At 32.7% G+C, this 288,358-nt stretch overlaps 4 protein-coding genes across 4 annotated transcripts; 3 read left to right on the top strand and 1 right to left on the bottom strand.

Annotated features, from left to right (window-relative positions):
- Positions 1–14,061: 14,061 nt before the first annotated feature.
- LOC114324578 (uncharacterized) lies at positions 14,062–38,228 on the top strand. Its single transcript, XM_028272443.2, has 2 exons — positions 14,062–14,609; positions 37,675–38,228. Exons 1-2 carry the CDS (start codon positions 14,290–14,292, stop codon positions 38,066–38,068), a joined length of 714 nt encoding a protein of 237 aa, XP_028128244.1. The 5' UTR covers positions 14,062–14,289; the 3' UTR covers positions 38,069–38,228.
- Positions 38,229–114,025: 75,797 nt separating this feature from the next.
- Positions 114,026–115,246, top strand: LOC114324595 (uncharacterized). Its single transcript, XM_028272461.2, has 2 exons — positions 114,026–114,495; positions 114,647–115,246. Exons 1-2 carry the CDS (start codon positions 114,090–114,092, stop codon positions 114,985–114,987), a joined length of 747 nt encoding a protein of 248 aa, XP_028128262.2. The 5' UTR covers positions 114,026–114,089; the 3' UTR covers positions 114,988–115,246.
- A 7,094-nt stretch (positions 115,247–122,340) lies between these two features.
- Positions 122,341–273,592, bottom strand: LOC126886591 (uncharacterized). Its single transcript, XM_050653542.1, has 2 exons — positions 272,144–273,592; positions 122,341–122,430 (listed from the first exon to the last, which is right to left on the bottom strand). The coding sequence occupies exon 1, from the start codon at positions 272,984–272,986 to the stop codon at positions 272,174–272,176; it is 813 nt and encodes a 270-aa protein (XP_050509499.1). The 5' UTR covers positions 272,987–273,592; the 3' UTR covers positions 122,341–122,430; positions 272,144–272,173.
- Positions 139,214–140,978, top strand: LOC114324594 (putative lysozyme-like protein). The gene is made up of 2 exons (XM_028272460.2): positions 139,214–139,671; positions 140,336–140,978. The coding sequence occupies exons 1-2, from the start codon at positions 139,266–139,268 to the stop codon at positions 140,740–140,742; spliced, it is 813 nt and encodes a 270-aa protein (XP_028128261.1). The 5' UTR covers positions 139,214–139,265; the 3' UTR covers positions 140,743–140,978.
- Positions 273,593–288,358: the final 14,766 nt, after the last annotated feature.

Here is a 288,358-nt window from a genome sequence, read left to right as displayed (position 1 = left end):
TTTAATGCCAAAACCTGTCGAAACTTCAGAAGAAGACCTGCCTTGGGCACCAGGTGCTTCGTGGGTCGGATCTGATGGCGTATTCACGTTCAGCAGCCCCAAAAACCTGTGAGCAATCAGTTTACATTAATTTAGTACCGAAAGCTCTCGAATCTCCAAAGCATGACGTGCCTTGGAGACCAGGTACTCCGATGTCTGTTCTGATGGGGTATTCGTGTTCACCAACTCCAAAAACCTATGAGTAATCCATTTGCATCAATGTAGTACCGAAGACCCTCGAAATTCCAGGTTCCCCTTTCATTGTCCTTGGAAACCAGGTGCTCCGGGAGTCAGTTCTGATGGCATATTCGTGTTTAGCGACCTCAAAAACCCCCCAGTAATTCATTTGCATCAATTAAGTGCCGAAAGCCATCGAAACTTTAGAAGATGACGTCCCTTGCAGTGATCCTGGCCACCACGTCCTCCGGAGATCAATTATGATGGCACATATTTGTTTTAGCGATCCCAAAAACCCATGAGTAATCTGTTTATATCAATTTAATGCTGAAAATACTCGAAACTCTAGAAGATGACATACGTTGAAGGCCAAGGTCAAAGTAAAGGTCGTCATTGGATAGCCAGGAAAAAATCCTAGACTACTGTTAGTACTTTTATTTAATCCAAACTTCTACATGTTGCCAAATAAACAGTAACTAAGGGAATTGGAATACCCGGTAAGTCGTATAATTTTCCGAGTTTGTGCCTCTGCCTCTATATCCTTAAAATCCTCCATACGATCGAGATGTGCCCATTAGAACTTTTTATCAGGATGCATCAAAGAGTATTTTTCCAAAGCATGAACTTTCTATTTGAACTTTTTATTTGAAATACGAAAGTATCCTCTTGGACCTAATTGCCATAAGGTTTGTGCGGGGTAGGTTGTCATTTTTGTTTTGTACTTTTATTCTTTCCTCTCTTTCATAATCTTTTGTTAGCTATCTTAGGAAGTACCATCAGCTATACTCTTTTTATTATTATCTGTGCTACATTTGTATCTGATTGGATTCCAGCTGTATGGTCTAATAATTAGTGTTTTAGGTATACCAGTTTTAACTTATAGTAGTCTTTAGTAGAAGAATGTGTTGCTTCTAGTTCTGACGGTAAATGATGAATCTCTTAACTAGGTGTTATTTGTTCTCTATTATTCTTTATAACTTGGAATAAAACAAGTGCATCTAGGTAGGTTGACTGTCTTTTAATTGTAGTGTTAGTGAAGAATCCGAATATTATGGATGCAAAGCATGTCAAATTTGGAAGTAAATGGAAGAATAGGAAATAAAGTGGAAATAATATTAACTAAGAAAGGACGAAAACTTACGTACTTAGGTCACTTAGGACATACATATAATGAGATGCCAAAAGTAACTATGTATGGGCCATTCCACGAACATACGCCTGTTTTGGATTACTTCGACAACGAATATTTTACTGTGCAACATAAGAAGTACGAAAGTAAATGGCGCTAATAATTATTCCAATAAACAACAATGTAATTTGCAATTTACTTTCGTTCTTCTTATTTTTCACAGTAAAATATTCGTTGTCGAAGTAATCCAAAACAGGCGTATGTTCGTGGAATAGGGTATATTATTACAGCTAACAATACAAGGCAAAGTTTGACGAAAGTAAAAAGGGGGAAGGCGAAAAATATCTTGGCTTAAGAACTTAAGAGATTGGTTTGAATATAGATGTGCAGATCTATTTACAGTGGTAGTCAACTGGGTCAGAATAGCCATTATGACTTCCAACCTTCAGTAGAATATGAAACTTGAAAAAAACATCAGATTATATAAACACTTAGAAAGACATGCAGGTTCCAGTGTTAAACATTCAACTTCGAGATTATTTTCACATTAAAATTCCCCTAAAAGCTAGTCGTATTCTAAATGTAAAAATAAAAGCATGTTACAATGAACAGTAAAATCGAAAACATGATAAAAGGCACTACTAATTAAAAATTTTATGTGCTTTCTTTCAAACTAATGAGAACAGTTTTTAGTGAAATAATGACTTAAAAAGGAAAGTATGCATTAATTTATTAATTAAAGCATATTAATATAATTAATTCGAAGATTATAAATTTTAAATCAAATTGATGCTATTCAAAATACGTTTGATGAATATGGTTTTCAAGAATGTACTCATTCTGGTGTTGCCAATATCCGTTTCGGATGTTGAATCTTTTACAACAACTATCTATTAGATGAGCTGATGAATATTCACTTGCATTACAGCGGTAAGTCGCAGGTCGTTGGAATTCCATATCAATAGGTATACTGGGTGTCACATTGAAAATAGGACAAAAAAAATGCTTTGGTAAATTGTTGATAGTATCGGAAATAAATGTGTTGGCAAACTTTTAATTACTAGGAATAATTTTTCAACTACCTGATACTACTAACTTACTATAAATACTAGCCAACTTCTTCTTAAAGCTCCATCTCCTATCGGAGGTTGGATATCATAACGGCTGTGGTCACTTTGTTGGCAGTTGCTCTGAACAGTTGTAATGAACTACAGTTAAACCATTCTCTAAGGTTCCTCAGCCAGGAGATACGTCTTCTTCCTATGCTTCTTCTTCCTTGGATCCTTCCTTGCATAATAACTCTCAGCAACTCATATTTTTCTCCACTTGTAATGTGACCCAAATATTCCAGTTTTCTCGTTTTTATACTGTTCATAATTTCTCCTTAATTAAACTCCTTATTTAAACGTCGTAGCACTTCAACATTGGTAATCCTTTGAACCCACTGAATTTTCAATATTCTTCTGTAACACCACATTTCGAACGCTTCTTTTTTTGCTTATCTGTTGTCTCTTCAATGTCCAAGCTTCCATTCCGTATAGTAAAATAGAAAATATGTAGCCTCTTAGAGCCCTCAATCTGAGAGGCAACTGAAGGTCTTTGTTTGTAACCAGTATCTTAATTTTTTAAATGCTTGCTTTGCAGTTTCAATTCGGACTTTAGTTTCTTTGCTTTGGTCATTTTTGACATCAACCCAGGCTCCAAGATATTTGTATGACTTTACTTTTTCTATTTGGGTTGTAACGGTTCCCGTTGCGAAATTAGCTCTTTAAATATTTTTATAATTATTTTCTTTTGGTCGCTTAATTAAATTCTCTAATTTTGTCGTAATTAAATATTTACGTGATGTCACATTTCTATGTACGGAACATGCTCTACGCCTCTGGTGGCGAATATGACCTCGCGTTCTGAGAGTTTGACGTTTACTTTGGCAGAGAAGCACATTTCGCTCGTCACTTGACTCGAGAGCCGGAATAGTGAAGTACCAGTACCCAAAATGGCGGAGAATATCTCCATAAATTAATTAAGCATTTTTGTCTACAGTTCCAGTTTGTCTTTAAAATAATATTATAGTATTCAGCTGTGTCTTGAACCAGGGAAAATGGCAGTCCACTAGGAGTTTATCCCCGGTAATTATTTACTTTTCATATAGTCAGGTTTTTATATGACCGCTTATATCGTTTTTGTGAAATATAGGATTCTCATCGTTGGATTCAACTCAATGTTGATTTTATATTAGACAAGGCGAAAACGGCGGGATCGAAGGGAAAAATATTCCCATGAGATTTTTTTGCATAATCACATTCGTGAGATATCTCAGAATAAGGTTGAAGAAGTCGCCCACGCGAAAAGTGGGCCAATTTTTTTTTAACAATTTTTTTTAATCAAATTGCAAGAATTAATATTTTTGGCCCGAATAATTTTTTCTTTAATTTTTTGGACCATTCTGGACAAAAAAGATCTCTTATAATTTTTCTCTAAAGTTGATCGTTTTCTACTTATAAGCAATTTAAAATTGAAAAAAACGAAAAATGGCGATTTTCAAGGCTTAATAACTTGGTTAAAAGTTATTATAATGAAAGTCAATATATGACTAAATCAAAGTTTAAAGTCCCCCCTACAAGATCCTGAAGAAATTTTTGTCATTATTTTATTACTAAGCTGTTATTTTTAAGTAATAATAATAAGCGCCATGAACGTGTGCAGCATCTGTAAATGCTGAGTGCGAGAGAGAAGCCATTCCAGCAGTCCAATTGTGCATCTTACTCGCACTCACATTTACAACCGCGTCAATACGATCTAACCGCTCATTGTTATTAATTAAAAATAACAGCTTAGTAGTAAATTAATGACTTCAGGATCGTGTAGCGGAGACTTTAAACTTTGATTTAGTCACTTTCTGACTTTCATAATAATAATTTTTAACTGAGTTATTAAGTCTTAAAAATGGCCATTTTCGCGTTTTTCAAATTTTAAATTGCTTATAACTCGAAAAAGATCAACTTTAGAGAGAAATTCTAAGAGACCTTTTTTGTCCATAATGGTCCAAAAAATCTAAAAACAATTAGTGCGGGCCAAAAATATTGATTTTTACAATTTGATTAAAAAAAATTGTTAAAAAAAAAATTGGCCCACTTTTCACGTGGGCGACTTCTTGAACCTTATTCTAGGATGTCTCACAAATGTGATTATGCAAAAATATCTCATGGGAATATTTTTCCCAACGATCCCGCCGTTTCCGCCTTGTCTATATAGATTAATCGATTTTTATTTAAGATTCCGTCCAGGAAAATTCTATATTATTTTCTAATATTTTTTTAACATATCCAAACATATGAATTTCTAAATTAATGTTGGAAATAATCAAATTTGAACATCCAATATCTATAGATAATTTATTCAGAAAAAATTCTAATAGTCTTCATTTTTGGTTATAATTAAGTCAAAAATTTCTCTTGAACTCTTCCAACATCATAAGTTTCCTATAATTATTTTAAAGATGTCATATCTATTCTGTACTTAATTTCACACTCATGTATCTGTTCTTGTCAAGGTGAAGTAGTTCAGTAATAATGAGAGATTTTTTGTGTGGCCTTTTTACATTACCATCTACCTTAAAAACCCTTCTCTAGTTCTCTTTTTCTCCTTTGACTTTTTTTTGGACACTTTTACATATAATCTAAGACTGGGTAATTATTTGTTTTAGCCTTTTGGGAAGTAATATAAAACGAACATGAGAAATCATAGACCCTCACCCACCTGAGAGGAACCTATTCCGGATTCCGGCTACATAGTCAGTCACCTGGGAGCAAGCGAAGCGTTCCAGCTTCATCTTCGGTCTCTACACCTGTGCTTACAGGAAGCATGGTTTGGCACTATCCTAGTGCTCATTTTCTGGGAACCTTTTGGTTTTTCATTTGAGGAATGGGTTTGTTTGGGAACACTCAGTTTGGTGTGCTGTGAGTAACTATTGGTTTTTATATTTAAGACTTTTGGTTTAATGCACTATGTTAATTAATTTTTTTCCAGATTTAGTTTACCTCTCTTTTTTTTATATGACATATTTTTATACTATTGTATTAGGTTGCCAAACTTATTTACGATCTACGGTAATTTCTTGTGCACAGGAATAAGCCTAGAGAAATTAGGTTTTTATACTTTATTATTGGTTTGATATATATTGTGTAATATTAATTGCTTGTTCCCAAATATTTTATTGTTATTCACTTTATTCCATTTGTTCCGTTAATTTAGGTCATCGTTTCGGTATTTATCTTAATTCATTTAAATAACTATTAGTCATTAATTTTGCTTAAATCATCATTGTATTTTATCTTAGTCAGGCTTATGCCTATTTATTTATATTATTTTTATATTTTTCGTGTTTTAATTTAGTTGCACGTAGCAAGCGTACTATAACCATTTGGTAAAGGGTCTCATGTGAGTTGTACCCTATATGTAATTAAGAGGTATTTATATAATTTTGTAATAGGTAACATTATTGTTGTTATCTTAAATAGATATAACTTTTGTATAACTTTGTCATTTTAGAGTCACATTATATTCAATTTGATCTAACTCAGAGATTGTTAAAAATCTGGAAGTTAATTTTAATAAATATTTACTTATTTTGTATATCAGTTATTTTTATTATTCCTTTATGTTCATTATTATTGATTTAATATATTTATTATTTGACAGCAGTGTAAGATACCTGGGAGAGTGATTGAAGATCATTTTCTTGGCGCCCATGATTTGTTAGTTTTATTTATTTTGTTGGTCTTTAGCAATTATTCATCTTCATTCATTTTCAGTACATTATTCTTATTTTATTATTTCACCTTTTAGTCATCATTACTATCTACCTAGAGCTACTGTTCTTCGACAGGCATGCAAACGAGCCGTATGCATCCTTGAGTGTCAAGTTGTTTTCTTGCATCTCTTGCTAGTCAACTCTATTCAGTTTGCCCCTGTCTCTTCATACTTCTATAATCAGTCCCTTCCCACTTCTACAGCCTATCCCTTTTCATCCCCCTTTCTCATCAAATATTTTTTTCCTTACTTCTGTTGGAGTTTATCTTTCTCTTTACTTTCACTCCAACAGAAGTACTTCTTTTTGTTTCAGGGTTTGCTCTAGTATTAACCTTTCATTTCCATGTTGTGTTTTTGAGACAATCATAAATTTAGTTTTTTTCTTGTTTATTTTGAGTCCATATCGAATGATATAATCGTTAATTCTATTTTACAGTTCTTGTAGCGATTCCAGGGTCATCCAGGGTCAGCCAGCGAATGTCTGCCATTATAACGGTGTCATCAGCGAATCTTATGTTATTTACTATTCTTCCGTTTATAGAGATTCCATCACTAGTCAACCAAGAAACAAAAATACCCCAGGGATAGATGGTATACCAGCGGAGACTCTAAATGTAATGGGCGAGATTCGCGTAAATATATAGGATACAGGCAATATGTTATGGATCACAGTTGAATGGCATGATTAGTGGTGCGAATCAGCCTTTATCGTAAAAAGAATATCTATCCGGATGCAGCAATTATAGAAATATTGCCATTATTCCTCTCGCAACCAAAATCCTGATATACTATGTAATCAATGATCGGCTAAAGACTTGTTAACTTTGTGAGATACCAGCAAGATAATAGAAAAAGCGAGGAAAAACAATATACCAATGTTGCCTTGTTTCACAGATTACGAGGCTTTCGATTCATTAAAGTGGAATTCCCTCTGGAGTATAATTTAAAATATTCAATTGATTTCAAAACAAAGAAACGAACTAGACAGGACTATATAATTCCAACATTATTACACAACATAATATTAAATTCTAAATATTTAATAAGGAAAGTTCTGGACGAATGTGATGGAGGAATCACTAAAGGAGGCAGAAAAATCAGTAACCTAAGATACGCAGATGACACAAGTATACTAGCAGATGGGAACAAGTATACTAGCAGTATACTACAAGATGGGAAACGTATTAAGTTGTGAGATAAAAGGAAATGAAACTAGTCGAGTTGTGAAATTTAGCTATATTAACCTATAATTTTTTCCCTTTTTTAATCACTGTTACCATTGGTAACAGTTAAAAATATTGCAAATCAAATAAATATTTTAAAACTATTGTGAAATAATTCCATTTAAATTTTTACCAATAGAAAGAGGGTGTAACAAAAATACAGATCATAAATTTAATCACATATTCCGGGACCAAAAATAGTTCGATTGAACCTAAGTTACTTAAGTACAAATGTGCACATAAAAAAAGTTACAGCCCTTTGAAGTTATATAATGAAAATCGATTTTTTCCAATATATCGAAAACTATTAAAGATTTTTTATTGAAAATGGACATGTGGTATTCTTATGGCAGTAGTATCTTAAGAAAAAATTAAAGTAAAATTTGGACACCTCTTAAAAATTTTATGGGGGTTTTATTCCTTTTAACCCCCCCAAACTTTTGTGTACGTTCCAATTTAATTATTATTGTAGTACCTTTAGTTAAACACAATATTTTAAAAACTTTTTTGTCTCCCAGTACTTTTTCGAAAAGTCAGTTTCTATCGAGATATTTTGAATATTTGTCAAATCCACCACATATTTGTATATGGGATAAGTACGATTATGGAGACTTTGTAATAATATGAAACTTTGTTTTTTTATGATTTACATTTTTAGGTATATTTTGAACCATGTTGAAAAAAGAAGCCACATCTTGACAAAAGGTGCCTTATCGAAAAAATACTAGGAGGCAAAAAAGTTTTGAAAATATTTAATTTAACTAATGCTACCTCAATAATAAAATAATTGGCACGTACACAAAAGTTTGGGGGGGTTTAAGAGAACAAAACCCCATAAAATTTTTAGTGGGTGCAAAAATTTCACTATAATTTTTCTTTAAGATACTCCTGCCAGAAGAATGTCACACGTCTATTTTCAATAAAAAATCTCTAATAGTTTTCGATATATTCGAGAAAATCGATTTTCATTTTGTAACTTCAAAGGGCTGTAACTTTTTTTATGAGCACATTTGTACTAATGTAAGTTCAGTTCATTCGACCTATTTTTGGTCCCAGAATATGTACTTTAATTTATGACCTGTATTCTTGTTACACCCTGTATATTATGTGTTAATAGTACCTAATTCAATAAATAGCCAACTACTCGTTGACACACGAGAATATTGGCGAGTTTGTGTGACCCAGTTGCACTTTATTATATGTTGTTACCAGTTTCGTTTGTGGTTACATGTGGTGATCCCCGCTGTCGCTCGGGAGCGGCTAGTGTCTGAAAATCTTTAAGGAGCGACGGCGTGAGCGCGCTGTGTATATCAGTAGGCCTGTTACCAGTTTTTGATTTGGTTACAGTACTTATTAAACCATGGATGAGTGTCGCTGCGTAATCGATCAACTACTAGAAAAGTAGTAGAAAAAATGAGATTATTGAAAATGGAAGACCTATTTTAAGCAATTTAAAAAAGGAATCAAAAAAGTAGTTCAATATTTTAAATTTAGTTGTAAAAAATAGACTGAATTGTTGGCGATGTCTTCTGGTTTCCACAGAAAAAACGGGTGGACCAAGTTCACGGTTTAAATAGTTTTAGAATTTTAAAAAGAGACATGAAATTTCTCCGCTACCTACATGTAAGATGTATAGCCAACTTGATTCAGTTTGGCAAAACAAGAATCGAAAGTTCTGTTAACCAAGCTTTTAAAGCAAATATTTTTAAACATAATGAGTTTGTTAAAAAACTAGATAGGTATATCTTTAGCACACTTATAATAGATACCGTACGTTTTTTGACCAAAGAAGAATTAGCGTTTCGTGGTCATTTTGAGGGCGACGACTCTGACAATCGAAGCAATTACAGGGAATTGTTAACATTAGTTGCCAAAAAAAAAAACAAAAATTTTGCCGACATCTAGAAACATCAACTGTTTTTTCGAGAGTTTCAAGTGATACACAAAATAATATTATTGAAGCTATATACAGAGAGAGTCTGTAAAGTGGAATAAATTCAATATCTCAAATACTAATTGTTTTTTTGGAAAATGCTCAGACCCGTCGATTAGTATTTCAAATTGTCCTTTTTGACATTCAATAATAATGTATACAGGGTGTCCCAATTTAGAGATATGACGTCATCGTCGATTTTCTTAAATGGCAACACTGTCATTTTGATAGCTAATTTGATAGGGTTTGTAAAGTTATATATAACTGCAAAATATCAAATTTTTATTCTCTACCATTTACAAGATAATAGAAAATAACAAAGTTATATCTGTAATTTGGAATATATTCAATAATTAAAATACTAACTGTTTTTTTGAAAAATGCTCAGACCCGTCGATTAGTATATCAAATTGTCCTTTTTGACATATAATAATAATGTATACAGGGTGTCCCAATTTAGAGATATGACGTCATCGTTGATTTTCTTAAACGGCAACACTGTCATTTTGATAGCTATTTTGATAGGGTGTGTAAAGTTATACACAACTGCAAAATTTCAAATTTGTATTCTCTACCATTTAGATGATAATAAAAAATAACAAAGTTATGAAAAAGAAGTAATCAACTAATAATTGAATTTAATTATTTCAATAAATTAAGCAAAAACTCATAATGTTGCCCTCAATTATTGTCAAATTGTCAATGGGCAACGTTATGAGCATTTGCTTAATTGAAATAAATAAATTCAATTATTATTTGATTACTTCTTGTTCTTCATAACTTTGTTATTTTTTATTATCTTGTAAATGGTAGGGAATAAAATTTTGAAATTTTTCAGATGTGTATAACTTTACACACGCTATCAAAATAGCTATCAAAATGATAGTGTTGCCATTTAAGAAAATCAACGATGACGTCATATCTCTAAATTGGGACACCCTGTATACATTATTATTATATGTCAAAAATGACAATTTGATATACTAATCGACGGGTCTGAGCATTTTTCAAAAAAACAGTTAGTATTTTAATTATTGAATATATTCCAAATTACAGATATAACTTTGTTATTTTCTATTATCTTGTAAATGGTACAGAATAAAAATTTGATATTTTGCAGTTATGTATAACTTTACAAACCCTATCAAATTAGCTATCAAAATGACAGTGTTGTCATTTAAGAAAATCGACGATGACGTCATATCTCTAAATTGGGACATCCTGTATACATTTTTATTGAATGTCAAAAAGGACAATTTGAAATACTAATCGACGGGTCTGAGCATTTTCCAAAAAAACAATTAGTATTTGAGATATTGAATTTATTCCACTTTACAGACTCTCTCTGTATTATACATTTAGCCATATCTTCATTTTTTTAAATAATAGTTTTTGCATCTTGTTTTGGTAACAATTTAGAAAAAGTCACGCTTCGCCACTGGCATGCAATGTAGAAGACATAAATGGATTTGTGACAAAACGGAAACAGGAGTGGAACAAACACATAAGTGGAATGGCAGAGGATAGGATAGTACGAATAGCACGAGATAAGTCACCAAATGGACGAAGAAGTATTTGCAGACCAAGAAAAAGATGATGCGATAATTAAAACAATTTAGGAGGCTAATATTGAAGAAGAAACAGGCTTAAAGCCTACATACAAGAAGGAAGAAGAAGAAGACCACCATATGGTCGATTTGATTGAACGTATTCCCATCAGGGATTATCCATATTCCTTTGTGCATAAAGTATGTGCTGGCAGCTATCATGTTGATTGGGACGGATAAAAGTTTATCGGCCGAGTTGTTGTTCTGCTCGTCATGTAAGCTGTGGTTTCCGATGGTTGGCGCGTAATCCGTATTTACCTATCTTTGCATTAAAATCTCCTATTAATAGCTTTACCTACGTCAGTTCTAGTACAGCATTCCACACTTGGTGCACGAGCATATTTTATTATTGAATATTTAGGATTTACTTCCGATTCTTATTTTGTAGTCTTTAGTAAGTGTATTATAAGGTGTTTTACTCCTTTAATTAATGGGAAGACGGTTCCTAATTCATATTTTGTTAGGTGGCAGCTATAATACATCGATGACTTAATAGTATAATAATAGTCAAGGGCGCATCTGTTTTGAGATGGACGTTGAAAGGTGACTCAAATTTTTTTGAAGAAATTGCTTGAAAATAACTCAAATAATAATATTTGAGTTATCCTCCCACTCAAAATGGTCCGGAACATTGTTTAAATAATCAAAATGTCAGAATATAAAGGAAAAATTCGATTTTTTTATTGGTTTTTTGATTATAACTTTAAAATTATTCATTTCTGAGAAAAGTTGTACTGACATAAAAGTTGCGTAATTAAATTTTCTATATTACAGAATTGATTAAATATTTAAAAAATAGTCAGCCTTGTTGCAAACTAGCAATAATTTTGAAAAAACCCATACAAAAACAAGTATTCGCATTTTACGTTTATCAACCATTCATGCTACACTTAGGCCCTTCATATTTTTCCCAGAAAAACTATAAGATATAGTTAAACTATACTGTAAATTTCATTAAGATCGCTTTAATAGATTTTGCAAAATCAATTTTGCAATCCAGCTTTCGCAAAAAAAATAATTTTTTTAAAATGTTGCAGGACTGAAAATAAAGCAGATAGCAAGTTGAATTTTGTTTTGCTTATAGAAATGTACTGTACCTTTCATTAGCAATTTGCAAAATTAAAATCGATTAATTACCACGGCATCGGGAAATTTTTTAAATAAACATTAATTTTTGGTGCTACGCGCAGGACAGCGGTGTTCGATTCACAAAAGTTTATTTCCACCAAAATGTCTTCCAATCTTTACCTAATATAATATTTTCTTACTCTATATTTTGTTGTATTTTACTATATTAATTCCACAAAAATCAAACTAATTTTATTATTGTTTGTGAAATATTGTTTAAACAATTGTATATCGCACACCTAGTTCAATAGTGCCACAAGTGCAAAACACAATATTCTCGACAAATGAGCAAAACGTTCTGTAGTAAACGCGTTTTGCCCTGTAAATAATTTATTTTGAGAATGACTGGCTTCAAAATTACAATTTAGGTAGCAAATTATACACTTATTGGCTGGATCTTATTACAATTTATTAAAAATAAAACGTTATTATTATTTTGATAGTTATGGCGATATTGCATTGTGAAGAAAGTCATTTATAAAACGATACCTAGGAGATACGGCGGCAATATAATGAAAAAATCAATTGATTGTTGCAGTTGTGGCCGTATTGAATTATATCGGTTGTATTGTGGCAGTGTATATTATCGCCACATCTCTCTTGATTTTTGCAGTTGTGGCCGTATTGAACGTATTGAATTACATCGGTTGTATTGTGGCAGTGTATATTATCGCCACATCTCCCAGTTATCGCCATATTGCATTTTCAAAACCTCCAAAAACCCTACAGTGAAATACCGAAGTAACTTACTTTATACTTGTCCAAAACAATATTTTAGTTCAGGCTGTATTGCATTAGATGGGCCATTATATAGGCAATATTTTACAGCCTTAACCCAAAATTCGAATTTTTTGCAGTTGTGGCACAATTGAACTAGGTGTGCGATATGTTTAAAAATAATAAACTTTTATTCTATAAGTTAAAATATATGAACAAAATAAGTTTTTGCTAAAAAAAAGTGTTATTTCAAAGGATAGAGTATGTGCATTTATTTTGCAACAAACAAATTTATTTATTTATATGGAAATGTAATAAAAATTAAAATGTATCAATCATCATCAAAGGTCACTGGAATGCCCAATCAGAGCAACTATCCGCTGTCCTGCGCAAAGCACCAATAATTAAGGTTTAAAAATTTCTGACGCATTGGTAGTTAATCAATTTTAGTTTTGCAAATTGCAAATAAAAGGTACAGTACACTTCTATAAGCAAGAAGAATTTCAACTTGCTATCTGCTATATTTTTCAGTGCTGTAACATTTTGAAAAAATAAATTTTTTTGCAAAAGCTGGATTGCAAAATTTATTTTGCAAAATCTATTGAACCGATCTTAATGAAATTTGCAGTATTATTTTTCTGTATCATAAAGTTTTTCTGGGTGAAATTTGAAGGTCCTAAGTTGAAAAACGTAATAAATGGTTGAAAAACGTAAAATGCAAATACTTGTTTTTGTATGGTTTTTTCGCAATTATTTCTATTTTGCAACAAGGGTGACTATTATTGAAATTTTTAGCCAACTCTATATTGTATGGAATTTAATTACGCAACTATTATATTAGTACAACTTGTCTCGGAAATGAATACTTTTAAAGTTATAATCAAAAAACGAATAAAAAAATCGCATTTTTTCTTAATTTTTTGACATTTTGCTTATTTAAACAATGTTCCGGACCTTTTTGGGAGGGAGGATAACTCAAATATTATTATTTGAGTTATTTTCAAGCAATTTCTGCAACAAAATTTGAGTCACCTCTCAACGTCCAAATGTACTAATATTTTTACAGATGCGCCCTGGTCTATAATAACACATTGATTCCAGTCATTTAAAATTCTAAATTTAAAACACTTATCTGAGTGTAGAAAATGGTTCATTGAAAGCAGTCATTAAGTAATATCGTAAAAAAATTCCTTCGTCGTAACCTTGTCACTGTTATTTGCATGAATGCATCCGCCTTTCCGCTTCAAGTACACTGACACCACAACTACATAATATCACGAAGAGTGCATCGCGTTATTTTGTCGGATTTACAGAATTAGTTCATTAGCGCGTTCCAGATTACTCATATACATAACCTAAATAATCATTATTCAATTTCTCTTGTGCATCGATTTGTGTATCGCGTGAATTTTTTTCTTAATCACGATAAAATGTAAAGCTTAATACGCTCTAAAAGATTCACGAACACAAAGAAATAAAATGCAATTTTTCTAACAACTGCACCTTAGTTCAGATCCAACAATAATGGCTTTTAAGTCCATACTTCTTTTAACAGCCTCTTTACTAGTGACTAGTGCAGAAAATAGCGGATTTAAAGTGTTAGAAAGGGCATTTGACCAGTGTGCGAGTAAGGACGAAATGTTTAAATGCATCAAAATACAGGCCCTTAAAGTGGCGAATAGGGCTGTTATGTTAAAACATTTAAATTTGTTCGATGGTGTCAATCTAGTGGCCAATAGTAGGCAATCAAGGGATTTACAAACGGCGTTACATTTGAATGACACAAAGTTGGAGCAGCTTGATACGGAAGCGATAGACGGCATGTTGAGTGATACTGCAACTAGGTAATTTTGGTAAAATGGAAATTTGTTTGTTAGTAAATGTCTTCTCTATGCTTCTTCTTTCTCTTTATAAGCAATTTTGCTTGTTCATTTGCGGATTGGTACCTGTATGGAACGTTGTCACTCCATCTTTTGCGCGGTCGTCCTATAATTATTCTTCTATTGATTAGTAATTGATTTTGTACTATTTTGCGGTTATGTGGTTATTCCAGCTTTTTTCTATTTGTGTCCATTTGTTTATACATCGAACTGTGCCATTTTCTTCTGTCTTCATTCCTCTTTCGATCTCTTAACTTATTTCCTGTAGTTCTTCTCATTACTCTCATTTCTCCTGTTTGCAGTAGTCTTTTGTGTTGTGGCTGTGTCAAGTCTTGTTTCTGTTGCATATCATTATTGGTCTCACACTGGATTTATAAATCCTTGACTGCATCTTATGTTTATGTCGGTTTTGCTATATACATAGTATTAGTAAGGCATCCTGATAGCAAAATACCTAAGTAAGCAAAATATATACTGCTAAAACACAAAACCCAATATTGTTAAAAGATTCAATGGGGATCCAAATATAAATTTTGTCCGCAATTATCCTAAACCAAAATGTTTAGTTAATACTATATTATGTTTAACGTATATTTTTATTCACATTAGATGCATAAATAAATTATGCTGATTGCTCTCCGTATGCCTTTTTAGTACGTTATTTAACGGTAAAATATTGCAAAACCTCTAAATTCTAAACAACCGCTAAGATTGACATGAAATTTGGCATACACATACACATAGCTAACCAGTCAAAGAAAAAAGTGATATTGTGCCGATGTGTGCTTTTGCCCTGGGGGTGAGTTTCACCCCTTCTTGAGGGTAAAAAATATACGTCCAAAATAATATACCCGAAAATGGATAAGCTGACTAATAGATAATAAAGTCAATAATTTTCGAATTATCTGCGTGTGACTATAATATGTTCATTTTTCAACAAAATAATCACGATTTTAGCCGGTTTTTCGCAAATAACTCAAAAAGTAATGATTTTGTAAACAAACATTGTTAACAAAAATATAGCCTGTTAAACAGTGAAAAAACGGTGTAAAAATTAGGTCTCTAGACCTAGTAGAAGCAGAGTTAGAGAATGAAAAATAGGTTGTTCATCTAAAAAAGATCTTGAAGGAGTCACTGTCACTAACCACGAGCTTAGGCACATTTTAAACAGCCCATACCTTAACCAATTTTTGTTTTACAAAAAAACAAAAAAATACAAATTATTCATAAAACCAAATCTGACTTTTTTTACTGTTTGGGATTTTTTAAATTTTAAATAATTTTTAAGTTATTTCGGAAAAAAAGCATTTTTTTCAAAATTAAAAATAAAATTTTTATTTTAAATCAAAATTTATTCAAAAATAAGCACTTTGAATTTATAAAACTTACAGATCATATAAACACAACATAAGTAAAGTAACTTGTAAAGCGGTAAAGATTATTTTCAATTTAGTTGCTAATTAGGGGGTGATTTTCCAGATTTATTTTGCCAAAGCAAAAGGGACCAACATAAGTTTGAGCGTAATGTGCTTACATTTTATACTAGCAACTTTTTTATAAAAACAGAAATAAAGCTTTTTTTAAACACTTTAAAAAAGCTCTGAGTAGTCTCCAAAAATGGTTTCATTTTTTGGATATTTCATGTTTAAATATCTTATTTGAAATTTGGCGAATATGAACCTACTTTTCACTAGCTATAACTCTGCTGCTGCCAAGTCTACAGGCCTCGTGCATACACAATGTATTTACTCTTTTACAAGCTATATTTTTACAACGGATATTTTTTTCAATAAAATACTTATTTTAGAGTTATTTGCGAAAAACCGTCTAAAAACGTGGTTATTTTGTTGAAAAATGAATATTATTCACTCGCAAATAATTCGAAAAGTACTGACTTGGTAAAAAAACTCTATAGAAAAAAGTTGCTTAGAATTAGTCAGTTTATCTATTTCGGGACTTATTTTGGATGTATATTTTTTCACCCTCAAGAAGGGGTGAAACTTACCCCCAGGGTAAAAGCACACATCAGCACAATATCACTTTTTCACAAATATCACAAATTTCATGTCAATCCAAGTGGTTCTTTAAAATTTACAACAAAAACCGTGAAAGAATGTACTATTTACAAGTGTAATTGTTGCTTTGCTCTGTAAAAAACTATATATGTTGTCATTATGATCTGTCGTTTTTTCGTTGAACTATACTTGTTTCAAGTAATTTAACCTTATTATTTTTATTTTAATATTAATATTATGTTTAATTATGTTAATCTGTTTCTTCTTTGACACTACATATTCATTTTTTATGGTTTTTATTCTCAATATTTTTCATTTTTATCCAATAGCGTGTTTCGATTGTGTTACAAAATTAGACACTAATAATACACTATAGTTTATTTTTTAACCAGGAGGAGTCAACTAAAAAGACAGATTCACACCCAAAAATATCACTAGAATAATAACCAAATACATCTTCTTTTTTGGTTGATCTAGTCGACCCTCAATGGTAATCCATAAATATTATATTAAATTAATACGTCGCTAAAGAGTTCCAAAAACAACTGCCTTTATATAAAAGCAGACTAACAATCTACAAATTAAAGGAATAACACATAAAACACAAAAATCGCTGATATAACTTAATTAACCTATGAAATGTCACTAGTGTCAAAATTTGATAAATGTCATTAGTGTCAAAATTTTATAACAGTGGAGTAAACTTGCCTGCGGTTGGACCAATTACAAACAAGCAATACAGCGCGGTAAATTTAAATCACTCCTCTTGGTTAAAAAAAACAAACAATAGTAACATTAACAACTATTTGTAGACAGTTTTGGTGATTTCATCCATAATTAAATTGAAGAGCATAGGGTTCAATGAGTCCGCCTGTCTTATTCCGCTGCCTATGTCTATAGGTTCTATAAGTTGTTCATCTATTCTGACCTCCATTTTAATATGTTTTCAATAGTATTTATGATGTTTAGGGGAACTTCGCTATGATGAGAAATGTTAGTCTATTATACTTTATTGATATCTCAGTATATTCCTTTGTGACGAATATTGCATCTATACACGACCTTTCAGTAAGAAAACCATGTTGTTGTAGTTCTAAGTTTTAGGGTAGTATTTAACAAGTTTGAATCGAAAAAGGCGATGGACTACCCCAGCTAATTGAAATACTATTCGAAAAAAAAAAAAAGAATGTGTGTGTACTTTGTACGCACGTAAGAAGTTGTACTTCTATTATATGATTTAAACGAACTTAATATACTTTTTATTTATATTTTGTTTAAATATTAAACTAATTTATACTTACTACTTCTCAAACATTTTTATTAGAACAGTGCCAAAAATTAAAATAATAAAAGAATAAAACACACACAAACACATTAAACAAGCCACAAATGATGTCTGAACATTAATTGTCGAAAATTTTTTTAACTAAATACGTATTTTCTGAAAATACAATTATATAATAAATATATTTACAATCATAAAATGTATTAACAAAAACAAAAAAGAAAGTTTCTATTGGGAATCGAACCAGCGCTGATAAGCGCGGTTGGTATTGGAATTCATTCGCCTTCAACGCTTAGCCACGGACACTATGTGTCATTATTTACGAAGATCGACTAACTAAACGGATTAAACTTGTGATATTTTGATATTTTAAAAATTTTGATCAAATTATTTTAATTTTGAATTGAAATGATTTAGAATTGAAAAAATACAACAAAACATAGAGTAAGAAAACAATATATTAGGTGAATATTGATAGAAATTTTGATGGTAATCAAATTATATAAATAAAAGTATTACATACTATGTATTTTGGCAGATCAAATAGGTAGGTTTATACCCATGATACATTTACAATTATTACGTACCTGTTGCTTTTAAAAACTATTTAAAAGTCACTAGAATATTATAAACTTTTTTGTTTCTGTCCTCACAACAATAAAACTAATATATTATACATTTGTTTACCTTTACCTTTACCTCCAAACCACAGCTGTCCTACAGCTTCCATATCGGATAATTTTTGACATGTCATTTGAACATCCAATCAGAACAAAGTTATAATGCGCATGCGCCGGGCTGATAGGTTTTAACATATAAAAATTCACCCTCTATCGCCGGTAAAGAAGTATAATTTCAATAATATCTCAACCAACCAAGATACCTACCGTTCACCCGAGCCTAGCTTAGTCACTCAGGGTGTGTGTTCGTCTTGTCCTAATCCTAGAAATGAACTAAGTATGAAAATTTAGAATGAAATTAAATAAAACAATACTTTTAACTAATCATATTTATTGTTCATAAAAATATAATAAAAATTTGATTTATTAAGTGCATTAACAAATATATTCAAATTCTTGCCAAAAACTAACAATTTGTAGATTATATTTATGGCTTTGGTATCTGGTTCGATGGTAACTTCTTGATGTTGAATGATACCGCTGTCGACTTGTTGTAGACCTGGGCAGATGTTCGGCCTCAGATCCCTGCAGCTACGGTCTTGGTGGTGATGTACTTAGATGTTGGGTGCTGCTGTCTGTCTAGAGATGCATCTTTGTTCTTTTCAGCCTTAGTTCCATCACCGGTGATAGGCTTGAAGCTCCCAAAGAAAGGACTGTGATCTTTATTCCCAAAAACTATAAGATAAAGACACATATCATTCATCAAGAAGAAAAACCAAAAACGAGCCTTTGGCAACCAATCGTAAAAAGTAGTTATTGGCAAAGGAATAATTAAATGGAATTAAGATCGAATATTACTAGTTCAAATTTGATTTACACGTGCATATATGAAAATTAAAAATAAATATTTAAAACTAAAATATCAGAACATATTATGCTTTGACATTGGAGGCTAGGTTAGATAAAAAAAATATTTAAAAAACTGTTATAAGAAACTAGGTATGTATGTAGGAATAGAATGATTGTAATAATTAGAATTCTTACCCCAAGAGAGAGATGATTTGAATAAAAATCATTTATTTTTAAGCTCTCATGCGTTTTGTGAGTTTACCACCACCATTTTGAGAATTGAGACGAAGTGTCACTATCATGACAGTAGGACGTAGGAGGTGGCAGGCATGTTCCGTATTTAAAGACAGATATCTAGAGTGTAAGAATATACAGGGTACGTTCAGTATGTTCAGTTGAAAATTTAGATGTAAGATGAAAATAGAGATAGCAAATAGAGAATACTAAAAGAGGGCGACAAACAAGTATTTAACGAAAAAGCAAGTTAAAACGAACAGAAGATAATTATTAATGAAATATTAAAGAAAATAAAGTAAAATAATTATTTAAAAATAAAATATCAAATATGTGGCGTTTGTAACGTTACACACTCCTCTCACCCATCAGACAAATTTTGAACACAAGTGAGAAATTTTTCTCAAAGAAAACAAGTACTCTGGAGTTACAAGTTTATATATCTGTACTTTTCTGGCTCTTTTTTACCTCCTTTTTTGAATAGTAGAATTAATTCCTCGTTTTCAATTCTTCCAGTATTTTATTGTGTTTTATAATTTTCTTATTTAGTATTGTTAATTATTCTGTTATTGCTGTTCCGAAGTATTTCAGTAATTTGTTTGGTATTCCGTCTTTACTTGCAGCTTTTTTATTCTTCAACTTTTCGAGTGTTATTAGAACTTCCTACGTATTTATATTAACTTCTTCATTTTTGGTAATTTCTGCTGTTTTCGGTTCTAGCGTCATTTCTTCTTCCTATGCATAGAGTTTTTTTAGATAGTCAGTCGATATGTCGTTTTCTATGTGTTTTGGTTAAATTGATTCCTTTACCGCCGTTCTTTGACTTCTTATAAAGCACCATATTTCCTTTTTGCAGACCATAAAAATCCTGTTTCATTTCTTTCAAAAAACGTTTCCAGTGATAATATTTTTTTTATTCTTCTTACAAAAGTGCATGTGTTTAGTTTCTTGTTATCTTGTAATTATCGTATGCCTCTTCTGTCTTGGTTGACGAATATTTCAGGCCAGACTTTTTATTTTATTTGCATTTGTTCTTCACTTCTGTACAAAACCGTGAAGTTAGTTTATATTTCGTTCACCAAGAACTTCGTTGGCTGAGGCGATGATATTAGTACTCTGGGCTAATTAGCAAAATTCATGGAAAAGTTATTTACCAGCAATTTTATTGCTGGAATCGAATTATAAGATCCTCCATAATAATAATATAGGTATGCAAGGTCCGCAGATAGTGTGCTACTTTTTTTATAAACAAAATGGCGCCGACAAATCGTATTTTTTTCAATTATTGCTCTATAACTCCGAAGATTTTAACTTTACAACAAAAACAGCCAAATAAAAATTCACTGAAATTAAATTCTGCATAGAGATAGGTTTTTCACGATTTGCTCCGACGAAAATTTTCCTCGGGCGAAAATGCGGGTTTTCCTAACGAAAACTCTAATTTTTAAATAAAGTTTTAGGTAAGTAATTATTAATCACTAATTAAATAACTTAGTGACATCAAAGCTTTCTTGGTATAGATTGTAATTCCAGAAGCCGGTGAAAACTAAATGAATATTTTAGCAACAATTCAATTGTTAATTAACAATTTACGATCGCAATAATAACCAAATAATCATGATACATTGATCAAACTTATAAAGATGAGATGCTTATTTAATTTTTTATCGACAAAATATAAATTTTTCTTTTTTTTTGCATAATCTTTAAATTTTGAAGAAAAAATAGTTATAATACGCTGGTCTAATGAGTAAAGTACAAAGAAAAGTTATTTACCAGCAATTTTATTGCTGGAATCGAATTATAAGATCCTATATGTTATTAATATAGGTATGCAAAGTCCGCAGAGAGTGTGCTACTTTTTTATAAACAAAATGGCGCCGACAAATCGTATTTTTTCAATTATTGCTCTATGACTCCGAAGATTTTAACTTTACACCAAAAACACTCAAATAAAAATTCACCCCAATTTAATTCTACATAGATGCATGTTTTTCACGATTTGCTCCGACGAAAATTTTCCTCGGAAAATGTCGGATTTCCCAACAAAATCTCGAATTTTTAAATAAACTTTTTGGGCCAGTAATTACTTATCAATAATTATATATCTTGCTGAAATAAAAGCTTTCTTGGTATATATTATAAATTCAGAAGCCTGTGAAAATGAAACGAATATTTTAGCAACAATTCAATTGTTAATTAACAATTTACAGTCGCAATAACAACCAAAATAATCATGAGACGTTGATCAAACTTAGAAAGGTTATAAAGGTGTGATGCCTATTTAATATTTTGTCGACAAAATATATTTTTTTCATTTTTTTGCATAATCTTTAAATGTTTAAAAAAATTGTTATAAACAAATTAACATTTCTCAGAAATTGTTTATTATATTCTAATTTTAAAAAATACTTAAAATGCGTATTTCATAAGTCTTGAAAATGAATGCTTTAAAAAAAATTTCCAACCATTTTCAAAAAAGTTATGAAACAGCAACGGTAATATACGATTTCTCCGTTGTTTATAATTTGTTTTCATTGTTTCGAAGCTTAAAAGTGAGTCTATGGTACAATCTACTTACTCACAAAGAATGTCAAAAATTAGTGCAGTGGTTATATTTTAATCAAAGATTAAAGACACACCCCAAGGAGACTGTATACGTGGACGTCACCTCAACACACACAAGAAAAAGTAATCAGAAACCAAATAGATTACATAATGGTGACAAAAAGATACCGTAATGCCGTGAAATCTACTAAAACTTACCCTGGAACTGATATCGGTTCGGATATAATCCAGTAGTATCTGTGTTAGAAGCTAGACCAAAGAAAATGAGAAAAACCATCATCCCAACGTTAGACTTAAGTCAGCTTAAAAGTGAACACCGACGACAAACAGTGCGCGAAGAAATCAACACCGACCTCAGTGTAGCAGAAAACCAAATCCGCAGAACAGACAACATAGATGAAAAACTGAAGTATATAAACACTATAATAAGAACTACGGGAAAGAAACACCTAACCAAATCTCCAAAGAAACATAAGGTGTGGATGACACCAGACATACTAGAACTAATGGATGAAAGACGCAAATTGAAGAATAATTCAGAAAAATACAGAGAGGTTGATAAGAACATAAAGCAAATAATAAAGAAGGCCAAAGAATCATGGATTACAAAACAATGTGTAGAAATGGAAGACTATGAAAGAAAGTATGACACATTCAATATACATAAAAAAGTAAAAGAACTTACAGGAACCCAAAGAAGACATCCAATAAGTTTGCTTAAAGACAAAGACGGAAATATTATTGTAGACTTAACAGAAAAAATTAATAGATGGAATGAATACATAAGAGAATTGTTTGAGGACAACAGAAATAACATTGACAAGGTAAATGGTGAAACGGGACCTGAAATCCTAAAATGTGAAGTAGAAATGGCACTTAGAAATTCCAAAACTGGAAAGGCAAATGGACCCGATGAGGTTCCTACTGAATTACTAAAGCTCTTGAATGATGAATCAATAGGTATAATATTGCACTTATTTAACACAGTATACAATACTGGTATTATACCTCAAGAGTGGCTGCTGTCTACATTCGTTACACTGCCAAAGAAATCCAATGCAAAAGAATGTTCAGAACATCGAACAATATCTTTAATGAGCCATCTACTAAAGATATTTCTAAAAATCATCCACAACCGAGTTTATCAAAAGTTGGAGTCAGATATTAGTAATACACAGATGGGGTTCAGAAAAGGACTAGGTACTCGAGAAGCTCTCTTCGGTTTGAATGTTCTTACACAAAGATGCCTAGACGTTAATCAAGAAGTACATGCATGTTTTATCGATTTTGAAAAAGCGTTTGACAGAGTACGCCACGATAGGCTAAGAGACATTCTTGAAAGAAAAGACATAGATAATAAAGATCTGCGAATAATTCTCAACTTATATTGGAATCAGAAAGCTAACATCAAAATAGAAAACGAGATATCAAAAGCAATAGAAATACGTAGAGGAGTAAGACAGGGATGCATTTTGTCACCACTGCTATTTAATGTATATAGTGAAAGCATCTGTCAGGAATCCCTTTTGCAAGCAAATGAAGGAATCGTAATCAATGGAGAGGTTGTAAATAATATTCGATACGCAGACGACACTGTACTAGTTGCAAGAACAGTAGAAGAATTACAACGATTACTTACAAACATAAATATTGCTTGCAACAATTATGGCATAAACATTAATATCAAAAAAACCAAGTATATGGTCTTCAGTAAAATCATGACACAACCAGCACATATTAGTATAAACGGCATTCAAATTGAAAAAGTATCAAGTTATAAATACTTGGGAACTTTAATAAACGAAACTGGAGACCAAAACAATGAAATAAAAAGACGTATCGAAATTGCCAGGGCCACCTTCATAAAGATGAGAAAATTTTTCTGCAACAGAGATATAAGCATCCCCCTACGATTAAGAATGCTAAGTGGCTACGTATTTAACACGCTATTATACGGTGTAGAGGCCTGGACTCTCAAACAGAACAACATAAAAAATATTTAAAGTTTCGAGATGTGGTGCTACCGTCGAATGCTGAAGATAAGTTGGGTTGAAAGAATCACAAATCTTGAAGTAATACGAAGGATAGGAAGAGACCCAGAAATTTTATTAACGATAAAACGAAGAAAACTCGAGTATTTGGGTCACCTGATGAGAGGTCATAAATACGCATTACTTCAAAATATAATGCAAGGAAAAATAGAAGGAAAACGGAATCCAGGCCGTAGAAGAATGTCGTGGATGCGGAATTTGAGAGAGTGGTTTGGCTGCACCACTAATGAACTTTTTAGGTCAGCTGTAAACAAAGTCAGGGTAGCCTTGATAATTTCCAATCTCCGATAGGAGTGGCACAAGAAGAAGAAGAAGAAGATTAAAAATACTTTTTTTTGTAATTTTTAGCGCAAAACTAGGCCTGATACAGAGTCGGAGCTAAAATGTTTACTCGAAGCGACTGACACGCAGCATACATTATTTATTAAAAGTGTACGTCGCGCGGCCGATCGTCGCTCCGAGTGAAAATTTTAGCTACAGTACTGTATTAGTCAACTTTCGCGCTTGTAAATTACAAAAAAATATATTTATAATCTTTAATTAAAATATAACCGTTAAACTGATAATCGATATTTTTTTGTAAATAATTAGCTTGTACTTAAACTCACTTCTACGGTTTGAAAGAATTAAAAAAAAAATTATAAACACCGCAATAATCGTATGTTTACTTTGCTGTTTCATAACTTTTTTGCAAATGGTTGCAAAAAAGTTTTAAAGCATTCGTTTTCAAGATATTTGAAATGCGCATTTTAGATATTTTTTAAAATTATAATATAGTAAAAACTTTCTGAGAAACGTTAATTTGTTTATAACTATTTTTTTAAACATTTAAAGATTATGCAAAAAAATAAAAAAATTATATTTTGTCAACAAAATGTTAAATAGGCATCTCATCTTTATAAGATTTCAAAGTTTAATCAGTGTATCATAATTATTTTGGTTATTATTGCGACCGTAAATTATTAATTAACAATTGAATTGTTGCTAAAATATTCGTTTAATTTTCACCAGCTTCTGGAACTGTAGTCTAAACCAAGAGGAGTTTTAAGTCACCAAATTATTTAATTATTGGTAGATAATTACTTATCTAAAACTTTATTTGAAAATTGAAGATTTTGTTGGGAAAACCGGAAAATTTTCGTCGGAGCAGATCTGGAAAAACACGTCTCTATGCAGAGGTAAATTTTTATTTGGGTGTTTATGTTGTAGAGTTAAAATCTTTGGAGTTATAGAGCAATAATTAAAAAAAACACGATTTTCGGGCGCCATTTTGTTTATAAAAAAGTAGCACACTATCTGAGGACTTTGCATACCTATATTATTAATATATAGGATCTTATAATTCGATTCCAGCAATAAAATTGCTGGTAAATAACTTTTCCCAAAAATGGCCTATTCTCCGATAATCAGCCCAGACTAGTGATGTGAGTTGTAAAATTACATAACTTACGTTACATAAATTACACGTAACTTACGGTAATATTACATGATACCCGTAACTTAATGTAATTTATGTAATTTTTGGAATTTACGTAATTTATGAAATTTAACGTAACTTATGATAAATTTACATAAATTACCGTAATTTATGTAATTACTGGTAAAATTACATATATTATGGCAACTTATGCGCGCGCAATTGTCGTAAGTGCGGTGCGCCGGTGCCGGCGCGCGCGAACCAGTGGGTGCTATTACGCTCGTCGCTCGTTAGTCGTTCCTTAGTCTGAGTCAGGCAGGTTATGTTTACATTTCTGTTATTGTATGTGTAATGTGTATGTATAAGTTAGTTTTCGACTGTTCTTTCTCTATTCATTCACGCAGCGTTGGTTACTTTACATTTATTTATAAGGAAGCACAGAAACTATAAGGTAAGAAATATATTATTTCTACAAACAGCAAAACACGTGCCGGTGATGTCCATAGCAACCTTAGATTGGGAAACACAGGGGCGGGCCTATCGCATATCGACTGTACGTTAAATCTAACGCGCGTCATTTTATATGTGGCTACAGTACTTAATTCTGAATTCGGTTTACCAAGTTTTATTCGATTTTTTAGATTAGTTTACTGTACAATAACTATAAGAATGATAGGAGCAACGGGGTACTTGTGCATGTAGCATGTGTAATTGAATTACACTGACATAACTTACTAAATAAAAAATTTTGATAACGTTGAGGGCAAAATAATGTAGTTGTCCGATCCAGTATTCTGCTTATTCGAATTTCATTAAATTGTTACACAGATTCAATTTTAATCTTTCTTCTATTTAAGGATGCCTAACAATTTTTTATGCCCTCGTGCCCATCAAATACTTTGAAAAATAATGTTTTTTCCCTTCTTAATGTTTAAGTCTACCTGAATATTTTTTTTAGGTCATAAAACATGGTGAAACGTAAGACAGATATCTGGCTTTATTTTGAAGTGTTACCTGCGGGTTCTTCTAATCAAAAGACCATAAATGTGAGGTGTAAATTTTGCAAGAGTGTACATGCAAAAAATGCTACAAGAATGAAATCTCATCTTCAACAATGCACTTATGTGCCGCATATGATAAAACTTAAATTCAATATTTTAACTCCAAAGTCAAAGGGGAATCACTCTAAATTTCCATTTGAAACATCCATGAAAAAGATCACATCGGCAAAATTGGATAACGATAACACTGATGCTGCTTGTACATCATCAACGGTTTCCACAGCATCAACATCTGCTTCTGATAACATTCATGTGGAAACACCTGTTTGCACAAAAATCAACAGAATACAATCATTTTGTGATCGAATGACACACGAACAAAATAACGAATTGAATATTTTGCTTGCTAGAGCTATTTACACCAGTTCAGCACCACATTCAATTACCGAGAATGAAGATTGGAAATTGTTTTTTAAAAAAATTAGACCTTCATACACCTTACCATCGAGATATATGTTATCAAATCGTCTCCTGACCGAAGAGTACGAGCGAGTTGAAGTTCAAGTTAATGATAAAATTAAGCAAGCTGACAATTTATCATTGCAATGCGATGGTTGGTCCAACTTGCGAAATGAAAGTGTAATTAATTTCATTGTTACAACACCCGAACCGTTATTTGTCAAATCAGTACTAACAAAAGCAGAGAAGCATACCGCAGAATATATAACAAAATTAATGGTTGAAGTTCTGGAGGAGTATGGACCTAAAAAATTTTTCGCTATTGTGACTGATAACGCAAAGAATATGAGGAAGGCTGTGAGACAATGTGAAGAGATGTATCCCCATCTTGTATCATACGGCTGTTTAGCGCACACATTACATTTATTGTGCAGCGATATTTTGAAATTATCTTCAATAGAGACACATTTGTCACATATTATACATATCGTTAAAACTATTAACCAGTGTCAAGTACTGAGAGCTCAATTCACAGAAATAAGAAATGAGATGAAGTGTGGAGTGTCTCTTAGCCTACCTGTAAAAACAAGATGGGGTTCACATGTAAAATGTCTTCAAGATCTGACTAAATGCAAGTCCGTCCTACAACGTCTAGCAATATCTCCAGATAAAACAATTCAAGATAGAATACGCAGCGCAAAAGCAAATTTACTTGATGAAGGATTCTGGATAAATTCTAGCGCTCTTGTTGAATTGCTTAAGCCAATTACTGAAGCAATAACACGTCTTGAAGGAGATTCTTCGTCAATTCATTTGGTTTGTGAAACTTTCGCGAAAATCGGTAGTAACATATCTACTCATTTAGAATGCGTGAAACTAACGGATTGCGAAAAAACAGAAGCGATGGATAAATTTATATCAAGGAAGGAATACGCCCTTCAACCGATCCATTTTGCCGCAGACTTACTAAACCCTCGGTCTGTTGGTGCAAATTTATCATCAGCCGAAAGGATTGAAGCGATGAAATACATTACTACTATGTCAACCACGACCACGATAGAGATTGGTGATGAAGGAGTGTCAAAGATTACTGAGGATTTAGGAAACTATTTAGCTAAAACAGACTTTTTTGGCGAAACATTTTTATGGAACATACTCGATAATGTCTCTTTGGTTACATGGTGGAAAGGATTTTGTGGACATTCATGCCTCTCCAAAGTTGCAGTCAGGATATTGACAATGCCGTGCACTTCTGCGGCAACAGAGAGAAGCTTTAGCTCCCAGAGCAGCATTCATACGAAGAGAAGAAATCGCCTAACAACTCAAAGGGCAGCAAATTTAAATTATATACAATATAATTCAAAATTGCTGAAACGTTCACGACAACATCACATACAAAGTCAATATCCTATAGAAGAGACTGTACAGAACAACGTTTCGATAGAAGGTAGAAACTTACAGAAGGAGATAGAAGTAATTGAAAACCATATTTCCGAAGAGGAAGAATTAGACGAGGTAATTTTAAATTTAGGCATTTTTTAGATATGTGATATGTGCATGTGATATATGCAGTTTGCTTCTTTTCCGATTTTCCAATGCATTCCACCGTTTTCGAATAAAAAATTATAAATCTTATGTTTTCAGACAATATCATCATGGCATTCAAATACAACAGGAAATGGAAATTCCGACGATGATTTTAATTTTGCTGACTTTGCAATGACCGATGATGAAATTGATCAAAGAATGGAAACTAGGGAACAGAGACCAGCACGCATTTTGAGACAAAGCAAAGTGAACATTTTAGAAAACGTCTTAATGAAATCGGTAAATTAGTGTAAACACATACATATTTATTGTTTATATTCCAAAATTATCAATTTCAGGGTAAAGGCACAGAACAACCCCAAAAAAAAACGGAAGTCGAGAAGGATACTTCAGATGCCGAAAACAAGGTAGTTAGATCTGTATATATTATATTATAAACCCATTATTTTTACTCTCTATGTTTACACTTTCCTATTTAATTTCAGGATGCAGTTCTGGATTTGCCGGAGATAAAAAAAATTACACAAGGCTCATTGGAAGAGCAAACAATTGAAACTTCGACGTTTTATAACAAGAAGGTCTCCAGTTGTCTGCGAAAAAGGAAGTTGTGATTTATAAAAGCCGCTTAAAACAAAACTAAAGAACCTATGTTTTCATTTCTTTATTATTTGTATGTATTTCTTATCCACTTTTCTTTATTTCATAAGTATGTAGTTACTTTGTGTTTATTATATTCAATATGAATGCAAACAATTGATTTTTTAATACAATGAACATAAATTACATAAGTTACATAAATTACATCTGGTTTGTAATTTTTGGGTAATTTTACACGTGTAACTTACAATTTCTGAAATTACACGTAATTTCACATCGCTAGCCCAGACTATAGACTTAATTTTAGCGAAGCCTTTTTCGACGCCATCACTTTCTGTGAAATACAGGCTGCCAACCACTTTAATTATGAACCAAAATGAAGCCTTATTTTAAAAAACTATAAAAATGCAGAGACCCGTTAATTTTTATAATATATACTTTTTAAACATAAACTTAAATGTACAGTGTGATTCTGTACAGTGTGTTTCACATGCAAATAGCAGTCCCTAAGGTTTACTTTAATAAAACACCCTATATATTTCTCTATTTTTAAAAGCTGCTTAAAAACCTGATCTCAACCAACTATATCATGTATGCTCTATTACGAATATTACAGGTTAAAATTTTGAAATTATACAGTGTAAGAGCCACTAAAAATAACACTTTTATATTATTCCTAGACGTTAATGGAACAGTTAAAAGATAAAAATTTATAATTTAACCGGAGTCTTTGGCTTCAGAGGAATTGGCATCATCGTAGGATACAGAAACATTTTTGACTTCTTGCTGTGCTTACCGCATACATAGGTACTTGCATTTTGAACAAACTATGGTTGTTTTAACCCACTTATTGGCCTTTTTTCTTTTAGATTTTGCTAATTTGACACATGAATATCGTCCCTCTCCATTTTGGGATGGTGGTGAAGGTATTTAGGGGGATTATTTATAGTTCACTATCAAGTTTTTATAAAAGTATGAGGAAATGAATTAAATTATAGAAATGCTAATTATGCCGTGTAATAGGGCAGTAGTACGCCGACAACTACTAATTATTTGAGATTTTCAGGACAAAAGTATTTAGAAAATCGGATGTAATGCAATGTTGTGGATACTTTTTTACCCTCCTTGGTCCTTCTAGGGTTAAATGTGCTATTTTTAATGGTAAATTTTAATGTTCAGGATGATTCACGCAAGTCTAGCATAGTCCATCATCTTTATTTTTAATGGAACACCATGTATATTTTCATGTTTTTAAAAGCTCCTTAACAACCTTATCTTAACAAACTACGAAACATTTTGTTTCGATTTATGTTTCCTAATACATAGTAATTTTTTCTTCAAACAACAAGACTATGATAACCGTTGTAAACAAACGACTACGATATTTCGACTTACACAATTTGAAGGTACATATTTCCGAAATTTGAAGAAAACTAAAAATATCTCGGAAAGTAAAGAGTTTACGTATAGGAAAAAAATCATAAAAATGAAAGAGTATAATACATGTAAACTTTTGAAAAAATAAAATATAGGGTGTAGATTTAAAAATTAGAGAAAACCATAATTGTCTTTCGTATTTATTTAGCGTATGGCTTAAGTAGGTACATTACAGAATATATTTAGGTTTATGCATTATACAATGCATCACAAACAGATATACAGTTTTTTTATATATTCGATTGACCCTTCGGTTGCTATTACAAAGTCTATAGGGTCACCTGTGTATGCTCTGCTTGTGCAGTCCTGAACATAACAATGTGACTGATCGTCTTTCTTGCAGCGCCGCAGTCGCATCACGAGAAGGTGAGAGAAGTTTACCCCATCTGTAGAGGGAGCCGGCGAATCTTCCACAGTTTGTTCTAATTCGATTAAGGGCTGCCCAAATCTTACGGGGATGTTCAAATTCGCAAGGTTTTCCTATGATGTCCGGTAGACTATGGTAATGTGGATCTGTCTTACTTTCCCAATCTTCTCTCCATCGGGTATTTATGTCAAAGTTGGATTGCTGCAGCGCTTGAGCAGATTGTAGAAGGAATAACCTGGATCGGAGACGGTTTCCAATAATATCGGGATTTCGTTGTGGACTAGAAGCTGGCGACTCTCCATTATTTTGTTATATTCTTTAACCAATGCATGTTCGCGGCGTAGGTTGGGTGGTGCTCTATTACTAAGGGTAGGTAGCCACATCGTAGGAGTGGGCTTAATTGTGCCTGTTATCATACACATAACACGGTTTAGTTGGGTGTCGACCAGGTGAGTGTTCCTGCTATTTAGCCACACTGGTGCACAGTATTCTGCCACCGGATATATCAGGCCAAGAGCAGAGGATCTTAAAGTTGATGCTGTGGAACCCCATGTAGTAGCGCAGAGTTTCTGTATTATATTGCTGCGTGTTTTCAATTTTGCTGCTGTTTTCGTCAGGTGTTCTCTGAATGTGAGCGTTGTGTCTAGAGTAAACCCAAGGTATTTCGGGTATTTATTGTGTTTCAACAACTTGTTATTAAAATACACTCGCAATTATCTGTTTGCCAACTTGTTGTTAAGATAAAAAGCCTATACTTCAGTTTTTGTACTACTTGGTTGTAGTCTCCATTTCTTAAGGTATTCGCTGAGGATGGATAAGTCATTCATGAGAGTGATTTCTGTAGTTTCTAAAGATTGCTGGCTTGTTGCAAGGGTCCAGTCGTCAGCATATCCAAACTTTCGAGATTCGGTTTCAGGCACGTCAGCAATATAGAGGCTGAAAATTAAAGCGACAAGGACAGAACCCTATGGAAGGCCATTGTTAAGTTTCATCTGTCTACTCGTCTCCGTTCCCATTATAAACTGGAAGGCTCTGTTTGTCAGCATGTTGTCAATGAGGTTAATTATCTTTCTGCAGGGGATAATACGGGCCAGTTTATATATTAATGCCTGTCTCCAAACAGTATCATATGCTGCTGTTAGATCTATAAATACTGTTGCTGTCATTTGTTTCTTTTGAAAACTAGCTTCTATAAAAGTTGTTAATGACAGCACTTGGTCCGTACAGCTTCGATGAGGGCGGAAGCCAGCTTGTTTAATAGAGATATTTTCTAGTATCCTGTGACTAATTATGTTGAGGAGAAGCTTTTCTAATAGTTTATATACCATGCTGAGTAGAGCTATGGGGAGGTAGTTTTCTGGCTTATCGTTTGATTTGCCTAGTTTCGGAATTGCAATTATCTTTGTTCGCTTAAGTGAGAAAGGAATGTTACCTGACTGAAGTATATCATTAAAGAACATTGCAAGCCATTGTTTCGTATATGCACCACTGTGTATCAAGAACTCAGGATGGATACCATCAAACCCAGGTGCTTTATCTGATTTCATTTCTTTCAGCGCATGTGTGATTTCAGAAATAAATATTCTTGCTGAATATTCGGAGTTAGTTCTGTTCATTTGTTTTAATGCCCTTAAGTCTCTTTTCACGTTGGTAGTATGTGTTCGATCTCGTGGAGCTCTGGATAGAGATACTATATGGGAGGCAACCTTGTTAGGAGACATTTTAGACTCTCCAAATTCCAGCTGGTTAGCTCCTCCAATTTTCCGCAACAGGGACCATGCCTGCCGGCTTGATTTTTTTAAGTCAAGGTTTTCTACAGTTTTCATCCATTTTTGGCGTCTAGCTGTATCGATGTTGTGTAAAAGCTCGTCGGCTATTTCTCGGTCACCACTTTCGATAAACTTTGCGTATAAGTATTCGCATGTTTCAGTCCATCTGGGCACATATTCTCTGCGATACCCCCTAGGGATGGTTTCCTTGGCAGCGCTTATTACTGCACCCATAAACCTCTCGTAATGTTTGCTGGTTGGAAGAACTCAAGGTCCGGTCTAGTTGTGCAGAGAACTTCTCCTAGTTTGCTTTACCACTACATTAAAGATCCATCATGAATGTCTCTAGTACGATCATAATGACTGTTCAACAAAAAGCCAACTCAACCACTGATCATGGGAATCGGAGACCAGGATCCGGCATGGGAGGTTTATCACAAGAAGACCACTGGGCCTCCCGGGTCGTCAACCAGCAAAATCCCTGTGAAGTAATAAATACCACTCTTTAAGAAAATAGAAAAACACCCAAGACAGTATTAAAAATTGGTACACGGAATGTTAGGAGTATGTATGGTCCAGGCAAAATGCATAATATAATACAAGAAATGCAAAGATTAAATGTCGACATTCTAGGCATTAGTGAGGCAAGGTGGCTAAATTCTGGCAGTTTTTCGACAACAAATGGCATAGCATATTACTCCGGAAACAGTCGTACTCAACACAGACATGGCGTAACGGTTTTCGTATCTAAGTCTATGATGCAGTCGGTCATTAATTTTACTCCAGTACCATATCGGCTCTTATTTCTCCAACTACAAACAAACACAAGTAAACTAAATATCATACAAATCTATGCACCTACAGCAGATAAATCCGAGGACGAAATTGAACAATCCTACGAAGAAATCAATCAAGTATTAAAATCGACGAAACCACGAGACATCACCGTAATTCTAGGTGATTTTAACTCAAAAATTGGTAAAGGAATAAGTGGCAAACATGTAGGAGAATACGGACTCCGTAAAAGAAATGAACGAGGTGACAGACTGCTTTAATTGTGTCACGAAAATGACATGATTGTATCTAATACATTCTTCAACTTACCAAAGAGAAGACTTATACGTGGAAATCACTCCAGGACAATGGCCAAAGAATAATTCAAAACCAGATTGATTTTTACTGATAAACGAACGATACAGACACTCCTTAAAATCCGTTAAGGCTTACCTAGGCGCAGATGTCTATTCAGACCATAACCCTCTAATAGCGCAAATGAGTATGAAACTAAAAAGATTGGAGCAGAAAAAAAAGCAAACCAGATAGACGTCAGTCATTTATGTAACCTGGAGGTGGAGGTAAAGGAGGAGCTAAAAAGATGTATTAATAATAATTTGAAAATACTTCATGAAAAAGAAACATCTCAGCCAACGAACAACATACATAGATAAAAAATGGCAAAACGTAAAAATGGCGATAACAAGTCCTGCGAAGAAAATTCTGAATAAAGAAAAACCAAAAATAAAGCAAAGATGGATGACTGATAAAATCCTTCTTCTCATGGACAATCGGAGAATAATGAAAGGAAAAAACGAACAAAGGTATAAACAAATACAGAAAGAAATCAAAAAAGAAATCAGAATAGCAAAGGAAGATTTTTATAAAAGAAAATCTGAAGAAATAGATCAATTGCAGGCAAAACATGATATTTTTAATGTAAATAAAAAAGTGAAAGAACTTGCAGGTACAAAAAAACGTAAGCAGCCAAATATCCTGTATAATGTCAACGGAAACATAATAACACAACTAGAAGAACAGTTGAAGACATGGAAAAACTATGTTGTTGAAAATTTCTTTGCAAATGATAGACAACAATCTGAACTTAGTAACATACAAGGAGACGAAGGTCCAGAAATAACGGAAGAGGAAGTCATGTACGCACTAAAAAGAATAAAAAAGGGTAAAGCCCCAGGTTCATATGAAATACCAACGGAAATCCTTAAACTGACAGACGAAGACTCGATCAACATTTTAGTTGAACTTTTCAATAGCATTTATACATCAGGAAAAATACTACAAGAATGGCTTATATCCACCTCAGTTATTATACCAAAAAAGATGAATGCCAAACAATGTAGTGATTACCGTACAATCAGTTTGATAAGCCATATACTGAAAATATTCCTGAAAATTATACACACTAGAGTACACAGAAAACTGGAAATGGACATCAATTATATCCAGTTTGGATTCCGAAATGGACTCGGAACAAGAGAGGCGTTGTTTGCACTGAACGTTATGTCTCAAAGATGTCTTGACATAAATCAAGATGTATTCATGTGTTTCATAGATTATAACAGGGCCTTTGATAAAGTGCGGCATGATCATCTAATCAGACTCCTGGCAGAAAAGAATTTAGATAAACGAGACATCCGACTAATAGCAAATATGTACTACAATCAGAAAGCAGTAGTAAGAGTAGAGAATAATACCACTGAAGAAATTGAAATAGAGCGAGGTGTGAGACAAGGGTGTATACTGTCACCAACCGTGTTTAATCTCTATTCCGAAGACGTAATGAATAGAACACTCTCTGAGCAATCCATAGGTATTAAAACAAATGGTGTTAGATTAAACAATCTGAGATTTGCCGACGACACCGTTCTGATCGCAGAAACACTTGAAGAGCTACAGACGTTGGTAAATAAGATAGCAGACTGCAGCGAAGAATATGGACTATCTTTGAACATAAAGAAAACTAAATTTATGGTTATATCGAAATCAACACGAAATGTCCAAAATTTATATTTACACAATGAAATTATCGATCGAGTTAGCAAATACAAATATTTAGGCACTTAATGAAGACAACGATAGCTCAGCAGAAATCAAAATAAGAATAGAAAAAGCCAGATCCATATTCACTAAAATGAAGAGAGTGTTCTGTGGAAGAGATTTGAGCCTTGAAATGAAACTTCGCCTGATGAGAGGTTACGTACTTTCTGTGCTGCTCTACGGAATGGAGTCATGGACGCTGAAAAAGATTGATACCAAAAAATTAGAGGCATTTGAACTGTGGATGTATAGCAGAATTTTGAGAATATCATGGACGGAGAGAGTCACAAACGTCGAGGTCTTGAGAAGAATGAATAAAGAAAAGGGAGTTATATTTACGATCAAAAAACGAAAACTGCAATACTTGAGACACATTACAAGAGGCGAAAGATATGAACTGTTTCGAATAATTATGCAGGGGAAGATAGCAGGAATAAGGTTCACAGGAAGAAGACGAAACTCCTGGCTAAAGAATCTACGGGAATGGTATAGCTGTAGCAACAACGAATTGTTTCGGTCAGCAGTTTCGAAAATACGTATAGTCCTGATCATCGTCAACCTTCAGAACCAAGATGGCACTTGAAGAAGAAGAAATTGCAGCTGGTTAGCTCCTCCAATTTTCCGCAACAGGGACCATGCCTGCTGGCTTGATTTTTTGAAGTCAAGGTTTTCGACAGCACTTATTACTGCACCCACAAACCTCTCGTAAAGTTTGCTGGTTGGAAGGACCCAGCTCAAGGTCCGATCTAGTTGTTCAGACAACTTCTCCCAGTTTGCTTTTCCAAGATTCCACCTGGGTCGAAGATATGATCTAATTATTGGAATTGATATTCTGATGATGATAGGAACAGATGGTGTCTTTCGTAGTTCACCCCTTATACGAATACTCTTCCATGATTTCTTAATTTGAATATGGGAACTACTTACTAAACCCGACCCTCCTCTGTCATCCAGCGCTCCGAAAGCGGAATGACCGCTGTAAGGCCGACATCACTTCCGCAGCACTACCTTCATTTATTAAAAGACAGTCAGTAAGGATGCCTTTCCCTTTTCTCTGTTTTCCATTTTTTTCCGTCATCGCTCCCAGAACGGCGTCACTCTCAGCCGTGCATTTTCGCCTTACCACCGTCTGGTTGACACAATCTGACTCGCTAATTCGTCTCTTATAAAAACGTATTCACCCTACCTTCTACTTATAAAATCTTTCTCTCTTATGTCGTAGGTACAGCTGCCTTTCTTTCTGTTCTTGATCACTGCACGTATAGAGTTTTGCATACTATTCCAACACTCACTGTCACAAAATTCACACCTGTCTCTCTTTCCATTCTGTTCCTATCTACTATCCATCTGTTGCTATTGCACTCTAACATCGCATGTGCCACAATGTTAGTGTATCCGCAGTACAGGCATTCATCCCTGTCAGCCTTTCCGAACATAGAGAGGTAAGCCTTTAAACATCCGTGTCCTGTGAGCATCTGGGGATCTGCGTAAGGAAATAATCCGGTCGCCTGTGACCCTAGTCCAGCCAATCTCTTAGGTTCAGTAACAGCATATTTGTCCAGTGTGCCATATCCTTCGTGTTGTTTCATTCTTCTTGCTATCTTTCAATTTACCTTTGCCTTTCTTGTCTTCTCTCGATCATAGTAAGCTCTACGTACATTCGCTTTGTTTATGTCTCTTCTCTCTGTTTTTCAACCTGGAAAGCATGAAAATATGGAAACAGTGTTCCAATAAGCCGACAGCAGATTTTACAATAGGTTTAACTTGCATATACCAAAGGTCATAATTCATAATAGTCATAAAACAAATCGACCATATTATAGAAATTAAAAATATGCAAAGAAAGATCACGGGTAAAGTATTTACGATTTTATCATATTATGCTATCATGTTAAATACTTTTTCCTGTTCTTTATAATCATTTTTAAAAAATCGATATGTTCTTTTTGTTCGTTTTAGTAAATAATTTACTTGTTGTAGGTTTATGGATAGCCATCAATTAGAAATCAAAGTCCCCGAGTTAGTAGAAGAAGGAAGAAAGAGAAAAAACAAAGGAAGTGGAAATAATGCAGCTCTATACTGGGCACTTGCAATTAAAGGAACCTTTTTAGCTATAGCCTATCAAGGTATAGCTGTCATGTCGGGACTTGCTTTGATTATGGGTAAGATGGCGCTGCTGCTATCAGCTATTTTGGGATTAAAGAAACTAGTCAATAGTGGACAGGAACAGACAACATTCGAAATAGTGAAACAGCCTAAATATACTGAATCTCACAGTCATTCTACATCTTATGAAGATGAAGGATACAGTCATCACAGGATGTATGATACAGGAGATAACGCTTCTAGAAGGATTATTAGAACGTACATTTAAAAAAATTATAAATATATATTATGTACTTATTGCCAAATAATATTTATTAAGTTATTATTTTTATTATTAAATTTAAGTAGATATTTCAAGTATAGCTAATTTGTTAAACAGTAGTAAAAATGAAAGAATACCCATGAACGAATATATAAAACACGCTGTATTTTCCTGTCACCGTGTCATACAAAAATTGCCCAGCTAAGGTACATGTAATAATTATTATTACATGTACTTGCGCTGGGCAATTTTTTTTGTGACACGGTGACAGGAAAATACAGGGTGTTTTATATGTTCGTTCATGGGTATTCTCTCATTTTTCCGACTGGATTTAGTTCTGTCGATTATTTATATGAGTAGTTTATTTATTTTGTACAATAGGTTTTTTTTAATTTATAGTTTTAAAAATGTAAGTAAATATAAATTGATGATTTCAAATAAAATCTTACCCTTGTTATAATAATTATAATTCTGAAGAATTACAGACGTCATTTGTTTGCAATCCGTAAAATGGGATATATTTTCTCTTACGAAACCTTGGTGGAACAAGTTTAATTTTTTATTATTAAAGAAGATAAATTTGATAACTTAGACAATAAAAACATTTATTTTTTTTAATAAAAAGGTTCTATTTTTTTTTTAAATTTTTATTACATCTACCGAAAGTAATTTAAGTACATTATCAAACAGTGTTAATTAGCTATATAACCAGTGGCGGCGCCTGGTGTAAAATATTGGGGGTGCACACATAATGTTAACATATAAAAAGACCTTGAGACACCATTTCCGTAGGTAAAATTTTTTGAGTGTCTTCAAATTATAAAAATCAGAGGACCTTATTAAAAATTACAATCAATAATGTATTTTACTGACTTAAAATTATAATTTAGTGTTTAAATGCTACAAGCAAGTTGTAACGAAAGTCAGTCGCCTGTTGTTTTTTAGAAAAATTATTCACAAACAAACTGAGTAAAATTTGGAATTTCTTGAATCATTTTTTTAAATTGAAAACATTGCGAGTGCAGTTCATCGATTCTGGCCCATATCTATTCTAAGGAAAGTTTTGATACGTTTCAATGCAGAGAGACATCGTTCTGTTTCTGCAGTTGTCACTGGCATCGTAACAAGTACATAATTGGAGACTTCAAATTATTTCAGAGAAATCATCTTGTAAATTATTTTCAATGAAAAATTTAGTTAAGTGGACTGCGCCGGATAGTTAAAATCGTATCTTCTATTTTATTCATTATGCTTCCTCTTCTCCAAATATGTGCTTCACAGCTACACAATTTGTAAGTTTTTACACAAATCTCCATTTTAAATAATCATTTATAATCCCGACGTTTGCACTTTGGTACATTCTTAATTAACAAATTAGACCAGTAAGGATCTGTTTTTAGGTGGATGTGAGAGGTGGCATTCAGATTTTTGCGGATAAAGTTAGGTGATAACTTCGTTAATAATAATTGATTTATGCTCCTTCTCCAATATGCCCGGAACATTAATAAAAAAAATAAAATATTTAAAAATTTCGTTTTTTTTCTACTTTTTTTTGATTATAACTTAAAAACTATTCATTTTAAAACAAAGTCGTATAAGAATAAAATAAAGATAATTAAATTTTCTATCAGATGCGATTGGTTAAAAATGTCTTAATTTATCACCCTTACTTCAAAATAGCAATAAATATAAAATAAGGGGGCAAAACAAGCCTGTCCTTATTCAATGATTTTCGATCACTTAGGTTACACTTGGAACTGCCTAATTCGCTTAGAAAATTTTTGTAATGTGCTAAAACCGTACACCAAATTTCATTAAAATTGACTTACTAGAATTTGCATAATAATTTTGCAATCTAAACTTTTTTTAAAATCTTGCACAACAAAAACTAGAACATACAAAGATTTGACAATTTTTTTACATATAAAGAAGTACTCCACCTATCTAATGCACTTTACAGAATTGAAATCGGATTATTTAAGCAGCCTCAGCAATGTTTTAAAGTTATAAACAATTTTTTGGCTTATAAACAAATCAGTGCTGTGGCCAGGAGGGGGTGCTACGGGCTCCTTTATTTAAATGGACATACCCAAGTTTTTTTATGTATTTTGACCCGTAGAACACGAATTTTTTGGGTAACAGTTGATCCGGATGTCGATAAGATTGTTATAAACAAAGAACTTGAGGAATTACATAACATCGATTTTTCGCAAAATAAAACATTTTTTTGTATTTCTTGGGTAATTCTAAGCAAACAATGTTCTTACAAGTTTTTTCGTAGGATGCATAGTTTTCGAGATAAACGCGGTGGAAATTTCAAAAAATCGAGAAATTGCAATTTTTGAACGCGAATAACGTTTGATTAAAAAATAAAAATAGCAATTCTGCTGACAGCATTTGAAAGTTTAAGTTAAATTAAACCGGTTTTAATTATTTGCATTGCTAAAAATTAATTTTTTTATTTTTAAACAAAGCTATTTGTTTATAAGCTAAAAAATTGTTTCCAAAATTTAAAATATTGCTGAGGCCCCTTAAATAATCCAATTTTAATTCTGTAAAGTGTATTAGATAGGTAGAGCACCTCTTTATATGTAAAAAAATTAGCCAACTTCTAAATGGTCTACTTTTTGTTCAGAAAGATTTTAAAAAATTTGAACTTTTTAAAAACATTTAGATTGCAAATTTATTATGCTAAATTTATTAAATCGATTTTAATGAAATTTGGTACACGGTTTAAGGATATTACAAAGAATTTCCTAAGCGAATTAACAAGGCTTTAAGTGTCACCAAAGTGGTTAAAAAATATTGAATAACAACAGACTTATTTTGCCCCCTTATTTTGTATTTATTGCTATATTGCAGAAAAGGTAATACCTTAAGACATTTTTTGCCAGTCGTATGTTATACAAAATTCATTTATCTTTATTTTATTTCTCTACGACTTTGTTCCAAAACGAATCGTTTTAAAGTTATAAGCAAGGAAAGCAGAAAAAAATCGATGTTTTTCGAAATTTTTAAGTATTTTAATTTTTTTATTAATGTTCCGGGCATATTTGAGAAGGATCATAAATCTATTATTATTATTACTGAAGGTGTCACCTAACTTTATCTGCAAAAATCCGAATGCCACCTCTCACATCCAAAAATAGACGTTTTTTCGCAGATCCTTACTGGTCTAAATTTGGTTTCGGCATTTTTAATTTTTCTTCTAAATATAATGAAGAAAATTTAATTCATTTTAAATATTCCACGCTAACATTTACATCCACAAATCCTTCCATTCTTAATATAGTTCCGAAATTCGAACTTCACGAAAGCAAAATTTAAACATACGTGTGCCGTGCACGTTGAAAACACCATAAGATCATGCCATAGGATCACATCCAACTTGTGATCCTATGGCCATCTAAACTTGTGGGCTATAGCGGGTAGCGGGGTGGGTGGTGAGTTGTATTTTGCGGTATAAAAAGTCATTGGTATAGGAACCACCTTGAGAGCGGTGAACGCGGGGTTCTGTCTAAGGCCTCGCATCCGTGAAGTTTCTCCTTTGAAATAGAATAAAAATAATTAAATGTTACCTATTAGATACTTATAAACTCCTTGAATCTGTTATTTCGAATTTCAATTACTGTATAGTTAGATTAAAATGTTATTTATAGAATGATAAATATTACATATATGAATGTTGATGTGAAAATAATTTTGGGGGTTCACGTGCACATGTGCACTTATGGAGAAACCGCCACTGTATATAACTCTAATTCATTTAAATTTTGGTAAGTGTAGTGACATCCCTATGGCCATAGGCGCCCATACCCATGGGCGGGGGGGGGCGTGGCCTCCTCTAGCCTTTCGGGTGCTTTAAACTATATATTGTTATCCATAGTGTACAAAATGTAATGTGCAAAATATTCACGTCTGCCCCCCCCCCTGAAAATTTTTTTATGCCTATGGCATATTAATCTAAATACTAACGAATAATAATTACATCATAATGTGAAGAAGCACTTTCTGTTAAAAAATATCTAATAAACAGTTAAACACATACAAACAAAAACATACAAATTATGTCTGAAATTTTTAGTAGAGATAGATAGAAGGTATAATGTATGAGCGCACTTTCCATATACTCATTTATTCTACAAATTTCAAAAAGAAAATGTCGAACTAGGTATGGGATCAATTATTTTCTACCTTCATTGTAATACATTTCTTATGCATACTCTATACAGTGCGTCCATAAAGTAAAGCATAAATTCATTATTTCATAAACCGGTGACTATAAAAAAAAATCCCGAAACAGGTCGATTTTTATTTTTAAATTAAGATTTTTTGGCATATACATCATACCAGTGACTTCATCCATCTGGGCGTGATGAGGTAATGGATGATTTTTTAAATGGAAATAGGGGTCATGTGATAACTCATTTAAAAGGATATTTAATTTTTTATACACTACTATAAACATTAACATAATTATTTATACAAGTGTTCAAAACATTTTTTCATTAATTAAATTAATTGAGACAAGAAGGAGAATGTATGTAATTTATTTAATTCAAAATACGTTTTATTGATGTCAGAAAATAGGAAAAAATGTTTATTTGACAAATAAATATTGTTATTCGCTTAAATTCAATGTTAAATCTGCCACCTACCAGTCTCTTGGCAGTTTGAACATTTTGTTTAAGCGAAAATCAATGTTTATTTTTCAAATAAATTTTTTTCTGTTTTTTAACAGAACTTAAGAAGTAAAATATATTTAGAATAAAATAAATTACATACATTCTTCTATTTGTCAAAATCAATTTAATTAATGAAAACATTTTTTGAACACTTTTTGAACACCTTAATAACTATGTTAATGTTTATATTAGTGAATAGAGAATTCAATACCCTTTAAAATGAGCTATCACATGCCCCCTATTCTCGTTTAAAATATCATCGATTGCGTCATCACGCCCAGATGGATGACGTCACTATTATGATATTAGGCTATGACAGCCAGAGTGGCCTAACTGATTTTAACATTACTCTACATAACCAAAGAAAATAATCAGAAGCTAACAATGTCTGATTGTTTTTGTAGATTTATGTTGACCAAGAATCATTATATTAGGTCAACATACAATTACTAAAACAATCGAACATTGATAGCTTCTGATCATTTTCTTTGATTATGTAAAGTAATGTTAAAATCAGTTAGGCCACTCTGGCTTTCATGGTCTCAAATATAGGTCAAAAAATCGTAATTTAAAAATAAAAATCGACCTGTTTCGAGATTTTAGACGCGTTATTTTATAGACGCACTGTAGTTATTAGATGATCGACCAAAGTATGTAGCGTTTTCATTTTTCTAATAATAACTACCCTCAAAATTTGGATTTGGATTGGACGTATTTAGCGTTTCCCGTATAATTAATTTCGTGTTTAGAATAAGTTAAATAGTACCCGTACTTTTGCCCTGTAACCAGTGGTGTATTATAAACACAACAGACTCACTTTTTTCTCAAAGTACCTATTAAAACTGTTTATATTAACATTTAGTTCAAATTGTCTAGCTACAGGGTATAAAATATGCAGAGTCCAAGCTTTAATTAATTTTTAGTTTGGTATTCCGATGGCTGTCTATGTTAAGTAATTACTTAAATAGAGTTTTGTCGCTAGGAATATTTTCTATACTTTGCTGTTTCTACATAGAGAAAGATTATAGAACGTATATGAAGATTTGATCATTATATAGGGTGAGGCAGATAACTGGGCTATTAGAAATATCTCGAGAACTAAAGACAACAGAACCATGAAAATTTGAATAAATGGGTTTTGAAGGATGATCTATTAAATGAAAATATTTTCATCTCTTTGCAATTTTCGGTTATACCGGAAGTTGCTTATAACTTCGTTTTTTTTAATGGGACACCCTGTATATTTTTACATTTTTTGATTCTCTTCGATGTCTTCTTTCTTAAAATATGAGGTTTTGTAATATTATACAGGGTATTTTAAAAGATATTTACGTTTTTTTATTAATTTCGTAGCAATATTCACACCCTGTAGAATTGTAATAGTTTGACATTAAAAACTCTTCTTACATTTAAGTTATTTTTAATATAGTCTACTATTGTTAAGAATCATTAGTATAGCTAATTTTGAAATTTTAGTATACAGGGTTGGTCGAAACTCGGAATGAATATTTTCTGAGTTTTCTTAAATGGAACACCCTGTATTTTAGTATTGTAATGAGATGATATTTTATGGTACTTTTTTATTTTATATTTATTCCCTATACCTAACTGCTTTAATTTGTGAGTTATTGGTGATTCAAGTTAAACATTAATCTCAACAAAAAATACGTAAAATTTTATTAGGTTGGCCGTGAAAATATTCAATCACAAATAATTTTCCAGAAATAAATACATATTAATCCAGATTGATCCTTAAAATTACCAATAATGGTTTAGCTATCAAAATACCTACGTAGTTAAGATTGTTGGTGCGATTAACAATTAAGCACAAATTAAAGCAGTTAGGTATAGGGAACGCTTAAGAAATAAAAAAAGTACCATAAAATATAATTGCAATACTAAAATACAGGGTGTTCTATTTAAGCAAACTCAGAAAATACTCATTCCGATTTTCACCAACCCTGTATACTAAAATAAAAAATTTAGCTATACTAATGAATCTTAACAATAGTAGACTATATTAAAAATTATTTGACCGTAAATAGAGTTTTAGATGTCAAACTACTACAATTCTACAGGGTGTGAATGTTGCTACGAAATTAATAAAAAAATGTAATTATTTTTTAAAATACCCTGTATAACATTACAAAACCTCATATTTTAAGAAAGAAGACATCGAAGAGAATCCAAAAATGTAAAAATATACAGGGTGTCCCATTTAAAAAAACGAAGTTGTAAGCAACTTCCGGTATAACCGGAAGTAGCAAATAGATGAAAATATTTTCATTAAATAGATGACTCTTCAAAACCACTTAATTCAAATTTTCATGATTCTGTTGCCTTTAGTTCTCGAGATATTTCTAATAGGCCCTTTATTTGCCTCACCCTGTATATTTAAATTGCCGGGCTGAATACAGAATACAGAAGCTGCTCCATTATTTTGTCTTCACCTTCTCTTGAGGGTGTAAATATTTAATTTATACATTTTATGAGAGAATTTTTACCTGCTCATTTCTATGATTAAGAAATTGCCTTTTTGAGAATATTACTTAATATTACTATTATATTAATGAGTATGAATTATATTATATTTTTTAATTATATTATACGTTGATAATACGTCAACGAACCATTTTTTTTTTTTTGTTTTTGACATTTATAGTTCATTTATTATTTGAGATCATTAGGTCAAACCAAAAAGTTTGTTCGATTGATAAATTGTGGTCCGTACCCCTTTTTTTTATTGGCTTTAGGATTAGACCATGCGGTCAGAAACAAAGTAAGTAGTACATACATAAACATAATATATCTTATTTAAATTATCTAATTAGTAATCTAAGTTAAGGTTATCCAAGTCTGACCGACCGTTTTGTTAGGAATAGATATAATAAACATTTTTTTTTTCAAAGTGAATTTTTGTTAAATTAATCTTAACCCTCGTACGGCGGTGCGGGGTGCATATGCACCCCAGACCCCGTTTTTCTCACCTATCTTTTTTTAATAAATTTTTTTGATCTTTGTCCATTTTTTTATTCGCATTAAATTCAATTCTAAACACATTTTAGGGACAAGGTAGATGTTACTTATGTCAGAGAAAAAAGACCGAAAGTCCCGAATGTGTAAAAACTTTGTATTGCTCGCTCTGTGAAAAATTTCGTGTATTTATCTTGCAACGATACTCTGGGCTAATTAGCAAAATTCATGGAAAAGTTATTTACCAGCAATTTTATTGCTGGAATCGAATTATAAGATCCTATATACTAATAATATAGGTATGCAAAGTCCGCAGATAGTGTGCTACTTTTTTTATAAATAAAATGGCGCCGACAAATCGTATTTTCTTCAATTATAGCTCTATAACTCCGAAGATTATAACTTTACAACCAAAACACCTTAATAAAAATTCACCGCAATTAAATTCTGCATGGAGATATGTTTTTCACGATTTGCTCCGACGAAAATTTTCCTCGGAAAATGCGGGTTTTCCTAACAAAACTATAATTTTCTAATAAAGTTTTAGGTAAGTAATTATTAATCAATAATTAAATAACTTAGTAACATCAAAGCTTTCTTGGTATAGATTGTAATTCCAGAAGCCGGTGAAAATTAAACAAATATTTTAGCAACAATTCAATTGTTAATTAACAAATTACGATCGCAATAATAACCAAAATAATCATGATACATTGATCAAACTTATAAAGAGTATAAAGATGAGATGCTTATTTAATATTTTATCGACAAAATATAAATTTTTCTTTTTTTTGCATAATCTTTAAATTTTGAAAAAAAAACTAGTTATAATACGTTGGTCTAATTAGTAAAGCACAAAGAAAGGTTATTTACCAGCAATTTTATTGCTGGAATCGAATTATAAGATCCTATATATTATTAGTACAGGTATGCAAAGTCCGCATATAGTGTGCTACTTTTTTTATAAACAAAATGGCGCCGACAAATCGTATTTTTTTCAATTATTGCTCTATAACTCCGAAGATTTTAACTTTACACCAAAAGCACTCAAATAAAAATTCACAACAATTTAATTCTGCACAGAGTCATGTTTTTCCCGATTTGCTCCGACGAAAATTTTCCTCGGAAAATGTGTGTTTTCCCCAACAAAATCTCGAATTTTCAAATAAATTTTTTGGGCCAGTAATTATTTATCAATAATTATATAGCTTGGTGAAATAAAAGCTTTCTTGTTATAGATTATAAATTCAGAAGCCGGTGAAAATGAAACGAATATTTTAGCAACAATTCAATTGTTAATTAACAATTTACAGTCGCAATAACAACCAAAATAATCATGAGACATTGATCAAACTTAGAGAGATTATAAAGGTGTGATGCCTATTTAATATTTTGTCGACAAAATATAAATTTTTCATTTTTTTGCATAATCTTTAAATGTTTAAAAAAAATTGTTATAAACAAATTAACATTTCTCAGAAATTGTTTATTATATTCTAATTTTAAAAAATACTTAAAATGCGTATTTCATATGTCTTGAAAATGAATGCTTTAAAAAAATTTTCCAACTATTTGCAAAAAAGTTATGAAACAGCAAAGTTAATATACGATAGCTCCGTTGTTTATAATTTGTTTTAATTGTTTCAAAGCTTAAAAGTTAGTCTATGGTACAACCTAATTACTCACAAAGAATGTCGAAAATTAGTGCAATGGTTATATTTTAATCAAAGATTAAAAATACTTTTTTTTTAATTTTTAGCGCAAACGTAGGCCTGATACAGAGTCGGAGCTAAAATGTTCACTCGAAGCGACTGACACGCAGCATGCATTATTTATTAAAAGTGTACATCACACGGCCGGCCGTCGCTCCGAGTGAAAATTTTAGCTACAGTACTGTTACTCTACTTTCGCGCGTGTAAATTACAAAAAAATATATTTATAATCTTTAATTAAAATATAACTATTAAACTGATAATCGATATGTTTTTATAAATAATTAGCTTGTACTTTAAACTCACTTCTACGCTTTGAAAGAATTAAAAAAAGTTATAAACACAGTAGTAAGCGTATGTTTATTTTGCTGTTTCATAACTTTTTTACAAGTGGTTGCAAAAAAGTTTTAAAGCATTTATTTTAAAGATATTTAAAATGCGAATTTTAGCTATTTTACAAAATTATAATATAATAAAAACTTTCTGAGAAACGTTAATTTGTTTATAACTATTTTTTTAAAAACATTTAAAGATTATGCAAAAAAATAAAAAATTCATATTTTGTCGACAAAATATTAAATAGGCATCTCATCTTTATAAGATTTCAAAGCTTGATCAGTGTATCATAATTATTTTGGTTATTATTGCGACCGTAAATTATTAATTAACAATTGAATTGTTGCTAAAATATTCGTTTAATTTTCATCAGCTTCTGTAACTATAATCTAAACCAAAAAGGCTTTTAAGTCACCAAATTATTTAATTATTGGTAGATAATTACTTATCTAAAACTTTATTTGACAATTAAAGATTTTGTTGGGAAAACCCGCATTTTCCGAAGAACATTTTCGTCGGAGCAGATCGGGAGAAACGAGTCTCTATGCAGAATTTAATCACGGTGAATTTTTATTTTGGTGTTTTGTTGTAAAGTTAAAATCTTCGGAGTTATAGAGAAATAATTGAAAAAAACACGATTTTCGTGCGCCATTTTGTTTATAAAAAAAGTAGCACACTATCTGAGGACTTTGCATACCTATATTATTAATATATAGGATCTTATAATTCGATTCCAACAATAAAATTGCTGGTAAATAACTTTTCCCAAAAATGGCCTATTCTCCGATAATCAGCCCAGACTACGATAATAATTTTTTTTAAGAAGAAATGGCTACTTTGTTTGTAAAATTATGTTTCATACTATAATAAACAAGTCCTAGTTACCTTTCAAATTAATTTCCCCGACGTTCACAAAAAAATGGATATAGAGATAGGGTCCAAATGCACCCCACCCCGCACCTTTGTTTACGTAAGGATCTAAGCACCGCTTTACGAGGGTTAATAAACATTTTGGGATAAGGACAAGGGTCACCCTTTTTTCATCCAAGGGTTTTTCTTAGCATTTTTTATTAATTTTCCGTGTCCCTTATTTATCAATTTTCGTCATTTTTTTACAGTAATGAATAATTACATTTTTTTATGATTTTATTCTATTGAAGATATATTTGTTTGCATTTTTTATAATTAGTCACAATCCTTTATCTGACAAATAGAAAGACAAATTAGAAAAAAAAAGAAATAAATTACTGATGCTTTAAAAAATTGGACACTTGGATATTTTTCGTTCGAATTTAACTTGGCCCAGGGAAGGTTTGTATTGGTTTTACACTGTCTATCAATCGTTTGTTTATAATTATTGTTGTTAAGTTATTTATGGCATTAATGGAATTATCAATAAAACAAAATATTTTGTCTAGTCCATTTCTATATTATATAAATTTAAACAGTAAGCAAATACAGCATAAAAAAAATGATGAAACTTTTCATATACCTACAAGATCAAAAGAAAGTAAAAATCTAAAAATATACGTCTTCAGTCGATGTGGTTAACCTATCAACACACTTTGTAACGAACACTTCACAATAACATTGTCGAAGCGCACTTTCTATCACAGATTCTATTCTGATTCTAATATTCCTGTGCAATATAATGTCGCCTTACATCTGTCACAAAAGTCGTTATATTACTTCTGCGATTATTGTTGCTCTATTCAAATAAATCATTTAAAAAGAAAACTTTTATCATAAATTTATTAAATTGTGCCATGAGAAGTAACTTTTATTGAAATAATGATGAGCTCTAGTTGGAATTTAAATTGTAATGTTTAATTTGGAAGTGATTTTAAAAAAATATTTATTATAAAATTATTTTCTATTATTACATTTATATTTATTTATTGGAGGTGAACATATTTCACAATAAGAACAAACTAGAATGAGAAATATAAAAGTTGATATATAAAAATTTTTAATCAAAAATACCTACAATAATTTACAGATGACTAAATTTTAAAACTAATTATAAATAAAATAAGATCAGGTAAAATCTCTCACTGCCTTCCCTCCTTTCCTTATTAGACCAGGGCGCATCTGTAAAAATATTATTAAATTTGAAGGTTGAGAGGTGACTCAAATTTTTTTGCAGAAATTGCTTAAAAATAACTCAAATAATAATATTTGAGTTATCCTCCCTCTCAAAAAGGTCCGGAACATTGTTTAAATAATCAAAATGTCAAAAAATTAAGGAAAAATTCGATTTTTTTCTTGGTTTTTTTATTATAACTTTAAAAGTATTCATTTCCGGAAAAAGTTGTACCAACATAAAAGTTGCGTAATTAAATTTCCTATAATATAGAATTGGTTAAAAATTTAAAAAATAGTCACCCTTGTTGCAAAATAGCAATAATTGCGAAAAAACCATGCAAAAACAAGTATTGGCATTTTACGTTTTTCAACCATTTATGCTACACTTAGGACCTTCATATTTCACCCATAAAAACTTTATGATACAGTGAAACAATACTGTAAATTTCATTAAGATCTATTCAACAGATTTTGTAAAATAAATTTTGTAATCCAGCTTTCGCAAAAAAATTCATTTTTTCAAAATGTTACAGGACTGAAAATAAAGCAGATAGCAAGTTGAATTGTTTTTTGCTTATAGAAGTGTACTGTAACTTTCATTTGCAATTTGCAAAATTAAAATCGATTAACTACCACGGCGTCAGGATTTCTTTTTAAATAAACATTAATTATTAGTGCTACGCGCAGGACAGCGGATAGTTTGCTCTGATTGGGCATTCCAATGACCTTTGATAATGATTGACACATTTTAATTTTTATTGCATTTCGATATAAATAAATAAATTTGTTTATTGCAAAATAAAAACACATACTCTATCCTTTGAAATAACACTTTTTTTTAGCAAAAACTTTCTTTATTCATATATTTTAACTTAGAGAATAAAAGATTATTATTTTTAAATATACGCAATTGTTTAAACAATATTTCACAAACAATAATAAAATTAGATTGATTTTTGTGGAATTAAAATATTAAAATACAACAAAATATAGAGTAAGAAAATAATATATTAGATAAAGATTGGAAAGAATTTTGGTGGAAATCAACTTGTGTGAATCGAACACAGCTGCCCTGCGCGTAGCACCAAAATTTAATGTTTATTTAAAAAATTTGCTGACGCCGTGGTAATTAATCGATTTTAATTTTGAAAATTGCAAATCAAAGGTACAGTACACTTCTATAAGCAAAAACAAATTCAACTTGCTATCTGCTTTATTTTCAGTCCTGCAACATTTAAAAAAATGAATTTTTTTTGCGAAAGCTGGATTGAAAAATTTATTTTGCAAAATCTGTTAAACCGATCTTAATGAAATTTACAGTGTTGTTTAGCTATCTCATACAGTTTTTCTGGGTAAAACATGAAGGTCCTAAGTTTATCATAAATGGTTGAAAAACGTAAAATGCGAATAGTTGTTTTTGTATGGTTTTTTTTTTCGCAATTATTGCTATTTTGCCACAAGGATAATTATTTTTTTAAATTTTTAACCGATTCTATATTGTAAGAAATTTAATTACGCAACTTTTATGTAAGTACAACTTTTCTCATAAATGAATAGTTTTAAGGTAATAATCAAAAAACCAATAAAAAAAAATCGAATTTTTCCTTTATATTTTGACATTTTGATTATTTAAACAATGTTCCGGACCATTTTGAGTGGGAGGATAATTCAAATATTATTATTTGAGTCATTTTCGAGCAATTTCTGCAAAAAAATTTGAGTCACCTCTCAACGTCCATCTCAAAACAGATGCGCCCTGGACTATATGAATATTTGGCGGTCTTGTGTTTCATAGCTGAAAGTGAAAGATGGTTGATTAACTAAATCAGCGCATTGTCTTTTGTATTATTCCTTCGAAGTCTCATCTACATCGACAGGTATTTTCCAATTTTACATTGCTCTCTATTTCTCACTCTGTATTTAACTTTTTTCCATCTCTCCATCTCAGGTCAATTATTTCATGATGTCTGGTTACAGTACTTCTCCAGCTATTATCCGGTCTTCCTCTTCTTCTTTATGATGCTTCCTGTGTGATTTCTTACTGTTTCCAGGTATTTGTACATGGTTGTTGGATTTATGTTTTGTTGATCTATCTCCACTTCGATTTTTTCTTTTTTTTGTTAATTTCATTATCTGTCTCTTCTTTTTCTTTGCGGTTAGGTTGTATTTTTTTGTTTCTGAGTTCCATTTTTCTAAATTGCGTTTCAGTTTTGCTGCTGTTAAAGCGAAAAATACTATGTCATTTGCAAATACGCATATTTTGCAATCATCCTTTGTATTCTATTCTACCATATATAGTAGGTATTTTTTAAAGGTTTCCTTACATTCTTTCACTATCTCATCTTTTACATTTACAAAGAGTATAGGGTTTAAACTACCTCCCTGTCTCACTTCTTACGTTGTTTTAAATGGTTGTGATTGCATATTTTGTGTTCTTATTGTATCTTGTTTTTTAGAATACATACTTTTAGTTGCATCTATCAGGTTTTTGTTTACTTGTTTCTTTTTCAAACTATTCCTATCCTTTCGATTAAATCAAATGTTTTTTTTCCATGCCCATAAACCTTATTTCTTTATTGCTCTTTAAAGCTTTCTCTATTACCTGTTTCATAGTGAACACATGGTCTCGTGTGTTATCGCCTTTTCCGCTTTGTACGGTATGTTCTATTTCTATTCTGATTTTCCTTTGTATTATTGTTTCATATATCATAGTTTTACTGCTCCACATAATATAGATATGACTTTATAGTTCTGGCAGTCTCTTGTCAGGGCCGTAACTAACATTGGGGCAACCGGGGCAGTGACCCGGGGCCCCCAGCCAAGAGGGGCCCCGCAGTGACCCTCGTTTGGTTGACCGTGCATAGATTTTAACGAGGAAAATAAAAATATGTATTTTAAAAGCCGATCCCAACGAAATAGTTTCAAATGACACAATTTTAAAAAGACCATACAGATGCACCCTAGACCTTAACATAAAGTTCAGGGGGCTAAGCTGGGGCCCCCGAGACTATAACATAAAAATTTAAATTATTACCTAGGAAATTAGTTATTTTGGCGTAATAAAACCTAAAATGCCAATGGAAGAGGAGGCCCGGGCTAAGCTGCGGCCCCGAGACCTCTCGTAAAGATATAAATTGTTACTGAGAAAATTAGTCATTTTGGCGAAATAAAAACTAAAATGCAACCGGATTATGGCCCCCCGTCCCAGCTATATTGTCTTAACCAATTTACCCCAGCACATATTGGTACGTGAAAGAAACCACATTGTAGCCGAACAATGTACTTGCATAAAACAGATAAGATGGTATTTGCAAAATTATTTAACTCTTATGTACTAACACCCCGTCTCTCAGACGGCATCGCTTGTCGAAAGTGGGATATTTCCCTTCCTAGAAAATTTTGAAGGCCGCCCGTTTATGACTTTTCAAGTTGGGTTGTTCTTTAGTAGTATTGAATTCGGCAATTTACTGCAGGTTGTTATTCGAAAGATATTTAGGCTCAAAGTGTGATTTCCGTCTAATAGACGGGGTGATGGTGTTTGTGCCCAGTTCGTCATTACACATAATGTGCCCCAGTTCGCCAAAAAACATCAAATAAGGGAATAAGACCGTGAGGAAACTCTTTTGAAATGGTTTGATGAGGGAGAAGGCGACATAAGCGAAGTAGAATCAATTTGCGATAAAAATATTGCCACTGACTACCACTGCTACACTGTACTAACTATAGTACCTGTCAGTTTTTTTTTGTTTGTTTTTTAATTTTTTAAAAACCTTTTTATTTTCATTTTTTTTACTCTTTGTTTAACTTGATTATAAATTTTTATTAAGATTCTTTGATTTGTTTAATTTGTATCACACTTTTTTCAGGAGTAAGAAGGTACACAAACAAACCTCCCATTCTTGTTATAATGTTTTTTATTTTAATCAATATATGAAGAACTAGATCAATTACTATGTTTTTTAGATAATCAATACTTTCAGTAAGTCATTGAGATATTTTTTTGCATTAAAATATTTAACAAGAATTACCACTAAAATGTTAAACCCGTCTGTCGGCAGTTAGTTTAGTGAGTGTTTACGTCATTGATTTAAGATGTTAAGGGTTAACTTAAAATACTTAAGATACTTAAGGGTTAACTTAAAATAAGGTGGTTTCAAAATTTTTTGTGTTGGTCAACTAAAATAGCAATATGTAGGTATTATTATTGACAGATTTAGCCATACGGCTCACACTCCCTCTACGGGGAAAATTGACTCATCCCAGATACCTACGGTATCAAAAGGATTGAGCTCTGGTGGGACTCTTTCCGTGTTATCGATCCCTAGGTGACTTGGAATGCAGGTGTATCTCCCAGAAATTTTCGTACGCATCTGGCCGTCGCGAGTAGTACAGCTTTCTGCATGGTCTTATAAAGATGTTCATTCAGACCCAGCTTTTTTATGCTTTCGAGGATGGTCTTCGGAATGACTCCAGTAGTAGAAATAATAATCGGTATCGTCTGGGTACTTTGCATTCTCCATTGCCTTCGTATTTGAATTTCTAGATCTCTGTATTTGGCGATCTTTTCGGTAAATTTACTACGTAGATTATTGTTGTTAGGTATCGCCACATCAATTAGTGTTGTTTGTCTTGTTAATTTATTAACTAGTACGAGATCTGGTCTATTATGTGCCACTGTTTGGTCTGTGAGCACAGTGCGGTCCCAGTATAGCTTGTAGTTGCCATCCTCAAGCATACTCTCAGGGACGTATTGATAATACGGGAGATGGTCTGTTTGGAGAAGTCCCAGCTTGATAGCTATCTCTTGATGAAGGATTTTTGCTACTGCATCATGCCGTTCCTTGTATTCAGTTGCAGCAAATGCCTGGCAGCCCCCTGTAAGATGTTGGATGGTTTCTTGGGCTTGACATCCATATCGGCATCTGTCGTTTTGAACCTGAGGGTCTTTGATGATATATTTCAGGTAATTTCTGGTTGATATAACCTGATCCTGAATGGCCAGTAATGAACCCTCCGTTTCAGGGAACATCTTTCCTGATGTCAACCAGTAGTTCGACGCTATATTGTCGACATAGTCTTGGCTGACCTCATTGGGATGTCGCCCGTGCAGAGGTTTACCCATCCAGGCGCGCACTTTTTCGTCCTTAGTAAGGTGGTTTATGCGCATTTCTGGTTCCCTCAGTTTGATCGGTGTTGTGTCATCTACTGCGCAGATAGCGCGATGTAGAGTAGATGTCTCAGCCTGCATCTGAAAATAAGTTCTTAAATTAGCAATTTGTTTATCTAATTGCTCACCTATATCCATAAGTCCTCTTCCTCCTAGATTCCGTGGTAATGTTGTTCTTTCTACTGCACTCTTAGGATGGTGTTTTTGTGCCTTTGTGAGGTGTGTTCGCACTTTTCGCTGAAGAGCTTCTATATCTGTTTTTGTCCACTTAACAATACCAAATGAGTAGCTAAGCGCGGAACATGCGTAGGTGTTTAGTGCCTTAAACAAATTTATACTCTTAAGGTGTGAGCGAAGCAGCTGTTTTACCCTTCGTATAAACTCAGTAGTTATCTCTGTTTTCATTTGTTTATGGTCAATTTTCCGCGCTTGCTTTACTCCAAGATATTTGTACATATCGTTTTCACCCATGGCCTCGATGTTCTGGCCATTTTGCATATCGAATCCTCCGGGCTGTACTTTTCCTCTGACTATATTTAAAATACGGCACTTGTCTAGTCCGAAGTGCATACTAATATCATTAGAAAAAGTTTCTACAGTTTTTAGCATCTCGTCGAGTTGGTTTCGAGTGGAAGCCATTAATTTCAAATCATCCATGTACAATAAATGATTAAGCTTCGCCACCACATTGTTGTTATTTTTGATGCTAAAACCTGCATCTGTGGAGTTCAATAGCTGAGATAGTGGGTTCATAGCTAGACAGAACCACAGAGGACTCAACGAATCTCCTTGAAACAGGCCCCGGCTGATTGCGATATTTTCAGTTTCGATGTTACTTTCACCAGGTATTTGAAGGTGAATTCTAGTTTTCCACTCTGTCATTATATGTTGTAAAAAGGTCACTATATTATCATCGACTTTATATATTCTCAATATATCTACAAGCCATTCATGCGGCACTGAATCAAAGGCCTTCTTGTAATCAATAAAAGCAGTAAAAAGGTTCCTCTTTTTGGAATATGCTTGATTAGAAATGACTGAGTCGATGATAAGTTGTTCTTTGCAGCCCATGGAACCCTTAGCGCATCCTTTCTGTTGAGGCTCTATGATATTGTTCAGCGCACAGTGTTGGTAGATACGCCGGGCTACACAGGATGTGACCAATTTATACAAAGTTGGAAGACAAGTAATTGGGCGGTATTTTGCTGGATCTTGGGTGTTATTTTGATCCTTCGGTATTAAATAAGTGGTTCCCTGAGTTAGGAATGATGGTATATCCTGCGGATTAGAAATAACATAATTAATTAGTGTTGATAAGCATTCATGAGCACTCCAAAACTTCTTGAGCCAAAAGTTTTGAACTCCGTCTGGTCCAGGAGATTTCCAGTTATGAAGCTCTTTGATGATATTTGAGACTTCTTCAGTGGTGAAGGGTTCGTAGAGAGTAGTAGTGTAGTGTTGGCAGTTCTGTGCCGTATCTTCGATCCATCCAGCATTGTTGTTAAGAGCAGCTGGTGTGGAAAGTTGATTTCCCCAAAACTCATGAATTTCTTCTTGGCTTGGATAAGACTTATCGAGATTTTCTACGGTGGAATTGAGTTTTCGATAGAACGCCTTCTCAGCAGTCTCAAAAAGGGCATTGTCGGATTTTCGGTTGTTACTCACTTTGTACCTTCTTAGTCGTCCTGAATAAACTGAGAGTCTTTGTTTTAACGTATCCAGGCACTGTTGGGCTGTGTTGTTTTCTGGATCGTATCTTGAGTGTCTTGCAGTATTCCGTATTATTTCTTTAGCTCTCCTGATGACTCTTGTACTTCTTACACCTCGTATATATTCTGTGACTCGACCAATATCCCTACGCAGCAATTCAATCTTTCCGAGCAGTCTTTTTTCCCAGGGTGCAATTCTGCTACCAGTCCTTCCGTTATTAGAACCCCGTCGTGTTCTGATCTTAATGCCCATTACATTAGCAATTGCTGTTGCTGCACAGTAGATTAGCATGTGCAGATACTCTAATGTGTGGGCTTCTACGACATAATTGGGTAGGACTTCAGTGTTCACAATTTGTAACAGCACACCTAGTCTCTTACAAGAGTTTATTCGTGGTAGCGGTGGTCTGCTAAGTGGGTTTGTTCCATTGAACTCTTGTACAGCACGTGCCATTTCGCTTACTAGTTTATCATGTAGCTCGTTGTTTTCCTGCTCTGTATTGTCAGGTTGAGTTTCTTGTATGGCAAGCTCAGGAATCTGCTCATGCACTTCATTGGGGACTTGATCTTCAATTACAACATCGTTATGAATCTCTTGTTCGACTTCGCTTCTGATGATATTGCGTCTAGTCTCTGGGATAAGGTTGTTTCTTATAATTACCCGGTATTGGTCTGATACTCGTTGCTCCGATACTTGAATATCTGGGTACGTCCTGCAAAATTCGGCATACAGCTGTTGTCGGTAGCCGATTGTTTCTTGACCGAGGTTTGTCACCTTGTAGTAGAAGCGCAAAATGTTCTCATTGATGGGCACAGTCCATTTCATGCGCTGCCTCGGTCGTCCCGCTTGAGTGAGCGCCGGCTGATGATCCAGCGCAGCACCTTCGGCGGGTGGAGCTCTTGTTGTTGTTTGGCTCGCTTGTGGTTGTGGTTGTGGTTGGGCTGTAGCTGATTGTATGACAGGGGCCCGCCTCCTCAACACCCTGCCACCGACGTCCCGCATGCTGTCACGTCCAGCGCCGGCTCCAGACGTGCCCTGGCGATCCCCAGGCAGCGATCCTAAACATAAATTATGATTCTCCATTCTCATGGGTGTGCATTTTATACCTACTGCCAGGTGTCAGTTTTTGTTCCACGGCAAGTATCCCTGCTACTCTCTGGGTATTGGCGCTACGAATACCCAGAAAGCATCCCCCATTCGCAGGGGGCCGCGCCTGATAGAAGAACTGACAAAAAAAAAAAACTCCCACAGGAACTGACAAAAAACTCCCACAGGTATTATTATTATTATTATTATTATTATTATTAAAGAAGGAAAAGGAGCCGAGGTCTAGGACCTATATAGCTCCATTTGACTAAAAAGAACTATGCAAAAAGAAACCTAAACTTAAGACTACATACGACTTATAAATTAATTTAATTTAAGAAACGAAAAATTATTGTTCCCGTGATACAGAACTAAAAGAGTCATATTTATTTTTGAAGCAATTTACAGATACAGCCCCGACGACGTCGTGTGGAAGTGAGTTCCAGGTATAAAATATTCTATTGGATATAGAGTTCTCACGACATTTACTGTGAAACTGTTGTCTGGCTAATTTGTATGGATGACCCCGCAATCTAAGGTCGTTACTCAAAGGGAAAAGATGTGATAGATCTATCCCAAACTTTCCCTGTAACGCTCTATAAGCAATTATGAAATCCCCACGAAGTCGTCGGTCCATAAATGTAGGATAATTTAAGTAGGTTAACCGTTCTTCGTAGGAAGGACGACGACGGCCATAAGGAATTCTTGTTGCCCATCTTTGCACAGATTCAAGTCGATCAGAATCCCTTTGCCAGTCGACATTCCACACGGGTCCGGCAAACTCTAAAATAGGTCTTACATATACACTAAAGAGAGCAACACAATTTTTTGGTGATATCTTAGAGAAAGTCTTAGATAATAAGTAAACTGATGTTCTAGCTTTATTGCATACCGACTGGATATGTTCAGACCAAGATAATGTTTCCGTCACAAGTACACCCAAGTCTTTTTGCTGCGAAACAGTTTTTAGAGAAACATTTGAAAGTACATACCGATTCCTTGTATTGTTTTTACCTAAATGTAGAACTGCACACTTGGATGTGTTTAATTGCAAGCACCAATCGTCTACCCACTTAGCAACCTCTTGAAGGTCGGCCTGTAATTGATTGTAACCAGAAAAGGGATTTGCATATAACTTTGTGTCATCAGCGAAAAGCGACATGTTACTTTTAAGGTGAATTGGCAGATCAGCAACGTACACTAGGAACAAAATCGGCCCCAACACTGAACCCTGCGGAACGCCACTGTATACACTAAACATTGAGGAATAACAGTCACCAACGCGTACGCAAAATTAACGGTTTATTAAAAATCCTTTAATCCACTCAAGTAAGTTTCCTCTAATACCGTTATGTTCAAGCTTAAATAGTAGTCTCTTGTGAGGAACTCGATCAAAAGCCTTAGCAAAGTCTAAATATATAATATCAACAGGTTGATTACTGTCCAAACAAAGAGACCAGTCATTAACACATGTTAACATATTAGTAACTACCGATCTTCCAGGTACAAAACCGTGCTGGGAAATAGGAATTCTATTATTGTTTAAGAGAAAGTTCATAACCGATTCGAGAATAACTGATTCCATCAATTTAGCCGCAATGGATGTTAGACTAATTGGTCTATAATTGTCAGGATCTAACTTGTCACCTTTTTTATAAATTGGAGTAACACTAGAGATTTTCCAGTCATCAGGTAAAGTGTGTGACAAAAATGAGGTTTTCATTATAAAACTTAACGGATAGATAATCGAGTTTGCACACTTCTTAAATAAAATTGCGGCGAAACTGTCTAATCCGGGAGCGGAAAAGGATTTTAAACACAAAATTTTTTGTTTAAGAATCTCTGGATCAAATTCTATGTCACTAATATCGTAGTTACTTCTTACAGAAACAACACGTAAAGTATTCGGAAGAGCCTCCTCGATTGTAAACACTTCTTGAAATTTTTTGGCAAAAATAGTAGCAACTTCCATTTTCACTGAGGTTGGTTCGCCTGTTTCGGTTTTTAAAATAGGTAACGAAACTTTAGATAAAATAGAATTTCTGACATATTTATAAAGAGGTTTTTTGTTCTTATTTGAGGACAGTTGGTTTTCAAAATTTTGTTTAGATTTAAAAATAGTTGATGTTAAGTTATTAGAAAAAGTTCGATGATTGAGGTAGTCAGCATTCGTTTTACTTCGTAAATACTTTTTCCATAATGACTTTTTAAATTTTATCATTTCAAATATTTCTGCACTTATCCATGGCTTATTAGGATTACATCTACGTTGCACATAATGAGAGTTCGTGCGCATGGATTCATTCAGAAAATTTTAAAAAATTTTCCACTGTTTGTTAACATCCCTACCATTCAACATATCTGCCCAATCTGCAGTAGATACATCTAAGTTTACACGATGATAGTTTATTCTTTTATATGTCATTAGCATACTATTTTGTAATATTTCCGACTTGAGGATCTGTATGGAAGTTGAAATAACTGCGTGGTCCGACTTTCCAATTGGAGATGTAACCGAAATATTAGTTAAAAGATTAACATCAGAGGTTAAAGTAAGATCTGGCTGAGAAGGTTGTTGATTCAGACGAAAACGAGTCGGTTCATTGATTATTTGTTCTAATCCAGAATTTTCTAAGAAATTAATAAAAAGCTGAGATTGAGTATCATGAAGGTGATTGATCAGCGGCCAAGAAATGTTGCTTAGATTGAAATCACCAAAAACAATTAAGGTTTTATGTTTGGCTAAGAGCGTTTCCAATTGACTGTATAATTCTTGATCACTTTGAACGGAACTGTAACCAGGTCTATATATACAAGCTATAGCAAAATTTATTTTTAACTTTTTAGAAGAAAAATTAAGCGTCAACCCTTCATAATGGTGATCAGAGAAGTTTTCACAAACAATGTTAAATTGGCAGAAGTCAGATTCCTTTGCATATATGCAACATCCGCCTCCTATTCTCCCTATGCGGTCTGCCCTAAAAATTTTATACCCAGGTATATTTACCATAGAGTCCAAAATATTTTTGTGCAACCAAGATTCGGATACTAAGAACAGTGAAGGTTTTTCGCATTGCATAAAAGTAATGGTATCTAAAAATTTCGCTTGCAGAGAACAAAGATTAGTGTACATAATACGCCATTGATGAAAGCTCGAACTCAGCTTTTTGGTGAAAGATCAATTATACAGGGAATACCTTTCTGATACTTGATTGTGACGTTTTTTTCTCCATTCTCGATGCGTTGATGATAAGACGCAGGTCTTTTAAGTATTGTTCTTGCATTGGAGTTTTATCGTCATCAATCTTTATGTTTTTGTATTGCGTGTTCAGTAGTTTCCTTTTGTTTTTTAAAATAATTTTAGCGACGTGTGCATTCGGAAAAATAACTTTTAATGGACGTGGAAATTTACGACTATTGTCTGGTTTACCTAATCTAAAGACAGATGTTGGTGCATTTGCGGAAAGATCTGTATTAATAGAATTCAAAATAGCATTAACGGCATTAAAATCGTTGTCAGAATCTGGAACATTTCTTATAATGATGTTACTAGACCGATGGATCCGATCCATTGTTTCAGAAATAACTGCCTCTGTATTTACCGACTCTGTCTCAAGAATATGTTGACCAGAGAGTTTTGATTCAAGCATGTCGATTTTATTTTGCAGATACTGAATAACATCTCTCAAAGAACTAAGGTCGGCAAGGCGATCAACGCATGTATTGCAAAATATTTTAATATTCCTAGTTCGGCTACGCGTGATTTTGTCGTCGGATTTCAAACCGGCACACTTAAAGTGTATTCGGCCCTGGCAATGATCACACTGAACGGTTTCTGATAGTAAACCTTTAACAATTTCAGTACTACAATTTAGACATGCGCTCATAAGGTACAAGAAACTTCAGTCATGAAATGCATTAAAATGAGTTTTCATGGGGTTAAATATCAAGCATTTTTCCGGACCCCCCCCCCCCATTTCGCTGGAGGGACCCCAAGGTCACGGTTTGCCCCGGGGTCCCCAACATCGTAGTTACGGCCCTGTCTCTTGTGCTCCCCTTCTTGTGCATTGGTTCAGTTATTGTATTTGACTATTCTCTAGGCAATATTTTTTGTTTCATATTTGATTAAGGATGTATAATAATTTGTTCTTTTCCCTTTCTCCTATATCTTTCAACATGTCTGGACTCACTTCATCGTTTCCAGGAAACTCTTTTCCAGTATTTACCTTTCATATTGCTTCCTTTAGTTCTTCTTCCTTTATAGCTTCTGTTTCTTCCGTGTTTTCCTTTGATTCGCCAATTGCGTTGTTCTTATCTTACTTTACTTTTACCTGCTGTCCTCAATAGTTGTTCGACATGTTCTCTACATATTTCCATTATATTATTATTTTTGTCATCGGTTAATATTGTTCCGTTGTTGGTCACTATTTTGTTTTAGTTTTATTGCGTTCTTGTTTCGTTGGTTTTTCAGTGTTCTATGAAAAATTTTATATTTTCTTTACTGTTTTCTTTCATTTTTTCTCCGAATTTGTCACAGCTTTCGTTTTTTCATTTTTCGTCTTGTAGATATGTATTCTTACCACGATTTTTATTATTTTCTCTGCTTTTATTTCGACTTTTACCTCCTTATTCTACTACAATAATGTCAGTTTCACTTTTCTATTATTTCTTGTGGCACCTGAATATTTGTTTCTTGATACGACTTCTCTTGTGATCTTATGTATCTTTTTTTGTCGGAAATGTGTATTCATGATTATTACGTTCTTGCCTAAACAGACTAGTAATACGGTATTCAAGTATATGGAATTCAAGTAATAGTTTTCGTTATTCTTGAGTTTGTCCTCTTCGTATGGTCCTATCCTATAACATCTTTCAATTTTTCTGCTACTTATCCCACTCTAGCATTAATATATCCTGTAATTACTATTTTAGCTATACAATCATTTATTACTGGGCAGTCATTAAGATTTGTAAAAATCGTTTATTGAAATATTAACCCTGGAAGATCACACCTGTTTTTTTTAAATAAACCGCACATATGGGTATCAGATACCCAATGATCTTTTGTGAAGAAATAAAAAAAGTAAATATTTTATTATTTCCAGAGACTCTCTAATCACTATTGAATACATAAGAATAATTAAATCAATCATATTATTTTCTCTCTCTTAATAATTGTAGTAACACAAAAGGAAATACTATTAAAAATTCCTAAAAATAATTTAAAAATTTTTTCTAAAAAACCAGAAACATAACTCAAAATATTTAAATTTAATTTAACAACAAAATGGTCTTTCTAACAAAAATTTAACACCTTTTGATTACAGAACTCATATTCATTCTTAGTCAGATATTTCAGTTTCACTCATTTTAGTGACTACATTCATTAGCCAGTGTGGCTCTATGCTCCATGCATTATTCTTTATAGCAAGCCGAGCATGCACGCTTTGCTTTTCTATCTTGGCCTTTGCAGAAATAACACCTAGTTTGCTTTACTAAATTTGTGGGATGTTGTGTTGTTAGGTCATTAATTTGAACGCACACTTGATCGCAAACCTCACACATGGGTGATACATACCCTAGCCTGTATTCAATAAATTTTCATGATTGGAAATATTGCTCAAATGAGACCGCAGCTACACACCCGTCCTTGGCAGACTAGAGACTGAATTTACATTACCATTGAAATGCAGCTGAGCAAGCTACATGCAGTTAAGTGTCACGATGGGTATCTCACACCCAAGTGTGAGCTTCCAGAGTTAACTGGCATAGTGACCAATGTGTAGTAGCTGGATAAGTTTATAGATAGAAAATTTGCACACAGATATTTAAATTTTTTTTATCATATTGAACCTGAGTTGCTTAACATTATGATAAAAAATGTTTAAACCGATCATTTTAAGAACCTTCAAGATACAGGAAATTATCAATAGTGTTAAAATCTAATCGCCAAACTACCCTAACGGGTTATCGCTCTCAAAAAGTTTTTAAATTTCACTAATACATTTTGATTTCGTAATCCATTAGAAATTACATCCTGTGTTAATTAGAAACTTATATATCCGTCCAGCCCGTAACTGTTTCACATAATATCCTATTCTTGCGACATTCTTTAAGCGAAAAAAAAAAGATAAATAAAAATTCGCATTCCATAATAAACTCTTCACGGCCACACCACAAGTGCATGAAATTTCAGTGAAAGTTTTGGTCGTCTGTCGAGTGCCGAGTTCAAGGTTTCAAAAAAATACAGATGGTTTCAAAAGTTATGCATCACCCAAAATTTTAGCTAACTGTTACCGAACATACTGTCAAATATCATTTATAAAAAATATTTAAAACTCTCTGGGGCTCAGTGGCAAGAGAGAGATAATTTCTTTCTTAAGAAAATAATCATCTCTAAGATTAACCACAATAATTTTATTAAAAATCTTTTAGGTTAAAATATTTGACGCGTTTCGGCCCAACAATAGCCATCATCAGGAATTACAGGGAACAAAACTGACCAACAGGAAGGAGGAAGAATTAGGCTCAATCAGATAAAATTACGTACACAAACACATTAAAATAAATTAGAAATGTTGTAACCCTAGAGATGAGAAAACTTATACAAAAACTAATATTGCACTGCAAGATACCATACGCATGGAGAAACAGCATAATTATACCAATGTCCAAGAAAGGAGACAAAGAAGACCCCAACAATTATAGAGGTGTAAATCTACTGAACACCCCACTTAAGATGTTAAGCTAACCACAAAAGTCCTAACCAACAAAATTAATAAACTAACAACTTTATCAGGTGAACAACAAGGATTCAGATCCCGAAGATCCTGCGTAGACGCCGTATTTTCACTGAGACAAATCACAGAAAAGACCATTGAGTATATAAACCAGCATTATCTCTCCAGTCATATCTACCAGTTTTATAGACCTGACAAGGGCTTTAGATCGCATCCAAGTCGAAGGCGTCTTACATTTATTGTATAGAAGAAACATACCAATCAATATACAAACTATCGAAAACAGCTACTTTCATAATCGAATACAGGCAAAGATAAATGGAAAAGTAACGCAGTTTATACCAGTACAAAGCGGAGTCAGACAAGGTGACTTGTTAAGCCCACTGCTATTTAATATAATAATGGACGAAATAATAGAAGCAGTACGTAAACGTCATGGTTCCAGAATGGGGAGCAAATAAGTCCAAATATTATGTTAGGCAGACGACCAGTGGCGTACTGAGCATGGTTCCGCGGGTTCCGTGGAACCAGGGCCCGGGCCCCGCAGGGGCCCGCTTTAATGTGCTTTTTGCTTCTTTTGTTTCTAATTTGATGGGACATTTTGAACTGCACAAGTACACACATAGGAAATGTAACTGCTTAATAGGTTTTAATTTTTGTGTAGGTATTGCCCGGTTATATTTATTTGAGAAAAAAGGGATAAGCAGCACTATGATCGGTAAAGAACAGGATAGTGCCGACCTACATGAAACATAATATGGTATATTTTATAAGAAATTGATTCTATAAATTTGAATTGTTATAAACAAAGCTTAATTTTGTAAGTTTAAACTACTTTAATAATAATTCTGCAATGCATTTTCTATAAAATGTTCAAACAATATTTGGTTTGTATACAAAAACTAATTAATAATTGAGCGAACGGTAGGTAGTGAAAGATAAAAAAATATACGTTTAAATAATTTATAAAACCTTGAAGTAAAAATTAAAAATAAAATAAATTTTTTTAAATTAGAAGCCTTGGAGGTGTTACCAAGGAAATGGACCAATAAGTTTTCAATCTAAAAATCTTTTAGTAATATTTTAATATTTTCTAAATATTATTAATAATGCTATTAGGATCGAAAACTTCATCTTTTAAAAATTAAAAGTTTATCTAGTCAACACTTACTTACATTATTATTTTCTCTTAAGACCTGATTTTCAAATATATAGATATTGCAACAATAAGTGAAGTGTTCATAATAAGGCCACGTTTTTCTTAAAAGATTGAAGCAGTAGTTTGGTGTTGAACATAATATGCCGATAATCCCTACACCTGATTATGTAAGAAAATATTCCGGGTAAGCTCAGTATTGAGAGAAAGTTGTATTGGTATTACACTTTGTCACTTTCTTCCTCTGAATCACTGTTCTCCATATTGATAATAATTTTATTTAGAACAGGAATTTTTTTAACATATTCTTTTTCGATATTTTTTACGTGATCTATTGCTTTCTTTCAGTTATCCTCAGAGATATTTTTAAATTCAGAATCTATCAGTTTCACGACATTGTTTTAACATTTTGGACTTACATTATTTTTGTCTCACATTATATTTCAGTTGAGACCATGACAACTCTATTGGATTTAAAACGCAGTAATATGGTGGTAGTGTTAAAGTTGTATGTCCATTTTTACTTGCTGCATCATCAATAATATATTCCTTTACAAATAATTTTGTATTAAGTACCTCTACTAATTGGTCTTTAGTGTACCAATCTTCAAAATATAAATCTTGTGATAATAAAAATCTTGCAATTCATCCTTTCTAGAGTATTTATTCGGAATTTTTTAAGTTGTCTAGAATGATATGATGCATTATCTAAAACAATAACACTGTTGTCTGCTAAATTTGGTAAGAAGTTATTTTTAAACCACGATTCGAAAAGTTCACCCGTAATATCTTGATGATAGTCCAAACATGGTCCAAACAACTGTCTTTAATGTCTTTTGCATTTAATAGTAAGCCATCGGTTACCCAACCATCTTCCCCTCCACAATGTAAAATGCATATTCGTTTGCCCCTGGAAGCTATTACATTAACTTTGCACTTTACATTGTCATTACTCCAACATTTGCCAATTGTTGCGTTATCAGTCTTGTTATCGGTCGTTCAGAATTTCGTGGAAATGTAAAAACTTTTAGCACAGCAGAGCTGTGACAAGAACCCGACAATCTAGTAAGAGGAGTCATTGATAGGTATAAAAAGAGCTTACTTACATCGGCAACTTTTAGCAGCAGCGTAAATAAAAACATTATTGTGATTAAAGATAAAAGCATTATATTGATTAAATAGACCTAACAGTTATAATTATTTAAATATAACATATTATTTATAATTGTACCTAATGAAATTATATTTTACAGTACTTATTTTTGCGTTCTTCTGAATACTATCCTGTAACAAGGCAAAATATTAAAGAGGACCTATTAAAACAGATGCCATTTGATCTAAGCACATGGATATTTTGTTCGGTATACCCTTAAAGGATGGAAAATTTTACACCACCCTCTGGTATACCACTTGTACACCAATTGGTCTATCTCTTTAAATTTCTCATTTATCTGTAACCGCGCTATACCTTTATCTGTAACCGCGCTATACCTACTTATAAATAAAAACGAACAATACCTATTCCTCAAAAAATTTGAAAACAAATTTTATTGAAATACAGGAAAACCTGTTGTAAGGTTCCTTACACGTTTTATCTGCTTTCCAATGCCCAAGTTTCAACATTTGTAAAGACTAACACTTTTGTATACAGTCGAACCCGCTTATTAGAATCGCCTTCGTGCCAAGCAAAAATATTCCTATAACCGGAATATTCTAATAACCGATCAGTGGTGGCTGGTAGAAATAAATGTACCGAATAATACCGTCATAATACATGTATGTACATGTACATACTATGTAGGTATGTAAATGTACATAGTACCTAAGTACATAGTACATGTACATACATACGTTATGTACATAATATGTACATATTATGTATATGGTTTTATTTCTTTTTATGTCAATAATACAGTAGGAACCTAGTGTAACTATTACTTATTTTATTAAAACACCAAATTACATTATCTCTGCATGCATACCTACACAAATGAGTATTAAAATGTCTGTACGCAATATGTAGATATACAATATGTAGATATAGGTATACATATTCTCTTAAACATACATACAACAGACTTACTTTTTTTCTGGAAAAATAATCGGTAATCTAAGACTAGTTTTTTGTTACATAAAATATTAGTCACTTTTGTTGCTCTAAAATATAATAAATAAAAAATTGACATTGGCTTTATTCTCTAGCTAGAAAACATAATACATATTATAAAGCAGTTATTATACCGGGTGTCCACTTATATTTTCCCCCACTTTAACTACATATAACTTCTAAACTGCTCAAGATAGAAATATGCGCTTTTCGCTGAAATGTTTTATTTTAGTAAAAGTTTTGTCTGAATGGATTGAATTTTTTATATCGCTTTCAAATACGAAAATAAAAATGGCGGATTTAAAAAAAAACTTTGTTGACTTTTTTTTAATGGAACACACATTATATTTTTTTGTAAATTGAAAGAAAGGTCATTCAACTATCCAGCGATGTATTTTTTTTTCAAAATAGGTTGTCAAATCCCTGAGTAATTAATTTTTAAAAGGAGAGGTGCAATGTGGATATCACATACCTAAATAACATAACTAAGCAAATTAATGTTGTTCTGAAGCTATTTCCTTGTGGCATTTTTATGATTAATTATTTATATGGGAAATAAGCCACAATTAAAATGAAAAAAATAATTTTATTAACGTTTCGACGCCCAAATCGGGTGCCGTTGTCAAAATACAAAATATTACTAAAATAAACAAAAGTGTTGTTGCTAAGCAAAAAAATTATTCTAATAATTTATTTAATCTCACTCATTTATATTGGTAATTCAGACATATATTATACATTTTAAAGTAGAAGACTTTAAAATGATATTGCCAATATTTATTAGTTGCGTTCCTGGGACGACTTACTGAAAGATAGTTCATTCATGTAATCGAATGAACTATCTTTCAGTAAGTCGTCCCAGGAACGCAACTCATAAATATTGGCAATATCATTTTAAAGTCTTCTACTTTAAAATGTATAATATATGTCTGAATTGCCAATATAAATGAGTGAGATTAAATAAATTATTAGAAGAATTTTTTTGCTTAGCAACAACACTTTTGTTTATTTTAGTAATATTTTGTATTTTGACAACGGCACCCGATTTGGGCGTCGAAACGTTAATAAAATTATTTTTTTCATTTTAATTGTGGCTTTTTTCCCATATAAATAATTAATCATAAGCAAATTAATCTTATGTTAAGTGATTTCCACATTGCATCTCTCATTTTAAAAATTAATTGCTCAGTCATTTGACAACCGATTTTAAAAAATTTATATCGCTGGATAGGTAAATAACCATTTTTTCAAGTCACAAAAAAATATACTGGGTCTTTTAATAAAAACAGTCAACAACGTTTTTTTTTCAAAAATCCGCCATTTTTTATTTAAAAACGATATAAAAAATGGTCATTTACCTAAAAATTGAAAAAAACTATTATATACCTATCCAGCGATAATTTTTTTTAAATCGGTTGTCAAATGACTGAGCAATTAATTTTTAAAATGAGAGATGAAATGTGGAAATCACATAACATAATATCAATTTTTGCTTAGTTATGTTATTTAGATATGTGATATCCATGTTGCACCTCTCATTTTAAAAATTAATTACTCAGTGATTTAACAACCGATTTTAAAAAGCTTTATATCGCTGGATAGGTGGATGACGTTTCTTTCAATTTACAAAAAAATATATACTGGGTGTTCCACTAAAAAAAAAGTCAACAAAGTTTTTTTCAAAAATCCGCCATTTTTGTTTTCGTATCTAAAAGCGATATAAAAATTAAATCCATTCAGACAAAACTTTTACTAAAATAAAACATTTTAGCGAAAATCGCATATTTCTATCTTGAGCCGTTTAGAAGTTATAGACAGTTAAAATGGGGGAAAATATAAGTGGACACCCGGTATTATACAAGCAGTTATGACTTCTAACTGTTTCTAAAAATCTAAACAGACAACGACGTGGGTGGTAGGTGAGCAATAAGAATATTTACACAAATGAAATAGTACCTACTTTATGATCGGCAAATGTTTGGCGGAAGCTAGAATTGGTGCCCATAATAAAGTAAGTAATAAAATATATTATCGACAGGTCCTATAAACCAGAAATCAGTAGGAAATTGTACATAAAAAGTTTTTGGTAAGTTGAATATTATTCGATAAAGCAGTATTCTTTTACTAAAACGTATTCCTATAAGCGGTTAAATTTCGGGACCTCAAAATTCTATTCTTTAAACCGGGATATTCCTATAAGAGGTACTGTAATAAGCGGGTTCGACTGGATTTGCACGATTCATGAATAAGATGTAGGTAAACTACAAAGTTGTAAATATGCATTGCAAGTTTTATACGGCCATAAAAATAATCCCAATACAATAGGCTCGATACTCGTGTTTATTGAACCATGATCATTCAGCCTGTACATACTTTTATAGAGGTAGGTAATTCTTAAAAATTGAAATTAAATTCTAAATATAGACAATAGTGGTAAGGATAACAAGACATTATATTAGACACTTATTTCTTTTTAAGAAAATCTCGTCGTTTGATAAAAGATATCAACCCCACCGTTATCCAGGTTTTTTTATATATTTTTTAAGCGTTTTATCTCCCTAGAGGTTTGTATGTAATTATTTAACATATTTATCTATTTTTCTTAATCTAAACTTTATTCCAATGTTCATTTTTTAAAAGCTGTGTTAGTTTTCCGATATTAAATGAGGTTTATAATCATAAGGTTTTTAATTGTGACTGGAATTTTGGATGTAGAAAATTTTTGAGATTCATTATTTATAAAAACGGCTGGCGTAAAGTGATCAATCATGTGAGTATGAAAAACGATAGGATAATTATCAATTTACTAAAAAAAATCTAAGTTTTTAATCTAATACACATAAAATAACATCCAAAGATGTTACTCTACATCCACCAGATTGAAAACAATGGGAACCTTCTCTGGTAACACCTCCGAAGCTTCTACAATTTGCAAGCCATAACGAAAATGAAAATGGTTATTCATTTTTGATATGAATTTACTGCTTTAATAGTCTATCGTTTTTTTTAAGTTTCTAACATCAAAAGTAAGTAAATTTGGATCAAAATAATGTTGGCATCTTTTTTTTTTGGTTGGTAAAAAAGTCGTGAAAAATGCTTTCTAATTAGCATACGAAATGATATTACCGCTTCCCAAATTACTTTACTTATTGTTTATGTAAGATTCGTTGGTTCAAAGTGCCTATTTTTAAAAAGGCTGTAGTCAAATGGGCTTAAACGAGTCACTAATCACGAGTGCATGAAAAATTTTAACAGACATATTTTATAACCAATTTTTGTCTCCAGGAAAACAAAAAGAACAAAATATTTACAACAGCAAAACCTATATTTTTTTAATCTAGTTAAGATTTTTGTTATCACCAATAATTAATAAAGTTAATTTGGAAAAACAAAACTATTCCACAATTATAATTTTTTTTTAATTTAGAATCAAATTCTTTTCAAAAATGAGCACTTTGAAGCGGTAAAACTTATAGATCATAGCAATACATAAGTCAAATAACTTGTGAAGCGGTAAGGATTAATTTCATTTCGGATGCTAATTGGGAGTGATTTTTAGGATTTCTTTACCAAAAAAAAGTGTCCAACTTTATTTTGATCGTCTCATAGTTAATATTGTTGCTAGAAACTAAAAAATGACAAAAATATATTAAAAAAGTTGTGATGACTTTTTCTCGAAAATTTATTCATTTTTAGTTATTTCACGTTGAAATATTCGATTTGGAATTTGAAGAGTAAGAACCTATATTTTATGACCTGTTGGGTTTAAAGACTTCATACAGGGTGTTTGGTAAAGAATGGGCCATAGCTTAACCTCAGGTTCCTGAGGTTAAAATAGACCGATTTAAGCTAACTTGCCTTAGTACCAAAGTTGATAATAACCGAAATACAGGGTGTCAAAGTGAAACTTTTTTTTATTTATTGTTGAATATTTCCTGACACGGATGAGATAACAACATAAAATTTGGTATGTGGAGGTATTTTGGGTCGAGAAAACTAAATTCCCTTCCAAAAATTATGTATTGCCCAGAGGGTGCCACATACGCCTTTCAGCACTCATTTATTATATATAACAGCCCTACAGGCCTTAGAGGCCCTTGGCTTCGATAGTCTTGACTAATTTCTTCCACTTTTTGCGGTCCTGTACTTGTCCTCTCCAGTCTCTTGTACCCATTTCTTCTAGGTCAGTCCGTACGGCATCAAACCACTTCCTTCGTGGTCTCCCTCTTCTTTTCTTCCCTTGTTCTCCTGCTGATAAAACTCTTAGGACGTTTCTTTCTTGTGGCATTCGTACAACATGGCCCAACCATCTAACTCTCTGTGCCTTGATTTTCTGAGTTATTTTAGGTTTCTTATACATCTTCATTAGCTCCTGGTTTGTTCTTCTGCGCCATTCCCCGTTATCCTCCTTTATACCACCAAAAACTTTTCTCGATATTTTTCTCTCCCAAATCTCTAGCTTCTTTTCTACTTTCTGGTTCATTGTCCAAGTTTCACATGCATACAGCACCGTTGGTCTCACTATTGCTTCATACACTCGGATCTTGGCTGCCCTGGACACGTTTTTTGCCTTCAACAGTGCGTTTAATGAACCTACTGCTTTGCTACCTTTTAACAACCGTTTATCTATCTCTCTCTCTTCGTCTCCTCTATTTGTAACTGTGACTCCAAGGTACTCAAATTGAGTTACCTTCTCAAGTTTATAATCTTTGTCATTTGTCCTTAGAGTAATCCACTTATTTTCTTCAGCATTTTCTCCTCTCATTTCCATATACTTGGTTTTTCCTTGGTTTATAGTCAGGCCATATTTTTTTGCTTCTTCTTCAAATTGCTTGAACATTTTTTGAAGTTATATTCTTGAACGCGTCAGAAACACCAAGTCATCTGCAAAACCTATACACTGTTGTCTTCTGTTAAGAATCGTGCCGCTTGTCTGGATATTGGCTCCTCTAATTATATTTTCTAGTACTAGATTGAATAAGTCTGTTGACAGACTCATTTATTACGTTCAATTTTTTTTACCCCTCACTCTCTATAATTTTGACATTAAAATTTTTATTTTCCTATTAGTTTTACTTAAAAAAGGTATACTTCTTTCATCTCCTTAAACTCAACCGTTTTCGAGATAAACGCATTTTAAATCTGCGATACACCATCATTTTTAGCATATCATTGTAGTTACACCCGAAAAATAACTTAAAACCATAATAATTGTGCCAGTTCTCAAATTTATGTCATTGCATCGCAAATTCCAATTGAAGAAATTTGCGATACATTTTTGGATAATTTTATGGTTTTAAGTTATTTTTCGGGTGTAACTACAATGATATTATGCTAAAAATGATGGTGTATCGCAGATTTAAAATGCGTTTATCTCGAAAACGGTTGAGTCTAGGGAGATGAAAGAAGTATACCTTTCTTAAGTAAAACTAATAGCAGAATACAAATTTGGATGTCAAAATTATACAGAGTGAGGGATAAAAAAAAATTGAACGTAATAAATGAGTGCTGAAAGGCGTATGTGCCGCCCTCTGGGCAATACATAATTTTTGGTAGGGAATTTAGTTTTCTAGACCACAAAAACCTCCACATACCAAATTTTATGTTGTTATTTCATAACTGCAAGGAAATATTCAATAATAAATAAAAAAAAAAGTTTAACTGTGACACCTTGTATCTTGGTTATTATAAATTTTGTACTAAGGTAAGTTATCTTAAATCGGCCCATTCTTTACCAAACACCCTGTATAGGTGTACACCATATTTTTCACTTTTTTATAAGCTGTATTTTTATTAAGAATATTTTTTTCGATAACATACTTTTTGAGAGTATTTGCGGAAAACCGTCTCAAAACGTGTTTTTTTTTTATTGGATATATTCACTCAAAAATAATTCGAAAAGTATTGACTTAGCGAAAAAACTCTATAGAACTTAAAGTTTGCTTAGAATTAGTAAGTTTATCCAATTCCGGAATTATCTCGTTCGTACGTTTTTCACCCGAGAATGGGTAAAACATACTTAGGGTAGAAGCGCACATCGGCATAATAGGTATCTTTTTTTTTGTTTGACATGTTAGCTATGTGTATGCCAAATTTCATCTCAATCCGAGCAGTTCTTTAAAATGTTCAGCAAAAACCGTGAGTAAATGAAACTGTAAATTAGCTTGAGTTTTTATGATATATTTTATGATAATAATATGATGATTTATATTTAATATTTTGGGCGGGGCCTGCATCCCAACTGGAACCAGGGCCCGCTGATCTATCAGTACGCTACTGCAGACGACGTCGCATTAATCGCCGAGACAGAAGACGATCTCCAAAGATTAACACACATCTTCAATGCAACAGCCAAGAAATACAATATGATAATATCAGCGAAAAAAACAAATGTATGACAACATCTAAATACCCACTACGTTGTAAAATCGAAATTGATGGGAAAATAATAAAGCAAGAAGCATGGTTTAGATATCTGGGAATAGATATAACCAGTTACGGAGATGTTGAAGAGGAAGTACGACCACAAAGCTTAAAAGCAAGTAAAGCAGCCGGATCTCTTAATGAGACAATTTGGAAGAACAAACACCTAAGACAAGACACAAAAGCGAGAATCTATAAAGCAGCAATTAGACCTATATTGACATACACGACGGAGACAAGACCTGACACATCTAAAACAAGACGACTACTAGAAACAACTGAGATGAAAATACTCCGACGAATATCAGGGAAAAGTCTGTTGGATAGGGAGAGAAGCGAAAACTTAAAAAGATCATGCAATGTAGAAGACATAAATGGACGGGTGACAAAACGGAAACAGGAGTGGAACGAACACATTAGTAGAATGGCAGAGGATAGGATAGTACGAATGGCACGAGCAAAGTCATCAAATGGACGAAGAAGTATTGGCAGACCAAGAAAAAGATTTTGCGATAACTTAAACAATTTAGGAGGCTAATATTGAAGAAAAGACAGGTTTTAAAGCCTTCAAACAAGAAGGAAGAAGAAGAAGAAATGGTGTAATAATTTACATTTTATGTTTTTGGCAAAGTGGTTGGTAGAGAAAGACAAAAACGTGTTCTTCTGAAAGAACATCTTGAGAATCTTAAGAAGGTTAAAATATATTTGACAATTATTCTAGTATCGTGTATTTTCACCACGGATACCGATGCAAGCCTGGATTCGAGCTCTAATACTGCTAACAAGTCGATATATCATTTCCTGTGGCAGATTATCCGGTTCTTCTCTACCGGCAATTGTGAGTTCATGATAAGGATTCCTTCAGACTTGAACAGCTCTGGAGATCACATCCCATTCATGTTCAATGGAGTTCAAGTCTGGAAGGCCACTCTAAACGGCGAATATCGCCTGTCTCAAGATAGTCATATCTACTCTGTTGTTCATTAATGATTCAGGGTCCACCAGATTGAGCTCTGTTCTATATATAGTTTTCGGCACTATATTGCTGCAGATTACTCGAGTATTTTTGAGATCTTTGAACACGAATACGTCATCAGAACAGATCCCCGGAGCACCTGCTGCCTAGGGTCACTGCTGAGGCACGTCATCCTCTGGAGTTTCGAGGGTTTTTGCCACTAAATTGGTGCAAACAGATACACGGTGGATTTTTGGGGTTACTAAATACGAATATGACATCAGAACCGAGCCTTGAAGCAATTAGTGCCCAGGGTGACTATATGTACGTAATCTTCTGATGTCATATTCGTGTTCAACAATCCAAAAAATACCCCCGAGTAATCTGTTTGCAGTAACCCAGGGCACCAGGTGCTCCGGGGGTCGGTTCTGATGACGTATTCGTGTTCAGCGATCCCAAAAACTTCCGAGTAATCTGTTTGCATAAATCGATTGAAGGAAACCTTCGAAACTCCAGATGACGTGACTTAGCAGTAACCCTGGGCACCAGTCCTTCGGGGTTCGGTTCTGATTTCGTGTTCAGTGAACCCAAAAACACCATTAATAACAAAATCTGGGCAGTAATATACTGATTTTGACATTTTTATGCACGTTTGGATGCATTGTATACTCTTTAAAATGCAATTATGCATTTCCACCTATTTTTCTCTTATTATACTTTTTTCCTGACGTCAGTGACGTCATCCTGAATACAATGCAAAAAGTTGCAAGGCTCTCAGTGGTGTATTTAAAAATCGATTTATTTTTTCCTAAATTCTGGTCTATAATAACTTAAGCGTACGGATTGATAAAACAAAACTGTAAAAATTATGAATACGAGGGTGAAGCATAACTTTTGAAACTATCTGTATCTGCACCATACCCATGTCAAATTTTCTTAACAGTTAGGTTTATGACCTGAGAGTCGGTTACGCCTATGCCTATTATTGCCATTCATCTTTCTTAAAACTAGGTATTACTGATCACTTTTACGCATTGCTTGTCTGTGAATTTTTTCTCTCCGTCATTGGATACACTTGTTAAACAACACTTGAGGCTACTTTTCACATGTTATTTTACACTCAATTTGTTTGGTAGTAGGAGTAAATAGGAACACCGGAAAGTATAGACTTTACATCTGCAAAATAATATCAGAAAATGCGAAAATGTTGAATTGAACACAAAAAATAATGCAAAAATACTTTTCCTACTTTTTAAGACGAATCTGGAATACACAAAAAAACTGCAATACGAGAAAAATAATAAGCATATTCATTTAAATAGTATCAAAAACGACACACAAGGGACAAGATTAAAATAATTATTATAAAATAGCAATACATAAAACGAAAGCTATCTTATCCAGCATTATAAGATAACCAAATAACAAATAATATTGAAAATGATACTCAATTCTACCTCAGACAACTAAAACAATAATAATCAGTGGGAGTACCGAAAAAGTTAATGAGCTGTAAACACGTAGTGTCTCGGCTCTTGATATTTTGTCTATTACCAGTGAAACTACCAGTTTTTAATTATAGTTAAAGTGATCAAACTAACTTTAAACTGTAAGTTTTATACCACATACATTATTTAATCGTATATTTGCGTATTTGAACCAGTTTTGTTAGTTTATATTCCTATCTACTACAGCAGTTATTGTAAATAGATTCAGGTTTATGGATTATAAACAATTTACCAGTTTGTTTTTTTGCGGGAAACGAAAGTAATTAGTTTTGGTAGTACCGTAAATAAATTATCAATATGTCATCAGATGTTACTATACAGAATGTCCCAGCGAATAAATCTTATTCTACCGCAGCTTCACAGCAAAATTTCTTCCCAGGAAAAGAAAACCCAATACTATTTAGTGCTATTAATAATACACCACTGCAAGATTACCTTATTTTTTAGGTAATTTAATAAATCCCAAAAATATCTTATTCTCGTCTCGCCTATCTAATAACCGAATATGCATGTATTTAAGTAGCAAGCAAGCTGTTGAGGATTTTATGACAAACTATGGTTCTATAGAGGTAAATGGGGAAACAGTCAGGGCCAGAAGCCTCATAACGCCTGCAGAAAGAATAGTGCTATCAAATGTTTGTCTAAGTATCCCACACGAAGTAATCGTCCAAGAATTAAAACATCTCGGCCTAAACTTAGTTTCTCCAATCACTTTCTTAAATATCAGTGCCTCTCTTCCAGAATATAGCCATATAAAAAGTTTTAGAAGGCAAGTGTTTATTAGTCCGCATAACACGACGATGCCAGATTCAATTCTCCTAAATTATGATAATACTAATAATAGAATATTCATTTCCCAGGATAGTATGACATGCTACATCTGTAAACAAATCGGTCACATTGCTAGTAACTGTTCAAGCAATAAAAATTCTTCTTCTCAGACTTCAGGACCCTTAGCCCCCCATATTGTTCAATCTTCTGACTCTCCTACCAATGATGGTAATCAAGTAGACCAAACTTCTAATAATGATCAAAATAAAAATACCGAAATATTTCCACATGTATCTACACCAAACACCTCTAACTCTACATCAGTGGAAATTATACAGCCCGTTTCTGGAGCAACCCAAGATTTAAAAATTAACGAAAATACTCCACTGGAATCTTCTGCTTCAGCCGAAAATATAGAGATAATTTCACAGACTTCACTAGCAATCACGAAAGAATCACCCTGTCCCTCCACCAAACGAACCATAGAGGAAACATTATCTCCACCTGTCGAAAATAATGTTGATAATCAAACATTTCTTCTTCCTGCTGAGCCTCATAAAACCAAAACTCAAAAGAATAAAAAATCTAAACGCTCCTTACCTATCCCGGAATCGCTTTAATAATATCTAAGTAAACAATCAACACCGTCCACTTTAAGCTATGACCAATTAATGATGCGTATTGAAAATATTTAAGGCAGCCAATCTCCTATCGAAATTGTTAAAGAATTAACATCTGATTTCTTTGGCCTCATAAATTTGCTTACTGTCTCTTATCAATATATTCCAGACAGAGCCACAAAACATCGTTTTACAAGGCTAAAAACCCTACTGATACGTTTTCTCGGTGAAGAAGCTACTAGTGAGAGTGATCTCTCTTCAACTGAAACATAACATTCAACTCAATTTTACAGTGGAATATTGATGGACTTTTCCATCGCTTACCAATGCTCAATATCATTCAATCAGAACACTGTCCCGAAATTATATGTCTACAGGAAAATAATCTTGTATCTTCTAACCCATATTCGCCAAAACATTTTACATGCCAAAAGAGATCCATAGAACATAAACTTTTACTAGTACCATTTTAGTACCACTTATTTCGACTTTCCCGCATTACAGTATATACACAGCCGAATTATTCGCTCTCTACAGAGCGCTTGAATTTTCTAACGGCAGTAACATAACTAGGGTAGTGATTCGTTCTGATTCGCTAGTGCGATAACATGGGTACAAAAGATATATCCAAATCATCCAATTGAAAAAATGATCAAGTTGGAGCTTCACTTATCTCAAAAATGGTAGAATAGTCAACTTCATTTGGATTCCTTCCCACACGTGGGCATTAGTGGAAATGAAGATGCAGACTCAGGTGCGTGTAGTGCAGTGACTAGTGCGGATTCAGAAACGATATTAAAATGTGCCCATAATGACTTGAAAGTGTTGATAAAACAATCTGTGTTAAATGACTGGCTCGATGAATGCCAAAATTCAAATTCAAAACTCAGGCAAATTAAAGACACAGTAAAAAAAGTCAAAACAGTTTATAAAAGTTGTTATGAGCAAGCAGTTTCAACCGCCTAAGACTAGGTCTTACCAGACTTACTCATTCATATTTGTTCTCAAGATCTGAACCACCTATACCCCAGGCTGTGGGTGAAAAACGTGATATAATTCAGGAATTTTTGAAACCTATCAGATGTTGTAAAGGACGATGCCAGGAATAACTTCTACTAAAATGTGACCAAAAATATTTTGACCTTTTTTTTTAATTGCGATTTTCATTTGTTAAATTTGCAATTTTTAAAGATTTTTAATTTTGCAGCTTAGGATATTGATTTTAGAGAAAAACTTTTTAATAGAAAGTTGTAGTAAATTAAAAAACCTACAATTTGAGCTATGGTAAGTTTAATTTCGTTTATTGGTTATTGCAAAACAGCATGCGAAAGGTCCAAAATGGCCGTTTTTTACAATTGCGTTATTTATTTTACAAATAATTTTTTTTTATTTTTTAAAGCTTTAAAATGAAGGTCTTTCAATTCCAAACTTAAAAAAAATTGCAAGGCCGGATTAACGAATTTGTTGCTTAGATATTATAAATTGTTTCTCCCAAGAGGTCAAATGTCGAAGGCTATAACTTTTTGAATAAAAATCGTAGAGAGTTGTTGTAACATCCAATCTCCTTCTAAAGAGTTATATCTTCATATTCTGATGTAAATAAATGCGTAAAACATTTTTAAACCTCTAATTTTTGGGTTTGAATATAAGGGGGCAAATTTCGTTAAAAACATTTAGAGCTGAAGCGGCCCATTACATCCTATGAGTTTTTAACTTACAGATTATTGTTGCTGAAGGGGAACCGAAGATTTATAAAAAATAAAAAATTTCTACGACCAGCTGAAGCCGAGCTAAATGTTGGGTTTGAAAATAAGGGGGCAAATTTCGTTATAAACATTTGAGCTGAAGCGGCCCTGTACATTCTATGAGTTTCTAACTTACAGATTATTGATGCTAAAGACGAAACGAAGATTTATAAAAAAATAAAAAAAATTTACAACCAACTAAAGCCGAGATAATTGTTTATTTTTTCTTAAATCGTAGTGCCTTTATTTATGACCATTAAGAAATTATATTACAGTCATTGACTAAAGAAAGACTTATATTATCTTAAAATAAAAATTATTATAAATTAAAAATTATTTTTAAAATCGGTGCTTTTGCGAGCGGCCGAATTTTGCAAATCGCCCGGCTCGCTACAAATCCGCCCGCTCGGAAAATTTTTACGTAACTTGTATTAAATTTTGACCGAAAAAAATTAAAAAATATTACCTTTATAATATACAGTGTATTTACCACTGTATTTGTTTTTCTTGATAAACTTTTATATATGAAATCTCATTTCTGAAGAAATAATATTACAAAAATTATACATATAATTATATTTTTAATTTTTACATTGTTATATAAATATAACAATAATAATGGTACTTCTTATTATACAATATAAAACTTTTTCTTCTTGTAGTGACTATCCGTTTTGGATGTTGGCGACCGTCATGGCAATTTGGCAAACCCCATTTGGAAACTGAGAACCAGGAAGGCGAAGGATTACCTTGCTAGAAAATTTACGTACGTCGTTCAACACAACAACTACAAATCTTTTTAGAGCAGCAGTAACGATTTAGTGTGCAAGTACAGATTGCCATGATGGTCGCCAACATCCAAAACGGATAGTCACTACAAGAAGAAAAAGTTTTATATTGTATAATAAGAAGTAACATTATTATCATTATTATATTTATATAACAATGAAAAAATTAAAGATTAAATTAAAGATTAAAGAATTAAAGAAAAACAAATACAGTGGTAAATAGACTGTATATTATAATGGTAATATTATTAAATTGTTTTCGGTCAAAATTTAATACAAGTTACGTAAAAATTTTCCGAGCGCGCGGATTTGAAGCGAGCCGGGCGATTTGCAAAATTCGGACGCTCGCAAAAGCACCGATTTTACAAATAATTTTTAATAATTAAATGTAACTATATTTTATAATTATTTTTAATTTAAGATAATATAAGTCTTTCTTTAGTCAATGACTGTAAAATAATTTCTTAATTGTTGTAAATAAAGGCACTACGATTTAAGAAAAAAGAAACAATTATCTCGGCTTCAGTTGGTTGTACAAAATTTTTATTTTTTCATAAATCTTCGTTTCTTCTTCAGCAACAATAATCTGTAAGTTAGAAACTCATAGGATGTACAGGGCCGCTTCAGTTGTAAATGTTTTTAACGAAAATTGCCCCCTTATTTTCAAGCCCAACATTTAGCTCGGCTGCAGTTGGTCGTAGAAATTTTTTATTTTTTTATAAATCTTCGTTTCGTTTTTAGCAACAATAATCTGTAAGTTAAAACCTCATAGGATGTACAGGGCCGCTTCAGCTCTAAATGTTTATAACTAAATTTGCCCCCTTATTTTCAAACCCAAAAATTAGAAGTTTAAAAATATTTTACGCATTTATTTACAGCAGAATATGAAAATATAACTCTTTAGAAGGAGATTGGATGTTTCACCAACTCTCTACGATTTTTTTTTTCAAAAAGTTATAGCCTTCGACATTTGACCTCTTGGGATAAACAATTTATAATATCTAAGCAACAAATTCGTTAATCCGGCCTTACAATTTTTTTATGTTTGAAATTGAGAGATCTTCATTTTAAAGCTTTAAAAATTAAAAAAAATTATTTGTACAATAAATAACGCAATTGTAAAAAATGGTCATTTTGGACCTTTCGCAGGCTATGTTGCAATAACCAATAAACGAAATTAAACTTACCATAGCTCAAATTGTAGGTTTTTTAATTTACTACAACTTCCTTTTAAAAAGTTTTTCCCTAGAATCAATATCCTACGCTGCAAAATTAAAAATCTTTAAAAATTGCAAATTTAACAAATGAAAATCGCAATTAAAAAAAAGCTCACAATATTTTTGGTCACATTTTAGTAGAAGTTATTCCTGGCATCGTCCTTTACAACATCTGATAGGTTTCAAAAATTCCTGAATTATATCTTGAAATCGACCTATTTTTCACCCACAGCCTGGAGTACTATTTGTGAATCGTGTAACACACAACTAACTGTCAAACATTGAATGCCAAAACATACACAAGAACGAATTGATTTTAATATCGTGTCAAATATGTCAGTTCTGGGTGCCAATAATGAAGAACCAAAAAATTTAATTGACTTTTTAAAAACAATTGGTGTATTCAATAAAATCTAACAAGATTTTGTAGATAATGCATGTAACCTTACCTTTGTACTATACTTATATTGTACCACATTTTTGTTTAACCTATTATGTATTGTTCCGTCGCTAATAACCATTAGGTGGATGCGACTTTTTCTTATTAAAAAAAAATAACAATCAGTAAAGAACCAATCATATGTAAGTTAAAGCCAGTGTAAGACCAATAATGACATATGCCCATATGCGTCAGAAACAAGACCTGATACAGCCAAAATATAAAGACTACTGGAATCGGCAGAAATGTGAATACTGATAGCCCAATAAATGACCGTTTTGGAGTGTAATTTCCAGGGGCAACTCCGAATTGCATGAAAATTTGGATTTAGGTTCTACTTACCCTCCACTTCAAAGTTGAATTTGTGCCGTTGGTTGCTTTTACTTGGGGGGTGACATTTACCCCTTCTGGGGGGTGAAAAACGCGAGTTTAAAATAAGGTCGGAAATGGTTAAATTGACTTATTTTAAGCACCTTTTGTTCTATAAAGTTTTTTACGTAAGTCAATACTTTTCGAGTTATTCGCGATTTAAAATGTTGATTTTTCGACAAAAAAACTACGTTTTCAGACGGTTTTTTTCCAAATAACTCAAAAAGTAAAAATTTGATCGAAAAAATATTTTGAGCAAAAGTGTAGCCTACAAAAAAACGAAAAAAATGGTGTACCAGTAAAGTCTACAAATTGAGTAGAAGCAAAGTTGTAGCTCATAAAAGATACGTTCTTATTCGTCTAATTCCAAATCGAATAACTCAACGCGAAATCACCGAAAAAAGAAGCGTTTTTTGGGAAAACCTTATTAACATTTTTAAAGTGTCGAAAAAAGCTTATTATTTGTTTTTTACAAAAGTTTACAGCATCAAAAATAAACGAGTTACGCTGAAAAAAAAGTTGACCTTTTTTTTTGGTAAAAAAATCGTGAAACCCCCTCTATTTAGCACCCTAAATGAAAGTAATCGTTTGGCTTTACCATCTATTTGAACTGTATGTGTATTGTTTATATGATCTGTAAGTTTGATTGGTTTGAAGTGCTTATTTTTGAAAACATTTGGTTTTATAGTAAAAAATAATTTTCTAAAAATTTTTGAAAAATTTAATTTTTTCAAAAGAACTTAGAAAGTATTACTGATAAGAAAAGTTTTAAAAAGTAAAAAAATGTAGGTTTGGCTATTATAAATATGCTAGTTTTATTTTGTTCTCCCTAAGACAAAAATTGGTTAAGATATGGCTGTTCAAAATTTGCATACGCTCGTGATTAGTGACCCATTCAAGCTTCCTCAATTATAACCCTTTCAAAAATAAACACTTTAAACCGGTGAGACTGACAGATCATATAAAAAGTAGATAGGTAAATAAATTGTTTGTAAAGCGGTAGCTATTAATTTCATTTAGGGAGCTAAACAAGATGAGATTTTCATGATTTTTTACAAAAAAAGGAGGGCCAACTTTATTTTGAGCGTAACTCGCTTATTTTTAATGCTAAAACTTTTGTTAACAATTAAAACAAAGCTTTTTATAAACACTTTAAAAAAGTTTAAATGGTTTTTTCCCGAAAAGCGCTTAATTTTTCGGTGATTTCACCATAAAATATTCGATTTGGAATTAGACAAATAAGAACGTATTTTTCATGAGCTACAACTTTGTTTTTATTTGATTGATAGACTTTACTGATACACCATTTTTTTTTGGGTTTTTTATAAGCTACACTTTTGCTAAGAATGTTTTTTTCGATGAAATATTTACTTTTTGAATTATTTGCGAAAAACCGTCTGAAAATGTAGTTTTTTTGTCGAAAAATCAACATTTTCAATGGCAAATAACTCGAAAAGTATTGACTTACGTAAAAAACTCTATAGAACAAAAGTTGCTTAAAATCATTCAATTTATCCATTTCCGGTCTTATCTTGAATGTATGTTTTTTCACCCCCGAGAAGGGGTGACTGTCACCCCTCAAGTAAAAGCAACCAACGGCACAATTTCAACTTTGAAGTGGAGGGTAAGTAGAACCTAAATCCAAATTTTCATGCAATTCGGAGTTGCCCCTGAAAATTACACGGTATCGCCGAATTTCCCGTTCATTTACTGGGCTATGAGAAGAATAATTACAGGAAATTTCCTGAAAGATCGAAAGAGGGATGGAGACATTAGAAGAAAATGTAACATATAGTGTATAAACTAATGGATAGTAAATAGAAAAAAGATTGGAATAACCACATATATAGACTGGGGGAGATACGTGTGCTCAAATAGAAAAGGATAAATCACCAGTCGGTAGAAGAAATATCGGCCGAAAGCGCAAACGATGGAGTGACAAACTTCCATAGAATTATCAATCCGTCAATGAATGAACAAGCAGAATTCCTATTAAAGAGGAAGAACACGATATTCATACGAGGCAAGATGTAGCTTGTAAAGTAATGCAACAACTTAATAAATAAAAAAGAGACACTGTACACCTACACATAATAGACGAATTATGGACATAACAAGAAACAATTTTCGTGACAAGAAACAAGTTTCGACCGGTGGACGTGCTTGCTGCACTCTCTGATTGAACTATGTAGAATATAATATGGCTGTAGTTTCGTGTTGCAACGAAATTGAAAATGGTTATTCATTTTCGATTTACATGTTTACTCTAATTGGAGTACGAAGGGAGCCATTCTCGTTGGAACTTTACCGCGCTGAGCAGATGGGACGTGAATTTTAAATTGTAAAATTCTCTCATCTTCTATAGTCTCAGCATCCGTTATGGCTTGCAAATTTTAGAAGCCTCGGAGGTGTAACCAGAAAAGGTTCCCATTGTTTTCAATCTAGTGGGATGTAGAGTAATATTTTTAATGTTGTTTTATGTGCTATTAGATTGAAAACTTAGTCTTTTGCTAGCAGTTGCCGATAGGGCATCCCTGCCATTTTGTTCGCGGCAATCCGTAACTGCACGCCGGGTCGGGGTTTGTCCTGGTTGGGTCAGAGAGAGCAACATATGTGTCTCCTGATGAGAGACTAATAAGTTTCGAAACCAGTAGAGGTGCTTGCTGTACTCTCTGATTGAACTAGAATATAATGCGGCTGTAGTTTCGTGTCGCAACGAAATTGAAAATGGTTATTCATTTTTGAAAAAGATAATAGTAAACTAAACTAGTACAGTTAACTCTAATTAGTAAAAAATTGTAGTTACCAACAAAATATTTAACGAATTACTATTTGCTATTACTCACGCAAAATACTCATGAGACGTGAAATGCTTCCAGCATTTGGTATCTTCAATCGATCAGATGTAATTAATTTACCATTTACTCTGAGAAGGATGAGCTTGATTATTCGAAAGTGTTTATATTTAAGATGGTAATTAATTTGATAGAAAACACTAGGTCATCGTGAATTGTGCTCTGTGAATTATGTGTGAGAAATAGAACCATTCATATTTTATAGTGTTCATCAACTGTTATCTGCTTATTGTATTTTATAAATCATCGTTGTTAACAAAACTACTAGACTTCATTAATAATTGTATATTTATAGTTAAATTTAGAAGGAAACTTTGTAACATTAGGTAAGTAATTTTATTTTAATTTCTGAACATTTTTGCCGTTCTTGTCTTTTCTTTTTACGGTTTTGTCCTAGATAGTATAAAATATTCTTCTTTACTGGCTTTACAACCCGGAGAGAATACTTGCGCATCTACTACAGCTCTCCAATTATCGTCTTCAATATCATATTTTCATATTTTTCTAAGACGACCTAAGGATCTTCTACTGTCTTGTCTCTCAAAAAACAGTGCCTTTAACACTCTCCTCTGCGCTTACCACACGAACTTACCAACGTATGACGATGTTTTCTGTACCATACAGAGTCAGCAATTCAGCATTACGGCACCCTCTCCACTCTCTTATCAATTTATTGCTTTTAGGGCCAAATATCATTCTGAGAACCTTCCTTTCAAAATCAGCAACTTATTTATTTACCGATGATGAAAGAGTCCATGTTCTACTTCCATATAATATAACAACTGGGCGAATATAATTTAATGTATATTCTGGATTTATATTGCTTTTTTGCAACTTAGATCTTAATAATGACGACGGGGAGTATAATGCTCTATTCCTCACAGTTATCCTTGCTGCTAGCTCTTTTTCTATGTGGTTGTCATCTGTGTTTAACGCCCCAGATATTTAGATTCTTTTACTACTTCTGTATGAAGGCATCTCAATAAATGGAGTCAAGCTCAGTAACCTGCGATATGCAGATGATACAATAGTGTTTTCCAATACCATAGAAGGGCTGCAAAACTTAATGAATAAAATAACTGAAATCAGTAGAACATATGGACTAGATATAAACACCAGCAAAACCAAGCTAATGATCATCAGCAAGCAAAACATACCTGGAGTGAGAACCATGTGAGAGTATGTGAACCAAATGAGAATTAAACGTGTCTCACAATACAACTATTTGGGAACTATAATCAATGAGTCGTGGGACAAAACTCAAGAGATTAAATGTCGCATCGGAAAGGCAAAGAGCGCATTCTTAACTATGAGTCCTGTGTTCAAGAGCCATGACGTCACTCTAAAAACAAAAATAAGGCTACTTAAATGTTACGTGTACTCAGTGCTTCTATACGGAGTAGAAACGTGGACATTGAAGCCGGAAACTCTATCGAAACTTCAAGCTTTTGAGCTATTGTTGTACAGAAGGATCCTGAAGATACCATGGACAGACAAAGTCACCAATGAAGAGGTACTACGGAGGATGAACACAACCGCAGATTTAGTCAACATCGTGAAGGGCCGTAAGCTGCAGTACTTTGGGCATATAATGAGAAATCAAGGCAGATACGAGCTACTCCAGTGCATTTTAAAAGGTAAAATTGAAGGAAAAAGGGCCCCAGGACGAAGAAGAACATCCTGGCTTGCTAACCTGAGAGCATGGTATAGAAATATCTCAACACAACTATTCCGTATAGCAACTAACAAAGGCATCATAGCCAGAATGATCGCCAACGTTCGGAACGGACAGGTACCCTAAGAAGAAAACTACTTCTACGACCTATAGTAAAACATCCCCCCAATTCCGATTTCATTCTAGGTCGTTAAATTAAAAGTAATATTAGCTTATGGTTATTAATACCTTCCACAATGTAGTTTCTGGACACTGATACTAACTTTCTAAAGAAACCTCAAAATGAATTCCACAGTTTGGTTTCAATGTTTATTATGGAGAATATCGGTAACATGATCAAGCAGCTTCTAAATTAAAATACATTAACAGTTAACCAACAGGCTAAGACTAAGTTTATTGTACTTGCAAAACACCAGGAGCAAAAAATGCAAAAAAAGTCTGACAAGTCGTCTCCTAAAATTGTTCCTAAACATAATCCATAAGAGAATTTACAAGCTGTGTGAAAGTCAAATTTCCCCAAAGTCAAAGGCTGTTGGTAGATACACGAGAGGCTTTGATCTCAATATAAGTCTTATTCCAGAGATCTAGAGGCGTCAATTGCAATGTATACGCATATCGGGCATAGCGGGTTGACTATGAGAAAGCGTTTCATCGACTACAGCACGCCAACATGATGCAAATCCTAAAAGAAGCAGGAATTAACAACCGAGATCAGAAGATAATTAGAAATCTTTACTGGAATCAGACCGCAAATCTCAGAGCAACTCTGGAGTTGTTACACAAAGGCTTTTTTACTGTTAAAGGTGAACACACAAAATCATGCGTGGAGTGAGGCAAGGCTGTATTTTGTCTCCTCTAATCTTCAATCTCTATTCTAAATGTATATTTGTCGAAGCTTTGCACGAAACTGAAAAACGTATTTACGATAGTATTTGCGCAGACAACCTAGAAGACCTACAAGTACTTATGAACAAAATCACGTATTATAGTCAAGAGTAAGGACTAAATATAAACGTAAAGAAAACAAAGCTTATGATAATTGGCAAGAAAAAGATAACAGAAGGTCAACTCAACGTCAACCAAACCCACGTAGAAAGAATGAGGCACTACAACTACCTTGACATCGGCAAAACTAGATCCATCTTCAACTTAATGGAGACCTCCTTCAAGAGCCACAACCTTTCTCTTGGCATACAATTAAGAATACTGCGAAGCTATGTCTTCTCTTGCCTTTCTTATGGTATCGAATCGTGGACCTTGATCTAAGATTATCATCATCAGGGCTTTTCATTCCGGGGGGAATGTTTGCCGCTCTTACTTAGAGCTCTCTGCCGCTCAAAGTTTGTTGTATGGCTTGACTTTCGTTACAATTTTCTTCCACTCATTTCGATATGTGCATAGTTCCCCCAGTGTCTCACTTCCAGAATTTTGATGTCTTTCATAACTGGTCTTCCCATCTCTCTCTGGGTCTTCCCCTTGGCCTTTCAGTTTCTGGTTTCCATCTGGTTATCTTCTTAATGAGTAGGTCGTTTTTCCTTCTCTCTATGTGTCCCAGCCATCGCAACCTCTGTGCAATAATAAATCTCACTGTATCTGTTCCTTTCATTATGCCTCTTAGTTCATGGTTCATTCTTCTTCTGATTTCTCCGTTGTCCATTCTTATCGGTCACATAATCGGTCTGAGGATTTTCCTTTCGAATATTCTCAAGTTTTCTTCATCTTTTTCCGTGAGGTACATTGTCTCAGCTGCGTACTTAACTACTGGTCTGATTGCAACTCTGCATATTTTCAGTTTTGTATTTCTGGATAAGTTCTTGTCCTTCATTAGCCTATGAAATCTCCAGTATGTTTTGTTGCCTGCTAGTATTCGTTCCGATACTTCTTCACTTCTCTTGTTTTGTCCATTCACTATTACTCCCAAATATTTAAATTGTTGGACTCTTTCAAAAGAGTAGTTTTCTATTTTGATTTCTCTTGTCCTGTTATCTTCTCTTCTAAAGCAGAGTAGATATTTTGTTTTTCTTTCTATCCTGATCTAAGATACGTGCAAAAAATTTGTAGTATTTGAAATGTGGCTGTATAGGATAGGTTAAACAACTTCAGAACCTGGCTCAACACAACATCTGTGCAGCTTTTCGCGCAGCTACAGATAAGATAAAGAATGCCATGGTGATTGCCAATATTCGTCACGAATAGTTCCACTATCCACTTGATCTCTTAGTTCTTTAAAATACACTTATCAGTACTATGTTATACACTACACTTATATAGTGAAGATGCAATATTGTTTACATTAAAATATGACTCACTTTGATTTTAACTAGTACCTTGTTGTGGTTTTTTATATTACTGAATAGAGAATTGAATAACCTCTTAAATGAGCTAGCACACTACCCCTATTCTCATTTAAAAAATCATTGATTACGTCATCACGCCCAGATGGATGACGTCACTCGTGTGATGTATATGCCAAAATATCATAATTTAAAAATAAAAATCGACCTGTTTCGGGATTTTTCCTTCAAGTAGCCGGTTTACGAAATAACGGATTTATTCCTTTCATTTGCACCATACTGTATGTATATATTTAAATTGCGCATCACTTTTACAATAACCTTGCAATAAATAATATGTCGTGTTCCTTTTTTTCTACCAAGTCTCTGTGTTTCTTCCTCATAGGGCCGTGCGGTGCTATGATGCGGTGAGGCAGTCGCATCAGGCGGCATCTCAAGGGGGCGGCATAATCAGTAAAATGAAAATACATCAAAATAATCACAGGAATAAGAAAGGGTGTGCAAAATAGAATATTTGAAAATATTCGATGGCGTGTGTCACTCGAGTTTAAAGAGTGGCGCATGCCACTCTGTAAACTTAGTTTTAAAAGTGAAAGCGTCTTCTACAGAAACAACCTTTTTTGTATTGCACAAGAACTTTACACTTTTTTTCTGGTTCTACAAAGCGTTGGGAAGTTCTGATAAAGCATGTTTCAGAACTAACTCTAAAACTGTTAAGCGATACTAGATGGCCAAGTCGAATAGATGCATGAAAACCTTTAAGATTTCAATTTTGTGATATATGATGCATTATTCAAAATAATAGAAGAAATCAACAAAGATACAGGAACTTAAGTCAAAGCATGAGGATTAGCAAAAAACATTAAAAATTATAAATTTATATGCGGTGTAGTTCTTTGGTATAATATTTTATTTCATATAAATTCTGCCTCGAAGATGTTGCAACATATAACTATAAATTTGTCAGAATGTGTAAAAAGTTTGTCAGAAACAATAAAAAAAAATTAAAAGTTACATACAATCTGGCTATGACCAAACGAAAATTACTGCTAATGAAATTGCAGAAAGGGAGAAAAAAGCGTGAATAATAAAGCGTCAGAAGAAGATAAATTTAAAATAAATGTTTTCATCTATATTAATTTTAGACATTGACATTAATTCTTTGATTGGTCGATTTCCTCTTCTAGAAATTCATAATAAATAAATTTTTGATATTATTTTTAAATTGAGGGAAATCACTAAAAAAATATTGTATGAATCTTCATTCAATGCTTTCACTAAAAAAAGAATCGGATCTTCTAGAAGAATTGCGTGGTATGTTATATCCCAAATGATAACGTAGTCCATGAACATGAAACCTTTAGAAGTTTTGAACTATTTCTGTATACCCAAATGTAGTTGTGTCGCTAAGAATTTTATTAACACTGGGTAGTTAGTGAGAAAAGAAGTTTTTCAAAATTAAAAATTATTAAAAACTATTTACGAAGCTCCATAATACAAACAAAACTAAAAAAATAGCACTCATTTCAATAGAGTCCTCACTAGCTGCTACTTTAGACTACACCAATCTGATTGACGAATTTGCCAAAATTAAAGTCAAAGGGTAAAATTGTAATTTTTGTAAATGTTATATAATGTTAATACGTATTTCATTTAATTTAAATTATGTTCTGTTTTTAAAATAAAAGTGTGTTCATTTTGCGGAGTTGCATTTAATAAAAATAAAAGTTAAGTTTTAATTATATTTAAGGGGCGGAATTTCGAAAAATTGCATCATATTGAAAAGATGTACCGCACGGCTCTGCTTCCTCATAATAGGTTCTTTGTGTTCCAAATATTGTATAATTGACGGAATTATTTTAAAGACACACGTTTTTGTACTTTAAAAGCTAATCCGTCCATACCTAATTTCGACAACAATAACTTTTACTCGGTTCGTTAAACTATTTGCGCCTGTAATAGCCATATTTGTATTCAAAACGAACAGGAAACGTAAACCTACCGTTATCTTTTCACTTTCAACTTCGAACTTTCATTGCCTGGGTTCAACTAGTTCCCAAGCTTTAAAATATATTCTTCATTATTGTTATTTATTTTATAAACCAATGTTTGAAACTATTGTTTCCTTTGTCTTAAGAAGAAAGTATTTTAAAAATACAATAATTAAAATCGACATAGTTTTTAAAGGCTTATTTTACATTTACTATTATTTCAAAAATTGGTTGGATGATGATTATTTCATGATTAATTTATTATTAGAAAGGCATTCTTGATTTTATTTCCAATACCGGTGTACGAAAGCTTAAATACATTTTAAGGGGATGGGTACGTAATTTCGGCTCTAAAATAATGCTATTTAAATGGGATTATTTTTTTCAAATCCTGAGAAAACTAATAAGTATTTTTGAAAAAATTTAAACGCAGAATGAAAGATTACGTACTTACCGAGGGCCGAAAGTCCCTGAAAACTTTTGTAATGTTTATTTTAATAAGTTACAGGGGTGAAAAACTAAGAGAAAATGTAGTGTGATTTTTAATTTTAAGTATCTCGTTCAAAAGAAATTTTTTATTTACTCTAAGGGACTTTCGGCCTTCGATAATAATTTAGTCTTCCATTCTGCGTTTAAATTTTTTAAAAATATTTATTAGTTTTTTCAGAATTTGAAAAAAATGGACACCATGTCCGTGGTGATATTTTTTAAATCGAACATTCGCAATATTTGTCATACAACGCACTGAGTCAAATTATGGAATATGATGAAAAGACAGTGACAATTTTAAATATTTGACATGGCGGTGTTGCCAAATCTGAAAAAGCACGGAGAAATAGGGAAGGAAGAAATAAATACCTTTTTAAATAGGCCAGTATAAGAAGGTCAAAAATCTCCACGAAGTCGATTCGGTTTTTTTGTACTTACCGCAGACAGCCAAATTATTTGCGTGTAAAAATATACTTTAGTATCTAATTGACTACGATTGAATACCCAGAGTCGGTTCTAGGAGGATACGAAAAAATAAAAGAAAAAGAGAGAACGAAGCAAGTCAAGCCAGCTCCCGTACGGGCTGAGGGCTGAATTGCAGTAGGTTTTCGGCGGTAACCGCGCGGGAGACGCAAACTTTGTGGAAATTCTCCCTAAACCCATAGTCAAATAGTAATAACATGGAAGAATTCATAAAGGATTTGCGAGAAAAATTGGACAGAATGGAAGCAAGGGATACGAGAATAGAGCAAAAATTGGATGGAATCCAAGAAGAGCTTAAAGAATTAAGAAATCAAAACCAGGAGCTCAAAAAAGAAAATATGCTACTAAAGCAAGAAATAAACCAACAGAGAAATAAAGTGGAGAAAATCGAGAAAGAGATGAAGAGAAAAAACTTAATTATATACGGTTTTGAAGAAACAGAAAATGAAGATACCCAAATGTTGTCAAACAAACTGCAGGAAGTCATGAACAAAATGGAAGTACATTGCAGAGCAGACCAAGAGACAACAGAAATTAGAAGATTAGGCGGTAAAACTAACAACTCGGAAAGACCGGTCCTTGTTGAGCCAACAAGTGGAAGTAAAAAAATGGAAATCCTTAAGGCAAGCGGGAAATTAAAAGGAACAAAATGGTTCGTGAATAAGGATTACCCAAAAACCATCTTGGAACAAAGAAAAATACTTTTAAAGCACATGAAAGAAGCAAGAACAAAAGGATATATTGCGAAGATTAAATATGACAAGCTAATAATAAACGGAGATGAATACGGAATAGAAGAAGTCAAAACATGGTCAACAGATGAACAAAGAAAGTAAAATATTGCAGAAACTCCCATAGATAAAACTAGAGCCAGAACAATGAGTGATAGATCTCCACACAGCGAAAATGACCAAAGAGAAAAAATGATGAAAGGAACCCATCCAGCAAAAAACTAAGATTAAAACCAGAACAACATACGGAGACAACATCGCGCGAAATGGATATGAGTATGGTTTTGCAAACAGACAAGGTGGGGAGAAATAGGGTAAATAGCAAGAAAAAAAGAAATAGAAACAAAACTTGGAAATCAATAGAAGGAGAAATTGATACAAGGGAAAACATATTTATAGGTTGTTGGAATGTACGAACAATGGCGGAAATAAGTAAAGCACATCAGATAGCAACAGAAATGGGTAGATACAACATAAGCATACTAGGGATCAGTGAAACTAGATGGAATGGGTCAGGACGAATCCAATTACAGTGTGGAACTACTGTCATCTATTCTGGCAAAGATATAAACTCAGACAAAGAAAAAGGGGTGGCATTAATGTTAAATAAAGCATAGCCCAAGCATTGGTGGAGTGGGAGAATGTCTCTGAGAGAATTATATGGGGAAGATTTCAAAGCAAATTTAGAAACTTAATAATAATTAATGTGTATGCTCCAACAAATCAACAAGAAGATGAAACAAAGGAAGAGTTCTACGACCAGATGTATATGTTGCTAGCAAAAATACAAAAAACATATAAACGGGATATAAAAATCGTTTTGGGGGATTGGAACGCCAAAGTATGATCTAATAATAATGGAAAGAAACATGTAATGGGGATTCATGGCATGGGAGAAAGGAATGACAATGGCACGAGATTAATAGAACTTTGCTCGACAAACGATATGATGATTGGGGGAACATTATTCCAACATAAAGATATCCATAAAACAACATGGACGTCACCAGGAGGAAAATTTAAGAACCAAATTGACCACATTCTCATTGAAAAGAAGTGGAAAAATTCCTTACAAGATGTGAGAGCAATGAGAGGAGCCGACTGTGCATCAGACCACGAATTAGTGAGAGCAAAAATAAAAATTAGCCTCAAGGGAAATTATAAATCAAACAAAAGACATAGAAAATTCAATACAAATAAATTAAGGGACTCTAGCATAACAAACAAATACCAAAAAACGTTGGAGAGGCATGTGGGGAACTTGGAACAAGTAGGAAAATCTAGCATTGAAGGTATATGGGAAATATATAAAAACGCGTACATGGAAGCAGGGAAATAGATATTAGGGTGCAAGGACAAAGCTGATCGACCATGGATAACGATTGACACCAAAACAAAAATCAAGGAAAGAAGAGCAATCAAAACTGAATTGATCAAAACAACAAACCCGATAAAACAAAAAGAAATGCAGGAAAAATACACAGAAAAAAATAAAGAAGTTAAAAAACAAGCCAGAACAGATAAAAGGCTGTATATGGAACAAATGGCAGAAAAAGCAGAGGAAGCAGCGATAATGCATGACACAAGGACACTTTACGCAATAACCAAAGAAATTAAAGGGGGCAAGAGCCAGCAAAGAACGAAACTAATGGGGAAAGAAGGAGAAACACTCACAAGTCAAAAAGAAATTGCCCAAAGATGGACACAATTCTTCGCAGAACTCTATGAAGAAGGAATTGAATCACAAATAGAGATGGAAGAAACTGAGAGAAACAAAACATTAATCATAAGAAACGACGAATTTACGAAGGACGAAATAAGGTATGCTATAAACCTTTTAAAGAACGACAAAGCGGCTGGTGTTGATGGAATTCCCGCAGAACTGATAAAATCACACTTAAACTTCTCAGTGGATATGTACTACTTACTATTTAAAAAAATTTAGATATAGGAAAAGATACCAAAAGATTGGGGTGAAGGAGTTATAATTCAGCTACAAAAGAAAGGAAATCTCACACTATGCGAAAACTGGAGACCAATCACTCTTCTCACTGTAGCTACCAAAATAATGGCCAGAATAATATTGGAGAGAATTAAAGATCCCATAAATGAAAAATTAAGAATTAACCAAATAGGATTCAGACCGAACAGTTCCTGTATTGACCATATAAATACCCTACGAATCATCCTGGAACAATCAGAAGAAATGAATCAGGAAGTTTATATCAACTTTGTAGACTTCGAAAAAGCGTTTGATTCAATAAATCGTAATATGATGTGGAGGATATTAAAACTCTATGGAATACCAGACAAATATATAAGAGTAACAAGGCTTTTCTACGACGAATGTTTTGCCAGAGTTGAACATGAAGGGGAACTATCCCAACAAATATGCATCAAAAAAGGAATAAGACAGGGCTGTGTCTTGTCACCGACATTGTTTATAATAGTCATAGATTGGATAATGAAACAAACTGAAGATAAAAAAACAGGTATACAATGCTCACCATTTACAAAACTAGAGGATCTAGAGTTCGCTGACGACATATGTATCATAACATCTAACAGATAACACATGCAAAACAAAATCACCAGATTGAACAACATAGCAAAAACAGCCGGCTTAAAAATAAATCCGAAAAAAACGAAAATACTATCAAATGGGGAAACGAACGGAAACAATATATATTTGGAAGGGAAACAAATAGAAGAAGTAAAAGATTTCTGTTATTTGGGCAGTCTGCTAAACACAACAGGAGGCACAGGAAAGGACATAACACAAAGAATAAGCTTCGCACAAAACGCTTTCAACTCTTTGCGCAAGATATGGGCCTCGACAAACATCAGCAGAAGAACAAAGTTACGAATATTTGAAACTAATGTAAAGTCTGTCCTGTTATATGGAGCAGAAACATGGAAACACCATAAAACATTCTTTCAGAAAATACAATCCTTCATTAACAGGTGCCTACGTATTATACTGAGAATTTTTTGGCCAAACAAAATGACTAATGACGAATTGTGGAGAATAACAAATGAGGAAAGGATAGAACATACAATAAAAAAACTGAAATGGATAGGACACACCTTACGAAAACCAGCAAGAAATATTGCTAGACAAGCTCTACATTACAATGCTCAAGGCAAAAGAAGAATGGGTAGACCATCTTATACGTGGAAAAGAACAATAGAGAAAGAACTCAAAGAAAATAATTTAACATGGAACGATGCAAAAAAGATAGCAAAAAACAGAAGAGAATGGAGAAAACTAGTAAACAAAATTGCAACCTAGCAAACTAGCAACCTCACCATCATTCCTCATGCTACTTGAAACACCGCAAGGTGCCCTTTGCTCCTCTTGGAGATGTATGATAATATGATGATGATGAAAATATATTCTTCATTATTGTTATTTAATTTATAAACCAATGTTTGAAACTATTGTTTCCTTTGTCTTAACAAGAAAGTATTTTAAAAATACAATAATTAAAATCAACATAGTTTTTAAAGGCTTATTTTACTTTACTATTATTTCATGATTAATTTATTATTAGAGAGGCATTCTTGATTTAATTTCCAATACCGGTGTACGAAAGCTTAAATACATTTTAAGGGGATGGGTACGTAGTTTCGGCTCTAAAATAATGCTATTTAAATGGGATTAATTTTTTTCAAATCCTGAGAAAGCTAATAAGTATTTTTGAAAAAATTTAAACGCAGAATGAAAGACTACGTACTTACCGAGGGCCGAAAGTCCCTGAAAACTTTTGTAATGTTTATTTTAATAAGTTACAGGGATGAAAAGCTGAGAGGAAATGAAGTGTGATTTTTAATTTTAAGTATCTCGTTCAAAAGAAATTTTTTATTTACTCTAAGTGACTTTCGGACCTCGATAATAATTTAGTCTTCCATTCTGCGTTTAAATTTTTTTAAAATATTTATTAGTTTTTCAGGATTTGAAAAAAATGGACACCATGTCCGTGGTGATATTTTTTAAATCGAACATTCGCGATATTTGTCATACAACGCACTGAGTCAAATTATGGAATATGATGAAAAGACAGTGACAATTTTAAATATTTGACATGGCATCCCCGATGCCATGTCAAATTTTGAGTTGTTGATTAAATAATATTGATAGTGTACCTATTTGATATATAGATGATAATAAGAACAATGGTAAAATCAATGGGAAAATCCCAGTAGCTGGCTGTATACCATAGTTTAAAAACGGTCTTTTAAGTTGTGCCATTCTTTTTGTGAACTAATACTTTTATCATTTTTATTTCGAAGACTATCTGAAGACCTGATCTAACTAAAATATTTTGCTTAGTTTGCTCTATGTTTGGCTATTATATACATTTGGTTAACCGTACCTAATAATACAAATCAAGTAATGATAATATCTTATGGCATTTTTGCCGGGGAGATCCTTTTGGATTGTTCCGGTGCCATTTACATCTTTAACCCTGTTTCAAGTAACTAGTGTCGATGTACACTAGCCCAGGTCTCCGAGGGACGGTGAGACGGCTCGTATAATTTTTAGAAATGAAAAATTGTTTGTCTTTGGCAGGGCTCGAACCAACGTGCACTGGCGTATGAGGCCAGCGATTATGCCGTTACGCTACGGCCGCTCCACAAATCAAGTACGAAGATAACATAAGTTTATACGCTTCTGTTTTAGCTTTTAATTATTCTGTTAGTTTTGAATATCTCTAAAAAAATCTACGAGACGGATCTTAATAATTCTTTTTGCATTCGATTAGTGAATGCGCCAGGAAACTTTGTGACCCCTAGCCATGAGATAATATTGAAAAACTGCATACAAAAAATGCCTTCTTAAAGTGCATCTCAAACAAACAAAATTTAGAATTCGTCAATCATCGGCGGAAATGAGTTTAATTTTGTTACTCGGGGTTTATTTTGGTCGCTGAAAACGAATATGACGTTTTAAGTGATCTCCGGAGTACCTGGTGCCCAGGGTGCCTACTGTTTACCTCGTCTTGTGGAGTTTTCGACAAACAATTTATTAAAAATTTGTCAAAAATCATTACTCGTGGGGTTTTTAAGGTCGCTAACGACGAATATGACATCGAAAATGATCTCCGGAATACCTGGTGCCCAGGGTACCTACTGTTTGCATCGTCTTTTTGAAGTTTTCTGCAAATTCATTAAAAAATTAGTCAAAAATCATTACTTAGGGGGTTTTTGGGGTCGCTGACGGCGAATATGACATCGGAAGTGATCTCCGGAGTACCTGGTGCCCAGGGTACCTGTTGTTTATCTCGTGACTAATGATTTTTGACTAATTTTTTAATGAATTTGCCGAAAACTCCAGAAGACGAGGTAAGCAGTAGGTACCCTGGGCACGAGGTATTCCGGAGATCTGTTCCGATGACATATTCGTCGTGAGAGACCCCAAAAACCCCGAATAATGAATTTTGACTAACTTTTTAAGAATTTCCCGAAAACTTCAGAAAACTAGGTCAAAAGTAGGTACCCTGGGCACCAGGTACTCCGGAGATCACTTACGATGTCATATTCGTCGTTAGCGACCCCAAAAACCCCCAAGTAATAATTTTTGACTCAGTTTTTAATAAATTTGTTGCCGAAAACTCCACAAGATGAGGTAAAAAGTAGGTTCCCTGGGCATCAGGTACTCCGGAGATCATTTCCGATGTCATATTCTTCGTTAACAACCCCTAAAACCCGCCGAGTAATGATTTTTGACTAATTTTTTAATGAATTTGCTGAAAACTCCACAAGACGAGGTAAACAGTAGGTACCCTGGGCACCAAGTACTCCTGAGATCACTTACGACATCATATTCGTTTTCAGCGACCCCAAAAACCCCCCGTGTAACAAAACTGAACTCATTTCCGCCGATAATTGACGAGTTCTGAATTTTTTTTTATTGCCTGTTTGAGATGCCCTTTAAGAATGCATTTTTTGTATGCAGTTTTTCAATATTATCTAGTGGCTAGGGATCACAATGTTTCCTGGCGCATTCACGAATCGAATGCAAAAAAATTATTAAGATCCGTCTTGTCGTTTTTTTTTTCTAAGGTTCGGCCGGTTTTAGTGCTTTATTGCTTTGCCTATTAATTTTTTCTTTAACTTCGTTTCATCGAATCCGGGTTTCTTTATTTTCATTCTTAGTTCCCAAAATTTTCCAAGTATTTCAGTTGTAGTTTTTTATTAATGGTAACAAAATCTTCAATTAAATCTCAAATCGCGCACAAATGGGGACCACCATAAGGTAATTAGTACATGCCTACCTCCGATAGTGTAGGATAGTGCCAGAGTTTTACAGGCTAAAAACTGCCACTTTTCTACACTAAGAGTATGGTGGAATGGTTAAATGAAATTATTTGGTCATACTCTGGTTTAATTACACCACGAGATCTTTTCTACTTTGCACGTCTAAATCTGTTATATACTCGTCGTATGTTCTTCCTGTTTCCGTTTTCCCACACTTTGCGATAATACAATTTGGTCAGCTTTATCAGGCATCTCACAATAAACAGGGTGTCCAGAAACTCTACCGACAAACGAAGGCAGGAGATTCCTCAGATAATTTTAAGATATTTTAACTCAATTCATCTAGTCCGAAAATGGGAGCTAGAGCTCTTTGAAGATGGCGTTTTTAATTAGTTTTTCTCAATAACTCCAGAACTATTGAGAAAAAAAATTGGTACACATATTTATCTGCCACAGAAAAATCGATTCCATGCATTACGAATTTCTAGTACCGGCCATAGGCGTCCGTTTTGGGTAGGGCAACAGTTATTTTATCTCATGACTTTTTTATCTTTAATTCTTAAGCATTTTTGACTTGGGATTATTAAATTGTGAGGTATTTTACAACTTAAAGGTATTCTTATTTTAAGTCGATAGGATACACCGTTTTCTAGAAAAATCGATTTGAAAATGTTTCTTTTTTTGAATTTCCAAAAAAAATTTCAAAAAAAAGCTATTTTGAAATCCAAAAACTGGTACGTCTATTTATATTTCAGAGATGAATCGATTTGAGAATCTCTAGTACGGGTAATATGCGTCAGTTTTGGGTAGGTCAACGGTTATTTTATCGCATAACATTTTTGTCTTTAATTTTTAAGCATTTTTGGATCTAGATTATTGAGGTTATGAGATATGAGGTATGAAGTTATAAGGTATTCTAGTAACATCAGTTACTCTTGCTTTAAGTTGGTAAAATACACCGATTTTTTTGAAAAATTTTTTCAATATATTTTCAAATTCAAAAAACGAAAAATTGCACAGAAATAGCTCTGATGTAAATAGGCCAGGCTATGCAAGAGATATGCCTTGCATAGCCTTGATGTAAAGCTGCTTTTACGACTATTATTGCAGTCGTTACATTCACCTATACCTTCTTTTTGGCCATAAAATAATTATAAATAAATATAGAAAAATATAATAAAGGAAAACAATAAAGGAATAACTGAAAGACAACAAATATTTTCATGATATTTTCCATTTTTATTAGCTTATAAATATTATGAGTTTTATAAACATATATTATTTTCAATTCTATTTTGACTTTTGATTTAGTACCAGCTTCTTTTATCTTTTCCTGTATATTATTGGACAGGGATTTCAGATCTTCTGTTGGGTTTCTTGAAGCGTGCATATTAATTATCTAAGGTGAACTAAAACAAAAACAAAGTTATTCATACCCGTATTTACATTATTTTCATTTAACAAACAAATACAAACAAGATTTCAGTGTTTCGTAATTATAAGGCCAGGTACCGTTACACTCGTCGGTACATTCTTCTATGCATCTTACATTGAACTTGTTAAATAAATCAAATATTATATCATGTGATGTAACATAAAAAAAGCAGGTAGCTAATATATAACTACAAGACACAAAAAAACTCGAATCGGGGTCAAACACACTTCGGAACCATTTTTAAAATTCATATTATTTTAATATATTCATATGCTAACTATACATCTAATAGGTTAATTATTTTAAATGGGAATATTAAGAATTGCCTTTAATTTTGTGGTGAAAGAATTTCTCCTGAGTCGTCAGAAACATTGAAAGTATGCTAATTTGAAGATTATTATTCAAAATGCGGCCTCGGACTTCACTTTGTTTCAAATAAATACGCATTGAGGATTCTCCACATTAGTAGAATGTACGTAAAATTAGTAATGAGGTTGTTTAAAGAGTGACCTTTTACTTTTTAGATTCTTACTTTTAGTTTTCAAGAGAAACTAATACAAACAATAATAGAACAAAACAGAATACCACAAGAATGGAGATCAAGCATCCTAATACCTCTCTTCAGAAAAGGAACCAAATCGGACCCGGAGAATTGCAGAGAAATTAACTTATTGAGCACAACATTAAAAAATCTCATAACAGCCACAATGCTAAAACAACTTCCTAAAAAGGTATAATGAAATTATTGTACATATTAAATGCAATCTTAAGACTTAATTATTGGCCTATATCACGAAAAATTGCCCAAGTAATTATAATACCGAAACCTGGTAAAGCTTTAACGGATGTTTCATCATACCGCCCAATAAGTCTACTGCCAATAATGTCAAAACTTCTTGAAAAGCTGTTACTTAAAAGAATTATGAGCGACCTATAATTCCAAAACTGGATCCCAGAACACCAATTTGGATTCCGGCAAGGTCATTCTACATTTGTTTTTATTTATTTACTTATTTTTATTTATTTATTTATTTTTATTTATTTATTTATTTTTATTTATTATTTATACATATGACCTGGCCTCTAGTGACTAATCCAGGTGGTTTTTTCCTGATGGGATTACAGATATTTTTTTTTATATTTTTACATTTTTTACTCAACTATTAAATCTATTTTTACAATTAACAATTTGCCATAATCTATTAATTACGTTTAAAAAACAAATTTAAATAAACAGTTTAAAATATTTTTGGTACTATCAACTCCCTTCTAAGTTATAAAGAGAGTCCCTCTATTTTCAGAAGAGAGTTGGTAGTTTTTTTTTTAAATTTCATGAATTATGTATTGAATTATTATTTTTATTTATTTATTATATATTGAATTATTATTATTATAATTGTAAATATCTATTTTTGAATTTATATTTTATTTTATTTATTTTAATTTTATCTTACTCAGCTTCATCAGGGTTGGATTATTAGTTGTCTTCTTCTATTATTATAGATTTCTTTTTGTTTTTTAGGTATTATTTGTGTGAGATTGTTTAATATTTCAAAATATTCTTCATTTTGTAATATATCTCTTATTTCAATTCTTTCTAATCTTCTTCTCATTTCTCTATGTTCTTCATTTTCTATAGTATTTTCACAATGTAACACTATATGTTCTGGTGTACCTAGTTCTCCACATTCACAATATGCATCATCTTTTAAGTTAAATCTTTCCAAATATGTTGGGTACGGTCCATGTCCTGTTAAAAAGTGTATTAAACCTTGTTTTGGATTAAAATAATTTGGAATGTTTTCTAATATTGGTATAAAATTGTATAAACGTCTAGATTTTGTTGAATTTTCCCATTCATTTTGTCTTGTTCTATTTATTATTTCTTTTAATTCTCTTTTATTTCTGATATCTAGTCCTATTATTTGTATTATTTTTTCATATTTTTCTTTTTTTAGCCAATAACTACATGCTCTTTTTTGTGTTTCTAAATGCATTGGCATTACTCCAGTTAAAACTGTGAGTGCCTGTGTTGCAGTTGTTCCAAATGCTCCCGTCATTCTTACAAGAAATCCTCTCTGAGCTCTATTTAATTTTTCTGCATTTTTTTTATTTATTAATCTATGTGCCCATACACTTGAACCGTACCCTACAATTGATGCAAGTATTGTACTTAGGTATATTCTCATCTGTCGGAACGAAATTCTATATTTCGTTCTAAAAAGGTCATTCTACAGTGCAACAATGCCATCGCATATCAAATGTAATTAATATAGCTTTGGACAATAAACAGTATTGCACAGCAGCTTTTCTGGACATCAGCCAAGCATTTGATAAGGTATGACACCCAGGATTACTTTATAAAATCAAAAAATACCTACCCAACAAATACTTTGACTTATTAAAATCATATCTAAATCACAGAGAATTTGAAACTAAAGAGGAGGATAAAACCGTAACAAAATTCAATCAGGAGTCCCACAAGGTAGTATATTGGGTTCGCTTCTTTATGTACTGTACACATCCGATTTACCAACCTCTCCACAAACCACCATTGGAACTTTTGCTGATGACACAGCAATATTTGCAACTGAAGAGGATCCAAGAGTTGCAGTATTAAAACTTGAAGAACACCTAGACCAAATTGGACAGTGGTTAAAGAAATGGAAGATAAAAGCTAATGAAACTAAGTCAACACATATAACTTTCACACTAAAGAAAGACCAATGCCCAAATATTAGCCTTAATCAAGTCAACATACCACAACAGAACATCGTCAAATACCTGGGGCTTCATCTTGATTCTAAATTAAACTGGAAACAACACATTTTAAAGAAGAAGAAACAAATTGAGTTGAGAATGAAAGAAATTAATTGGCTTATAGGTAGAAAATCTCGCCTCTCAATTGAGAACAAACTGCTGATTTATAAAACAGACAACAAACCTATATGGACGTACGGTATAGAACTATGGAGTTGTGCCAGCAAATCAAACACAAAAATTATCCAAAGAACTCAATCAAAAATTCTACGCACCATCGCAAATGCCCCGTGGTACATTTCCAACCAAACCCTTCATACAGACCTAAACATCCCGTTAGTCAGCACACTAACTCAAGAAAGAGCCAACACACATCACGAGAAATTGGAAGACCACCCCAACCAATTAATATTACCATTACTGCAGCCACTAAACAACAGAAGATTGCGAAGATTATGGCCCATAGATCTTCGCTGAAACTGAGGTGAAACCGCTGGGTGATGTACCTCATAACGCCATTTTAGTGTACAATAATACATCGATATAATATATTATGTTATTGTACTTGTTATCAAATTAGCTTATAGAATATGTAATTCTGATTGTTAATAAATGCTTACAAAAAAAACATTAAAATTAACAACCAAAGTGATAACAAACACACTAAACGAAATTATAACATTAGCAGAAGAACAACAAGGTTTTAGGTCGTGAAGAACATGCTCCGACGCCGACGCTATATATACAGGGTGTTTGGTAAAGAATGTGCCATAGCTTAGCCTTAGATTCCTGAGGCTAGAAGAGCTCGATTTAAGCTAGCTTACCTTAGTACAAAAGTTGATAATAACCGAAATACAGGGTGTCAAAATTAAACTTTTATTTTATTTAATTTTGAATATTTTCTGACAGGCATGGGACAACAACACGAAATTTGGTAAGTGGTGCTGGTATTATACAATCTACTAAATTATGTTAAACAAACGTTTCTGGCTACTACCAGAGGCGTACGACGGGGGAATATGAATGGTTGACCCTTTCCAAATTCTACGCTACTGGCGAAATTACTACTTTAGTGCAATTTTTTTTAGTCTCCAATACTTTCTATATAGTAAACATACTCTTCATTCGTAATGATAAAGCCATTAGTTTTCGAGATATTTGAAGCTAAAAACGAAGGAGCATAATACATTAATCAAAATAAGTTTGCCTTTTCATTTTTAACTTCAAATATCTCGAAAACTAATGACTTTATCGTTACGAATGAAGAACATATTATTTGCATAGAAGGTATTGGAGAATCTTAAAATTATGCTAAAATAGCAGTTTCGTCAGTGGCGTAGAATTTGGGAAGGTTCGACCATTCACTTTCCCATGTCGTACGCCTCTGGTATTAACTACAAACGATTATTTAACATAATTTAGTAGGGTGTACAGTACCTACACTTTCTGCAAAGTACCATAAGGATATGTTAAATAGTTTTATAGTACCGGGCACACATATTTCTTAAAGTTTTAAATAAAGAATAAATTATTAAAACAAAAGAATTCTTTAAAATAATTTGACATAACCATGTCATACTTGGCAGAAAGTGTACACCCTATCAAATTATGTTAAATAATCGTTTCTGGCTACTACCAGAGGCGTACGACAGGGGAAAATGAATGGTTGACCCTTCCCAAATTCTACGCCACTGACGAAACTGCTATTTTAGCATAATATTTAGATTCTCCAATACTTTTGATCCAATAATATACTCTTCATTCGTAACGATAAAGTCATTAGTTTTCGAGATATTTGAAGTTAAAAATGAAAAGGCACACTTATTTTGATTAATGTATTATGCTCCTTCGTTTTTAGCTTCAAATATCTCGAAAACTAATGGCTTTATCGTTACGAATTAAGAGTGTGTTTTTTACATAGAAAGTATTGGCGAATCAAAAAATTACACTAAAATAGCAATTCCGCCAGGGGCGTAAAATTATTTGGAAAGGGTCAACCATTCACGTTCCCCCGTTGTACGCCTCTGGTAGTAGCCAGAAACGTTTGTTTAACATAATTTAGGAGACTGTACAATACCAGCACCACTTACCAAATTTCGTGTTGTTGTCCCATGCCTGTCAGGAAATATTCAAAAATAAATAAAATAGGAGTTTAACTTTGACACCCTGTATTTCGGTTATTATCAACTTTTGTACTAAGGTAAGTTAGCTTAAGTCGACCTATTTTAAGCTCAGAAATCTTAGGTTAAGCTATGGCCCATTTTTACCAAACACCCTGTGAGGCACTTTCAAGAGAAATCATTAGAGTGTAACAAATCAGCATATTTATGTTTCGTAGAACTTAAGAAAGCATTTGATTGGGTCAAAGTAAAGGACGTTATCCATTTGGTATACTTAAGAGGGATACCTCTAGGAATAATTAAAACGATCAATAACATCTACCAGAACAACACAATATGTAAATGTAAAAGTATAGAATATGACCCAACTAGCCCAACTAGCCCCAGTTAGTAGGGCTAACTAACTGACCCAATTCAATTGAAGCTGGGAATAGGATAAGGCAGGGGGATTTCTTGAGTCCTTTATTGTTCAATCCCCCCACCCTCCAGATAACTAAATGGGTAAAACAGGGAGATGGGTTGGCTCTAACTCTGTTCAATCCCCCCCCCCCTCCAGATAACTAAATGGGTAAAACAGGGAGATGGGTTGGCTCTGACTCTGTTTAATATGATATGTTTGAAATGTGTTATAAAATAAATGTCGGTAAACCCAAAAAATTATTGTATAAGTCTAAGCAGATTGTAATATACGCAGATAATGTAAACTTGCTGGGACGAACCATAAAAGCCATCGCAGAACTTTACGGGGAGCTTAAAGGTAATACGAAAGAAATAGGGCTAGCTGTCAACATAGATAAAACTAAAGCCCTAATACAAGCAAGGAAACAACGAAACTTGCAAAATTTGACAATAGATGATAGTCCAGTCGGGTTAGACGAATAACAGGCCTAACCTTGCATTAGGAGCTGCCCCAAATTTTATTTTTCTAATCTTTAGGGAGGGTCAATATTAGTATAAATTTAAAATCTCGACTGAATTCCACCGTTGCGTTAGCCGCCATCTTGATTTTAAACGAGAACCGTTTTTGCTCAATATCTCCGCCATTTTCAATTTTCTGACAAAAAGTGTAGAAACTGGAATTGTTGAAAATGCGATTTTCTATAATTTCATTTATTATAATTTTTTTCGTGCGGTCGATATTTTCCGAGTTATGAGGGGAAAATAGTAAGAGTTGGCGCATAATTATTGAATTATCTCATTTATTATTAGTTTTACAACAAATATGTACCTATAGAAAAATGAAGAGAACTAAATTCTACACAATTTTGGTCTCTTTCATTTTTTTGCTAAAATTAATATTTAAGGTAGTACGTATGCGGTAATGGCGCGAGCGTAAGACCGGATTGATTTTATAACAATTGATTTTGTTCAATATCTACGCCATTTTCAACTTAAATTGTTCAAAATATAATTTCCTACAATTTCATTTTAACAATTTTTTTCATGCGGTTGATATTTTCCGAGTTACATGGGAAAATAGTAAAAAGTGGTGGGGGGAGCATAATTATTGAATTAAATTTTGTTTCCGAGCTGCCCCAAATTTTATAATTTTACCCTTTAGGAGAGATCAATAGTACTGTAAATTTAAAATCTCGACTGAATTCCTCGGTTGCATTAGCCGCCATATTGACTTTAAATGAGAACTGTTGTTGCTTAATATCTCCGCCATTTTCAACTTTTCGACATAAATGGTAGGAAAGAAAATTGTTGGAAATGCAATTTCCTACAATTTTTTTGGCTTAATTTTTTTATACGATCAATATTCTCCGAGTTAAGGGGGAGAATAATGGAAGCGGAGGGGAAGCATAATTATTGAATTGTCTCATTTATTATTAACTTTACGACATAATTGTAGATAAACAAAAATAAAGAGAATTATATTTTATAATATTTTTGAAACTTCCAATGAAACATCAACCAAACTAAATATATAAAAGACATAAAAATACATTATATGCATTAAGTTCACTTAATTTTATTAACTAGCGGGTTTTATTGGTTGAATTTGTCTGTCGATATTTTAAGTTTTATGTCAGCTAATATATCGTGATGTTTCATCAATTTTTTTTTAAATTTTGAACCCTGTTGGGGGGAATTTTCCCATTTCCCCCCCTTGTAGGCCCGCCACTGGTTCTCTCGAAAAATTGTAGTAAATCGTAATTGCAACAATTTCAGCTCTTACACTTTTTGTCGAAAAGTTAAAAATGGCGGAGATATTGAACAAAACAATTGCTACAAAATAAATCAGGTCTTACGCTCGCACCTTTACCACATACGTACTACCTTAAATATTGATTTTATCAAAAAAATGTACGGTATCAAAATTGTACAAAATTTAATTCTCTTCATTTTTGTACAGGTATATATTTGTTGTAAAACTAATAATAAACGAGATAATTTAATAATTCAATAATTATGCTACAACTGTCACTATTTTCCCCTCATAACTCGGAAAATATCGACTGCACGAAAAAAATTATAATATATGAAATTATAGAAAATCACATTTTCAACAATTTCAGTTTCTACACTTTTTGTCAAAAAATTGAAAATAGCGGAGATATTGAGCAAAAACTGTTCTCGTTTAAAATCAAGATGGCGGCTAACGCAACAGCGGAATTCAGTCGAGATTTTAAATTTGTACTAATATTGACCCTCCCTAAAGATTAGAAAAATAAAATTTGGGGCAGCTCCTAATGCAAGGTCAAATGCTATCCCGACTGGGCTATGACGTCATTACTAAAGTAGCAAAACAGCTCACATACCTGCGTGTACAGATGGTGTACAGAGGACGGCAGCGAGGAAGAGACAATACGGAAACGGACAATGCTTGCTAACAAATCATACTTCTCTCTCTCTCTCTCACAGTTATTTGGAGTCAAAAATATCCGTAGGGAAGTACAGTTTAAAGTATATAACAATAGGTTTGTTCTAGCACCAGTTTCAAACGGTTTGAAACCATCATCGAATAGTGGACCAGCGCGAGTAGAAGGGATAGCACTGGTGACTGTATTATGTTTTCTCACTGACCAACTGTTTAATGACGGTTTCTGACTAGTTTGACTGTTTGCTAGAACAAACCTTATCATGCGACCAATATCAATGTGGCGTAGAAACATGGATCATGACAGAAAAGTCAATAAACATTATCAATACTTTTGACATAAAGATATTAAGAAGGATATTTAGACCCATCTGCGACAATGGTATGTGGAGAATAAGGTTGAACCAAGAGTTGTATCAATATTATCATGGACCCTTTATAACTAATTAAGCAAAAATACAAATAGTGCCGAGGGCATTAAGATACTTACGAAATGATTCAACTTAATCTACGAAAGCGGAAAAATTCCTAAATGCAGCGACTATCACACCATCAGCCTAATGAGTCATGTATTGAAAACTTTTCTCAGAATAATTCATCAAAGAACATATAGAAAAATTGAGGAAAGAATCTAAGTACTCAATTCGGTTTTCGCTGTGGCCTTGGAACGTGTGATGCACTATTCGCAACCCAAGTTTTAATTCAAAGATACAGTGATGTAAATCATGACGTTTTCATGTGCGCGATTGATTTTGAAAAGGCCTTTGATAAAGTTCGCCATGAAAAAATGCTACATATTCTCAAAACTACTGGTTTGGACGGTAAAGACATTAGAATAATCGCAAATTTGTATTGGAGCCAGGCTGCATGTACTAGGGTTGGGAATCAGTGCTCTGAAGAAGTAAAAATCAAGCGTGGAGTTCGACAAGGCTGTATATTGTCACCAATGTTGTTTAATCTTTACGCTGAAACAATATTAAATGAAGTGTTGGAAAATGCAAAAGAGGGAATACTCATTAATGGTATGCTTATGAACAATATTAGATACGCAGATGACACCTTGTTACTGACAGGATCAATTGAACATCTTCAAGGGTTATTGAACCGAATGGTGGCATTCTGCGCGATATATGGACTCAAACTCAACGCAAGAAAAACAAAGTTTATGGTTATTAGTAAACAGGCAGCCGTAAATAATAATAACTATAACGTAACAATCGGTAATGACTCAATTGAACGAGTAAGTAATATTGTAGATCTCGGTACTCATATTAATGAAAGCTGGAACCCTAGTACAGATATAAAAAGTAGAACTGCCAAAGCAAGAACAAGTTTTATGAAATTTAAGAAAATCCTGTGCAGTCATGATCTAAATTTGGAACTTCGCATAAGAATGGTTCAATGTTATATATTCCCAGTACTACTTTACGGGGTTGAAGCATGGACCCTGACAGAATCGCTTTTAAAAAACCTAGAAGCATTTGAGGTGTGGGTCTACCGCCGTATTCTGAAGATCAGTTGGGTAGAAAGAGTCACAAACGAAAGGGTTTTGCAACGTTTAAATAAAAGTTGCGAAGTAGTGAACACGGTTAAAAGGCGCAAATTGGAATACTTTGGTCATATATTGCGTCACCCAGAAAAATATGACATACTTCACCTTGTCGTGCAAGGTAAAATAATGGGAAAAAGAAGTGTGGGCCGCCGTACAACTCCTTGGCTTAAAAACCTACGCCAATGGTTTGGGAAAATTAGCACTTAACTATTTTGTGCGGCTGTAAATAAGATAATGATTGTTAATATGCTTCTTAATAAGAAGACAAATAGTGCGCTGGGTTACCTTATAGGGATGAATAAAGAGAGACCTCTTAGTAAAACGCATAGTGGAACTGTGGTGAGAGTCGGCCAGTAGGAAGACCAAGGAAGAAGTGGATAGACGAAGTAAGAGCCGATACTAACGAGATATTGAGGGTGGATAACTGGAGAAAAGCAGCCAGGGACTTTAATTTTAGAGAAAAATGACAAGAGACCTTTTTTGCCCAGAATAACCCAATCTATCTAAAAAAATTGTTCGAAATGAAAATAGTTATTTTTCTACAACCACTATTCAAAGTACACTGCACGGTTTTATGTTAGCAAACTTGATATTTTCTCACAGTATAAGATATTTGACATTAGTGTGCAGAAAAGTGACGTTTCTGTGCCGCAAAGAGACGTTTCTGTGCCGCAAAGTTCTTTTCTGCACAGTTGACTACCTCATTCTGAGTAACGTTATATTCTGTTTACATCCGTGGACTACCGCATTCTGAGTAACGTTATATTCTGTTTACATCCGTGGTTAAACTTTAGACAAATATATAACCTATAAGACAATTATTATATTTAACTATAGCATAGAAACTAAATTATGTTTGATGTTACAACTGTTTAATTTTACAATTTTATTCTTATTAAACATTTTATAATTATCAAATAACCAATAAGGATTTAGCAACCCGTGCAAGAGACGTCGAATGAAGTAGGTTTTGTGTAAATCCGTGACTGCATAAATATAATGTCAATAATGTGTAATAATTGTTTAAATTTAAACAAATTAAGGCAGTGCATTAATTTTTTAACTGATTTCTGTGCAATTTATTTAGGTACAAGGAATTTAAATTGATTAGTAGGTATTAATTAAATACAGTTTAAAATTTATCACATAGGTAGATAACTGCGTCGTTTGGAAACTGTGATTTTTATTTTTAGGAAAAACTGTGCTTGTAGAAAAAGTATAGTGCGAAACACATGCAGAAAGGTAATTTCTCACTCGTTTGAATTGCGGCACTCGCTTGCGCTCGTACCGCAACTTTTCAAACTCGTGAGAAATTAATACCTTTCTGCACTTGTTGCACAATATACTATTTCCTAACAGGTGCAGAAAGTCATTCTTTTCCGCACGCGACTGCAGTTTGCCGAACGACGCGAAGCGGGAGTTCGGCAAGCAGTCGAGTGCAGAAAAGAGACTTTCTGCAAGAATTAGGAACAATATTTTTTCTAAGAGTCTTTAAAAAATTACCAAATCTTAATCAATTAATTTAATTAATATGAAAATACATAAACAAATTAATTCTTTGACAACGTTGTCAAAACCAAACTTTCAATATAATTAGTTAGCATGAAGACGATCTTGGTTTTCATGACGATGATTCAAAACGACTGTTATTGTCTACCGATTTGACTTTCGAATATTATGTCAAAATAATTTTATTTCATCGAATTGTCGCGTTAATTTCATTAAAACAGGAACACAATAAGATATACTTGAAATAAATTAGTAAATAATATCTAAATTTTAGTTTATTGCATGTACTATAATTACTTTAAGGCCATATTAACATATCTAAATTAGTAACACGCGTGCGGAAAAGTGAAACTTTCTAAACTAAAATGCGTGCGCGAAAGTAGACATTTTTGCACGCTCGTAGAAAAACATAATATTACACATGTGGCTATTAACCTTCCGATGACCAACTTTTTTTGTTACACGGATGACCAAGGGAGGGAAAAATGACCCTAGGTCAAAAATGACAATTAACAAAAAAATTATGTTTTTTTTATTTTATTTTTTAAGGCATTCACTTTATGTCATTCAGCCAGTCACAACATGAGTATTAGTGTCATGTGTACTATTTATGTTGAGTAAGTGTCTTGTTACTTTGAAAAGTCGACGTAATTAGCGTAAACTACTTGGAGTTACATATAATAGACGGTATATTACTAAACATCAACTTCATAATATATTTTTTATTCGTAAAATATAGGGTATTTTTTTATTTCAAAATATGAGGATATCTAGAATGATATTAAGTCAAATAAAAAAATAATGAGTTAAAAATTGAAAATACTTTTGAATTTATTAAAGAAAAACATACGCTGGGGTCACAATTTCCCCTGCTTGGTCATCCGAAGGTTAATGACCTGTTAAATATTTTAAAACCATATCATCCTGAATTACCCCGAGATGCTAGAACTCTGTTACACGCTCCAAGGAAAACTATTCTACAACCAATAAATTCAGGTCACTATGTTCCCTTTGGATTGAGAAATTGTTTGCAAAAACTACTGTCTCAGTGTTCTGGAAAAGGCTCTCTTGATACTGTAGAAATTTTAAGTAATATAGATGGTCTTCCACTTTCAAAAAGTTCATCCAGTCAAGTGTATCCAATTTTAAGCAGTTTATATTCGAAATAGGGGCCAGTTGATGTAGTTGGTATATATCACGGTTAGAAGAAACCCAAAGATTGTAATTTATTTTTATAAAAATTTGTAAAAGATACCATAGAAATAATTAATAATGGTATGAACTATGAACGTAGAACTTATTTTATTAAAAATAAAGGTTTTATTTTTGTGATGCTCCTGCTAAAGCATAAATTAGGTACATGTACTAAAGGTCATTCTGGTTACATGTCTTGCAGTAAATGTGACATTGAAGGGGTTTATACTAATAGGATTTGTTTTCCTGACACGAAGAATTTTCATTTGCGCACTGATTCTCAGTTTAGATTAAAAGTTCAAGAGGAACATATAAACTGTAACTAACACAGTTCAAAAAGTTATCCTTTAATGGAAAATAGTAGGACTTATTCTAAAAGAGGAGATTAACATTTATACAATTTACTTACTCACACTGAAATAATGTCACACCCATTCATATTAAAAGGTAAATCAAAGAAATATTTTTTTAGTATTTCTGCAGAATAGCTTAAAGGCATAAAGATATTCTTTGCTGGGGTCAGGCAAAATCAAAGAAAATTATACAACAAAATTATACTAATGTATGTATAACTAAATATGATAAACCAATAAATAATTCAACATCTCTGAAAGTGAATAAAATACATCTTTAGATGATTTATTTTCATAAATCATATTTATATGATTTATAAATCGGGAAGAATATGTTATAACAATGCTTGAATGTATATAGTTTAGTTTAGTAGTTTATTTTAAAACACTTTTATTTTACATAACAGATTCTTTGGTTTTGAAAAAATTATTTTATAATAGCACTAAATAAATCACTTCACAGCTGACTACTCACATTCAGAAAATAATATGTAATAACAGAATGAAATAATCAAATATAAAATATCAAGACCACTTGCAATTTCTTACGACTATTACAAGCACAAATAAACGAATGAAATTCGTTTTCAGCACTTTTTGTCGACCAGATTCACTGTCTTTAGAATAATTACCGAGAAGAAATTTTCATTCTCGAGAATGAAGAACAGGTGAGCATTTAAAATTAACACATTCTCAAACCAAGATAACTTTTGTAGGTCAGCAATGAACCAATCAAAAGAGTAGGGTATACAGTGAATATGTTTCGTCGGCCGGAGAGAATTCTTACGAGGTCAAAGAAGGAAAAGAAAGGTCAATGAGTGTCAAGATATAGTATAAAACAAGAAACAAAGATCGGGATGATCATCAGTTCGCTTCCGTCCATCACAAGTGCAGTGGACATCAGTGAAAATGAGAAAATTAGTGTTAGTGTTGTTTTTTGTGATATGTGCTTATGCACAGGACAATTTCGAAAATACCGGCGTTAGATTAGCACTGAAAATATACGATGACTGCACAAAAGCCGATGGATTATCACCGTGTTTAAAAAGAAAAGCTATCACTTTTCTAGACAGACTGAGCCGTATGGATAAATTCGCACTAACTGACGGAGTTACGGTACAAAAGGCATCCGATGCAGTCGCTGAAGGTCCAGCCCTTACCGAGGAACAACTTGACAACACACTTCCAAGGTCTTCTGACGCCAAAGATGCAGCTTTAACAAACATGCTTTTTGAAAAAGTTGGCAGCTTTATCGGATCCAGATCACTTGAAGTAACTCTTCCCAAAATTCAAGCATCGGACTTTATTGAAGAAGGTACTGAATTTTATAATAACTAAGTTTAATCTTTCTAATTCTTTCTATTCTCACTATTCTTATCCTTTCTATTCTTATTTTATCTTCACTACTTTCTTCTGTTTCTTTTTATATTTTTTATCTTATATTATTATATTTTTTATTGTTAAAGGTCGTAAAAAGGGCGGCAAAGGAGGCATGAAGGGGATGATGGGAGGTATGATAATGGGAATCGCAGCCAAGATGGCAGCTCTGGTACCCTTAGCAATCGCTGGTCTCTTCCTGTTGGCGGGAAAAGCCCTCATCACAGCCAAAATCGCTCTTCTTCTCTCTGGTATCATCGCCATTAAGAAACTCTTCGCCCAGAAACAAGGAGGTGGTGGTGGTGGCGGATGGCAATCCAGCGGCGGTCACGGTGGTGGCGGAGGCGGCTGGCAATCAAGCGGAGGTGGCTGGGACAAAAGATCCTACGACGCATCGAATCTCGCGTACAGCGCGTATAGCCCGCAATAATTTTAAAAACTAAGTCATTAGTTAATAATTTTGTTCGACTTTGTACAAATATGTTTGACCGATTTTTTGGTCAGTTAATGTCGTTTTCTTCTTACTGAGAGTTTGGACAGCTGACATGAGTAGAGACGTTAGAGTCTTTGTTATCGTTAAAATATTTATTATTGTATTTATTTTATTTATTTGGACTCATGACCATACCTCGACGAGATAATATTACCAAACAGTATGTATTTTTATAAAATAAATAAAATTTGTTAAATTTGTGTTTTATTTCAAATATTTTGTAGTTTGGTTTCATATCCTACAGATTTTTTCATATAATTTTAAGTAAATAAATGATGTACACATTATACAAAATTTCAAAAAAATAATAAACAAGAATATATATTTTTTAAATAGTTCACATTATTTCATTTTCTAAATTTTTATTAAATCAGTTAAAAAATTAAAATAAAAAAAATGATTTACCTACCCATAAACAAACATAAACATTTCATATATTAACTACTATAATATTATATAGAATACATGTAATGACACAAGACAGTAAAATCTGAAAGAGATTCGTGTACATAATCTAATTGTAAAAGGTATCGGGTTGAAATGTACTGTCATTTCAACTGTGCACGAATCTCTTCCAGATCTTCCTTTTTTGTGTCATTATTGTAGTAAATCCTTTGTTGTCAAGTTGTTTTACTATCACATCATTCCAAGTCTCCTTAGGTCTTTCTCTCTTCTTTTTCCCCTGTGCTTCAGGCTCCCATATTCAGTTTCACTTTTTAAAGACCGCAGAAGACCGCACTAATTTAACTGCCATGTTTGCTATTTTGGTATCGATTTTTCAGCCATTTTTTAAGAACGTAGGCGCAAAATATCGGGCCAATGCTTTTTAAATGCATTATTTTTTTCCTTAATCCTGAAAAAACTAATTAATATTTTTGAAAAATTGAAATGCACAATGAAAGATTACATTGTTACCGAGGGCCAAAAGTCCCTTAGAATAAACAAGTACTTTCCTTGAATGAGATATTTAAAGTTAAAAATCACACTCAATTTTCTCTTCTTGCTCACCCTTGTAACTTACTGAAATAAACATTATAGAAGATTTCAGACACTTTCGGGCCTCGATAATAATGTAATCTATCGTTCTGCGTTCACATTTTTCAAAAATACTTTTATCAGTTTTCTCAGGAGTCGAAAAAGTTAATGCATTAAAAAGCATTTGCCAAAATTTTGCGCCTACGCCATTAACACTGAACCTAAGTATTTGAATGTGGTTACCTTTTATAAATATTTTCCCTTGTACTATGTATTTGAATGTGGTTAACTTTTCTAAATATTTTCCCGTGTACCATATAATTAGTCCGTTCTTTAACGGTAAAATATTGCAAAACCTCTCAATTTTAAAGAACCGCTTGGATTGACATACCATTTGGCATACACATAGCTGCTAACAAGTCAAAGAAAGAAAGTGATATTGTGCCGATATGTGCTTTTGCCCCGGGGGGGGGGGTGGTTTTCAAAATATTCGTCCAAAGTAAGTCAGGAAATGAATAAACTGGCTAATTTTAAGTAACTTTTGTTCTATGGAGTTTTTTCACTAAGTCAATACTTTTCGAGTTATTTGGCAGTGAATATGTTCATTTTTTCAACAAAATAACCACGCTTTTAGACAGTTTTTCGCAAACAACTCAAATAGTAAGTGTTTTGTCGAAAAAACATTCTTGGCAAAAATATAGCCTGTAAAAAAACTAAAACAAATGGTGTATATATCACGTCTCTATACCTAGTAGAAGCAGAGTTACGGCTAATGAAAAATAGGTTCATATTCGTCAAATTCCAAATGGAAAATTTTAACGTGAAATAACCAAAAATGAAGCACATTTCGGGGAAAACTCATTACAACTTATTTAAAGAGTTTAAAAAAAGCTTCATTTTTGTTTACAAACAAAATTTCTAGCATCAAAAGTTAGTCCCTTTTTGTTTTGGTAAAAAAATCGAGAAAATCATCCCCTAATTAGTATCTTAAATTAACTTCATCGTTAGGACTTCACAAGTTTTTTGACTCGTGTATGTATTGTTTATATAATCTTTAAGTTTCATCGGTTCAAAGTCCTTATTATTGAAAGGGCTGTAGTTAAAAAGGGTTGAACGAGTCACTGATCACGAATGTATGCAAATTTAGAAACACCAAATCTTAATCAATTTTTGTCTAACAGAAAATCAAAAAAATACATGATATTCAGAAAAGCAATGCTGACTTTTTTGTTTTTCGAGATTTTTGGTATCTCTAACAATTTTTAAATTATTTCGAAAAAAGCATATTTTTCAAAATTAAAATTTTTAAAAATTTTAATTTAAAACCAAATTTTTTCAAAAATAAGCACTTTGAATCGATGAAACTTACAGATCGTATAAACACAACATAAGTAAAATAATTTGTGGAGCGGTAACGATTAATTTCATTTTAATTTGCTAATTAGGGGGTGGTCTTCCCGATGTTTTTTTGCCAAAACAAAAGGGACCAACTTTATTTTGAGCGTAACTTGCTTAAATTTATTGCTAGAAACTTTTTGTAAAAACAAAAATAAATCTTTTTTTAAACACTTTAAAAAAGTTATAATGGGCTTTCCCCAAAAAGTGCTTAATTTTTTTATATATTTCACGTCGAAGTATTATATTTGAAATTTGGTGAATATGAATCTATTTTTCATTGGCTATAACTCTGGTTCTACGAGATCCAGATCCATAGACCTAAAGCGTACACCATTTTTTTTAGTATTTTGTAGGCTATATTTTTGCTAAGAACGTTTCTTTCGACAAAATACTTACTTTTTGAGTTATTTGCGAAAAACCGTGTAAAAATGTGGTTATTTCGTTGAAAAATGAACATATTCACTTGCAGATAACTCGAAAAGTATTGACTTGGCGACAAAGCTCTATAGAACAAAATTTACTTAAAATAGTCAGTTTACCCATTTCCGGACTTATTTTGGACATCTATTTTTTCACCCCCAACAGGGGGTGAAAGTCACGCTCAGGGCAAAAGCACACATCGGCACAATATCACTTTTTTTCTTTGACATGTAAGCTATAAGTACGCCAAATTTCATGTCAATTAAGCTATAAGTACGCCAAATTTCATGTCAATCCAAGCGGTTCTTTAAAATTTAGAGCAAAAACCGTGAAAGAATGTACTAAATATTGTATGTTTCCATCTGCTCTATTTCCTCCGTCTGTATGTTTATCATTTTTTGCATTTTCTTTTTGAAAGATCCACGTTCATCTGCTTAGAAATATCGCAACCTTTTGGCAGATGTAGATCCCTACACCATGTAGGTGTGCATACTTATCTTCATTTTTTTGTATTCTTTTTACTATTTTGTTTATTATAATTATGAATAAGATTGGGCTAGTTTTATCTCCTGTCTCAGCTTAAATTCCTTCGATCTATTTTCTGATATATGTTCTTTCGCTTATACTCTATTATAGGTGAACTTAATTGCTGCTATTAGTTTTCCTGATAATTGTATCTCTACTAAGTACCTTCATATTTCCTCACTATTGACTGTGTCAAAGATTGCTCTTAGATCAATAAAGACTAACAAGTGTTCTTAGCTGTCTTCTATTAAGTCAACAAGCATGTTTATGCATTTAAGACTTTTTTTACGTTTATTTTAGTGTAATTAAACCGAAATTGTAAATTATTGTAATAAGTATTGATTTGAATAAACGTATATTATTATTAAAAGTAAAACTCTATAACTACACTTTTCAGAACGTGGAGTAAAATCGATTTAACCGATCAATTTTTTTAAAATTCACTTGACTTTAATATTGGAATTTTTTTAATGCAACTTTAAAGATTAAGTGAAAACAGATATTTTATGCCATGTTTCGTGACAGTAACTATGATTTATTGAATATTAGATTAATTTTTGTACTGAATGACTTTTACCATGAACACAATAATTGGATATTGTGAAGTTAATGAATTTGGGCCCATAAAGTATCAAGACCTCGAGATTGAAAATCAAAGAAATAAGTAGGTAACACAAAATTCAGTATAGTACAAAATGTTAAAACTAAAACAGATTTTATAACCTCTAACAAAATGGATCACTTTTAATTTTACTCGTCTTCTTCACTCTCGCTATCAGATATTGTTAACTCTGGAACTGGATCTACCAAACCTTCATTGGTCGTAAGGCGTATTGTACCAGGCCAAGGTTTTCTCCGTAATGGCACCACTACAGCAGAAACGCAACAAATTATTTCTTTGCGACACCCTTTGGCAAGATTCCTCTATATGTCTTGGCCAGCTCCAAGCATGGTCATCTTTAGGCCTTCCATAGCAGTAAAGAAAAATTCTTTGTATTCCGAAATATCAAAGTTAATACTAATAGAAACATACATTCTAGTAGAGATAATGCCGATACAATGGAAACTTGCAGTGATATACCCTATAAGTAAGAAGGGATATAAGCTAGATTGCAATAATTACCGGGAAATATCACTAACTACTATACTTGGATACAAAATATTTAGAAAATTATTGGAAGGGCCGGCGTAGGTAAGCGGTAGTGTGCTTGGCTCGCGTGCCGGTGGTCCGGAGTTCAAATCCTACCGCTGGCAAGAACACTAGACATTTTTAAAATGTTTATAGGCCCCAGGTCGACTCAGCCTGAATAAAATGAGTACCTTAGGTAAAACCAGGGGTAATAATAGGCGGTTGAAGCGTAGCACTGGCCCTGTTACCTTCCTTATATACCGTAGGCCCTAGATATAGCAGACTACCCTGCTATACTCCCAAAGCCACGTCAGCGGTATAAAACGGGAGACTATTTTTATTATTGGAAGGCAGGCTAAGTAGTATGGAACAAACAACCGGAGGTTATCAAGGAGGATTCAATAAAGATAGGTCAACTATAGACCAAATTACAGTAAGACATACGCTGGAAAAATTTTAAGAAGGAAATAACGACCTACATCATCTCTTTGTAAAAAACAATCGTATGACTCAATAATGTGAAAGGAATTATATAGAGCAATACAAGAGTTAACTGTGCCAAAAAAACTGATCACATTTGCCTAACAAACACCAAAGCACAAGTAACAATCCAAAATCAAATATCCGATGAATTTAACAATAACGAAGGTCTAGCATAAGGAGATGCGCTACCCACAACACTTTTTAACCTTGCATTGGAACAAGTTATCAGAAAAACTCGTAGAGATAGAGAAGGTACCTACAATATTTACAAAGATCAACGAAGTCGTTGCTTACGCAGATGATATAGACATACCTAATTAAATTGACAAAAAAAGACCTAGAATAAATGTATAAAATCTAATATTTTACAGAAGCGGTACATACTATGGGTCTATAAGTTAATGTCTCAAAGACAAAGTACATGAAAACAACTGGGGAAAAGTACAAATAAAAGGTACTCATATATCTTTGAGCGGGAAAAAGTATAAAAGAGTGGACTATCTCAAATATTTAGAATCAACAGTTACAGAAGGAAATAAAAACAGTGATGAGGTAACAGCAAAAATTTCACTTGAAAACAAATGCTTCTACACCCTACAGGGTATTATAAAGTCAGAATTAGTATCTAATAATTCAAACATATAGATATTATATACAACAGTTCTGAGATCGGAATTAATGTATGCAGCAGAAACATGGACCAGTGAACAAGAGGAATAACTTCTTAGATTTAAAATAAAAATTTTAAAGAAAATATATGGACCTATACAGGAGGACGGGGAGCGAATTTATAAAACCTATACTGTTTCAGTCATGGGGGCGACTGAATTTGAGTAGGTTTTGTATGCAGAATATTAGTTACACATCCTATGCTATTTCGGTCCAGAAATTAACTGTATCGGTGTAGGTTTTGTAAGCGAAATTTTTGATTATTATTGAGCAAATGACTATACTGTTTCAGTCATGTAAGTAAAACTAATCAAGTATTTACTAAGTGGAATTATTATTATATCATAAAATTTAGTTATGCTTTGAAAATTAAAATGAATAATATATATTTGGATAATATTAAAAATTACAAACAAATGAATAATTACTAATATACGAATATATACAGTATGTCCCTGTAAGTTGGAACCATATGGAAAACTTTTTTATTATTGATTTTACGAAAAAAAGATACCTACATATTCTTCATAAAAAGTTCTGCATGGTCTAAAACCGAAGATGCACTCATCTGATATTAAGTTTTATTAATAGTATATGAGAGATGTCAAAAAATATGAATTTTTGTCAAGGGTAAACTATCTTTATATATTTCACAAGATTGAAAATTGTTATTGTGAAAATTTATTTGGACTTAAAAATAATGTTCTACTATGCAACTACATTCTTCTAATTGAAAAAAAAAAATGAAAATTTCTCAAATTACTCAAATTAATTTTCTCGATATTATTAGTTTTACGAAAAAAAAAGTTATTCTTTATAAAAAGTTTTGCATAGTCTAGAGTCTAGAGACTAAGATACAACCATAATTTATCAAATTTTATCAATTTTATACAAGGTTTGTCAAAAAATATTAATTTTGTTCAAGAGTAAAATACCTTTATAGTTCACAATATTTCAATTAAAAAGATGTAATTGTATACTCATACATGTTTTTGAATTCCGAACAATTTTTTATAATAAAATTTTTCAATATTGTGCAAAATAAAGGTACTTCACTCTTTAGCGAAATTCATATTATTTTTTGACATACCCCGTATAGAATGGATAAAATGTGAAATATTATTATTGAAGCTTATTTTGTAGAACGTGAAAAACTTTTTATAAAGAATAATTTCTTTTTTGGTAAAATTAATCATTTCGGAGTCAAAAATAAAATTGATGTTAGGTATCTTCACTTTTTTTTTCAATTAGAAGAACATAATTGTGCATTAGAACATAACTTTTAATTCCAAACAACTTTCGATACTAACAATTTTCAATATTGTGGAATATAAAGGTGCTTTACTCTTGAGAGAAAATCATATTTTTTGACATACCTCGTATACTTTTAATAAAATTTGATATCTGATTATTGTATCTTAGGTTTTCGACCATGCAAAACTTTTTATAAAGAACAGCTTTTTTTCGTAAAAGTAATAATAAAAAAGTTTTCCATACGGTTTAAACTTAGTGGGACATATTGTATATGAATTAAAAAATATCTAACATGGGTATTTACTAATATTAGATACTATTAATTACTAAATTATTGAACAGAGTTAAGTCAGTGTTTTTTTGCACAAGACTCGTTTTTTTCTATGCTTAAACTAATGTTGTGAGGTTTCTCCTTTTTCTTTAGTTCCAGAGTGGTTGGTCTTCCAGACTGTATGCGATTCTGACCTTTTAGTCCCCTATCCTTTCTTCGAGCTATAGTGGTAGGTTGTACTCGAATTTTTCGGTTCCTGGCAAATTGAGTTGTGTGAGAAAACATAGATACTATTTGTGACGGAGTTTTCATTTTTTCCAATGTTGTCACAAATTTTTTCAGCACTGTGGTATTCGAGGGACATTGATCTTTTTTAATATATGTGAAAGTCTTATAAATTCGGCGTGCATTCTATCTTTTGTTTTTCAATTAGAAGAATGTAGTTGCATATTAGAAAATTATTTTTAAGTCCAAAGAAATTTTTGTAATAACAATTTTCAATCTTGTGAAATATAATATAAAGGTAGTTTACTCTTGAGGCAAATTCATATTTTTTGACATCCCTCGTATACTATTGATAAAACTCGACATCAGATGATTGCATCTTCGGTTTTAGACCATGAAGAACTTTTTATAAAGAATATCTTTTTTTTTTTCGTAAAATCAATAATAAAAAAGTTTTCCATATATTTAAAACTTACAGGGACATACTGTATATATTCATATATTAGTAATTATTCATTTGTTTTTAATTTTTAATATTATCCAAATATATATTATTCATTTTAATTTTTAAAACATATCTAAATTTTATGATATAATAATAAATCCACTTAGTAAATATTTGATTAGTTTTATTTACATGACTGAAACAGTATAGACATTTGCCCAATAATAATAGAAAATTTCGCTTTCAAATGCTACACCGATACAGTTAATTTCTAGACCGAAATAGCATAGGATATGTAACTAATATTCGGCATACAAAACCTACTCGAATTCAGTCACTCCCATGACTGAAATAGTATAGTTTTTTTAAATTCGCGGATGGGGAATGGCGTATGTAAAAGAATGAACCACGAAATAAATAAAATAGAATAGACCGACTATCATAAAAGAAATAAGAAATAAACGACTGAGTTGGTTGAGACATGTAGAAAGGCAAGACGGTAAAAGAAATACAAAAAAAGTACTTGAAAGGAATTAAACTATAAGAGACAATATAGCAAAACATATATGACACTGAAAGTATTTTAAAAAGTCAGCAGCGAATGTAATAAAAAAGACAAACTAGGAATAATCATTATTTTAGATAAAATGTTGGAACTTTTGAGTAGCTATGCGTGTGGCGACCATGTGCGAATATAGCCCTCCATGGGCTGCCAGTGGTCACATATTATGATGATGACAGTCACTTAGCTGGGATACTCAGCAAATTCTACATACCTTCTCTAGAGATTTTGGGCAATCAAAAAAAGCTTTTCAATATCTACGCGAAATTTAAAATTTAACCGACATGACAGCGTAAATTCACGAAAACTGAATGCTTTTTTATTACCAAATGATTCACACAGTCACAAGAAAAAAAGAAAATCCTGAGAATGATATCACTTGTTTATGGCAACATAATTATTAAGGTATGTAAAACATTAATGAGTGGTAATAAACATACGTATATTATGTTAACCTTTTTTTGACACTCAGTATATATTCCTGTTTAATAGTTTGTTCCGGAGTTAAAAAGTTGAAAATTAATTGATCATAAATGATTCATAAAAAGTTATTCACAGTGTAGAGAAAAAAATTTATTTGGTTCCCACGCTGTCTCCAAGTTCACTGACACCTATATACTGAGTTGGTCGAAGTGGAATTTCTTAATAAAAAATATTTAAAAGTTTTTAAAATGACACATTTAATTTATAATAAAAAATAATAAGTGGGGAATTATAATTTATTTTATTTCTTACTTGCATATTTTGTTTATTTTACTTTGGGTACGGTTACCATAAACACACTTGTTATATCCTATCCTAGGACATAGTAAGCGGGCGTTATGGATTATAACGTCCTGTTGAATAAGAATAAGGGGCGAATGTTATAGAACAAAGTTTTTTTTATTTTAAACAATTTTCAAAGGAGTAAATATTATAGAGCTAACATTTTGTAACCCTAATTAGTGTAGGAAACAGAGGTTGAACCTCGCAAAATGGACACAAGTCCGGTTTTATTTTTTTTTTTCTGGTATATCAAGGAGTGCTTATTATGAGACTAACTTTTTCTTAAAAAATTTCGCCCCGGAACCCCCTTTTCATCCCTTTAAAGTGGGTAATTTGTGGTTTTTGCGAAACGTAGCCCTTACTGTATGTTTTGCAAAAAATTCACTAAATAGTAAAATGAGTAGGACTATATTTCCTACTATTTATTTCCCGAGAGCATATGTCTTACCGTTTAGCGGGGGTGGCGCCCCAAATTTGACAAATTTTTAAAAAGAATGTTTTTAAAATTTTTTCCCTAACTGTAATAAAAATTAAGAAGAAACCCTGCGGCAATTAATCACAAATAAGTGGCTAATTTTTTGGTATAGGTCTAATTTAACGGCAATTGCAAATTTTAATTACAGGGTGTTACATTTTAAAAAACCCCTTTTTAAACCATCTGAACCGCCTATGCTAGAGTAACAAAAATTTCAGCGATTATCCATGTACTAGTGTTATTTACAAATTTGTATAATGTACCCCCTTATTTTCCCCGGAACCACCCAAAAAAAAAGGAGAATTAATAAAGAAAATAATCAAAGATTGATTTTGGGCTACCACTGTGGCTTTAAATTGCAAAGAAAATAAAATATGCATAGGCCATAATGTGTAGCAGACAGTGTGTTCTTTTATTTTCTATAAGCACATTATCCATAAAATAAATAGGTGACGAAAAAAAAAACAAAAACTGGAGCCCTCCAAAGCATTTCTGCCGTAACGGTTGCTTATACGAAAAAAATACATAGGACCTTATTTGTAGAGAAAATAGTGGTCTTTAATTCTGTATAAGTTTTGTTTTAAAAAATGCATACGTAATGAGAAAATCATCAAAATATGCTCTCCAAGAGATAGGGGTAGATTCAAACAAAAACTGGAGCCCTCCAAAGCATTTCTGAGGTTTACGGCGCCACTGTGTCGTAACGGTTGCTTATACGAAAAAAATGCATAGGACCTTATTTGTAGAGAAAATAGTGGTATTTAATTCTGTCTAAGTTTTGTTTTAAAAAGATGCATAGGTAATGAGAAAATCGTCAAAACATGCTCTCCAAGGGGTAGTTTCTGCAGTTTATTTTCAAAGATATGGGTAGTTTTCGCAGGGATGTTGCAATAATCATATATATTTATGAAAAACCCTATTGATGGAGCATATGTCCATATGGGTCAAAATGCAAAAAAAAATTTTTTTTCAACTCCTTCTATATTTTTTTTTTTGGCTACAGAGGTTGAATTAAGAAATCGATTTTGGCGTCCATGCATGAGTAATAAGAACGAGCACAAAATGATATATGAAGCATTTTAATAGATGACATGGTGTGTGAAGGATTCCAAGAAAATCACTTTATTAATTCTCCTTTTTTTGGGTTGGTTCCGGAAAAAATGGGGGTGCATTACAGAAATTTTTAAATAACACAGTACATGGATAATAGCTGAAAGTTTTTTTACTCTAGCATAGGCGGCTCAGATGGTATAAAAAGGGGTTTTTTAAAATGTAACACCTTGTAATTAAAAAACGGGCAATTGCCCTTACATGAAGCCTATACCAAAAAATCAGCCACTTCTATGTGATTAGTCTCTCCAGGATTTCTTCTTAATTTTCGTTACAGGTAGAGAAAAATATTTTTTTAAAATATCTTTTTTAAAAACTTGTCAACTTTGGGGCGCCACCCCCGCTAAACTGTGGGTGATAGAAATATGCTGTCGGGAAATAAATAGTAGGAAATGTAGTCTTCTTCATTTTACTATTAAGTAAATTTTTTGCAAAACCTACAGAAAGGGCTACGTTTCGTCAAAATCACAAATTACCCCTTTTAAAGGGATGAAGAGGGGGTTCCGGGGCAAAAATTTTTAAGAAAAAGTTAATCTTATAATAAGCATCCCTTGATATACCAGAAAAAAAATAAAACCGGCCATATGTCCATTTTGCGAGGTTCAACCTCTGTTTCCTACACTAAACAGTCTTCATCAATATTGAAAGTAAAATTTTCGAACATTCCTTACCTGAAAAGTTCAGAAATTTTATATTTTGAAATTTTCGAAATGAAAACTTGACCACTGCTACCACTAGTGCCTTGACAATGTTCTAAACAGGATTCGCCTATTAATTTATCTGACGCCGCGCGCCGTTGTCGAATCTGCTATAATAACGGACCCTCTGTTCTTAGCAACAATGCTCTCCTTTATACAGGGTGTTTCATTAATAATTGTCCATATATTAACTGGAGAAACCTTATCGCAAAATACGAAGATTTAACCTAAAACACCTTAATAAAATGTGGTTCCTTACTGAGCTACAGGGTGTTTTATCTAAAAATTTAAAAACTATTTTTACTCAGCATTTTAGAACTATCCGAGGTATCCTTTTCATACTTGGCAGAAAGTGCGACTACTAGACACTCTACTAAATTATTATAAACAAACGTTTCTAGCTACTACCAGAGGCGTACGACAGGGGATGGTGAATGGTTGACCCTTCTCAAATTCTACGCCACTGGAGGAATTAATATTTTAGTGCCATTTTTAGATTCTACAATACTCTCTACGTAAATAATATACTCTTCATTGGTAACGATAAAGTCATTAGTTTTCGAGATATTTGAAGTTAAACATGAAACGGCACAGTTATTTTGATTAATTTATGATATGATTCATATGATTAAAATTTAAAAATTATTTGTACCCAGTACTTTAAAAGTATTTGACGTATCCTTATCATACTTGGCAGAAAGTGTAGGTACTGTATATCCTACTAAATTAAGATAAATAAACGTTTCTAGCTACTACCAGAGGCGTACGACAGGGGATAGTGGCTGGTTGACCCTTCCCAAATTCTACGCCACTGACGAAATTGTTATTTTAGTGGAATTTTTTGATTTTGCAATAGTTTTTATGTAAATAATATACTCTTCATTCGTAACGATAAAATGATTAGTTTGCGAGATATTTGAAATTAAAAATGAAGCGACACAATACACTGATCAAAATAACCGTGTCGTTTCATTTTTAACTTCAAATATCTCGAAAACTAATGACTTTATCGTTACGAATGAAGAGTATATTATTTTCATGGTAAGTATTGGAAAATCGAAAAATTTAACTAAAATAGCAATTACTTCTTGCCAAGTATGAAAAGGATACGTCGAATAGTTTTAAAATGCTGAGCAAAAATTGTTTTTAAATTTCTAGATAAAACACCCTGTAACTCAGTAAGGAACCACATTTTATTTAAGTGTTTTTGGTTAAATCTTCGTATTTTGTGCTAAGATTTCTCCAGTTACTATATGGACAATTATAAATGAAACACCCTGTATATATCCTTCTCCACAGATGCAGTTTTTCAATCGGGATTTTAGGGTTTCGAACGATGCCTCGGCTTGAACCAAAATTGTTGTCAAAGTTCATCTCAATCAATGCCCACTGTTTTCATTTTTATTTTCTAATTTAGGGTATTTTGCAAGTATTGAAGGTACACTTCCCAGTGTATTTTTGCCAACAGGCTGGACAGTGTATCGACTGTTTCCGTATGTCAGAAAAAATCTTCGTTCCTTTATTTCTGTTGGTCTTAATGATACATATTTCCTGACCAGTTTCAAGGCACCTATTTTATTCTTCTCCTTAATAGTAAATTCTCTTCTTGAGAATAGTAAATTCTTGATGTATAAGTTTTAGTTACTGGTATTTTAAGGAGTAATCAGGTGCCCTTATCTTCTATATCGTCGAAAATTTAGTGTGACTTTTAATTTCAAATATCTTATTCAAAAAAACTTTTTGTCTATTTTAAGGGACTTTCGGACCTCGGTAATAATGTAATATTTCATTGTGCGTTTAAATTTTTCAAAAGTATTTATTAGTTTTGCCAGAATTCGAAAACGAATGAATGCATTTGAAAAGCATTGGTCCGAAATTTTGTGCCCATGCTCTGATAAGCATACGGTGTTATACTGCGATCTCACAAGCTCTGCTCCAGCTTTCAGAACTCATTTATTACCAATATACTGTTTAATTAAGACAATGTGTGTCTTAGTGATATTTCTGTTTCTAGATCTACTTGAGAGCTTGCCCTATCATCACAATTAAATTTTGAATTATTCCAAACCTTTCTTCTTATAAATTTATAATATACAGTAGAACCTCGATTATCCGTCAGGGCACCGGGCCAAGGGTATAACGGATAATCGAAAAGACGGTTAACAGAACATTAAAAAATAAAAATGATAATAAAACTCTCAAATTTTATTTGTATGTTTTGTTTGATGATATAAGGGAAATTCGTGTTCGTGTTAATATTGTCGAATTTGGTTTAAAATATTCTAAAATCTTTGTTTGTTTTACTGATGCTTTGCAAGGGCTGATTTTCTTATTCGGCCTAAGATCATGTAAACTACTTTATTGGATTCTTTTTGTCGAGAATCCCACTCGATGAATGGTCCCATGTGAGATGCAGCTTCTTTAGGCAAATCTTTGTCAGTTGCAAAAGCATCATCGACATCGCCACAGTCAAATTCCAAGTTTGTGTCAGCTTCTGTTTCGTCAGCCTCTATTTTGCCATTTCAACACTTCATCATCTGTCAGCAATCGATAGTCATTTAAGTCCTCATCACAAATTAACCATTCGTCATCTTTAGGCAACGAAAACAAAACAGTTGATTCAGCCATAACTTCATTTGTTACCGCACTGTACATTTCAGCGAATTTCGTTTGGCTTATTGCTAAAAAAATGAATTGATGACTCAATTTTTTGCTTATGTACTCAATACAACTTATGATCGGACCCTGACGGTTAACAGAGGTGACGGTTAATGGAGAGACGAATAACCGAGGTTCCACTGTAACAGTTTTTATTAGTTTGTTACTACTACTAAAATAAATCTTTCTAAGAAAGAACTGATTGATTTGATGTTTGCGCTGGGAAAGTGTAACAAAAATGCTACTATATAGCAATAGTAATGTATCATCAGAAATTTCCTGATAGACGACAAACAAGAAGATAAGCTTTTCAAAGGTTTAACGAACTAGACAGGTAGATTGTGCGAAATCTGATCGAACACAAACTATTGTAAATGAAGAAAATAAATTAAACGATGTAATCCTTAATATCGACAGGGATGAAAAAGACAATTCTTCGAAGCTCAACACAGTTCATAAGATATGCGGATGACCTGGGACTGGTAGCACCAGATAAAAAAAGACTAGAAGAGGCACTTTTAACTCTGGTAAGAGAAGCAAAGACGAGAGGATTAATAATCAATAAAAATAAAACAAAATACCTCATAATTATAAGAAACAATGGAAACAGACTAATAGAAATAAATATAGGTGAAAATACATTCCAGAGAGTAGATTGCTTCAAATACCTGGGGGTGATGGTGGATGGCAAAAACGGAAGGAGTATAGAGATAAACGAAAGAATTACAGTAGGTAATAGAGTATATTGGAAATATCACCAACTACTCAAGAACAAAAACCTGAGCAAAAAAAAACAAAATCAAAAATATATGCAGCAGCAAATAGGCCAGTGATAGCCTATGGAGCAGAAATAATGTGCCTTATGAAAAAAGACGAAAAAAATTTTTTTTTCTCTGATTCTGGCTTTGGTTTAGAACTAGAACCTTTAGCCACGTAATTGTATAACTTATTACTAAGTCAGGGGAGTAATGTGTAGTGTGTGTGTTGAGTAAGTGTCTTGTTACTTTGCAAAGTCGACGTCATTGTCTTTGCAAAGAGACGCTAATTGTTTCCGAACGTCTGCGGTCCCTCCGGTGAGTACCGATCCCACAAGGACAGAAACTATTTTTCATTCGAAAAAAAAAAGTTAAGAATAATTGAGAGAAAAATTATGAGAAGAACACATGGCCCAGTAAAGATAGAAACAGGGGAATATAGAAAGTAAATAAAACGGGATAATTCCCGAAGGTGGGCTGTTTACTATCTAATTAGTTAAATAAAATTTAACGTGAAGTAATGGTCCCTGGTGTAGTTAAACGTTTTGAACGTAATACTTCTGCATTTTCAAAAATTTTAAATTTTTATTAAAATATACCAACTACACCAGGGAGTGTTTTACTTCACGTTAAATTTGATTGAATATAGAAAGCTGATAAACCATGGAATAAGAAATATAACTGAAGGAGACGATATAGTGAGATTCATTAAAGCACCAAGGCTTAAATGTTTTGGACACACACAAAGAAGAGGGGTAGAAGCACTGATCAAGAAGATAGTGAACTGGAAACCAGTAAAAAATAGACCAAGAGGAAGACCAAAAATAAGATCGGAAGATCAACTGCTAGACGATAAAGATATATCAAAGATGGAAATTTCAAAATTGAGAGAAAAGATTCAGGTCCGGAGAGAGTGGAACAAGATATTAGAGAAAGCAAAAAAACCTCATAGCCTATGAACGAACCTAAAGGAAACTGCGGACTAATCCACAGCATGAAATGAATTAAAAGAGCTCATTTTATTTGAGCAACCTATTCTCTAACAAGCATGAACGGCCCATATATAATATATGTTACCGGGCAAACTCGATTTCAGGACAAATAGTCTGGGCTGATTATCGGAGAATAGGCCATTTTTGGGAAAAGTTATTTATCAGCAATTTTATTGCTGGAGTCGAATCTTATGATTGTATATATTAATAATATAGGTATGCAAAGTCCACAGATAGTGTGCTACTTTTTTTATAAACAAAATGGCGCCCTAAAATCGTGTTTTTTTCAATTTTTGCTATATAACTCCAAAGATTTTAACTTTACACCAAAAACATAAAAATAAAAATTCACTGCAATTAAATTCTGCATAGAGACGTGTTTTTTCCGATTTACTTCGATGAAAACTTTCCCCGGAAAAAGCGGGTTTTTCCAACAAAATCTTTAATTTTCAACTAAACTTTTAGATAAGTAATTGTTAATAAATAATTAAATAACTTGGCAATGTAAAAGCCCTTCTTATATAGATTATAATCCCAGAAGGCAATGGAAATTGAATGAACAGTTTAGCAACAATTGAATTGTTAATTAAAAATTTACGGTCGCTATAATAACGACAATAATTATGATGCATAAGAATAACTATGATTTTTTCATAAAAAGACACTATACATATCTAATGTACTTTACGGAATTGAAATTGGACTATTTAAGCGGCCTCAGAAATATTTTAAAATTATAAACAATTTCTTGGCTTATAAACATATAGAATATATCGGGAAATATTAAACTAAATTAAATTATAAAAGCGGTATTCGAAAAACAGCGGCAGGACGCTTATTTTAAAAGAAAAAACGTTTAATTTTGATGAGCAGTTCCTGAGATGCAACCGGTCAAAGTTGATCGGAATTTACGGCAAAAATATAAACAATAGGATCATAATTTTCAAACCATCACCTTTTTATTTTTGTCGTCTTTCTTCACACCAATTTTTATATCCTTAAAATACTCATAACATATATTATCATAATAAAAGCTATCAATAATACGTGTGAAAATTGCCAAATATAGCAAAATTCCAATCAAAAATTAGGTTGGAGAAAATGTAACCCTCAAAGTTCAAAATCGGTATACGTTAAAAAAATGCATTTTCTCGGCTTCTTATCGAGCAATTTCCTTCATTCTTTTTTTTGTTCCCTAATAACTCGAGTAGAGCCATCGAAGTAATGCATTATTAAGTGTCAAACTGTTTATTCAATTTCCATGGGCTTCTGGAATTATAATCTATACGAAAAGGGCTTTTACATTGCCAAGCAATTTAAATATTGATTAACAATTACTTATCTAAAATTTTAGTTGAAAATTAAAGATTTTGTTGGAAAAGCCCGCATTTTCCGGAGAAAGTTTTCGTCGAAATGAATCGGGAAAAACACGTCTCTGTGCATAATTGAATTGCGGTTAATTTTTATTTGGGTATTTTTGGTGTAACGTTAAAATCTTTGGAGTTATAGAGCAAAAATTGAAAAAAACCCGATTTTCGGGCGCCATTTTGTTTATAAAAAAAGTAGCACACTATCTGCGGACTTTGCATACCTATATTATTAATACATACAATAATAAGATTCGATTCCAGCAATAAAATTGCTGGTAAATAACTTTTCCTTGTATTTTGCTAATTTGCCCAGAGTAAAACTGGTGTGGCCTAGGCCAGGGAAATTACTGAATTTATTTTAGCGCTTATAGTTTATGAAATCAATGAGTTTTTTAACATTTTTTGTAAATATGTCATCGTGTCACATTTAATATGTATCTGTGGATGTAATGTGCCATTGTTTGATTACGATTTTTTGTCACAACTCGTTATTTTATTATTTTAAAAATATCGTCTATAGAAGTTGTGTCACATTACATCAAAGGAAATTAGACGTCTATGGAAGTTCTGTCCGTCAACGTGTTGTGTTTAATAAGCACTCAAAATTTCAACGCGATTCAAGTTTAAATTTAAATTTTAATTAAAAGTGTTTGTTTATCCGAGATGCCATTTTTTGGTAATAACATAGAAATAAAATAATGAAGGTACGGTAATTGTTCTGGTACCGTATGAAATATTATGAAGACGTTTGTTCCTACGCACCAAAAATTTTTGAAAAACTCATCTTATAACCAAAAATATCGTTGGGCAAAATTACTGTTAGTTTTAACTTATAGATAATAGAATAACAACTGCTACAATATTATTTGTAGATAAAACATTTTTCCATATTTAAAAGCTGACATTTTTACAGGAATTTAAACAAAGGTAGAATTATTAGAATTAACAAAGTTATTGTAGAACGATTAGGTATAAAGTAGGAAGAAGTTAACCTTAAACATATATCTCTCTATCTCTATCAGCGAGGTTCCTACAGCCTCTGCCGCTTCTCGCATTTCGACCGCCATCGTTTTCTGTCCATCCATTCGTCTTCTTTGATGGCTCTATCTTTCATGATGTGCCGTACATTTTCTTCCCAGGCAACTGAAGGTCTTCCCCTTCTTCTTCTTTGGTGTGGTATGTAATTTAAAGCTTTCTTTGGCCATCTATCTTCATTCATTCGTTTCACGTGACCATACCACACTAGTTGTCTAGTTTCAATTTTATCTACACTGGAATATACAGTATGTGTCCTCCTTCTAATATCTTCATTCCTGATGTGATCTTTTTTAGATATACCACACGCTCTCCTTAGATAATCCATTTCTACTACTTCTATTCTTTTCCTATCTTTTTTTGTCATCTGCCAAACTTCTGCCCCATAAGTCATAATAGGCTCTACCAAGGTACGATAGATTGTCAATTTCGTTTCTTGCCTTATATCTTTAGACCACAGTAGAGAGCTCAGAATGTTTACCGCTTTTTTGCCCTGCTGCGTTCTCTTTTCGATGTCTCTTTTGGTAGTGCCTTCTTTAGATATTATAGATCCGAGATATTTATATTCATTACATCTTTTCGTGGTTCTAATTTCTAACTCTGGATCTTCTTCATCATCCCCTATTTTAAGATACTCTGTCTTTGACATATTCATATTGAGGCCCCATTTTTCATATTCTTTCTTTAGTTTTCTAAACATGTAGTCCATGTCTTCCTCATCATTCGCTACGACTACCTGATCATCTGCAAAAAACAAAGTTGTTAGACATTTACCACCGCCTATGTCTATTCCCATTCCGGATACTTGTTTCCTCCACTGCTCTAGCGATGATTGAATATATATTTTAAATAAAGTCGGAGACAGACAACATCCTTGTTTAAGTCCCTTTGATATAGGGAATGAGTCAGATATAAAGTTTCCTTCTTTAACGACACTTCTTGCATTTTTGTATATATTTGCGATAGCATCCACATACTCTCTACTGAGACCTACCTTCGTCAATGTTTGAAACAGTTTTTTCAAAGGTACCGTATCGTATGCCTTCTCCAAATCTACAAACAATAGGTGGGTAGATAGATTCCTTGCCTTCCGTTTTTCTATTACCTGCTGCAGAACGAATATATTATCAGTGCACGATCTTCCTGCACGAAATCCACTTTGTTCTTCCATGTCTTCGTATTCTGATTCTATTCTTTTCTTTATTATTCGACCGTACAACCTCCCTACTGAGCTGGTAACAGTTATTCCTCTATAATTAGAGCATATGCGTTTATCCCCTTTCTTGAATACTGAGCTGATGTATCCAACATTCCAATCATCAGGGATATTTTGTCCTTTTAAGCATTTATTAAACATATATGTGTCTGCTAAAAATAATTCTGAAATGAGGTTTAGTTGGACCGTGTTGAGGAGGAAATAAAAACTTCAAATGGCCGAGAAAATTTAAAAAAATCTCTAGTTCTAGTTGCTGGATTGTTATCTTTTTTTTTAATTATTTTAATACACTTTCTGCGTTCCACTACAACTATGAATAGTCCGTTCTTTAACGGTAAAATATTGCAAAACCTCTAAATTTTAAAGAACCGCTTGGGTTGAAATGAAATTTGGCTTACACATAGCTAACAAGTCAAAGAAAAAAAGTGATATTGTGCTGATATATATGTGCTTTTGCCCTGGAGGTGGTTTTCACCCCCTCTTGGGGGTGAAAAAATATTCGTCCAAATAAAGTCAGGAAATGGATAAACTGTCTAATTTTAAGTAACTTTTATTCTATAGAGTTTTTTCACTAAGTCAATACTTTTCGAGTTATTTGGCAGTGAATATGTTCATTTTTTCAACAAAATACCACGCTTTTAGACGGTTTTCGCAAATAACTCAAATAGTAAGTATTTTGTCGAAAAAGAATTCTCAGCAAAAATATAGCCTTTAAAAAATTTAAAAAAAAATGGTGTATATATCACGTCTCTACACCCAGTAGAAGCAGAGTTATAGTTAATGAAAAATAGGTTCATATTCGTCAAATTCCAAATGGAATACTTTAACCTGAAATAACCAAAAATGAAGCACATTTCGGGGAAAACTCATTACAACTTATTTAAAGTGTTTACAAAAGCTTCATTTTTGTTTTATAAAAAAATTTTTAGCATCAAAATTAAACAAGTTACGCTCAAAATAAAGTTAGTCCCTTTTGGTTTTGGTAAAAAAATCGAGAAAATCACCCCCTAATTAGCATCTTAAATGAACTTAATCGTTACGACTTCACAAGTTTCTTGACTCATGTATATATTGTTTATATGATGTGTAAGTTTCATCGGTTCAAAGTCCTTATTATTGAAAGGGCTGTAGTTAAAAGGGGTTGAACAAGTCACTGATCACGAATGTATGCAAATTTAGAAACACCAAATCTTAATCAATTTTTGTCTAACAGAAAAACAAAAAAATACATGATATTCAGAAAAGCAAATCTGACTTTTTTTGTTTTTCGAGATTTTTGGTATCTTTAAAAATTTTTAAGTTATTTTGAAAAAAACATATTTTTCAAAATTTAAATTTTTAAAAATTTTACTTTGAAACCAAATTTTTTCAAAAATTAGCACTTTGAATCGATGAAACTTACAGATCATGTAAACACAACATAAATAAAATAATTTGTGGAGCGGTAACGATTAATTTAATTTAAGTTGCTAATTAGGGGGTGGTCTCCCGATTTTTTTTGCAAAAACAAAAGGGATCAACTTTTATTTTGAGCGTAACTTGCTTAAATTTAATGCTAGAAACTTTTTGTAAAAACATAAATAAAGCTTTTTTTAAACACTTTAAAAAACTTGTAAAAGATTTTCCCCAAAAAGTGCTTAATTTTTTGGATATTTCACGTCGAAATATTCTATTTGACATTTGGTGAATATGAATATATTTTTCATTGGCTATAACTCTGGTTCTACGAGATCCAGAGATCTAACGCGTACACCATTTTTTTTTACTTTTTTATGGGCTATATTTTTGCTAAGAACGTTTTTTTTTGACACAATACGTACTTTTTGAGTTATTTGCGAAAAACCGTCTAAAAATGTGGATATTTTGTTGAAAAATGAACATATTCACTTGCAAATAACTCGAAAAGTGTTGACTTGGCGAAAAAGCTCTATAGAACAAAAGTTACTTAAAATTAGTCAGTTTAACCATTTTCGAAATTATTTTGGACATATATTTTTTCACCCCCAGGAGGGGTTGAAAGTCACCCCAGGGCAAAAGCACACATCGGCACAATATCACTATTTTCTTTGACATGTAAGCTATACGTATGCCAAATTTCATGTCAATCCAAGCGGTTCTTTAAAATTTAGAGCAAAACCCGTGAAAGAATGGACTAGAAATATTATTAATATATAAATAACAAATTATAAATATGTAAACCATTAAACAGTATATTTGCTTAAAAATTAAATTTTTCTTGTCGTATTTTAATGGATTTTATACCGTAAAAGAAAACTTTCAAAATGGGAATGAATGATTTCTTAAATATTAAAACCAAATTAACTGGGCATTAGAAAATAGTTATTTATGAAACAGTTCGTGAAGTATGCTTTTTGCGAACGCATGCGATTTTTAGAGCACGAACGACAACGGAGCGAGTGCTATAAATCGCGTAAGTTCGCAAAAAGTACTTCACGCACAGTTTCATACAATATTTTATCTACGATAAACAAATTAAAAAAGCTTTAACTCTTCGTCACTGGAATTCATTTCTATTCTACAATTTTTAGAACTTTGACATTTAAAAATTCTAACTACTTTCAAACCACAAAACTGTCAAAACTTTTGTTGTAATTCATTGCTCATATTGTCATCACCATGACAACGCGACAGTTAAAAACAGTGCGAAAAAGTAAGTCCCATTTAAAATACATTGTTACTTCACGCACACTTTAAATCCTTCACGCACTGCTATCTATAATGACAGTTTTCACAAACTAAAAACTTATACAATAGAATATGACATAGAGTAGATAATAGTTATTTATGAAACAGTTCGTGAAGTATGCCTTTTGCGAACGCACGCGATTTTTAGAGCACGAGCGACAACGGAGCGAGTGCTATACATCGCGTAAGTTCGCAGAAAGTACTTCACACACAGTTTCACAATATTTTATCTACGATAAACTGATAAACAAATAAAAAAACTGTAACTATTCGTCACTGGAATTCATTTCTGTTCTACAATTTTTAGAACTTTGACATTTAAAAATCCTAACTACTTTCAAACCACAAAACTGTCAAAAATTTTGTTGTAAGTCATTGCTCATATTGTCATCACCATGACAACGCCAAAGTTAAGGATATTTGACTATATCAAAGTGTGCCAAAAACCCATTGAAAGTGTGCGAAAAAGTAAATCCGATTTAAAATACATTGTTACTTCACGCACACTTTAAACCCTTCACGCACTGCTATCTGTAATGACAGTTTCCACAAACTAAAAACTTATACATAATATGACATAGAGTAGATAAAACTATTTGTTATCTTATTGTTAAAGAATAGATTTTTTACTTTAAGGTTGTGTTAAAATCATCAGCTTCTCAAATATCAAAAAAATTGTCTATCTACAATAGTTTTAAAATTATTGTAATTGTTTATAACTTATAAATAATGGTAACTTTACAAAAAGATTTTTGGTTATAATAAAAAACACAAAATATATAAATATCGAAATGTATAAACAAAATTATTATTTTTTAATTATTACTCATATTTTTATTATTTTTTGTCTTATTACAAAAAAATCACCTCTATTATAAAGGAGTTAAATACATTTCATATTAACTGAAAAATCGAGTTAAGTAATTTTAATGGTGTATTAATCAACATCTACAAGATACCCCTTTGGCAATTATCACAAAAGAGTATTCTTTACATTTTTACAATAGTCAGAATAACTAAGGATTTTATTTTATCTTGCTTCTTTAGAGCAATAAATTAATTTAATAAATTTAAGAATATGCGATATTGAATGTTCTTGTGATTCTTAACAGATAAAATGTTTAAATTGTAGGTACACAATAACGACAAAGTCTTCAAATGCATTGCTGTTAAGATGTCCTAAATAAACATGGTTAAATTTTGCTGATTTCTCTGGAGTAAAGTTCATTTAATTGATATAAAAATTATTTATTGCAAAAATAAATAAAAAGAAAATAAGCAAAATACAAAAATTTAAAAAGTTAATAAAACTTAAATGTTTCATCAAATTTATCAAACTACTTTCGCATAGATGAGGTAAATAAAAAATGAACGTGAGTTCATAATTGCCTCCTGTGGTTAATCCGTGGTCTTAATTATTATAATAATTTTAATGAACTTTTACTTCATAACAAAAGCGTTTATATGGTGCGTATTCCTACATATATAATTATAGGATACACTCTAAAACTTTTATTTTTTGGCTAGTCTGTTCTTTACGTGTCTTATTAATTTAAACTGGAAACAATGTCAATGCAATATTTACAAGAAAAATGTTTATTACTTTCTTTTTATTATGACTTTACGACGTAAATTAATTGATTTAGTTAATATTTGTTTTGTATATTTAAACTTTTACAGTGTAATATTTTACATACCTGAAAATAATAACTTTACAAAACATTGTCTTTGTGTTAGCGTTCTCTCTTATGACACTCTCATCATCGACTAGTTTGTAGCAGTAACATATTGGCATACATCTTCTTCGACAAGCCCACCATCCTCATTTCTAGGTTTTTAATAAATAAAAAGCGTCCAATATTGTCAAACACCTGGTAGGTGGTAATTTCTTCATAGTGTAGGCAGTTAAACTTGGTCGCAAGTATACAATAAATTTCGACGATAGGAGAGAATTTTTTTAGGAGGTCACACATAGAAAGGTCAGCGAGTGTCAAGATTTTAGTATAAAATCTCAAACAAAGATTCGGAGGATCATCAGTTCGCTTCCGGTCATCACAAGTGCGGTTGTCATCAGTGAAAATGAGAAAAATTGTGTTAGTGCTGTTTTTTGTGATATGTGCTTATGCACAGGACAGTTTTGAAAATACTGGTGTTAAATTAGCGCTGAAAATATACGACGACTGTTCGAAAGGCGATGGATTATCACCATGTTTAAAGAAAAAAGCTATCACTTTCATAGACCGACTGGGCCGTATGGATAAATTCTCATTAGTTGATGGTGTTACTGTGCAAAAAGCTGCTGATGCCCCTGCTGAAGCACCAGCCATGACCGAGCAACAACTGGATGAAACTCTACCCAGATCATCTGATGCCAAAGATGAAGCTCTTACCACTATGCTGTTTGAAAAGGTTGGCAACTTCATTGGATCTAGATCAATCGAAATAGCTCTTCCCAAGATTCAAGCATCAGACTTGATTGAAGAAGGTAACTGATTTTTTATTAATTTAGAAAAATATTGACGATTTTCTATTGTTTTTAATATTTTCATTATGTTTTGTCTTGATGTCTTGTCATGAGATATCAAGCATGGATTGAACTCATCAATATATGATTGATATCTCCTGATTATACTTAATTGAAGGAGGTAACCGATTTTCTGTAAATTTAAAATATATTTATGATTTTCTATTATTTTTAATCTTTTGATTATGTTTTGTCTTGATGTCTTATCGTGAGACATAAATCATAGGTTGAACTCATCAATCTATGACTGATATCTCCTGATTATACTTAATCTAATAAGGTAACCGATTTTCTGTTAATTTTGAAAAATATTTACGATTTTCTATTGTTTCTAATCTATTTATTATGTTTTGTCTTGATGTCTTGTCTTGGGACACCAATCATAGATTGAATCCATCAATCTATGGTTGATATCTCCTGATTATACTTAATTGACAAAGGTAACTGATTTTATGTTACATTTAATAAATATTTACGTTTTTCTATTGTTTTTAATCTCTTTTATGCCTCTTGATTATTTGTATCAACCATTATTTTTGTTGTAGCCTATAAAACTTTTTTATAGTGCTATATTTTTCTTGTCTCCTGATTTGTTAAGTCTTATGTGGTTATTTTGTTGTTATAGGTCGCAAAGGAAGCTTTGGTGACAGCGGTGGAAAGAGAAAGGGAGGCAAAGGTGGCAAAGGAGGAAAGAAAGGAATGATGGGAATGATGATGATGGGAATTGGTGTCAAATTAGCAGCTATGATTCCCTTAGCGATCGCTGGTCTCTTCCTATTAGCTAAGAAGGCCCTCATTATTTCCAAGATCGCGCTCCTGATCTCTGGTATCATAGCCGTCAAGAAATTCCTTGCACAAAAACAGGGAGGAGGTGGCGGCAGTGGATGGCAATCAGGAGGCGGTAGCAGTGGCTGGTCATCCGGTGGTGGACATGGAGGCGGCGGTGGTGGCTGGCAATCAAGCGGCGGTGGATGGGACAAAAGGTCTTATGAAGCGTCGGATCTTGCATACAGCGCTTACAACCCAAAATAGTGTAAGACGAAGTGAGAAGAACCGTCACTAGGTGATAGTTTGTGTATAAATATTTGACCCATTTTTGGGATGACTAATTTTATTGGCAGTTTCTTGTACTGCCAGTGGAGTTTTTGTTACTGCTAAAATATTTATTTATTACTTGTATTTATTTAATTTATTTTTGAATAATAATACCTTCAAGATATACTTTTACCAAAGAGTATGTTTTCTGTAAAAATAAAAAGATAAATATATACCTTGGTTTTATTTCTCCAATATTGAAAAGTGTGGGTTATATAGGACAATATAACCTTGTTTTTTTTTGTTAAATTTTGAAATAAATTTACAGAAATGACAATGATTCTACTTAAATTTGTATACTTTTGGCTGTTCCCAATGGTTTTGTTTATTTTACAATATTTAAATACAGTAAAAATGTTTTAAAAAATTGTAAAATAATAAAGTAAAATTTTGGTTGCCTGTAGCCATTGTTAAAAATTCTCAAACCCACCAAGTTATTTTTTAAGTTTTTCAAAGTCTGATGTTGATAATTAATTTGCTTTTTTATTTATTCTTCATCATTGTTATAACTTGTTTGATATGCAACATCTTATATTAAATTAAATTATTAAAATTATTTTTTCTTTGTAAAAATTAAATATTTATTGTTTTTGTATAAATTAACTTAAGAAAATTTTTACAATTATTCAACTGTCACCATTACAAAAAAAACGATAAAATTTCACAAAATCTGAATACAAGAGCTTTCATTTAATATTAATTTATGAAATTTTGCAAAGTAAATTTTCAACGAAACACACACATTGTCTGTCTGTTCGGTAAGTCATATTATTGTCTCAGCTGGGTACGTAACTGCTGATCTGATTGCAACTCTGAATTTTTTCAGTTTTGTATTTCTGGAGTTATCCTTCTTATACTTCATTAGCTTATGATATCTCCAGTAAATTTTGTTGCCTGCTAATATTCGCTCCCTTCCTTCTTCACTTCTCTTATTTTGGCCACACTCCCAAATATTTAAATTGTTGAATTCTTTCAACTTTTTTTATCTTGATTTATCTCGTTCTGTTATCTTCTCTTCTAGAGCAGAGTAGATATTTTGTTTTTTTTTTTTTTCATTAATTTGTAAACCTGTTTTCTGTGCTTCCTTTGCCAGGATTGTTACTGCTTCTTTTAATATTTCCTTGTCTCTTCCCATAAAAACAATATCATCTTCATATGCAACTATTTGTGTTCAGGAGTGGGCCTTTAATTCCGCTGGTCTTAGTTTGTTCCTTCTACTGCTATATCGAACAGTGTGGTTAACAGGGGATCGCCTTGTCGCACTACTGTTTCTATTGCAATTGCTTTTGTGCTACCTTCTTCTGTCGTTACTTTATCTCGAGATCCATTCATAGTAATGTTTGTTATTATGAGATTAACTTTGAAGAAAAGTTAGAAAACATGAGTTCACGAAAGAAGTCAGAAGCTAAAAAATCAAAGGCAGAAATTTACATATCCCAATAAACTAAAAATTTAATGAACAAAAGAAGGTTTCTTATAGAAACAGGAAAAAGGTAGGCTACAGAACATATATAGAGGTAAATAAAGCCACAAAAACACTATTAAAGAAACAAAAAAGCTAAAACACGAAGAAAAAGTTGAAAACAAGACGAAAAAAAGAGGGAAAAATTGAGATTTACATCTTTGCTTCAACGTCTGACCTTTTAGTGGTTGTTTTCATCATTTTATCATATTAAAATAACATTACTCTGAAATAAGTCAACGAATTATAGGTAAGCACCTACAACCACAGAAAGATACATTTATTTGAAATCACGACACTCTCAACGATTTGATTTTGAACTCATTGGAAGTATGACAGAAGAAAATTCTATAAATAGACAGAGAGAAATTATATTCTGTGTTTTTATTGATAGTAGTTATTCTCATTAAAAGACTGTGAAAGTAAATTTTCACAAATGTTAATCCTAACATTTTCACAATTTTAAATATCGTCATCAATTGCGTTTATATTATATTAAAGCAGTTATCTAAGTAAAAATTATCATGATGCAGTCTATTAGATCGTGTCTAAGTAAAAGTAACGTAATCAAAAGGTTTAGTTATATTACTACTTTTTTATTTAATCTCAGTTCTTCAATCTGATAGGACATAATAAATACATAATTGGGAAAAGTAAAATAATAATAAGTTTTTACTTTCAAAGGAATAGGAATTGTTCAAATACAATTTTATTAAAACAACCCATCGGATATTCAAAACAATTGTGTTTCTCAGCAGGGGAATGTGCGTGACCCATGTGGGATAGATCAATCTAGACACATCCAACAATTATTCATCACTGAATTAAATGAAACATGTAGAATAACTACCGGCTGTATGAAATGTAACCCCCTATATTTCATACTTTACGACCTATTTCATACTTATTAACAACTTTGGTCGTCACGACAAACAGTCGTACGACCGTTTGTCGTGCTCATCGGACTTTCACACTTTACGACAGTATTCATCTTATTGTCGTAGAGAGCACAGGGTGTAGAATAAATCGGACAAAAATTTATTATTTATACATAATATATTATTTATACGTAGAAAAAGTTCTTTGAACATCTGCAGATGTGATTGGTGCGTATTTAAATTTAGACAAATGTGCCGGTACTATTTTACAATAATATAATAAATTTGGGCTTTCTGCAGACAAATATTAGTTTAATACATGGCAGGTATAACGATGGGTTTTCCCGCTTATCTCCTAAGCCTAAGGGATTAAAATTCTTATGATTTATTAAATTATTAGAGTTTTATTATAGTTCTGTACTCTGTATACTTCATAGAATTTTGCTTAAGACAGGAAGTAACATGAAATTTCACTATAGTCTATCATAAGAAGTAAAATAAACAAAGATAAGCAACATATCTTTAAAATAAGCATTTTTACTAAAAGTCCTAAATATAATCTTTTGTAATTAAATAACATAAAAAATAATAATTGTTCTGAAACTATTTTCTTGTGGTCTCTTATGCAATTTACTATTTTAGTTGGGAATAAGCCTCAATTTTATTTTATGATTAAGTTTATTTGACGTTTCGATTTCCACTTCGGAAATCGTTATCAAAATACTTGTTCTTCTTGTCTTTATCTTTATGCGTATTACATTACATGCCATAAATATTTCAAAATATTTTATTAGATTTGTACTTTATGTTCTGTTTTAAATAAAATGTAGCAATAAAAATGTTATTCAAGTTAGTGATACATTAAAAATAATACAATTAAAAATGTTGCGTTTACATAACGTTGGAAATTATTGGGCTAAAAAATTCAGGTTTGTAATCTACGAGTATACTTTAAATGTAAAATAAAGTAAGTACAACTTACCAAATTTAGTTTTCTCCTATTCCTCTAAGTTTTCAAAATCAGGGTTAACCTCCACTAAAACTTTACGCCATGCATTCCTTGTCGCATTTCTCTCTTTGTACAAATCCAATGTTTTGTCCCACAACACTGGTCTGCTTTGTACCAGTGCAATTAAGAATTCCCGATCTATATTGTCTGCCATTATGTACGTATTGTACGTGCCACTGGATTCACTGGTACTACACGACTAAATGTCGTTAAGTATGGAAGCACTAATTTATGCCCGTGGTTCACTAATAGCACGGCACGACACGACCGTCGTCCATTGCAGTGACATTGGACGACAGGCGAGGAGCAACGGCACGACAGTTAGTCGTGGTCGTCCTGTGTGAAAGGCTCCGTACATTGATGTATTGGACTAATGGAATGTACGACTAAATGTCGTTACGATCGTTTGTCGTGACGGCCGGAGTCGTAAAGTATGAAATAGACCAACAAAAGTAGAAGGCCGTAGATGCTCCTTGTGGAGAAGTATAGGCAAACTTTCGATGAAGGGCACGGACTATACGAGATTCGAGCCAGGAACCAGCCAGCTTAAAGGCTGATTTATGTTACACCGGGACGTGGACGGCACGGCACGCAGAACAATATAAATCGCACGTCCTCGGTACTTCCCTTTGTCGCTCCGTCCCGTTGTAGCATAAACTAGCTAATGCTTTTCATATCAGACGATTTTTCAACGTGCCCCGTCCCGTCCGCGAATTTACAAAAGCTATACTAATTCAGTCATGAGTGCGAGTTTCAGTCATGTAAGTAAAACTAATCAAGTATTTACTTAACTGGATTTATTATTATATCATAAAGGGCCTAGCCGAGTAAGATGATGAAAACTGCCCCCAACTCGATTCGAATTCCATACAGGTCACAGTTTATCATATGTAGTGAAACTCACTTTCTGAAATTTTTAGCCCCCTAGGTGGTCATGTGACCCGCCTAGAGCCTAATTAGGGTTTTTATGTTTTTATTCTTTATCTCAGCCGCATCGAGAACTAGCGAAAAACTTTAAATAAAAAAGTTGTAAGCTTTAAAAAGTTTTGTCCGAAATTTTTTTAATTTTTGGCGGGAAATTTAAATTTTAGAACGATTTTAAAACTAAATGAGTATAAAAAAATAACTAAGACATTCGATTTCACGAAAAAAATATATGACGTGTATTTTTGCATATTGTTTCGCCCTGAATTTTTTCAAATTTTTAAAATTGGTGACACGCAGCTTTAAAAATAAAAAACCGCAATTTTTCGTTTTTTTTTTGGTTTTTTATACAATTTTATACATGCTTTTTAAAAAAGGTAACACCGTCACTAGAATAGGTAAAAAACTGAAAAATAATTGGGGTTTGCTTAATAAAAATTTTTTGTAACGCCACCCATTTTCAAGATACAGGGCGTTGAAGAAAACAAAATTTTACACATTTTTTACGATTTTACCGAAACTACTGGCAACATTATAATAAAACTTGGCGGGTTTTAAGAGGTAGTTATTGTGCATGTTTTGACATACAACTAAGGATTTGATATTCATCATTGGCGCGCATAGGGGTAATGGTCTAAATTTTTCGAAGAAAAAAGGTAGTCCGCCACTGACTTATTTCAAATTAACAGTCATTTTTGAATTCCTCGTTCAATTTGCGATAAAAAGCTATCTTCTCATATTTTCATACGACGCGCCGTTTTTCTGCAAAAAATAAAACATCTTTACGCTTCCAAAATATTCGAATTAGTTTTTATAATAGATGTACGAGTTTTTGTAGATGTAGAAACTACTAGAGAAGTTCGAATACTTTGTAAGGGTTAGGATATTTTATTTTTTGAATAAAAATGGTGCGTCGTATGAAAAAATAGGAAGATAGATTTTTGGTCACAAATTGAACGAGGAATTAAAAACAATTGTTATTTTGAAATATGTCAGTGGCGTATCTTTTTTCTTTAAAAAGTTCAGACCATTACCCCTATGCGAGCCAATGATAAATACAAAATTCTTAATTGTATGTTAAAAAATGCACAGCAACAACCTTTTAAAACTCGCCAAATTTTATTAAAATGTTGCCAGTAGTTTCGGCAAAATCGTAAAAAATATGTAAAATTTTGTTTTCTTCAACGCCCTGTATCTTGAAAATGGATGTCGTTACAAAAAAATTTTTATTAAGCAAACCCCAGCTATTTTTCAGTTTTTACCTATTCTAGTGACGATGTTACTTTTTTTGAAAAACATGTATAAAATTGTATAAAAAAACGAAAAAAAAAACCGATTGAAAAAAAAAAATTGAAATTTTTTCTCAAATTATCTCAAATCAATTTTCTCGATATTGTTAGTTTCACGAGAAAAAAGTTATTCATTATAAAAATTTTTGCACGGTCTAAAAACTAAGATACAACCATGATTTATCAAATTTTATCAATTCTATACGAGGTTTGTCAAAAATATGAATTTTGTTCAAAAGTAAAGTACCTGTATAGTTCACAATATTTCAATTAAAAAGATGTAATTGTATACTCATAAAGGTTTTTTAATTCTGAACAACTTATAATAATAAAATTTTTCAATATTGTGCATATTAATGGAACTTTACTCATGAACGAAATTCATATTATTTTGACATACCCCGTAAAAAATGGTTAAAATGTGAAATAACATTGAATCTTATTTTGTAGAACATGCAAAACTTTTTATAAAGTATAACTTTTTTTTCGTAAAACTAATAATATCGAGAAAATTGATTTGAGATGCTTTGAGAAAAAATTTCTATTTTTTTTTAATTAGAAGAATGTAATTGAATATTAGAACATTATTTTTAAGTTCAAACAAATTTTCGTAAAAACAATTTTCAATACTCTTACTCAGTACTTTACTCTTAAGATGAATTCATATTTTTTTACTTCCCTCGTATACTATTGATAAAACTTGCTATCAGATGACTGCATCTTAGGTTTTATACCATGCAGAACTTTTTATGAAAACACCTTTTTTTTTCGTAAAGTCAATAATAAAAAAAAATTCCACGTGGTTCCAACTTACAGGCACATACTGTATATAGGTACTCGTTACATTAGTAGTTATTCATTTGTTTTTAATTTTTAATCATATCCAAATATATATTATTCATTTTAATGTTTAAAACATATCTAAATTTTATGATATAATAATAAATCCACTTAAGTAAATACTTGATTAGTTTTACTCACATGACTGAAACAATATAGACATTTACTCAATAATAATCAAAAATTTCGCATATAAATCCTACACCAATTAAATACAGTTAATTTCTGGACCGAAATAGGATAGAATATGTAACTAATATTCTGCATACAAAACCTACTCGAATTCAGTCGCCCCCATGACTGCATTAGTATAGCTTTGGTAAATTCGCGTCCCGTCCACGTCCCCGTTGTAACATAAATCCGCCTCAAGGAAAAGGTTTATGAGAAACCTCTCCGTCGGTCGGCCCCGAACCTCCCGAACTTTTTCCTCTACAACCAGAACCACCTAATGGAATGAACCTGAACTGAAGAATCTGGCGGAAAATCAACTGCATAAGCTAACCAATGGTGCTGCCTCATGTAAAAATAACCTCATAACATGGGACATAAAGATAGATTGATAAGAACGCACTTTTGTGAATGTGGGTAAATATATAATGTGGAGCAATTCTATCTATCTAATCAGCCCTAAACATTTATCCTTGGATATAAGCCTCCTCTTCCTTCTTCCATGCCTCTCTATCTTGGTCAATTTGTATCTAATTTGACCCAGTGTGTTTCTTCAGGTCATCCGACCATCGCATCTGCGGCCTTTCCCTTTTTCGTTTATGCTTCCAGTCTCCAATGTATAATCATCTTAGTCCATCTTTCATCCTTCTGCCGTAAAGTGTGTCCGGCGTACTTCCATTTAAGCTTTGCTACTTGGGTAGAGACATTTTTCACTTTTGTTTTGTTACGGATCCATTCGTTTCTTTTCCTGTCTGATAGTTTAATGTTCAGCATATTTGTCTTTCCATGGATCTTTCTGTCTTTGCTATTTTTTCCATATTGTCTTGTGTAAACGTCCATTTCTGAGAACTATATATTAGAACAGGGAGTATACATTGATTGAAGACTCTTGTTTTTAGATATTGCGGGTACTTTCTGTTCTTTAGAATATAAGACACTTTTCCGAATGATGCCCAGGCCAATCTTATTCTTCTCTTTATTTCTTCGGTCTGATTTTCTTTATTTAATCTAGTGATTTGTCCTAGATGTATATACTCTTTTACTTGTTCTATTCTTGTTTGTGCCACTGTAATTATCAGTTCTTCTTGTTGATTGGTCATGGATTTTGTTTTATTGTAATTCATCTTCAGTCCTATCTTTGTCGATTCTCTATTCAGTTCTTCCATCATTCTTTGTAGTTCTTCACTTCTTTCTGTTATTAATACAATACCATCAGCATATCGTAAGTGATTCAGATATTGCCCGTTTATGGTTATACCCAAGCCATCCCAGTGTAGTTGTTTGAACACATCTTCTAGCGCTTGGTTGAATAGCTTGGGCGAGATGGTATCTCCTTGTCTTACTCCTCGGTTTATTTTAATAGGCTCCGTTTGTTTCATTAGCTTAAGGTGAAACAGTAGCGATCAACAGGTAGCGAAAACGCGTTCCAAGATTGCGGCTGTAATTTTGAATATTTTTTCGAGATATTTGGCACATGTGTTCGTACTATAATAAAGAATGTCAGTACAAAGCCCAATTTAAAAAATATATTAATATGTGGAAATTGCTTTGTAATTAAATACATTATTAAAAAACGAGCCTGTACCGCCATTAACAAGAACAAAAAAAATACACTTTCTTCAAATACACTTTTTTATCCGATGCCTAGATTTTGTGTCATTTTGGAACTACTAATGAAATAAAAAATTTTAGTAGTTCCAAAATGACACGAAATCTAGGCATCGCATCGGATAAAAAAGTTTATTTGAAGAAAGTGTATCTTTTTGTTCGTCTTAATGGCGGTACAGGCTCATTTTTTTTATATTGTATTTAATTACAGAGTAATTTCCACATATTAATATATTTTTCAAATTGGGCTCTGTACCGCCATTCTTTATTATATTACGAATACGTGTGCCAAATATTTCGAAAAAATATTCAAAATTACAGCCGCAATCTTGCAACGCGTTTTTGCTACCTGTTGATCGCTACTGTTTCCTCTTAATAGTTGTTGTTACCTTATTATATATATATATATATATATATATATATATATATATATATATATATATATATATATATATCTATATATATATATATATATTTGTAATTAATGGAGCAATTACGGCTCGCAAATACAAAGGGTTTGTAATAACAAGGATTCAGATCCGGAAGATCCTACTTAGACGCCGTATTTGCACTGAGACAAATCACAGAAAAAGTAGTGAGTACAATAAACCAGCATATTATATATGTTTTATAGACCTGACAAAGGCTTTCGGTCGTATCCAAGTCGAAGACGTCCTATATTTACTGTATAGAAAAAATATACCAATCAATATTATACAAACCATCAAAAACATCTACTTTCATAATCGAATGCAGGCAAAGATAAATTGAAAACTAACGCAGTTTATACCAGTACAAAGCGGAGTCAGAAAAGGTGACTCGTTAAGCCCACTCCTCTTTAATATAACAATGGACGCAATCATAGAAGCAGTACGTAAAGACCATGGTTACAGAATGAGGAACAAAGAAATCCAAATATTATGTTATGCAGACGCCGCCGCATTAATCGCCGAGAAAGAAGACAATCTCCAAAGATTAACACACATCTTTAATACAACAACCAAGAAATTCAATATGATAATATCAGCAGAAAAAACCAAATGTATGACAACATCTAAATACCCACTACGATGTAAAATCGAAATTGATGGGAAAATAATAAAGCAAGAAGCATGGTTTAGATATCTGGGAATAGATATAACCAGTTGCGGTGATGTTGAAGAGGAAGTACGACCACAAAGCTTAAAAGCAAGTAAAGCAGCCGATCTCTTAATGAGACAATCTGGAAGAACAAACACCTAAGACAAGATACAAAAGCAAGAATCTATAAAGCAGCAATTAGACCTATATTGGCATAAACGGCGGAGATAAGATCTGAGTCACCTAAAACGAGACGACTACTAGAAATAACAGAGATGAAAATACTCCGACGAATATCAGGGAAAAGTCTCTTGGATAGGGAGAGAAGTGAAAACATATATAAGAAGATCATGCAATGTAGAAGACATAAATGGATGGGTGAGAAAACGTAAACAGGAGTGGAACGAACACATTAGTAGAATGGCAGAGGAGAGGATAGTACGAATAGCACGAGATAAGTCACCAAATGGAGGAAGAAGTATTGGCAGACCAAGAAAAGGTAGTGCGATAACTTTAACAATTTAGGAGGCTAATATTGAAGAAGAACCAGGCTTTAAAGCTTACATACAAGAAGGAAGAAGAAGAAATACAAAGGGTGTATCTTAGCCCGATACTGGAAAAAAGCTGTAGTCGAATCCAGACTCAAAATGTAAGTAACTCAAAACAGTAGACACCATCTTGTAAAAAATACAGCTTGTAAGATAATAGGAAGTAGACTTAGAAACAGTCTACTTCAATTTAAATATATTTTGGTGAGCTCTGTTAATGCTGTTTATTGTAGTGTTTATTGTATCTTGTTAAAATAGTCATATAGCAAAAACCTAAAGGCAAAGATGGAGTATCTAATTTCACGATCTCATAATATGAACACATACTTATAACTCTGGGTGCAAACTTAACTTAATTTCAGCATATCTCCTCCTAATATATTGTTGGCTTCTATGAGTTTCTTTGACTTGACGTGCAACGTGACTCTGGGTGCAAACTTAACTTAATTTCAGCATATCTCCTCCTAATATATTGTTGGCTTCTATGAGTTTCTTTGACTTGACTTAAAGTAACAGCAACACAGCAAGTAAATGTAAGTAAGGCGTAATCTCAGGTATAAAGTTATGAGTTACAATAAATTGTTACTCATAACTTTATCAGAAAAGAAGTAAAAAGGTGTGAAAACCGGTGGCTCCCAAAATCCCGACACGCCAGAATACCGACAGGCCAAAATCCCGACAAGCCAAAATCCCGACAGCAACATCCCTCGCATAAGCAAAAATCCCGACCACTACATTTTGAATATTTATTGTTTCCTTTTCAAATGCAATACCAAATTATATTATAGAATATTGAAATTTAAAATTAATTACTTACTAATAAGTACGGGTACTAATTACTTTTATATTATTTTTTCTACAACCGTGTTAAAAATGCAATTTTTAGCACTCCATACGAGCGTTAAAAATGCTACTTTAAGGCACTAGTGCTTTAAAAAAAATTTAAGGCACTGCAGTTCGTATTGACCATATTGGCAATTTTGATGTTATGTCAAAAAAAATATAAAAATGGAATGTCAGTTAAGTTCAAGTAAAAGTTTTTGTAGATATTGTCCTGTAATTACGTTTGTAGAAAAAATATTGTATGATAGGCGTGTTAAAAAGTACATTTTTAAGGCACTCATGTGAATTGCAGAACTCATTCTGCAAACTTTCACATGCGTGCCTTAAACGTGTACTTTTAACACTTATATCATAAATAACTATTAAAATAAAAAATCATTAAACACTTCATTTTATAATATAAAAGCTATACTTGCTGAAATGGAAGGTTGGAAGTGACATGATAATATTTGTCTATTACATGAAAGTAAACTTTAATTCAAGATTTGAGTATACATTTATATTATTGGCAAAAAAATAATTTAATTCATATAACTATGCTAGAAATTTTATTTAGAAAATTAGTTCATATTAAAATGTTAAATACTTTTGTTTAGTAACAAAAAATAAAAACAGATAGCCATAAACAAAAAATCAGAAATAAATGAAATTATATGTTAAAATAGTTATTTATGAAACAGTTCGTGAAGTATGCTTTTTGCGAACGCACGCGATTTTTAGAGCACGAGCGACAACGGAGCGAGTGCTATACATCGCGTAAGTTCGCAAAAAGTACTTCACGCACAATTGCATACAATATTTTATCTACGATAAACAAATAAAAAAACTGTAACTCTTCGTCACTGGAATTCTTTTCTATCCTACAATTTTTAGAACTTTGACATTTAAAAATCCTAACTACTTTCAAACCACAAAACTGTCAAACATTTTGTTGTAAGTCATTGCTCATATTGTCATCACCATGACAACGCAAAGGGATATTTGATTATATGAAGGTGTGCCAAAAAACCCATTGAAAGTGTGCGAAAAAGTAAATCCCATTTAAAATACATTGTTACTTCACGCACACTTTAAACCCTTCACGCACTGCTATCTGTAATAACAGTTTTCACAAACTAAAAACTTATACATAATATGACATAGAGTAGATAAAGGAACTTATCAAACTTGTCGGAATTCTGGCGTGTCGGGATTTTGACCTGTGGATATTCTGGTGTGGCGGTATTTTGGCCGTCGGGATTTTGGCTGTCGGGATTTTGGCTGTCGGGATTTTGGCTGTCGGGATTTTGGGGTAGACCTGTGAAACCAGTAAGGAGACAAACATTCATAGCATAGAGACTACGTATTCATAGCAGAACAAAAACAGGGTAGCTGTTCTTTTCAGCTGGTATAGTCAGTTGAAGTCAATAGAGCCAATTGAGTTTTTTGGTCAAATGGGTGATAAACGGGTATCAGACTCTGACTAAATTCTAAACCTGTAACTGCATGTTGCATGAACATCACTGACGAACTGGACTGCATTATCGCTAATTACTTTCATGAAAATTCCAAATCGTAACACAATCTCGTCAATAAGGCATCTGGCGGAGAATTCAGCAGTCATCACCTTCCCTAATAACACCAAACATTCCATGTATGTTCCTAGAATGTACACACAGGCCATTGAAAACATTCCTGGAATGTCCTTAAAAGCACAAGAACGTCCCCTAAATGTCCCAGGAAAGTCCTCTGTCAGCATTTTAAAAATTCCGTGAATGTCTTATTGGAACATTCCATGAATGCTTACGAATGTTCTTTGGACATTCACAGTATATTTTTTAGGCATTCCCTGGATATAGTCGTTGATGTGACATAATACCTTAGATTTGTTTTTTCATAAGTTTTGCAAGACAAAACTTTTTTACAGTCACCTCCTGTTTTCATATGATATTTTTTGACAATTTTTGTAGTAAATTCAACTATCTATTTACTACAAAACAAGTCAAAATTTACATGTGAAAACAGGAGATGACTTTAAAAATGGTTTTTCGCCTCCTACAAAATTTAGTAGGGTCAGCCTGACTGTATAATGGAGTGAGTCAATAGCCGTTTCAAGAGGAAGAAATTCCAAGTAGATACCTTGCGAGTGAGTTGGCTTAAGGATCTCAATATTTTTCTAAAATTTGGCACATCATCTAAACCAAGATATTTTACCTTCTTTATGCTGAAAATATATTTGGCCCGATTAAAACAACCTACATTATTTTCTCCGCGTGTTAAAGAGTTTCTCGGATTACAATTTTAATGACCGTTTTCCTGTTCCTAAATATAGACAGACAAATTGTAATACGACATATTATTCAATAGAAAATAATATACGTATTGAATATTTATGTATCTCTGCTTCAATTATGTTATCGAGAAAGGTCTATGTCATAAAATAAAAGGATGCTCGTAATTACTTTCATAACAAACTATAATTATTTTAATCACAGGTGTACTATTACAAAATCATATAAAGTTTATCTCTATTTGTGTATTTTTATGCACTAGTCATGAGTGGTATTTCTAATTCTTTTTAAAGCTGCATTAGAGTAAACTTGATGCACTTAAAAATGTGTGTACAAAATCAAGTTTGATTTTCTGAAACGAAACTAAATCTTTTAAAAAAGTACTTTTTCCAATTTTCAATATTTTACTTCTCAGCTGTTTGGTTTCTTGTAAGACTATTATTTACATTCTATATTTGTCACGTGTTTCATCTGAATTTCTTATTCTTCTTCCTCGTAGGTCTCTTTTACGTTCCATATTCCAAGTTTCAATCAAATTTCAATTTGTGTGTTTCCTTTCTTGTTACCTTTTTTCCTACCGCCAAAATCATGGATTGTGTCGTAGCCATCTCGCTGCTACGATTGTTTCTTTGTTTTTTATGTTGTTTACGATTGATAAATTTTTGACCCCCCTTGTGCAGCTTTTCCTTTTTTTATTTCGTAGAGTTGCTCCCCCTCTTCATCCCATCTCCATTCTCTACCGTCTCACAGTGGTTCCAAATGCTGAAAACGTTGTCATGAACCTTTAAAAGCGTTTATTGTTCATGCACTTCGGAATTACTTTCGTTTTTAAGGGTTTTTGGCATCGCTGATTACGAATCTGACATTATTTTTTCTGAAAAATAAAATGGCGGATTCAACATGGCGGAAAGAAATCGAAAATATCAATCAAATCGCAATTTTTTTTATTAAATTTGGTAGTTTAAGATTCCTGATTACAAATGCAACATTACTTTTTTTTAAAACAAGATGGAGGATCCAATTTCGCCAAAAGAAATTCGAAAATTTTATTTTAAACGCATATTTATAAAAAATTTTATATTATAAGGGTCTTTTAAAATTGCTGATTACCAATACATTTTGTTTATGAAGTACAGTGTCCAGAAACTATTACTTATGTACAACCGCCCATACATACTCAACAATCGCCAGAATCATGTAATATGCCTCATTTACCACTTTTATATTCAAACAACTGCCAGCAATGCAATGCATAGGCAGTTATAGGCAGCTAAATCCAAGTGATTTTGTATCTTCTTACTATGTATATACCTTAAGATTAATAACAATTATTCGCAGAATTATGCAGAATTTTGTACTTTTTGAATCTATTTTTATTAAAGTCTAATTATTTCAAGTATCTTTTCACTATTTATGCATTAATAAATTTAAGGTATTTATTGTTACTACATCTTAAGTTAACTTACATCTTACAATTGCTACATACATGAAAAAGAAGAATCTGCTTTACAGCGATAAAATTGATAAAATATTAAACGTTTTACAGCGTTTTCAATATTCGCGTTTTTTATCACTTTCTCTGCCGGCCAAAATACCCTCGTACATGGCTCACTTGTTCCTGAGCTATAAGCCACAACATATTCAGTCTGATCCTTATACCTGCGTATTACGACTCTACGAAAGTATGAGAAAACAAATGTAAACATAAAAATCCCTAGATAGGGACATTTTTCTTCGCCTCATGACCACGTTTTCAGCATTTGGAACCACTGTGCGTCTCTACTATTAAGTTTTTGTATTTTACTCCTGTCATTTTTCTTTTCCGGCATTGTTAGGGCATTGATCATGTGTTTCTGTATTTACTTTTCTTCCACTGTTAGGTCATTGATCATGTACTCCTGATGGTTGTGGTTTTTTTAACTCTCTCTTGTTTTTCAATATCTCTGTTTCTGCTATGTACAATTGTTCTGTTTCTATAACACAAGATTATCCCCAATCTTTGAGGCAATCCTTAATTTCACTTTTATTTGTAATTTTCTGGCTGTAATATTATCTATTCCTTCTCTTGTGTTTCTGTCGTCGTGTGTGTCCATTTTTAATACTGATATTATAAGATTTTTCTTCTTACTGTATTTCTCTATATTTTCGATTCTTTCCTGTAGTTGCTTTATTCTTTATGCAAGTTTTGATTCCCTTGCCTCATTTCCATCAATTACTTATTGTTTTTGCCTTGTACCTTAATCGCTTGCTTTATTGACATCATAATTTCTTCATTTTTCTCCATAAGTTCTTTAATCATTTTAATCTTACCTGCATTTGTATATTTGTCATCATCTTCTTCCTTTTTCTGTGGTGTTCTCTTTGTTTTTTTTTTCTTTTTCCAAAGCTTGAATCTTGCTGTCCTCTCTGTCTTTTATTCTACTCGTCTCCATAAAGAAGAAAGGAAATCAGGTAGGTAGTATGTTAAAAAACGATATTTTATTTTTAAATTTTTATATCGTGTTCGTTACAATGTTTTTCATTTTGACAAAAGCTGATCTAAATACATGCCTCTTTATTCCATTGATTTGATTAGTAAATATTCATGAAATATCTGAAGACAATGGTGGTGGAATGTCTTCTGATGAAATATGTGTTTCTTTCAACAGAAGATGTCTTGTGTTGAATGCAAGTCAAAGTATATCTTTTTAAATTTTGCATATTCTATTACTTTTTTAGTATCAAGTTTTGTAAGTATGAGGTATGAGGTATGGGTATAGACTATAGAGCTTTACTAATAGCTCAGTAAATGAACGGGAAATACAGCGATACCGTTTAATTTTCAGGGTCAACTCCGAATTGCACGAAAATTTGGATTTAGGTTCTACTTACCCTCCACTTCAAAGTTGAATTTGTGCCGTTGGTTTACTTGGAGGGTGACAGACACCCCTTCTCGGGGGTGAAAAAACATACTTTCAAGTAGGCCCGGAAATGGATAAACTGACTGATTAGCAGCAACTTTCGTTCTATAAAGTTTTTTATGTAAGTCAACACTTTTCGAGTTATTTGCGATTGAAAATGTTTACTTTTCGACAAAAAACTAAGTTTTCAGACGGTTTTTCGCAAATAACCCAAAAAGTAAATATTTTATCAAAAAATTTATTATTTTTAGAAATTATTATAAAAAATTATTTTTAGAAAAAATGTAAAGTCCAATAAAGTAAAATGTAATAGATCCAGCAAAAGGAAATTTGTAGCTCATGAAAAATACGATTTTATTCGTTCAACTCCAATTCGAATATTTCATCGCGAAATAACCAAAAAATTAAGCACTTTTCGGGAAAAACCCGTTTAAACTTTTTTAAAGAGTTTAAAAAAAGCTTTATTTTAAATGTTTATAAAAGTTTCTAGCATTAAAAAAAGCGACTAACGCTCAAAATAAAATTAGCCTCCTTTTTTGGTAAAAAAAAATCATGAAAATCTGCCCGTGTTTAGCTCCCTAAATGAACGAGTGTATCCAAAATTTGAACAGCCATATCTTAACCAATTTTTCTCTTACAGAAAAACAAAATGAAACTAGCATATTTTTAACAGCAAAACCTACATTTTTTTACTTTTTGAGATTTTTCGTATCACTAATATTTTTTAAGTTACTTTGAAAAAAGGATTTTTTTCCAAAATTTTTAGAAAATTGTTTTTTACTATAAAACCAAGTTTTTTTAAAAATCAGCACTTCAAACCGGTTAAACTTACAAATCATACAAAACAATATGCATGCATTTAAAGTAAATGGTAAAGCGGTAACGATTTTATTTAGGGTGCTAAATAGAGGAAGATTTTCACGATTTTTTTTTTTTTAATAAAAAAAGGGGCCAACTTTTTTTCAGCGTAACTCGTTTATTTTTGATGTGAAAAACTTTTGTAAAAATAAAAATAAAGCTTTTTTAAACACTTTAAAAAATCTTAATAAGTTTTTCCCGAAAATTGCTGAATTTTTCGGTGATTTCACATTGAAATATTCGATTTGGAATTATATTTGGATATTAGACGAATAAGAACGTATATTTCTTGAGCTACAACTTTGCTTTTACTCGGTTTATAGACTTAGCTGATAAACCATTTTTTTTAGATTTTTTATAAGCTACGCTTTTGCTAAGAGTATTTTTTTCGATAAAATATTTACTTTTTGAGTTATTTGTAAAAAACCGTCTGAAAACACAGTGTTTTTGTCGACAAATAAACATTTTCAATCGCAAATAACTCGAAAAGTATTGACTTACATAAAAAACTCTATAAAATGAAAGTTGCTTATAATCAGGCAACTGGGCTTATCTTGAACAAATGTTTTTCACCCCCGAAAAGGGGTAACTGTCACCCCCCAAGTAAAAGCAACCAACGGCAAAAATTCAACTTTGAAGTGGAGGGTAAGTAGAACCTAAATCCAAATTTTCATGCAATTCGGAGTTGCCCCTGAAAATTACACTCCAAAACTGTCATTTATTGGGCTATAAAAATGTCGTTAAATTACAATATTGTAAAACAGTTCTGTTGGTTTCAGCATTATACTCACTACTGCATATATTATAACTGCTTTGTGTAAAAAACCTCTTCAAGTATAGAAATGATCTCTGTGTAAACAATATTACTAGCCCAAATTAATTATTATCTACAGACTTTCATCCTTATTGGCAAAAATACCTATTGATATTGTACGCGTATTGAGTTGGCATTATACCATAATTGATGGGAAATAAAAGAATTAACAATTAGTGAAATCTACAATAAGGTGTATCCTTTGTATTGAATAAAACATTTCCAAGTAGAACATCTATGTTAGTCTAGTTCCGTAAAGATATACCGGGTGTTGATGACTAATACATCCTCATGTTTTCTGATACATAAAGTAAATTGTTCAGCGACACTTTGAAACCAGATAACTATATTATCGAATCTGTGTCATTTCGAATAATGTCAAAATGTTTAATGAAACTGTGTATTGGTGTTCCTATTATTAATAAATAAATTTTTAAAAATAACGTATCTTCAATGGAAATTTTCCTCCTCTCTAAACAAGCGGAGCAATCAAGCACTAAAATCGGCCTTACCTCCGAAAAAAAAAAAAACGACAAGACGGATCTTAATAATATTTTTTTTTGCATTCGATTCGTGAATACGCCAGGAAACTTTGTGACCTCTAATCATGAAATGCCATTGAAAAACTTACATACAAAAAATGCATTCTTAAAGTGCATCTCAAACAAACAATAAAAAAATTCAGAACTTATCAATTATCGGCGGAAATGAGTTCAATTTTGTTACTAGGGGGTTTTTGGGATCGCTAGAAACGAATAACATGCGTACCTCGTCTTGCGGAGTTTTCTGCAAATTCATTAAAAAATTAGTAAGAAATCCTTACTTAGGGGTTTTTGGAGTCGCTAACGACGAAAATGACATCGGAAGTGATCTCTGGAGTACCTTGTGTCCAGGGTACCTACTGTTTACCTCGTCTTATAGAATTTTCGTCAGAAAATTTATTAAAAAATTAGTCAAAATGATTACTCGGGGGGTTTTTGGGGTCGCTAACGACGAATATGATATCGGAAGTGATCTCCGGAGTACCTGGTGCTAAGGGTAGGTACCTACTGTTTACCTCGTCTTCTGGAGATTTCGGCAAATTCATTAAAAAATTAATGAAAAATCATTACTCGGGGGGTTTTTGGGTCGCTGACGACGAATGTGACATCGGAAGTGATCTCTGGAGTACCTCGTGCCCAGGGTACCTACTGTTTACCTCGTCTTATAGAATTTTCGTCAGAAAATTTATTAAAAAATTAGTCAAAAATTATTACTCGGGGGGCTTTTGGGGTCGCTAACGACGAATATGATATAGGAAGTGATCTCCGGAGTACCTGGTGCTAAGGGTAGGTACCTACTTTTTACCTCGTCTTCTGGAGATTTCGGCAAATTCATTAAAAAATTCATGAAAAATCATTACTCGGGGGGTTTTTGGGTCGCTGACGACGAATGTGACTTCGGAAGTGATCTCTGGAGTACCTCGTGCCCAGGGTACCTACTGTTTACCTCGTCTTATAGAATTTTCGGCAGAAAATTAATTAAAAAATGAGTCAAAATTGATTACTCGGGGCGTTTTGGGGTCTCTAACGACGAATATGACATCGGAAGTAATCTCCGGAGTACCTGGTGCCCAAAGTTCCTACTGTTTACCCCGTCTTCTGGAGTTTTCGGCAAATTGATTAAAAGATTAATCAAAAATCATTAGCCACGAGAAAAACAGTCGGTCTCCTGGGCATCAGGTACTCCGAAGATCACTTCCGATGTCATATTCGTCGTCAGCGACCCCAAAACCCCCCTGAGTAATGATTTTTGAATAATTTTTTAATGAATTTGCCGAAAACTCCAGAAGACGAGAAAAACAGTAGGTACCCGGAGCAACAGGTATTCCGGATTTCACTTCCGATGTCATACTCGTCGTTAGCGGCCCCAAAAACTCCCCGAATAATGATTTTTTACTAATTTTTTAATAATTTTTTGTCGAAAACTCCACAAGACGAGGTAAACAGTAGGTACCCTGGGTACCAGGTATTCCGGCGATCACTTCCGATGTCATATTCGTCGTTAGCGACCCCAAAAACCCCCTAGTAATGATTTTTGACTAATTTTTTAATGAGTTTGAGGAAAACTCTACAAGACGAGGAAAACAGTAGGTACCCTGGGCACCATGTACTAGGAGATCACCTACGATGTCATATTCGTTTTCAGCGACCCCAAAAACACTCGAGTAACAAAACTGAACTCATTTACGCCGATAATTGACGAGTTCTGAATTTTTTTAGTGTCTGTATTCACGAATCGAATGCAAAAATAATTATTGTCGTTTTTTTTCGGAGGCTTTATTGCTTCGACTAAAATTATATTCCAATGATTTTTTCTCGATATTATTTTAATTTCTGCGTACCTTATCCTTCTGGCTTTTCCTGCTTTTATAATAACATTTATCTAGTTTTTTTCTTGGTCGTCCTCTCTTTAGTTTCTTTACTCCTTTAGTTTCTAATATTCTCTTTGCCCATCTTTCGTCAATTTTGTCTCGTATCCTTTGTACGTACCCAAAATATTCCAATAATTGTTTTCTGGTTATTTTACTTGTTATGAAATTTTGGTTTAGTTGTTTTCTTATTTGGTTTCTGGTTCTGCTTCTGTTGTTATCTTCTTATTTTTACCTTTTATGCTTTACAATTTACTATTATTCCTACTTCTTTTTTCGCTCTGGTGCCCGATCCCGGATGCCTTACTAGTACGTATAGTGTGTATTTTTATCCATTGATCATTTATTTTAATTTATCTTATTCTCATAATACTTATTCTATATTTTTCTCCATTTTTTAACTTTTTCAATCTCTTTACTATTTGATACACTTATTTGATACTGACTTAACATTCCAGCATACTACATAGTGTTTGTTATATATTAGCATGTTGCATCTATCTCCTTTTCCGTTTTTTGGTCGTTTAGTTCATTGTTCTGCTTTTAGTTTTTTGTTTCGTCAGTTGTTTTGGTGATCTATATCCGCCATATCATTTTTTTTAGATATTTCTGAGAGGAATAACTAAAAATTTCATCGTAATATGTTCTGATTCTAGAGATCTTTCGCAGAGTGTCCCTTTTTTTGTGTCTGCCGTTACTCCTTCTCAATTTATTGTTACTTATTTATGCGGTTTGTCCTTTTTTCTGACTTCGTTCAGGTATTGTAATGAATATTTTCAGTTGTAACGTTACAAACGTCACATCTTTGATATTTTATTTTTAAATAATTATTTTACCATATTTCCTTTAATATTTCATTAATAATTATCTTCTTCTAATTGGTTTACCCATTTCCCCCTTTAAAAATCGGTTGGCGCTCATTTATTACCTTCTTTTATTATCTTCTATTTAATATATTTCTTTCATTTAAATCATCATACTGAACATACCTCGTATATTCATACTCTCCAAATATCTGTATTTTCAATACGGAACATGCCGCTACTTCATAGTACTTGGTTGTCATTTTAAATGTCGTTTTCAATGACAGTGTCACGGTTCGGTTGTGTGACAGTTCAGTGTGGAAGTGATAATTCAAAAAAAACGCAGGCGGCAAAAACAAAATAGGAACTACATAATAGAGGTAACTAACAAATTTCCTATCTGTTGAATTCCTAAATTTCCTGTACTTTCTTTGAATAAAATAAATTATACATTATCTAGTTAGGTAAAAAAGAGACAGCTTTGCATTACACGGTTAATTATGGGGGATACTACGGGGGGGTTACCCCCCCGGTGATGAGGAGATGTTAGATAATATAGAAAACACTGAAAATAATAGTAGTTTAAATAATACACCATTGCTTGATAGCAATGCTAATTCAATCACTAATAATAACAATGAAATAAAAAAAGGAAAAAAAACATTTCTATTATCAGTACACTGATACCGGTCCCTTTGAGGTATTTATGGAGTCAAAAGGCGATAACGTCGGTAATTATAGTTTTTTGAAATTAGCAAAATACATAAATGACAAAAAAATCGAGAATGTACTTAAACTTAGCAAAAAAGGAAAAAACCGAATTAGCGTTGCTTTCAAGAAATGGGAGGATGCTAATAAATTTGTTTTAAATGACGTGGTCAGAAATGATGGATATGAATTGCTTATTCCGGCAAATAACGTAACATGTAGGGGAGTCGTTAATAATGTAGATACTAGTATATCTGATGCAGATCTAATCAAATTTTCGGGATTGGCTTCGGTCAACATTAAAGTACTAGAAATAAGACGATTTAAACGAAGGTCTAAATATGACAAGGAGAAATATATTGATACAGAAACGGTCGCATTTACCTTTTCGGGAAAAGTAATCCCGAAGGAAGTGAATATATATGGGATCCCTTTTAGGGTAAAACCATACATGATACCAGTGGTTCAATGTTATCGGTGTTTTCTTTTTGGACACACAAAAAATCTTTGTAGAGGGGGAGAAAAATGCAAAAACTGCGCGGAAAAAAATACACGAAGGGGATTGTTCGATGAAATGTTTACATTGTAATAGCAGCTTTCATATAAGTACCTATGAGGAGTGTCCAGAGTATGTGAGACAGCGGAATATTAAGGCTGTCATGTCTCTGGACAATCTTTCATACTACGAGGCATGCGAGAGATTTCCTTATGTTTCTACTAGAAAATCGCAAGAGAATAATATATTCAGAATGAGCCAGGAGGAATTCCCAACATTACATAAAACTCAAACAAATAATTTAGAGACAATTCCCATCAATATGCGATGGATAGAAAATGTAAAGAGTAACCCTGAACACCTGTTTAGTAGAAAAATTGAGAATAACTCAAACAAAAATAAAAGAAAGGCTAATGAAACAAATAAGACATACAATAAAGAAGTACACAATCAATATTTATTATCTCCAAATGGGAGAAGCGAAGAGAGAGCTCGTGCAGTAAACAATGAGACTCCTGGATGTTCCCGTACAGAGCAACTAGAGAGGGACACAGAAAAAACACTGAATGCGATATTAAAAAAACTAGATTGGAAACATAAGGAACATATAATCAATTACTTGAACCAGCTATTTATACATGAAAGCTCATCGAACCAAAAGTTGCTAGATTTAGATGGATATCAAGAATCCACTTATTATCCAATGGAACATAAAAAGTTTAAGCAGTAACTATAACAGTCTGAAATATTTCATAAGCGAACATAGACCCAAATTAATTCTATTAAATGAAACTTGGCTAAAAAATAATCATCATTTCTATCTAAGAGGATATGAAATACATAGGTTGGATCGAGGGGATGGTTATGGTGGCCTAGCTACTGTGGTTCATAATAGTCTGGATCACAAAATAGTATATAGGTATAATAATAATGTTAGTAAAATTCAAATTTTAGCAACAAAAATAATAGATTGGGACATTACAGTTATTAACATTTATATCCATCCTAGGGCAAAAATAAATTTAAATAGTTGGGTTGGACGCATAAATAAAATCAGGGGAAATAAAATTTTAATGGGGGATATGAATGCACATAATGCACTTTGGGGAAGTCAAGTGTCTGTTAATGTTAATGGAAGAATAATTGCTGAATCCTTAGAGGATTTGGATCTAGTTTGCTGCAATGATGGGAGACCCACGCGGATTACCCTACCTGGACAGAATGCCTCAGCGGTAGACCTAACACTAATTTCCTCGGAAATTGCAAATATATGCCAATGGGATGTGTTAGAGGATTCTGGAGGCAGTGATCATTTTCCAACTTCTTGCAAAATCGCAATTGTAAATGAAAATATAGTAACACAAAAAAGTCATAAAAGAAATACAAAGAATGTCAATTGGGAGAATTATGCTTCAAAAATAGAAGACTTGATGAAGAATGGGTGTGAAGACTATAATTCATTTACACAAATTATGGAAATGGTGAGTGATGAGGAAATACCTCTCTTGAAAACAGAAAAATCTATAAGAAAAAAGAAAAGCCCTCCCTGGTGGGATAAGGAATGCTCTAATTTAATAAAAACAAAAAAAGAAAAAATTAAAAAATATAAGGAAGAAGCAAGCAATGAAAATTATATTGAAATCAAAAAAATATTTGCATACAGTAAAAAAATATTTAAAACAAAAAAAAAGAAATAGCTTCAAAAGCTTTTGCATTGGATTGACAAGGGACACTCCTCTATCTGAAATATGGCGAACAGTTAAGCTATTCTCCACGTATCAAAATGCTGTAATCCCTGCTAAACTTCCCAACAAAAACATAGCTCAGAACATATTAAATAATTTGGCAATTGACATAACAGATCCTGAGTTCACGGTTACCCTAACTAACGAGGATGTGGAGGACATTTCAAGGCAAGAAATAATAAGTGTCATAAATAAAAAGGATAAGGCTACTGGCTTAGATCTTGTAACATATAGCATGATAAACAGACTTCCCCTGGTGGCGCTAGATGCATTGTCAAAAATATTTAATCAAATAGTTAAAAGAAACACAGGTTTTCCACAAGAATGGAAAAACACCCTTGTCATTCCCTTTTTAAAACCCAATAGAGACCCTTTAGGTGAGGATAATTATAGAAACATAGCTCTAGAGTCATGTGTAGGCAAAATTTTGCAAAATATAATTAAATTAAGAATAGAACAAATAACGGAAAAAAAATCGATACTAAGCCCTAAGCAGTTAGGTTTCAGAAGAAACAAAGGGTGCAACGACAACTTAGCTTTAACAATTAATTATATTAGAACTGGATTTAGTAAAAATTTAAATACAATTGGAATTTTTTTGGATATCAGTAGGGCATATGATACAGTCAATATATATTTGCTATATAAATACTTATTAAAGTATGACATCCCAATAACTTATGCAAACTTGATCTTGCAATTTTTGCTCAACAGAAATATCTACGTTAAAGACAAATCAAATAATATATTAGGCCCAATGCAAGCATCCACTGGATTGCCTCAAGGGACTCCACTCAGTCCAATATTATTCAATCTCTATACTAGATCCCTACATGATTTAATTAACCATGAGATGGAGTGTTTTCAATATGCAGATGATTTTGTAATTCTGGTGCAAGGATCTGATATATACAAGCTAATTAATTCCTTAAATACCCATATAATAAATTTACAGGAGTGGTTTGAGAAACACAACTTTAAAATTTCAGCACACAAATCAAAAGCAATAATATTTAGAAAAAGAAGTCAGGCTTATAACTTCCCACATTTGATATATCAAAATATGGAAATTCCATGGAAAAATGAAATAAAGTATCTGGGATTTCATTTACAGTGCAATTTGAATATGACAATTCAAATTAACGACATGATAACTAAAGCAAACAAAGGAATAAAGGTCATGAGAGCAATTTGTGGTACAAAATGGGGAGCTGACCCGAACATTCTTTTGAGTTTATACAAAGGAATAGTTAGATCTCATTTAGATTACGCAGCCAATCTTTTAAACCCCTGCAGTAAAAGTTTGATGATGAGGTTGGAACAAGTACAGAATGTTGCCTTGAGAATCGTAACGGGTTGTCTACGTTCTACACCCATCTTAATATTGCAAGCAGAATGTTCAGTAACAACGTTACAAGTTAGAAGGGAGATACTAGCACATAAATATATACTCAAACAAATGCCGGAAAAAAACAATATCATAGTAAAGAGTCTAAATAAGCTAAATGAAGCAATAAATGCAAACAATAGATTCTGGAGGAACAAGGTCATACCAGATTACTCACTATACAAATATACTCAAAAAAACAAAAAACATAATTAGATATAAAATCCATCCTATATATGAGGTAGAAAGAAAAACTCTTCTATACCCCATTACAATTAAAAGTCTAGAATTTGAAAAATATGAAATTGAATCGAACGAAAGGTTCATAGCTAAATATGGTGGAATATATAATAATCATACCCACGTATATACAGATGGATCAATAGACCCACAAACAAATCAATCGGGATTTGGAATTTACATCCCAAGCATCAATTATAAATATTCGTCACGACTCCATAACTACACACAAATCTGCACAACTGAAATAATAGCGGTATACAAAGCCATGTCGGTATGTATTGAAAAGGAAATCATGAAAGCAGTGATCTTTGTAGATTCAAAAAGTGCCTTATCCAAAATATCTAGTCACAAATGGGACCAAATGGATTATGTAACTATAATGACCAAAAAACTACTGGTAGATGCAATTAATATGGGATTTTCAATAGGATTAGAATGGGTACCGGGACATCAGGGGATTAAAGGCAACGAGGTGGCAGATAGCTTGGCCAATATTGGGAGAGAATTAAGAGTACCATATGATGTAAAAAACATCAGCGCAGATATCTTTTGTGTTACAAAAAAGAACATCTTGACTCAATTTTACAATAACTGGTATTCCCAAATTAAAGGTAAATATCCGGACTATTATGGACGGCAGGATAGTTTCCCTATAAAACCTTGGTATAACAAATGTGGATATTTGGGTAGGAACAATATTACTAACCTTAATCGTTTACGAAGTGGACATTGCAAAACTCCTTGTTATCTCCACAAAATAGGCAAAACGGAAACACCGATATGCGAATGCGGTACTATGGGAACATTGGTACACATCATCTTTGAGTGCCCCATAAATAAACTTAAAGATATGGATTTGAATCTAGAACTAATAAAAGCTGGAATAGACAGTCCAATATCTTTACAGAGCATTTTATATAAACCCTCGAATAAAGTTATTAAGATAATCAATAAATTTATCAAATTTTTTCAAGTAGATCTATAGAATTTTCAAAAAATAATAATAATAACAATAACAATAAATAAATACTTCAGAAAATACAGGGAATCTCCTAAAATGTCAAAAATTATATTTGTATCCTTAAAATCCTTAATCCTAACCGAAGGTAGCCAGCCCTAAACCTATGTGAAAATGTTTGGAAGCTACCCCCAAACGAGAAAAGTCTTAAGTTAACCTTAAATGTTGTAACACTTTTCCCCCTCTATCTACAGAAAAACAAGAAGAAGGACAAGGACCACATAGGACCAAAAAAAAAATAGATCTGAAGTTGACAGGACACCTGGTTGTGCATTGCCTTGAGCAAGACGCGCATAACCAATAACATGTACTGGGTAAATGATTAAAAAAAAATCGAAACCCAAAAAAAAGGAAGAAGAAGAAGAATGACAGTGTCACTTCATCGACTTGACCCCCTACTCCCTGACATCCACCGGAAGGGAAAAATTAATCCTTAAAAAGGCATGTAATTCGAAAAATAAATCATTTCTATTTCAACAAATCATCTTCCTCTTGGGGTAAGAATAATATATTGTGATTATATTTCTCCGTCTAACAGTTTTTCTAATGTTTTTTTTATCTAACCTTCAAATGTTCAACCATGTGTTTGATTTCTATATTTCTTTTCATCTATTAATATGCACGTTTAGTAATCAGAATTTTAACTATTCTCATCTAAATTTCATTTGATTTATTCTTGTCATCTGCTACTCTTTCTGACGATTAGAACGGCAGATGGCACACGTTGGTTTTTCTTCTTGATGATTGATATGTGTCTCTATTTTATAGTTTTTTGGAAAGAAACCACTTTTCTCCCTCCGGGAGTTTCAACAACCCTCAAATCGCCGGCGATACAACAACGAGAACCATGTCATCAGGGCTGCAACCACATAACCAAGACTGCAACGACCAACATCCGTAGGCCTGGTGGAATACAACACCTACAACCCCAGAGCCCGTTGCAGAACCAGCAGCAGTACCATACGACATCAAGAAGATACCATCAGCTACCAAAAGCCATAAGTATAATCCAGAATTGTTAGTTTTTGGCAAGAATTTAAATACATTTGTTAATGCAATTTACTAAGTCATTTTATTTATTATATCTTTATGAACAATAAACATGATTAGTTAAAAACTATGTTTTGTTTGCTTCCATTCCAATTTTCATAGTTCATATCTGAGGTTAGGACAAGACGAACACACACCTGAGTGACTGAGCTAAGCCAAGGGTGTAACGATGGCTATCTTGGTTAGTTGAGGTAATATTTTCGAATATTATTTCAATTAGCTGGGGTAGTCCATCGCTTACTCGTTACACAGTATTCAAATATTTCTTTCAAGGCGTCTTCATTTTTTATACTTATATATTTTTGTTCCCTTTAATTTTTTTGTTTGATTTCTAATTTTATTTTTTGATCGTTTCTTTTTTGAGCCCACCTTTTACAGGTTCGTTTCTCGAGTTGTGCTGGTTTTCAACTCTATCTTTTCTTCAGGTGCCATCTCCGCTACGGAGGTTGGCAATCATCATAGCTATTTTAATTTTTGAGGCAGTAGCTCTAAATAGTTGTTTTGAGCTGCATCCAAACCACTCTCTCAGGTTCCTCAACCATGAAATTCGTCTTCTTCCGATGCTTCTTCTGCCATCTATCTTTCCCTGCATTATGAGTCGTAGGATGCCATAATTCTCGCCCCGCATCACATGTCCGAGATACTGTAGCTTCTTTTCATTGACTGTAAATTCAACTTCTTTTTCTTTACCTATTCTTCTCAGTACTTCATTGTTTGTAACTCTATCTACCCAGGAAATACTCATAATTTTTCTATAGGTCCACATTTCAAAGGCGTTAAGTCGTCTCATTGTCTCTACATTTAACGTCCATGATTCCACTCCACAGTATAGAACACTGTAGACGTAACATTTTGTTAGGCGTACTTTAAGAGCTAATGTTAAATCTTTGCTACATAGGACCTTTTTCATTTTTATAAAATTGGAACGTGCTTTTTCGATTTTGACTTTTATTTCTGCAGTGTAGTCATTATTTTCTCTTATAAGTGTTCCTAGGTAAGTGTACTTTTTTACTCTTTCGATCTGCTGGCCCTCTACTATCAAGATTTCGTTAGTATTATGGTTGTTTTTACTAATTTTCATAAACTTCGTCTTTTTGATATTGAGAGAGAGTCCGTACTCCCTACTACACCTTACTATTTTACTCATGAGTCTTTGCAGGTCTTTTAAACTATCGGCTATTATTACTGTATCATCTGCATATCTGATGTTGTTAACTAAGACTCCATTTACTCTTATGCAGACTGTTTCATCTTCCAGAGTTTCTCGCATTACCTCTTCAGAATAAGCGTTAAATAATAGAGGTGATAGTACCTATGCAGCCTTGCCTGAATCCTCTCTTTATTTCCATTTCTTCAGATGTTTCTTTTTCAATTCTTACTATTGCTCGCTGATTGTAATAGAGGTGTGTTATTAGTCTTAAACCTCTTTCATCTAGGTTTTTATTTTTTAGGATTTCCATGAGTCGATCATGTTTTACTTTATCAAACGCCTTATTGTAGTCTATAAAATAGACGTAAAGAGGATGGTTAACATCCAAACATCTCTGTGCCAGCACGTTGAAGGAGAATAATGCCTCTCTGGTACCCATACCATTGCGGAACCCATATTGAGTGTCACTAAAATCCAGCTCCAGTTTAGAGTGTATTCTGGCGTGGATAATTTTCAATAGAATTTTCAAGGTATGTGACATTAAGCTTATGGTTTGGTAGTCACTGCATTCTTTTGCATTCACCTTCTTTGGCAAACACACAAAGGCGGATGTCAACATTTCTCTAGGGATGATTCCTGTAGTATAGATAGTGTTGAACAGTTCTACTATTATGTCCAGGTTTTTCTCGTTGACCAACTTTATCAGCTCGCTAGGCAATTCATCTGGACCAGCAGATTTATTGGTTTTCATAGAGTTTATTGTCTGACTAACCTCTGATTTGGTTATCTCTGGGCCTACATCTCCCGTTTGGCTATCTACGGATGTACTAGCTTCTCTCTGGTCATGAAATAGTTCCTCGATATAATCTTTCCATCGTCGTAGTTTTCGTTTTGTCCCATTATAATATTTCCATTTTTGCCGAGCAATATATTTGAGGTTCTTCTATTTCCTATTCCGGCTATTTCTTTGACTTTTTTATGTAGGTTGAAGTTGTCATATGTGTTTTGCAGTTCTTCTATTTCTTTACATTTTTCAGAGAAGTAGGTTTCTTTAGCCTCCCTAATTTTTCTTCTTATTTGGTTTTGAAGCTATTTAGCGGGTCTTATTAATGGTTTTTCTTTTTCTTCTTTCATTCATCAACTCTAGAATTTCCTCCGTCATCCATTCTTCTTTCTTATATTTGGTTGTAGTAAGTACTTTCTTATTTGATTCTAATATAGAGGTTTTGACGAATTGCCACTGCTGTTCTGTGCCACTGCTGTATCAGAGGATACGTCTGCTCCTGGATATGCCTTTACTGCCTGAATTGAGTTTCCATATCTGTGCTTTATTAGGATGTAGTCAACTCTATAATATATTCTTATTATATCTTGAGCTACATTTATTTTCAGGTTCAGTGTACTAATTATTTTCGTTAATTTGCTCTGTACAAGTTCAGAATTTTCGGTCATTTTATCTTTTTCCATGAATTGTATTGTTTTCTCCTTACTCCTTTTCTAAACTTTTTAATTATTTTCTCTTGCAATTTGACTCTTTCTCTAATTTTGGAATTTGTTTATTTTGTACCTGTCGACTAATTAGATCATGTTTGACCTTAAGTCAATCGTCAATCAAAATTTTAAGTTATAAAAGTACATTAGACTTTACAGTTAAAAAATAAGGCTGTATTGATATTTAGGCTGACAATTAGGCTGTAGTGATACAGAAATTAAGAAACAAACTGGATAAGGTAAGTAGATGAAAAAAAAAAAACAACTAAATTATGTGCTCTGAAATAACAAAAAATTGGACGAGACATAAAAATCAGAATCTACAAAACCATAATCGGAGGCATCGCAACTTTTGGAGCTGAGGTCTGGCAAATCGACGGTTAAACTGCAAAACCTCGTAAGTCGATTTTTGGTCCATTATGACTTTGGGGCCGTTCAAGTATTACGTACCGCAAGTTGGGGGGTCAAAAATCTTCAAAAATTGCGTTACGCAATAGTTAAACGCCCATTAGAGTGCGTTACGTAGGGGGAGGGGAGGGGTAAAAATTTTCAAAAATGGCGTTACGTAATACTTGAACGCTTTTTTTTGTACTTTATTGGTTTATACTTCTACATATCTTTTAAACTACGAATGTTTGCAAGTCAATATTTAAATTTAATGGTACCAGCGACATCTACAAAATCCTCGTAAGATTTTAAGTCAAAAAACCTCGTAAGTAGCATTTTTATGAGACAAAACCTCGTAAGTTATGGTAATGATAGTTTAAGATTTTAAGTTACAAAACCTTGTAAGTCGCTTTTTGAAAAAAAAACAATATTACTGAATTTTACTTAATGGTAATGAAATCGTCTAAAAAGAACCCTACACACAAAAAACGAATAAATTCAATCTTACATAAACGCCAACATGTTTTTCGTCTCTCCACTAAAGCTACATAAAACTGACTTACAAAGTTTTGCAGTTTAACCGTCGAAATGACAAACTAGCACTTTACGGCCATCTAATAAATAACAAGATACGGACACGAATGGATATTTTGAGACAACACAAGTTTGACACCAGCGAAGCTAAGAGTTTGAAATGGGTTCAATTTGTTATTAAAGGTGGACACATTTTCCGGTATTTTTGATTATTTCATTTTGACCCCTAAGCTAGGACAAGAATCACCCCAATTTGTAATTGCAACGTAGGTCAAATAAAATGTCGTTTGAAAGTGCTTGTAATTACCTATACATTAGTTTCTAAATTTTTAAAATAGATCCCCGCAAAAAAAGCCGGAGTCGAGAAATTCAGTGACCAAGTAGATTGTTCAATACTGATTCTCCTGACAGTCTAATGCCGTAGAAAATTTTGGTCTAAATATTGACGAATAAATAAAGGACAATGCGGAGAAGCAGCATCCTGTTGAAAAGTCTAACGATTATCATACTATTAATAGTTTTTCATGATAACCGTCAAGGCAGGATTAATTACATCTTTCAGAAATTGTAAATATATTTCGTCCGTCAAACTGACAGAAAATGGTTCCACCAGTCGACGACCAAAATACCAGCCCATATTATTCTTAAGATGCCTTCTCCATTACTGAAGTTTGGCTATAACTACAGCAAATTTCTCTCTATCTTAACCCTTAACTACAGAGATCCGGTATTTTTTACCCGCGGGCATTCCCAAAATGTGGATTTCATGGTAACCTCACCACTTACAAGTTCATGTGTCTCTGTACCTCTCGGGTTTGTATAACAATGCTAGTCAAAGCGTGTAGTGTGTATTGTCAATATTTTCTTTTCTAGCACACATCAAAAATCTTAACCGGTAAAAATTACCGGATGTCTGTTTTAAGTAAGTATTTTTATATGAGTACTACATTTGTAAATCTGAAATGTTTATATTATTTTTTTGTGTTTTTAGGAAAAAAAGTAAAGAAATAGACTGTGGAAGTCATCCTGGACCTTCAATGAAGGTCAAATTTGACGATAAGAATTTTGCGGCCACTTTGCAAAAATGGAATTGCCATTTAATTCTGTGATAATTTTAGCCCTTGCAGATTTTTTCTCCTGGATGTAAAAATTTTCGTAAATGCTTTTCTATGTTTCCTTTGTCATTCTATGTTACGTTTATTTGTTAAAAAAAGTCTAAATTTTTGTCCATAGAATTTATGGCCGTTTGTTTCTATAGGCCAAAAATGTCACCAAAATTCTCGTTTAACAGATTATTCTTTTAAAATATTGTATTATATTATTAAAATCACTCATTTTATCATTTTTCCCATATCTAGAGACTCCAGAAAAACGCATAATGCATATTTTTTTGTTTTTTTATTATTAACTTTATAGTTTGCCTCTATTTTATAATGACCGGTAAAAAATACCGGGGATCTGTAGTTACGTGGTAATATTGGGATGTCTGTAGTTAAGGGTTAAACTGTTCTTAGTATCGAATGTGTGTCCATTGTCCATGCCTGTCCAGTCTCTTACGTTTTTTAATCAAGAGAATTTTCTTCTACCTGAACCTCTTCTTCTTTCCACTTTCCCGTCCATTATGAGTCGTAAAAAGTTGTATCTTTCTCCTCTGTAAATATGTCCTAGCTACCTCGTTTTTCATTTTTTTTACAATATTTAGGAGTTCTCTTTCAGTCCCTATTCTTCTCAACACCTCGTTGTTGGTCACGTGCTCTGCTTTAGTGTTCTTCTACGTCTACTGAAATTAAGTTGGGATTAGAAAGGCTCTCTTGAAATATCAGCGAAATATCAAATCAAATGAGCAATATTTCCAAAAATTTATCTACCTTACCAACAAAAAAACATTTTATGTCACCACAAGTACCCAAACTGAAGAGCCTCAATGTTGCGAAGTAAGTCCAGAGCAAAGGCCAAAAAACACAGAAGATAAATGTCAATTTGTAGTTATTAGTAACTTAACCCCAATAAACACCCCTATACAAGTGGTACACTATATTAAAGAGAAGCTAGATATCAAAGAATATATTAGATGTTACGCCCTCGTTAAAGATGCCGACGCAGCAACTGGTTCTTGATTTAAGATAGATATAAAATCTAGATCATCTATTAACTTATTATTTAATAAGGAAATTTGGCCACCTGCTGTAATCATTAAATGGTCGATTGAATATTCATATACCGAACCATCTGCATCGCCTTAATTCGAGTCACATAAGAATCCGAAGAATCGACTTGGAGTCGCTACAATTATCACATTATTAACATGTAAATCATATTTCTCGATGTTACCAATTTTATAAGTTGCTAGTTTCATCTACTAAGCAGAACGTAAGTAGGTATTTGCCACATTTTCTTTAACTAGTCACAATTTTAACCTTTTGCATTCATTCTAACGTGGAAATACTTCGTTCTAGGCACTGAAGGTGATCTGATCTAGATCGAAAACGTTTTTCGAATCCTGTTGGATGACTTTTTAATAAAATCCACGAGGAAAATAAACTTCCTGTAGCTGGCTGTATACCATAAATCACAAAAATAGTTTTAATTTTTTAAAAAAGTTTTAAGTTTTTAAAAAAATTTTTAATAGTTTTTTAATAAAATTTTTACACTTCTTCTTCTTTTTCTTCTTCTTCCTCTTTATAAGCAATTCTGCTTGTTCATTGGCGGATTGATACCTCTATGGAAGGTTGTCAACTCCATCTTTTGCGCGGCCGGCCGATACTTCTTCTACCGATTGGTGATTTATCTCGTGCTATTTTGACCACACGTATCTCACCCATTCTGGTTATTTGGTTGTTCTATTCTTTTTTTCTATTTAGTGTCCATTCGTTTATACACTGTACGTTACATTGTCTTCCAATATCTTCGCTCCTCTTTCGATCTCTCAGTGTATTTCCTGTAATTCTTCTCAGTACTCTCATCTCTGCCATTTCCAGTAGTCTTTGTGTTGTGGCTTTATCGGGTCTTGTTTCTGATGCATATGTCATTATTGGTCTTACACTGGCTTTATAAATTCTTAACTAAATCTCAGTGTTAATATGTCGGTTTCGCCATATAGTGTTATTAAGGCATCCTGCAAATCTATTTGCTTTTTGTACTTGATTTGTCACTTCTTTGTCTAGGTCTCCGTAACTTGACAATGTAATTCCAAGGTATTTTAATTCCATTACTTGTTCAATACTGATACCATCAATTTCTATTTTGCATCTGATTGGTTCTTTACCGATTACTATTGTTTGGGTTTTCTGAGATGAAATTGTCATGTTGAATTATTTTGCTGTTATGTTAAATCTGTGGACTAATCTTTGCAGACTATCTTCATCTTGGGCTATCAATATTGCGTCGTCTGCGTAGCAGAGCATTTTTACTTCTTTGTTTCCCATTCTATATCCTCTTCCTTTGTTAACGTTTTTGATGATTTCATCCATGATTAAATTGAAAAGCATAGGACTCTGTCAGTCTCCCTGTCTTATTCCGCTGCCTCTATCTATAGGTTCTGTAAGTTGTCCATCTATTCTGACTTCCATTTTGTTATTTTAGTAGATGTTCTCAATAGTTTTTATGATATCTAGAGGGACTTCTCTATTATACAGAAGATGGATTACATCTTTGAGTCTTACTCTGTCAAATGCTTTCTTTAAGTCAATGAGACATAGAAATGCTGGTCTATTGTACTCTAGTGATTTCTCAGTAATTTGCTTTATGATGACGAATATTGCATCTGTACACGTCTTCCAGTACGAAAACCCTGTTGTTCATCTGCTAAACTTATCCTCTGTTAAAAATTTTTATACCATTGTACAAACGAGATTTTTAATTTTGTATGATTTTTAATTATGGTATACAGCCAGCTACTGGAAATTTCCCATTGATTTTGTTTCATACATTAAGAGGAAACAGTAGCGATCAACAGGTAGTGAAAACGCGTTCCAAGATTGCGGCTGTAATTTTGAATATTTTTTCGAGATATTTGGCACACGTATTCGTAATATAATAAAGAATGGCGGTACATAGCCCAATTTTAAAAATATATTAATATGTGGAAATTACTCTGTAATTAAATACAATATTAAAAAACGAGCCTGTACCGCCATTAAGAAGAACAAAAAAAGACACTTTCTTCAAATAAATTTTTTATCCGATGCCTAGATTTTGTGTCATTTTGGAACTACTAAAATTTTTTATTTCATTAGTAGTTCCAAAATGACACAAAATCTAGGCATCGGATAAAAAGTTTTATTTGAAGAAAGTGTATTTTTTTGCCCTTCTTAATGGCGGTACAGGCTCGTTTTTTTAATATTTTATTTAATTACAGAGTAATTTCCACATAATAATATATTTTTCAAATTGGGCTCTGTTCCGCCATTCTTTATTATATTACGAATACGTGTGCCAAATATCTCAAAAAAATATTCAAAATTATAGCCGCAATCTTGGAACGCGTTTTGGCTACCTGTTGATCGCTACTGTATCACCTTAAGTTCCTGCACAAAATATTTTATTTGGATGGAATTTGTTTTTTTACAATGGCTTTTTTTGAAGATTATACTATTATTAGTTTTAAAATATAAACAAAATAAATTGAAAAGTTTCTTATTTTAACGATTCACTAAATTAACAACTATGGAACTAATATCCTGGACAAACCAAACCTAGTCAACTTTCACTAAAGGCTAAATTGGTAATATGTAAACATTGCCATACTCTATATGAGTAAACAAAATGTCGTTTCAGCAATAAGTCATGTTCGCTTTTCCTTTTTTGTATGCAGGTGCGACAATATCCGTTATCACTGACTTACACTTTTAAGCATAATTTCAATAACTTCTAGGACAAAATTGGATTTAAAGATTTTATGTAAAGAGAAATCTATAGAAAAATTAGAAATATTATCGAGACGGTCGTACTAAATACTAACTATTGTTCTGTTGTTGAATAGCAAAGTGAAAGACGAAAAAGTATTATTCCGATATTGTTAATGTATACGTGTTTCAAAGAGTTAAAACGCTAAATTGATCATAGATAGATAGAATCAATGAGGTGAATCTATTTCACTCCGAACTTTTTAGATCTATTATGGTCCCGTAACTCTAGACTGAATTTTCTAGGCTGACATTTTTTAAAAGATCTCTAACTTTAAGACTAAACCTTCCATATAAAAGACCAAATAGTTCAAGCCAGTAAAACGGCCGGATGCCTAAACGACACAATTTGGAAAAACAAACACCTAAGATTGGAAACAAAGGCCCGAATATATAAGTCAGTTATTAGGCCAGTTGTGACTTACACGGCCGAAACAAGACTAGATACAAGCAAACCACGAAGACATCTGGAGACCAACGAAATTAAGATCTTAAGAAGGATTGCTGGAAAAGGACTACTTACAGGATAGGGTAAGAATTGAGGAAATCAGACGCATATGTGGGGTAGACAATATAAATACCTTGGTGAAAAATACAAAAGAAGAGTGGAATGAGCACATAAGCAGGATGTCTGAATCAAGGATAGTAAGAATAGCCAGGGACAAGTCACCGTTAGGCAGGAGAAGTATAGGACGCCCAAGGAAAAGATGGAATGACAACTTAGGGGCAGAATGAATGGCACCGCTGAAGAAAAACAGGCAGTACTGCCTATATAAAAGAAGAAGAAGAAGAAGAAGAAAAAAAAGAACATACATTTTTCTTTTTTTTGCCAATTAATTTAATTTAAAATTTTGTTCGGACACTGTGTATAAACAATTATGTTAATATTTATATTACTGAATACAGAATTGAATACCCTTTCAAATGAGCAATCACACGACCCCTAGTCTTATTTAAAAAATCATTGGTTACGTCATCATGTCCATATAGATGACGTCACTCGTATGAAATATATGACAAAATATCGTAATTTAAAAATAAAATTCGACCTGTTTTAGGATTCTTCCTTAAAGTGACTGGTTTATGAAATATGTATCGAATTTATTCCAGACATTTGAACCATATACTGTATAATATGTGCCTGACTTATGTATTAATCTGTGGATCACCGAGCTGGTTTAACCCTGTAAAAAAAGATGAAGGGGTGATTGAGTCGATTAGAAACACAAGTTTTTTAGTGTAATATTTTTAGAGATGAAGGAATGGTAGATTCCGCAGAATTTCAGACGCATCAATAGGAGTTGTTTTTTTATAACCCCGTAATATACAGGTATGCTAGCCTTTGTGTGTAGCCTTATTAGACTACTCATCAGAGGTAAAAAACTGTAAAACCGTGGAATTTTGAGAATCAACACTGATTTTAATGAAAATTTGGGTTTAAGCTCTGTTTATACTCTTTTTCAAAATCTACCCTATGCCGAACTGCGCTTTTGCCCTGGGGGGGAAACAACCCCATCTAGGGGATGAAAATTGTTTAACCAAAATAACTATGTTAATCGATACAGTGACCAATTATGAGTCAATTTTTTTTTCTCTCTGATTCTGGCTTTGGTTTAGAACTAGAACCTTTAGCCACGTAATTGTATAACTTATTACTAAGTCAGGGGAGTAATATGTAGTGTGTGTGTTGAGTAAGTGTCTTGTTACTTTGCAAAGTCGACGTCATTGTCTTTGCAAAGAGACGCTAATTGTTTCCGAACGTCTGCGGTCCCTCCGGTGAGTACCGATCCCACAAGGACAGAAACTATTTTTCAAGTCAATTTTGTTCTATAAAATTTTTTTGATAAATTGACATTGACACTTTCCAAGATATTTGCGATTGAAACTATGCATTTTTCATTGAAAAAACTCACGTTTGATAACCGGTTTTCATGAATAACTTAAAATTTAATTTTATAGAAAAAATCGTTAAGAATAAAATTGTGACTAATAAAAAAACAAAAAGATTCGCTTCAGAAAGACCTAGGTAAACCCAATAACGACTAATTTATTGCTCTTTAAAGGATGGATATTTTTCGAAGAACCTCGAAATAGAGAACTTTCAATCTCAAATAACTCGAATGTGGTGCAAATTTTTGGAAAAATTTAACAGACATCTTTAAAGCACATTAAAAAATCTTTGAAATAAACTCTGGCAAAAGTTTTTTGCGTAAGAATAATTGACACACTTATGACGAAAAAGTCGCTGTCTGCTTTTTTCTTTTTGAAATGTAAAAATTATACCCTCGTCGTTACATTCCTAAATAATAGAAATGAATAACTTCCTACTTGAAATTAACTTTATTTAGTTATAGTTGCTAATGCTTTGTTTAGAAAAAATAGTTGATTAAATCGAAAATGACATTATTAAAAAAAATGCATTTTCCTTAAATATAAACCTAAAAGTATTCATGATACACAAACAAAAAAAATCTAAATTTTCAGTAAAAGAAATTCTGCAATTTATTTGAAACAATTTATTTATTAGGTTTTTCAACCTAATTAGACCAGGGCGGATCTGTTTTGAGGTGGATGTGAGAGATGGTATTCGGATTTTTGCTGGTGAAAACTTCAATAATTATAGTTATTGATTATGCTGCTTCTTAAATATGACCGGAACATTAATAAAAAAAAATTTAGATATCTAAAAATTTCGAGAAATATCGATTTTTTTTCTACTTTCACTGTTTATAACCTTAAAACTATTCATTTTGGAACAAAATCGTAGGGAAATAAAATAATGAGTTTTGCAATTCACATGAGTGCCTTAAAAATGTACTTTTTAACACGCATGTCATACAATATTTTTTCTACAAACGTAATTCCAGGACAATATCTACAAAAATTTTACTTGAACTTGACTGACATTCCATTTTTATATTTTTTTGACATTACATCAAAATTGCCTATATGGTCAATACGAAGTGCTTTTAAATTAATGTGCCCAAAAGTAGCATTTTTAACGCTTGTATGGAGTGCTAAAAATTGCATTTTTAACACGGTTGTAGAAAAAGATAATTAAATTTTGTATAATATACGACTAGTCTAAAATGTTTTAGAATATTACCCTTTCTGCAAAATAGTAATAAATTGAAAATAAGGGGGCAAAAAACACTGTTTTTATTCAATGATTTTCAACCACTTTGTTTGCACTTAGAAGCTTCATAATATGCTTAGAAAATTCTTACAATATACTTCAACCGGTTACCAAATTTCATTAAAATCGACCTAATAGATTTTGTAGAATAAAAAGATAAAAAGTAGACCATTTAGAAGTTTGCTAATTTTTTAGCGTAATATAAAGAGGTTCTCTACCTATCTAATACACTTTACATAATTAAAAACTGATTAAGCGGCCTCAGCACTATCTTAAACTTATAAACAATGTTTTAGTTTATAAACAAATACAGTGAGGACGTTTGAGTTGGAATAAATTCATTGTCTTGAGAATGGCGACTCTGGAGATAAATCCCGAAACAAATCGATTTTTATTGTTAAATTATAATTTTTTGGCATAAATGTCGTCTAAATACTAGTGACGTCATCCATCTGGGTCTGATGACGTAATCTAAATACTGGAATTTATTTAATTAAAAACTTTTTTTCAATACAAACCCTGTATGAATAATTATGCTAATGTTTATATTAGTGAATACAAAATTGAATAGCCTTTCGATTGAGCTATCTCACGGCCCTTTTCTCATTTAAAAAAATCATCGATTGAGTCATCACGCCCAGATGGATGACGTCACTAGTATGATATATATATACCAAAAAATTAGAATTTAAAAATGAAAATCGACCTGTTTTGAAACAGGTCCTGAAACTGAAACGTCCTCACTGTATTTGTTTATAAGCCAAAATAGTTATTTATGAAACAGTTCGTGAAGTATGCTTTTTGCGAACAGACGCGATGTTTAGTGCACGAGCGACAACGGATCGAGTGCTGTACATCGCGTAAGTTCGCAAAAAGTACTTCACGCACAGTTTCATACAATATTTTATCTATGATGAACAAATAAAAAATTGTAACTCTTCGTCACTGGAATTTATTTCTATTCTACAATTTTTAGATCTTTGACATCTAAAAATTCTAACTTCTTTTAAACCACAAAACTGTTAAAACTTTTGTCGTAATTTATTGCTAATTATGTCATCACCATGACAACGCGAAAGTTAAGGATATTTGATTATATGAAAGTGTGTCAAGAACAGTGCGAAAAAGTAAGTCCCATTTAAAATACATTGTTACTTCACGCACACTTAAAACACTTCTAGTCCAGAGAAATAAGATTTTTCCCGTGACACATCCCCCTCCAGGCCGAAACCAAATTTTTTGAGTAGTATGGACATCTATAATAATAACCTATAATATGTTTCCTGCAGCCGATTTTGATGATATACATAGTTATAAACAAAGATCAAATAACGGTAAATTTTCGTTTTTTTCGTCTATAACCAAAAAGTTAAGCATTTTAAACAAATTTGAGAGTAAGAAACTCATAAATCGTCTAAAAAATTTCAATATGGCGTTCGCTGAATATGTCTATCCTTATTGGTTGCTTAGAAAATTGCAAAATAAATCATAAATTTTGAGTTTATATAAATATTCATAACTTATGTAAAAATTAACTTAGAACCTTCTTATTACACGAATTGATGAGACGTCTGGTGCTTAAATTATATTTTAAATTTGAAAGTATTTGGTCAAATAGTTTAAAATTTATTTAATTTTGTTTATCCCAAATTAATTTTTTTTTGCAACACTGTAAGTCAGAAAATTATGAGGTTACTGTAAGACTTCTGACAGTTTATGGAAGAAGAACATATTTGTACTATCAAATTAGTTAAAAAAAAATGACAAAAAGTAATTTTAAACATTTTAAAATTATTTTTCAAAAACACGTCGATTTTTTGCTTACTTATAAACAATTAGAATAACTTTTTAACCGTTACCCGTAGAAAAATTATTTTTTCATATTTGGAAAGACTGAATTTTTATACACATTTACAATGCAAAACAATTGTCCCAGGACAATTAGGGATGAAGTTAACCCCCACTTTTTTAATTAACATGTTTTTGCAAAATAATTTTGAAGTATTTAGAATTATTTTTTGTCATTTTTTTTTAACTAAGTTAATAGTATAAGTATTCCCCTTTCGTAAACTATCCAAAGTATTAATGTAATTTCATCATTTTCTGACTTATAGCGTTGCAAAAAAAATTAATTTGGGATAAACAAATTAAATAACTTTTATTTGACCAATTGCTTTGAAATTTAGGGTATGATTTAAGCACCAGAAATCTCAGCATTCCGTGTAATAAGAACGTTATAAGTTAATTTTTACATAAGTTATGAATATTTATATAAACTCAAAATTTATTATTTATTTTGCAATTTTCTAAGCAACCAATAAGGATAGATATATTCAGCGAACGCCATATTGAAGTTTTTTATACGGTTTATGAGTTTCCCACTCTGAAATTTGTTTAAAATAATTTTCTTTTTGGTTATAGACGACAAAAGCGAAAATTTACCGTTTTTTGATCTTCATTTGTTTATAACCATGTATATCATCAAAATTGGCTGCAGGAAACATATAGGTTATTAATTTAGGTCCATACTACTCAAAAAATTTGGTTTCGGCCTGGAGGGGGTTGTCACCAACAGGATATTTTTTTCCTTATTTCTCTGAACTATTCACGCACTGCTATCTATGATATTTATACTGCTATTTATAACTTTAAACAGTGCTGAGGCCGCTTAAATAATCTGATTTTAATTCTGTAAAGTGTATTAGATCGGTAGGGAACCTCTTTATATGTAGAAAATTAGCAAACTTTTTCTAAATGGTCTACTTTTTCTCCAGAAAGTTTTTAAAAAATTTAAACTTATTTAAGAAAAATTAGATTGCAAAATTATTCTGCAATATCTATCAGGTCGATTTTAATGAAATTTGTGAACGATTTAAGTATGTTGTAAGAATTTTCTAAGCGAATTACGAAAGTTTTAAGTGCAACCAAAGTCACAAGAAAGAGTAATAATTTAAGACATTTTTAACCAGTCGTTTATCATACAAAATTCAGTTATCTGTATTTTATTTCCCTACGACTTTGTTCTAAAATGAATCGTTTTAAAGTTATAAGCGCTTTCCTGCCATGGACGTGGATAATAATTTCAGTGAATTCTTAGATAAGCTTATCTGTATCTTCAATAAAACATTTCCTTTAATTGCAATTAAGCCAAAACATCACAAACCCTGGACTACTAAAGGTATCCGAATATCTTCCAAGAATATGCGTTCTCTTCTCTATATCAAGAAATTTACTACCAACATCTCTATCACTGAATATATCACCAAGTACAGGGCAACCTATCTTTAACTTATAAAATCAGCTAAAAAAAAGTCTACTACCAGAACCGTCTGGGAAGCTCCAAAAGTGTTGCAAAAGAAACTTGGTCCATAATAAACGATCTTCGAAATAAAACCCACACTGCTCAAACATTTTCCCTTCCAGACCCTGAAAATCCAAATGAATACTTTGTTAATGTGAGTAAAAATATTACTTCAACTATTTTGCCACAACAAGATCCCATTTCCTATCTCCCTAATTCAAGAAAGGTCTCGAATTCATTCTTTTATAAAACCAGTCGATAAATCTAAAGTGATCCAAACAATCAATAGTATCAAAAGAAAATCTTCCTGAGTACTGATGGTCTATCGATAAAAATTTTTCTAATCTTCCAGAAAATGTGTTAGAAGTCCTCATCTCACTAATTAATGATTCTTTTGAGAAAGGTAAATTTCCAGAGTGCCTGAAGAGAGCCATCATTATACCTCTTCATAAGGGTGGTGAAATATCTAATACCTGCAATTATAGACCTATTGCACTACTACCGGTACTCTCCAAAATTATTGAGAGACTCATAAAAGCCCGACTTATGTCCTTTATAGTTGAAAACAACATTTTATCACAAAATCAGTTCGGCTTTTTAAATAATAAATGCACCACTGATGCCATGTTTTCTGTACTACATGAGGTTTATCAAGCACTGAACAATAATCTTCACACTGCCACCGTTTTTTGTGACTACGCCAAAGCTTTTGATTGTGTAAATCACAACATTTTGATAAAAAAACTAAATTTCTACGGAATTCGAGGCAATTCTTCAGATTGGTTCCAATCTTACTTGGATGATAGGAAACAACTGGTTAGAGTAAATGATACAGACTCTAGTCTCAAAAACATTGTATGTGCGGTACCTCAAGGTTCAGTATTGGGTCCTCTACTTTTCCTTATTTCTATTAATGACGTCACTAGTTTAAAAATCGATGGAAAAGTCTTTCTTTTTGCTGATGATACCAGTATCACTTGGAGCAACTCAAATATGGCAACTCTTCATGCTACTATAACTTCTGATCTACTTACAATAAAAACCTGGTCTGACTCAAATTTACTCTCGCTTAACGTAGATAAAACAGTAGCATTGTCTTGTAAAGGAGCTCTTCAACCCTTACCTCTTAATAACAGCCAGATCAGTACCGTTGATTCTGTAAAATTTCTTGGTATTTTTTTAGACAGCAACCTTAAATGATCCCTCCATATCGATTTGTTAAGGAAGAAACTCTCTTCAGCTTGCTATGCTATAAGATCTGTTTCGAATGAACTCAATTTAGCATCTTCCTAAATAACATATTTTTATTTGTTCGAGTCACATCTTCGTTATGGTCTTCCTTTTTGGGGTTCTGGTACAGCTGCCCAGTTCGATGTTATTTTCAAATTACAAAAAAGAGCAATAAGATATCTGTTTGGCCTCAGAAGAACAACACATTGCAGAAGTTACTTCAAAGATCACGGAATTTTAGCCCTTCCATCTTTGTATATTTTAGAAACTGTTTGCTTAATTCGTAAACATCTACATGTCTTTCCACCAAGACCTAATCATGACTACTTCACGAGAAATTCTACGTTTGACGTCTATTTGCCGACCCCGTCCTCGGAGTTAGTAAAGAAATCGATATTATATTCCGCAAAAAAAAATGTACAACCATCTCCCCCTACAACTAAAATCTGCACCACCTTTCCCCAATTTCCGTAAACTGACAAAAGCCTACCTGTCTGAAAGACCATATTATTCAGTAGAAGATTTTTTTAGTCAATAACTAAGAAATTACAGTACCCTTTGCACAAGTAGTATTGTTATTATTATTTTTATCTATATTTGGGTATCATATGCAGCAGCTTAACTTTTTAACTTTTAAACCTTTTTTATTAATTATTAGGTAGACTATGCATTTGCAATTTATTTAAATTTTTGCAATTGATTATTTCTGTTTTAACTTCATCCAGATTTAGCCATACGGCTCACACTCCCTCTAAGGGGAAAATTTACTTATCCCAGATACCTACGGTATCAAAAGGATTGAGCTCTGGTGGGACTCTTTCCGTGTTATCGAGCCCTAGGTGACTTGGAATGCAGGTGTATCTCCCAGAAATTTTCGTACGCATCTGGCCGTCGCGAGTAGTACAGCTTTCTGCATGGTCTTATAAAGATGTTCATTCAGACCCAGCTTTTTTATGCTTTCGAGGAGGGTCTTCGGAATGACTCCAGTAGTAGACATAATAATCGGTATCGTCTGGGTACTTTGCGTTCTCCATTGACTTCGTATTTGAATTTCTAGATCTCTGTACTTGGCGATCTTTTCAGTAAATTTACTACGTATTTTATTTTTGTTAGGTATCGCCACATCAATTAGTGTTGTTTGTCTTGTCAATTTATTAACTAGTACGAGATCTGGTCTATTATATGCCACTGTTTGGTCTGTGAGCAGAGTGCGGTCCCAGTATAGCTTGTAGTTGCCATCCTCAAGCATACTCTCAGGGACGTATTGATAATACGGGAGATGGTCTGTTTGGAGAAGTCCCAGCTTGATAGCTATCTCTTGATGAAGGATTTTTTCCACTGCGTCATGCTGTTCCTTGTATTCAGTTGCAGCAAATGCCTGGCAGCCCCCTGTAAGATGTTGGATGGTTTCTTGGGTTTGACATCCATATCGGCAACTGTCGTTCTAAACCTGAGGGTCTTTGATGATATATTTCAGGTAATTTCTGGTTGATATAACCTGATCCTGAATGGCCAGTAATGAACCCTCCATCTCAGGGAATATCCTTCCTGATGTCAACCAGTAGCTCGACGCTATATTGTCGACATAATCTTGGCTGACCTCATTGGGATGTCGCCCGTGCAGAGGTTTACCCATCCAGGCGCGCACTTTTTCGTCCTTAGTAAGGTGGTTTATGCGCATTTCTGGTTCCCTCAGTTTGATCGGTGTTGTGCCATCTACTGCGCAGATAGCGCGATGTAGTGTAGATGTCTCAGCCTGCATCTGAAAATAAGTTCTTAAATTTGCAATTTGTTTATCTAATTGCTCACCTATATCCATAAGTCCTCTTCCTCCTAGATTCCGTGGTAATGCTGTTCTTTCTACTGCACTTTTAGGATGGTGTTTTTGTGCCTTTGTGAGGTGTGTTCGTACTTTTCGCTGAAGAGCCTCTATATCTGTTTTTGTCCACTTAACAATACCAAATGAGTAGCTAAGCGCGGAACATGCGTAAGTGTTTAGTGCCTTAAACAAATTTCTACTGTTAAGGTGTGAGCAAAGCAGCTGTTTTACCCTTCGTATAAACTCAGTAGTTATCTCTGTTTTCATTTGTTTATGGTCAATTTTCCGCGCTTGCTTTACTCCAAGATATTTATACATATCGCTTTCACCCATGGCCTCGATGTTCTGGCCATTTTGCATATCGAATCCTCCGGGCTGTACTTTTCCTCTGACTATATTTAAAATACGGCACTTATCTAGTCCGAAGTGCATACTAATATCATTAGAAAAAGTTTCTACAGTTTTTAGAATCTCGTCGATTTGGTTTCGAGTGGAAGCTATTAATTTCAAATCATCCATGTACAATAAATGATTAATCTTCGCCACCACATTGTTGTTATTTTTGATGCTAAAACCTGCATCTGTGGAGTTCAATAGCTGAGATAGTGGGTTCATAGCTAGACAGAACCACAGAGGACTCAACGAATCTGCTTGAAACAGGCCCCGGCTGAATTCGATATTTTCAGTTTCGATGTTACTTTCACCAGGTATTTGAAGCTGAATTCTAGTTTTCCACTCTGTCATTATATGTTGTAAAAAGGTCACTATATTATTATCGACTTTATATATTCTCAGTATATCTATAAGCCATTCATGCGGCACTGAATCAAAGGCCTTCTTGTAATCAATAAAAGCAGTAAATAGATTCCTCTTTTTGGAATATGCTTGATTAGAAATGACTGAGTCGATGACAAGTTGTTCTTTGCAACCCATGGAACCCTTAGCGCATCCTTTCTATTGAAGCTCTATGATATTGTTCAAAGCACAGTGTTGGTAGATAATCCGGGCTACAAAGGATGTGACCAATTTATACAAAGTTGGAAGGCAAGAAATTGGGCGGTATTTTGCTGGATCTTGGGTGTTATTTTGATCCTTCGATATTAAATAAGTGGTTCCCTGAGTTAGGAATGATGGTATATCCTGCGGATTAGAAATAACATGATTAATTAGTGTTGATAAGCATTCATGAGCACTCCAAAACTTCTTGAGCCAAAAGTTTTGAACTCCGTCTGGTCCAGGAAATTTCCAGTTATGAAGCTCTTTGATGATATTTGAGACTTCTTCAGTGGTGAAGGGTTCGTAGAGAGTAGTAGTGTAGTGTTGGCAGTTCTGTGCCGTATCTTATATCCATCCAGCATTGTTGTTAAGAGCAGCTGGTGTGGAAAGTTGATTCCCCAAAACTCATGAATTTCTTCTTGGCTTGGGTAAGACTTATCGAGATTTTCTACGGTGGAATTGAGTTTTCGATATAACGCCCTCTCAGCAGTCTCAAAAAGGGCATTGTCGGATTTTCGGTTGTTACTCACTTTGTACCTTCTTAGTCGTCCTGAATAAACTGAGAGTCTTTGTTTTAATGTATCCAGGCACTGTTGGGCTGTGTTGTTTTCTGGATCGTATCTTGAGTGTCTTGCAGTATTCCGTATTATTTCTTCAGCTCTCCTGATGACTCTTGTACTTCTTACACCTCGTATATATTCTGTGACTTGTCCAATATCCCTAAGCAGCAATTCAATCTTTCCGAGTAGTCTTTTTTCCCAGGGTGCAGTTCTGCTACCAGTCCTTCCATTATTAGTACCCCGTCGTTTTCTGATCTTAATGCCCATTACATTAGCAATTGCTGTTGCTGCACAGTAGATTAGCATGTGCAGAAACTCTAATGTGTGGGCTTCTACGACATAATTTGGTAGGACTTCAGTGTTCACAATTTGTAACAGCACACCTAGTCTCTTACAAGAGCTTATTCTTGGTAGCGATGGTCTGCTAAGTGGGTTTGTTCCATTAAACTCTTGTACAGCACGTGCAATTTCGCTTACTAGGTTATCATGTAGCTCGTTGTTTTCCTGCTCTGTATTGTCAGGTTGAGTTTCTTGTATGGCAAGCTCAGGAATCTGCTCATGAACTTCATTGGGGACTTGATCTTCAATTACAACATCGTTATGAATCTCCCGTTCGACTTCGCTTCTGATGATATTGCGTCTAGTCTCTGGGATAAGGTTGTTTCTTATAATTACCCGGTATTGGTCTGATACTCGTTGCTCCGATACTTGAATATCTGGGTAGGTCCTGCAAAATTCGGCATACAGCTGTTGTCGGTAGCCGATTGTTTCTTGACCGAGGTTTGTCACCTTGTAGTAGAAGCGCAAAATGTTTTCATTAATGGACACAGTCCATTTCATGCGCTGCCTCGGTCGTCCCGATTGAGTGAGCGCCGGCTGATGATCCAGCGCAGCACCTTCGGCGGGTGGAGCTCTTGTTGTTGTTTGGCTCGCTTGTCGTTGTGGTTGTGGATGTGGTTGGGCTGTAGCTGATTGTATGACAGGGGCCCGCCTCCTCAACACCCTGCCACCGACGTCCCGCATGCTGTCACGTCCAGCGCCGGCTCCAGACGTGCCCTGGCGATCCCCAGGCAGCGATCCTAAACATATATTATTATTCTCCATTCTCATGGGTGTGCATTTTATACCTACTGCCAGGTGTCAGTTTTTGTTCCACGGCAAGTATCCCTGCTACTCTCTGGGTACTGGCGCTACGAATACCCAGAAAGCATCCCCCATTCGCAGGGCCCGCGCCTGATAGAAGAACTGACAAAAAACTCCCACAGGTTAACTTCATTATTATTATTATTATTATTATTTAAATATATTGACGATTTATGTAATTTTAGTAAATTGTATTGTTACTGTTTTGTTTTTTTGACTATTTATAAGCTTTGTCAATAAAATCGTAACATTTTTCATGGCAATAAAGCATATTTCTATTCTATTCTATTCTCTTCTAAGCAAAGAAAGTAGAAAAAAATAGATGATTTTTGATGGATTCGACCGTTACTTGATGGAAGTTCATTTTATCTCACAATAAAGATGTGATGAGATTTTATTGTGAGATGATTTTTTGAAGTTTTTAAATATTTTAATTTTTTTATTAATTTTCTGGGGATATTAGAGAAGGAGCATAAGTCAATCATTATTGTTGAAGTTGTCACCTAACTTTATCTGCAAAAATCCGAATGCCACCTAACTCATCCAAAAATAGACGTTTTTTCAAAAATCCGTCCTCGCCCTGGTCTAAATAAAAATATTTGTAAAATAAAATACTTTTAAAACATTTTTAATTGAGAAACTTATTGGACCATTTTCCTGGTGACAAAGCTCTAAACTAAGCATTCCAAACCAGTCAAATGACATGGATCGTATCAATTATATCTAAATAAAGTTAATTTCAAGTGAGAAGCTATTCATTTCTAATAGGATTGTAACGACGAGGGTTACATTTTTACATTTCAAAAAGAAAAAAACAATTCTTATGAAAAAAACTTTTATCAGAGCTTATTTGAAAGCTTTTTAATGAGCTTTAAATAAGGTCTCTTAAATTTTCCCAAAAAAGCAACACATTCGAATTACTTGAGATTAAAAGTTCTCAATTTCGATGTTCTTCGAAAATAACCATCCTTTAAAGAGCAATAACTCAGTCGTTATTGGATTTACCTAGGTCTTTCAGACGCGAGTGTCTTTGTTTTTTTATTAGCTACAATTTTGTTATGTATGATTTTTTCTATAAATTTTAATTTTTTTAAGTTATTCATAAAAAACGGTTTTTTTTCAATGGAAAATGCTTAGTTTCAATCGTAAATAAATTGGAGTGTCAATGTTGCAAAAAAAATTTATAGAACAAAATTTACTCAGAATTGGCCACTCTATCGATTTCCATAGTTATTTTGATTAAAAAATTTTCATTCCCTAGATGGGGTTGATTTCACCACCAGGACAAAAGCGCAGTTGGGCATAGGGTAGATTTTGAGAAAGGTTATAATTAAAAAGGTTGAGAAAATGGCTGTTAAATTGACTATATTGCTCTCAATTGCTGCGTCGTTGTCTACCACGTCACAGAACCATAGGCTATTATTGGTCTACCAACTCTTTTTGTATAATCATAGGGTTATTTTCGGTTTGAGATTCCAATTTTTATTGCACATCCTTCTACAACTGCGCAAGGATATAATATCTTTCTGCGTGATTTTCAGTATGGCGATGATTAAAATATATGATACCCCTTTGGTATTGGTTATTTGGTTTTTTGGCGAATGGAATTTATATTCCTCCCTGTATCATTGGTTTTAGGTCTTGTAATGCTGTCTTTTTCTGTGTAGTTGATGATTTGTGTTTTTGAGCATTGACTATTCGTCTCTCTTGTATACAACAGTTATTAATATATTTAGGGCTGTTTCCATTTTCCCAGTTACAACCTGAGCGAATTTTACCCTGATAGTCCACAGTACATCGCCCTTTTTGAAGATGATCACAAACGTCTTAAAAATGGTCTTAACTTCTTCATTTGAGCGAGTCTGCCACTCGCTCAAAAATTTTTATGTGCAGGTTGGACGTGTTTCCGCGTCCCGCGTCATAAACATATTAACGTTGTCGGACTAACGAAACGCGGCTGTAAATTTGTCGGACAAAAGATTGACAATCTTTATTAATTAAATATAATAAGTACTTTAAACTGAAAATTAAGAGTTTTGTAATAACAAAACTACCGCGCTACAGTGACATCTTGCGGGTGTCGGACTCTAGACATTTTTCTTTAATATTAAGGCTTTTTTAACCTTTGGGCTTTTAGAAATGAAATTCTTGTTTAGACCTTCCGTCGTGTTTAGGCTTTAACCCTAATAACACAAAACATTCCAGGAATGTTCCTAGAAGGTACATACAGGACATTGAAAACATTCCTGGAATGTCCCCAAAAGCACACGAACGTCCCTGGAAAGTCCCAGGAAAGTGCTGTGTCAGCATTTTAAACATTCCTTGAATGTCTTGTTGGAACATTCCATGAATGTCTACGAATGTTCTTTGAACATTCACAGTATATTCTTTAGACTGAATGTCTTGTTGAATCATTCCATGAATGTTCTTAGGACATTCAAAATATATTTTTAGACATTCTCTGAAATATATCGTCAGTGATGTGACAATACCTCCTATATGTTTTTTCATGAGTTTTGCAGGAGACGAAAAACATTTTTTACGGTCACCTCCTGTTTTCATGCGTAAGTTTTGACTTGTTTTGTAGTAAATGGATAGTTGAATTTACTACAAAACAAATCAAAAAATATATGAAATCACGAGGTGGCCCAAACAAGTTTTTCATCTCCTACAAAATTCATGAAAAAGCAGATAGGAGGTATTGTCACATCACCGACGATATACCAGAAGTACAGTAGGAAAAATGAAAGAATACCCATGAACGAACATATAAAACACGCTGTATCCGTGTCACACAAAAAAACTGATCAGCACAAGTACATGTAATAATAATTATTGTTACTTGCACTCGACAATTTTCTTTGTGACACGGTGACAGGAAAATACAGCGTGTTTTATATGTTCATTCATGGGTATTCTTTCATTTTTCCGACTGTATATGTAGCCATACCAAATAATACATCCTTGATAAATATAAACATTTTTATTGCACACAATCATAATCATCACTACGATGACGATTCATTGTATTGAATTGTTCATTAGAATTACAATCTGGTCATAACTCTGACCAATGAGCAATTTTAATTTAACCTAAATTACTACTGTTCCTTAAAATGAAGAGCTTACCCATAGCGTCTCTTATTTAATCTAACAGGCACACAAGCACTATGCTCTGCTTTTCTAACCGCACTATTCTAACATACACATGCACATAAGCATTATGCTCTGCTTTTCACTATCACTCAAACTAGTCCAAAAGGCTTTGTCCTCTTCAATCTTCTAGTTTGCCCAGTAGTATCCAGGAGCTGGATTTTCTCAATATTCTTGTAGGTACTTACGAAGTTGTTGCTTGTGACTTCCAACTTTACTCCAACTTTAAAAACAAATCCAGCTGTAAAATATTTATGTGCCTGAAGGCTTTTGTATGATTTCATCTATAATATCTATAATAGTAATTTGGTGGAATGCACTTTATGGTAAAATCCAATTCTGACTGAATTGTATATGAATCTAAATCCCCAATTATTTTCAGCTTCAATAAATATCTAAAACAATAAAAGAAATAATGTTATTGCTTGCAAAATTCATCAATATTGATAAATATCAGAGAAAAATGAACATTGATAAAAATTGTTTGCCCTACCTTTCTCCAAACATCTGGTGTCTCCAATAATAATTTCCTTAAATAATCACTTTGCAGTGTGGTAAAGTTTATAAAGTTCACAAAAAAACAGCAAACGAAATCCAAATGAATCCAAAATATGACGATAAACAGTGAAATGATGAAATTAAATGATAATACAAACATCTGTAACTTGTATGCCATGCCAACCAGAACCAGAAGTCACGTGGTTTGGATTGCCTAAATACATATACACGCGCAGCAAATTTGAAAATGAATGCAAATTGAATAGTAAATGGCCTCTCTTAAAATATAGGACATTGGTAGTATGTTCATAGAATGTCTTGTGGTAACAGTCCACGAATAACTTAATCAGATATTCACCGAATGTTCCTTGAATGTTCAGTACATTAAAACATTAATAGAACTTTGATAGTACATTCCTGGAATGTTTTGTGTTGTTAGGGAAGCCATCTTGTACAAGACTTGCTGTAACGTAGTCTGCCAATTTAATCAATAAAATATGTTTGTTTAAAATATGTGTTATGCTCTGATCTCTGCTCAGGGATTAACTGAAGTCCTACTTCTGAGTGGAACTTTCCTAGGGGCTAGCGTACTAGGGTAGTAAAATGCATGATTGTCTTTGTGGTGACGAAGAGGAGATACTTTAGTTTATGTTGATTTCCTCACGATCCTATTAATTGTGGGTTTCAAAAGGGTTCAAGACTTATGCTTAGTATCTGACAATACTATATTTAATACAATAATTAATTAATTTCATAATTTGTATCGGTAATGTTCAATTCAATAATTTAAATTGTAATTGGTAATTCAATAATGTAGATCGTTAAGAAAATCATTTTTTTGGTAAAATTGTGGCTTATTTCCCATTGAAAATAGTTGATTATAAAAATGCCACAAGGAAATATAGCTTCAGATCAATAATTTAAATTGTATGGGTATAATGTTTACATTTACCTAGTGATTTAAACTATATATCTTTTCCTCAATATTAACTAATATTTTGTTTGGTAAAATTCACTTAACTAGTTTAGAACTATATATTTGGCACCTATCCTTGTTAAATAGTTGAATATTATTTAACATAATGGCCATTAGTTTGTCGAAGCATTAAACTAAATAAAAAAATCATGAGCGCCATCTAATAGTCTATTCACAAACTTACTTTGCAAGTATGAATCTAGTTTGTTTAAAATACGATGTACATACAGTTTCCGGCAAAATTAAATAGCAAATGTTATGGAGTAGCTTTCTTAAGACAGTTGCAGGTTACCTGTAAACGGTGAGTATAGAAATCTGCCTTTGATACACAGTTAGTTTGATAGGTTCTATTTCTTTGAGGTTTCTACTTATATTGTCAAGTATGTATTGGTTCTTATAAAAGGTCCAAAAAAGATATTTATTAGATATGTATGTGTATCTATAATATAATATATTATGCACTAATTTTACAATATCCTGAGTTCTAATAATTGTTGGATTTAAGTTTAGTAAACGGTTTTCTCTTCGTTTTCTTTTAAGCAACAAATCTTATTTGAAACATTTTTTTATCTGTTTTAGTTTATGAGCCAGAACCTTATAAACAATTAAATTGTTTATAACAATTTTTTGACCACTCGGATCGAAATCCACCCTACAAATTCGCAATCAGCAGCCAAAAATCCATAAGAAACCGTTGTGTTTGTCCATCAGAATTGAAAAGGACACAGTGACCTCTATTTGGCGCCTAGACTACAAATACCCAAAAATGTAACAGCTCCCGAACAGATTTGTTTAATGTCAATAGGGGTCGTGTACTAGCTCATCTGAAAGATTATTTAATTCTGTGTCCAGTAATACAAAAATTAACATAACTATTTTTATACAGGATGGCCAAAAAATAATTAAATTTTGAATTATGTATGTAATTTGTTTACGACAAAATACATTTTAATGCTGACAAAAAATGCTTATTCAATTAATTAAAAATTTTTTGGGTCTAAATTAAATGTTCCAATTAGACGCACCTACCTGTTAGCAGTAATTGAACCGATGACGAAAATCTTATTGGACGTTCTTGACCTTTTCTGGAATTATATCGATATATTTTTGGCAAAGTATCATAAGTGACATTTTTGTCAAAAATCATGTTTTTCATTAAACTAACACTATTATTGTTTAGAAGGTACGGCCAAAGTGTAGTTAGCCTAGAATTACTTTAAACATATTAATTAGTCCATTCTTTCACGGCTTTTACTCTAAATTTTAAAGAACCGCTTGGATTTACATGAAATTTGGCATATGCATAGCTTACATGTCAAAGAAAAAAAGTGATATTGTGCCGATGTGTGCTTTTGCCCTGGGGGTGACTTTCACCCCCTATTGGGGGTATAATATAATATCGTATGGCATTTTTGCCGGGGAGATCCTTTCGGATAGTTCCAGCGCCAATTACATCTTTAACCCTGTTTCAAGTAACTAGTGTCGATGTACACTAGCCCAGGGGGACCGACGGCTTAACGTACTCTCCGAGGCACGGTGAGACGGCTCGTGTCATTATTGGAAATGAAAATGGTTTGTCTTTGGCAGGGATCGAATCCACGTCTACTGGCGTATGAGGCCAGCGTTTATGCCGTTACCCACGGCCTGCTCCTATTGGGGGTGAAAAAATATAAGTCCAAAATAAGTCCGGAAATGGATTAACTGACTAATTTTAAGTAACTTTTGTTCTATAGAGCTTTTTCGCCAAGTCAACACTTTTTGAGTTATTTGCGAGTGAATATGTTCATTTTTCAACAAAATATCTACATTTTTAGACGGTTTTTCGCAAATAACTCAAAAAGTAAGTACTTTGTCGAAAAAAACGTTTTTTGCAAAAATATAGCCTGTAAAAAAGTAAAAAAAAAATGGTGGACGCGTTAGGTCTCTGGACCTCGTAAAACCAGAGTTATAGCCAATGAAAAATAGATTCATGTTCACCAAATTTCAAATAGAATAATTCGAAGTGAAATATCCAAAAAATTAAGCACTTTTTTGGGAAAACCTATTAGAACTTTTTAAAATGTTTAAAAAAAGCTTTATTTCTGTTTTTATAAAAAGTTTTTAGCATTAAATTTAAGCAAGTTACGCTCAAAATAAAGTTGGTCCCTTTTGTTTTGGCAAAAAAAATCGGGAAGACCACCCCCTAATTAGCAACTTAAATGAAATTAATCGTTACCGCTCCACAAATTATTTTACTTATGTTGTGTTTATATGATCTGTAAGTTTCATCGATTCAAAGTGCTTATTTTGGAAAAAATTTGATTTTAATGTAAAATTTTTAAAAATTTTAATTTTGACAAATACGTTTTTTTCAAAATACCTTAAAAAATGTTAGAGATACCAAAAATCTCGAAAAACAAAAAAAGTCAGCATTCCTTTTCTGAATATCATGTATTTTTTTGTTTTTCTGTTAGACAAAAATTTATTAAGATTTGGTGTTTCTAAATTTGCATACATTCGTGATCAGTGACTCGTTCAACCCTTTTAACTACAGCCCTTTCAAAAATAAGGACTTTGAACCGATGAAACTTACAGATCATATAAACAATACATACACGAGTCAAGAAACTTGTGAAGTCGTAACGATTAAGTTTATTTGAGATACTAATTAATGGGTGATTTTCCCGATTTTTTACCAAAAAAAAGGGACTAACTTTATTTTGAGCGTAACTTGTTTACTTTTGATGCTAGAAATTTTTTTGTAAAACAAAAATGAAGCTTTTTTTAAACACTTTAAATAAGTTGTGATGAGTTTTCCCCGAAATGTGCTTCATTTTTGGTTATTTCAAGTTAAAGTATTCCATTTGGCGTTTGACGAATATGAACCTATTTTTAATTAGCTATAACTCTGCTTCTACTAGGTATAGAAACGTGATATGTGCACCATTTTTTAAAAATTTTTACAGGCTATATTTTTGCTATGATTGTTTTTTCGACAAAATATTTACTAATTGAGTTATTTGCAAAAAACCGTCTAAAAGCGTGGTTATTTTGTTAAAAAAATGAACATATTTCACTGGCAAATAACTCGAAAAGTATTGACTTAGTGAAAAAACTCTACAGGACAAAAGTTACTTAAAATTAGTCAGTTTATAAACTTCCAGACTTACTATGGACGAATACTTTTTCACCCCCAAGAGGGGGTGAAAGCCACCCCCGGGGCAAAAGCACATATCGGCACAATATCACTTTTTTCTTTGACTTGTTAGCTATGTGTATGCCATATTTCAAGTCAATTCAAGCGGTTCTTTAAAATTTAGAGGTTTTGCAATATTTTACCGTTAAAGAACGTACTAAATAGGCTTACAACACATTGGCAGTGCCTTCTGAACAATAATAGCGTTAATTTAATGGAACAATATGATTTTCAAAAATGTCACGTTACTTTGCCAAAAATATATCGATATTACGAATTTCCAATTTAATATTTTTTGGAAACTTGAAAATTGTGATCGATCGATGTAAACACTTGAACTGATTTTAAATATCGCGGTATGAAAAAATCAAGTGGTTTAAGATCTGCAGATCTTGGGGGAGGTTCCAATATCTGCCGTCTGCCGGAGGATCAAGGATACTTAATCAGGAAAAAGGATTCAGCGAATGAAGTGTGGATCTCTATTACATAAATCTTGCATTATTTCAAAAAACTGGATTCGGTGATTTTGATTGATATCCCAAACTTTATAAATTTATACGGATCGTCATCACAAGTGGCTCGACAATCCTTTGTGGATCTTGGTCTGCTCGAAAAGTAGTCGCCACTCCTGTCCATTCCTGGCAACTTCCCTCCATCTTTTTACCCCTAGAAACTTTAGGTCTTCTTTCACATCATCAATCCATCTTCTTCGTGGTCGTCCTCTACTTCTTGTGCCCTTTGGTTTTGAAAAAGTTAATTTCTTAGTGTATTCGTGATCTAGCATTCTAGCAGTGTGTCCAGTCCAACTAAGTTTCTACACTTTAACGAATTGCACAATATCTGGATGGGTGTATAACTGATACAGTTCAAAGTTGTATCTTCGACGTCATAACCCATTTACATTTACGACCCCAAAAAGCTTTCTAAGAATTTTTCTCTCAAAAATACCAAGAAGTATTTCATCCTTTTGAGATAAGTTCCACGTTTCATTCTCATATATCAAAACCGGTCTTATTAAGGTCGTGTATATATTGAGCCTTACTGCACGTTTTATATTTTAGTCCAGGAACCGAAGCTTTTCACCTCGCAATTTTTACCGAATGGATCGATTTGCTTTAAAATTTGAGAATAAGTAGTTGATAGTCCAAGGATCAAAATTTATATGATGCTGAAAGGTGCTTTTACCATGGGGGTGGTTGCCACCCCATCTCGAGGGGTGGAAATTTTTTATTATATTTTGACCACAAAAGTTGATAAAAACGTTCATTCTAAGCAAAAAATGTTCTATACATTTTTTTGATAAAATTAATAGTTTTCGACTTATTCGCTATCGAAAGTGTTCGTTTTATATCGAAAAAATCACGAGATTTTGTCCTATTTTAAGCTTCATTACTTGGACTTTTTTTATTTTTTAAATGTTTCTGGAGATTTGTAACAAAAAACTACTTTGCAGTAGTATTTGTAGAACTAGAATGCTAAGGTGAAATGAGTGAGTGGGTGAGGAACTGATAATAGAAGTATGGGGAGACAGAGGCAAACTAAATAGAATTGGCTAGCAAGAAATGCAAGAGAATGACTTGACACTCAAGGATGGGTACGGCTCGTTTGCATGCCTGTCGAAGAACAGTAGCTTAAACTAAAGAGGGATGATGACTAGAACCAGAAATATGAATATAAAAAGAGAGGCTTATAAAATAGATAGAATAAATATTAATATAATAAAAATAGAAAAATATAAGAGATAAATAAAATAGACTAAATTGCGGGCGCCAGAAGTAGGGATGGACCGAACTCCCAGGTATCTTACACTGCTGTAAATTATTCAATATATTAAATTATTAAATTCAAAAATGGGAAAAAAAATAATTGATATACAAACAAATAAATATTTATTAAAATATAACTACCTAGATTATTGACAACCTCTGAGTTAGAAAAAATACAACCTATGTAACTCTAAAATGACAATTTGACTTAACTACTTATCTGAATATGAGTATACAACTATAATTACATTAGTACTGGGGTAGCTCTTATATGGAGCGTACCCCCAACTTACTCTAAGGTTAAACAACAACCTTCACCAAATAATCGTACGATTGTAATACGTACAGCAACGTTAAATACTACAAGAAATCAATACTAAAATACCTACCTAGGATGAACCATACAAATATATATAACTCAATGAGTTGAATAGGCAACACCTAACTGAACCAACGCAGTCCTGGATGATAAAGATCCTTTTTCTGACTCGTGGTTTTTAATAATGACCAAGTAAAACTAATAGCTATCCTGAAGGGATAGGGATTAGGGATTGAATTTAATTTAATAACAAATGAATTTAAGTTAAGCAAACAAATTGGGAATTTAAATTACAAGAAACAAGCTAATAATATTAAAATATATATATAGTTATATGAAAAATATGGGAAACAAGTCTAATAATATTAATAAAAAATAAATGTAAGGAACTACTGTATGGGAAAAGGTTATTTGGGCCCAAATTATCCTCTTTTACAAAGAGACATACATGTGTGGGAGCGCTATTAAATTATGTGTATGTTAATTACTTAAATGTTCTGGATATTATAAAAAAAAATAAGTGTATAAGTGTACTGGTATAGGTAGATAACTATTGCACTGTTAAATATAAAAAGTTCCCGAAACAAACCCGATTGACCTGATATTGTCCCCACAAGTTTTCCTTACTACTTCTCAGTAAAGTCTTAAGCACAGAATGGTGCTACGCAGTCAACCGTAACACGGCAATTCTCCAAAATGCAGGATAATGAAGAACAAAAATTACATGTTCCTCTAGTACTTGTCCCCTAGGTGACTTGGTCGTAAAGCGGTCCTTCTCAGGTGGTAGGAGTAGTTAAAAGATTTTCCCCAGTGGCTAAAAAAAATAGAATCCTGGTTTTACTTCCTTGTAATAATGTAGGGAAAAGTCAGAGAAAGAAAAACAAAAATCAGGAAGTTTTTATTTAGAATAAAGAAGAATCAGAAAAAGCTATCTCATTAGAAAGGAAAAAACAATCTTCCACTAGACTGTTTGGTGACCTTGTCATAAGATTGGCATATAAAATGGCCTTGACTCGATAATATGTAGACAAGTAAGTCTAAAATTTAAATGCTGAATATATTTATTTTGGAAATAGCTTTTCATAAAAAATAGTATAGTTATTAAATGATATGGAATAATGCCAAAGTAGTGTAAGAATTTATGAAAATACCAAATATCGGAACAGGATCGGTGGATATGATGTACGGAATTTACTATGTTTCAGAACTTCATGATTATAATATATAAAATTGGAATTGGGTAATATGTGATGTAACATAACCCCACAAATTAAGAGAGGTAATTTTTTAAGATTTATGACAAAATACTTTCTCTCTTAGTGGATATTACAGACAATGAAATATTTAAAAGATACCAGCCTGAATTAATAAGCTCACTGCAAGATTTAATAGTAAAATTTTTTTGAAGACGTCAAATAAGACAAAAAACAAATATGGCGTTATAGTAGCGTATAAAAACAAAAAATTATTTACCAGATAAACCACAAATCACTGCTGCGAACCTCCAACCTCGTTTCTTCAGCCCACTAAACACATACGTAATAAACTTGGATAATTTATTTTCAAAATAATACTATGACTTGAAACAAGAATGAAATATTCGCCACTTTTACGTGGATAGGTTATCTGCCACTAGGTACTTATTCGGTTGAAAGCTCCGACCAAAAGTGATATCTTATTTTCCGTTCTACGCCGACCATGTCACAATACGGTTCATGGGTTTACCGCCAGGAGTACACAAGGTACAAAACGTACAGGTCTGCTAATCTATAGGTTTGTGATGACGTCAGTGAAAGACGAAATATTTATTAGTAATTGTTTCAAGTAGAATTTAATAACAGAACATTATTAAAATTTAAATCGCATAACAATAAAAATGATTAGAAGTTAACGGAATGTTATAATCCCCTCCTACTGGGAGAAAAAAAAATTTTTAAGCAAATTTTTTTTTTTTTTACATTCAAATTATCATAACTAAGTGGTAATAATCTATCATTCTACGGTGATCCGCAAGACTATGAGTAACCACAAATTAAGGATCAAGGGAAAGAAGGATGATCACTACACCAAAACTATGAATCGCAAAAGATGACTTGAAGTCATATTAAAATGTCATCGACATTTTGTCTGAAAGCCTAAACATAAGCTAAATAATATACTAAAGTTCATAATGACAAATAAATGTCAAACTGGCACTAAATCCAAAATTGAACTATCCATGGACATCAAATTTATAGATGGTATATCCAAGGACGAACAACCAGGCCAAGGTATGAGCCAATTCGCACCATAACACAAGTAAATATACTAAAGTATGACAAAAAAAATCAAAACTAAAATCAGTGAAGAATCGAACACTTAATCCAAAATTGAACTACCAATGGACACCAGATTCATAATAGCATATCCAGAGAAGAACAATCAGGAATATTTATGGAACAATTCTCACCAGTGCCAAATAATACAAATAGTAAGCATATCAAAGTTATCCAAAACTCATTAATCAAAATAAATGTGGAATCGGACACTTAATCCAAAGTCGGACTATCAATGGACACCAGATTCATAAAGCATATCCATAGAAGGACGACCAGGAAGATTTATGGACCAATTCGCACCAATACTAAATCAACCAATACTAAATCACATAAATTAATTAGGCCTATGTACAACCACAACTGGTATACGAGCCTATACAACTAAATAAACAAAATAAGTGAGGACTCGGACGTTTTATCCAAAATCGGACTATCAATGGACACCAGATTTATAAGAGCATATCCAAAGAAGAACGATCAGGAAGATTTGTGTACCAATTCTCACTAATACTAAATAAATTAAATTAGGTCTATCGACTAAAGTAAGTCGTTGACTAACAAAAATTGGTACGTGTTGTTGTTCACTAGCTATAGCATGTAGCTACAATAGATGCATGGGAATAAGAGATACAGATAACGTACCAATTGTAATAATAAAATCTAAATGGTGAACTGACAAGGTCTATGACACCATGATACATGATAGAAAAAAAAATATAACGAGAACGAGCAACCAATTTTGAATAAAACTGTAGATTCATGCGCTCTCGCATACATAGAATTATCCAGGAAATATCCCTGAATCTAAATGACAAAACTAATGCCTCAGGAAAGAAGAGGGAATGAAATAAAAAGAAACAATTAATTTGTCGAAACACCCTCAATACTGAATTAAATAAACCTACGATGTATAGGGAAAAACAAAGCATTGATTGATAAATACGTGTACACTAGAATATTTACCATCAACGGTCAAGGTTTAACATACTATGAAATAGGAGATAAAATATAAACTAAGTAAACTTCCCTATCAACCTATAAAAAGGTAAATGGAATAATTGGACTAAATACACTATGTGATGACGAATAGACTTCTGCGTACTCTGCCATGAAAACACAGATTACGAAGTCGTATAGCAATGGCCAGTTGCTGAACTTCGAACCCACGGATTCATTAGCTAGCATTGACAAAGCATTGGCAGACTAGTTCATAAGAAGAAATCCATACATACATCAAAATTCCAACCTAATTACAGAATCATACAGTGTAGGGCATAACGATATAAATGATTACAAAGATATCCGTGACAAATGTGGATAAAGTAAACCAATGTCAAATTAAAAACCACAACATCTTTCCAATATGGCAAATCCAATAACAAGATAAAAGATATATAAAAAAATAGGATGTAATCAAATATCAAAAATGCAACATACAACCTAAGATAAGTAGTGTATAATATTGTTAGGTCCATAGTTCCATAATAAATATCAATATTAAACCAACGTACTTGTATGAGCCTACATATTCAAATATATACTTAAATATACAATAATCAACATCCCTCCTATGCTAAGGGGTGATGTGCACATACTAAAAAATATAAGTAGGTTCTTATTAACTAGATGATCCAACTGACAGGGTTAGTAATTAAAAATGTTGATTCATAATAATTAAAGTGCAACATTAATAATGAAAAAAAAATGATAAGCTCATGCATAAGAGTACTACATAAATAATTAACCTAATGATTCATAAATTGGAAGTCATCTAACAACAATGCCAAAAGATAAAAATTGTACCTGCTCTATCTGGTGAATAAAATATTAAACTAAAATATCAAATCATAATAAGGATTGAGCTAAAGACAAATAGAGGAAGAGGTTAGCCCTAAAAACCCTATAGAGTTAATCTTCTTCCGAAGATGACGAATCAACTTCATCCCTGGTGTTATCAGGCAGTAAATCCTTTACGTGAAATTGTCCAATTCGTTTGTTAGTCGCATTGTCCTTCAATTCATAAACTAACGGAGATATTACCTTCACGACCGTACAAGGAATATATTTCTGGCAAAATTTTGCCGAAATAGCATCACCCTTATTGGACTTCACAAAGTTTCGCTTCAACACTCTATCTCCAACGAAGAATCGCAGATCTCTTTTCCTCAAGTTATACTGCTGCTGGTTCCTTAGATAGGAAGTTTTTAACTTCTTGCGAATGTCAGAAAAAATTTGAGGTAGAGTCTGGAGATCATCTAAGCGATGAAGGTTATCGGATATCTGAGGTAGATTTGTGGAAGTGTCTGAAATTGCACCAAAATAGTCACCAGATAAAGCAACATTTCTACCAAAATTGAGATATGCAGGAGAACATTGGGTAACCTCATGGAGAGAGGTCCTTATGGCTTGAGCTATGGAATGGATATATTGATCCCAAGCTCTGTGATCTGGGAATGTATAGGACCTTAGGGCTGTGACAATACTGCGATTCACTCTCTCAGTATGATTGGCTTGAGGATGGTAGGCAGCATTATAGAAGGTCTTCTGAACCTTATATTTAGTTAGAAGGTCTTTAAAAGCCTTCGAAACAAACTGAGGACCATTGTCACATGACACAATTTGGGGAACACCAAACAACAAAAAGACTTGTTCCTCTAAATGTTTCAAAATTGCTGGAGTTGTGGCCTGACGAAGAGGACAAACTACAGGAAATTTGGTGAAATAATCCACAACTACCAAGCAGTAAGTATTACCCTTATAACTACGAGGATAGGGTCCAATGAGATCCAACGAGATCATCTGCCAAGGAAAATTAATGTTCCTAAAGGAACCCATGAGTCCAGCTTGTGGTAAATTACTGGGTTTACAAGTCGCACAAACTAAACACTTAGAAATATACTTTTTGATAGACTTGCGCATGCCAGGCCAATAATATAATTCGGCAATACGATGAAAAGTTTTATAAAAACCAAAATGTCCAGCAGTAACTTCATCATGAAACATACGTAATATGTTCTCCCTATTTGGCGTAGGTACAACTATTTTCCAATCTGACATATTGGATAAGGCCTCTATAGGACTTAAGATATGTTTGTACAGTATATTGTTCTCTACTTTAAAATCAGGATAATTTTGTGGGTCTTGAGTAACCCTATCAATCATATTCTGATACCACTCGTCAGGAGTTAAGGTGGACAAATCTAATACATTAAGATCATGAACACGGGAAAGAGCATCAGCAACCACTACCCCGTTGGCCTTTCGATGAACAATCTTATATGAATAAGCCGCCAGCTTGCATATCCATCGGGAAAGTCTCTGAGATGGGTTTTTCATACTATGAAGCCATACCAAGGAACTATGGTCCGTAATTATGGTGAAATTACGGCCCTCTAAATAATAACGAAATGCTTCTAACCCATGTATGATAGCTAAGAGTTCTTTCTCAGTGGTGGAATAGTTTTTCTGGGCCTTATTCAATTTCTTACTCGTGTAAGCTATGGGATGTTCCAAGCCATCTTTCAACTGGAACAATACGCCACCAGAAGCAGTATTAGAGCAATCAGTCATCAAATAAAAATGCTCATTAAAATTAGGTGACATCATGACTGGTGCGCTAGTTAAAGCCTCTTTAACGTGCCTAAAAGCTTCATCGGCCTCAGGAGTCCAGATAATGGTCTGCCCCTTTTTCCTGTTCTTCAAAAGATCCGTAAGAGGTGATAACAAGGTAGAGTACGAAGGTACAAACCGGCGGTAATATCCACACATTCCCAATATCCTACGGACTTGGGTGGTGGTCTTAGGTATAGGAAAATTCTTAATAGCAACTATTTTCTCAGGATCAGTCCTTAGACCCTGATTATCAACAACATAACCCAAAAACTTAAGACTAGGGCGACAAAACTGACACTTATCCAGATTAATTGTTTGATTAGCTTCCTTAAGACGTAAAAACAATTTATCTAAAATTTCCATATGAAGGGAAAAATCGGGAGTGACTACTAAAATATCGTCCAAATAATAGAAAACATAGGGCTCTAACTGTGGACCAATGACTAAATCCATCAGACGACACATTGTCTGAGGAGCAGAAACAAGACCAAAAGGCATGGTGACAAACTGGAATAATCCTTTACCACTGACAGCGAAAGCAGTATATTTCTTGCTCTCTTCACTCAATGGGATCTGTAAGAAGGCCTTAGACAAATCTATCGAAGAGATGTATTTGGCATTCTGAAGTTTGCTCAAAATCACATCAATTCGGGGAATTGGATAAGCATCCCTGTTAGTGGTGATACTGTTTAGTTTTCGACCATCAAAGCAGATCCTGAAGGATCCATCCTTCTTCTTTGTTAACCAGAGTGGGGAACAATAGGACGACGTTGAATGTTCTATGATATTTAAAGCAAGCATCGAATCTACTTCTTTTTCTAAATCTGCCTGCCAGGCTTGAGGTATGGGATACTGATATAATCTAAAAGGAGTAGGATTTCCCACCTCAATAGTGTGAGATATTAATGAAGTACGGTCTAGTTTGTCATTTGAAGAAATAGTAGTAAACTGAGAGATCATATTCTCCAATTGCCTTTGTTCAGAACAAGATAAACTGGAAAAATCATGTATAGCACTAAGGGTAGACAGATTGAATTCAGATATGGAAAAAGAAAAATCAGAACAACTTAAAGTGCTATTAAAAGCATTGAAAAAGTCCATACCTAAAATTATAGAATTCTGTACAGAAGGAATAACATAAAATGTAATTTGCCTACATAAATTTGCCACTGTGATTTCAATTTGTAGTTTGCCTGTAATAGACTGAACTGTACCATCTGCTGTAGATACTTGCAAGGATGAAATGGGCATAATGGGAATATTAGCATTTTTCAATAAATTTAATTAATGTGCTCCTATCAACGAAATATTAGAGCCACTATCTAATAAAGCTAAACACGATTGTCCTAAAATTTGGATAGGTAAATATGGCCTATTATCATTTTGTTTCCTAACTAATAAAGAATTAATATCTAAATCTAAAATATTTGGTTGGCTACAACCGTTATATGGAACTGCTTCACTATCAAAAACATTATTATACTTAACACTACTCATTAAAGAAGAATTTGTGGGTTTGTAATCATGTGAATCCTGCGAATTCAACGTATCCTGACTCAAAGTTAATTTCTGGACTGATTTTGATTGGTGGTGTGTGCTTGTTTCTTGAATGATACTCTCTTCCCTTTCCGACTGGAAGATGGGTTTGAGTTGCTGGGTGTGTTTGGGCCAGCGGTCTCGTTTTCTGATGGGGTTTGATTCCCTGATTGGGTGTTGGACGGAGAAACGCTCAGGGGACGGACCTCCGACATTTCGTTTCCCGAACACTTAAAACAATTTCTTTTGAGAGTATTTTCCCTACCGCAACCGTGGCAGAAAATACGAGTTTGTGGGATACCACAATCATTGAACTTATGATTAGACTGGTGACAATTCCAGCAAACAACAGAACTAAAAACAGAAACATTATGTTCATGGCCCTTATTTTGCCAAGAACGTTGTCTATAGGAAGTTGGCTGAGAAGAGGAATTAGAAGAGGGTCGAGATGAAGATGAAGGCTGAAAAGACCAGGATAACGTTTCCTCCAAACGTTTGCACTTTACAGTGAGATCATCAATACTCTGGATGTCCATAAGAGCTAACTGTTGATGGTAAAAAGGCAATAAACATTTTAAGATGATTTTTATTTAGGACAAATCAGATAAAGGAGTATCTAAACGGCTACACATGCCTAATATAGTATTAATGAACATAGTGACAGACTCTCCTGGTTTCTGCTTACGGTTTTTGATTTCATCCAAGAGATCATCCTGGTATGAGTAAGGAAGAAAATCTGACCTCAACTTGCGAACGAGATCAGACCAGCAAGACAAATTACCCCTATTATTCATGAACCAGGTGAAAACAGGACCGGTAAACAATTCGGCTGAAGCCGCAAACAAATTTTCCTCGGAGACCCCTCTAGATACACGAAGACACTCAACCTTTTCTAAAAATGAAATCACATCCGTGTGCTGTTTTTCACCTGAAAATGAAACACCCCATTTGTGTACTTGAACGGGTTTGGAGTATGTGAAACTAGGAACGACACTTACTGGAGCATTAGGAGTAGATGTGGCTATGGGGTTAACCTTAGAATCAAGCTCACCCTCCAATGTAAGGATTTTAAGAGAAACAGACTTTTTAAAAGGTTCCTGCTCTTCCGTAGTACAATGTAACAAGTGTACACGGCCAGAAATATGAGTTAGACGAGATATTAATCGAGCATATTCAGTGTCTTGTACAGTTCCCCTAAACTTCTCTATTTTCTTAGACAAGCTATCCAACGTTTCGGATATTCCTTTCCGTTGGTCCTCAAAAGGGATATGTACAGCTGAAAGTTGAGTGAAACTCCTATTGCCTGCTTCTTGCTTCAAAGCACCCCGCAAAAGATTTCGTTTTCTATCGACTGTTGCCGACTCCTCTGTTACTATGTCCCTAATTTTTAACTCATAGTCCAATTCGTCCACCAGAAGATGTTCAACTTTAAAAGCACACATGTTGAAACAAAAATTATTGACAAGCAATCCAAAGGTCAGAAATACGAAATATACTTAAATTTGTACACAAAATATATAAGTTCGGAGAAAATATTAGCAACACACCAACAAATCAAAAATGGCCAGCAAAATATATGTATCAAATAAATAAAGTAAATAAGGTATAATCAAGTAAATATAGTACCTAAATATTGGGAAAAAAAATAGTTATTATACTTGTACTAGAAAAAAAATATGTAAGTATTAACGATTACTGTACGTACAAATACAACATTGGCTGAAAGAGTAAAATAATATAATCTAATATATGTTAGTTACTTATACTTCGTTTCAAATTCAACCCAGAATGTAAGCTGTATAACAAAACTATAAACGAGGTTTCAAAATCTCAACTAATTAATAGATACAGCAGTGACAGTGTACCTGTTTAGTATTAGTAAATAGTTAAAGACAAAATAAATCAGAACATAATGTATAAAAAGATATCAGAAGGGAATAATATAAATAAAAGAAAAAAAAATGAACTAAAAGAACTACTGTCTTAGAACCTATAAAAGGTTGGCACCAAGTTGGGCTGCCGATGTAACAAAAAACTACTTTGCAGTAGTATTTGTAGAACTAGAATGCTAAGGTGAAATGAGTGAGTGGGTGAGGAACTGATAATAGAAGTATGGGGAGACAGAGGCAAACTAAATAGAATTGGCTAGCAAGAAATGCAAGAGAATGACTTGACACTCAAGGATGGGTACGGCTCGTTTGCATGCCTGTCGAAGAACAGTAGCTTAAACTAAAGAGGGATGATGACTAGAACCAGAAATATGAATATAAAAAGAGAGGCTTATAAAATAGATAGAATAAATATTAATATAATAAAAATAGAAAAATATAAGAGATAAATAAAATAGACTAAATTGCGGGCGCCAGAAGTAGGGATGGACCGAACTCCCAGGTATCTTACACTGCTGTAAATTATTCAATATATTAAATTATTAAATTCAAAAATGGGAAAAAAAATAATTGATATACAAACAAATAAATATTTATTAAAATATAACTACCTAGATTATTGACAACCTCTGAGTTAGAAAAAATACAACCTATGTAACTCTAAAATGACAATTTGACTTAACTACTTATCTGAATATGAGTATACAACTATAATTACATTAGTACTGGGGTAGCTCTTATATGGAGCGTACCCCCAACTTACTCTAAGGTTAAACAACAACCTTCACCAAATAATCGTACGATTGTAATACGTACAGCAACGTTAAATACTACAAGAAATCAATACTAAAATACCTACCTAGGATGAACCATACAAATATATTGTAGCGTGATTAGTGTAATTACTTCTAATTACAATAAAACTAGCGGTTCGTAATTTATATACGACTTTATTATTTATTTATACAAGTTTACTTTACAAACTTTAGCTTAAGACTAAACTCTATTCACAAAAATTATGCCTTATATATCCTAGTCGTTATTCTCGATCATTCCGGGCTAAGCCAGCTCTCCGACTATCGTGTGACCTTCCAACAACCGCGCATCGGTTCCACGTATAGCGTGCTTCGCTCTAGACTTTTCTCGGCTTACGCCTTGCGGCTGGTGACTCATTGTTTTGCTACAATATATAACTCAATGAGTTGAATAGGCAACACCTAACTGAACCAACGCAGTCCTGGATGATAAAGATCCTTTTTCTGACTCGTGGTTTTTAATAATGACCAAGTAAAACTAATAGCTATCCTGAAGGGATAGGGATTAGGGATTGAATTTAATTTAATAACAAATGAATTTAAGTTAAGCAAACAAATTGGGAATTTAAATTACAAGAAACAAGCTAATAATATTAAAATATATATATAGTTATATGAAAAATATGGGAAACAAGTCTAATAATATTAATAAAAAATAAATGTAAGGAACTACTGTATGGGAAAAGGTTATTTGGGCCCAAATTATCCTCTTTTACAAAGAGACATACAGGTGTGGGAGCGCTATTGGATTATGTGTATGTTAATTACTTAAATGTTCTGGATATTATAAAAAAAAATAAGTGTATAAGTGTACTGGTATAGGTAGATAACTATTGCACTGTTAAATATAAAAAGTTCCCGAAACAAACCCGATTGACCTGATATTGTCCCCACAAGTTTTCCTTACTACTTCTCAGTAAAGTCTTCAGCACAGAATGGTGCTACGCAGTCAACCGTAACACGGCAATTCTCCAAAATGCAGGATAATGAAGAACAAAAATTACATGTTCCTCTAGTACTTGTCCCCTAGGTGACTTGGTCGGAAAGCGGTCCTTCTCAGGTGGTAGGACTAGTTAAAAGATTTTCCCCAGTGGCTAAAAAAAATAGAATCCTGGTTTTACTTCCTTGTAATAATGTAGGGAAAAGTCAGAGAAAGAAAAACAAAAATCAGGAAGTTTTTATTTAGAATAAAGAAGAATCAGAAAAAGCTATCTCATTAGAAAGGAAAAAACAATCTTCCACTAGACTGTTTGGTGACCTTGTCATAAGATTGGCATATAAAATGGCCTTGACTCGATAATATGTAGACAAGTAAGTCTAAAATTTAAATGCTGAATATATTTATTTTGGAAATAGCTTTTCATAAAAAATAGTATAGTTATTAAATGATATGGAATAATGCCAAAGTAGTGTAAGAATTTATGAAAATACCAAATATCGGAACAGGATCGGTGGATATGATGTACGGAATTTACTATGTTTCAGAACTTCATGATTATAATATATAAAATTGGAATTGGGTAATATGTGATGTAACATAACCCCACAAATTAAGAGAGGTAATTTTTTAAGATTTATGACAAAATACTTTCTCTCTTAGTGGATATTACAGACAATGAAATATTTAAAAGATACCAGCCTGAATTAATAAGCTCACTGCAAGATTTAATAGTAAAATTTTTTTGAAGACGTCAAATAAGACAAAAAACAAATATGGCGTTATAGTAGCGTATAAAAACAAAAAATTATTTACCAGATAAACCACAAATCACTGCTGCCAACCTCCAACCTCGTTTCTTCAGCCCACTAAACACATACGTAATAAACTTGGATAATTTATTTTCAAAATAATACTATGACTTGAAACAAGAATGAAATATTCGCCACTTTTACGTGGATAGGTTATCTGCCACTAGGTACTTATTCGGTTGAAGGCTCCGACCAAAATTGATATCTTATTTTCCGTTCTACGCCGACCATGTCACAATACGGTTCATGGGTTTACCGCCAGGAGTACACAAGGTACAAAACGTACAGGTCTGCTAATCTATAGGTTTGTGATGACGTCAGTGAAAGACGAAATATTTATTAGTAATTGTTTCAAGTAGAATTTAATAACAGAACATTATTAAAATTTAAATCGCATAACAATAAAAATGATTAGAAGTTAACGGAATGTTATAGATTGTTAACAGTTCTGTTTGCTATTGCTATGCGTATTTTTATTCCGCACATTATATTTACTCATGTTACATAATACATGCAACAGTTGCCAATCAAGCGCCCGCTTGATTGTCAATTAGAAAACAAAGGGGTTTTCGATATTGTATTGCAAAAAACTTTTCGGGATTTCATCAATCGATGTTCAAAGAATATCTTCTTGCCTTGGCAACGTCGAAAATTCTAGTTTTTCATATAGTTTCTGAGGGTTAAAAATGGCCGATTTCGCAATTTTTAAATTTTTAATCGCTTATATGTCAAAAACTATCAACTTTAGAGAAAAGTCACTAAAGACCTTTTCTATTTTAAATAATCCAAAAAATCTAAAAAACTTTGTTCGATGCAAAAAAAATAATTTTAGGAAAAAAAAACAAAAAAAAACGTTTAAAAAAAATTTGACCCATTTTTGGACCTGGCAACATGCAAATTTGTTAAAAGGAGTCCTTTTTGAGTAAGATTGTGCAAAAAATCCGAATCGGAACATTTTTCCTAGCGGATGCGCAGTGGCTTTCAAGAGTATACGTGTAGGCTCTCTTTTCCGAGGGTGTGAGAATTATTATATTCTCACATCTGACTTTGGCATTAAAGTCTCCTGCTATTATTTTGATGTCATTTTTTGGGCACCCATCGTACTCCCGGTCGCATCTAAACATTCCGTATATGTATTTGGACCATAGGAGTTTTCTATTGGTTCGTTGCAGCACGCGGTAATATTTTAACCAATAGGCGGCGAGGTTCCAGATGCATATACGGAATGTTGGTCGGTCCCAAATTCATATACGGATTGTTACAATATCGTACACCGAAAAAGATAAGTTTTTTTAGAGTCTTTTAAAAGAAGATTGATTTTAAAATACTTGTTACTGTATTATTAAATAAAAATAAAACAATTATAGTATTTCGAATGTTATTTGGTGCGAAATTCATATGCGGAATGTTAATTATTCGTAGACCAAAATAAATACAGAGAGAGTCTGTAATTTGAAATAAATTCAATATCTCAAATAATAATTGTTTTTTTGAAAATTGCTCAGACCCGTGGATTAGTATTTCAAATTTTCCTTTTTTACATACAATAATAATGTATATAGGGTGTCCCAATTTAGAGATATGACGTCATCGTTGATTTTCTTAAATGGCAACACTGTCATTTTGATAGGGTGTGTAAAGTTATAAATCACTGCAAAATATCAAATTTTTATTCTCTGCCATTTACAAGATAATAAAAAATAACAAAGTTATGTCTGTAATTTGGAATAAATTCAATAATTCAAATAATAATTGTTTTTTTGAAAAATGCTCAGACCCGTCGATTAGTATTTCAAATTGTCATTTTTGACATAAAATAATAATGTATACAAGGTGTCCCAATTTAGAGATAGACGGCATCGTTGATTTTTTTAAATGGCAACACTAGCATTTTGATAGCTATTTTGACAGGGTGTGTAAAGTTATACATAACTTCAAAATTTCAAAATTTTTATTCCGTACCATTTATAAGATAATAAAAAATAACAGTTATGAAAAACAAGTAATCAAATAATAATGAAATTTAATTATTTCAATTAAGCAAATGCTCATAATATTGCCCACTGACCATTTGACAATAATTGAGGGCAACATTATGAGCATTTGCTTAATTGAAATAATTAAATTCAATTATTATTTGATCACTTATTTTTTATTACTTTGTTATTTTTTATTATCTTGTATATGGTAGGGAATAAAAATTTGAAATTTTGCAGTTATGTATAACTTTACACACCCTATCAAAATAGCTATCAAAATAACAGTGTTGCCATTTAAGAAAATCAACGATGACGTCAAATCTCTAAATTGGGACACCCTTTATACATTATTATTTTATGTCAAAAATGACAATTTGAAATACAAATCGACGGGTCTAAGCATTTTTCAAAAAAACAAATAGTATTTGAATTATTGAATTTATTCCAAATTACAGACATAACTTTGTTATTTTTTATTATCTTTTATATGGTAGGGAATAACAATTTGAAATTTTGCATTTATGTATAACTTTATACACCCAGTCAAAATGGCTATCAAAATGACAGTGTTGCCATTTAAGAAAATCAACGATGACGTCATATCTCTAAATTGGAACACCCTGTATAAATTATTATTGTATGTCAAAAAGGACAATTTAAAGTACTAATCGACTGGTCTGAGCAATTTTCAAAAAAACAATTAGTATTTGAGATATTGAAATTATTCCAAATTACAGACTCTCTCTCTATATAAACCAGAATATAATGTTGTTCTGAAGCTATTTCCTTGTGGCATTTTTATGATTAATTATTTATATGGGAAATAAGCCACAATTAAAATGAAAAAAATAATTTTATTAACGTTTCGACGCCCAAATCGGGTGCCGTTGTCATTGTCAATGACAACGGCACCCGATTTGGGCGTCGAAACGTTAATAAAATTATTTTTTTCATTTTAATTGTGGCTTATTTCCCATATAAATAATTAATCAGAATATAATATTTAAAACACAACCGCAAACGTTATAACCAAGTTAACATTTATTTTCGTCTAATAGCACACAGCGCTAAACTTCAACAGAATTGAATTGAAAAGCTGAAACAGATCTAAACATACTTAACAACACGTGCAAGTCATTAAAAATTCTGAGAAATAGTCAAATAAAAAAATATGTATGTGTCTCAAATCTATACCATCCCATTTATGAATTTTGCACCAAATAGGTACCTAATCATTGTTATATTTTGCTTTAATAATACATCAATAAGATATGTATTCTAAAATCAGTCTCCTTTAACTGATTAATAAAAAGTCCCATTTTTGGTCTACGAATAATTAACATTCCGCATATGGATTTCGCACCAAATAACATTCGAAATACTATAATTGTTTTATTTTTATTTAATAAGACAGTAACAAGTATTTTAAAATCAATCTCCTTTTAAAAGACTTATCTTTTTCGGTGTACGATATTGTAACAATCCGTATATGAATTTGGGACCGACCAACATTCCGTATATGCATCTGGAACCTCGCCGCCTATTGGTTAAAATATTACCGCGTGCTGCAACGAACCAATAGAAAACTCCTATGTTCCAAATACATATACGGAATGTTTAGATGCCTCCCGGTCTAGTGCCTCATAGAACATGTCTTTCTCATGATCTTCATTTTCTTCTATTGGAGCATGTATGCGAATAATTCTAATATTTATAAATTAAATTTTAATTTAAATTTTTTAAACATAGCGTCACAAACAATTGACTTGCATTACTTCCGCAAGACACAATTCGTTCTACATGAAAAACACTTAAACACACCATTTTTCTTATCATCTTATGTTAAATCATCCTCAGAATAGGTCAACCGGTAACCTTAAATGATTACAGACTTAATGCACTTTACTTTTATTTCAATATGAGAATCCGAACGAATCAAGTATTTGTCTTTTTTATAGTTTTTACTGTGTCGGTAATATGTGTTGGTGGTTTCAAATTGTTTAACTTAGGAAATCAATATGAAGAGGTTTCTACAAGTATTTTTAACAATACTTTAGCTCCAGGTAAATATTCATTCATTCATTCATTTACAAAACTTTTATACAAAACTTCTATACAGGGTGTTTCGTTAGTAATTTTCCATATAGTAACTGGAGAAACCTTAGCACAAAGTACGAAGATTTAACCTAAAACACTTAAATAAAATATTCCTCCTGACCGAGATACGGAGTGTTTTATTATAAATATCCTAAAATGATTTAAGCCCATTGTTTTAACAGCTTCCACAATTTTTTGTTCAAACTTGACAAACGGTTTACATATGTTAGAATACTTTAACTAGTGTTAAAAGATAGTTTTCCGCTGTTACCAGAGGCGTGCTGTAGGGATATATAATTAATTTTCCCCTTTTTCCCCCTCACAATCTACGCCACTATCGTAATAATTTTATCAGCATGTTATTTTGATTATTTGTTACTTTTTGCGTAAATATCATTCTTTTGTTTCAATGCGATAGAGTGAGTAGTTTTCAAGTTATTTGCGTTTAAGGGGATGGGTACGAACTTTCGGCTTCAATGCTATTTAAATGGGGTTAATTTTTTTCGAATCATGAGGAAACTAATAAGTATTTTTGAAAAATTTAAACGCAGAATGAAAGATTACGATATTACCAAGGGCCGAAAGTCCCTGAAAACTTCTATAATGTTTATTTTAACAAGTTACATGAGTGAAAAAACTAAGAGAAAATTTAGTGTGATTTTTAATTTCAAATATCTCATTCATAAGAATCTTTTTATTTATTCTAAGGGACTTTCGGCCCTCGGTAATAAAGTAATCTTTCTTTCTGCGTTTAAATTATTCGAAAATACTTATTAGTTTTCTCAGGATTCGAAAAAAATGATATTTAAAATACATTGAAAATTTTGACAGGCGTCAAAATCTTGCATTTTGTTCCTTTCCTTTTAAAGGTAAAGGATTCAATAAGATTATGTGTATTTTAAACACATAATCTGATTTAATGTTTAAAATACATAATCTTATTGAATTCATGACCTTTAATTAAACGCAAATAACTTCAAAACTACCCACTCTATTGCATTGAGACTAAAGGATGATATTTTATGTAAAAAGTAACAAAAAATCAAAAAAACATGCAGAAATAATTATTACGACAGTGGGTAGATTGTGAGTGGGAAAAAGTGGGAAAAATTAAGTATAAATCCCTACAGCACGCCTCTGATAACAGCGGAAACCTATCTTTTAACACAAGTTAAAGTATATTAACATGTGTAAACCGTTTCTCAAGTTTGAACAAAAAATATGGGAAGGTGTTAAAACAATGGGCTAAAATCATTTTAGAATATTTGTAATAAAACACTCTGTATCTCGGTCAGCAGGAATATTTTATTTAAGCGTTTTAGGTTACATCTTCACATTTTGTGCTAAGGTTTCTCCAGTTACTATATGGACATTTACTAATGAAACACCCTGTATGTTCCAAATGACAGACAATACGTATGAAATGTTTTTAATTTGTTCCAAAAAAAAAAACTAATAATTCATAAATTTACATTATCATTAATTTTTGTCTATATGTTTATATTAATATTAAGAGGTTGTCGATATTAGTCTACAAACCATTGGAACGATAAAGGCACTGTCAAAAAATTAGACAAGATTATTTTGTTTTTTTTTTATTTACTGAATCCAAAACAATTTAAAATTGGTTGAAATTCAGAATTCTATATTTGCTATCTATTAAAAGAGGTACGGATTTTGATTTTAATATTAAATGTAGTTCACTATGATAGTGAAGGGTTTAGGTCATATGTTGAAAAATAAAAGAAAAGATATCATCTACTTCATTCCTTTATTAAAATATGTTTCATATACTAATCACTAAACATCCTCAGTTCATCTACAACTAGGTCTAACAAGCATACATCCATTGAAGAGGTTAAAATTCTTTGCAATGAATGAAATTACGCCAAAATACAGTTTTTGGAAATGCGTTGCATACTTGATGTAGCGAACCACAGATTAATTACTGTGATTTAGATTTTTGAATAGTTAGTAGTGTATGAAAGCACTAGTGTTGTTCTCCTCTCTTCTTGTAAAGTTGAGATCCATATTGATGATAGAGTTGTATGAAACCCTGCACACTTCATTGATGATGAAGTTCAACTTAAGCTGAGTCAAATGTCACTTATTGATAGGCTGTACTCGGAAAATGCTAACGTCTTCTATTAAACTATGTAATTTTAACTGTCGAAAACCTCTTTCGAACCAACTGTTGCTGTGTTCAAGTGGTGTTTCATTGATATTGGTAATACAAGACCTATTAATTTTCACTTACAGTTTGCAACGACTTGTTCAATAATGCTACTTAAAGTTAATAAATAAAAAATCTTATACTGTTAATTTTCTAATATAATGTAATATCATTGTTGGTTTTGGAGCTTTGTGCGTCTTCCTTATTATAAAGTTTTTTCGTACTTACAAAGATTTTGTTACTTCTAGTACAGTCCAGGGCGCATATGTAAAAACATTAGTAGGTACATGTGGATGTTGAGAGGTGACTCATACTTTTTTGTAGAAATTGCTTGGAAATAACTCATATAATAATAATTGAGCTATCCTCCCACTTAAAAAGGTGCGGAGCATTGTTTAAATAATCAAAACTTCAAAAACGGAAGGAAAAAATCCGATTTTTTTCTTTATTTTTTGATTATAACTTTAATAAAAGTATTTATTTCCTAGAAAAGTTGCATTAACATAAAAGTTGCGTAACTAAATTTCCTGCAATATAGAATTAATTAAAATTTTTAAATATTATCACCCTTATTGCAAAATAGCAATAAATGAAAAAAAAACCATAAAAAAATCAAGTATTCGCATTTTACTTTTTTCAACCATTTATGCTACACTTAGGACCTTCATATTTTAATCCAGAAAAACTTTATGATACAACAAAACAATAATGTAAATTTCATTAAGATCGGTTTAATAGATTTCGCAAAATAAATTTTGCAATCCAGCGTTTGCCAAAAAATGCATTTTTTCAAAATGTTGCAGGACTGAAAATAAAGCAGATAGCAAGTAGAAATTTTTTTGCATATAGAAAAACACTGTACCTTTCATTTGCAATTTGCAAAATTAAAATTTATCAATTAGCACGGCGTCAGGAATTTTTAAAAATAATCATTCATTTTTGGTGCTACGCGCAGGACAGCGGATACGTTTCTTCTGATTGGGCATTCCAATGACCTGTCAAAAATTATCGAATATTGTGGATGTGAACAAACAAATGTGTTGTTGTTAATAATTGATAAGTTAATGTTTTACTTTTTATTATTTTGAGAACAGAGACAAAAGTAATTTTATACTTGTAGTGAGATTTTAAATAGTTTTTAACTTCCTATCTTCTTTATTATCAGTCCTGCAACATTTTGATAAAATGTATATTTTGCGAACGCTGAATTGCAAAATTTATTTTGAAAAATCTGTTGAACCGATCTCAATGAAATTTACAGTATTGTGCGAATAAGGACAGAGTTGCAAACACACAAATAGCAATGGAAAAGAAAAATGATCAACATAAGACTGTCAGATAGAAAAAGGAATTCCTGGGTAAGAAATGTCACAAGAGTTAAGGATGCTACTCGTCAAACAGCTAAACTAAAATGGAAATTCGCCGTCCATACCATTAGACAAAAAGACGAAAGATGGAATAAAATTATTACAGAGTGGAGACCATGGACATACAAACGAAAGAGAGGGAGACCACAGATGAGATGGGTAGATGACCTGAAACACCAAGCCAGCTCAAAATGGATGCACATGGCTTAGGATAGAGAAAGATGGAGGAGCGAAGGGGAGGCCTATGTCCCATATTGGATGTCTCAAGGAATACAGATAGATAGATAGATAGATAGATAGATAGTTACTAGGTACTTGATCCACCCAGTCACTACCAGAGTTGGGATTTAAAGAGGTTACCAGATGTTTCCAGACGTTACCTATGTTGTTATTTGTAATTTATCCATTTTTTCTTACTAGCAATGCCTGTGTTTTGCTATGTATAGCACTCTTTAGAGATCTCAATCTTTTGGTATGGTCTATGAATTTTTCGATTCTTTTTCCATATTTTTAAATAATATTTTTGTTGACTTTCTTCCTGAGCAATGTATTGATTTGTCTTAATTTACTTATATATTATATTTTTAATCCCTCTTTATAAATGAGGCCATGGAAGCCAGAGTGTCCTAACTCATTTTAAGATTACTTCACATAATCAAAAATAAAAAAATTATCAGAAGCTATCAATGTCCGATTGTTTTAGTAATTGTATGTTGACCAATAATGATTCTTGGTCAACATAAAACTACTAAACAAATCGGACATTTTTAGCTTCTGATCATTTTCCTTGATTATGTAAAGTATTGTTAAAATCAGTTAGGCCACTCTTTCTCTCATGGCCTCAAATGTGTTATTAATTTTTAACTTTATCTTGTTTGTCTAGTTTCTTTTGACACATTTTCGTTACCATTTTTCACAGCATATTATTCTCTTTTAAAAACTATCTGGATTAGTCTCAAGAGAACCGGTATTTGTATTAACTATAAATAAATAAATAAATAAAAATTCTCTTTAAAAAAGTATAGGGGTGCTACTATAGTATGCGGTCTACTGTCGCGTTTCTGCTACAGCTTGCCCTCTACCGAGGGATGCGGTGTATAAACTCTATTATATTACAGTGCCGGAAAAAAATCTTTAAAAAATCAATAAAACCCATAAATCAGATGAGTAATTATTTTCGTTTTATAAATTATTACTTTGTCATATCAATTTACTCTTGTAGTTGGGATAGGCCAATTTTGTGGCTTATTTCCAACTAAAATATAGGCAACACACTCGGGGTAGACCGCATACTACACTGGTACTAGTATATGCCATTAAACAATTTTTTGCCTTAATAAACAAATTATGAAATAAATGAATCAGCAATTTTAAATTTTTTATTTATTTATTTTTAAAAAGGATATAACCAACCAATAAACCACTGTTTTATTTACAGTTCACTTGCAAGATATCGAAGAAGCACGAAAAAGAAGAAGAAAAAACAGATTTATATTTAACTTAATCCTTGGAATATTTATGGCTAAATCCATTATCCTTCCCGTGGTGTTAAGGCCATGGCTCTTATGTCAGGGATCTCAGTCATTATGAGTACATTTAGTCTGGTCATATCGTCCCTGATTGGCTATACCAAACTGGCTTGGAAACATGCAGGTCCGACAATAAAAATTATCCAGTCTAGCCCAGGAAGTTCTTGGTCTAAGGACGATGATCTAATTAAAACATTTACACCAGGATATGAACCAGTAGGAGACTTCAATGAGTTGGATTTTGGTCAGATACATCAACCTTTAGAACATGTACACTATTATAACAAATAACGTAATATTTTTAACTAAATTATTCTTAATTTATTATTAATTGGGCCTTGTTATGCAAAAAGCAACCAACCCACATTTTTGAGGAAAACAAGATAATGTCACATATCGATATAAAAATGTGTATTCTACATTGTGTAAAAAAGCAACCAAGCCATTCTAAATATTAAACCATGAAAAATACTACTCCAAATTATTTCTGTTTAATAATAGTTCACTTAAGATTTCGCATAAGACAACCAACCCACTTGGATTGTCTTGTGTGACTGAACATATTTACATTGCACTGTCGAAAAGTACCAGCCAAGTGGGTTGATATTGTTATGCCGATTACAGTTCCTGGAATGTTACATCTTTTTGTTTTTACGTGTTATATCTAATACTGACCAATATTAGTTCGTGCTTAAATATTAAAATATTTGTTGTGTTATATCTATTATATGAAGAAATCTTTGAATCTTTAATACGAAAAATATTTTGTAAATCAAGACTGTTTAAAATAATTAAAAAGGCTCGCGAAATTGCAGAAAATGGTAAGTTTTGGGATTAAGGCTATGTTTATCTTACATTTGAAATATTATGGTTTGTTGTTTTTGACTGATTACCGCATATTTTTTTATTTGTATTGATAATATGTTTAATAGTAGAAATTCTACTGTATGGTATTACTGAGTTGACTGAAATTATTCGGATTTATTCATGGATTTTGTGAGTTGGTTGGATTTTGCAGATTGCATTTTATTAGAAATATTTCCAACAGTAAAAAGAAACCAACCCTCAATATGGCTATTTTTTTTTGTAAAAATTTATTAGGATAATTTTTGATACTACTATGATAAAATTGCTCTAAAATTAAACTATTGATTAGTGAAGTTATCGTTTTAAAAAAATATGACGGAAAATTAAATATTTAGAAAAACATAAAAAGTTAATTTTCTCTTAATTTACAAATTGAGGGTTGGTTGCTTTTTGTTTACAATGGCCCAATTATTCTCAATGTTGAAAATACTTGTTGAACTATACTTCCTTCTAGACTAAGAGCCGCTATTGGTGAAATTTGCTAATCACTTTAGGCACGATAAGACCCTATAGCTTTAAGAGCAAACAGTAGCGATCAACAAGTAGCAACAAACGCGTTCCAAGATTGCGGCTCTAATTTTGAATATTTTGTCGAGATATTTGGCACACATATTCGTAATATATTAAAGAATGGCGGTACAGAGTCCAATTTCAGAAATATGTTAGTATGTGGAAATTACCCTATAACTAAATAAAATATTGAAAAAAGGAGCTGTTAGCGCCATTAAGAAAGACAAAAAAAATACACTTTCTTCTAATAAACTTTTTTATCCCGTGCCTAGATTTTGTGTCAAATTGGAACTACTAAAAATCGATATTTTTATAACAAGAAATCGAACGTCACTGACTTGGCAACATTTCGCGCCTATGTGTATAAAAATTATTGTTTTTGATAGTATAAACGTCACTGTGTCAGTGTCGAATTACCGACGCACTGTTGCCTCACTTTTGAAAGTTCGCAGAACTTTCGCATTCTTGGACCGCTTTTGTTGCTACCTGTTGATCGCTACTGTGTGCTCTTAATAGTAGAACCTAAAAGAAAACGTATGAACAGTGTGCCGTCACTTTTTAGTGGCACATGTGTCGACAGCGGCGCATCGAACTTTCCACTTATGAACGGGATAAATATATTAAAAGGTACCCTCCTTCACTCCCAGAATGAAATTGTTTTCATTTTTTTAAGTTCTATGCGATTAAGAAATAAGACTCAGTGTATCTTAACCCACCACCCCCCTTCCCCCTTCCCCCACCAACAACAACTTAATTTTTCGTTTTTATTCTTTTTATGTAGGATGCAATCAATTTTAAAATTTAAAAAAATTCATAGGCGTATTTGAGGCTTTTACAAAACATGTCTATTTTTTATAGATCCGTAGGTTAAGTGTACATAACCTCAAAAAATATTGTTTTAATTTTTTTTTAAAAGCGTATAATTTTTTTTGAGATGGCTGAAGGTCTAATTTTTTTCTATTTTGTGTATTTTATCAAACACAACATTCTTAATATTTTTCAGACTTTTGCGTAAGGTTCGCCACCTTCAAAAAACTAAATCCAACAAACTATTTTTTTGGTGTTTTTTGGGAATTTTTCCTAGTTTATAGACTTCGAAATAGATCAGGTCAATGCTTTTATAGGTTATATGTAAATTGAAGTAACTGAGTATTTTAGAACATTTAAAAATGGGAGAAACACGTTGAAACCCCCAAAAACCCCATAAAAACAGTTTTTTTTGGGTTTGTGAAGATGTCGATTCTTACGGAAAAATCTGAAAAAAAATAAAAAACATTTTTTTGAAGTTATGTACACTCAACCTATGTATCTATAAAAAATAACACATGTTTTTTAAAAGCCTTAAACTATGCCTATTAATTTTTTGAAATTTTAGAATTGATTGCATCCCACCAAAAAAAAATAAAAACGAAAAATGAACTTTTTGATGGTGAGGAAGGGGAAATGGTGGTGGATTATAATTACGCTGAGTCTTATTTTTTAATCCCATAGAACTTAAAAAAAAATGAAAAAAAATGAATTCTGGGAGTGAGGGAGGGTATCTTTTAATTTAGTTATCCCGTCCATAAGTGGAAACTTTGATGCGCCACTGTCGACGCATGTGCCACTAAAAAGTGACGGCGCAGCGTTCATACGTTTTCTTTTGTGCCTGGAATGTATTCTCTTTTGTCTTATTGTGCCTGAAATGATTAGCAAATTTCACCTATACCAGCTCCGAGACTATTCCATATGTCTAATGATTGAATGCTATGAAAAAATTGTATACAATAAAATTATTTATTTGACTGTTAACTTTTAACTTCATTTTAAGGCCATAGGTACATAATTCGCAAAAATTTTACGGCTATCCCTACATTTTGTGTCTTTATACGGCAAATTACTTGTAGTAAAATTTTCACTGGTATGAATATGTTTACTAGTTGACAATATCATCATTAACTTTAAAGAAATGGCTTTTAAATGTTCTTGATAACTGTTACTTGTATAATTGCAAATTATTAATTCAGTTACTAAATATGATAATTTTTTCACCAATTACGTATTCAGTGATTGTAATAATTTATATATACTGTACAACAAAAACTACTACTCAATCGAGAAAAGAGGAAAATTGTTAAAGTGATTTTTTAATAATATATTGTCACTATGGAACGCGTGAAATCTTTAACAATCAAATACTTGGATCACAGAATATATCCTGGTCAATTCTCTGCTTGGATCGTCCATAAATACCAAACAATTACTTTTCGTTAATAAACTGCTTTCTGGCTGCATCCCATATCTCCGGATTTTACAATATATAATCACATAGAGACGACGAAATAGGAGAAAGCAAATAGAGGACACTTAGGCCACGCATTTACCTTCTCTTCGTCTAGGAAAAGGACCGAAAGACAGTTTCTAAATACTCACAAATTGAGTAAAAATGAAAAAGATAAAAAAGGGTTCAAGGCAGGTTTTGTTTATATTCGATTCAGAGTTGGACTACCATCTCCATATAGTAACTATTTCAGCATCCTTATGCATCATCAGTGAAGATTATGCAGTCACAACTCTGAAGGGAATACAAACATTCTGCCTCTTTTAAAGCAAACCATTGCGATGCGATGAACCCGCCTTTTGAGACGCAATACAGCGACATCTCTCGTATTACGAGGAAAACAAAAAGCCCTAGATACAAAGTTTACTACTTTTTAAACAATTAGAATAATTGAAATAAAAATATAATAAACAATATTTTAAATCCAAGACTTTTCGTTAATAAACTGCTTTCTGGCTGCATCCCATATCTCCGGATTTTACAATATATAATCACATAGAGACGACGAAATAGGAGAAAGCAAATAGAGGACACTTAGGCCACGCATTTACCTTCTCTTCGTCTAGGAAAAGGACCGAAAGACAGTTTCTAAATACTCACAAATTGAGTAAAAATGAGTATTGAGTATTTAGAAACTGTCTTTCGGTCCTTTTCATAGACGAAGAGAAGGTAAATGCGTGGCCTAAGTGTCCTCTATTTGCTTTCTCCTATTTCGTCGTCTCTATGTGATTATATATTGTAAAATCCGGAGATATGGGATGCAGCCAGAAAGCAGTTTATTAACGAAAAGTCTTGGATTTAAAATATTGTTTATTATATTTTTATTTCAATTATTCTAATTGTTTAAAAAGTAGTAAACTTTGTATCTAGGGCTTTTCGTTTTCCTCGTAATACGAGAGATGTCGCTGTATTGCGTCTCAAAAGGCGGGTTCATCGCATCGCGATGGTTTGCTTTAAAAGAGGCAGAATGTTTGTATTCCCTTCAGACTTGTGACTGCATAATCTTCACTGATGATGCATAAGGATGCTGAAATAGTTACTATATGGAGATGGTAGTCCAACTCTGAATCGAATATAAACAAAACCTGCCTTGAACCCTTTTTTATCTTTTTCATTTTTACTCAATTTGTGAGTATTTAGAAACTGTCTTTCGGTCCTTTTCCTAGACGAAGAGAAGGTAAATGCGTGGCCTAAGTGTCCTCTATTTGCTTTCTCCTATTTCGTCGTCTCTATGTGATTATATATTGTAAAATCCGGAGATATGGGATGCAGCCAGAAAGCAGTTTATTAACGAAAAGTCTTGATTTAAAATATTGTTTATTATATTTTTATTTCAATTATTCTAATTGTTTAAAAAGTAGTAAACTTTGTATCTAGGGCTTTTCGTTTTCCTCGTAATACGAGAGATGTCGCTGTATTGCGTCTCAAAAGGCGGGTTCATCGCATCGCGATGGTTTGCTTTAAAAGAGGCAGAATGTTTGTATTCCCTTCAGACTTGTGACTGCATAATCTTCACTGATGATGCATAAGGATGCTGAAATAGTTACTATATGGAGATGGTAGTCCAACTCTGAATCGAATATAAACAAAACCTGCCTTGAACCCTTTTTTATCTTTTTCATTTTTACTCAATTTGTGAGTATTTAGAAACTGTCTTTCGGTCCTTTTCCTAGACGAAGAGAAGGTAAATGCGTGGCCTAAGTGTCCTCTATTTGCTTTCTCCTATTTCGTCGTCTCTATGTGATTATATATTGTAAAATCCGGAGATATGGGATGCAGCCAGAAAGCAGTTTATTAACGAAAAGTCTTGGATTTAAAATATTGTTTATTATATTTTTATTTCAATTATTCTAATTGTTTAAAAAGTAGTAAACTTTGTATCTAGGGCTTTTCGTTTTCCTCGTAATACGAGAGATGTCGCTGTATTGCGTCTCAAAAGGCGGGTTCATCGCATCGCGATGGTTTGCTTTAAAAGAGGCAGAATGTTTGTATTCCCTTCAGAGTTGTGACTGCATAATCTTCACTGATGATGCATAAGGATGCTGAAATAGTTACTATATCGAGATGGTAGTCCAACTCTGAATCGAATATAAACAAAACCTGCCTTGAACCCTTTTTTATCTTTTTCATTTTTACTCAATTTGTGAGTATTTAGAAACTGTCTTTCGGTCCTTTTCCTAGACGAAGAGAAGGTAAATGCGTGGCCTAAGTGTCCTCTATTTGCTTTCTCCTATTTCGTCGTCTCTATGTGATTATATATTGTAAAATCCGGAGATATGGGATGCAGCCAGAAAGCAGTTTATTAACGAAAAATCTTGGATTTAAAATATTGTTTATTATATTTTTATTTCAATTATTCTAATTGTTTAAAAAGTAGTAAACTTTGTATCTAGGGCTTTTCGTTTTCCTCGTAATACGAGAGATGTCGCTGTATTGCGTCTCAAAAGGCGGGTTCATCGCATCGCGATGGTTTGCTTTAAAAGAGGCAGAATGTTTGTTTTCCCTTCAGAGTTGTGACTGCATAATCTTCACTGATGATGCATAAGGATGCTGAAATAGTTACTATATGGAGATGGTAGTCCAACTCTGAATCGAATATAAACAAAACCTGCCTTGAACCCTTTTTTATCTTTTTCATTTTTACTCAATTTGTGAGTATTTAGAAACTGTCTTTCGGTCCTTTTCCTAGACGAAGAGAAGGTAAATGCGTGGCCTAAGTGTCCTCTATTTGCTTTCTCCTATTTCGTCGTCTCTATGTGATTATATATTGTAGAATCCGGAGATATGGGATGCAGCCAGAAAGCAGTTTATTAACGAAAAGTCTTGGATTTAAAATATTGTTTATTATATTTTTATTTCAATTATTCTAATTGTTTAAAAAGTAGTAAACTTTGTATCTAGGGCTTTTCGTTTTCCTCGTAATACGAGAGATGTCGCTGTATTGCGTCTCAAAAGGCGGGTTCATGGCATTGCGATGGTTTGCTTTAAAAGAGGCAGAATGTTTGTATTCCCTTCAGAGTTGTGACTGCATAATCTTCACTGATGATGCATAAGGATGCTGAAATAGTTACTATATGGAGATGGTAGTCCAACTCTGAATCGAATATAAACAAAACCTGCCTTGGACCCTTTTTTATCTTTTTCATTTTTACTCAATTTGTGAGTATTTAGAAACTGTCTTTCGGTCCTTTTCCTAGACGAAGAGAAGGTAAATGCGTGGCCTAAGTGTCCTCTATTTGCTTTCTCCTATTTCGTCGTCTCTATGTGATTATATATTGTAAAATCCGGAGATGTGGGATGCAGCCAGAAAGCAGTTTATTAACGAAAATCTTGGATTTAAAATATTGTTTATTATATTTTTATTTCAATTATTCTAATTGTTTAAAAAGTAGTAAACTTTGTATCTAGGGCTTTTCGTTTTCCTCGTAATACGAGAGATGTCGCTGTATTGCGTCTCAAAAGGCGGGTTCATCGCATCGCGATGGTTTGCTTTAAAAGAGGTAGAATGTTTGTATTCCCTTCAGAGTTGTGACTGCATAATCTTCACTGATGATGCATAAGGATGCTGAAATAGTTACTATATGGAGATGGTAGTCCAACTCTGAATCGAATATAAACAAAGCCTGCCTTGAACCCCTTTTTTACCAAACAATTAATTTTTATTAAGTTCACGTCTTGAATCAATTATTTATCAAGTACACTATCAATACTATTTAATCAACAACTCAAAATATTCCCGATGCCAGGTCAAATATTTAAAGTTGTCACTGTCTTGTCATCATATTCTATTTGACTCAGTGCGTTGTATGACAAAGATAGCGAATGTTCGATTTGGAAAATATTACCACGGACATCGTGTCCATTTTTTTCAAATCCTGAAGAAACGAATAAATATTTTTAAAAACTTTAAACGCAGAATAAAAGACTAAATTATTATGGAGGGCCAAAATTCCCTTAGAATAAAGAAAAAAGTTTGTTTTGAACGAGATATTTAAAATTAAATATCACACTACATTTTCTCTCAGTTTTTCACCCCTGTAACTTATTAGAATAAACATTACAGAAGTTTTCAGGGACATTCGGCCCTCGGTAAGAAAGTTATCTTTAATTCTGCGTTTAAATTTTTTAAAAATACTTATTAGCTTTCTCAGGATTTGAAAAAAAAATGAATCCCATTTAAATAGCATTAGACCTGAAACTACGTACCCATCCCCTTAACTCAGAACTTACGTAAATATTTTATGAATGGGATTAAATTAACATTAATTGTGAATAATAATATTTCTATTTTCTTACGACGAAAACGAAAACTATGAGCAATATTTACAAGATCATAATAAATTTTTATCCTTTTTCAATTTTTTTTTGTAAAATGAGATTTTTAATGCAATTAGTTGTGGTTCAATCCGATCTACAAAATATTCTGTGAAAATATGCCACAAAAAATATTTTAAAAGAATTTTAACAGTTGAATTTTAAGTTCGAGTGATGGTCCTTGGACCCACCATTAGAAAAATATTACCTCCCTCATGAAACTTATTTTATTCAATAATTTTTATCAAACAATCCTGCAAAAATCATCATTTATGACTCCATAGTGCGAGCACTTATCATAAAGAGTCATAAAATGTATACCCCTACAGATGATTTTTGCAGGATTGTTTGATAAAAATATTTACAATTAACTGGTAATATTGTCTGTCTGACAAATTTTAAGGGTAGGTTCTCCAGTTTTTAAACCCACCAAAGTTTAGAAACCTCTATATTTACGAAATGAACCCTCCCAAAAATGTTCAAAAATAGAAAACTTGTTCGAGTCGACATGAAGAACTGAATGACAAAATGTCTCATGAGGGAGATAATATATTTTTTAAGGTACGTCCAAGGACTATAAATAGGTTAAGATATTTTAGGCGAGGCAATGAAGCATTAAACCTAGGAATTTTGTGCAGTAAGATGAACCGTCATGCAACTTTTGCATTCGATTCGAGAGAGTGTCAGGCAATTTTGTAAACTAAATTGATCTCCGGCAAAAATTTTGTGCATTAGACAATGCAATTTCAAAGTGCATCTCGAAGAGATGGAAAATGAAAAATTTAGAACTAAGGAAGTGTTGACGGAAATGATTTCATTTTTTATATTTGGGGGTTTTGGAGGTCACTGAACACGAATTTCATGACGGCGATGGTCTCCGAGATACCTGGTGCCTAGGGTGGAACTCGTCGCCTGGGACGATCGAATAAGTCGCGGGACGATCGAATAATTCGCTAAATGAAGATTGGAACGAAAAACTGAAAGTGTTTGATTTTTTTGAAAGATTTATCGAATGACACTAAACACGATCTCCCCACTCCACTCCTGTGAGGTGGGGGTAAATATAAAATCTTAAATGGAAACCTCCATTTGTTATTGCAGATTTGGATTTCCTACGTAAAAATAAGCAACTTTCTTTGGAGATATTTTTTCGCATCGTGGATAGATGGTGCTATAAACGGAAAAAACGATTTGTCGTGATACCATCGGTAAATTATAGAAACGGTCTAGTATTTCTAGAAATACACTTGCAAACAAAAAACCAAAAATGAATTTTTAATATTTTTCAAGAACCTATCGAATAACATTAAACACGACTCTCTACTCCATCCCCTAGAGGTGAGGTGGGGGATAAGTTTAAAATATTAAATAGGAGCCCCCATTTTTAATTACAGATTTGGATCCACTACAAAAAAATAAGTAACTTTTATTCGAGACCCTTTTTCTAATTATGGATAGATGGCTTTATAATCGGGAAAGCACTATTAGCGCCACCGATCAACAATTCTAAAAATGTTTCGAATAAATGTCACTTATTTTTACGTAAGGAATCCAAATCTACAATAAAAAATTGGGGCTTCAATTTAAGATTTTAAATTTAACCCCACCCCACTTCCGGGGGTGGGGTGGAGGGTCGTGTTTGATATTATTCGATAGGTTCTTGAAAAATATTAAACATATGTTTTGGTTTTTTATTTGGAAGTGTATTACTCGAGATATTAGACCGTTTCTATAATTTACCTAAGTTATCACGATAAATCGTTTTTTCCAATTACATCGCCATCTAACCACAATTCTAAAAAATATCTGTAATAAGAAATTCTATTCTATTCTGTATTCTAAATTTAAATCTGTAATAAGAAATGGGGGTTTCCATTTAAGATTTTAAAGTTAGCCCCACCCCACCTCCAGGGGGTGGAGTGGGGGCCGTGTTTAGTGTATTCGAGAGATTGTTGAAAAATATTAAACACGTATTTTTCAGTTTTTCGCTACAATCTTCATTTCGCAATTTATTCGATCGTTCCGTGAATTATTCGATCGTCCCAGGAACCCAGTTTCACTCTGGGCACTATGTACGCCGTAGACCATCGCCGTCATGAAATTCGTGTTCACTGACCTCCAAAACCCGTAAGTATAAAAATTAAACTCATTTTCGTCAATATTTCCTGGGTTCTAAATTTTTCATTTTGCATCTCTTGGGGATGCACTGTGAAAATGTATTTTCTTATGCACAAAAGTTTTTCCTGGAAATCAATTTAGTTCACAAAGTTGCCTGATACTCTCTTGAATCGAATGCAAAAAGTTACATGGTGATCCATCTTACTGCACAAATTTCCTAAGTTTTGAGCTTTGGTTGCTTCGTCTATTTTAACAGGTTTATCGTTGATTGAAATATTATGACTGGTTATAAATATTTCAATCCCCAGTCATAATATTTCAATCAACGGTTTTATGCATTTAACCAGCTTGTAACGGTGCATTGTGTTCAGGGTTTAGATAGTCGATACAACAGAAATTAAACATTTGTCTTGCTGCTTTGTGTTTTTATGTTGTATGTTTTATTACTAAATAAAGACTACTTTACTATCTCCACCGATGGTATTAACATGATTGTAACAGCTTGGACCAGAACCGATCAGAAGGGCATTTTTTCTAACTTACTATGTTTTGCAAGGTTCGGTTCTGATACTGTTTTTTTGTGGCAGTTTAATAATTTATACTACATTTACAAACAGGTCTAAATTGTGGTACGTCTAATAATTTATAAAACTGCGTTTAATTTATACTACGTTTAGACATGCACTGCATGTAAACTGCATGTAAAAAGCTTTTACTTGTTAAATGTGTTTAAAAGTATCTATTAGTTCCATAGTAACTGTCTATATATTATTAATATCACTTTATTACTACTGTTTCTCTTTTAGCGATTATTAGATTTTATTATATAATATATAAATAATAAAATTGTAATCACTGAATACATAGATACTGTAAAATGCGTTCCAAGCGAACATGAACGATGATTCGTATCGTACACTGTGTTGTTCCAAGCGATCCATGTACCGTTTCGAAATCGGTAACTGAACGGTCCTTTTGATACATGCCTTTAAGCAGAAACTATTTGTACTGACTCTCGCAGTTAGGATTGTTTTCATTTTTACTGGTAGCTGCCATTGCTAGCAGATCAGCTGATGATTCAATAATAGAATAATCCACAATCAACGACATTGATACCTGTGGATCTTGATTTTCGTTTAAATAATTATTAATTAAGAAAAAGACTAAGTTTTCAATCTAATGGTATACAAAACAACATAATGTTACTCTACATCCCACCAGATTGAAAACAATGAGAAACCTTCTCTGGTTACACCTCCGAGGCTTCTACAATTTGCAAGCCATAACGGATGCTGAGACTAAGGAAGATGAGGGAATTTTAGAATTTATAATTCACGTCCCATCTGCTCAGCGCGGTAAAGTTCCAACGAGAATGGTTCCCTTCGTACTCCAATCAGAGTAAACATGTAAATCAAAAATGAACGTGAATTATAAATTGTAAAATTCCGTCATCTTCCTTAGTCTCAGCATCCGTTATGGCTTGCAAATTGTAGACGCCTCGGGGGTCTAACCAGAGGTTTCTCATTGTTTTCAGTCTGGTAGGATGTAGATTAACATTATGTTGTTTTATATGCAATTAGATTGAAAACTTAGTCTTTTGCTAGCATTTGCCGCTAGGGCATCTATGCCATTTCGTTCGCTGCAATCCGTGACTGCACGCCGGGGTTTGTTTTGGTTGGATCAAAGAGAGCAGCATAAATATGTGCCTCCTGATGAGAGACTAATAAGTTTCGAAACCGGTAGAGGTGCTTGCTGCACTCTCTGATTGGACTAGAATATGATGCGGCTGTATTTTCGTTTTGCAACGAAATTGAAAATGGTTATTCATTTTTAATTATTAATTCTTTTTTCTCAAATTAATCATAAAAATATGGATAATTTATTATTATTGTTTTTTCATAGATTACAACGATTTTATGCCAAATATCGATTCTGATGAAGATTTTGAAGTTAAAGTGATGTTTAATGAACATGTTAGAAATGATAATTTCTAACTATCTATCAACAGATTCACGATTCACGAGTACTCGTACTGAAAATGGCTTAGGCGCAACTCGAACTTGAAATGGTACACAAATACCTACGTTCCAAGAGGGTTACGTACCGGTAATCGGTTAGAGATCGAAAGAAAACCGTTCAAGAGCGATTCTGCGCATTAAAACAGTCCAATCGATTTCGTGACGGTTCAAGGGATCGTACCGGGTGATCAGTTAAGGGTAGCGAGCGGCCATATCTCATAAGATATTGGTCGTATAGAATTGAGAAAAAAAAATCATGGTAAAAGTCGCCAAGAGAAATTGCTGGAAATTATTTTCGAGTTTATCAAACGTCCGCTAGAGGGCGTAACAACCAACACAAAGTAGAAAAATGGGATTTTTATAGAATTTTGTCCAATGAAAGTTTATCGATGATATCATTTTCATATTAACAGACCATTTCCCTACATTTTTTGTCTAAAACGTTTTGTTCTATCTATCAAAATAAAGCGGTGGGGGAAGTTCAATTGTTTTTTTAAACAAACCAAGATTTCTTCCGTTTCTTTTGACCGATTTTAGAAAACTTAGGCTCATATGAAAGAGCATAATTTGCACTACAAAACTCTTATTTGGTTTTTAATTTTTGACGTTTTCTGTCGCCGCTAGATGGCGTTAACTGAGATGGTAGCAAATTTTTGAGTTTTTTTCAAAAAAACAAATGTAATGATATATTAATTTTTATATATTTTAAAAGAGGATAAATTTCTCTATAATTTAATGAAAATAATTTATTATCTACCTTTTTTTGAACCGTTGATATTGACCAAAATATAATTTTATTACATTAAAAAATGGCACGCCACTGTTTTTTATCAAAATAAAAATCAGTTTTGTAATCTCTTATTAGTTGCTAACAAAAAGAACCTCTTGACTTTTTTTCGTTAGACAAACGGTTTTGGATTGAAAAAATAAAATAGGTTTACATACTGATAATTATAAGGTTCAAAATTATTTTTAAATATTACATCTCACAATAATAAAATTATTACCTATTATTTTTATCATTAATAATTATTTAATTAGCGAGAGAATGCATTAGTTCATAATTTATTAATAATAATTATTATTATTTCATAAATTAAATTAAAAATCAAACTTAACTAACATCGCATTTAAGCGAAGCAGGCCATGATCTACGAAACTGAAAATAAAATGAAAGAAAACACCAAATTGTCAATCACGCTGATATTTATTTTGACAGTTCCTGCCATTGACATCTAATTTAATGTTATGTAAAAAGTATTTTTACAACAAATCATGCCTTTTACGAATGAAGAAACCTTTGATATGTTGAGAATTTATTTTCAATGTTTTGAAAATGCGGCGATTGCTTCTAGGCAGTATGCACTGCGTTATCCCCTCCGTAGACGGCATTCGAGAATGGTTTTTCGTCGTTTAGCCTTACGTTTAAGGCAACATGGCCAAGTGCAACCAACTCCAACTTTGAGAAGAAATCGTAGAGTAAGAAGAGGAGATAACATTATAAATGTGTTGGCTTATATTCATGCAGACCCCCATTTAAGCATAAGAGAGATCTCCAGATATTTAGGAATATCCTATGGCTCAGTGCAAAAAATATTAATGGATTTTAAAATGCATCCGTATCACGTCGTGATTCATCAATCCTTAAAAGAGACTGACTTTGAACGTAGGCTCGATTACAGCTACTGGCTTAGAGACTTCATTAGGGAAAACCGTCTTATTTTGTCACAAATATTATGGACAGATGAAGCATCGTTTAGCAGTAATGGCAAGGTAAATCTGCATAACATGCATTACTGGTCGGACACTAATCCACACTGGTTACGTGAAGATTATCAGCAGGGTCGATGGAGCGTTAACGTCTGGTGCGGTGTTATTAATGGTACTATTATCGGTCCGCACATATTTAATGGCAATCTAACCGGTGACATGTATTTGAACTTTTTATTGAACGATTTACCAGGACTCTTAGAAAACGTGCCTTTAGAAGTAAGAAGAAACATGTGGTTTCAACAAGACGGATGCCCGGCACATTATTCTCGAAATGTGCAAGATTTTATGAACAGGCATTTTCCTAACCGTTGGATTGGTAGAGGCAGCCTATTTTTCTGGCCACCACGGTCCCCTGATTTAACCTGCCTTGATTTTTATCTATGGGGCCGAATAAAGGATTTAGTGTATAAAACTCGACCAACTACTCGAGAAGACATGATAGTCCGAATTCAAAACGCGATAAATATTATACCAAGAGCGGAAATTGAGGCAGCTGTCAACTCCACCCAGAAGAGATTGGACCAGTGCATTCAAAATAACGGACAACATTTTGAACATTTACGACAAAATTATTAATTTAGTTTTAACGTTTATTTTTAAAGTTCTGTGTTCTTGTTTTTAGTGTTACTGCTCTTGCTGTTGTTGGACAGTTTTATTAAGATTTTTTTCCAAATATGTAAATTAGTATGTTTCGAGATATGGGCGCCCCATGTAAACATATCTTATTTTTTCAATCCAAAACCGTTTGTCTAACGAAAAAAAGTCAAGAGGTTCTTTTTGTTAGCAACTCATAAGAGATTATGAAACTGATTTTTATTTTGATAAAAAACAGTGGCGTGACATTTTTTAATGTAATAAAATTATATTTTGGTCAATATCAACGGTTCAAAAAAAGGTAGATAATAAATTATTTTCATTAAATTATAGAGAAATTTATCCTCTTTTAAAATATATAAAAATTAATATATCATTACATTTGTTTTTTTTTGAAAAAAGCTCAAAAATTTGCTACCATTTCAGTTAACGCCATCTAGCGGCGACAGCAAACGTCAAAAATTAAAAACCAAATAAGCGTTTTGTAGTGCAAATTATGCTCTTTTATATGAGCCTAAGTTTGCTAAAATCGGTCAAAAGAAACCGAAGAAATCTTGGTTTGTTTAAAAAAACAATTGAACTTCTCCCACCGCTTTATTTTGATAGATAGAACAAAACGTTTTAGACAAAAAATGTAGGGAAATGGTCTGTTAATATGAAAATGATATCATCGATAAACTTTCATTAGACAAAATTCTATGAAAATCGCATTTTTCTACTATGTGTTGGTTGTTACGCCCTCTAGCGGACGTTTGACAAACTCGAAAATAATTTCCAGCAATTTCTCTTGGCGACTTTTATCATGATTTTTTTTTTCTCAATTCTATACGACCAATATCTTATGAGATATGGCCGCTCGCTACCCTTAACTGATCACCCGGTACAAATGTGTCGTCTTGGAACGAACCTATAAGGTAACTGTTACCCAAAAATATTCAAAACCATAACCAACAAGCTGAAAATTCGAGCATTATCATAACGAAAACTTTGTTTATTTACGTATTTCAATTCATAATAGGGAAAATTTCTATTATGAATAGTTGTTTAGTATTACATGCTATGTTTTAATATGCAATGATATCCTAATTTAAATATTGTGAATTATAAAGGTATGTACCCTACTCTCGAGCGAAATTCGTATTTTTTGACATACCTTGAATAAAATTGATAAAATTTGATATATGATGACTGAATTTTAGATTTTAGACCATGCAGATCTTTTTATGAAGAATAACTTTTCTTCGTAAAATTTAAAGAGTTATGGATGAAAATAATATTGGTATTCGTCATTTGAGAAAAATTTTCAAATATTTTTTTTATCTTTAGAAGGATGTACAAGTAATTGCATATTAGAACATAGTTTTTAACTCCAAACATTTTTTTATAATAACACTTTTCAATATTGTGAAAAATAAAGACACTTTAATCTTGATCGAACTTCATATTTTTTGACATACCTGGTATAATATAGATTTGATATCCAGTGAGCACGTAAAGGTTGGAATAAATTTATTTTTTCGAAAATGGACAATTTTGGAAAAAAATCCCGAAACAAGTCAATTTTTATTTTAAAATTACGACTTTTTGGCATATATATCATACTAGTGAAGTCACCCATTGGGCGTGATGACGTCGTCGATGATTTTTTTAAATGAGAATAAGGGTCGTGTGATAGCTCATTTAAAAGGTAATTCAATTATCTATTCAGTAATATAAACATTAACATAATTATTTATACAGGGTGTCGAAAAAAAAAAATTGAATTAAATTTATTGACATAAAAAGAAGAATATGTGTAATTTTATGTAACGTTTTGTAAGTTTTATGTTATGAAGAATAATATGTAACATTATAACCAAACACGGTACTGTGTAGAACGTTTTTAAAATCGCTCGTAGTTATTTGCTATTTTTGCAAGGAAATAGTTATTTTTGTATTGTTTAATTGGCATCAATTTAATCGTCTAATTATAGTGGTAATATTAGTGAAAAATTAAAATCTGTGCAACATAAATTAAGCGAGTAATTAGAAGATATCTGGAAGCTGTTCTGCCGTATAAACAGGTTAGTCAATAATTGTTTATCGTTACCAAGGTCAAACAGCTTTAAATATGAGTGATTGCCAGAATTGTCGATCAGCTTTAGGGTCTACGCCAACAACAATGTGTGACGGATGTCGATCTACTGTTCATTTGAAGTGTGTTGGAATGCAATCCGCCGAAGATGTTAGAATGACTAGAAATAAATCACGAAGCGTTAAGATTCTTTGTAATAATTGTTCAGGAAATATTGGTAATCTTGATCAATTAAAATCTTTTTTTGAAGGCTTTAAAAATGAGTTTGAAACTAAAATGTCAGAATTAAATAAAAAGTTTGATGATCTAAGCACACAAATTACAAACCAAAAGATGTCACCACAAACTTTTGAAGAAGTTGTTTCGGAGGCAACTGAGAGGATGGTGCGAGCTCAGAATATAATTATTGTTGGTGCTCCAGAAAGTACAGGCAGTATCGATCAACGTAAAAAGCATGATGAAGAATTAGCATCCGATATTTTGGGGGTAGTGTGTGGGAATTCAACCCCACATATTCCTGTTAGCATAACCAGAATTGGCAAACCTTCACCCAATAGACCAAAATTAATGAAAATTTCATTTAACAATGCATCAATTGCAAAGGATATTCTTAAACGCAAGAACTCATTAACGGGAACCCGTTTTGTTAAATTTATTATTAGAGATGATAAAACACCTAAGCAAATGGAGTATTTGGATCAGTTGAGAAAGGAGCTAAATGATCGAAAGGCTAAAGGCGAGACTGATATTACTATAAAGTTCATCAGAGGAACCCCCTCTATTGTACCATCAAAAAACTGAAACAGTCAAATTTTCTTAATTTCTCTATATCTTATACTAATATTGATTCTTTAATGGCAAAACTCAATGAATTTGTTCCTTATATGGATTTAGAGAAGCCTGCTATTATGCTTATAACAGAATCCTGGCTTAAACCACATATACCTAATTCTATCATAGATCTACAAGGTTATACTATATTCCGCAACGACCGGCTTTCGACTGGAGGTGGAGTATGCATTTATGTGTTAGATTCTGTTTTTTCTCAATTTACAGTAACTGTTTTACCTTCCAATATTCCTGGCTTCGAGGCAATATGTCTTCTCTTTCATAATAAACACTTATCTTTTACGATTTGCTGTGTTTACAGACCGCCTGATACTGCTTATAATAATTATGTTCAACTTATTAATTTTTTATCCGTTCTAGCTTCAACTTACAAAAACCTAATTATTGCCGATGACTTCAATCATAGAGATTTAAAATGGCCACATCCTGTACCTCAAAATGCTTCATCTAGACTTCTTCTTGATTTTGTACAAGATTCACATCTCCAACAAATCGTTACTGAACCAACTCGTTTCCGTTCTGGGCAGCAACCCTCCATCTTGGATTTAATTATTACTTCTGATAATGATTTAATAAACAATCTAGAATACTATCCCCCTTTTGCTAAATCCGATCATGCAATTCTTCAGTTCCAAATGCAGTTAATTCTTGTTACTGATCCAAAAAAACTATACTCATCAAGATATTTTATTGATTATAGAGGTATTAATCATGATGTGTCACTGGTTGACTGGGCTTCCGCCCTGTCGTTACCAAATGTACAGGAAAACTGGAATATTTTTCATGAACAATGTAGCAACATCATAAAAAAGAATACAAGCTCAAGACTTATAACTACATTTCCTTCTAAACCCTGGATTAATTGGGATATTCAAAGACTGATTAAGAGAAAGAAAGCTCTTTGGCAAAAGTATCAAAGATCACGTTTGGAGAATGATTTTGTTACGCATAGGAAAGTTGCCAATCTATTGAAAACAAAAATTTGCTATGCTAGGAGAAACTATGAAAAAAAATATTATAGACAGCAATAATCCAAAGAAGTTTTATAAGTATATTAGAACTTCCATAAACACAAAAGTCTCTGTTCCTCAATTAAAAACAGACTCAGGTGATATTACAAATGATGATTTGAAAGTGGCTACAACTTTTGCTAGGAGCTTTTACGGATCTTTTACTTTAGAACCTGATGGCCCGCTCCCAGACTTACATTATGAACCCGTAAATCATAGTTATATTATCTCAGTAGAATTTTCTCCTGATGATATTTTTAAAAAACTTAAAGAACTTGACACCAACAAATCTCCAGGACCAGATAATCTTTCTCCTACTTTCTTGAAATCATGTGCAAATGCTCTTAAATATCCACTCCATTTGCTTATGGAACAATCATTCCACTCTGCTACGCTGCCACTTATTTGGAAAGAAGCACGGGTGAAACCAATCTTTAAGAAAGGAGATAAACTCGACCCCAAAAATTATAGGCCTGTTAGTCTCACTCCAGTTATATCCAAAGTTATGGAATCAATTATTGTGGATAATTTACACATATTTTTGAACCAGCATCAAATAATCCCGAACGAACAACATGGCTTTACCAGTGGAAGATCGGTTGTTACCAACTTGTTATGTTGCCTAAATGACTGGACTGCCGAAGTAGATATGGGACAGGATATTGATATTATCTACTTAGATTTTAGCAAGGCTTTCGATAAAGTTCCAAGGGAAAGGCTTTTGAAAAAATTAAACAGGATTGGAATTCGCGGGCAACTGTTAAACTGGATTTCAGCCTTCTTAAGTGAAAGAAAATTTTCAGTAAGAATACAGTCTTCAAGTAGCCCCCTATATGACGTGATAAGTGGAGTCCCCCAAGGATTTGTTTTAGGGCCACTACTGTTTAATATATTTACATCGGAGCTAAAATACATCATTTCATCAAAGTTTTCGGTTTATGCGGATGACACAAAGCTGTACAACAATCCTAAAATAAACTCTCAGTGTTTGCAAAAAGACTTGGACAGCATTTCTCGATGGTGTACTTACTGGTTGCTACCGCTTAATATAGAAAAATGTGTCGTTCTTCATCTCGGCAAGAATAACCCTCGGTTAAATTATTTTATTAACGGCACCGTTTTAAAAAAGACCGATTGTCACTCTGATCTCGGCGTGTTAATAGACTCACAATTGTCCTGGACTCCTCAAACGTTGCAACAGTGTAATAAAGCCAATCGCATGGTATATCTTATTAGTAAAGTTTTTTCGTCCTGTGACAGTCGAACCTTAGCAAAATTGTATAAAACTTATGTGAGACCTATATTAGAATTTGCTAATTCAGTGTGGTGTCCGGTTCTTCAGCGTGATGTAAATATGCTGGAAAATGTACAGCGACGAGTAACACGGATCCCGTATTCATTGGTGCGTCCCTCATATGAAGATCGTTTAAGGATCATGGATTTAGTTCCATTATCCGCCCGCAGACTTAGAGGCGACTTAATTACAACATTCAATTCATTTCATTACGAAACTTCTTCACTCAGAAATTTCTTTACAATAAATACAGATGAGCGGTTAAGAGGCCATCCCAGAAAGCTAAGAAGAGAACTCTGCAGAACCAACATCAGGTTAAACTTTTTATCAAATAGGGTTGTTTATGCTTGGAATTCATTACCGGCTTATGTCGCTATGGCTCCTAGTACAAATAGTTTTAAGAATAGACTCGATAATAATTGATTGTATTTTTAATTTAATTATATGTAAATCAGCATAAGTGTAAAACAGCTAAGTACCAAAATTTGTTTAGCTTTTAGAGTATAATAAGATTCTAATTCTCTATTCTTACTGAATGTTAATAATAATAATAATAATAATTTATTTAATTCAAAATACATTTTACTGCCCTCAGAAAATAGAAAAAAAATGTTTATTTGAAAAAAAAATCATTGCTTTTCGCTTAAATTAAATGCTCAAATTGTCACGAGGCAGGTGGGTGGCTGCTTTAATATTGAATTTGCAAAAAACAATATTTATTTGTCAAATAAACATTTTTTCCTATTTTATGATAGCAGTAAAATGTATTTTGAATTAAATAAATTACACAGATTTTTTTTATGCCAATAAATTTAATTAAAAAAAAATTTTGGACACCCTGTATAATTGATTATGTCAATGTTTATATTACTGAATAGAGAATTGAATTACCTTTAAAATGAGCTGTTTTTTTAAAAACACGACCCCTATTCGTGTTTAAAAAAATCATCGATGACGTCATCACGCCCAAATGGGTGACATCACTAGTATGATATATATGCCAAAAAGTCGTAATTTAAAAATAAAAATCGACCTGTTTCGGGATTTTTTTCCAAAATTGTCCATTCTCGAGAAAATGCATTTGTTCCAAACTTTACGTGCTCTCTGTCTAATAAAAATAAATAAATACAAAATAAACAGTTTTCCTTGAAAATAGTGAAGTGTAATTTAGCATTACATTAACATAAATAAATAAAATTTGTTTATCTGACATTTCAATTTTATGTTGACGTTTAGTTGCGTCAAGCGAAAACAAAGTAGAGTTGACGTTTCTATGTCGGTAGAAAATGACAATTTAAAGGAGGCTTGTGACGTCACAATGACGACTTTGAGGTCGGATATCTCGAATATGGTTAGAGATAGCGAAATGCCGTTTTCAGATTTGGATTCAGAAGACAAAACTACATAGGAATCCATCGGTAGTTGGCCTCTAGATATTTCAGGAGCGGCAACGCAATAACACACACACTTTTGCGAATTTATAAACGAAAAGTTTATGTTGAAAACCACCTCGTTCGTTGCGGTGCGTGAGGACATCACTGCCAACTAATGTTTACATCCAGTACATAATGGTATGCGAATAAACTGTAGGTAATTTTGGGTTTTAGATCGTATTTAGGTATAATATGGGATTGAGCCGCAATTATTAGTGTAATAAAAATTGCTTTCAATTAAAGTTACAATTAAACTTTAGTTAATTCAAAGTGTAATTTTCATTACACCAATAATTGTAAATCGATCCCATATAAACATAATACTTAAACTATTTATTTTGTTTTAAACTCTTTTGTTTTAATATCAACTAAACGATAAAAGTTAAGTTATTCTTGTTATTTATCTAGATTTAATTATTATTTTTAGGTAAACCAAATATTTAGAACATAGGGTAGTAATTTATTTAGATGTCAGATTTATTGATATAGATAAACGCTTTTGTAATATACACTGCGTGTTCGTAAGTTGGAACCATATGGGAAAATTTTGTATTATTTATTTTAACAAAAAAAGTTATTATTAATAAAAAGTTGTGCATGGTCTAAACCGAAGAACCAACCATCAGATATCAAATGTTACCTACCAATCTTATACGAGATATATGTTACGAGGTTTACTCTTGAGCGAAATTTATGTTTTGACACACCTCGTACAAGATTGATATAATTTGATATCTGATGATTGCATCTTTGGTTTTAGACAATGCGTAGATTGTTATAAAGAATAACTTTTTCATAAAATTATTAATGAAATTGTTATCAGTAATAAAAAAATGTTGAGTATCGGCAATTTAACAAAAATTTGCAATTTTTTTATTAGGATGTAATTGTATATTAAAATGTTTTTAATTTAAAACAATTTTCAATATTGTGAAATATGTATAAAGATACTTTACTATTAAACGATATTCACATCTTTTGACATTCCTCGAGTAAGATTGATCATTGATCAAGCTTGATATATGATGGTTACATCTTATATTTTTAACCATGCAAAACTTTTTATAAGGAATCATTTTTTTTTCGTAAAATTAATAATAAACAACTTTCACATAATGGTTCCAACTTACGCAGACACACTGCATAATAATGATATTTTAAAAAGAAATTAAAGAGTCATTCTTATGCTAACATGTTTCCTTTGCTGTACGATATTTCCCAAAATTCCTTTACCGTTCCAAAAGTGAGTTGTGAGTTGATGGTTGTGGGTGAACTTAATACGGATAAGTTATAAGGCCCATAATTTTAAAGTGCCATGAATGACTGACAGCATACAGTCCCCAGAAAATACAGGAAAAAAACTGGAAAAAAACTGGAATATCTAGGCCACATAATGAGAGGAGAAAAGTACTCTCTGCTAAGACTCATAATCCAAGGAAAAATCTCGGAAAAGAGAAATGTGGGACGAAGGAGGATTTCCTGGTTGCGAAATTTAAGGGAGTGGTATGGGTGCAGTTCAATACAGTTCTTCAGAGCTGCAGCCAACAAAGTTAAGATTGCTGTGATGGTAGCCAACCTCCGATAGGAGACGGTACTGCAAGAAGAAGAAGAATACAGTCCCCCGTCACTCCACGAGTAGCAGTGCTGCCAAATATTAATTGTGTTACAAACTGCCAAATCTGAGTGTTACAGATATATAAAGGCCAATAGACTCAGATGCGCAGGGCATGTGATACGCAGTAACGACAATCGCCTTATAAACAACGTGTTCTGGGAAAGGTCAGATGGAAGAAGGTCTGTAGTACGGCCTATAAAAAGGTGGAAAGATGCTGTCAAAGAAGATCTGTAGAAAATGGGAGTGCGACAATGGGAATTAGTGGCACAGGACTGACAAACATAGAAGGCAATAGTAAACGCGGCAAAGACTCACAAAGAGTTGTAGCGCCATTGATGATGATGAAACTGTCAAATCATTTGTCTTTAGTATTTTGGTACCTACTGGTTTAAAATGCATGTGCGCTCAGCGTTTGACATTAAAAAACCCCTCGAAGCTTCTTCTGTCCACGAGAGGTCGACATTGTGACTTAACATCGCAAATACTCACATCCATAACTATTCTTTCTGACTGTATTCACCTTATATTCTATTTGCCTGTGTCTATATTATTTTATTTTTCGTTTATTTTTTTTTCTTTAATTTGGATAATTTTGAAAATTCCACAAATTAAATTGTCTTCTATCCTATACATTTTTTAACTAAGACCTTTACTTTTTTAGTCACACCGGTATAAATCAGTCGTAATTCTAAAAATTGGCTTGTTGTACAGCGACATTGTTGTACCTGTGGAATATGTAGAGTAATCGTCGTGTTATTAAGTAATTTCGTTTTTACTTTCTTTAAAAAGGATTGCTTATCAGAACTACTGTATGTAGTACCTTGAGTAAATGAGTGAGTAACATTTCTGGGCTGGGATTTGAAATCAGAGCCCCTAAGTTTTTACTCTCCTAAGTTGGTCCTTTACTTAAGTAGTTGAGGCTTAGGATGTCTTCTTCTTCTTCTTTCTCATAATGCTTAGTGCCCTTCAGTGCGTCGGATGTCGGGTTCCGCCTTTTCTCCGTTTCTTCCAAGCGCTTCTATTGATTGCCAGGTTATACCTATATCCTGGATTTGGTCCATCGATGTCTTCCTCGGCCTTCCCTTTTTTCTTTTATTTCCCATTTTGGCTTAATGTACCTTCTTTGTAAGTCTCTTTTGCTTCATTCGTTGTATGTGTCCAAACCAGCTTAATTGTTAGTTTTAGATCTTCCTCATTATCGGTTCTTGTTCCAGCTCTCTTCTTTTATCTTCATTTCTGAATTTATCAAAGTTCGTAACTCCAGCTATTCTTCTCATGTATATCATCTCGGTCGCGTTTATCATTGATTCATGCTTCTTTTGCACAATTCATGTTTCCGCCCCATATGTCATTATTGGATTTACTATGCTGTTATATACTCTGAGTTTAGTTTTGTTGTTTATTTCTGACTTTCCAAAAATTGAATTATTTAAAGAGTAATACATGTTAGTTGCCTTCTTCAGTTCATTACTTATTGCCAAGTCCGTTTTCCCATCATCCTGTTATTATATTTCCCAAATGTTCAAAGGTAGATACGTGTTCTATTAATTTTTCCCTTATTATTAAATTAGTATTCATTTCTTTTTTCTCATCTTCATTTATTATCATAAGTTTTGTTTTTTTAAGATTTATTTCCTTTTTAAATTCTGTATCTCTTTTTGCCAAATATCTATTAGTTTCTTCATTTTCTCTACTGTGTCTGTGATTAAAACTATATCATCAGCGTATAGAAGGGAGTTGATCTTTATTGAATTTAAGTTTTTATATCCAATAGTAAATTAGAAACAATCAGTAAATTTAACGAATATAAATACCTGGGTATGAAAATCATGAATGATAAAACACTGGACGGAGCCATTAAAGAACAAAGTACTCAGGGCAGGAAAGCAATTACGCTCCTAAACTCAGTACTCTGGGACAAGCAGATAAACCACCAAAACAAGAAAAAAATCTATAACGCCGTAGTGAAAAGCGCTATAACATACAGCTGCAAAGTATGGCCTATGAAGAAAAAATCAAAACGAATGTTAGAGATTACCGAAATGTATTTCTGGAGAAGAGCTGCAGGAAGATCAAGAAGACAACATGTCACCAATGAACGGATACGAGAAATAATGAAGGTCACACATGCAATAAATGATAAAATCAACGAAATAGAACTAGGATGGTTTGGTCACGTACAAAGAATGCACGAAGACAGAATCCCAAAATAAGTACAAAACTGGAGACCGCAAGGTAGAAGAAGAAAAGGTAGACCGAGGAAAAGTTGGCAGGCAGGAATAAACAAAGCCATGGATGAAAGAGGTCTGCAAGTAGATCAATGTGCGGACAGACAGGAATGGCGAACGGGTATCGGAAGACGGAGAACGTTGTAAACCGATAATATATAACATCATAAGTTTTTATATCCTACTATATATTGAAGATTTCTCGTTTGATCTTTGGTACTTTTTATTAAAGTATTCATGACTATTATAAACAAGAGGGAACTTAGTCCATCTCCTTGTTTAATTCCCCTATCTCATTTGAAAGTGTCTGATCTTTCTCCATTGATTTGTACTTGGCCTTCTACTTCCATATATATATAGATTTTATGACTTTTATCATCTTTTTTGGTATATTATAACTTTCCAATATTTTCCACATTATTTCTCTGTTTATCGTATCAAATGCCGCCGTCAGATTCACGAACATGAGAAAAAATAGTTCATCCCCTTTACGGCATTGTCCCTCTATTATATTCCTTATAATATAGACGTTATCGTTTGTTTGACGGTTTGATCTTAATGCAGCCTGCTCGTCTTCCAATTCTTTCCTATCACTGATTTTAGACGCTTCTCTATAATTCTTGTGTATACCTTGAAGGCGACCGATGACAAGAATATTTCTGTATAACTCTCGCATTCATTATGTTGTCCTTTTTTGTATATTGGTAGAACTATGTTTTTCTTCCAGTCAACTGGGATTTTCTCTGTAGGTACCTCTCTGCCTTGCATATCTGTAATAGCCAGTCCTCTACTTTTTCACCCCTCCATTTTATCATTTCTGGATATATTTGGTCCGCTCCTGCCACTTTTCCAATTTTAATAAATATTGTTTATAGCTTCTTCCAGTTCTTCTTTCCTTATATCCTTTTGTTCCTCTACCTCTTCCAGGATATTCAATACGCTTAGGATATCATGGCTGTGCAATTTGCGAGATCAGTACAACTTTTGAAGCAGCACTTAATAAAATTAAGATAACCATACTGGTAACGAAAACTCTGTATAGTGGATCTTCTGTTCTACCAATAGTAAGAAGAAGTCTTCTGTTCTACCAATTTTCGGTTGTATTTTATATTGTGTCCGAATTCATGACCATATTTTTTATGTTTCTGGTTATTTTTTTAATATGTACCTTTGTTACATTTTGTCAATTTATACATTTTCTGTAGAAGTTAGAACACATTCTAGTATTCAGGAAGATTCTATTCTATCAGCCTGTAAAGGTCTAGAGGGTGACCACCATAGATAGGCTTAAGTCATTCAATATACGGTTGACTGTCTTAGGTCCTCTGCTTCCACAGTCTGCTTAAAACAGCATGAAACTCCCATTGTATACATGTGTCCCTTCAAAGGAGCATGTCTATTAGGAAAGCCAGTTTTAATTTTGAGCTGACTTTTGTTTCTTTTCTGCAATATTTTAGATCTATTATTATATGTTCATACAATATACATTTTGCCATATATTTTACCTGGTAGATTCTCCTAGAGCTTTGCTGCCTTTTGATCCAGGCTTTTTTCTGTAGCAGATGATAACCATTTTAATAGCCTTAGAGCTTACAACAACTGCCATAGTTGGTTGAGTATCCTTGCATATATTAATCAGCTTTGAGGTTCGTCCATTGCCCCATTCCCTTTGTTAGTTTTTCTATCTCATGTAAATTTTCCTCGTATAGCTCTATGGTGTACTTATAGTTTAGGTATTGTCCAAAACCTATGTTTCGGAGCCATATTTGGTGACTAGCAAATTTATTGTAGACTATTCCATGAATATACGATTGTTTATACGAAAGTAAATTGCTTTTTAAGATCCTTTTATTTAAATAATTATTAGTTTCTATTATTCGTACTTCCTATGTTGCATAGTAAAATATTCGTTGTTGCGATAAATAATCCAAAACAGTCATAAGAGTATACCTACTGATGGAATAGACTACAGGTCTGTGTTTTTAACTTTAGTTATTTAGGCCCAGAAGTTCCAATTCCTCTAAGTTCTTCCTGGTAAATGTCATTGCTTACAACTTCTAGGGCTTATGTTCAATCGTACGTTTCAAATCCATTCATTAACTATACTCATATCCTGTTGCATTATATCTCTTCTTCTTTCTCTAAAAATGCCCTATCTTCAATGGACATTGGTTACTACAATCTCAAACTCTTTTCTGTTTTTAGCTGTTCTTAGTAGTTGTTCAAAATATAGACCTGCTCATTGTCAGATGTTGCTTAGCCACGACCTTTTTCCTTCATAGTTCTCACTTTACTCGTTATTTTTACTTTATCGTACTATATACGTAGTATAGTATAATAGATGAAGTTATAGGATCGTGCAAAAAAATTTTTTCAGATTTCACTTTTTTTCGACGTTTTGAGTCCCCCTGAGTCTAAAAAGCAAATAAAAAAAACATGTCGGAAGTATGTACGTACGTATGTACGTACGTACGTATGTCGCCACCGCTCAGCAAAAACTACTGGACCGATTTTGATGAAATTCGGTAAGAGTAAGTTTAAGAGAATTTTGTCGAGAAACTAAGCTTCTAAAAAAAACCTCTCAAAGGGGGGCCGAAATAGGGGGGTTATTTAGGGTCCATTTTTGCAAATTTTGACCGAAATGAATAAAATTCAACTCAAAGTAAGCTCATCGATAGGTAAATAAAAATACGGAATTTGACATTTCCAAATTCAAAATGGCGGCCAACATGGCCGACCGCCCACCCGACACATTTCCCTATCTATCTAAAAACATGTTTAAGATAAGTTTAATTTGAAAAAGTCGTTATATAGCCTAAAGATGGGGCTATAAGAAGGATGTTATCGTTTTTTAGAAAAGGTTACGGGTTGCCTATATGTAAGGGGTCAAATTTTGACATAAATTTGAACTAGATTTTCTCAAAAATGGCTCCAAGGAATTTTTTTATTTTTTGATATATTTTTGATATCCTATCAGTGAATTGAGTGACATTAGTCATATATCTTAACTCCCCATAGGAGGGGAGTTATGAATTTTTTATGAAAGAATATTCGAGTGCCCGTAACTTCCTTGTTAATAGAAACTAAAATTTGAAATTTTGCAGACATATATGGTACTTCATTATCTATTATCATAATAAATTTTACCAAAAATATGGCTTCCGGTTAAACCGGAAATGAATAAAAAATCTTAATTTTTATGATACGCCCTATATATTTTAACATATTTGGAAAGAATGCAAAATTACCTTTCTAATGACATAAAATTCATTGCTGTAGCTTAAAAACTTGAAAAGTTACGGTAAATCGAAATTTTGCTATAATCTTATGTGTGTCCTCTCTCACGCGTTCATAGCAGAGCATTATTGTAGGGCAGTCAGTGAGGGTATTTGGCTCCGAATTCCATCCTACTACATTGATGTACTTGATATTTTCACAGTAAGTAGGGAATAGCTCAAGAAACAAGATCTACCCTATATACTATGGCGCTTTTATCTTGGGGCGGTTCCCACCCCTTCAAGGGGGTGGAAAATTTGTTGGTCAAAATAAGCACGGAAGTGGCTAAAGAACCTATTTCTAAGCAAAAACTGGTCTATACTTTTTTTTGAGAACTCAATACTTTTTGAGGTATGCGTAGTTGAAAATTATTGAGCCATATATTGGCCATTTTCATTGAAAAATGACACCTTTTCGGACGGATTTTTTGTGAATACCTTAAAAACTATGCATCGGACTAAAAACACTATATAAAACATTTTTTAGAGTATAAATAATAAAGAGATTCGTTCCTTCGTAAATGTTCTATTTATAATACAAAAAGAGATATGGTAGGTGAAAATAGTTTGTTTTTTGGTGCATGCTCAAATTGGTGTATTCAACTTGAAATAACAGAGGAACGGTAGGTTTTAGGTGTATAATGCTACCAACACCTTTTGTAGTGTTTGAAAAGGCCTTTAAAACGAGCACCGTTAAATGTCTGTTACTTACAAACTAAGCGAGATATGGTGCAAAAAAATATATGACTAATGTACTTCAAGGAAAAATGAAAAGTATATACATTTAACTCCCCATCCACCATAATTTAAATGCATTGTTTTCCTTTTAATACCTTTTAATACAATACAATACCTTTTAATATGCAGGGTGTCCCGGAAAATAGTGCGTTCCTTCAAGGTATGGGCTAAGTGCACCATTTAGAGCAAAAAAGTCTAATAAATTTTTTTTGTTAAGTCAACCGTTTTCAAAAAAATAATTTATTAATTTTAATGCATTTGATTAATGTCCACAGAAAAGCAAATACAGCCGGCAGCGCTGCGTTCCTTCTGTGCTAAAATAATTTTACTGTAACTCAACTATCATGAATCATCGATCATAGGCATAATATACATTGATAAAATACTGATAACAGTAATAGAAAAACAGCATAATACTTGTGTTTATTAAATATCTAATAAATAAGGTTTGTATAGTATTTTAACTTACATAAAAATTTTTTATTACAATAAAGCTACGTCTTCAAGAAGCATCGATAGAACATGTTGCAAACATTTGAGTACCTGCATTTCTCCATTCAATCTTCTGGGAAGTTCGAATGGTTCAATTAGATGATTATAAAAAATATTCCCAGCCCACAAATTCATACTTTTGTCAACCACGAAAGTTAAACACACCATTCGTAAAAATAAACTTTATCTGCACATAACACTTTACACAGAAATTCGGGTTCTCTGAAGATCTTATTTTACTTGGAGGTAAATAGCCTTGCTGTAAATCTTGCACTAAACGTAATTAACATAATATCATGATACTCGCTATCGAAATCATGACAATATCACAACAATAGGATGTACCTATTCTGGGGTTACAGGTGATTATGATAATATGATACGACTGTTTGTGTTTACAATTTGTATATTTTTATCTAAGCTGTGTCAAAATAAATAAAACTGCCGTGTTGCCAAATGTAAATTTTAGTAAAATACATTATTTTAATTTTTTGGGGCAACAGATGACTTTAGAAAAAAAATTTATAAGAAAGTTTTCTTTTAAATGGTGCATTCTACCCACACCTTTAAGGAACGCACTATTTTCCGGGACACCCTGTATATAGTGTTATTTCTACTTTCAAAAAGTTGAACGGGTTTAAAATGAATGGTTTTTGTAAAAAATGTGATCAAATTAAAGAATGAATTTTTAAATTTTTCTAAAAATCTTCCTTTTTCTCCATGTAATTCGAAAATAAAAATATTTCACCCTTGAGAAGTGGTAGGTACTTCCCCCATGATAAAAGCGCCATAGTATATAGGATAGACTTTGAATTAGGAGATTGGGCTACTCCCAAAATTTCATTAAAATCCATGCAGTAGGATAGAATTTGGAGATAATGTATTGTTCTTAATCTCGCCCATTGACTGGCGTAATCGAAATAGAATGAAATGCAAATATTGTAAACTATTAATTTCTCAGAAAAATGAACTAATTTGAAATGAAAGTATGACTATAATATTCTATTAATTTATGCAATAATCTACTCATTGCGCAGACCGAGTTTGTTCAGTCGATGACTCGTTATAGACCCACGTCGGAATCCACAATTAACACTGTATCATTATATTTGTGTCATATATTTAACTATGCCATTAAAGTTGCCGCTGACTAGTAGGTACCTTAGCGTATATCACATGACTCCGAAGCCTGCAGTATGTCAATCTGTAGCTTGCTTCGACTATTCCTTTTAGACGAAACATATTTGTGATTGCTGGCAAATGTTCCCTATACAGGGTGTCCAGAAACTCTACCGACAAACGAAGACAGGAGATTCTTCAGATAATTTTAAGATAATTTAACCCAATTCACTTAGTCCGAAAATGCTTCCTAAGGGAGCTAGAGCTCTTTGAAGATGGCGTCATGAAATTACTTTTTCTTAAATACCTCCAGAACGCTTCTATTCAAGAAAAACTAGAATTGGTACGCATATTTACTTTTCAGAGATGAATCGATTCCATACATTGCAAATTTCTAGTACCGGTCATAGGCGTCCGTTTTGGGTAGGGCAACGGTTATTTTATCGCATAACTTTTTTATCTTTAATTTTATGCATTTCTGACACTGGATTATTAAATTCTGAAGTATTCTAGTACTAAAAGGTACTCTTATTTTAAATCTGTAGGACACACCGTTTTCTAGAAAAATCGATATGAAAATTTTTCGCTTCCTGAATTAAAAAAAAAATTCTCAAAAAAAACTGTTTAGAAAGACGAAAAGTGGTACATTTATTTATATTCCAGAGATAAATCGATTTCATTAATTGCGAATTTCTAGTACTGGTCATAGGCGTCCCATTTTGGGTAGGTCAACAATTATTTTATAGCATAACTTTTTGTCTTGAATTTTTGAGCATTTTTGACACTAGATTATTAAATTATGAGGTATTCGAGTACTAAAAGTTACTCTTATTTTATGTTGGTAAAATACTTCGTTTTTTGTTGAAAAGCTCTTTCAATTTTTTTTTTCAAATTCCAAAAACGAAAAACTTTCAAATCGATTTTTCTAGAAAACGGTGTGTCCTACCGACTTAAAGTAAGAGTACCTTTTAGTACTAAAATACCTGACAATTTAATAATCCGGTGTGAAAAATGCATTAAAGTTAAGAACAAAAATGTTATGCGATAAAATATCCGTTGCTCTACCCAAAACGGACGCCTATGACCGGTACTAGAAATTTGCAATGTATGGAATCGATTCATCTCTGAAAAGTAAATAGGTATACCAATATTCGTTTTTCTAAATAGAAGAATTCTGGAGGTATTTAAGAAAAACTAATTTATGACGCCATCTTTAAAGAGCTCTAGCTCCCTTAAGAAGCATTTTCGGACTAGGTGAATTGGGTTAAATTGTCTTAAAATTATCTGAGGAATATTCTGTCTCCGTTTGTCGGTAGAGTTTCTGGACACCCTGTATAACAAGAAGTTCAGCATCAACTACTTACAATAGAAATGAAGAACCAAGCATAATGTTAGTCAAATAAAAGTGGACTTCTTTAAAAACCTCGTATACTTTATTAAGACATGAGTACACAATTAGATATGCTTCTTTTTGACAATTGTGTTTACAGTTATTCAAATACTGTACACCAATTAAACCAATGTTATTCGTGAGAAATTATTAAACTTCCATTTTTAAGGTAATTTTATATGGTTATGGTAAATAGACCATCTGCCTCTTCAAAGTTCGGCGATGTGAAAAATTATATCGTAATCGTAATCGTTATCCCATTGTTTTCTAATCACTCGTTACTGCGTGCGGCAGATGTAAACAAATAGTTACAAAGCTTTGCTTATTAATAATAATTGTAAATAGAGCATTTATAATTGTATCTAAAATTGTTATTATTACGTAAGTGTAAAACATATAGATTATATTTAGTTTATAATAATTGTAAAATAGTAATTATAATCAACGTGTAATTATTTTATGTCATACCGGTGCTAGGTTCCTCTTTTTACCTTCGGAAAAACTACCTAGGCAAAATGGGTAGCAAGAAGGATGCAAAATATTCAAAAATAAAATTGTTGATTCTGATCAGTTTTATTATGCTACCGGCTAGGCTAGATTGTATTATTGAATTTATTTATTCGCGGAGAGTGGGTGGGTAAAAGACTAGTTCAGTTGAACGTATGATCTATATTATTTATAGTTTACATATTATGTACTTACTAAAATGATGATAATAAGTGATACCTGATAGTGTTGCTACATATGAAAGAAGTTATATGATTATGGACAGTTCCTCAAAAGTACTTTTGGGATTACCCTGGTCTATTGTAAATTATTTGATATTATAACTAAATGATTTTGAAATACAAATATATAACTATGATATTTAATAAATAAAGAATAATATCCCAGGTAAACCAAATGTTTCTCACTAATTTTCACTATGTAAGTTGTAAGCGAACACTTTATATCTCGTGATAAATAAACAAACAGGGAAGATCTTACTTGAGTTTCGGTAGGTTCTATCCTTTGCTAATTTGCTCAGTCTCCTGCTTGAACGGCTGTCATCCCTTGTGGCCATATACGGTATTGTACAATCTTATGTATTGTACTATGTGAGATGGTGACGGAAAATAATAGTAGAGGCTGTTAGACCATGTGTCTTGTTCTTGTAGAAATGGTATGGTAGTGAAGTTGGTATCGGAACCAAAAGAAGAATGCGAAGAAAGAAAAAGAAAAGGTCTAAAAAGAAACAATATTTTTGTATAATCTGTCGTTACAACCGGGGCTTTACAGTTTTAGGAGTAGATTAAATCGGAAAGACTTACCGTAGATGGAAGGTGACCTATAAGTTGGTTTTAAGTAAAATCAGGAATGTGTATCCATGAATGTCATGAGCCCCTTAATTTCCGGGAAATCCCTGATTAGTTTTTATGCTAAAGTATCACAAATCCATGAAATATGAAAGTAAAAATCTAAATTTTACATGCGACCTTAAGTATCAAAACGTGACAAACAAAAACCAATATGGATCCACTTGCCGGAAGTCACCTCTGTTGTAACGGCCTTGAAAGCTCAAGTAATGGATGTTTGACATTTAACTTGATGGGTCATGGTCAGAGTGGTGACTGAATGTTCAAACAGAAAAGACCTTTTTGCCATGAGCAAAAGATTGAACGTTTTAAATTATTATTACGGTATTAAATGAAATTTATTTATTATTTTAAATTATTATTATTAATTTCTGTTGGTTATTTTATTTATTTATTTAATATTTGATTAATAAAAGGTGAACCGTAACACCGGTTTAACCTTCGGATGACCAAGGGGGGTAAATTTGGACCCCAGCGTATGTTTTTCTTTAATAAATTCAAAAGTATTTTCAATTCTTAACTCATTATTTTTTTATTTGACTTTAATATCATTCTAAATATCCTCAAATTTGGAAATAAAAAAAATTCCCTATATTCTACGAATAAAAAATATATTCTGAAGTTGATGTTTAGTAAAATACCGTCTATTATGTGGAATAACAAGTAGTTTTACACTGCGCGTTATCAAAATCTATTTTTAAACTGTGGTGCCTGTTATGTACGAATCATGACATTCCTGTCTGCTACAGTTAGTCATTATTATTATTTCCTGGCGTATATTATTATAGTTTCTTAGTATTTTGTGTACATATAAGATATGGCCCGCAAATATCTTACTGAGGCTGAGTTAGAGGAAATTGTTACTGCTAGCGATTTTTATGATGATATAGAAGGTGAAATAGTATCAGAAAACAAGGATGTATTGTTAGATGAAGATTTAAATGCTGAAAACATTCATTTCAGGTCATTTTTGACCTGGGGTCATTTTTTATCCCCGTTGGTCATCCGTGTAACAAAAAAAGGTTGGTAATTGGAAGGTTAACATTATGTATTTATTATATAGTTACGAACCACATACTGGTATACTTTATGGCCGCGCGGGCATAAATAAACTATTGCAATAGAAAACACAAAAAATCAAATATTTACACATTCAGTATTATTTTCTTCCATACATTGTTGAAATTTAGCGTATTCGTTGTCGTACGTTTCTTTGGATTTTTTCGGTAACAGGTTCTCAGTCACTTTGTAGGCTTTTTTAACTATTTTTTCAGAAATATCGAATTTCTCTTGCATTCTGACTTTTCTTGGACAATATCAAATAAAAAACTTTGTTTACGTTAATAGCAAATTGGTAACCAACATCACTTTATTAGTAACGGTACTAAATACCTGCTGCGATACAATAATATTTCTAATTAATATATCTATCTAGTTAGCCTTATTCGGTCCATCTTTGGACATAGGCCTTCCCAATCCTTTTCCATTCTTCTCTTTCTGTCGCTATCTGCGGTTATCCACCTAAAGCCCACGTGCTTCTTGACATCATCTGCCCATCTCATTTGTGGCCTTCCTCTGCTTCGTTTATATTCCTACGGTCTCCAATTTATGAGAATTTTATTTCATCTAGCTTCTAATTAATATAAAATAAAATTAAAACTTGAATTGATGCAATGAACCGGTATGACATAAAGTTTTGTATGCACCACGTACATTATTAGATATAGTACCCTCGTGCGACATTATAAACTTGGCCTTCGCATTGCAACTGAATAAAAATGGTATACATTTTTATTTTATTTCAGTTTATATTAGTTTTACTCCTTTGAGTAACTAGATCTATTTTCCGTTAGAATTTACCAGCTTAACAGACGGGGTCTTGAATTGTAAGTTTTTGAATTCCCTTTTGTCTTCTTCGCTTCAACATCGATCTGGCTTGCAATTTTTAGAAGCCATTGAGGTGTTACCCGGAAAATGGTCCAATAAGTTTTCAATTAAATATTTTTAGGGATATTTATAATATTGTTCAATTTTTTTAATATTTCTATTAGGTTGAGTACTTTAAAATTTTGAATTTTTTTCCTGTTTACAAACTGATTAGAGAACTTCTCAAAATTGGGGGAGGGCTATGCCCAAAGACGGATGTTCTTGGGTGGTGAGATATACAGTATATCCCTGTAAGTTGTATCCATATGGAAAACTTTTTTATTATTAATTTTACGAAAAAAAGTTATTCTGGATAAAAAGCTCTGCATGGTCCAAAACCTAAGATTCAACCATCAGATATCAAATTTTATGAATATTATACGAGGTATGTCAAAAATTTTGAATTTCTCTCAAAAGTAAAGTAGCTTTATTTTTCACAATATTGAAAATTGCTATTATGAAAAGTTGTTTGGAATTAAAAACTATATTCTAATATGCAATTACTTCCTTCTAATTGAAAAAAAAAGAAATTTTTGAAAAATTATGGATAACTAACATTATTTTCAGTAATTTTAATTCTAATAACTCTTTTATTATTAATTTTACGAAAAAAGTGATTCGTAATAAAAAGTTATGCATGGTCTAAAATACTCTAAAACATAAAATACAACCACCTTATGTCAATTTTATACGAGATGTGTCAAAAAAGATAAATTTAGATCAAAAGTAAAGTACCTTTATAGTTCAAAATATTTCAATAATAAGGATGTAATTACATACTGAAAAATGGTTTTTAATTCTTAATAACTTTTCATAATAACAATTTTCGATATTGTGAAAAATAAAGGTATTTTACTTTGAGCCAAATTCATATTTTTTGACATACCTTGTATAAAATTGATAAAATTTGACATAACATGGTTGTATTTTAGGTTTCAGACCATGCAGAACTTTTTATTAAGAATCACTTTTTTTCGTAAAATTAATAATAAAAGAGTTATCAGAATTAAAATAACTGAAAATAATGTTCGGTATCCATAATTTTTCAAAAAAAAAATTTCAATTAGAAGGATCTTATTGCATATTAGAATATAGTTTTTAATTCCAAACAACTTTTCATAATAGCAATTTTCAATAATGTGAAAAATAAAGCTACTTTACTCTTGAGTGAAATTCAAACTTTTTGACATACCTCGTATAATATTCATAAAATTTTATATCTGATCGTTGAATCTTAGGTTTTGGACCATGCAGACCTTTTTATGAAGAATGACTTTTTTCGTAAAATTAATAATAAAAATTTTTCCATATGGATACAACTTACAGGGACATACTGTATATTATATACAACTAGATATTAATATTTTACTATTCAGGTGATGTGAATCACAACGTTAAAATGATTTGTAAATAATTGTATCTAATTCTTCGATTAAGAAAATGGTAATGCAGAAAGTAATAAAGTAAGTACACTATTAATAACCATTTATTATGGCTCATAATAATTACAATAATTATTATAATTAAATAAATAAATAAATAAATATTTTGTATGTAAAAGGTTACAAAGAATGTAGTTAGATGGTACGATAAAGTTCAATATTTTTAATATATTATATATTATATACATATATTTGTATCATTTTACCTGAAATAGTTTGTTGTCGTACACTAAAGCTACTAAAAATTGGTAATACATCTTTGCATAATTAATATAAATTGATAATGTTTGGTTTAAATTGAAAATTCAGAAAATTATCGACTAACCATTATAGATCTGGAACCCGCGTATGAAAAAAAAGTTGATTAATAGAAAGCTGAAAATTTGTTAATAGCTTAAGGGTGTCTAGTCGGATAAACTTTGATATATGGAAACACTGGAACAGGGGCAGTTTTAATTGTGGAACAGGTTAAAAATTTGGAACGGTCAGACCACGAAAACGGCGCATTTATTTTGTCCGACAGAATAGACTTAAACTCTCCGAACAGAGATTAAACTCTCATGCAAAAATCAGACTGCTATTTATTACTTGTCATAATTCCTGTCAGTTGACATATTCCACATGTTCCACTCATTAAAATGGGTTGGTGATAAATAGCAGTCTGATTTTTGCATGAGAGTTTAATCTTTGTTTTGAGAGTTTAATTCTGCTCTGTCGGACAAAATACATGTGCCGTTTTCGTGGTCTGACCGTTCCAAATTTTTAACCTGTTCCACAATTAAAACTTCCCTTGTTCCTGTGTTCCATATATCAGAGTTTGTCCGACTAGACATCCTTAAGCTATTAACAAATTTTCAGCTTGCTATTAATCCAATTTTTTTCATACGCGGGATCCAGACCCATTATTAAATGCGACTGAATAATTGAGAGCATAGTTCTCATTTTAATTAATTATAGATTCCTGTCTTTACTAGGTATACTATATTATTATAAAATAAATTTCAACTCAGTTTTTTGTAAATGTTTTTAAGATAGAAATAACGCAATATCAGAAATATAAAACGCCAAAAACTTACACAAATTATAAACTTTAAGTTAATGAAAAGATATATCAGGACTCAAACAAGATATCGAATCAAACGGAGTTGAGTTTTGTACTCTCACAGACGCCACTTGCTAGAGAATTGAAGTTTTCGAAATGTAGCTTTACCGTATAATGCTGAAGATATCTTATACCGACCACGTTACCTAATCAGGGTGATTTGCCATTCAAAAAGAAAAAGAGTTGTTAACCACAATAAAAACAGCCAAAATCGAATTCGATAGGCACAACAAGAAGAAGAAACAAGATATAATCTCCTCCAAGTTCCACCTTTTACTAAAGGTTGACCTCTTCTCTCAGTAGGTTTATTCTGGTGAATACAACCCATTTTTTTACTCGAAATAACTTTCCGTTTCTGTCATTATATTGTTTATCACTTCCATATTTTTCATTCTATCGACCTCCTACTCCATCTTATTGGGACAAAAGATCTGTAGAGTATCTTAACAGTCCTTCTTACCTCTTATTTCACAGGTCTTTCATCTCCGTTGAAAAATTTTTTTTTTTAATTAAATGAAGATGGAAACAGCAATTTCATTTTATTTTCTTGTTTCGTTTTTCCTATATTCTAGTTCCTAAATCAGGGTATTTTGTTGTTTTTTCGATTATTAAACGACATTTCACACTAATACAGGGTGTAACAAAAATACAGGTCTTAAATGAAATCACATATTCTGGGACCAAGAATAGTTCGAATAAACCTAACTTACCTTAGTATAAATGTGCACGCAAAAAAAGTTATAGCCCTTTGAAGTTATAAAATGAAAATCAATTTTTTTTAATAGATCGAAAACTTTTATAGATTTTTTATTCAAAATAGACATGTGGTATTTTTATGGCAGGAACCATCTTAAAAAAAATTATAGTGAAATTTGTGCACCCCATAAAAATTTTATGGAGTGTTGTTCCCTTAAACACCCCAAACTTTTGTGTACGTTCCAAATAATATTGTTGTGGTACCATTAGTTAAACACAATGTTTTAAAACTTTTTTGCCTCTTAGTACTTTTTCGATAAGCTAGTATTTATCGAGATGTTTTGAGTATTTTTCAAATCCACCACATATTTGTATATTAGACCAGTAAGGATTTGCGAAAAAACGTCTATTTTTGGATGTGAGAGGTGGCATTCGGATTTTTGCAGATAAAGTTAGGTGATACCTTCAGTAATAATAATTGACTTATGCTCCTTCTCAAATATGCCCGGACCATTAATAAAAAAATTAAAATATTTAAAAAGTTCGATAAACATCGATTTTTTTCTGCTTTCTTTGCTTATAACTTTAAAACGATTCGTTTTGGAACAAAGTCGTAGAAAAATAAAATAAAAATAATTGAATTTTGTATGATATACGACTGGTAAAAAATGTCTTAAGGTATTACCTTTTCTGCAATATAGCAATAAATACAAAATAAGGGGGCAAAATAAGTCTGTTGTTATTCAATATTTTTTAACCACTTTGTTGGAATTTAGAGCCTTAGTAATTCTCTTTGGAAATTCTTAAATCGTGTACCAAATTTCATTAAAATCGACCTAATAAATTTTGCATAATAAATTTGCAATCTAAATGTTTTTAAAAAAGTTAAAATTTTTTAAAATCTTTCTGAACAAAAAGTAGACCATTTAGAAGTTGGATAATTTTTTTAAATATAAAGAGGTGCTCTACCTATCTAATACACTTTACAGAATTAAAATGGGATTATTTAAGGGGCCTCAGCAATGTTTTAAATATATAAACCATTTTTTGGCTTAGAAAGAGATATCTTTGTTTAATAATAAAAAAATAAATTTTTAGCAATGCAAATAATTAAAACCGGTATAATTTGACTTAAACTTTCAAATGCTGTCAGCAGAATTGCTATTTTATTTTTTAATCAAACGTTATACGCGTTCAAAAATTGCAATTTCTAGCTTTTTTGAAAGTTCCACTGCGTTTATCTCGAAAACTATGCATCCTACGAAAAAACTTGTAAGAACATTTTTTGCTTAGAATTACCCAAGAAATAGAAAAAAAATGTTTTATTTTGCCAAAAATCGATGTTATATAATTCCTCAAGTTCTTTGTTTATAACAAACTTATCGACATCCGGATCAACTGTTACCCAAAAAATTCGTGCTTTATGGGTCAAAATACATAAAAAAACTTGGGTAAGTCTATCTAAATAAAGGAGCCCGTAGCACCCCCTTCTGGCCACAGCACTAATTTGTTTATAAGCCAAAAAATTGTTTATAACTTTAAAACATTGCTGAGGCTGCTCAGCAAGCATTAGTGTATTAGATAGGTGGAGTACTTCTTTATATGTAAAAAAATGACAAATCCTTGTATGTTCTGGTTTTTGTTATGCAAGATTTTAAAAATTTTAATTTTTTAAAAAAAGTTTAGATTGCAAAATTATTATGCAAAATCTAGTAAGTCAATTTTAATGAAATTTGGTGTACAGTTTTAGCACATTACAAAAACTTTCTAAGCGAATTAGGAAGGTTCCAAATGTAACCTAAATGATGGAAAATCATTGAAAAAAGACAGGCTTGTTTTGCCCCCTTCTTTTATATTTATTGCTATTTTGAAGCAAGGGTGATAAATTAAGACATTTTTAACCAATCGCATCTGATAGAAAACTTAATTATCTTTGTTTTATTCCTATACGACTTTGTTCTAAAATGAATAGTTTTTAAGTTATAAGCAAAAAAATTAGAATAAAAACGAATTTTTTTGAAATTTTTAAATATTTTATTTTTTTTATTAATGTTCCGGGCATATTTGAGAAAGAGCATAAATTAATTATTATTAACGAAGTTATCCCCTAACTTTATCCGCAAAAATCTGAATGCCACCCCTCACATCCACCTAAAAACAGATCCTTACTGGTCTATATGGTATAGGGACCTGTTAATAAGCTGAAAGTTTATTTATAACATTTTAAGTTATTAATAATACTTTAAACCATATATTAAAAAGGAAGCAACATCTCGATAATAGGTGCCTTATCACAAAAATAGGAAGGAGCAAAAAAGTTTTAAAAACACTGTTTTAACTAATGGTGCCACAATAATAGTTTAATTGGAACGTACAAAAACATTTGGGGAGTTTAGAAGAACAAAACCCCCATAAAATTTGAGTATTAACATATTAAAAAAGAAGCCGCATCTCGATAAAAAATGGCTTATAGAAAAAATATTAAGAGCCAAAAATGTTTAAAAACATTGTGTTTAATTAATGGTGCCACAAGAATAATTTAATTGGATCGTACACAAAAGTTTGGGGGGTTTAAGGGAACAAAACCCCATGAAATTTTTATGGGGTGTAAAAATTTTACTGTCGTTTTTTGTTAAGGTGCTCCTGTCATAAGAATGCCGCATGTCCATTTTCAATAAAAAATCTCTAATAGTTTTCGATATATTGAAAAAAATCGATTTTCATTGTGTAACTATAAAGGGTTATAACTTTTTTAGTGCACATTTGTACCAAGGTAAGTTAGGTTCAATCGAACTCTTTTTGGGTCCCAGAATATGTGTTTTAATTTATGACCTACATTTTGTTACCACATGTATAATTGGGTTTTGAGCAACATGCAACCTTGGTTGTGTTGGAAACTGGAGCAACATGCAAACCGTCATAAAAGTCATGAATTGTTTAAATCAATTAAATATTTGAAACACAGAAAATAATTCAGATCTGTGTAACCTTTCTACACACATACCCACATACATACCCACAAGCATTTTCCCCTTTATAAAAATTGTGTAAAATTTATATAAGCTCTGTAACTTTTGAACAATATAACCTATTTTCAAAATAAGACATTCTTTGGAAAGATGATAATCAGTACTATCAAAAGGTAGACTTAAATTTTTGGGAGTTTTGGGAACGAGAACGAAAAACAGACCCTATATGGTAATAGCCGTAAAATGCACACCCTTGAACTTAAATTATTGATGTTGGACGTATGGATGGGCGAGACTTTTCCTAAACGTTAATATGGGATTTGGCCCCCAATTTTCAATTCTGTCAGATTTAGAAAATTTCGTGTGTAGTGTCGCATGTAGGGGGGTTGTGCGCCACTGGCGAGAACTGCCGTTCTCTGGGATTGATTGGACTAATTTCAATGCTAAATAACCTATACAATACTCCTATCAAAGTCGATAATTTTTTATCAAGTAACTACTAATTAATACTAACACTAAAATATGACATTTTAAGAATAAAATATAATAAATAAATTATATTTATATTGCTCAGTCCCAGACTAATTGAATCTTGTACAGACTTATAACTACCGTCACTAAAAAAAATGTAAAAACTACAATGTCCTTTTATGTGAACCTCCCGTGCTCTTCAATCCCATCACTGCAGCAAACAATGCGAAGAAAAATCCTGCCAATCCAGTGGCTCCTGTTAAGAGTACCAAGCCGCCGATAAGGACTGGTATAAGCGTGAAGAACTTGAGTTTGTATGCTAATAGTAGAGGTAGAATGAATTTCTTGAATCGTTTTTTGTATTTTCCCTTTCCTCTACCTCGTCCTTGTCCGCTACTGTCAGCAAATTCTAAAACGAAAGAGTAATATTTAAGATTATTATACTATTAAAAAAAAAATTGTTGGTCTGTGCCCATTGAATTGGCAAGTACCTAGCATCTTCGAGCAGGGAACCATGGCACCCTTTTAGCATGTGTTTCACTTTATCCATTAACATCGACTTGTAGTCATAACATTTTAACATATTACATTATGTAAACCATATATGATGATGTTAACACTATTTACAGTGTGCTAGTTTCAAAATACTCGGCAGGATGCACTGAAGATGTTCTGTTTAGAACGAAAACGTTCTGCAATGCATGACATTTTATAGTTTTAAATAAACGATTTTATACCAGAATACATTTCGAAGTTTTTACTTCTGTATTGACTATTAAAAAAGTTTTAATATAGTAAGTTACTACTGGAAAGGAAATTTAATGCAGAAGGAATTCTTCAAATATGTGGATAAGTATGATACATTTTTCGTTTGAATAACATAAATATGTCAAATATATGCATTGTTTTTATCATTTATTTATTTCTAAGCACTTTCTTTCTGACGACCTTTTGCATACTGATATCAGGATAAGGGTAGTAAAAATAAAATCATTGATTTAAATTAAATATATGTAGAAAATAGTTATTTATTACATATTGGTTCCCAAACCCTTTTTTTCAGTTCGTCATTAATTTTTACGTCATATAGGATGTTAAGAAACAGCAGAGCAGATCATATAGCCCCTATGAAGATTTCTGGAGAGAGTTACAAAGTACGTAAGGAAATGATTGGTTATCTCTGAAACGAAATGAAACATAAGGTGTCTTTCATTTCATAAATCCTTTATTATATTAATCTTTAAATTCATCGGAATTTTCAGTATTACCTTTAAATGAATCTTAAGAAGGATAATACCATTTTATTATAAGTGTATCATGTGATTTTTTGTTAATATAGTAAAAAATATTCGTTTTATATACAAAAACGAAATGTAAGTATGCATTAAAACTTGATTTTATGCAAAATATGCAATTTACATAATAGCTATTTATGATATCAGTGTTAAAAGTACAATTTTAAGGCACGCATTCACATGAGTGCCTTAAAAATGTACTTTTAACCTGTATATCATACAATATTTTTTCTACAAACGTGTTAAAAATGCAATAATCCAGTTTAAATTAAATTAAAAAAAAAACCTTTTAAAAAACCTTTAATACATTGAAAGGAGATAGGTTTAAATTGCATCTTATATTAGGGAACTTAGCAATCACTGTTGACATAATAATTGTTTATGGAACTTTTGAAGCATCTGTCAGACATCTGTTAGTTTTTTAAATTCATTTTTCAAATTGCACAAATTGTACTATTAATATTAATGTTAATAAATGAAATATACATATTTTGACATTTGCTTTCAAAATATTTGGCATTTCACTTTTAACTGCAGTGCCTTAAAATTTTTAAAGCACCCAGTGCTTTAAAGTGTCCTTTTTAAGGCTCATATGGAGTGCTAAAAATTGCATTTTTAACACGTTTGTAGAAAAAGCTACATTGAAGTCTCAACTTTAATTATGTAGAGTGTAAGAAATATAAATAATTTTATTACAACCAATTAGATAAACCCATGTACTTGATTAAAAAGCTGTTTTAATCCTATTTAAATATAGACTGAAAGTCGGCTTAAATTATATTGCTGACACAAACAACTGTGACACATTCGAAGCAGCATATCAAAACTAAAGGATTTTAGCAGCATATCAGAACTAAACAAATTCCTTCTGATACCTACTTAAAAATAGCCAAGGGAAAATGGATGAGAGAAAGATGCGACGAAATGGAGGATGTGATATTTAGTCACGACTTGTTTAATGTGCACAAAAATTAAAAAAGAGGTCAGCAACATATTATTTAAAAAACAAGTTCCCTCTGTACTCGTTGAAAATAAGAACAAAATTATTGTAAATGAATACGAAATAAGAAAAGAATAGCAGTTGTAGTATGTCTGAGTTGTTGAAGATAACAGAAATAATATTACTGAATCTTCCATTGTACTGATGGCCCAGTTATTATGAAATGCGAGGTAGAACACGCTATAAAAAATGCTGAAATTAAAAAAGATTGTGGTCCAGATGATGCACCAACTGAGTCGCTGACACTGATAGATGATGATAACGTAAAAGTAGTAGTAAGTCTTTTTAGTGCAATATATAAAACACCGGAGTGATTCCCAAAAATTGGCTCAAATCCATAATTGTCGCAATACCTACCTAAAAAACACAATGCGAGAAAATGCTCAGGATATCTATTAATTAGCCTAATGAGCCCGACTCTTTAGATTTTCCTAAGAATACTTCACAGCAGAATCAGACCCAAATGGTACCCAAAGAAATTCTCGAAGATACCCAATTTAGTTTTAGAAATTGTATGGGAAACAGGGAGGAACTTTTTGCGCTAAACATCCTGTTACAAAAATGAAGAGACCAAAGAAAAGATGTATTTGCATGTTTCGTTGACTTCAAAAAGGCATTCGATAAAGTACAGCATGTAAAATTAATGCAGATACTGAAAAATGTAGGAATGACAGAGATACTCGTGTCATTAAAAATTTGTACTGGAATCAAACTAGTATCGTAAAAATTGGAGATAAGTACACCGATAAAATCTCCATATAGTCCTGTCGCCAGGGGGGGTACAACGGCCTCGTTAATTCAGATGGACTCACTCAAGTTTTTTTTATGTATTTTGACCCGTAGAACACGAATTTTTTGGGTAACAGTTGATCCGGATGTCGATAAGATTGTTATAGACCAAGAACTTGAGGAATCAAATAACAGCGATTTTTGGCAAAACAAAACAATATTTTGTATTTTTTGGGCCATTTTAAGTAAAAAATATTTCTACAAGTTTTTTCGTAGGATGCACAGTTTTCGAGATAAACGCGGTTGAACTTTAAAAAAATCGAAAAATTGCAATTTTTGAACCCGAATAACTTTTGATTAAAAAATAAAATAGCAAGTCTGCTTACCGCATTTGAAAGTTTAAGTCAAATTATATCGGTTTTGATTATTTGCATTGGTAAAAATTTATTTTTTTATTGTTTAACAAAGCTATAAACACGTAGGGTTTCCCGTGCTTTTACATGCGTTTTAACGCATGTAACGTAGAAATAGTCTTGATTGCACTAGTACCTATTCTACCTACTCGTTCGATTTTAAATGAGAAATCATAGAAACATCACTCACGCACTAGTTGTTTGTAGCTTTGTTTAGCAATAACACAATAAATTTTTAGCAATGCAAATAATCAAAACCGACATAATTTGACTTGAACTTTCAAAGGCGCTAAGCAGAATTGCTATTTTATTTTTTAATCAAAAGTTATTCGGGTTTAAAAATTGCAGTTTTTCGATTTTTTGAAAGTTCAACCGCGTTTATCTCGAAAACTGTGCATCCTACTAAAAAACTTGTAGAAATATTTTTTGCTTAAAATGACCCAAAAAATACAAAATATTGTTTTGTTTTGCCAAAAATCGCTGTTATTTGATTCCTCAAGTTCTTGGTCTATAACAATCTTATCGACATCCGGATCAACTGTTACCCAAAAAATTCGTGTTCTACGGGCCAAAATACATAAAAAAAATTTGGGTAAGTCCATCTGAATTAACGAGGCCGTTGTACCCCCCCTGGCGACAGGACTAATATAACGAGGAGTCAGACAAGTTTACATTTTGTCGGCAATATTTGACCGTTGAAAGTCATCACTTTTATAATTTTTAAAACATTAATTTTCATTAATGTCACTGAATGTATTTTTTCGTAGCAACGAAGGGCATCTGACGTAATATAATTGACGACGGGATATTATCAAAAATTATCAGTTTAGTTTTTATTTCTGTAGCTTTCTATTGGTCAGAATCTCCTATGAATGAAATAATCGCGCTAATTTCATTAAAACATGAACACAATAAGATAAATTTAAAATAAATTAGTAAATAATATCTACATATTAGTTTATTGCATGTATTATAATATATTATAATGCCATATTACAAGGTATTGTCCGTCCGCTATAACTTTTCCCATGCGTCACAATTAATTTTCAAACAAATTAAGTCAAAACATAAAGTGAAACAAACGTCGATGTGTATATACATTTTGTATACTGTATACTATATACTACATACATCGGCGTACGTTTCACATTATGTTTTGACTTAATTTGTTTGAAAATGAATCGTGACGCATGGGAAAAGTTATAGCGGACGAACTATATTTTACTTTCCCGCACGTTATAAGGGAAAATTTACTTTTACGCACGCCGTGCTTAAAGTGCAACTTTCGGAAACGAAATGCGTGCGTGAAAGTGGCTCTTTTAGCACGGCCGTAGAAAATAGTATATTGTGCAACAAGTGCAGAAAGGTACTGATTTCTCACGAGTTTGAAAAGTTGCGGTACGAGCGCAAGCGAGTGCCGCAATTCAAACGAGTGAGAAATTACCTTTCTGCACGTGTTTCACACTATACTTTTTCTACAAGCACAGTTTTTCCTAAAAATAAAAATCACAATTTCCAAACGACGATTAATTATAATAGGTACCTATGTGATAAATTTTAAACTGTATTTAATTAATACCTACTAATCAATTTAAATTCCTTATACCCAAATAAATTGCACAGAAATCAGTTAAAAAATTAATGCACTGCCTTAATTTGTTTAAATTTAAACAATTATTACATATTATTGACATTATATTTATGCAGTCACGGATTTACACAAAACCTACTTCATTCGACGTCTCTTGCACAGGTTGCTAAATCCTTATTGGTTATTTGATAATTATAAAATGTTTAATAAGAATAAAATTGTAAAATAAAACAGTTGTAACATCCATAATTTAGTTTCTATGCTATAGTTAAATATAATAATTGTCTTATAGGTTATATATTTGTCTAAAGTTTAACCACGGATGTAAACAGAATATAACGTTACTCAGAATGCGGTAGTCCACGGATGTAAACAGAATATAACGTTACTCAGAATGAGGTAGTCAACTGTGCAGAAAAGAACTTTGCGGCACAGAAACGTCACTTTGCGGCACAGAAACGTCACTTTTCTGCACACTAATGTCAAATATCTTATACTGTGAGAAAATATCAAGTTTGCTAACATAAAACCGTGCAGAAAAGTGCACTTTGAATAGTGGTTGTAGAAAAATACATTTATGCGCCACATAATATTTACATCGGCTCTTTTGTAGCTGTAAAATTGTGTGCGCCACTCATTTTTACGGCGTTTAGCGGTTTTTTATTCTTGTAATTTTTGTACATGATTCTAAAATTAACTATATATTATCAAGTACTACATCACGACACAATTTATACTATTATGAACATGAATAATGTAATTTTATTTTATAAGTCCTTATTTTTAACTAATTTCCTTTTATACATCATGCATTCCATCCTCTACTAAAAATCCAAAAATGCTGAAGTCGCTTTAAAATATAAAGCAGGTTATTGGAATAATGGTAAAGGATACTTTCTCCGCCAGAGATAACAAAATAAAAACAAACACAAACTCTGCAATTAAGGTTTGCATAATTTCCAGATAAACTGCACTTATACATATAAATCTATAGTCTATATTTAGTTATTAATTGCAAATTACATCCGGTATTAAACCGTTTACACTATTTCTTTTCGTAAAGTTATCTGAGACTTGGCAATTACACGGCCATACGTTTGATGGTCTATTAAAACAGAGTTAAATATTATATCTTAATACAGATACTCGATTTACATGTATAACAATTTTCAGGTTATTTTTTATTTTGTTGACTTAGAATAGTTATTTTATGATACGACATATTTACGATACTGAAGCTATTTCTTTTTGCCATAATCTTGCCATATTATAAATATTCCATATAATGAAACTAAGTTCTGAAACTCTTTTTCTTGTGGCATCTTTAATTTAAGTAACATGTTTGAGCCAGTGGCGGCCCGTGAGGTAGGGCCATAGAGCCATGGCACCACCTTGGTAACTATGCAGAACCATATTTTTTATCTTCAAAACCTTTTAATGCCTGTTAATTTTTTTGTGTGTATTTTTTTTATCTTCATAAATTATATCATATCTGGCAACTGTGTAGCGCAGTACAATCGCTGCCACTTACAGCGGAGATTATTCGACAGGAGAATATTGTGCCAAAATCGGTACTGGTAATTACGCCTGAAAAGAGAACGATTTTAAGAGCATTCTATGTAATATGTAAGTGACAGAGAAAGAGCTATATTGGACTATTAGTATACCCTAAAATGAGAATCTTTGTGCCGGGTACGAGGGTATCTATTTATTTTGAGTTTCTTTACATGCTGGCTTGTCGTTTTATTATGTCTGTTTTCTGTTAAAAAGTTTTTGTATTTATAATTAAACATTCAGTGCATCATGATCGTGGGTGTAGTATAAATATTATTTTGATTATTTCTTAAGTTTAATTTATTAATTGACAATGAATCAGATTAGTATCTTAAAAATTTTTTTTGTGGCTTTGCGTTAGAAAAAAAGCTACAAATTTTATAACGTTTTTTTTTGTGGAGCTTTCGAGTTAGATTTAAGAGGTCACGTTGAAAAAGAAAATTCAGAAAATATAGAGGCATATGGAGCTGGTCAATTTTAGCGCCGAATTGGACAACAACTTAAAGGTTCAAAGTTCATATTCAAAGTTCCAGATCTTTCAAAGGTCTTCCTTCTCCGGACATTTAGTGCTTAGTTGCTTCTAATTTATGTATGTCGGAGAAGTTTCCTGCTTACAAGTTCCTCGAATCATTTCTTAATGAAACATTGAGACAATTTTAATTTTTAAGCAAAACTCGGTTTAAAACTGAATTAGAAGTACTGTATTAGCGAGACGAATTAACTGCTACCTCTGGGCATTGATTAATAACCTACACAAGACAGGGTAGTTTTTAATCAATGCTCTGGGGCTGTTCCGCTATCGGTTTTATTACATGAGGAAGATTCATAAAGCACATTTGAAGAAACTATTAAACTTTTAAGTATTTTAGTTACCATTCCTATATCAACATCTAAAACATCTGATTTTCGATGTTAACACGAATTAAAACATTTCTAAGAAATACAATGAAAGAAGAACGCGTGCTTTAGGTATGCTTTCTGCAGAAAAGCATTTTGTAAATGATATTGATAATTTTAATAACTCAGTCATTGAAAACTTTGCAACCAAAAAAAAGAAGAATGAACTTCATATATCGTAAACTTAAAGTGATATTACACAACTTTGTGCATGTGTGTGTGTGTAACTGAAATAGTATGATTTTTATAATTTTATAAATAGAGACTAATTCGTAATAACAAAATTTTAAGTACTATCAGCAGTAAATACTGGTGGTAAGTTGAGAGTTTTTTTATTATTAATTAATTTACAGAACTGTTTTGATAAATTTTGGACAATTGCTTGGCACCTAAGTATCCGCGCCTATTTTTTTAAATTTTTGTTTTAAGTATACCTTCTTTGACAATATCGTCAGAATGAATTCGTCACTAAAAATTTTGGCGGCTGGCCGAATTGTGGCACTACCTTCTTAAAGTGGTACGAGCCGCCACTGGTTAGAGCTATACTCTGTTGGATTGAGCTATATTTTGGGCTAATTAGCAAAATACAAGGAAAAGTTATTTACCAGCAATTTTATTGCTGGAATCGAATCTTATGATTGTATATATTAACAATATAGGTATGCAAAATCCGCAGATAGTGTGCTACTTTTTTTATAAACAAAATGGCGCCCGAAAATCATTTTTTTTTTCAATTTTTGCTCTATAACCCTAAAGATTTTAACTTTACACCAAAAACACCCAAATAAAAATTCACCGTAAATAAATTCTGCATAGGAACGTGTTTTTCCGATCTCCTTCGACGAAAATTTTCCCCGGAAAATGCGGGTATTTCCAAGCAAATCTTTAATTTTCAGCTAAAATTTTAGATAAGTAATTTTTATCAATAATTAAATAACTTGGTAATATCAAAGCTCTTTTCGTATAGATTCCAGAAACCGATGGAAATTGAATGAAAAATTTAGCTACAATTAAATTGTTAATTAACGTCAGAACGTGTATGTATTGATCTGTAAATTGGTGCCGAAATTTGTAATTATTACTGTAAATACTAGTTATCAAAATTAGTTTTCGCTCAAATAGTGACTAATAACAATTGTGTTACGTGGTAATCATCAAGAACAAGCTGTAACTTCGGTCAGTAAGAGATGTTTTACTTAATAATCTTCCAACTTAAACACATTCAGTGTCAAAGTGTCAATAGTTTTTCACTGTTGCTATCCCGTCTCAACGGACGATAACGGTTAGGTAACCAGTATTGCAGTGATGTATCCAAGGTTATCCCTTATTTCCAGACCTCCAAAACGTTAATATAAACAAATTCAAGTTACTTTTGACTACATGAGTAACAATTTAAATCAATGTTCCCCCACTGTTAGCAACACCATGCCTGGACCCAATTCTTCCAGTTATCTTAGTTCATATGCAACTGCTACTATGACTAAAAACATCCAAAGTATCCCAAGAAGACCGAAGCAATTTTATAATTAGTTGTACGTCTCTATAGTATCCAATGATTGTATATCCCATTTTTTTATTCATAATTTTTACCTAATGTTATTTAAGATTTAGAAATTAACTGTTATAATAATTAGTTTTAAGTCCTTATTGAAATTAATTATTGTATAACCAATATTGTTTGTGTCAATGGCCATTGCTGTCGAGACACATAAATTTAAATAAAAAAAATTGTTAATTAAAAATTTACAGTCGTTATAATAACCACAATAATTACGATACATAAGAATAACATTTTAATTCTGTGCATGGTTGTGTTGTCTATTGTTTTTTGCCTAATGTATTGTGTATGAGATCTTTGATGATTTGTTCTACGATTTTCTTTACTCCACTATTATTGGTATGTTCTTATTAACTTCTCCTTTTTGTCAATATCGGTGTTACTTGGAACTAAATATTAAGACATTCAGTACCGTTATTTTTAAATAATTTTATGAGTTCAGTATATGCATTTTCAGGTCCAAGACCTTTTCATCTTTTAGTTGTGATATTGCTTTTTCGACTTTATCAACTTTCTTGATTTTTATCTCTGATTATATTCCCCTGTTGATCTAGCATTTTTGCTAGGTGTGTTGAACTTCTGAAGACCAGCCACTTGTTTAACCTTTTTATGGACATTAGACGTATCGTGTTTTTGTTACAAAAACTCTATCTCGTCACACTGTGATTTTATCCAATTTTCTTTGACCTTTGGTATTTCAGTTCTTATTTGTCTCTGAATATTGTTGTACATTATTTTCTTATTGTTGTACATCTTAAACAGGCAACAAAAAAAAAATAACAGGCACAGATTTGTTGGTTGTCTTTCACCAACTATCTCATCACCCTAAAGAATTTCCAATTTCCATAAACTTGCTAACCTTTACAACATTCTCCATCTATTCCACCATATCCCGTTAGCATAACTTAAGCTAGATATCATGTTAATGAATACTCCAGAAGTAGCTCCTTGTAACCGAATATAAGTACGACACGTTATCATTGCATTATTACAGACGGCATATATCTGCATGTGTTTGTGAGCCTGGGGGACGTTTGTTACCGCCCCCGAATGTACATGCATATGTATTTGTCTGCTGTCTTAACTGCTTTTATGTATGTTGTTCAATATTGGCTTGATCTTATGGATTTTTAGCATCTTTTACAATCAGACATTGTTCTAACTCTGGTTTTTATTTGTAGTATTTAGTGACTTGTAACCGTTGACCTGAAGATGCTCTGCATACTTTAGACAGCGAAACCGGACGTCGGAAGTTACAATAAATGATTGAGAGTACGTCTGTTTTTTACTTCATATTTTCTTATTCTTTGATGTTCTTCTTTCTCTCATCATTTTTAGTATATTTGCATTACTTACTTACTTTCCGTGTCCGGAACACCAACAACTTTAAATTCTGTATTTCCAATGGTTGGCCACATAGATGGCCCTGTCATTTGCTATAATTAAGTCTTGTTCTGTGCAGGTCTCTCTCATCTCTGTGCATGATAGTAGATGCCGGCTGGTCTGAACCGCGCCACAGTCGCAGGTATCGTCCTCCTGGTATCCCCATTTTTTCAGGTTACTAGCACAACGTGAAACGCCGGTTCTTAGTCTGTTTAGCGCTTTCCAAGTCGGATACGGTAAATTGTGTCCAGCAGCCATTTCCTCCGAGGGAGGAAAATGTGTCGCAGTAGTTGACGCTTGCCATAGGTGTATTCGGCGCGTCTCTGGCGCTTCGGGGATGGATCTTGATGTTTTCAGGAAGCTTTTCCGAGATCTTAGTCTGCTTGGCTGAGTTTGGTGGTCATATAAGGGGTGTCTTCGGTCCGTCTCCTGCTTTTTCCGTTCTACCTCTGACGTGACCTTTCTCCTGATTGGTGGTGGAGCAATTCCAGCAATGGGGTATACCTCTTCGATAGGTGTCGGTTTCAGGCAACCCGATATTATACGGACCGTTTCATTTAGAGCCACGTCGACGTTCTTTGCGTGAGCAGAGTTTGCCCATACTGGTGCTCCAAACTCCGCGGCCGAAAAACATAATGCCAAGGCAGAAGTGCGGAGAGTGTGTGGTTGTGCTCCCCATTTTGTATTAGTTAGCTTGCGGATGATATTATTTCTGGCACTTACTTTCTTCTTAACATCTTGACAGTGGTATCGGTAAGACAGAGTTCTATCCAGACGGACGCCAAGGTATTTTGGCGTCTTGTTGTGTTCCAGCATCTGACCACGCCATTCCACCTCCAGCGACCTTCGGGCATGCTTGTTTCTCAGGTGGAAAGCACATACCTGGGTTTTTGTGGGATTGGGTTTCAGATGGTTTTTATCATAGTATAGAGCTAAGTCTCCCAGGGCATCTGTCAGCTTCACTTCGACTTCATTGAAGATTCTTCCCTGAGCTGCCACCGCTGTATCATCAGCGTAAATAAATTGCCTTGTTTGTTGGTGTATGGGTTGGTCGTTGGTGTATATGTTGTATAGAAACGGCGCGAGGACACTTCCCTGTGGTAGCCCATTTTTTTGGTCCCTCCACCGACTGTTCTTGGACTGGAGCGTTACGTAGAAGCGTCTATTCTGGAGGAGACATTTCACTAACCTTGTTAGTCGGAAGTCCTTTGTAGTTTCGTAGAGTTTTGCGAGTAGCCGTTGATGGTTAACTGTATCATAGGCGGCAGTTAGGTCTATGAACGCTACTCCTGTTATTTCCTTCCGTTCAAAACCATCTTCAATATGTTGGGTGAGATTAAGAATTTGACTGCAGCAGCACTTTCCGGGTCTGAATCCTGCTTGTTCTGGAATAATTTTAGTCTCCACATATTCTGCGATCCGGTTCAGTATCATTCTTTCAAAGGCCTTGAAAAGGTGGCACAAGAGAGATACAGGTCTAAAACTCTTTGTATCCGCCGGATCCTTCCCTGGTTTTAAGAGGGCTACCACTCTAGCTTTTCTCCAGATTTTGGGGATTTGTAATGTACGGATGCAGCAATTCATCATTTTTACGAGCCACTCTACGGTTTTTAGTCCAAAGTTCTTTATTTGCTCTGTTCGTATGTCGTCCAGGCCAGCCGCCTTATTATCTTTCATTTGATGGATCGCGCCTCTCATCTCCTCTAGACAAAAAGAGGTACCTAGAACATCTCTTTCTTCGTCGATATTCCGTTGAGCTCTCACCTTGTTCTTTCTTGATGTCGTCTTACCGTTCATTAGAAGATGATGGGCTATCTGATCGGGTGTGACTTCTGTCATGTTGACTGCCGGAGCAGCGGGATCGTTGCCAAGATTCCGAATCAGCTTCCAGGCACGTCTGCTGTTTTGTTTCATGTCCAGACTCGTGACCAGCTTGCACCACCTTTCCGTTCTGTTGGCGGATATCGCATGTAACATTTCCTCCCCAGCCTGTATTGTCGCTTCCGAGAAAGGGTCTTCTTCATATAGCTGTTCGTATCTTTTAAGTAGGGGTTTAGATTCTTCATTGAGCCCCGCTATGTACTCAGTTCGACAACCTCTAGGGATAAATTTCCGTGATACTTGCTTTACGATTTCTACAAATTTATCGTATGAATCAGGGCAAGGTTCTAGCTGGGAAACTTCTTGATCCAATGTTTCAGAGAATTTTTCCCATTTTGCTTTAGTAAAGTTGAACCTTCTCTTGAAAGGAACAATTTCGTATCTGATTGCCGCGTTGGAAAGACAAATTATTGGTCTGTGCTGTGTCTTTGGGAGAGAGCTTCCAACGATTTTTGTCACCTGGTCTCCAATTCTGTCGCTGACAAATATATTGTCTGGGTTGTAACCTCTGCGCCATCTTCCGCTGTTGAACGACGCAGGCTGCTTTGGATCGTGAATAAGTTTTAGGTTCATGCTTTCAGCCCATTTTTCTAGTTCTTCGCCATTGGAATCTGTTTCGTTGTAACCCCACGCGACACTGTGACAGTTGAAGTCACCCAGTACGAATTTGATTTGCTGTGATTGAAAGTTATTCGGTTCCTCAAAAGCAAAGTCAGCGTTTGGTGGTTTGTACATTGACGTTACTGTACAGGAGTTTATCTCCACTGTGAGGATCTCGATGTCATTTTGATCTGTTAGAGATGTGGATGCTACGTCGATATCTGGTCTGACGAAGACTGCGCTACCATATTGGTCGTGTGGTCTCTCCAGTATGAGCTTCATACCCCGAATCCTTGGTCTGCGGCTTGCAGTACCTCTATGGGTTTCTTGAACCAGTAGAACATCGACACCATGTTCTCTGCACATATTAGACAATAGGTCTTCTTTATCTGCTGACAGTCCTTCAATATTAATTGAGGTCGTCATCAAAAATGGCCTTGATAAAGACCGTTTTGATTTTGATTGCATCTGTGTTGTTGGTGCACCGGTGTTGAAAGGATTAGCCGACATTACTCGTTTCCAGGGGACGCCCGATTGTATTCACAAGTGATCACAATCTACGTGGAGGCTCCTTTCATGTCCCCCATATTTGCATTGATACCTTTTATTTATATGTTAGTTGTAATTTGATTATGGGATTTTTTGTGGAGTACCATAATTTTGGTTTTGGAAAAGTTAATGTCCAAGCCCAACCCGTGACTTTCTTCTGATAATATGTTCATCAATATTTTTAGTTGGTCTTCTCTTTCCACTAATACTACGGTGTTATCGGTCTACCTTACATTATTAATGATGATTCCATCGACTCTGACACCTTAAGGGCGATCTTCATGAAAAGGTCTGATTATATGGTCGGCATATACAAAAAATAATAGGGGGATAAAATGCTGTTCTATGTTTATGTAATTGATATTCCCGTTCTCTGTTCGAACGCATCCTGTATGGATTCAGTATGTATTAATTGTGATAGCTATGTCGTGTCCATCCAACCCTATTTCTTTTAGCACCTCAATGAATTTTTCAGAATTATATGCTCTATATGCTCAGAAAACCGGAAGAGGAGTACACTAAGTGGGGCCTTACAATTAATATACAAAAAACCGAGTAATTAGTTGTAAGAGAAACACCAGAAAGTCTACAAATTGAAATGGGAGCTATAAACCCTCCAGAAACATTCAAATACCTAGGAATCCAAATAACTTCAAAAGCAGGGAGTAACGACGAAATACATTCCAGGATTGGCCAAGCCAGAACAGCCACCAGATAGCTACACGGACTGTTGTGGAATAATAAAATAACAAATGAAAATAAAAGAAGAATGTATAAAACAATAACAGAAAGTATTAAGTTTTACGGAGCTGAACTCTGGGAAATAAACCAAAGAAACAAATAAAAAATTATGGCCATAGAAAGGAACTATTGGAGACGATGTTGCCGGCTCACTAGACTTGATATGGTGAGAAACGAAGATATTCGAAGATAAATGAAAATTGATCGAGATTTAATAGGCACAATCGAAGCCAAAAGACTCAACTTGTATGGATACCTTCAGAGAATGTCTGAAAATACGAGTAGATGGCCGAAAAAAAATAGAAAAATGGACTTCACCCACTAGAAGAAAACGAGGTAGAACTAGACGATCCTGGAGAGATGTCTAGGAGGCAATGACCGCCAGAAAACTAAAAACTGAAGAATGCTTCGACAGAAAACGCTGGAAATTATGATGCGAGGAGCAGGGACAGCTATAGAAGACTGGCTTATTATATTATAATATATCAATTTATCGTGTTTGATGCCGTCGAGGGCCTTAGGAGAGATACTGAGCGATAATAATTATTAGAGAAGAAAAATATAATTGGAGATGATTTTCCTTACATAATATTTCCACAAGTTTGCACAGTCGAGCACGCTTATTGGAATAGCCTTCGTACCAAGAAAGTATATTCCTATTAGCCCAGTAAATGAACGGGAAATTCGGCGATACCGTGTAATTTTCAGGGGCAACTCCGAATTGCATGAAAATTTGGATTTAGATTCTAGTTACCCTCCACTTCAAAGTTCAAATTGTGCCGTTGGTTGCTTTTACTTGGGGGGTGACAGTCACCCCTTCTCTGGGGTGAAAAAACATACGTTCAAGATAAGACCGGAAATGGATAAATTGACTGATTTTAAGCAACTTTTGTTCTATAGAGTTTTTTACTTAAGAGGAAACAGTAGCGATCAACAGGTAGCGAAAACGCGTTCCAAGATTGCGGCTGTAATTTTGAAAATTTTTTCGAGATATTTGGCACACCTATTCGTAATATAATAAAGAATGGTGGTACAGAGCCCAATTTGAAAAATTTATTAATATGTGGAAATTACTCTGTAATTAAATACAATATTAAGAAAACGAGCCTGTACCGCAATTAAGAAGAACAAAAAAATACACTTTCTTCAAATAAACTTTTTTATCCGATGCCTAGATTTTGTGTCATTTTGGAACTACTAAAATTTTTTATTTCATTAGTAGTTCCAAAATGACCCAAAATCTAGGCATCGGATAAAAAGTTTATTTGAAGAAAGTATATTTTTTTGTTCTTCTTAATGGCGGTATAGGCTCGTTTTTTTAATATTGTATTTAATTACAGAGTAATTTCCACATATTAATATATTTTTCAAATTGGGCTATGTACTGCCATTCTCTATTATATTACGAATACGTGTGCCAAATATCTCGAAAAAAATATTCAAAATTACAGCCGCAATCTTGGAACGCGTTTTGGCTACCTGTTGATCTCTACTGTATCACCTTAAGTCAACACTTTTCGAGTTGTTTTCCATTGAAAATGTTGGTTTTTTGACAAAAAAACTACGTTTTCAGACGGTTTTTCGCAAATAACTCAAAAAATAAATATTTTATCGAAAAAAATATCCCTAGCAAAACTGTAGCTTATAAAAAACCCCCAAAAAAATGGTGTATCAGTAAAGTCTATCAATCAAATAAAAACAAAGTTGTAGCTCATGAAAAATACGTTCTTATTCGTCTAATTCCTAATCGAATATTTCAAGATGAAATCACCGAAAAATTAGGCACTTTTCGGGAAAAACCCATTTAAACGTTTTTAAAGTGTTAATAGCTAAGTTAAAAGCTTTGTTTTAATTGTTAACAAAAGTTTTAGCATTAAAAATAAGCGAGTTATGCTCAAAATAAAGTTGGCCCTCTTTTTTTTATAAAAAATCATGAAAATCTCGCAGTGTTTAGCTCCTCAAATGAAATTAATCGCTACCGCTTTACAAACAATTTACTTACCTATCTATTTTTTATATAATCTGTCAGTCTCACCGGTTTAAAATGTTTATTTTTGAAAGGATTATAATTGAGAAAGCTTGAATTGGTCACTAATCATGAGTGTATGCAAATTTTGAACAGCCATATTTTAACCAATTTTTGTCTTACGGAGAAACAAAATAAAACTAGCATATTTATAATAGCAGAACCTATATTTTTTTACTCTTTAAGATTTTTCTTATCACTAATACTTTTTAAGTTATTTTGAAAAAATTAAATTTTTAAAAAATTAAAAAAAAAAATTTTGTTATAAAACTAAATGTTTTTAAAAATAAGCACTTCAAACCAATCAAACTTACAGATCATAACAATGTACATAGAGTTAAAATAGATGGTAAAGCCAAACTATTAATTTCATTTAGGGTGCTAAATAGAGGGAGGTTTTCACGATTTTTTTTACCAAAAAAAAGGGGCCAACTTTTTTTTTTCAGTGTAACTCGTTTATTTTTATTGCTGTAAACTTTTGTAAAAAAAAACAAATAATAAGCTTTTCTCGATACTTTAAAAATGTTAATAAGGTTTTCCCGAAAAACGTTTCTTTCTTCGGTGATTTCGCGTTGAATTTTTCGATTTGGAATTAGACGAATAAGAACGTATTTTTCATGAGCTACAACTTTGTTTCTACTCAATTTGTAGATTTTACTGGTACACTATTTTTTTCGTTTTTTTTATAGGCTACACTTTTGCTAAAATATTTTTTTCGATACAATATATACTTTTTGAGTTATTTGGGAAAAACAGTCTGAAAACGTAGTTTTTTTGTCGAAAAATCAACATTTTAAATCGCGAATAACTCGAAAAGAATTGACTTACGTAAAAAACTTTATAGAACAAAAGGTGCTTAAAATAAGGCAAATCATCCATTTCCGGCCTTATTTTAAACACGCGTTTTTCACCACCCGAGAAGGGGTAAATGTCACCCCCCAAGTAAAAGCAACCAACGGCATAAATTCAACTTTGAAGTGGAGGGTAAGTAGAACCTAAATCCAAATTTTCATGCAATTCGGAGTTGCCCCTGGAAGTTACACTCCAAAACGGTTATTTATTGGGCTATATCGCCATGATATTCTAATAACTGATCGTTGATGACTAGTAGAAATAAGTGTACCTACTATGTCTTTTTATGTTAATAATACAGTAGAGTAGCTAGTAATTATTTTATTAAAATACGAAATTACATTATCTGTGCATGCGTACACTAATAAAATTAAAATGTATGCAAGGGTTGGATATATACACATTTTCTTATTAAGATACATGCAAAAGAATTTTTCCTTTTTGTTGAAAAATAGTCGGTAATCTTAACCTCATTTATGTTCAACAAAATAAAATGTTAGTCACCTATTGCTCCAAATTATAATTTAGATGATTAGTCAAAAAATTGCTGCTTGTAAGAATTTCGGCAAAATTCGAAAAATCTGTGTCCTTCTGCCTCATACGTGGCTTCAATATTGAGTAAACTAGTTTCATTTTTTGGTTAAAATCTTGATTTTCTTTGAAAATAGACAAATTATCGTGGAAAGAAATAGTAACAGAAAAAAACACATCTTTTTTTCTGTCTGTCTTCTTATAAAAGAATATTTTATGCAACTTTCAAAAATATGCCTACTTTTGTTCATCGTATGAATAACAGACGGGCCGGCGTAGCTAAGCGGTAGTGTGTTTGGCTCGCGTGCCGGGGGTACGGAGTTCAAATCCTACCGCCGGCAAGAACAACTAGACATTTTTAAAATGTTTATAGGCCCCAGGTCGACTCAACCCGAATAAAATCAGTACCTTGGGTAAAACCAGGGGTAATAATAGGCGGTTGAAGCGTAGCACTAGCCCTGATACCTTCCTTTTATACCGTAGGCCCTAGATATAGCAGACTACCCTGCTATACTCCCAAAGCCACGTGAGCGGTATAAAACGGGAGACTATTATTATTATGAATAACAAACAAAACTGAAATTTTTATTGCCCTGTTATTAGAACTAGCTGACTGCGTCGTGTCATAAAAATCCATATTTGCTACAATTTTTCGTATAAATTTTTTTCTAAAATTTATCTTAAAACTAGAAATTACTTCTTGATATCGGTTGAATAAGTGAAGCTGTATAGTCTAGGGTGCATCTGTTTTGAGATGGACGTTGAGAGGTGACTCAAATTTTTTTGCAGAAATTGCTTGAAAATAACTTAAATAATAATATTTGAGTTATCCTCCCACTCAAAATGTCCGGAACATTGTTTAAATAATCAAAATGTCAAAATATGAAGGAAAAATTCGATTTTTTTATTGGTTTTTTGATTATAACTTTAAAATTATTAATTTCTGAGAAAAGTTGTACTGACATAAAAGTTGTGCAATTTAATTTCCTACAACATAGATTTGGTTACAAATTTAAAAAATAGTCACCTTTGTTGCACAATAGCAATAATTGCGAAAAAAACCTTACAAAAACAAGTATTGGCATTTTACGTTTTTCAACCATTTATGCTACACTTAGGTCCTTCATATTTTACCCAGAAAAACAATATGATATAGTAAAACAACACTGTAAATTTCATTAAGATCGGTTTAATCTATTTTGCAAAATAAATTTTGCAACCAGTTTCCGCAAAAAATCATTTTTTTAAAATGTGGCAGGACTGAAAATACAGCAGATAGCAAGTTGAATTTTTTTTGCTCGTAGAAGTGTACTGTACCTTTCATTTGCAATTTGCAAAATTAAAATCGATTAATTACCACGGCGTCAGGAAATCTTTTAAATAAACATTAATTTTTGGTGCTCCGCGCAGGACAGCAGTGTTCGATTCACACAAGTTGATTTCCACCAAAATTTCTTCCAATATTTATCTAATATATTATTTTCTTAGTCTATATTTTGTTGTATTTTAATATTTTAATTCCACAAAAATCAAACTAATTTTATTATTGTTAGTAAAATATTGTTTAACTAATGGCATATATTTAAAAATAATACACTTTTTCCGCAAATCGCCAGGAAATTTTGACATTCCTGTCAAAATTTCTTGAAGAAAAAGTCAGGACTTCCTTACTGTAAGGAAATGATATTTCCGTACAGTTGTTAGTGTTCTACTTAAATGATAATTCAACCTCAATACGTTTCCATAGTAACCCAAGTAATTTTATTAGGAATTTCAAAGCACCATTTATTTGGGAATAAAATTATCGCGTTTTTTTTTAAATCAATCAATATCTGTCGAATTTTAAACGATTTGCGGAAAAACAGTATGTTTACCTCGTAGGAAAAGCCACATTCCTGGACTCTGTGTTGCTAAGTCTCGGCTTGCGCCTCGACTTAGCAATCTTCACAGTCGTCCAGGAATGTTAAGCTTTTCCTACCCGGTAAACAATGTACTATTATTCTATAAGCTAAAATATATGAACAAAGAAAGTTTTTGCTAAAGTAAGTGTTATTTCAAAGGATAGAGTATGTGTTTTTATTTTGCAATAAACAAATTTATTTATTTATATCGAAATGTAATAAAAATTAAAATGTATCAATCATTATGAAAGGTCATTGGAATGCCCAATCAGAGCAAACTCTCTGCTGTCCTGCGTGTAGCACCAGTAAATATTTATTTAAAAAAAATTCCTGACGCCGTGGTAGTTAATCGATTCTAAATTTGCAAATTGCAAATGAAAGGTACAGTACACTTCTATACTCAAAAAAAATTCAACTTGCTATCTGCTTTATTTTTAGTCCTGTAACATTTTGAAAAAATGGTTTTTTTTTGCGAAAGCTGGATTGCAAAATTTATTTTGCCAAATATATTGAACCGACCGTAGTGAAATTTACAGTGTTGTTTTACTGTATCATAAAGTTTTTCTAGGTAAGATACGAAGATCCTAAGTGTAGCATAAATGGTTGAAAAACGTAAAATGCCAAATGTATGTTTTTTTTGCAATTATTGCTATTTTGCAACAAGGGTAACTATTCTTTAAATTTTTAACCAATTCTATATTGTAGGAAATTTAATTACTTAACTTTTATGGTAGTACAACTTTTCTCGGAAACGAACACTTTTAAAATTATAATCAAAAAACGAAGAAAAAAATCGACTTTTTCCTTCATTCTTTGACATTTTGATTATTTAAACAATGTTCTGGACCTTTTTGAGAGGGAGGATAACGCAAACATTTTTATTTGAGTTATTTTCAGGCAATTTCTGCAAAAAAGTTTGAGTCACCTCTCAACGTCCAGATGTACTAATGTTTTTACAGATGCGTCCTGGTCTAGTATTGGAGGACAAGAAATAATATTGTTACATTTCTCAATATTACATCAGGTTTATGTGCAGAGCAGTTATCAATAAATAACAGAACATGTCTATTCTTTTCTCTCATTTTCCTTCCAAAGTCAATGAGCCGTTCGGCCAGCAGTATTAACCATCCAAGCATTTTTTTGAAACTGTGTTTTACTGGCAATGATTTAACACATTTAAAACAGCTCTTGGCCTTTGACTTTACAATAACAAAAATATGTTCCATCAAAAGCCACAAATAATTATTACTGTAATTTCTCATCTGTCCTTTCTAACTTTTTCGCCGTCAGCTTTGTTCCTTGGGAAACAAAAAGTGCCATAGTAGCTCGGTAATAAAGCGCAGTTTCTCACCTGAGCTTGCTAAATTCTAAACTTTTTAGCAATTTCGATTTTACGGCTTGGATTGTTTCGCGTTTTCAGTAAAATATATTTTTTGTGTTAAAGAAAAATCCGTTCTAGTTGATTTAACAATGCCATAGTTAACTTCAAAATGCGTAGATCTCAGCGTGAATTCTAAATTAGCTCTATTGATTCTAAGTAAACTGCTTTAAAAATGTATTAACAGGCAATGAAGTCGGTGGATGTTTTGGTTAAGTATCGAGCTGGTGCTGATAAGATGGTAATAAATTATTTATTACCTGACAAATCCTAGTAAACCAGACATCATTTAAACTTTTATGATTTATGTACATATACTTATGTACAGTTCGTTTCGTTACACTTCGTATAATAGGTATGTCGTTTTTCATGAGAAGAGAAATGTCATATTAAGCGGTATTAATTTACTAAAATATATTCCTATAATCTCATCGGATTCGCTGTACTTCTTTTGTGTTAAGTAGTGTAAGTACAATAATTTTATGACTGAAAATATGCTTTCTCGTGTGATTATACATATAATTGGAAAAAAAATCCATAATAACTATAAAAAATTTCTGTACGAAAATAAATATGTATTAACCACAGCTTAAAGGCTGATTTACCTTACGACGAGACGTCACTTACGGGGTACGTTGAAGAAACGGGTGATATGAGAAGCATTGGCTAGTTTATCATACAACGGAACGGGGCGACAACAAGGGCGTGCACTGTCTATTGTTCTACGGCACGTCCTTTAGTAAGATAAATTAGCCTTAATTCGTAAAAATCAAAATCAAACAATGATATCGAAAATATCGTATACACACAAACAGTATTACTAGCTGTCATTATTGGTCTGATGACTGTTTTGTAAATTCTGTCTTTCATTTCTTTTCCGATATTTTTGTTTCTCCATATTGTTTCATTAGGGCAACCTGCGCCTCTGTTTGATCTATTCACTTCATTTTTCACTTCTGTTTAGAGCTTTTCGTAGATAGATAGTGTGGTAATATTTTAACTCCATCACTTGTTATATTATTTAACCCTCCAGCTTCCATTTAGATATTACTAGATTTTCTGTTATAACCATGCATTTTGTCTTTTTTGGGGAAATTAGCATGTTAAATTTTCTGGCGGTTATCTTAAATTGGTGCAGCATATGGTGTAAATAATCTTCACTATGAGTATTATTTCATTTTATGTTTTTCACCCATCTGGTATGCTTTTTAGTTCTCACTCTTTTAAATATGTCGTTCATGATCAGGTTGAACAATAGAGGACTCAGGGAATCCCCCTGTTTTATTCCATAGCAAGCGTCATTCAGACCGTTGGTTCTTCTTCTAATTTTACTTTTATTATGTTGTTCTGGTAAATACACTAAGCATCAAAATTAACGCACCACCTTAAAAATGGGACATTTTTGATGTATCGTATTTCCTAAAGCTGTTGTTCGATTTGAGTGATTTTTTCAGTATGTTATAGCTTTATTCTTCAAGAATATCCTTGTAGTAATATTGTTGCTAAATAGGTAAGTGTCATTGTATACCGGGTGTAACAATAATAGTGTGTTTTTTCCTCAAAGTTCGGAACACCCTGTGGAATATTCTAGCTTATATAAAATATTGAATTTAAAACTCAACTATAGCCTTAGATTTTCTTAACATTTTGCTTTTTGATTCATTCACTTCTGTTGGATAATAAAAAAGTTAGGTACTTTAACAACAAGCAAAGTTCTTCATCAATACAGGGTATTTCTAAATAAGTGCCACAAACTTTAAGGGGTAATTCTGCATGAAAAATAATGACCGTTTGATTTATAAACATGTTTTACAAAATTGTCAGTTTACAAACTGACGATTTATTTACTGCTCTCAAATCGGTTGAGATATGCAAATAAAATTTGGTAGGTTTTAAGAGGTAGTTATTGCGCATTTTTTGGCATCCAATTAAGAATTTTATATTTACCATTGGCGTGCATACGGGTAATATGACTGGATAATATGACCCGTATGCACGCCAATGGTGAATATAAAATTCTTAATTTTATGGCAAAAAATGCGCAATAACTACCTCTTAAAACCTACCCAATTTGATTTGCATATCTCATCCGGTTTTAGAGCAGTAAATAAATCGTCAGTTTGTAAAAAAAATTCAACATCCCGTATCTCGGAAACGAAGCATTTGCGGACATATGTTTATGAATCAAACGGTCATTATTTTTCATGCATAATTACCCCTTAAAATTTGTCGCACTTATTTAGAAACACCCTGTATTGATAAAGAACGTTGCTAGTTGTTAAAGTACCTAACTTTTTGATTATCCAATATAAGTGAATGAATCAAAAAGCAAAATGTTAAGAAAACCTAAGACTACAGTCGAGTTTTAATTTTAATATCTTATATATGCTAGAATATTCCGCAGGGTATTTCGAACTTTGAGGAAAAAAGCACTATCAATGATACACCCGGTATACAATGACACTTACCTGTTTAGCAACAATATTATTAAAACGATATTCTTGAAGAATAAAGCTATAACATACTAAAAAATCACTAAAATAGGACAACATGTTTAAGAAAGATGAGACATCAAACATGTCCCATTTTTAAGGTGATGCGTTAATTTTGATACTAAGGGCCGGTTGTTCGAAAGCTAATCAACAATGATCATTATCAAATATTTAATTACTGTCACCAACTGTCAATGTCAACTTTGTTTGGGTTCCAGAAAACATAATATGAAATTACTTAATCAATTATGTTAATAATTGTTATGTTAATTGATTAACTAATCTCATAATTTTAATCAATTATGTTTTCAGCAACCTAATAAAAGTTGACATTGACAGTTTTGGTGACAGTAATTAAATGTTTGATAGTGGTCAATGTTGATTAGCGTTCGAACAACCGGCCCTTAGTGTATTTTCGATCGTTTTAATTATTTCTGGAGGCGTCATTCAGACCGTTAATTCTTCTTTTACTTTTACCTTTATTATGTTGTTTTGGTAAATATTTTCGATCGTTTTAATTATTTCTGGAGGTATCTTTATTGAGTACAATAAATGGATAACGTCCTTTAATTGCATCCTGTCAAATGCCTTCTTAAGGTCCACGAAACGTAACTATGTCAGTTTGTTGTATTAGATTTGATATTAAAATTAGATTGCGTAAGTAGCAAAAAAATTTTGGATTAAAAACTTTTTGTACACTGAATTATTTGTTAAACTTTTGTATTTGTGCGCATTTCAGATTTAGTAACTCTATTTTATAAAGCTGATGATGAGAGTGATGTTGAAACGCGTCTTTGATTATTATGTAAATTTTCTTTTTGTAATTTGTGGTTTCACTTAGCGATTAATCATCTTACTAATTTTTATTTTTCGTATTCCTTAATTTTTATAATTCACCACAAGTAACTTAGTTTCTTTGTCTCAGCGTTTACGATATTAAAAATCTCATCTTTGAGTACGTATCCATTTAAATACCATGAATATCCCGCATAAACTAAATATCATACTTAACATTTAATATTTTAAAATATATTATTATTCTATTCTGTTTTCATGAAATAATGTTCATTGTACACCTACATGATCACTTAATGTTAGGCTTACTCGTAGATCAGACAATCTTTACCGTGTATAATAACTCTATTATTAGCCATGTAAGCTCCCTATTTCTATTAGTGCAGTCGATGATGATATTTGACTCCGAATTTCATCCTACTGCATCAATGTACTTGATATTTTCACATTAAGTAGGGAATAGCTCAAGAAACAAACTCTACCCTATATCCTATGCCCCTTTTATCTTGGGGGTAGTGCCTACCCCTTCTAGAGGGTGTAACATTTTTTGGTCAAAATAACTGCGGAACTGGCTAAAGATCGTAATTCTAAGCAAATGCTGTTCTACATTTTTTTTTTGAAAATTGAATAGTTGTTTGAGTTATTGGTAATTATTGGTATTTTTCATTATGTAGCACAAAAATTGTCGGAGATATCACTACTTGAAATTAAGTTCATCTAGTATCCACCTTCATTGCGCCATTTAACTCTTTACCTTTTAAAAATTGAAGTCTGAATAAATGTAAGCAATGTGATTTTATAGTATGTACTTGAAATTTCCTATAAACTGATTTTTGAATGGATACGGTATCTTTAAAATGAACGGAGTTATTGTAAAAAAGCCAATCATTTTTTTTTATTTCGGGGCATATACGAAATTTAAACCACATGATAATGGGATCTTGGTCTATCGACTACTCAGTTTTCACGGCACTGTTGTAAAAATGGCATCGCTCATACCTACATTAGATGATTTGAACAAGGGCATATATGGCCGGGATACACGAGGCTCGTTTTTCAAGCTAGGATAGCAAGCTAGCACTTTTAAACTAGCAAGCTAGTATTACTAGCTTCATGTATACAGAACTAGCTTAGCTTTTAGGCTAGTAAGCTAATGAGAAAAACAGTAAGCCAGTGTCTTAAGCTAGGATAGTTTAATAGCATGGAGTTCTATTTTCTTAAGCTACTTGCTTCCCCCTCTACTGGTTTTACTATCCTGGCTTGTGTACATCTGGCCGGCAAAGCTAGTGTTTTCGAACTGCAAGTGCGTATTGTCAACCTGTTTTAGTTTTTCAAACAGATAACCCCGTGTCTCTAAAACTAATGTGCCAAAATTAAGAGCCGAGATTAATTTAAATTTTGTACGAATATATTGCAAGGATAAGTGTATTCGTGATTCAGCGTTGTCAAAACCAATTTTTTCGATAAATCTTCTGTTAATTCATCCAATGCAATTTGACACAGTTTCCAAAGTATCTGTTCACTCGAACATTGTTTTTTTAGAAATATTTACCATTTTTAGTGGATTTGTTGCTCTATTGACCTCGCAATAGTACTAGCTACTGGCTGAAAATTTCCTAGCCACATGTAAACCGTTCTAGCATGCGCCAAGCCAGGACAGTAACTCAGGCTAGGATACCGGGATATCTAGCTTGCTATCCTAGCTTGAAAAACTAGCCTCGTGTATCCCGGCCATAAGACAGTATATTACCGAATTCAAATTGATTGGGGATATGATAATGCTAATGAATATTTTCAGTTCACAAAAATGCATAACTAAGCTGTGCCACAGGAATTCCTAGAAATAAAAACCCACGAGGACAATAAAATTCCTGTAGCTGGCTGTATACCATAAATCACAAAAAAGACAAGACCCTTTGTAAAAGGTATATTTAAAAGAACCCAATAAGGGTTACATTACAAAAGAAAACGTTTTGGGATTAAAAGTTTTAAGATCTTAAATGATACTACATATTTTTATTAAAACAAATATACAGGGTGTAACAAAAATACAGGTCATAAATTTAATCGCATTTTCTGGGACCAAAAATAGTTCGATTGAACCTAGCTTGCCTTAGTATAAATATGCACATAAAAAAAGTTACAGCCCTTTGAAGTTACAAAATGAAAATCGATTTTTCCAATATATCGAAAATTCCTAGAGATTTTTTATTGAAACTAGACATGTGGTACTTTTATGGCAGAAGCATCTTACAAAAAAATTATAGTATAATTTTGACACCCCATAAAAATTTTATGGGGGTTTTGTTCCTTTAAACCCCCCAAACTTTTGTGTACGTTCCAATTAAATTATTATTGTGGTACCATTAGTTAAACACAATGTTTTTAAAACTTTTTTGCCTCTTAGTACTTTTGCGAAAAGTCAGTTTTTATTGAGATATT

Source organism: Diabrotica virgifera, chromosome 6 (assembly GCF_917563875.1).
Source record: "Diabrotica virgifera virgifera chromosome 6, PGI_DIABVI_V3a".
In the NCBI taxonomy this organism is placed as follows: domain Eukaryota; kingdom Metazoa; phylum Arthropoda; class Insecta; order Coleoptera; family Chrysomelidae; genus Diabrotica; species Diabrotica virgifera.
Note: the sequence above shows the minus strand (reverse complement) of the source record. Positions and strands in the feature narration are given on the sequence as shown.

Coding starts and splice junctions, on each gene's coding strand:
- LOC114324578 (XM_028272443.2), top strand. CDS start 14,290: ATGGCTTTTAAGTCCATACTTCTTTTAACAGCCTCTTTACTAGTGACT. Junction 14,610..37,674: donor TTGAGTGATACTGCAACTAG/GTAATTTTGGTA, acceptor TACTTGTTGTAG/GTTTATGGATAGCCATCAAT.
- LOC114324595 (XM_028272461.2), top strand. CDS start 114,090: ATGAGAAAATTAGTGTTAGTGTTGTTTTTTGTGATATGTGCTTATGCA. Junction 114,496..114,646: donor ATCGGACTTTATTGAAGAAG/GTACTGAATTTT, acceptor TTATTGTTAAAG/GTCGTAAAAAGGGCGGCAAA.
- LOC114324594 (XM_028272460.2), top strand. CDS start 139,266: ATGAGAAAAATTGTGTTAGTGCTGTTTTTTGTGATATGTGCTTATGCA. Junction 139,672..140,335: donor ATCAGACTTGATTGAAGAAG/GTAACTGATTTT, acceptor TTGTTGTTATAG/GTCGCAAAGGAAGCTTTGGT.
- LOC126886591 (XM_050653542.1), bottom strand. CDS start 272,986: ATGCTGGAACACAACAAGACGCCAAAATACCTTGGCGTCCGTCTGGAT.